Genomic DNA, 288,358 nt, shown 5'->3' with positions numbered 1-288,358 from the left:
ATAGATTCTCTAAGATGGCACATTTTATAGCTTGTCATAAAACCGATGAAGCTTCAAACATTGCGGATTTGTTCTTTAGAGAAGTCGCTAGGTTGCATGGAATGCCTAGGACTATTGTTTCTGGTCGCGATGTTAAATTCTTGAGTTACTTTTGGAAGACTTTATGGGCTAAACTTGGCACAAAATTGTTGTTTTCTACTACTTGTCATCCTCAAACGGATGGACAAACTGAAGTTTTCAATAGAACTTTGGGAACACTTTTTCGTGCTATTCTTAAAAAGAACTTGGATTGACATTTCGATGGACTTTATTTTGGGGTTGCCGAGGACTAAGAAGGGGAGTGATTCTATTTTGGTTGTTGTGGATAGATTGTAATGCCCGAGAAATTAATCCGGTTAATTTGAAAAGATTTGGAAATGATTATTATAATCATAGATGATAATTAATATGATTATAGACGAAATAGATCGGACGGAAAAGACAAGAAAAATTCATCAAATCACGAGCAAAGCCGAAGCCATGGCGCACATGCGCAAAGAAATGCGCGCACATGCGCGGAGCATCCAGAGCATTTGGCGCACATGCGCGGTGGGTATTGGCGCACATGCGCGAGGAGGACAGAAACGTGCGCGCACATGCGCGACCTTACAGCGCGCACATGCGCGGCGAGTCCAGGAGCTTTGGCGCATATGCGCGGTTGAATGGCGCGCATATGCGCGAGAGTCGTTGCCGAGGCACGCGCTAAGAATTGTGTCTCGCGCATATGCGCCGAGTGGTGTCGCGCATATGCGCGAGACGTGCTGCACAAAGGAGTGTGACACGTTTCTTGCCATGCATGTAGTATATATACATGTAACTAAACGTGTCTCTCAGATTTGTAAAAAACAAGAATCAAGAAATTTGAAGAAGAAGCTCTCGGTTGTGGTTCAGAATTGAATTGCGAGGGAACCGTTTATCAAAATTGAAATCCAACTTCGGTACTGTGTTCCTATCAACGCAGGCTACAACTGGACGTAAGTTTATTACGTTTAGACATGTTTTGAAAATATGATGTTGTTAGAATTGTATGTGATTCAGATATGATGTTTCTGCTGCAGTAGACAGTATAGAATTGAAGTCAGATTAAAGAACAGACCGTTTCTGTAATTGTTATGATTTTTAAAAAGATATTGACTGAGATTCTATATCAGAATTGTGTTAATATTCAGAGTATGAATTATATTGACGCAGATTATGAGTTCTAGTATTATATTTGTGATGTTCCGATTGACGGGGTTATTCAGATTGTATTATTATGCTGTCGAAACATCAGTAAATTGATATTGATCAGATTCATCTATGATTTCGATTAGATGGTGATATTATTGATATGACTCAGATGGTATCTTGTTCAGATATTGATCAGATTGTATACTGAATTGAGTATTGATTAGAACAGATTGTATATTGAGTTATTCATTGATACTATGTATTCGACATTGTCTTTTCAGATTGAATATGGACAGATTTGAATACAGGTCTTTTTCATCGTCAGATCGGGACGACAAAGGTATAATTCATGTGATATTCGGGAAGCATAACTCAAATTAGATTAATTTGAGTTTCCCAATAAAATCACATACTAGATTATTGTTTATATTGTTACCTGATTATGGTTTGATTATAGAATTGTATTCAAGCATGTAAGATAATTGTGATATTCAGTTATGAATATGATTATGCTTTGTTTACAGATTGTTATTCATTGCAGTTAAGATAGGAAAGTCTTGACAGTCATTGTCAGACTTCTAGACGTTCGGTGTATCGTACATAGGAGCAGACATTGTCCTATTGTAGCACCACGATACAGCCATGGCCGAAATCTAGGAATAAGACATACAGTTACCACGATCGGTTGAGTAGGTAACAGCCATTGACGTCTTATTCATTACGGGATCCCTAGAGTTATAGTTTAGTCGAGTCTAGACATGATTTGACTAGAACTGCATGAGTTTATAGAGGTGTTTCATAGACTATGAAACCCATGTTATTGCTTTCAGTCCTGATTGCATGTTTATCTGATTTGAATTGCATACCTATTATGAGTAGATTTCATAGACTATGAAATCCATTCCTTTGAATATATTCATGACAGCATGTCTTATATTTTAGATTGTTTATATACATGCTTACCATGTTTTATACTGGGATTTATTCTCACCTGAGTTATTCGGCTGTTGTCTTGTTTTGTATGTGTGCATGACAACAGGTGGGGCTGGACCAGGGTTGAGATGACGATGAGAGAAGACGAGTTAGCGTGGTGATTCCGGACTTGTAGCAGACTTGGTTAATTACTTGAATTTAGTAATTGAACCTTAGACTTAGATTGTACTTTTCTACTGAATTGTAGTTTTATACAGATATGTATATTATTTAGATGCCATTACCTTCCGCATTTATATTTAAAAAGAAAAAGTTTTTTTAGACCCTGTTTTATCTTAATTGATAATTAAATCCCAAAGATGATTAAGAAGAAGATCAGCGTCCGGGTCCTCACAATAGGTGGTATCAGAGCGATAGATCCTTTAAATTGAGATAGTCAGAACTGATAGATCTTTTAGATTGAGTTAGACTGAGAGAGAAGAGAATGAGCGGGGTAGATTGAATTTTCTTTCCTTGCATGTGATTGCTAGCATGAGATTTATTTCAATGTTGACTACATTGTGTGTGCTAGCATGATTTATTGCTTTCCCTATTACATGTTGCTTGTTATCTGAGTTGATTGCAGCATGTAATTACTAAGCCTGGATCAGAACCGAGTCTGGATCAGAGGTATATGATCAGAGGAGGGCTGAGACAGATTGTATAGATTTTGTACGACTCTGTTTGATAATCAGATATACCGCCTCGAAGAATTTCAGAAAAGGGCAGTACATCGTCTGAGCAGAGAGATGTATCAGAAACTCAGTTAGAAGAAAAGATGAAAGAATTTGAGTTATTACAGCCGCCGGTTTTGAGTGGTACCGAGACATCTGGAGATTGTCAGAACTGGTTAGATGATATAGAAATCTTGTTTGATTTACTTGATTGTACAGATGAACAGAGAGTTAAAATGGTGCCTTACCAGCTACGAGAAGCCGCCAGGAGTTGGTGGATTACCAGTAGAAGAATGTGGGCACAGAGAGGTACAGTGATGTCGTGGGTGTAATGCCCAAGAATTTGGTTACCGTAATATGAGATGATTAACGTAATCTGGGATGATTTATTGATGATGACCTGATATGATTTTAGATGCATTGTGCCGAGACCGAACGGGGCCAAGTATATGACTTATACAAGAATGGGACAGAACTATTGGCGCCAGAGCGGTAGTTTTAACCGCCCGAGCGCCAATGTTCAATAAAGAAGGGCTCGGACAGAAAGTATGGCGCCCGAGCGGTAGAATATTACCGCCCGAGCGCCAATGAAAAATAAGATAAGAATCCGGACAGAAAGTGCCGCACTCGAGCGGTACTTTCTTACCGCCCGAGCGCCGCCTAAATTGTTTGAAAATAAGACGCGTGGCTTGGCATGCAATTGGGATATATATAAATGTAAGTCTTCAGATGTAATGGGAGAGAATCGAGAAAAGAACGATAAAAGCTTCAGAAAAGAATTGAAAAATCCTTACGCCTTTTGTGAGAAATCCGTCCGTCCGATTTTGAATCTGACTGCGGTACTGAGTTCCTATCAGCTTAGGCTACAACTGGACATTGAGTAATTGACAGGCTTTGGGTTCGAGACTTCGACAGAGTCAGAATATCAGAAAGAAAGGTATAAATTTATGTTGAGTTGGGATTGCACAACTCGAGTGAGGTTTGACTCGAGTCTCCCTAAATCACATACTGTCATTTATTGCATTGATATTTGCAATTGATGAGACTTATAATCGTAGTCTATTGATTTATAGCCACTGCATGTAATGACGGTTGATTCGCTAGTCATTGATTGATTTGCTTAGATACTGACTGCATGTATTGATTACTGAGTTGTTGAGTCATAGGCTGATTCGCCTAGTTACCGGCTGATTCGTCTGGTTATTGACTGATTCGTCTACACTTAAGCTGATTCGCTTAACTACCGGCTGATTCGTCTGGTTATTGACTGAGTCGTCTACACTTAAGCTGATTCGCTTAATTACAGGCTGATTCGTCTGTTTATTGGCTGATTCGCCTAATTCTTGACTGATTCGTCAATTCTGCGGCTGATTCGCCCAGACACTGATATATGAATTATATCGATGCCGTTTAGGGATTGATTCATTCCTATCGACTGAGATTCGATATAATTACCTATATCCAGATATCGGATCCCTAGGTTAGAGTTGAGTCGAGTCTGAGACGACGCGTTGTTTGAGTTGAGTTTGAGTGTGAGTGTGATTCATTGCTTGATATTGATTTATATTATTTGATGTTGATTATGTTCCTGATGATGGTACATGTTTAGAATAAGAGTTATTCTTGATATTGCTTCATGTTCTGATTTGAAACATGTTATGATTATTGCTTATATGCTTTTATATATGTTTTTATATGATTGCATGTATACATTGTTTATACTGGGATTCATTCTCACCGGAGTTATCCGGCTGTTGTCTTGTTTTGTATGTGTGCATGACAACAGGTGGGGCTGGATCAGGGTCAAGAAGAGGATGAGAGAAGATTAGATAGCGTGGAGATCCGGGCTTCGAAGCAACATAGGATTCAGCACTGAGATGTAGTTGAACCTAGTTGAATTCTTGTAGATAACACAAGATTTGTATGTTCATGTTTATTATGTAATTTGAGTAAATTACATTACGTTTCCGCTGTGTATTTTAGAAAAAAAAATTTTAGACCCTATTTTATAATTGATTAATTAGTCCCAATAATGATTAAGAACATGATTAGCGTCCGGGTCCCCACAGTGGGAAATATTCATAACTGAATTCTATCGAAGATTTTTCTCAGCTTCGTACCGAGAAGACAAGAAATTAGAGTTTGAGAATTTGAGCCAAGGGCCGCTGAACATTGACCAATATATTGCTAAATTCTCTACACTACTGCATTTTGCTCCTCAGAGAGCTGGAAATGATGAAGCTGTAGTGAATCAGTTTATCAGAGGGCTGAATTCGGAGGTAGTTGCGTTTATGAATTTGCAACGTCCTTACCATTTTGCTGATATCTTGAGTAGAGCAAAGAGAGCTGAGGCGAGTCTGATTAGACAATTGACAAGATTGTGTGTGAAGCCACTTCAGGCACAACAATCCCCTCTTCGATATGATCACGACAGTACGAGTGGGAAGCAAGATTTGCTGAAAGCTCGGAAGAAGCCATTCAAGAAGTTAGGAAGTGGTTCCTCGAGTTCCAGTAGTTCTAGTCCAAGATATACTGGAGTGTATTGCAGGAGTTGCGGAGGGAGACATTCCACCGAACAATGCCAGGGAGTAACTGGTAGACGCAATATTTGTGGACAGCCGGGACACTTTGCTAAAGTTTGTCCCCAGAAGCGTTCCCGAAGATCGTAGGGAACAGAGTTCACTTGAAACCACAGATTTAGAATTCACAACAGGTACTAGTCTTTATGATTCTATTGCATATGTATTGATATATACTAATGCATCTGTTAAGAATATCTTTGACTGAGTTGCATGGAGATATGCTGTATCTGTTGGGTTTGTATGTACTGTAGTATTGATGTCCTTGCTTGTTGAGGAAGTGTTGATATCAGAGATTTCTGTAAATATTGTATACTACAGTAAGATGAGAATGAAATAGAAATAGATTATGATGTACTTGTGTTTCTGATTTGAACGCATTATTGATATATATATGCTGAACAAGTAAAGAACTATTATAGATTCCCGTTAGGAAAGTATAAGATTCAGACCAGATATGGCTGAAGAGTAGAGATTTCACAGTAAGGATTCTAGATTTAGAATTCCTTTGATATCTGTGTGACATATGACTCGAGTATTACAGAAAGGAACAGATAGTATCCTTATGTATTCAGTAGATTTACTGAAATCGTGTAACGACCCATTACAGGCCCAGTGGACCGTCCATAATGCCCACTGCCCCAATCGACCCAAGGCTATCCCGATCTTGTGACTTGGCCCGTAGGCCCAGTGGGCTTGCCCACCCTGTGGTGTCAATCACGGGCTTTCCATAGGCGTCGTATATATCCATGTGATCTTGGGTTCGATCCTGGGGAGGCACAAACTTCAGTTCATGGGCTGAAGAGTTCTATGAGTAGCATGTACTATCAATGTGGCATGTAATAGCCGAGCCCGCTGTACGGTATGGTTTAAGATTTTGTATGATTATTGGCTATTTGGGTAAGTTTAAGTATAGTTTGGATGTTAAGAGTTTCGAGTTATGATTTATAGTATGGTTGGTTTTAGATGATGTGCAGTGTTATTGTAGCGGCGTTACGATTAAATTCATGATAAATAGTATATTGATCCAAATGAGGTGAGGCCAATTGGAGTGGTTAGATAAGACATAAGGTATAACTTCCTTATTTTGAGTTTTGTTCAAATCATTGTGGAAGGTAAGCCAAAAGTGTCCCAAAGAGTATTGTGTGTTTCGACATTCCTCCTGTGACACAGGTTGGGAGATTTAGCATAACTTTTTACTCAGACCTCCAAATGATCTGAAATTTTGAGGGAGTCAAGATAAGACATAGAGCTACAACCCTGTAGTTTACCACTTTTTCCAATTCGGACGGGAAGAGGCGTTTCTGAGGCGATCTTTGTAGAAGCTGTGCGCAGAGTAAGATTTGGTCCGAAGGTAGAGCGCACCCGCGGTCATGTAAGGACCGCACCCGCGGTCTCAGTGGTTCAGAAAATGGTTTTTGGTCGTAGACTTGGTGCACCCGCGGTCCTTGGAGTGCCGCACCCGCGGTCTTGCTTTTTGGAGGTATGGTCGAGATTTAAAGTAACTTTTTGGATGATTTGACTTCATTTATCTTCTTCTTTCCCCTTCAATCTCGTTTTTCTCTCTAAGGAGCAAGGGTTTTCTTCCATTTCATCCATTTCCTACCTTTGATTCTTGGATCTAGTTCGATTTTCGACTTGAGATCGAGGTTCTCCGTGGTATAAGGAAGCTAAGGTAAGCTTTTGGTGCGATTCTTTTAAGGTTTTGGGTAAGAGTTGACTTGGGTTGATGTTCTTGTTGGATTTATGGATTAATTAGCTTGTAATCTTGGATATTGAGTTGATGTTGGTGTTATTTATGGATTATTGTTGTAGGTGGTGAACCAAGAGCTAAATTTGAGGTGTTCTATTGGGTTGTAAGTGGAATTTCATCCCTTCTGCTCACATGATGTTATATGTATTATGTTTCAAAGGTTTTAATGTGTTATTCCCTTCAATAGATTCATTGTTATGTATTGATTCCATTGATTATCTATTGGAGGCATTGATGTCTCACTATTGTTAATAAGGGAATACAAAAGAAAATATGAGATTGTGAAAGGACGGCTTTAAATGCTATTCAGAGTTCAAATGTTTCTATTGGATTGATAAATATATAGCCAGAGAATTGCATGCAATTAGTTGATCAACGCCCATAGGCTTGTATCCCTCAGAGTTATCGGTTTATATCGATTTGGGATACGAGTACCACAGACAGAGATACTATTGATATCAATCCAAACAGAGAAAAGAGAAATACCATCGTATTGCTATCTATTGCTATGTTATTGCTACAGTTATTGCTACAGTATTCATGTTTCAGAGTTGATGGTATTTATGATTTCAAAGTCATGTTTTACAGAGTATACTATGTATCATTGTTATGTAAAAGTTCCACTTGCTGAGATTTATTCTCATTTCAGTTATTTCATGTGATGCAGATCAGAGTGGCGGCCCGGGACGTTGACTGTGGACTGGGGGTCATATGCATACACCGTTGGAAGGAAGATTTTGGCATGATCATAGGAATGATGTTTTGTATTTTGTTTTGTCATTCGAATGATCATGTGTTACTATTTTGTAAAGATGTTTAAAGAAATGTATTTTGAAACTCCTTCCATATTTTAATGAAAAATTTATTTCCGCTGTGCATTTTATTTAAAGAGGTCAGAGGTGTCACATTTAGTGGTATCAGAGCGGTGTTCTTCGGACCAATGCATATGACTTCGTCTACTTTCAACTGTCCGGGTATGTTTTCTTGCATCTATCCGTTGTTATATATTGATATGTCTTTTGTGAGCACATTGTAGAGTAGAGGATGCCACCTAAGAGGAAAGCAGTAGAGGGTGAGGATAGTTCTTCCTCGAGAGTTGTCGACGAGTTCGGCAAGTTACTGAGAGAGCAGGCCAAGGTTCATAGTGAGCAGATTCAGCAGTTGCTCCGATTGCAAGGAGCAGGTCAGGGCAGAGGTCAGGGTAGAGGGCAGGTTGCTCAGGTTGTTGGCACTGATGCCATATTTTCTGCGTTTAAGAGGATGGATCCGCTAGAGTTTTCAGGGAGCACCGATCCTTTAGTTGCAGTTGAGGGGGTCAAGGCTTTAGAGGCGATCTTCGATCATCTCCACTATGAGGATAGAGACCGTATCAGCTGTGTTGTATTCATGTTTGTTAAAGCTGCTCGCATCTGGTGGAATGCGACCAAGGTTGGCATCGATGTTTCGACATTGAAGTGGTCAGAGTTTACAGAGTTGTTCTATGACAAGTATTTCCCCGACGCACTTCGAGCGAGGAAGGTGACAGAGTTCTTGGAGCTTCGACAGGGGAGCATGGATGTTGGTGAGTATATCCTGAAGTTTGAGGAGGGTTGCCTATTTGCTCCTTACATTGCATCCAATGACAGAGATAAAGGCGCTCATTTCATTCGAGGTCCTTAGAGCAGAGATTCGTAGATATATCAACATGTCCAAGGCTGTGACTTTCAAGGAAATCTTGTCCAAGGCTTTGTTGGCCGAGCACGACGAGAAGGACATTGCCCGGGAGAGGCAAGCGAGACATCAGGCTAGTGCTCAGAGGAGCCAGAGTTCGAGTCAGCAAGGTGGAGATCGATTCAAAGGGAAAGACAAGATGGATCTGAGTCCTAGACCACCGACAGTCCCATCTGATCCTGAGAAGCCATTGTGTCCCAAGTGCGGCAGACATCATTGGGGAGAGTGCAGATATGACACTCATACTTGTTATCGTTGTGGCACGGCAAGCCACGTTGCTAGAGATTGTCCTCAGGGAGCTAGTCAAGAGAGAGTGCAGGGTCGTATCTTTTCGCTGACCAAGGAAGATGATGGCGATAGGGGAGGTATGCTCGCCAGTGCAGGTACTTCGCTGGTCCTTCCTTTTACTTCTTGTTTTGAGGCTGAGAGATTGCTGTGTAGAGGTTGTGTTGGGTTTTTGGCTTTTATTGTTGATGTGGATAGTATATTGCGAATCTTTCCCATGTTCTTCGTCACGAGCCATTGGACTTGACGCCGAATTTGACATACCAAGAGATTTCGATTCAGATTTTGGATCGCACAGTCAGAGTATTGAGGATCAAAAAGATCGGCATTGTTAAAGTCCTTTGAAGGAATCATTTGATAGAAGAGGCTATGTGGGAACCAGAGGTTGAGATGAGAGAGAGGTATCCTGAGTTGTTCGTGTAGTGACGTCAATTTCGCGGACGAAATTCCTCTAAGGAGGGGAGATTGTAATAGCCGAGCCTGGTGTACGGTATGGTTTAAGATTTTGTATGATTATTGGCTATTTGGGTAAGTTTAAGTATAGTTTGGATGTTAAGAGTTTCGAGTTATGATTTATAGTATGGTTGGTTTTAGATGATGTGCAGTGTTATTGTAGCGGCGTTACGATTAAATTCATGATAAATGGTATATTGATCCAAATGAGGTGAGGTCAATTGGAGTGGTTAGATAAGACATAAGGCTATAACTTCCTTACTTTGAGTTTTGTTCAAATCATTGTGGAAGGTAAGCCAAAAGTGTCCCGAAGAGTGTTGTGTGTTTCGACATTCCTCCAGTGACACATGTTGGGAGATTTAGCATAACTTTTTACTCAGACCTTCAAATGATCTGAAATTTTGGGGGAGTCAAGATAAGACATAGAGCTACAACTTTGTAGTTTACCACTTTTTCCAATTCGGACGGGAAGAGGCGTTTCTGAGGCGATCTTTGTAGAAGCTGTGCGCAGAGTAAGATTTGGTCCGAAGGTAGAGCGCACCCGCAGTCATGTAAGGACCGCACCCGCGGTCTCAGTGGTTCAGAAAATGGTTTTTGGTCGTAGGCTTGGTGCACCCGCGGTCCTTGGAGTGCCGCACCCGCGGTCTTGCTTTTTGGAGGTATGGTCGAGATTTAAAGTAACTTTTTGGATGATTTGACTTCATTTCTCTTCTTCTTTCCCCTTCAATCTCGTTTTTCTCTCTAAGGAGCAAGGGTTTTCTTCCATTTCATCCATTTCCTACCTTTGATTCTTGGATCTAGTTCGATTTTCGACTTGAGATCGAGGTTCTCCGTGGTATAAGGAAGCTAAGGTAAGCTTTTGGTGCGATTCTTTTAAGGTTTTGGGTAAGAGTTGACTTGGGTTGATGTTCTTGTTGGATTTATGGATTAATTAGCTTGTAATCTTGGATATTGAGTTGATGTTGGTGTTATTTATGGATTATTGTTGTAGGTGGTGAACCAAGAGCTAAATTTGAGGTGTTCTATTGGGTTGTAAGTGGAATTTCATCCCTTGTGCTCACATGATATTATATGTATTGTGTTTCAAAGGTTTTAATGTGTTATTCCCTTCAATTGATTCATTGTTATGTATTGATTCCATTGATTATCTATTGGAGGCATTGATGTCTCACTATTGTTAATAAGGGAATACAAAAGAAAATATGAGATTGTGAAAGGACGGCTTTAAATGCTATTCAGAGTTCAAATGTTTCTATTGGATTGATAAATATATAGCCAGAGAATTGCATGCAATTAGTTGATCAACGCCCATAGGCTTGTATCCCTCAGAGTTATCGGTTTATATCGATTTGGGATACGAGTACCACAGACAGAGATACTATTGATATCAATCCAACCAGAGAAAAGAGAAATACCATCGTATTGCTATCTATTGCTATGTTATTGCTACAGTTATTGCTACAGTATTCATGTTTCAGAGTTGATGGTATTTATGATTTCAAAGTCATGTTTTACAGAGTATACTATGTATCATTGTTATGTAAGAGTTCCACTTGCTGAGATTTATTCTCATTTCAGTTATTTCATGTGATGCAGATCAGAGTGGCGGCCCGGGACGTTGACTGTGGACTGGGGGTCATATGCATACACCGTTGGAAGGAAGATTTTGGCATGATCATAGGAATGATGTTTTGTATTTTGTTTTGTCATTCGAATGATCATGTGTTACTATTTTGTAAAGATGTTTAAAGAAATGTATTTTGAAACTCCTTCCATATTTTAATGAAAAATTTATTTCCGCTGTGCATTTTATTTAAAGAGGTCAGAGGTGTCACATGGCACCACAGGGTAGGGTACGGCCTACCGGGCTTATGGGCCAAGTCACTTGGTAGATCGGGGCAGTGGAGTACGGTCCACTGGGCTTGTAATGGGTCGTTACAAATCGAGCCTAGCATTGAGAGATATGTCAATGATGTATGAGTTGACTGATGTTGTCAGATAAGATTTTAGAATTGCTTATATCAGAAAGATAGATTTCAAAATTGAATGCAGATCAGATATTGAGTGCTGTTTTAGAATTCAGTACAGAAGGATATTGAATGTACAGAATGATACAGAATGACTTAAAAGATCAGTAGAGGAGTACCGACCAGGAGGTACATCTGATTTAGTGTTGCTCTTTGGCATGTTGCAATATATTCAGAGATGTTCTAATGATTCTATGCTTGTTATATCTATGAGATTTTGATATGGTTGCAACATCTGATTGATTGAATAGAATATCTGAAGATTGTATTGAATATTCTGAGAACTGTGATGATTGTATACACAAATTGTTCAGATAAGAATCTTTCTTGAAACAGATTGTATTCAAAATATGTGTTATCTGAAGTTGTATACAGATTGATTTTTGTTACAGTTGAGATTGTAATCAGTGATTGATAAGATACCGATATTAGAAAGTCAGAAAAATGTCGGAATTGTCAGAGATTGATATTATAAGAGTTGACAGATTATCTGATATGATTGTGTTTCGAACTGCTTGAGAATTATTGCTTCTAGATCAGTATTTTATACAAATTGTATTGCTTGGGGAGCATATTATATTTGCAAATGATTTGTAGCAGTTGATCAGAATGGCATGAAGATGTGATTGATTTGTCAGAATCGATAGTCTTGTTAGAACTTACAATCCTATATATATTTGCTAGATTAGTATAGATTATTGTTATTCTGAATCAGTATTGATACAGATTTTATGAACCGTTGAGATTATATACAGTTCAATTGTATCAGAGTTAATTTAAAGAATTACAGCAGTTCAGAAATGAGATCAGAATGTGTCAGAATGTTTCAGAATTGTATAACAGAATTGGTATGTATAATCAGAGCCGAATACCAGGTAGGTATTTCCTCTTTAAATTATGTTATTAACTGATTTGTTTATATCAAGAGTTCGAATTTGAAATCACAGATAATGTTAGAAATGCGCTGTAGTGACTTCAGTTATCAGGTTTATGATTGAGAAGGTATGATATTCGAACAGATAGTTGGACATAGCCAGATTAGATCAGTTGTGACAGAATTTGTACAAAAAAAATGTTAGCAGAAATTGTACTGATATGTCGGAATCGCTAACAGAAAAGACAGAAAGATAGAAATCAGAAGATTTATTACAGAATGGTATATAGTCCTAAATAGAAATGGGAGTACATTTCTATGGCTTTTGTAATGAAATTACCGCCATTTTCTACAGATTGTGATATGATATGATTAAGATTGACAGATTATTCAATCTATATCTATCAGTTTGTACCAGATCACGTACAAACATGACCCAATGACACAGATTAATGTCAGACAAGTGGTCAGAAAGATCAGAATGCCACAGTAGATTATGTCAGAACATAGTCAGAGTGACTAGAATGTAGAAGTAGACTATATCAGATGGTGATTTTGATTGAGATTGCAATTATAACAGATCATACCATAAGTTATTTTGCAGATTATTTACAGATTTACAGACAATCAGAGTATAATATCCAGATATTGGAGGATATCCAGAAAGCTGCAGTGCGGGATATTAGCACCGGTGGATATGACAGATTGTCACTATCTGAGTTAGGAGATGATGTTAGTTATCAGATTACCAGAGGGATTATGAGATAGTGTACAGTGAGTACTATAGATTCTTTGAATCAGAATAAGATCTCAGAGATACTTTGGATAGGAGCTGATAAGGTCAGAGATATGACAAAGAAAAGATAGTTGATTCAAAATAGAATGAGAATAGCTCAGATCAGACAGATTTATCATGCCAGCGTCGGATGGTGACGATTGGTATTTGAAGACAAGATTGAATATTTCCTTGATCGGGATAAACATATTTGATAACCACTGATAACAGTAATTTGTTATGAGCTGTAGTTTGGTTTATACAGATGTTGTATAGCCATTATTGCAAGATTGAGATTTCAGAACAGATTCATTGAGATGAGTTCTGCTTTGAACTTTGTATACATTTCTTCTGATATATCTGAATTGATTACTTATGAGTTCGAGGACGAACTCAGAACTAAGAGGGGGAGAAATGTAATGCCCGAGAAATTAATCCGGTTAATCTGAAAAGATTTGGAAATGATTATTATAATCATAGATGATAATTAATATGATTATAGACGAAATAGATCGGACGGAAAAGACAAGAAAAATTCATCAAATCACGAGCAAAGCCGAAGCCATGGCGCACATGCGCAAAGAAATGCACGCACATGCGCGGAGTGTGGGGACCCGGACGCTAATCATCTTCTTAATCATCGTTGGGATTTAATTATCAGTTCTGATAAACAGGGTCTAAAAATTTTTCTTTTTAAAATGTAAATGCGGAAGGTAATGGAATCTAAATAATATACATGTCTGTATAAAAACTACATTTTAGAATAAAGGTACAATACTGTACAACTTAAATCTAAGGTTCCGTTACTAAATTCCAGTAATAAACCAAGTCTGCTACAAGTCCGGAATCACCACGCTAACTCGTCTTCTCTCATCGTCATCTCGACCCTGATCCAGCCCCACCTGTTGTCATGCACACATACTGTGACACCCCTGACCTCTTTAAATAAAATACGCAGCGGAATAAAAATTTTCTTTAAAATATGGAAGGAGTATCAAAATACATTTTCTTTAAACATTTAACAACCAAAATAAATACATGATCATTCAAAAGGTATAACAAAATACAAAACATCAGTCCTATGATCATGCCATCAAAATCATTCTTCCAACGGTGCATGCATATGACTCCCTGTCCACAGTCAACGTCCCGGGCCTCCACTCTGATCTGCATCACATGAAATAACTGAAATGAGAATAAATCTCAGCAAGTGGAACTCTTACATAGCAATGATACATAGTATACTCTGTAAAACATGACTTTGAAATCATAAATACCATCAACTCTGAAATATGAATACTGTAGCAATAACTGTAGCAATAGCATAGCAATAAGATGGTATTCTCTTTTCTCTGGTTGGATTGATATCAATAGTATCTCTGACTGTGGTTGCAAATATCCCATCGATATGAATCGATAACTGTGAGGGATATAAGCCTATGGGCGTTGATCAACTAATTGCATGCAATGCTCTGACTATGATTCAATCAATCCAATAAAAACATTTGAACTCTGAATATCATTTAAAGCCGTCGTTTCGCAATCTCATATTTTCTCTTGTATTCCCTTTTAACAATAGTGAGACATACAATGCCTCCAATAGATAATCAATGAAATCAATACATAACAATGGATCAATGGAAGGGAATAACACTTTGAAACCTTTAAAACACAATACATATAATATCATGTGAGCAAAAAGGATGAAATTCCACTTACAACCCAATAGAACACCTCAAACTTAGCTCTTGGTCACCACCTACAACAATAATCCATAAATAACACCAACATCAACTCTATATCCAAGAATCGATAACAATAAATCCATAAATCCACAAGAATAACAAACCCAAGTCAACTCTTAACTCAAAACCTTAAAAGAATCGCACCAAAAGCTTACCTAAGCTTCCTAGCACCAAGGAGAACGTCGATCTCAAGTCAGAAATCCAAATAACTCCAAGAATCAAAGGTAGGAAATGGATGAAATGGAAGAAAACCCTTGCTCCTTAGAGAGAAAAACGAGATTGAAGGGGAAAGAAGAAGGGAAATGAAGTCAAATCGTCCAAAAAGTTACTTTAAATCTCGACCATACCTCCAAAAAGCAAGACCGCGGGTGCGGCACTCCAAGGACCTGCGGGTGCGCCAAGCCTACGACCAAAAACCATTTTCTGAACCACTGAGACCGCGGGTGCGGTCCTTACATGACCGCGGGTGCGCTCCACCTTCGGACCAAATCTTACTCTGCGCACAGCTTCTTCAAAGATCGCCTCAGAAAGCCTCTTCCCATCCGAATTGGAAAAGTGGTAAATTACAAAGTTGTAGCTCTATGTCTTATCTTGACTCCCTCAAAATTTCAGATCATTTTGATGTCTGAGTAAAAAGTTATGCTAAATCTCCCAACATGTGTCACTGGAGGAACGTCGAAACACACAACACACTTCGGGACACTTTTGGCTTACCTTCCACAATGATTTGAACAAAACTCAAAATACGAAAGTTATAGCCTTATGTCTTATCTAACCACTCCAATTGGCCTCACCTCATTTGGATCAATATACCATTTATCATGAATTTAATCGTAACGCCGCTACAACAACACTGCACATCATCTATAACCAACCATACTATAAATCATAAATCGAAACTCTTAACATTCAAACTATACTTAAACTTACCCAAATAGCCAATAATCATACAAAATCTTAAACCATATCGTACACCGGGCTCGGCTATTACAATCTCCCCTCCTTAGAAGAATTTCGTCCTCGAAATTGACGTCACTGCACGAACAACTCAAAATATCTCTCTCTCATCTCAACCTCTACAGCTTTCCTCTTAGGTGGCATCCTCTACTCTACAATGTGCTCACAAAAGACATATCAATATATAACAATGGATAGATGCAAGAAAACATACCCGGACAGTTGAAAGTAGACGAAGTCATATGCATTGGTCCGAAGAACACCGCTCTGATACCAAATGTGACACCCCTGACCTCTTTAAATAAAATACGCAGCGGAATAAAAATTTTCTTTAAAATATGGAAGGAGTATCAAAATACATTTTCTTTAAACATTTAACCACCAAAATAAATACATGATCATTCAAAAGGTATAACAAAATACAAAACATCAGTCTTATGATCATGCCATCAAAATCATCCTTCCAACGGTGCATGCATATGACTCCCTGTCCACAGTCAACGTCCCGGGCCTCCACTCTGATCTGCATCACATGAAATAACTGAAATGAGAATAAATCTCAGCAAGTGGAACTCTTACATAGCAATGATACATAGTATACTCTGTAAAACATGACTTTGAAATCATAAATACCATCAACTCTGAAATATGAATACTGTAGCAATAACTGTAGCAATAGCATAGCAATAAGATGGTATTCTCTTTTCTCTGGTTGGATTGATATCAATAGTATCTCTGACTGTGGTTGTAAATATCCCATCGATATGAATCGATAACTGTGAGGGATATAAGCCTATGGGCGTTGATCAACTAATTGCATGCAATGCTCTGACTATGATTCAATCAATCCAATAAAAACATTTGAACTCTGAATATCATTTAAAGCCGTCGTTTCGCAATCTCATATTTTCTCTTGTATTCCCTTTTAACAATAGTGAGACATACAATGCCTCCAATAGATAATCAATGAAATCAATACATAACAATGGATCAATGGAAGGGAATAACACTTTGAAACCTTTAAAACACAATACATATAATATCATGTGAGCAAAAAGGATGAAATTCCACTTAAAACCCAATAGAACACCTCAAACTTAGCTCTTGGTCACCACCTACAACAATAATCCATAAATAACACCAACATCAACTCTATATCCAAGAATCGATAACAATAAATCCATAAATCCACAAGAATAACAAACCCAAGTCAACTCTTAACTCAAAACCTTAAAAGAATCGCACCAAAAGCTTACCTAAGCTTCCTAGCACCAAGGAGAACGTCGATCTCAAGTCGGAAATCCAAATAACTCCAAGAATCAAAGGTAGGAAATGGATGAAATGGAAGAAAACCCTTGCTCCTTAGAGAGAAAAACGAGATTGAAGGGGAAAGAAGAAGGGAAATGAAGTCAAATCGTCCAAAAAGTTACTTTAAATCTCGACCATACCTCCAAAAAGCAAGACCGCGGGTGCGGCACTCCAAGGACCGCGGGTGCGCCAAGCCTACGACCAAAAACCATTTTCTGAACCACTGAGACCGCGGGTGCGGTCCTTACATGACCGCGGGTGCGCTCCACCTTCGGACCAAATCTTACTCTGCGCACAGCTTCTTCAAAGATCGCCTCAGAAACGCCTCTTCCCATCCGAATTGGAAAAAGTGGTAAACTACAAAGTTCTATGTCGTATCTTGACTCCCTCAAAATTTCAGATCATTTTGATGTCTGAGTAAAATGTTATGCTAAATCTCCCAACATGTGTCACTGGAGGAACGTCGAAACACACAACACACTTCGGGACACTTTTGGCTTACCTTCCACAATGATTTGAACAAAACTCAAAATACGAAAGTTATAGCCTTATGTCTTATCTAACCACTCCAATTGGCCTCACCTCATTTGGATCAATATACCATTTATCATGAATTTAATCGTAACGCCGCTACAACAACACTGCACATCATCTATAACCAACCATACTATAAATCATAAATCGAAACTCTTAACATCCAAACTATACTTAAACTTACCCAAATAGCCAATAATCATACAAAATCTTAAACCATATCGTACACCGGGCTCGGCTATTACACATACAAAACAAGACAACAGCCGGATAACTCCGGTGATAATAAATCTCAGTATAACACATGGTAAACATGCATATACACATAATGATTCATGGAACATGCTGTCATGAATAAAAGCAAAGACAATAGTAATAGATTTCATCATCTATGAACTCTAATCTAACTAAACATGCAATTCAAATCAGATAAACATGCATGTAAATAGTCTAAATCATGAAACATGCTGTCATGACTGAAAGTAATAACAATAGGTTCCATAGTCTATGAAACCAATTCATCTACGCATGCTGTTCTAATCAAATCATGTCTAGACTTGACTCAACTATAACTCTAGGGATCCCGGGGTGAATAAGACGTCACTGGCTGTCACCTACCCAACCACTCGGGGCGACTGTACGTCTTATTCCTAGACTTTGGTCCGAGCTGTATCGACGGCTGGCAATAGGAGTAATGGCTACTCCTAAGTTGAGATACACCGAACGTCTAGAATCTGACAATGGCTGTCAAGACTTTCCTATCTTAAATGCAATGAATAACAATCTGTAAACAAAGCATAATCATATTCATAACTGAATATCACAATTATCTTACATGCTTGAATACAATTCTATAATCAAAGCATAATCAGGTAACAATATAAACAATAATCTAGTATGTGATTTTATTGGGAAACTCAAATTAATCTAATTTGAGTTATGCTTCCCGAATATCACATGAATTATACCTTTGTCTTCCTGATCTGACGAAGACGATGTCTCGAATCTGTCCATATCAAATCTGAAATGACAATATCGAATACCACGTATCAGTAATTGACTCAATACACAATCTGTTCTGAGCAATACTCAAATCAGTACATAATCTGATCAATATCTGAACAAGATACAATCTACTTCATATCAACAATATCACAACACAATCGAATTCATTTCTGAATTTAAATAATCTGAATCAACTGATGTTTCAACGGTATAGCAACACAGTCTTGATAACCCCGTCGGTCTCAACATCACAGATAAAATATCAGACTTCGTAATCAATATCGATACCAGTCATAATCTTGCTAACAATACCATTCTGATATGAAATCTCAGTCAAAATCTTTCAAAAATCATAACAAATACATAACCACTCTGTTCTTTAATCTGACTTCAATTCTATAATGTCTAGGGTAGCAGAAACACCATATCTGAATCATATTCAATTCTGAAAATATCATAAATTCAAATCTTTTCTAAACGTAATAAAACTTACGTCCAGTTGTAGCCTGCGTTGATAGGAACACAGTACCGTACTCGGATTTAAAATCGAACGGACAGATTTTGCGTAATATTAAATTTCTCCCTCGGAAGAACTTGGAGCTTCTCCCCTATTTCTTTCCTTTCTTCCTTATTCTGATGGAGAGAATCGGTTTGTACATATATATATTTCGTGCATGCAATCATACGTGGCTTCTCCAAAATTTGCCACAAAACCACTCGCGCATATGCGCGCTTCATCTCGCGCATATGCGCCAAAGATTCTGGAGCTGTCGCGCATATGCGCGCATTATCTCGCTCATATGCGCGAGGGCTTCTGGACCCCTCGCGCATATGCACGTGTTTCTTCGCGCATGTGCGCCGGTCATTCCTTTTGAGATGTTCGGCCGAACATCTCAAGATGTTCGGTTGAACATCTTGACTTATATTATAACGATGCCCGACTTCTTCATTCAAGTTCGTATAAACTCAATCATGAAATTAATCAACGTATGATTACAGTAATTAAGTCTCGGGCATTACACGGAGCATCCAGAGCATTTGGCGCACATGCGCGGTGGGTATTGGCGCACATGCGCGAGGAGGACAGAAACGTGCGCGCACATGCGCGACCTTACAGCGCGCACATGCGCGGCGAGTCCAGGAGCTTTGGCGCATATGCGCGGTTGAATGGCGCGCATATGGGCGAGAGTCGTTGCCGAGGCACGCGCTAAGAATTGTGTCTCGCGCATATGCGCCGAGTGGTGTCGCGCATATGCGCGAGACGTGCTGCACAAAGGAGTGTGACACGTTTCTTGCCATGCATGTAGTATATATACATGTAACTAAACGTGTCTCTCAGATTTGTAAAAAACAAGAATCAAGAAATTTGAAGAAGAAGCTCTCGGTTGTGGTTCAGAATTGAATTGCGAGCGAACCGTTTATCAAAATTGAAATCCAACTTCGGTACTGTGTTCCTATCAACGCAGGCTACAACTGGACGTAAGTTTATAACGTTTAGACATGTTTTGAAAATATGATGTTGTTAGAATTGTATGTGATTCAGATATGATGTTTCTGCTGCAGTAGACAGTATAGAATTGAAGTCAGATTAAAGAACAGACCGTTTCTGTAATTGTTATGATTTTTAGAAAGATATTGACTGAGATTCTATATCAGAATTGTGTTAATATTCAGAGTATGAATTATATTGACGCAGATTATGAGTTCCAGTATTATATTTGTGATGTTCCGATTGACGGGGTTATTCAGATTGTATTATTATGCTGTCGAAACATCAGTAAATTGATATTGATCAGATTCAGATATGATTTCGATTAGATGGTGATATTATTGATATGACTCAGATGGTATCTTGTTCAGATATTGATCAGATTGTATACAAAATTGAGTATTGATTAGAACAGATTGTATATTGAGTTATTCATTGATACTATGTATTCGACATTGTCTTTTCAGATTGAATATGGACAGATTTGAATACAGGTCTTCGTCATCGTCAGATCGGGACGACAAAGGTATAATTCATGTGATATTCGGGAAGCATAACTCAAATTAGATTAATTTGAGTTTCCCAATAAAATCACATACTAGATTATTGTTTATATTGTTACCTGATTATGCTTTGATTATAGAATTGTATTCAAGCATGTAAGATAATTGTGATATTCAGTTATGAATATGATTATGCTTTGTTTACAGATTGTTATTCATTGCAGTTAAGATAGGAAAGTCTTGACAGTCATTGTCAGACTTCTAGACGTTCGGTGTATCGTACATAGGAGCAGACATTGTCCTATTGTAGCACCACGATACAGCCATGGCCGAAGTCTAGGAATAAGACGTACAGTTACCACGATCGGTTGAGTAGGTAACAGCCATTGACGTCTTATTCATTACGGGATCCCTAGAGTTATAGTTGAGTCGAGTCTAGACATGATTTGACTAGAACTGCATGAGTTTATAGAGGTGGTTTCATAGACTATGAAACCCATGTTATTGCTTTCAGTCCTGATTGCATGTTTATCTGATTTGAATTGCATACCGATTATGAGTAGATTTCATAGACTATGAAATCCATTCCTTTGAATATATTCATGACATCATGTCTTATATTTAAGATTGTTTATATACATGCTTACCATGTTTTATACTGGGATTTATTCTCACCTGAGTTATTCGGCTGTTGTCTTGTTTTGTATGTGTGCATGACAACAGGTGGGGCTGGATCAGGGTCGAGATGACGATGAGAGAAGACGAGTTAGCGTGGTGATTCCGGACTTGTAGCAGACTTGGTTAATTACTTGAATTTAGTAATTGAACCTTAGACTTAGATTGTACTTTTCTACTGAATTGTAGTTTTATACAGATATGTATATTATTTAGATGTCATTACCTTCTGCATTTATATTTAAAAAGAAAAAATTTTTTTAGACCCTGTTTTATCTTAATTGATAATTAAATCCCAAAGATGATTAAGAAGAAGATCAGCGTCCGGGTCCTCACATAGATTCTCTAAGATGACACATTTTATAGCTTGTCATAAAACCGATGATGCTTTAAACATTGCGGATTTGTTCTTTAGAGAAGTCGTTAGGTTGCATGGCATGCCTAGGACTATTATTTCTGGTCGCGATGTTAAATTCTTGAGTTACTTTTGGAAGACTTTATGGGCTAAACTTGGCACAAAATTGTTGATTTCTACTACTTGTCATCCTCAAACGGATGGACAAACTGAAGTTGTCAATAGAACTTTGGGAACACTTTTGCGTGCTATTATTAAAAAGAACTTGGATTGACATTTCTATGGACTTTATTTTGGGGTTGCCTAGGACTAAGAAGGGGAGGGATTCTATTTTTGTTGTTGTGGATAGATTCTCTAAGATGGCACATTTTATAGCTTGTCATAAAACCGATGATGCTTCAAACATTGCGGATTTGTTCTTTAGAGAAGTCGTTAGGTTGCATGGCATGCCTAGGACTATTGTTTCTGGTCGCGATGTTAAATTCTTGAGTTACTTTTGGAAGACTTTATTGGCTAATTTTGGCACAAAATTGTTGTTTTCTACTACTTGTCATCCTCAAACGGATGGACAAACTGAAGTTGTCAATAGAACTTTGGGAACACTTTTGCGTGCTATTCTTAAAAAGAACTTGGATTGACATTTCTATGGACGTTATTTTGGGGTTGCCTAGGGCTAAGAAGGGGAGGGATTATATTTTTGTTGTTGTGGATAGATTCTCTAAGTGGCGCATTTTATAGCTTGTCATAACACCGATGATGCTTTTAACATTGCGGATTGTTTCTTTAGAGAAGTCGTTAGGTTGCATGGCATGCCTAGGACTATTGTTTCTAGTCGCGATGTTAAATTCTTGAGTTACTTTTGGAAGACTTTATGGGCTAAACTTGGCACAAATTTGTTGTTTTTTACTACTTGTCATCCTCAAACGGATGGACAAATTGAAGTTGTCAATAGAACTTTGGGAACACTTTTGCGTGCTATTCTTAAAAAGAACTTGGATTGACATTTCTATGGATTTTATTTTGGGGTTGCCTAGGACTAAGAAGGGGAGGTATTCTATTTTTGTTGTTGTGGATAGATTCTCTAAGATGGCACATTTTATAGCTTGTCATAAAACGATGATGCATCAAACATTGCGGATTTGTTCTTTAGAGAAGTTGTTAGGTTGCATTGCATGCCTAGGACTATTGTTTCTGGTCGCGATGTTAAATTCTTGAGTTACTTTTGGAAGACTTTATGGGCTAAACTTGGCACAAATTTGTTGTTTTTTACTACTTGTCATCCTCAAACGGATGGACAAATTGAAGTTGTCAATAGAACTTTGGGAACACTTTTGTGTGCTATTCTTAAAAAGAACTTGGATTGAAATTTCTATGGATTTTATTTTGGGGTTGCCTAGGACTAAGAAGGGGAGGTATTCTATTTTTGTTGTTGTGGATAGATTCTCTAAGATGGCACATTTTATAGCTTGTCATAAAACCGATGATGCTTCAAACATTGCGGATTTGTTCTTTAGAGAAGTCGTTAGGTTGCATGGCATGCCTAGGACTATTGTTTCTGGTCGCGATGTTAAATTTTTCAGTTACTTTTGGAAGACTTTATGGGCTAAATTTGGCACAAAATTGTTGATTTCAATTACTTGTCATCCTAAAACGGATGGACAAACTGAAGTTGTCAATAGAACTTTGGGAACACTTTTGCGTGCTATTCTTAAAAAGAACTTGGATTGACATTTCTATGGACTTTATTTTGGGGTTGCCTAGGACTAAGAAGGGGAGGGATTCTATTTTTGTTGTTGTGGATAGATTCTCTAAGATGGCACGTTTTATAGCTTGTCATAAAACCGATGATGCTTCAAACATCGCGGATTTGTTCTTTAGAGAAGTTGCTAGGTTGCATGGAATGCCTAGGACTATTATTTCTGGTCGCGATGTTAAATTCTTGAGTTACTTTTGGAATACTTTATGGGCTAAACTTGGCACAAAATTGTTGTTTTCTCCTACTTTTCATCCTCAAACGGATGGACAAACTGATGTTGTCAATAGAACTTTGGGAACACTTTTGCGTTCTATTCTTAAAAAGAACTTGGATTGACATTTCTATGGACTTTATTTTGGGGTTTCCTCGGAATAAGAAGGGGAGAAATTCTATTTTTTTGTTGTGGATAGATTCTCTAAGATGGCACATTTTATAGCTTGTCAAAAAACCGATGATGCTTCAAATATTGCGGATTTGTTCTTTAGAGAAATCGCTAGGTTGCATAGAATGCCTAGGACTATTGTTTCTGATCGCGATGTTAAATTCTTGAGTTACTTTTGGAATACTTTATGTGCTAAACTTGGCACAAAATTGTTGTTTTCTACTACTTTTCATCCTCAAACGGATGGACAAACTGAAGTTGTCAATAGAACTTTGGGAACACTTTTGCGTGCTATTCTTAAAAAGAACTTGGATTGACATTTCTATGGACTTTATTTTGGGGTTGCCTAGGACTAAGAAGGGGACGGATTCAATTTTTGTTGTTGTGGATAGATTCTCTAAGATGGCACATTTTATAGCTTGTTATAAAACCGATGATGCTTCAAACATTGCGGATTTTTTTTTAGAGAAGTCGTTAGGTTGCATGGCATGCCTAGGACAATTGTTTCTGGTCGCGATGTTAAATTTTTGAGTTACTTTTGGAATACTTTATAGGCTAGACTTGGCGCAAAATTGTTGTTTTCTACTACTTGTCATCCTCAAACGGATGGACAAACTGAAGTTGTCAATAGAACTTTGAGAACACTTTTGCGTGCTATTCTTAAAAAGAACTTGGATTGACAATTTCTATGGACTTTATTTTGGGGTTGCCTTGGACTAAGAAGGGGAGGGATTCTATTTTTGTTGTTGTGGATAGATTCTCTAAGATGGCACATTTTATAGCTTGTCATAAAACCGATGATGCTTCAAACATTGCGGATTTTTTCTTTAGAGAAGTCGTTAGGTTGCATTGCATGCCTAGGACTATTGTTTCTGGTCGCGATGTTAAATTCTTGAGTTACTTTTGGAAGACTTTATGGGCTAAACTTGGCACAAAATTGTTGTTTTCTACTACTTGTCATCTCCAAACGGATGGACAAACTGAAGTTTTCAATAGAACTTTGGGAACACTTTTGCGTGCTATTCTTAAAAAGAACTTGGATTGACATTTCGATGGACTTTATTTTGGGGTTGCCGAGGACTAAGAAGGGGAGTGATTCTATTTTTGTTGTTGTGGATAGATTCTCTAAGATGGCACATTTTATAGCTTGTCATAAAACCGATGATGCTTCAAACATTGCAGATTTGTTCTATAGAGAAGTCGTTAGGTTGCATGGCATGCCTAGGACTATTGTTTCTGGTCGCGATGTTAAATTTTTCAGTTAATTTTGGAAGACTTTATGGGCTAAACTTGGCACAAAATTGTTGATTTCTATTACTTGTCATCCTCAAACGGATGGACAAACTGAAGTTGTCAATAGAACTTTGGGAACACTTTTGCGAGCTATTCTTAAAAAGAACTTGGATTGACATTTCTATGGACTTTATTTTGGGGTTGCCTATGACTAAGAAGGGGAGGGATTCTATTTTTGTTGTTGTGGATAGATTCTCTAAGATGGCACATTTTATAGCTTGTCATAAAACCGATGATGCTTCAAACATCGCGGATTTGTTCTTTAGAGAAGTTGCTAGGTTGCATGGAATGCCTAGGATTATTATTTCTGGTCGCGATGTTAAATTCTTGAGTTACTTTTGGAATATTTTATGGGCTAAACTTGGCACAAAATTGTTGTTTTCTGCTACTTTTCATCCTCAAACGGATGGACAAACTGATGTTGTCAATAGACTTTGGGAACACTTTTGCGTTCTATTCTTAAAAAGAACTTGGATTGACATTTCTATGGACTTTATTTTGGGGTTGCCTAGGACTAAGAAGGGGACGGATTCTATTTTTGTTGTTGTGGATAGATTCTCTAAGATGGCACATTTTATAGCTTGTTATAAAACCGATGATGCTTCAAACATTGCGGATTTGTTCTTTAGAGAAGTTGCTAGGTTGCATGGAATGCCTAGGACTATTATTTCTGGTCGCGATGTTAAATTCTTGAGTTACTTTTGGAATATTTTATGGGCTAAACTTGGCACAAAATTGTTGTTTTCTGCTACTTTTCATCCTCAAACGGATGGACAAACTGATGTTGTCAATAGAACTTTGGGAACACTTTTGCGTTATATTCTTAAAAAGAACTTGGATTGACATTTCTATGGACTTTATTTTGGGGTTTCCTCGGACTAAGAAGGGGAGAAATTCTATTTTTGTTGTTGTGGATAGATTATCTAAGATGGCACATTTTATTGCTTGTCATAAAACCGACGATGCTTCAAACATTGCGGATTTGTTCTTTAGAGAAGTCGCTAGGTTGCATAGAATGCCTAGGACTATTGTTTCTGATCGCGATGTTAAATTCTTGAGTTACTTTTGGAATACTTTATGGGCTAAACTTGGCACAAAATTGTTGTTTTCTACTACTTTTCATCCTCAAACGGATGGACAAACTGAAGTTGTCAATAGAACTTTGGGAACACTTTTGCGTGCTATTCTTAAAAAGAACTTGGATTGACATTTCTATGGACTTTATTTTGGGGTTGCCTAGGACTAAGAAGGGGACGGATTCTATTTTTGTTGTTGTGGATAGATTCTCTAAGATGGCACATTTTATAGCTTGTTATAAAACCGATGATGCTTCAAACATTGCGGATTTTTTCTTTAGAGAAGTCGTTAGGTTGCATGGCATGCCTAGGACTATTGTTTCTGGTCGCGATGTTAAATTTTTGAGTTACTTTTGGAATACTTTATAGGCTAAACTTGGCGCAAAATTGTTGTTTTCTACTACTTTTCATCCTCAAACGGATGGACAAACTGAAGTTGTCAATAGAAATTTGAGAACACTTTTGCGTGCTATTCTTAAAAAGAACTTGGATTGACATTTCTATGGACTTTATTTTGGAGTTGCCTAGGACTAAGAAGGGGAGGGATTCTATTTTTGTTGTTGTGGATAGATTCTCTAAGATGGCACATTTTATAGCTTGTCATAAAACCGATGATGCTTCAAACATTGCGGATTTGTTCTTTAGAGAAGTCGTTAGGTTGCATTGCATGCCTAGGACTATTGTTTCTAGTCGCGATGTTAAATTCTTGAGTTACTTTTGGAAGACTTTATGGGCTAAACTTGGCACAAATTTGTTGTTTTTTACTACTTGTCATCCTCAAACGGATGGACAAATTGAAGTTGTCAATAGAACTTTGGGAACACTTTTGCGTGCTATTCTTAAAAAGAACTTGGATTGACATTTCTATGGACTTTATTTTGGGGTTGCCTAGGACTAAGAAGGGGAGGGATTCTATTTTTGTTGTTGTGGATAGATTCTCTAAGATGGCACATTTTATAGCTTGTCATAAAACGATGATGCTTCAAACATTGCGGATTTGTTCTTTAGAGAAGTTGTTAGGTTGCATTGCATGCCTAGGACTATTGTTTCTGGTCGCGATGTTAAATTCTTGAGTTACTTTTGGAAGACTTTATGGGCTAAACTTGGCACAAATTTGTTGTTTTTTACTACTTGTCATCCTTAAACGGATGGACAAATTGAAGTTGTTAATAGAACTTTGGGAGCACTTTTGTGTGCTATTCTTAAAAAGAACTTGGATTGAAATTTCTATGGATTTTATTTTGGGGTTGCCTAGGACTAAGAAGGGGAGGTATTCTATTTTTGTTGTTGTGGATAGATTCTCTAAGATGGCACATTTTATAGCTTGTCATAAAACCGATGATGCTTCAAACATTGCGGATTTGTTCTTTAGAGAAGTCGTTAGGTTGCATGGCATGCCTAGGACTATTGTTTCTGGTCGCGATGTTAAATTTTTCAGTTACTTTTGGAAGACTTTATGGGCTAAATTTGGCACAAAATTGTTGATTTCTATTACTTGTCATCCTAAAACGGATGGACAAACTGAAGTTGTCAATAGAACTTTGGGAACACTTTTGCGTGCTATTCTTAAAAAGAACTTGAATTGACATTTCTATGGACTTTATTTTGGGGTTGCCTAGGACTAAGAAGGGGAGGGATTCAATTTTTGTTGTTGTGGATAGATTCTCTAAGATGGCACGTTTTATAGCTTGTCATAAAACCGATGATGCTTCAAACATCGCGGATTTGTTCTTTAGAGAAGTTGCTAGGTTGCATGGAATGCCTAGGACTATTATTTCTGGTCGCGATGTTAAATTCTTGAGTTACTTTTGGAATACTTTATGGGCTAAACTTGGCACAAAATTGTTGTTTTCTCCTACTTTTCATCCTCAAACGGATGGACAAACTGATGTTGTCAATAGAACTTTGGGAACACTTTTGCGTTCTATTCTTAAAAAGAACTTGGATTGACATTTCTATGGACTTTATTTTGGGGTTTCCTCGGACTAAGAAGGGGAGAAATTCTATTTTTTTGTTGTGGATAGATTCTCTAAGATGGCACATTTTATAACTTGTCAAAAAACCGATGATGCTTCAAATATTGCGGATTTGTTCTTTAGAGAAATCGCTAGGTTGCATAGAATGCCTAGGACTATTGTTTCTGATCGCGATGTTAAATTCTTGAGTTACTTTTGGAATACTTTATGTGCTAAACTTGGCACAAAATTGTTGTTTTCTACTACTTTTCATCCTCAAACGGATGGACAAACTGAAGTTGTCAATAGAACTTTGGGAACACTTTTGCGTGCTATTCTTAAAAAGAACTTGGATTGACATTTCTATGGACTTTATTTTGGGGTTGCCTAGGACTAAGAAGGGGACGGATTCTATTTTTGTTGTTGTGGATAGATTCTCTAAGATGGCACATTTTATAGCTTGTTATAAAACCGATGATGCTTCAAACATTGCGGATTTTTTCTTTAGAGAAGTCGTTAGGTTGCATGGCATGTCTAGGACTATTGTTTCTGGTCGCGATGTTAAATTTTTGAGTTACTTTTGGAATACTTTATAGGCTAGACTTGGCGCAAAATTGTTGTTTTCTACTACTTGTCATCCTCAAACGGATGGACAAACTGAAGTTGTCAATAGAACTTTGAGAACACTTTTGCGTGCTATTCTTAAAAAGAACTTGGATTGACAATTTCTATGGACTTTATTTTGGGGTTGCCTTGGACTAAGAAGGGGAGGGATTCTATTTTTGTTGTTGTGGATAGATTCTCTAAGATGACACATTTTATAGCTTGTCATAAAACCGATGATGCTTCAAACATTGCGGATTTTTTCTTTAGAGAAGTCGTTAGGTTGCATTGCATGCCTAGGACTATTGTTTCTGGTCGCGATGTTAAATTCTTGAGTTACTTTTGGAAGACTTTATGGGCTAAACTTGGCACAAAATTGTTGTTTTCTACTACTTGTCATCTCCAAACGGATGGACAAACTGAAGTTTTCAATAGAACTTTGGGAACACTTTTGCGTGCTATTCTTAAAAAGAACTTGGATTGACATTTCGATGGACTTTATTTTGGGGTTGCCGAGGACTAAGAAGGGGAGTGATTCTATTTTTGTTGTTGTGGATAGATTCTCTAAGATGGCACATTTTATAGCTTGTCATAAAACCGATGATGCTTCAAACATTGCGGATTTGTTCTATAGAGAAGTCGTTAGGTTGCATGGCATGCCTAGGACTATTGTTTCTGGTCGCGATGTTAAATTTTTCAGTTAATTTTGGAAGACTTTATGGGCTAAACTTGGCACAAAATTGTTGATTTCTATTACTTGTCATCCTCAAACGGATGGACAAACTGAAGTTGTCAATAGAACTTTGGGAACACTTTTGCGAGCTATTCTTAAAAAGAACTTGGATTGACATTTCTATGGACTTTATTTTGGGGTTGCCTATGACTAAGAAGGGGAGGGATTCTATTTTTGTTGTTGTGGATAGATTCTCTAAGATGGCACATTTTATAGCTTGTCATAAAACCGATGATGCTTCAAACATTGCGGATTTGTTCTTTAGAGAAGTCGTTAGGTTGCATTGCATGCTTAGGACAATTGTTTCTAGTCGCGATGTTAAATTCTTGAGTTACTTTTGGAAGACTTTATGGGCTAAACTTGGCACAAATTTGTTGTTTTTTACTACTTGTCATCCTCAAACGGATGGACAAATTGAAGTTGTCAATAGAACTTTGGGAACACTTTTGCGTGCTATTCTTAAAAAGAACTTGGATTGACATTTCTATGGACTTTATTTTGGGGTTGCCTAGGACTAAGAAGGGGAGGGATTCTATTTTTGTTGTTGTGGATAGATTCTCTAAGATGGCACATTTTATAGCTTGTCATAAAACGATGATGCTTCAAACATTGCGGATTTGTTCTTTAGAGAAGTTGTTAGGTTGCATTGCATGCCTAGGACTATTGTTTCTGGTCGCGATGTTAAATTCTTGAGTTACTTTTGGAAGACTTTATGGGCTAAACTTGGCACAAATTTGTTGTTTTTTACTACTTGTCATCCTTAAACGGATGGACAAATTGAAGTTGTCAATAGAACTTTGGGAGCACTTTTGTGTGCTATTCTTAAAAAGAACTTGGATTGAAATTTCTATGGATTTTATTTTGGGGTTGCCTAGGACTAAGAAGGGGAGGTATTCTATTTTTGTTGTTGTGGATAGATTCTCTAAGATGGCACATTTTATAGCTTGTCATAAAACCGATGATGCTTCAAACATTGCGGATTTGTTCTTTAGAGAAGTCGTTAGGTTGCATGGCATGCCTAGGACTATTGTTTCTGGTCGCGATGTTAAATTTTTCAGTTACTTTTGGAAGACTTTATGGGCTAAATTTGGCACAAAATTGTTGATTTCTATTACTTGTCATCCTAAAACGGATGGACAAACTGAAGTTGTCAATAGAACTTTGGGAACACTTTTGCGTGCTATTCTTAAAAAGAACTTGAATTGACATTTCTATGGACTTTATTTTGGGGTTGCCTAGGACTAAGAAGGGGAGGGATTCAATTTTTGTTGTTGTGGATAGATTCTCTAAGATGACACGTTTTATAGCTTGTCATAAAACCGATGATGCTTCAAACATCGCAGATTTGTTCTTTAGAGAAGTTGCTAGGTTGCATGGAATGCCTAGGACTATTATTTCTGGTCGCGATGTTAAATTCTTGAGTTACTTTTGGAATACTTTATGGGCTAAACTTGGCACAAAATTGTTGTTTTCTCCTACTTTTCATCCTCAAACGGATGGACAAACTGATGTTGTCAATAGAACTTTGGGAACACTTTTGCGTTCTATTCTTAAAAAGAACTTGGATTGACATTTCTATGGACTTTATTTTGGGGTTTCCTCGGACTAAGAAGGGGAGAAATTCTATTTTTTTGTTGTGGATAGATTCTCTAAGATGGCACATTTTATAGCTTGTCAAAAAACCGATGATGCTTCAAATATTGCGGATTTGTTCTTTAGAGAAATCGCTAGGTTGCATAGAATGCCTAGGACTATTGTTTCTGATCGCGATGTTAAATTCTTGAGTTACTTTTGGAATACTTTATGTGCTAAACTTGGCACAAAATTGTTGTTTTCTACTACTTTTCATCCTCAAACGGATGGACAAACTGAAGTTGTCAATAGAACTTTGGGAACACTTTTGCGTGCTATTCTTAAAAAGAACTTGGATTGACATTTCTATGGACTTTATTTTGGGGTTGCCTAGGACTAAGAAGGGGACGGATTCTATTTTTGTTGTTGTGGATAGATTCTCTAAGATGGCACATTTTATAGCTTGTTATAAAACCGATGATGCTTCAAACATTGCGGATTTTTTCTTTAGAGAAGTCGTTAGGTTGCATGGCATGCCTAGGACTATTGTTTCTGGTCGCGATGTCAAATTTTTGAGTTACTTTTGGAATACTTTATAGGCTAGACTTGGCGCAAAATTGTTGTTTTCTACTACTTGTCATCCTCAAACGGATGGACAAACTGAAGTTGTCAATAGAACTTTGAGAACACTTTTGCGTGCTATTCTTAAAAAGAACTTGGATTGACAATTTCTATGGAATTTATTTTGGGGTTGCCTTGGACTAAGAAGGGGAGGGATTCTATTTTTGTTGTTGTGGATAGATTCTCTAAGATGGCACATTTTATAGCTTGTCATAAAACCGATGATGCTTCAAACATTGCGGATTTTTTCTTTAGAGAAGTCGTTAGGTTGCATTGCATGCCTAGGACTATTGTTTCTGGTCGCGATGTTAAATTCTTGAGTTACTTTTGGAAGACTTTATGGGCTAAACTTGGCACAAAATTGTTGTTTTCTACTACTTGTCATCTCCAAACGGATGGACAAACTGAAGTTTTCAATAGAACTTTGGGAACACTTTTGCGTGCTATTCTTAAAAAGAACTTGGATTGACATTTCGATGGACTTTATTTTGGGGTTGCCGAGGACTAAGAAGGGGAGTGATTCTATTTTTGTTGTTGTGGATAGATTCTCTAAGATGGCACATTTTATAGCTTGTCATAAAACCGATGATGCTTCAAACATTGCGGATTTGTTCTATAGAGAAGTCGTTAGGTTGCATGGCATGCCTAGGACTATTGTTTCTGGTCGCGATGTTAAATTTTTCAGTTAATTTTGGAAGACTTTATGGGCTAAACTTGGCACAAAATTGTTGATTTCTATTACTTGTCATCCTCAAACGGATGGACAAACTGAAGTTGTCAATAGAACTTTGGGAACACTTTTGCGAGCTATTCTTAAAAAGAACTTGGATTGACATTTCTATGGACTTTATTTTGGGGTTGCCTATGACTAAGAAGGGGAGGGATTCTATTTTTGTTGTTGTGGATAGATTCTCTAAGATGGCACATTTTATAGCTTGTCATAAAACCGATGATGCTTCAAACATCGCGGATTTGTTCTTTAGAGAAGTTGCTAGGTTGCATGGAATGCCTGGGATTATTATTTCTGGTCGCGATGTTAAATTCTTGAGTTACTTTTGGAATATTTTATGGGCTAAACTTGGCACAAAATTGTTGTTTTCTGCTACTTTTCATCCTCAAACGGATGGACAAACTGATGTTGTCAATAGAACTTTGGGAACACTTTTGCGTTCTATTCTTAAAAAGAACTTGGATTGACATTTCTATGGACTTTATTTTGGGGTTGCCTAGGACTAAGAAGGGGACGGATTCTATTTTTGTTGTTGTGGATAGATTCTCTAAGATGACACATTTTATAGCTTGTTATAAAACCGATAATGCTTCAAACATTGCGGATTTGTTCTTTAGAGAAGTTGCTAGGTTGCATGGAATGCCTAGGACTATTATTTCTGGTCGCGATGTTAAATTCTTGAGTTACTTTTGGAATATTTTATGGGCTAAACTTGGCACAAAATTGTTGTTTTCTGCTACTTTTCATCCTCAAACGGATGGACAAACTGATGTTGTCAATAGAACTTTGGGAACACTTTTGCGTTCTATTCTTAAAAAGAACTTGGATTGACATTTCTATGGACTTTATTTTGGGGTTTCCTCGGACTAAGAAGGGGAGAAATTCTATTTTTGTTGTTGTGGATAGATTATCTAAGATGGCACATTTTATTGCTTGTCATAAAACCGACGATGCTTCAAACATTGCGGATTTGTTCTTTAGAGAAGTCGCTAGGTTGCATAGAATGCCTAGGACTATTGTTTCTAGTCGCGATGTTAAATTCTTGAGTTACTTTTGGAAGACTTTATGGGCTAAACTTGGCACAAATTTGTTGTTTTTTACTACTTGTCATCCTCAAACGGATGGACAAATTGAAGTTGTCAATAGAACTTTGGGAACACTTTTGTGTGCTATTCTTAAAAAGAACTTGGATTGAAATTTCTATGGATTTTATTTTGGGGTTGCCTAGGACTAAGAAGGGGAGGTATTCTATTTTTGTTGTTGTGGATAGATTCTCTAAGATGGCACATTTTATAGCTTGTCATAAAACCGATGATGCTTCAAACATTGCGGATTTGTTCTTTAGAGAAGTCGTTAGGTTGCATGGCATGCCTAGGACTATTGTTTCTGGTCGCGATGTTAAATTTTTCAGTTACTTTTGGAAGACTTTATGGGCTAAATTTGGCACAAAATTGTTGATTTCTATTACTTGTCATCCTAAAACGGATGGACAAACTGAAGTTGTCAATAGAACTTTGGGAACACTTTTGCGTGCTATTCTTAAAAAGAACTTGGATTGACATTTCTATGGACTTTATTTTGGGGTTGCCTAGGACTAAGAAGGGGAGGGATTCTATTTTTGTTGTTGTGGAGAGATTCTCTAAGATGGCACGTTTTATAGCTTGTCATAAAACCGATGATGCTTCAAACATCGCGGATTTGTTCTTTAGAGAAGTTGCTAGGTTGCATGGAATGCCTAGGACTATTATTTCTGGTCGCGATGTTAAATTCTTGAGTTACTTTTGGAATACTTTATGGGCTAAACTTGGCACAAAATTGTTGTTTTCTCCTACTTTTCATCCTCAAACGGATGGACAAACTGATGTTGTCAATAGAACTTTGGGAACACTTTTGCGTTCTATTCTTAAAAAGAACTTGGATTGACATTTCTATGGACTTTATTTTGGGGTTTCCTCGGACTAAGAAGGGGAGAAATTCTATTTTTTTGTTGTGGATAGATTCTCTAAGATGGCACATTTTATAGCTTGTCAAAAAACCGATGATGCTTCAAATATTGCGGATTTGTTCTTTAGAGAAATCGCTAGGTTGCATAGAATGCCTAGGACTATTGTTTCTGATCGCGATGTTAAATTCTTGAGTTACTTTTGGAATACTTTATGTGCTAAACTTGGCACAAAATTGTTGTTTTCTACTACTTTTCATCCTCAAACGGATGGACAAACTGAAGTTGTCAATAGAACTTTGGGAACACTTTTGCGTGCTATTCTTAAAAAGAACTTGGATTGACATTTCTATGGACTTTATTTTGGGGTTGCCTAGGACTAAGAAGGGGACGGATTCTATTTTTGTTGTTGTGGATAGATTCTCTAAGATGGCACATTTTATAGCTTGTTATAAAACCGATGATGCTTCAAACATTGCGGATTTTTTCTTTAGAGAAGTCGTTAGGTTGCATGGCATGCCTAGGACTATTGTTTCTGGTCGCGATGTTAAATTTTTGAGTTACTTTTGGAATACTTTATAGGCTAGACTTGGCGCAAAATTGTTGTTTTCTACTACTTGTCATCCTCAAACGGATGGACAAACTGAAGTTGTCAATAGAACTTTGAGAACACTTTTGCGTGCTATTCTTAAAAAGAACTTGGATTGACAATTTCTATGGACTTTATTTTGGGGTTGCCTTGGACTAAGAAGGGGAGGGATTCTATTTTTGTTGTTGTGGATAGATTCTCTAAGATGGCACATTTTATAGCTTGTCATAAAACCGATGATGCTTCAAACATTGCGGATTTTTTCTTTAGAGAAGTCGTTAGGTTGCATTGCATGCCTAGGACTATTGTTTCTGGTCGCGATGTTAAATTCTTGAGTTACTTTTGGAAGACTTTATGGGCTAAACTTGGCACAAAATTGTTGTTTTCTACTACTTGTCATCTCCAAACGGATGGACAAACTGAAGTTTTCAATAGAACTTTGGGAACACTTTTGCGTGCTATTCTTAAAAAGAACTTGGATTGACATTTCGATGGACTTTATTTTGGGGTTGCCGAGGACTAAGAAGGGGAGTGATTCTATTTTTGTTGTTGTGGATAGATTCTCTAAGATGGCACATTTTATAGCTTGTCATAAAACCGATGATGCTTCAAACATTGCGGATTTGTTCTATAGAGAAGTCGTTAGGTTGCATGGCATGCCTAGGACTATTGTTTCTGGTCGCGATGTTAAATTTTTCAGTTAATATTGGAAGACTTTATGGGCTAAACTTGGCACAAAATTGTTGATTTCTATTACTTGTCATCCTCAAACGGATGGACAAACTGAAGTTGTCAATAGAACTTTGAGAACACTTTTGCGTGCTATTCTTAAAAAGAACTTGGATTGACAATTTCTATGGACTTTATTTTGGGGTTGCCTTGGACTAAGAAGGGGAGGGATTCTATTTTTGTTGTTGTGGATAGATTCTCTAAGATGGCACATTTTATAGCTTGTCATAAAACCGATGATGCTTCAAACATTGCGGATTTTTTCTTTAGAGAAGTCGTTAGGTTGCATTGCATGCCTAGGACTATTGTTTCTGGTCGCGATGTTAAATTCTTGAGTTACTTTTGGAAGACTTTATGGGCTAAACTTGGCACAAAATTGTTGTTTTCTACTACTTGTCATCTCCAAACGGATGGACAAACTGAAGTTTTCAATAGAACTTTGGGAACACTTTTGCGTGCTATTCTTAAAAAGAACTTGGATTGACATTTCGATGGACTTTATTTTGGGGTTGCCGAGGACTAAGAAGGGGAGTGATTCTATTTTTGTTGTTGTGGATAGATTCTCTAAGATGACACATTTTATAGCTTGTCATAAAACCGATGATGCTTCAAACATTGCGGATTTGTTCTATAGAGAAGTCGTTAGGTTGCATGGCATGCCTAGGACTATTGTTTCTGGTCGCGATGTTAAATTTTTCAGTTAATATTGGAAGACTTTATGGGCTAAACTTGGCACAAAATTGTTGATTTCTATTACTTGTCATCCTCAAACGGATGGACAAACTGAAGTTGTCAATAGAACTTTGGGAACACTTTTGCGAGCTATTCTTAAAAAGAACTTGGATTGACATTTCTATGGACTTTATTTTGGGGTTGCCTATGACTAAGAAGGGGAGGGATTCTATTTTTGTTGTTGTGGATAGATTCTCTAAGATGGCACATTTTATAGCTTGTCATAAAACCGATGATGCTTCAAACATCGCGGATTTGTTCTTTAGAGAAGTTGCTAGGTTGCATGGAATGCCTAGGACTATTATTTCTGGTCGCGATGTTAAATTCTTGAGTTACTTTTGGAATATTTTATGGGCTAAACTTGGCAAAAAATTGTTGTTTTCTGCTACTTTTCATCCTCAAACGGATGGACAAACTGATGTTGTCAATAGAACTTTGGGAACACTTTTGCGTTCTATTCTTTAAAAGAACTTGGATTGACATTTCTATGGACTTTATTTTGGGGTTGCCTAGGACTAAGAAGGGGACGGATTCTATTTTTGTTGTTGTGGATAGATTTTCTAAGATGGCACATTTTATAGCTTGTTATAAAACCGATGATGCTTCAAACATTGCGGATTTGTTCTTTAGAGAAGTTGCTAGGTTGCATGGAATGCCTAGGACTATTATTTCTGGTCGCGATGTTAAATTCTTGAGTTTCTTTTGGAATATTTTATGGGCTAAACTTGGCACAAAATTGTTGTTTTCTACTACTTGTCATCCTCAAACGGATGCACAAACTGAAGTGGTCAATAGAACTTTGAGAACACTTTTACGTGCTATTCTTAAAAAGAACTTGGATTGACATTTCTATGGACTTTATTTTGGGGTTGCCTAGGACTAAGAAGGGGAGGGATTCTATTTTTGTTGTTGTGGATAGATTCTCTAAGATGGCACATTTTATAGCTTGTCATAAAACCGATGATGCTTCAAACATTGCGGATTTGTTCTTTAGAGAAGTCGTTAGGTTGCATTGCATGCCTAGGACTATTGTTTCTGGTCGCGATGTTAAATTCTTGAGTTACTTTTGGAAGACTTTATGGGCTAAACTTGGCACAAAATTGTTGTTTTCTACTATTTGTCATCCCCAAACGGATGGAACTGAAGTTTTCAATAGAACTTTGGGAACACTTTTGCGTGCTATTCATAAAAAGAACTTGGATTGACATTTCGATGGACTTTATTTTGGGGTTGCCGAGGACTAAGAAGGGGAGTGATTCTATTTTTGTTGTTGTGGATAGATTATCTAAGATGGCACATTTTATAGCTTGTCATAAAACCGATGATGCTTCAAACATTGCAGATTTGTTCTTTAGAGAAGTCGTTAGGTTGCATGGCATGCCTAGGACTATTGTTTCTAGTCGCGATGTTAAATTCTTCAGTTACTTTTGGAAGACTTTATGGGCTAAACTTGGCACAAAATTGTTGTTTTCTACTACTTGTCATCCTCAAACGGATGGACAAACTGAAGTTTTCAATAGAACTTTGGGAACACTTTTGCGTGCTATTCTTAAAAAGAACTTGGATTGACATTTCGATGGACTTTATTTTGGGGTTGCCGAGGACTAAGAAGGGGAGTGATTCTATTTTGGTTGTTGTGGATAGATTCTCTAATATGGCACATTTTATAGCTTGTCATAAAACCGATGATGCTTCAAACATTGCGGATTTGTTCTTTAGAGAAGTTGCTAGGTTGCATGGAATGCCAAGGACTATTGTTTCTGGTCGCGATGTTAAATTCTTGAGTTACTTTTGGAAGACTTTATGGGCTAAACTTGGCACAAAATTGTTGTTTTCTACTACTTGTCATCCTCAAACTGATGGACAAACTGAAGTTTTCAATAGAACTTTGGGAACACTTTTGCGTGCTATTCTTAAAAAGAACTTGGATTGACATTTCGATGGACTTTATTTTGGGGTTGCCGAGGACTAAGAAGGGGAGTGATTCTATTTTGGTTGTTGTGGATAGATTCTCTAAGATGACACATTTTATAGCTTGTCATAAAACCGATGATGCTTTAAACATTGGGGATTTGTTCTTTAGAGAAGTCGTTAGGTTGCATTGCATGCCTAGGACTATTATTTCTGTTCGCGATGTTAAATTCTTGAGTTACTTTTGGAATACTTTATGGGCTAAACTTGGCACAAAATTGTTGTTTTCTCCTACTTTTCATCCTCAAACAGATGGACAAACTGAAGTTTTCAATAGAACTTTGGGAACACTTTTGCGTGCTATTCTTAAAAAGAACTTGGATTGACATTTCGATGGAATTTATTTTGGGGTTGCCGAGGACTAAGAAGGGGAGTGATTCTATTTTGGTTGTTGTGGATAGATTCTCTAAGATGACACATTTTATAGCTTGTCATAAAACCGATGATGCTTTAAACATTGCGGATTTGTTCTTAAGAGGAGTCGTTAGGTTGCATGGCATGCCTAGGACTATTATTTCTGGTCGCGATGTTAAATTTTTGAGTTACTTTTGGAAGAATTTATGGAGTAAACTTGGCACAAAATTGTTGATTTCTACTACTTGTCATCCTCAAACGGATGGACAAACTGAAGTTGTCAATAGAACTTTGGGAACACTTTTGCGTGCTATTATTAAAAAGAACTTGGATTGACATTTCTATGGACTTTATTTTGGGGTTGCCTAGGGACTAAGAAGTGGAGGGATTCTATTTTTGTTGTTGTGGATAGATTCTCTATGATGGCACATTTTATAGCTTGTCATAAAACAGATGATGCTTCAAACATTGCAGATTTGTTGTTTAGAGAAGTCGCTAGGTTGCATGGCATGCCTAGGACTATTATTTCTGGTCGCGATGTTAAATTATTTAGTTACTTTTGGAAGACTTTATGGGCTAAACTTGGCACAAAATTGTTGATTTCTACTACTTGTCATCCTCAAACGGATGGACAAACTGAAGTTGTCAATTGAACTTTGGGAACACTTTTGTGTGCTATTATTAAAAAGAACTTGGATTGACATTTCTGTAGACTTTATTTTGGGGTTGCCTAGGACTAAGAAGGGGAGGGATTCTATTTTTGTTGTTGTGGATAGATTCTCTAAGATGGCACATTTTATAGCTTGTCATAAAACCGATGATGCTTCAAACATTGCGGATTTGTTCTTTAGAAAAGTCGCTAGGTTGCATGAAATGCCTAGGACTATTGTTTCAGGTCGCGATGTTAAATTCTTGAGTTACTTTTGGAAGACTTTATGGGCTAAACTTGGCACAAAATTGTTGTTTTCTACTATTTGTCATCCCCAAACGGATGGAACTGAATTTTTCAATAGAACTTTGGGAACACTTTTGCGTGCTATTCATAAAACGAACTTGGATTGACATTTCGATGGACTTTATTTTGGGGTTGCCGAGGACTAAGAAGGGGAGTGATTCTATTTTTGTTGTTGTGGATAGATTATCTAAGATGGCACATTTTATAGCTTGTCATAAAACCGATGATGCTTCAAACATTGCGGATTTGTTCTTTAGAGAAGTCGTTAGGTTGCATGGCATGCCTAGGACTATTGTTTCTAGTCGCGATGTTAAATTCTTGAGTTACTTTTAGAATACTTTATGGACTAAACTTGGCACAAAATTGTTGTTTTCTACTACTTGTCATCCTCAAACGGATGGACAAACTGAAGTTGTCAATAGAACTTTGGGAACACTTTTGCGTGCTGTTCTTAAAAAGAACTTGGATTGACATTTCTATGGACTTTATTTTGGGGTTGCCTAGGACTAAGAAGGGGACGAATTCTATTTTTGTTGTTGTGGATATATTCTCTAAGATGGCACATTTTATAGCTTCTTATAAAACCGATGATGCTTCAAACATTGCGGATTTTTTCTTTAGAGAAGTCGTTAGGTTGCATGGCATGCCTAGGACTATTGTTTTTGGTCGCGATGTTAAATTTTTGAGTTACTTTTGGAATACTTTATAGGCTAAACTTGGCGCAAAATTGTTGTTTTCTACTACTTGTCATCCTCAAAAGGATGGACAAACTGAAGTTGTCAATAGAACTTTGAGAACACTTTTGCGTGCTATTCTTAAAAAGAACTTGGATTGACATTTCTATGGAATTTATTTTGGGGTTGCCTAGGACTAAGAAGGGGAGGGATTCTATTTTTGTTGTTGTGGATAGATTCTCTAAGATGGCACATTTTATAGCTTGTCATAAAACCGATGATGCTTCAAACATTGCGGATTTGTTCTTTAGAGAAGTCGTTAGGTTGCATTGCATGCCTAGGACTATTGTTTCTGTGAAAGCGGACCGGTTACGGTGGCCGGAAGCGCAACGGAAGCAAAAATATTCGAATTTTATACAAAATTTTCGGCCACCTTAGGTTCTTGTGCAATATTTACAAAAACACATTCATAGGGTGTTAAAGAAATGTTACCTATCAACTTTAAAAAGTTGATTATGGCTCCAACTTTGTTGTCAAACAACAAAGCTCTTCAAGGCATGAAGATCTACAAGCTCCTCCTCCAAATCCTTGAATCTTTCCTTCAAATTAGGCCCACCACCAACTAGGTAGATCCCCTCAAATATTGCAATAGAAATATTTGAGGATTTTTCAAAGAGAAGTGTGTTTTCTTCAACAAATTGAAGAACACAAAAATGGAGAAAAATGGGAGAGAATTTTTAGATGATGTTTCGGCCATAGCATGTGTGTAATGAGGGAGGATGAGTTCTCTTGGGGTTGCAAAAAGTTGATCCATAAAGTAGCATGCCATGCCAATATTTTAATAAAAAGTAATCTCCAACCCTTCACCTCCCATGCATGCATATAATATAGTTTTTAATCAAATTAAAAACTTTGGACTAAATTTAATTATCTCAAACATATTTGAGACTAATTAAACATTACTTGAATTTACTCAAGTCCCACTAGTTTAAATAATTATTTTAATTGAGCTCTACAAGACTCAACATTATTTAATTAATCCAACACTTGAATTAATTTAATTATTTGGGCTCTACTAGGCCCACTAGTGTTTAATTAATTCAACACTTGAATTAATTTAATTTAGTCCATAATAATGTTTATTAAAATCACAATTTTCAAATACATTATTCTCTTGGCCAAATTTTAATTTAGGAACACTTCCATAAATCAAAATTTACATTTCCCACATAGAAGTCATACTTCTATTTTTCCCTACACTTATAAACTCATTTATAAGTCGTTCAACACATTGAACTATTTTCTCCTTTATAGAAGTCATACTTCTAATTTTACTTACGCTTATAAACTCCTTTATAAGCCGTTCAACACATTGAACTATTTTAACTTCTCAACGGGATCTAGAAAGCTAGCACTTGTGTGGCCCTCAATGGTTCATTGATACAACTAGCCGTGGGTTCACATCTCCATGTGATTCGGACTAAACATGTCCTTATTCGAGCATACCCCAATTGCTCCATTCTTACATATCAACTCCTTGATAGTAAGAACGTCAGAACTCAAGTCTGATAGTACGCAACCAATCACGTTAAACGCCTAGCAGCATCGCTTACGTGATTCCCTAGGTATCACATGATAGTGCCTGCAAGAACCATTCAATTATGGTTAGCGTACAGTACGGTCCCTTCAACTCATATATCCCGATCGATTCGACAACCATTGGTTTATCGAGAGTTGTCAACGAATCGATACTATGTGTCATGTTGTAGTTGCATCGATGGTGTAATCTATGAAACCCCTTTCATAATTACAACCATACTCTGGCCAGAGATTTCAACCTACATACACATGATAACACATAGGATATCCATACCCGAAGGTAAGCGGTGAATCCCCGACTACAATGCATCGACTCCTATGTGTTTCGACAGAACACCCAACCTTGCCACCTGATGACCCCATGAGAGTCGGTAAACAAGTCAAAGTGTAATTCTAGCACATAGAGTCTCAATGTTGTCCCGGGTCATAAGGACTAATTCTGTACAACCATAAACTAGGACATTTCCACTCGATAAGTGAGAACCACTTGGAAAGTCCTTTTATGGAGGGTTGTTCAGTGCACTCTACAAGGAGCACCTATCTGCATGTTCGGACATCACAATGTCCCCTACCAATGAAACATGGTACTCACATCGCAGATACTAGTCTCTAACTCGAGCGGCCTATATCCTTCTTAGTGGCGGCTGAATCGACTAGGAACCGTTTAGAATATACAGTATTACAAATATGAGTTTCATGATACTCATCATATGAGCATCTCATATTCTTTCTACTATTTGTATATTCAAGGGCTTTATCTATGCAACTAGCATGGGTATACAGATAAAGATGTGTCATAATAATAATTTCAAATATCATTAAAATAAAGATTGCTTATCCATAGAGTTTCATTGTGAACACTCGGCCAACATTTGGCACGACGGGCACCTACTCTAACATTCTGGTCGCGATGTTAAATTCTTGAGTTACTTTTGGAATACTTTATGGGCTAAACTTGGCACAAAATTGTTGTTTTCTCCTACTTTTCATCCTCAAACGGATGGACAAACTGAAGTTTTCTGTGACACCCTGACCTCTTTTAAAATAAATACGCAGCAGAAATAAAATTTTTCTTTTCAAAATATACGGAAGGAGTTTCAAAATACATTTCATCAAATATCTTTACAAAATAAATACATGATCATTTAAATGACATAACAAAAACCAAAATATCATTCCTATGATCATGCCAAAATCCTCCTTCCAACGGCGTATGCATATGACCCCCGATCTACAGTCAACGTCCCGAGGCACCACTCTGATCTGCATCACATGAAAATAACTGAAATGAGAATAAATCTCAGCAAGTGGAACTCTTATATAACAATAAACAATAATCTCTGTAAAACATCTCTTTGAAATCATAAATACCATCAACTCTGAACTGTAAACTCTGAATATCAATAACATAGCAATAGCATATAAATATGATGGTATTTCTCTTTTGCTCTGGGGATTGATATCAATAGTATCTCTGCTCTGGGGTTGCTCGTATCCCAAATCGATATAAATACCGATAACTCTGAGGGATATAAGCCTCTGGGCGATGATCATCTAATATTGCATGCAATCTCTGACTATGTATTTATCAATCCGAAAACATTTAAACTCTTCTCTGGTTTTAACAATCACTTTGAACTCTATATATCTCTTTGTATTCCCTTTAATCAATAATGAGACATCAATGCCTCCAATACATATAACAATACATACTATGGATCAAATGAAAGGGAATAACACAATAAACTCTTTGAAACACATACATATAAAATCATGTGAGCAAAAGGAATGAATTTCCACTTACAAACCACAACAAACACCTCAACTTAGCTCTTGATCACCACCTACAACAAATAATCCACAAATAACACCAATATCAACTAAATATCCAAGATTACAAGCTAAATAATCCATAAATCCACTTAAACAACCAATCTAAACAACTCTTAATTTACAACCTTAACAGAATCGCACCAAAAACTTACCCAAGCTTCCTAGCACCAAGGAGAACGTCGAACTCAAGTCGAAATTCCAAACAAACGCTTGAATCGAAGATAGGAAGTGAAAGAAATGACCAAAAACCCTAAAAATGGAGAGAAATGTCGAGAATGAAGGAGAGAAGAAAGGAAAAGCATGGCCAACCACTCCAAAAAGTAGCTTAAAAACTCGACCATACCTTCACCGCGGGTGCGCCAACACAAGGACCGCGGGTGCGCTATGGTTACGGCAATCTCAAAAATTCTGGAACACGAACAGCGCGGGTGCGGCGACGCAAGCAGCGCGGGTGCGGTCTCTACCGCAGGGGCGGTCTCTACAACGCCGCGGGTGCGGTGTGCTCACGGCACTCAAACTCCAAAAATAGCACAGTGCACCGCGGGGGCACTCCTCTAAGAGCGCGGGTGCACTCTACTCACGGCAAAACACTATTCCAAAGCAACTAATATCGAACCGAAACGCTGAAACGAACAACCAACAACAACTAATACCTCAAATAAATAATAACCAATAATACTAAAGCCCAAAACACAACTATAATCATCTAATCAAATATCCCAAATAACAAACAAAACTTAAATCGTACCGTACACCGGGCTCGGCTATTACAATCTTCCCCCCTTAAGGGAATTTCGTCCGCGAAATTGACGTCACGGCACGAACAACTCAGGATACTTCTCTCTCATCTCATCCTCTGGTTCCCACGTAGCCTCCTCTATCAAATGGTTCCTCCAAAGAACTTTGACAATGCCGATCTCTTTGTTCCTCAGAACTCTAACTGTGCGATCCAAAATCTGAATCGGAATCTCTTGATACGTCAAATTCGGCGTCAAGTCCAATGGCTCGTGGCGAAGAACATGGGAAGGATCTGCAACATACTTCCTGAGCATCGATACGTGAAACACATTATGAACTCTGTCAAGATCTGGAGGTAGGGCTAATCTGTAGGCTCTGTCACCAACTCTGTCCAAAATCTCGAATGGACCAATAAATCTAGGACTCAACTTGCCCTTCTTACCAAATCTCATCACACCCTTGAGAGGTGCTATCTTCAGAAATACATGGTCGCCAACCTCGAACTGCAAAGGTCTACGACGAACATCTGCATAGCTCTTCTGTCTGGACTGGGCAGTCTTCATCCTTTCTCTGATAACAGCAACAACATCAGCAGTCTGCTGGACCAACTCTGGTCCCAACATCTTCCTCTCACCAACCTCGTCCCAATACAAGGGAGATCTGCACTTCCTGCCATAAAGTGCCTCATACGGTGCCATGCCAATCGTCGCCTGGTAGCTATTGTTATAAGTGAACTCAACCAAAGGCAACAAAGAATCCCAGCTACCTGGAAAGTCAATAGTACAAGCTCTGAGCATATCCTCAAGAATCTGAATGACTCTCTCTGACTGACCATCACTCTGAGGATGATAGGCTGTACTGAATGTTAACCGCGAACCCATAGCTCTGTGCAAACTCTTCCAAAACTCTGAAGTAAATCTAGGGTCACGATCAGACACGATCGACACAGGGACACCATGAAGTCTGACAATCTCTGCAATGTAGTCCTTGGCATACTGATTCATCGAATACGTCGTCTTGACTGGAAGAAAATGCGCTGACTTAGTCAATCGATCAACGATAACCCAAATAGAATTGAAACCTCTCTGCACTCTGGGAAGACCAGTCACGAAATCCATCGTAATATGCTCCCACTTCCACTGAGGAATCGGCAACGACAACAATGTCCCAGCAGGTCTCTGGTGCTCAATCTTCACCTGCTGACAAGTAAGACACTGAGAAATGAACACGGCAACATCCTTCTTCATACCTGGCCACCAGTAGAGTCGACGAAGATCCTGATACATCTTCGTACTGCCTGGATGAATCGAATAAGGTGCGGTATGAGCCTCTGTCAGAATATCTCTACGAATATCGTCACCAGAAGGAACACAAATACGACCTCTGAAAGTCACCAAACCATCACCATTCAAGGCAAACTCTGAATTACCTCTAATCTCTGCTCTATCTCTCAACTCTGTCAACTGAACATCAGTCGACTGCTCTCTACGAATCCTGTCCGTCAATGAAGATCGAATAACTAACGCTGAAAGACGAGCAATGGTGCCTGGAATCACCAGATCAATATCCTCTCTCTGCAAATCCATCAGTAACGGTCTCTGAATCAAAGAACTCAATGAAACACTCGACTTGCGGCTTAAAGCATCAGCCACAACATTCGCCTTCCCTGGGTGATAACTGATAGTTACATCGTAATCTTTGACCAGCTCTAACCACCTCCTCTGCCGCATATTGAGCTCTTTCTGCGAAAACAGATACTTCAAACTCTTGTGGTCTGTGAAAATCTCACACTTTTCGCCATACAAGTAGTGTCTCCAAATCTTCAGGGCGAAAACCACAGCTGCCAACTCTAAATCATGCGTCGGATTGTAATGCCCGGAACAATGATTGACATATACGAATATGTTGTGAAGATTGTACATAACCATAAGAAATAAGAAATGATATCATATATGATTTTCAGTATGATTATGACTTGTTGAGACCGAAGTATTGTATTGGATTATGATTGAGAATATGATAGTGTTGATATCTATTGAGAATTAGATTGACCGGCATCGAGAATATTGGAGTATTTATATTTCGGTGAGACCGGAAGGACCGAACCGAGATCGGAACGTACGATCAGAGTTCGCACCGTCCGTTCGGAGTTCGGAGCGTCCGAGCCAGGTGGCTGGACACATGGATGGCATGCAATAGTTCGGATCGACCGATCGTAGTTCGGATCATCCGAGACAGTTGGCTAGAGACGTGGAAGACATGCAGGATTCGGAACGTCCGAAGTGAGTTCGGAGCGTCCGAAGGGTGTCAGATCGGAGCGTCCGAAGTGGATCGGATCTTCCGATCATTGCCTATAAATAGAGGCGAGGTTTCGTTAGATTTGAAAGCATTAGAAACATTTCTTAGAAGTGTTAAGAATCATTCCTATTGCAGATTCATCTTCACGACTGTAACAGCAATTCTACGACGGAAGGTATACTACATGCTTTGTTTTGGGGAATCACGACTCAAATGAGATCACATTTGAGTTTCCCAACTAAAATCACATACGAGTTTTATTGTTTATATCTTGATATAGGTATTATTATAGATTTGTTTATATGCAAATCTCGTTATGCTTTGTTTACAGATCATGTTACATTGCATTAGATGTTTATTAGAACTTGTATTCAATTCCTATTATGCTTTGTTTACAGATCATGTTACATTGCATTAGATGATTATGCTTGTTTACAGATTTTGTATTCATGCATTAAGATAGGACAGTCTGGAGATCAGGCAGACTTCTAGACGTTCGGTTCTATCCCAGCTTAGGGGAAGATCACCCCCCTATTGTAGACGTGGATACAGATCAGGCCGAAGTCTAGGAATAAGACGTACCGTCACCCCGATTGGGAGGGTAGGTGATAGATCGTCTTATTCACACCGGGATCCCTAGAGTTTTAGTCGAGTCGCATCTAGACATGATTAGGCTCGCATTTCATGATTTTATATGAATGACATTCATATCAGCATGTTTCATGTTTTATAGTATTTATATGCATGTTCACATGTTTATACTGGGATTTGTTCTCACCGGTTTTCCGGCTGTTGTTATGTCTGTATGTGTGCATAACAACAGGTGGGGCAGGATTTGGGTCGAGACAGAGATGATCGTGTTAGCGTGGAAATCTCGGGCCTAGCAGATGGACCAGTAGTTGTCTGTTATTATGTACTGTCTTTTATTACTGGTTAAGGAAAACATACAGAATAATACATGTATTTGATGTTTGTATGTTGTATTTAAATAAAGAACTCATGCTCGTTTGTTTACATTAGATTTAAGGTAAAAAGCGAAAAATTGACCCACGTTTTTAATAACAATCCATTTAATCCCAAGAAAAAGTATTAGAGCCCGGGTCCCCACAACAGGTGGTATCAGAGCCGATAGTTCCGTTAGACTGGCCGATAGTTCCGAATGAGAGGGGTAGATCGAGTCTTCTTCCTTGCTTGATGATGTGCTAGCATGATTATTGCTTTCTTATTACATGTTGTTTGGTATTTGATTAATTTCAGCATGTGATTGACTGAATCAGAACCGATTCTAGATCAGAGGTAACTGACTAGATGATGGCTGAGACAGTTGTATATCTTGTTTACTAATCAGTTGGATTATTAGATATGCCTCCTAGAAGAGCAGCCGTACCTCTACGACCAGCAGCGCCAGAGCAGGGGAGTACATCCGGAGATTCTATGGATGTTACGGCGACCCCTATGGAGACGTTGCTGAAGCGATTCCAATCCTTTCGACCTCCCACTTTAAAAGGTACCGAGAATGCCATCGAGTGCGAAAGTTGGCTTGAAGATATTGAGATGCTATTCGACTCGTTGGAGTACAGTGATGAGAAGAGGATCAAGCTAATTGGCCATCAATTGCAAGATATAGCAAAGAATTGGTGGTTGAACATTAGGAGAGCTTTAGAGCAGCGGGGTACCGAAATTTCTTGGAAGATATTCAAGACCGAGTTTTATCAACGATTCTTCCCTGTATCTTACCGTAAAGATAAAGGCGCTGAATTCGCAAACCTGAGGCAAGGGCCATTGAACATCGAAGAGTACGTTGCTAAATTTTCCTCTTTGCTTCGTTTCGCACCTCATGTTTCAGGAAATGACGAGGCCATGGCGGATCAGTTTATAAATGGCCTGAATCCAGATATCTTTACGTTAGTCAATACTGGGAGACCCGATAACTTCTCGGATGCATTGAATCGTGCCAAAGGAGCTGAAGCAGGATTGCTTAGACAACGGAGTGCTCCGTATGTTGCACCAAGTCCAAGACCGCCACTACCTCCATCCCAAGTTCCTCCTCCTCGAGTCGAAAGTGGTGGTAGTGGTAGTGGACGCAAAGAACAGCTGAAGGCGAAGGGGAAACAGTTTAAAAGACCAGGGAGCAGTTCATCGAGCTCCAGCGGATCAAAACAGAGTGGTTTTGATCAAAGTTCAAGGTTTATCGGTGGTTATTGCAGTTCCTGTGGAGGAAAGCATGCGACTGAACAGTGCCAGGGAGTTACAGGCCGATGCAACTATTGCAGGCAACCAGGGCATTTTGCCAAAGTCTGTCCACAGAGAGGTGTACAGCAAGGCCAGAGTGGAAGAGCATCCGGTTCAGTACCTCAGTTTGAGCGGCAGGCATCGTCGGTTCACTCTTTTCAGCCTCCACCAGCACCGACTCCACCCAGAGGCCGAGGTAGTCAGACTGTGACTCAACCTCCGAGGCAACAGGCCCAAGTGTTTGCGTTGACAGAGGAGCAAGCACAAGATGCACCAGATGATGTTATAGCAGGTAACTGTCTCCTTTATGGTTATCCTGCTTATATCTTGATAGATACAGGTGCATCGCATACATTCATCTCAGAACGATTTGCATTGTTGCATTCATTGCCTGTTGAGTCGTTGTTAGACGTTGTGTCTATTAATTCTCCGTTGGGAAGTGGATTAATATCTGTAACTACGGTTAGACATTGCATTCTACAGTTTGAGGGGCATGAGATTGACCTAGATTGTATAGTGTTGGGTCTAGCTGATTTTGATTGTATAGTCGGTATTGACATGCTAACGAAGTACAGAGCCACCGTGGATTGTTTCCACAAGATTGTCAGATTCAGACCCGAGATGACAGACGAGTGGAAATTCTACGGGAAGGGTTCCAGATCTCGGATTCCCTTGATTTCGGCTCTTACTATGAACAGACTGTTACAGAAAGGAGCGGATGGTTTCTTTGTTTATGCTGTAGATATGCAGAAGTCGAGCCCGGCATTGGCAGATCTGCCAGTAGTACGGGAATTTCCAGATATTTTTCCAGATGAGATCCCAGGATTACCTCCGGTTCGTGAGATAGATTTTAGCATTGAACTTGCGCCAGGTACCGTACCTATTTCGAGAGCTCCATATAGGATGGCACCCATCGAACTCAAAGAATTGAAAGCACAATTAGAAGATCTTCTAGCCAAGGGATATATCAGACCTAGTGTATCTCCTTGGGGCGCTCCGGTACTGTTCGTGCGAAAGAAAGATGGGTCGATGCGGTTGTGTATCGATTACCGGCAGTTGAACAAGGCAACGATCAAGAATAAATATCCTTTGCCTAGGATCGATGACCTATTTGATCAGTTGCAGGGATCCTCGGTCTATTCTAAGATTGATTTACGTTCTGGTTATCATCAGCTCAGAGTTCGAGATATAGACATACCAAAGACAGCGTTTCGAACCAGGTATGGACATTACGAATTTATTGTCATGCCTTTTGGTTTAACAAATGCTCCTGCGGTATTTATGGGCTTGATGAACCAAGTGTTTCAGAGATATCTAGATGAATTTGTGATTGTCTTCATTGATGACATTTTGGTGTATTCAAAGAACAGAAATGAGCATGCAGAGCATCTCAGAATTGTTTTGCAGACGTTGAGAAACGAGCGACTGTATGCTAAATTGTCAAAATGTGAGTTTTGGTTGAATAGAGTTGTCTTCTTAGGACATATCATTTCTGGAGATGGTATTTCTGTTGATCCAAGTAAAGTGGAAGCTGTGATCAGTTGGTCGAGACCAACTTCTGTACCAGAAATACGCAGTTTCATGGGCTTAGCCGGATATTACAGAAGATTTATAAAAGATTTCTCCAGTATTGCAAAACCAATAACTCAATTAACACAAAAGAATGCACCATTTGTTTGGTCAGAGGAGTGTGAGTCTAGCTTTGTTGAATTGAAGAAAAGGCTGACCAGTGCTCCAGTATTGACGATACCTTCAGGTACAGGTGATTTTGTTGTATATTGTGATGCTTCTCATAGAGGTTTGGGATGTGTTCTTATGCAGCGAGGTCATGTGATCGCATACGCCTCGAGACAATTGAAGCCACATGAAGTTCGATACCCCATTCATGATCTTGAATTGGCGGCTATCGTGTTTGCATTAAAGATTTGGCGTCATTATCTCTATGGCGAGAAATTTGAGATCTTTTCCGATCACAAGAGCTTAAAGTACCTATTTTCTCAATCAGAATTGAATATGAGGCAACGTAGATGGCTAGATCTTCTGAAAGACTTTGACTGTGAAATCAAATATTATCCAGGAAAGTCAAATGCAGCAGCAGATGCCTTGAGTCGTAAGGTATGTTCATTGTCCTTATCGACGATAGGTGTTAACAAGTTAGTTGAAAATTGCTGTACATCTGGATTAGAATTTGATACAGATAGTAAGCCACTACGACTCTTTACGATCCAAGTTGAGCCCAATTTGATTATGAGGATTAAGGAAGCACAAAGAACTGATCAGAATGTGCAAAGATCAATCCAAATGGTCAGATCAGGGCATGTATCAGAATATCAGGTACGAGATCATGTGTTGTACGTGAATAACCGTCTAGTTGTGCCAGATGTTGCAGATTTGAGACAGCAGATTCTGACGGAAGCACATTGTAGTCGGTTCAGCATCCATCCTGGTGGCAGAAAGATGTACAATGACTTGAAGACACAGTTCTGGTGGAAGCAAATGAAGTCAGACATTGCCGAATTTGTGTCTAAATGCTTGAACTGCCAACAGGTGAAGGCCGAGAGGAAGAAGCCGGGGGGTTTACTTCAGAGTTTATCCATTCCAGAATGGAAATGGGACCACATTTCCATGGATTTTGTGACGAAGTTACCACGATCATCCAAAGGCTGTGATGCGATTTGGGTCATTATTGACAGACTGACCAAATCCGCATGTTTCATTCCTTATAGAATGACGTATAGACAGGATCAGATGGCGGAGATTTATATTCGTGAGGTAGTCAGATTGCATGGAGTGCCGAAGTCTATCGTATCAGATCGTGATCCACGATTCACTTCACACTTCTGGCACAGTTTACAGCAGGCGTTAGGTACGACCTTACACCTTAGCACTGCTTACCATCCTCAGACAGACGGACAGTCAGAACGGACTATCCAGACATTAGAGGATATGTTGAGAGCCGTCGTGTTAGATTTTGGCATTAGTTGGCAAGATTCCCTACCTCTTTGCGAATTCTCGTACAATAATAGCTATCAGACGAGCATTGAGATGGCACCGTTTGAAGCTTTGTATGGCAAGAAGTGCAGATCTCCGCTATATTGGGATGACGTTTCAGAGGTACCAGAACTTGGGCCAGATATGATTCGTGACATGACTGAGAAGGTAAAGATCATTCAGAAACGATTGAAGACAGCACAAGATCGACAAGCAAAGTACGCCAATATCAGACGTAGACCGTTAGTATTTGAGGCGGGAGATAGAGTGTTTTTAAAGATTTCTCCATTCAGAGGCGTTGTTCGATTTGGCAAACGCGGAAAACTCTCTCCTCGATACATTGGTCCTTACGAGATTCTTGAAAAGATTGGCGATCGAGCTTATCGACTTGCTCTTCCTCCTTCCTTATCCGGAATACATGACGTATTTCATGTATCAATGTTACGCAGATATATGCCAGATGTTTCTCATGTTATTCAACCGAACGAAGCTGAACTTGATCAAACCTTGAGCTATATAGAACGACCGATACAGATTCTTGATCGAAAGGACAAACAGCTCAGAACGAAGACCATTCCACTTGTGAAAGTTCAGTGGAGTCGACATGGCATTGAGGAAGCGACGTGGGAAACGGAAGAAAACATGAGGCAGAAACACCCCGAGTTATTTATATGATATGAGTATGTATTCAGTTTTAGATTATCAAACTGTTTTAAATAATTTGTATGATTACTTCAGTTCGAGGACGAACTTCTGTCTTAGAGGGGGAGAAATGTAATGCCCGGAACAATGATTGACATATACGAATATGTTGTGAAGATTGTACATAACCATAAGAAATAAGAAATGATATCATATATGATTTTCAGTATGATTATGACTTGTTGAGACCGAAGTATTGTATTGGATTATGATTGAGAATATGATAGTGTTGATATCTATTGAGAATTAGATTGACCGGCATCGAGAATATTGGAGTATTTATATTTCGGTGAGACCGGAAGGACCGAACCGAGATCGGAACGTACGATCAGAGTTCGCACCGTCCGTTCGGAGTTCGGAGCGTCCGAGCCAGGTGGCTGGACACATGGATGGCATGCAATAGTTCGGATCGACCGATCGTAGTTCGGATCATCCGAGACAGTTGGCTAGAGACGTGGAAGACATGCAGGATTCGGAACGTCCGAAGTGAGTTCGGAGCGTCCGAAGGGTGTCAGATCGGAGCGTCCGAAGTGGATCGGATCTTCCGATCATTGCCTATAAATAGAGGCGAGGTTTCGTTAGATTTGAAAGCATTAGAAACATTTCTTAGAAGTGTTAAGAATCATTCCTATTGCAGATTCATCTTCACGACTGTAACAGCAATTCTACGACGGAAGGTATACTACATGCTTTGTTTTGGGGAATCACGACTCAAATGAGATCACATTTGAGTTTCCCAACTAAAATCACATACGAGTTTTATTGTTTATATCTTGATATAGGTATTATTATAGATTTGTTTATATGCAAATCTCGTTATGCTTTGTTTACAGATCATGTTACATTGCATTAGATGTTTATTAGAACTTGTATTCAATTCCTATTATGCTTTGTTTACAGATCATGTTACATTGCATTAGATGATTATGCTTGTTTACAGATTTTGTATTCATGCATTAAGATAGGACAGTCTGGAGATCAGGCAGACTTCTAGACGTTCGGTTCTATCCCAGCTTAGGGGAAGATCACCCCCCTATTGTAGACGTGGATACAGATCAGGCCGAAGTCTAGGAATAAGACGTACCGTCACCCCGATTGGGAGGGTAGGTGATAGATCGTCTTATTCACACCGGGATCCCTAGAGTTTTAGTCGAGTCGCATCTAGACATGATTAGGCTCGCATTTCATGATTTTATATGAATGACATTCATATCAGCATGTTTCATGTTTTATAGTATTTATATGCATGTTCACATGTTTATACTGGGATTTGTTCTCACCGGTTTTCCGGCTGTTGTTATGTCTGTATGTGTGCATAACAACAGGTGGGGCAGGATTTGGGTCGAGACAGAGATGATCGTGTTAGCGTGGAAATCTCGGGCCTAGCAGATGGACCAGTAGTTGTCTGTTATTATGTACTGTCTTTTATTACTGGTTAAGGAAAACATACAGAATAATACATGTATTTGATGTTTGTATGTTGTATTTAAATAAAGAACTCATGCTCGTTTGTTTACATTAGATTTAAGGTAAAAAGCGAAAAATTGACCCACGTTTTTAATAACAATCCATTTAATCCCAAGAAAAAGTATTAGAGCCCGGGTCCCCACACGGATAATTCTTCTCATAATCCTTCAACTGGCGAGAAGCATAGGCAATGACCTTACCTCTCTGCATCAACACTGCACCGAGACCCTTCTTCGACGCATCAGTATAGACAACAAAGTCCTCTGAACCACAAGGCAAAGAAAGAACAGGAGCCGTCGTCAATCTATCCTTCAACTCCTGAAATGCACTCTGGCAATCTAAAGACCACTCGAACTTCACAGTCTTCCTTGTCAGATTGGACAATGGCAGGGCAATCTTGGAAAAATCCAAAATGAAACGACGATAAAAACCCGCCAAACCAAGGAAACTGCGCACCTCTGAAACAGTCGTAGGAATAGGCCACTTCTGAATCGCCTCTATCTTCATCGGATCAACAGCAATGCCATCCCTCGAAACGACATGGCCTAGGAAAGAAATCTGATCCAGCCAAAACTCACACTTCTTCAACTTGGCAAACAACCTCCGCTCTCTCAGCAACTGGAGCACAACTCTGAGATGCTCTGAATGAAGCTCTCTGGTCTTGGAATAGATCAAGATATCGTCGATAAAGACAATGACGAAGCTATCCAAATACGGCTTGAACACACGGTTCATCAGGTCCATGAAAACAGAAGGGGCATTGGTCAAACCAAAAGACATCACGAGAAACTCAAAGTGACCATACCTGGTCCTGAAAGCCGTCTTAGGGATATCGGACTCCCTAACCTTCAATTGATAGTAGCCAGACCGAAGATCAATCTTCGAGAAAACAGTGGCACCCTGAAGTTGGTCAAACAAATCATCTATCCGAGGCAACGGATACTTGTTCTTGATCGTCACTTTGTTAAGCTCCCTGTAGTCGATACACAGACGCAAAGAACTGATAGCGGACCGGTTACGGTGGCCGGAAACGCAACGGAAGCATAAAAATCAAATTTTTAAGGGAAAATTTCGGCCATCATTAGAAGTTGTGCAATATTTACAAAAATCTCAAAAACATACATAGGATGTTAAGAAAATATACCTATCAATCTTTAAAAGATTGATTGTGGCTCCAACTTTGTTGTCAAACAACAAAGCTCTTCAAGGCATGAAGATCTACAAGCTCCTCCTCCAAATCCTTGAAACTTTCCTTCAAATTAGGCCCACCACCAACTAGGTAGATCCCTTCATATTTTGCACTAGAAAAATATGAAGATTTTTCAAAGAGAAGTGTTTGTATTCTTCAACAATTCAAAAACACAAAGAAGAGAAAAATGGAGAGAATGAGAGAGCATAGTTTCGGCCATCACACATGTGTGGAGAGGGAGAATGAGTTAATTTTCTTGTCTAGGTGTTGCAAAAAGCAAAAGTGAAAAAGTTGCATGCCATGCAATTTTTTATTCAAAAGTAATCTCCACCTCTTCACCTCCCAAGCATGTATATTATATAGTTTTTAATCAAATTAAAAACTTTGGACTAAATTTAATAATCTCAAACACATTTGAGACTAATTAAACATTACTTGAATTTACTCAAGTCCCACTAGTTAAATAATTATTTTAATTGAGCTCTACAAGACTCAATATAATTTAATTAATTCAACACTTGAATTAATTTAATTATTTGGACTCTACTAGGTCCACTAGTGTTTAATTAATTCAACACTTGAATTAATTTATTTAGTCCATAATAATGTTTATGAAAATCACAATTTTCAATTACATTATTCACTTGGCCAAATTTTAATTTAGGAACACTTCCATAAATCAAAATTTACATTTCTCTCATAGAAGTCATACTTCTATTTTTCTTTACACTTATAAACACATTTATAAGCCGTTCAACACTTTGAACTATTTTCTCCTTTATAGAAGTCATACTTCAAATTTTCCTTACGCTTATAAACTCCTTTATAAGCCGTTCAACACATTGAACTATTTTTACTTCTCATCGGGATTTACAAAGCTAGTACTTGTGTGGCCCTCAATGGTTCATTGATACAACTAGCCGTGGGTTCACATCTCCATGTGATTCGGACTAAACATGTCCTTATTCGAGCATACCCCAATTGCTCCATTCTTACTTATCAACTCCTTGATAGTAAGAACGTCAGAACTCAAGTCTGATAGTACCCAACCAATCACGTTAAACGCCTAGCAGCATCGCTTACGTGATTCCCTAGGTATCACATGATAGTGCCTGCAAGAACCATTCAATTATGGTTAGCGTACAGTACGGTCCCTTCAACTCATATATCCCGATCGATTCGACAACCATTGGTTTATCGAGAGTTGTCAATGAATCGATACTATGTGTCATGTCGTAGTTGCATCGATGGTGTAATCTATGAAACACCTTTCATAATTACAACCATACTCTGGCCAGAGATTTCGATCTACATACACATGATAACACATAGGATATCCATACCCGAAGGTAAGCGGTGAATCCCCGACTACAATGCATCGACTCCTATGTGTTTCGACAGAACACCCAACCTTGCCACCTGATGACCCCATGAGAGTCGGTAAACAAGTCAAAGTGTAATTCTAGCACATAGAGTCTCAATGTTGTCCCGGGTCATAAGGACTAATTCTGTACAACCATAAACCAGGACTTTTCCACTCGATAAGTGAGAACCACTTGGAAAGTCCTTTTATGGAGGGTTGTTCAGTGCACTCTACAAGGAGCACCTATCTGCATGTTCGGACATCACAATGTCCCCTACCAATGAAACATGGTACTCACATCGCAGATACTAGTCTCTAACTCGAGCGGCCTATATCCTTCTTAGTGGCGGCTGAATCGACTAGGAACCGTTTAGAATATACAGTATTACAAATATGAGTTTCATGATACTCATCATATGAGCATCTCATATTCTTTCTACTATTTGTATATTCAAGGGCTTTATCTATGCAGCTAGCATGGGTATACAGATAAAGATTTGCCAAAAATAATAATTTCAAATATTATTAAAATAAAGATTGCTTATACATAGAGTTTCATTTTGAACACTCGGCCAACACTTGGCTCGACGGGCACCTACTCTAACAATCTCCCACTTGCACTAGAGCCAACTACCTATATGCATAAAACCCATTGATTCGCGATGCTAGTCGAACAATGGTCCAGGTAAAGGCTTAGCTAGTGGATCAACAACATAATCTGTGGAGCCGACTTTGTCAATAGACACATCTCTTCTTTCCACAATCTCTACGAGGATGTGGTACTTTCTCAATACGAGTTTGGATTTCTGATGAGACCTTGGCTCCTTTGCTTGAGCTATAGCTCCCGTGTTGTCACACAACACCGGGATAGGAGCAATTCTATTAGGAATGACGTCCAACTCTTGGACGAAATTCCTTATCCAAACAGCCTCTCTTGCTGCATCTGATGCAGCAATGTATTCGGCCTCTGTGCTGGAATCCGTATTATTGTCTTGCTTGGAACTCTTCCAAGAGACAGCAGCACCGTTGAGCATGAATACAAAACTAGAGGTTGACTTCGAGTTATCGATATCGCTTTGGAAGCTAGAGTCGGTATAGCCTTCCAATTTCAGTTCTCTACCCCATAGACCAAGAACAACTTATTGGTCCTTCTCACAACTTGAGGATGTCTTTCACAGCTTTCTAGTTGTGGAAGACCGGGGTTCGATTGATATCTTTTCACTACACATAGTGAAAACGCCACGTCAGGACGTGTAGATATCATCCCATACATGATGTTACCAATTGCCGAAGCATACGGAATGCGTGTCATCATCACTATCTCTGCATCAGTCTCAGGAGACAGACTTGGATAGGGACACGCCATGACACATTGGTAGATGTCCTCTCAAGGACGCATCCATCGAGAACCGCTTCACGATGGTATCATGTATGTGGACTGGGTGAGACCAAGCCATCTTTTCGATCTATCTCAATAGATATGTATCCCAATACAAAAGATGCTTCACCCAAGTCCTGCATCGAGAACTTACTCGCTAACCATATCTCAGCTGATTGCAACATTCCTACATCATTCCCAATGAGTAGAATGTCATCAACATATAACACCAGGAATGTCACAACACTCCCACTGACCTTCTTATACACACAGGGTCCCTCATGATTCTTAGTAAATCAAACTCTTTGATTGTACTATCGAATCTAAGGTTCCAACTCCTTGATGCCTGCTTTAGATCATAAATAGATCTCTGAAGTTTACATACCATATGCTCACTTCCGATAGATGTAAACCCTTCAGGTTGAGACATGTAAATCACTTTCTTAAAATCCCCATTAAGAAAGACTGTCTTAACATCCATCTGCCATATCTCATAGTCATACCATGCAGCTATGGCTAGCAAAATCCTTATGGACTTGAACATTACGACTGGGAAAAGGTTTCCTCAAAGTCAACTCCTTGTCTTTGAGTACATCCTTTTGCCACCAATCGCGCCTTGAAAGTCAATACCTTCCCATCCGCCCCAAGTCCCTATGGGAACAGTTCCCACAGGTGGATCCACAAGATCCTACACTTGGTTCGAATGCATGGAATTCATCTCAGATTCCATTTCTTCAAGTCACTTGGATGAATTGGCATCAGATAACGCTTCCTTGAAGGTCCATGGATCACATCCATGGTTAGGCTCATCATGGCCTTCTTCAAGAAGCTGACCATACCTCATAGGTGGTCTCGAGACTTTCTCGTATCTGCTAGGAGCTTGTATCTCCTCTCTTGGCTCATCGGGTGTGGGTTCTATAATTGTGGGTTTCTCTCGAACCTCTTCGAGTTCTATCATCTGCCTTTTTCTATCCAATAGAAAATCCCTTTCCAAAAAGGTTGCATTCCTAGAAACAAACACTTTTGTTTCTTGGGGATGATAGAAATGATATCCAACTTAATTCCTTGGATATCCCACAAAGTAACATAAAATGGATCAACAATCCAATTTATCTCCCACTTACCTGCTTCACATAAGCAGGGCTCCCCATATTCTAAGATAAGAATATTTGGGAGGCTTACCCATCCATATCTCATATGGTATCTGCCTTTGAATGGACATTTAATAGAATATCTTTTACTTTTAAGTTATAGAGATCGTTTTCAAGTTCTCAAGTACCAATTAAACATTCATTCTTGTAAATGTTGCAAACACCTTTGCTAAATAAACAAGAATATCCATTTTTATCACAATAGAAATGGAAACAATGTTTTACATCAAACAGGTACAAACAAAACATCTCTTAAAATTAACTTAAAGTCATTGTTCAACAATAAGTAAACATCCTTAATAGCCTTGGCAGCAACTCTTGCTCCATTGCCCATCCTCAAGAAGGTCACACCTTCCTTAGGCTTCCTACTTCTTCCCATCACCTGTAACCCATTACAGAGATGTGAGTCACAACCGGTATCTAATACCCAAGAAGTAGAGTTAATTAAAATGTTTACTTAAATTTAGAACATACCGTTTCCAGAACACTTCTGGGCAAGATATTCTTTGCAATTACGCCTCCAATGTCCAGGCTTCTTGCAGTGATGACATACATCATTAGTCTTGTCAGCCTTAACTGGTCTGGCTGCCTCAACAGGGTTCGGAGATTGCCTCAACAAGGGCACGTTCTTCTCGGGACGTTGGAAAGAACTCTTCTTTCCCTTCCCATGTGGATCAATCTTCGTACCAGATGAAGAACCCACATAAAGAACCAACTTCTCTCTCTTGATGGTGGATTCAAACGTAACAAGCATGTTCACCAACTCCTCAAGGGTCGGTTCCATCTTGTTCATGTTGTAGTTCACCACAAAAGGATCAAATGAGCTAGGCAGCGATAACAGCAACACGTCCGTGGTCAACTCCGAAGGCAAGATCAAATCCATGCCAACGAGCTTGTCCACGAGCCCGATCACCTTTAAGCCATGCTCATGGACCGAGGCCCCATCTCGCATGCGCAAAGTGATCAGCTCCTTGACGGTAGCATGCCTTAGAGGTCGTGTTTGCTCACCAAAGAGCTCTTTGAGATGCAAATGAATGTCAGCAGCACTCTTTGCACCCTCAAAACGCCTCTGAAGCTCATCGTTCATAGAAGTCAGCATATAACACCTGGCTATCAAGTCATGGTCACACCATTCCTTGTAAGCCTGCAATTCCTCAGGATTGCAGTCAGTCGGAGCCTCAACAGGGGGCGACTGAGTTAGTGTATATGTTACCCTTTCCGAATTCAAGACGATTTTTAGGTTTCTTAGCCAAGTGAGGTAATTAGGTCCAGTTAATATGTGTTTGTCGAGTATTATAGATATCGAATTGCGCATCGAAGACATTGTCGATTTGTACTGAAAAGTAAAAACAGATAAATGTTGATGACTATTTTGAATATTTGGTAAGATATAAAGTATGGACTTTAACTTTATAAATATTTACTCCCACTGTTTTGACATCTTTCACTACCCTCTAGTGAAAACGGGAAACTTCTTTCCTCAGTAGGTACGTAAGGTCCAATTAGCGAATTGTGATCCCGAATAATATCAGCCAATCACAATTCCTAAAAGGTAGTTTCCAATTGCATCACAATGCAACCCTTAACGTAAACTTTTGTCTCACGTTTGATTAGGACCCAATAATATGACGTCGTTCATCTTCACGTGTCAAGCCTTACCCATCGATGTTGAACCTTAATGGACGGTCACCATGAGTTCTCTCAATAATATGAGCCGAAATCATGGGAGTTCCACGTAGTTCACATCACCATGTCAATGGATGTCACAGCTTTCCGGCACCCAGGGCCCCCCCAATAATATGAGCCGAGCCCCGAGTACGGGTAGCGTTCATCATGCACCCATTGTCGATGGAAGACAAGGAAATTATAAACAAATTTATAATTCCCCTTTTCGGGCTTGATATTAATTTTGAATCTTATTCAAAATGAGGGTTTTTAATTTTGAAAGGTCTCATCATTAATTTTATTTTAAAAGCTCGCCATGTTTGATCGTATGTTTGCCGGATTCATGCAACTTTGTTATTATCATAATAATAACGCACATACTCATTATTTATAACATATCATGCATATATTATAAACAGTAAACAAGACAAGGATGATCAATCGCCCCAATACTAATGGCCCGTGTGAGCTAAACACGGGCCTAGGTCCAATCCTAGGGAAATGCACGGGATGCAAATGCAACTATTACATTGGCTTCCAATATTTACATGTCTTCGATCTTCATAATCATCATGGCCACCATCTTCCAATCTTGATCATCCACTATACTAATATTTACAAATAAATATCCATGGCAAATAGGGATACATCTCATGGGGTGGGAACGGGCCATAAACCAAGCCCACTTTAAATTTGATAATTATTACAATCATTCAACACAAAATATCCTAGCATACACCTAGCAAATTGGGCTTGGGCTTTTGATCATCCTTCATGCATAATATCACATATCATACACCATCAATTAATTATCACAATAATTAATTGATCCAATATTATATATCTTGATCCAATCACTAACCGCCACGATTATAAACTAAATTAACAAAGTATACAAACACCTTTGTCTACTTTCAAATTAATTTATTTATAACCGAATTTCTTGTAAATCACCATTTACTATAAATATTTAAAGTCCAACTTAAAATATTTATTTCATGAGAAAATATTTGCAACTTTTGTAATTTTAAACTTAAGGGCCCAAAAACAAACTCATTTTTCACTAAAAATATTTTGGCCCATTTAAAATCACAAATGTGTTGGCCATCCTATGGCCCAACAACTCAAGGCCCATGACACTTTGATATTCCAAAACACTTTTGGAAACCCTAGCCGTCATCGCCGTCGCCGGAGCTCCGTCGCCGGATTCCGGCCGACTTAAAATTTTTTTTTTTTTTTTTTTTTATTTTAAAAAACTGCACATTTCGGGCAGCCCCTTGGGCTGCCCCTCGGCTGCCCGAAATTTTCGGGCAGCCCCTTTCGGGCAGCCCCTCGGCTGCCCGGAAAAACATTTTTTTTTTTTTTTGTTTTCTTCAAAAATTCGGCCTTGATGATTTTCTTGCACAAAAAATCTCAAACGGTTAGAAATCGATCTCAACATAATATTATGCAAATATTACACAAAATCCGTAACCTAAGCTCGGATACCACTTGATAGCGGACCGGTTACGGTGGCCGGAAACGCAACGGAAGCATAAAAATCAAATTTTTAACGGAAAATTTCGGCCATCATTAGAAGTTGTGCAATATTTACAAAAATCTCAAAAACATACATAGGATGTTAAGAAAATATACCTATCAATCTTTAAAAGATTGATTGTGGCTCCAACTTTGTTGTCAAACAACAAAGCTCTTCAAGGCATGAAGATCTACAAGCTCCTCCTCCAAATCCTTGAAACTTTCCTTCAAATTAGGCCCACCACCAACTAGGTAGATCCCTTCATATTTTGCACTAGAAAAATATGAAGATTTTTCAAAGAGAAGTGTTTGTATTCTTCAACAATTCAAGAACACAAAGAAGAGAAAAATGGAGAGAATGAGAGAGCATAGTTTCGGCCATCACACATGTGTGGAGAGGGAGAATGAGTTAATTTTCTTGTCTAGGTGTTGCAAAAAGCAAAAGTGAAAAAGTTGCATGCCATGCAATTTTTTATTCAAAAGTAATCTCCACCTCTTCACCTCCCAAGCATGTATATTATATAGTTTTTAATCAAATTAAAAACTTTGGACTAAATTTAATAATCTCAAACACATTTGAGACTAATTAAACATTACTTGAATTTACTCAAGTCCCACTAGTTAAATAATTATTTTAATTGAGCTCTACAAGACTCAATATAATTTAATTAATTCAACACTTGAATTAATTTAATTATTTGGACTCTACTAGGTCCACTAGTGTTTAATTAATTCAACACTTGAATTAATTTATTTAGTCCATAATAATGTTTATGAAAATCACAATTTTCAATTACATTATTCACTTGGCCAAATTTTAATTTAGGAACACTTCCATAAATCAAAATTTACATTTCTCTCATAGAAGTCATACTTCTATTTTTCTTTACACTTATAAACACATTTATAAGCCGTTCAACACTTTGAACTATTTTCTCCTTTATAGAAGTCATACTTCAAATTTTCCTTACGCTTATAAACTCCTTTATAAGCCGTTCAACACATTGAACTATTTTTACTTCTCATCGGGATTTACAAAGCTAGTACTTGTGTGGCCCTCAATGGTTCATTGATACAACTAGCCGTGGGTTCACATCTCCATGTGATTCGGACTAAACATGTCCTTATTCGAGCATACCCCAATTGCTCCATTCTTACTTATCAACTCCTTGATAGTAAGAACGTCAGAACTCAAGTCTGATAGTACCCAACCAATCACGTTAAACGCCTAGCAGCATCGCTTACGTGATTCCCTAGGTATCACATGATAGTGCCTGCAAGAACCATTCAATTATGGTTAGCGTACAGTACGGTCCCTTCAACTCATATATCCCGATCGATTCGACAACCATTGGTTTATCGAGAGTTGTCAATGAATCGATACTATGTGTCATGTCGTAGTTGCATCGATGGTGTAATCTATGAAACACCTTTCATAATTACAACCATACTCTGGCCAGAGATTTCGATCTACATACACATGATAACACATAGGATATCCATACCCGAAGGTAAGCGGTGAATCCCCGACTACAATGCATCGACTCCTATGTGTTTCGACAGAACACCCAACCTTGCCACCTGATGACCCCATGAGAGTCGGTAAACAAGTCAAAGTGTAATTCTAGCACATAGAGTCTCAATGTTGTCCCGGGTCATAAGGACTAATTCTGTACAACCATAAACCAGGACTTTTCCACTCGATAAGTGAGAACCACTTGGAAAGTCCTTTTATGGAGGGTTGTTCAGTGCACTCTACAAGGAGCACCTATCTGCATGTTCGGACATCACAATGTCCCCTACCAATGAAACATGGTACTCACATCGCAGATACTAGTCTCTAACTCGAGCGGCCTATATCCTTCTTAGTGGCGGCTGAATCGACTAGGAACCGTTTAGAATATACAGTATTACAAATATGAGTTTCATGATACTCATCATATGAGCATCTCATATTCTTTCTACTATTTGTATATTCAAGGGCTTTATCTATGCAGCTAGCATGGGTATACAGATAAAGATTTGCCAAAAATAATAATTTCAAATATTATTAAAATAAAGATTGCTTATACATAGAGTTTCATTTTGAACACTCGGCCAACACTTGGCTCGACGGGCACCTACTCTAACAAGAACCATCCTTCTTCTTAACAAATAGAACCGGAGCTCCCCAAGGCGAAGAACTCGGACGAATGAAACCCTTATCTAGAAGATCCTGCAACTGCGTCTTCAACTCTTTCATCTCGGTAGGAGTCATCCTATACGGAGCCTTAGAAATAGGAACCGTACCTGGAGCAAGATCAATGACAAACTCTACATCTCTATCCGGCGGCAAACCCGGAACATCATCCTCAAACACATCCGCAAACTCCCTCACCACATCAATATCATCAATATTCAACTTAATCAGTCTATCCATATCCACAACAGATGCTAGAAAAACATCACAACCTCTACACAATAGCCTCTCAGCATCAAGACACGAAATAAAAGGAAGGACCAGCGAAGTACCTGAGCTGGCGAGAACTCCTCCCTGGTCATCATCTGCAAAAGTCACCGTCTTAGCAACGCAATCAATAACAGCACGATAGGTCGACAGCCAATCCATGCCAAGAATAACATCAAAGGCAACCATCGGGATCACAATCAAATCAGCAAAGACCTCTCGATCAACAAAACGAACGGGGCACGCATACACTATGGAAGTCGGGCACAAAACATCTCCCGAAGGCAAAACAACACTAAGCTGAAGGGGAATAACAGAAGGAACTATACCCAAAGATCTCAAAAACAATTCAGACATAAAAGAATGAGTAGCACCAGTATCAATCAAAGTAGTAGCTACTCTGCCTGAAATTAAAATGGAACTAGAGATTACAGAAGAATTACGATTAATACCTTCCTTAGTCATCGAAAAGATACGACCCTGCACCTTCTCCTGGCTAGCTCCCCTAGGACAATCTCTGGAAATATGGCCTGGCATGCCACAACGATAGCAAGAACGAGAGCCAAATCTACACTCTCCACGATGGGGTCTGCTACACTTGGGACACAAAGATCTCTCAGAATCAGACGGAGCAACTGGCGCTGACGGTGGCCTAGGACTCTGATCCACCTTGCCCTTCCCCTTGAATCGATCTCTGCCACGCTGACCTGAACTCTGGCCTCTCTGCATACTAGCCTGGTGCCTCGCCTGCCTCTCCCTGGCGATATCCTTCTCGAACTTGAGAATATACTCATCCACGTTCAAGCTCCCCTGACGAAGCTCCAAGAACTCTGTGACCTTCCTCGCTCGCAGTGCATCAGGAAAGTACTTGTCGTAGAAAAGCTCAGTAAACTCAGACCACTTCAAAGTAGAAACATCAATGCCAACCTTGGTCGCATTCCACCACAAACGTGCAGCTTTAACCAGCATAAAAACAGCACAACTGATACGATCTCTGTCCTCATAGTGGAGATGATCAAAAATCGCCTCCAAAGCCTTGACCCACTCTACTGCAGCTAAAGGATCGGAGCTGCCTGGAAACTCGGGTGGATCCATCCTCTTAAACGCAGAAAAGATAGCATCAGAACCAACTGCTACTGGAGCAACCTGCCCCCTACCTTGGTCTCTGCCCTGGCCTGCTCCTTGCAGTCTAAGCAACTGCTGGATCTGCTCACTGTGAACCTTAGCCTGCTCCTTCAGTAACTTGCCGAACTCGTCGACAACTCTCGAGGACGAACTATCCTCTCCCTCTGACGCCTTACGCTTAGGAGGCATCCTCTACTCTACAATGCTCACAAGACACCAATCAATACATAACAATAGATAGATGCAAAGAAAACATACCCGGACAGTTGAAAGTAGACGAAGTCATATGCATTGGTCCGAAGAACACCGCTCTGATACCACTAAAATGTGACACCCTGACCTCTTTTAAAATAAATACGCAGCAGAAATAAAATTTTTCTTTTCAAAATATACGGAAGGAGTTTCAAAATACATTTCATCAAATATCTTTACAAAATAAATACATGATCATTTAAATGACATAACAAAAACCAAAATATCATTCCTATGATCATGCCAAAATCCTCCTTCCAACGGTGTATGCATATGACCCCCGATCTACAGTCAACGTCCCGAGGCACCACTCTGATCTGCATCACATGAAAATAACTGAAATGAGAATAAATCTCAGCAAGTGGAACTCTTATATAACAATAAACAATAATCTCTGTAAAACATCTCTTTGAAATCATAAATACCATCAACTCTGAACTGTAAACTCTGAATATCAATAACATAGCAATAGCATATAAATATGATGGTATTTCTCTTTTGCTCTGGGGATTGATATCAATAGTATCTCTGCTCTGGGGTTGCTCGTATCCCAAATCGATATAAATACCGATAACTCTGAGGGATATAAGCCTCTGGGCGATGATCATCTAATATTGCATGCAATCTCTGACTATGTATTTATCAATCCGAAAACATTTAAACTCTTCTCTGGTTTTAACAATCACTTTGAACTCTATATATCTCTTTGTATTCCCTTTAATCAATAATGAGACATCAATGCCTCCAATACATATAACAATACATACTATGGATCAAATGAAAGGGAATAACACAATAAACTCTTTGAAACACATACATATAAAATCATGTGAGCAAAAGGAATGAATTTCCACTTACAAACCACAACAAACACCTCAACTTAGCTCTTGATCACCACCTACAACAAATAATCCACAAATAACACCAATATCAACTAAATATCCAAGATTACAAGCTAAATAATCCATAAATCCACTTAAACAACCAATCTAAACAACTCTTAATTTACAACCTTAACAGAATCGCACCAAAAACTTACCCAAGCTTCCTAGCACCAAGGAGAACGTCGAACTCAAGTCGAAATTCCAAACAAACGCTTGAATCGAAGATAGGAAGTGAAAGAAATGACCAAAAACCCTAAAAATGGAGAGAAATGTCGAGAATGAAGGAGAGAAGAAAGGAAAAGCATGGCCAACCACTCCAAAAAGTAGCTTAAAAACTCGACCATACCTTCACCGCGGGTGCGCCAACACAAGGACCGCGGGTGCGCTATGGTTACGGCAATCTCAAAAATTCTGGAACACGAACAGCGCGGGTGCGGCGACGCAAGCAGCGCGGGTGCGGTCTCTACCGCAGGGGCGGTCTCTACAACGCCGCGGGTGCGGTGTGCTCACGGCACTCAAACTCCAAAAATAGCACAGTGCACCGCGGGGGCACTCCTCTAAGAGCGCGGGTGCACTCTACTCACGGCAAAACACTATTCCAAAGCAACTAAAATCGAACCGAAACGCTGAAACGAACAACCAACAACAACTAATACCTCAAATAAATAATAACCAATAATACTAAAGCCCAAAACACAACTATAATCATCTAATCAAATATCCCAAATAACAAACAAAACTTAAATCGTACCGTACACCGGGCTCGGCTATTACATTTTCAATAGAACTTTGGGAACACTTTTGCGTGCTATTCTTAAAAAGAACTTGGATTGACATTTCGATGGACTTTATTTTGGGGTTGCCGAGGACTAAGAAGGGGAGTGATTCTATTTTGGTTGTTGTGGATAGATTCTCTAAGATGACACATTTTATAGCTTGTCATAAAACCGATGATGCTTTAAACATTGCGGATTTGTTCTTAAGAGAATTCGTTAGGTTGCATGGCATGCCTAGGACTATTATTTCTGGTCGCGATGTTAAATTCTTGAGTTACTTTTGGAAGACTTTATGGGCTAAACTTGGCACAAAATTGTTGATTTCTACTACTTGTCATCCTCAAACGGATGGACAAACTGAAGTTGTCAATAGAACTTTGGGAACACTTTTGCGTGCTATTATTAAAAAGAACTTGGATTGACATTTCTATGGACTTTATTTTGGGGTTGCCTAGGACTAAGAAGGGGAGGGATTCTATTTTGTTGTTGTGGATAGATTCTCTAAGATGGCACATTTTATAGCTTGTCATAAAACCGATGATGCTTCAAACATTGCGGATTGGTTCTTTAGAGAAGTCGCTAGGTTGCATGGAATGCATAGGACTATTGTTTCTGGTCGCGATGTTAAATTCTTGAGTTACTTCTGGAATACTTTATGGGCTAAACTTGTCTCAAAATTGTTGTTTTCTACTACTTGTCATCCTCAAACGGATGGACAAACTGAAGTTGTCAATAGAACTTTAGGAACACTTTTGCGTGCTATTCTTAAAAATAACTTGGATTGACATTTCTATAGACTTTATTTTGGGGTTGCCTAGGACTAAGAAGGGAATGGATTCTATTTTTGTTGTTGTGGATAGATTCTATAAGATGGCACATTTTATAGCTTGTCATAAAACCGATGATGCTTCAAACATTGCGGATTTGTTCTTTAGAGAAGTTGCTAGGTTGCATGGAATGCCAAGGACTATTGTTTCTGGTCGCGATGTTAAATTCTTGAGTTACTTTTGGAATACTTTATGGGCTAAACTTGGCACAAAATTGTTGTTTTCTACTACTTGTCATCCTCAAACGGATGGACAAACTGAAGTTTTCAATAGAACTTTGGGAACACTTTTGCGTGCTATTCTTAAAAAGAACTTGGATTGACATTTCGATGGACTTTATTTTGGGGTTGCCGAGGACTAAGAAGGGGAGTGATTCTATTTTGGTTGTTGTGGATAGATTCTCTAAGATGGCACATTTTATAGCTTGTCATAAAACCGATGATGCTTCAAACATTGCGGATTTGTTCTTTAGAGAAGTTGCTAGGTTGCATGGAATGCCAAGGACTATTGTTTCTGGTCGCGATGTTAAATTCTTGAGTTACTTTTGGAAGACTTTATGGGCTAAACTTGGCACAAAATTGTTGTTTTCTACTACTTGTCATCCTCAAACGGATGGACAAACTGAAGTTTTCAATAGAACTTTGGGAACACTTTTGCGTGCTATTCTTAAAAAGAACTTGGATTGACATTTCGATGTACTTTATTTTGGGGTTGCCGAGGACTAAGAAGGGGAGTGATTCTATTTTGGTTGTTGTGGATAGATTCTCTAAGATGACACATTTTATAGCTTGTCATAAAACCGATGATGCTTTAAACATTGCGGATTTGTTCTTTAGAGAAGTCGTTAGGTTGCATGGCATGCCTAGGACTATTATTTCTAGTCGCGATGTTAAATTCTTGAGTTACTTTTGGAAGACTTTATGGGCTAAACTTGGCACAAAATTGTTGATTTCTACTACTTGTCATCCTCAAACGGATGGACAAACTGAAGTTGTCAATAGAACTTTGGGAACACTTTTGCGTGCTATTATTAAAAAGAACTTGGATTGACATTTCTATGGACTTTATTTTGGGGTTGCCTAGGACTAAGAAGGGGAGGGATTCTATTTTTCTTGTTGTGGATAGATTCTCTAAGATGGCACATTTTATAGCTTGTCATAAAACCGATGATGCTTCAAACATTGCGAATTGGTTCTTTAGAGAAGTCGCTAGGTTGCATGGAATGCATAGGACTATTGTTTCTGGTCGCGATGTTAAATTCTTGAGTTACTTTTGGAATACTTTATGGGCTAAACTTGGCTCAAAATTGTTGTTTTATACTACTTGTCATCCTCAAACGGATGGACAAACTGAAGTTGTCAATAGAAATTTAGGAACACTTTTGCGTGCTATTCTTAAAAAGAACTTGGATTGACATTTCTATAGACTTTATTTTGGGGTTTCCTAGAACTAAGAAGGGGATGGATTCTATTTTTTTTGTTGTGGATAGATTCTATAAGATGGCACATTTTATAGCTTGTCATAAAACCGATGATGCTTCAAACATTGCGGATTTGTTCTTTAGAGAAGTTGCTAGGTTGCATGGAATGCCAAGGACTATTGTTTCTGGTCGCGATGTTAAATTCTTGAGTTACTTTTGGAATACTTTATGGGCTAAACTTGGCACAAAATTGTTGTTTTCTACTACTTGTCATCCTCAAACGGATGGACAAACTGAAGTTTTCAATAGAACTTTGGAAACACTTTTGCGTGCTATTGTTAAAAAGAACTTGGATTGACATTTCGATGGACTTTATTTTGGGGTTGCCGGGGACTAAGAAGGGGAGTGATTCTATTTTGGTTGTTGTGGATAGATTCTCTAAGATGGCACCTTTTATAGCTTGTCATAAAACCGATGATGCTTCAAACATTGCGGATTTGTTCTTTAGAGAAGTTGCTAGGTTGCATGGAATGCCAAGGACTATTGTTTCTGGTCGCGATGTTAAATTCTTGAGTTACTTTTGGAAGACTTTATGGGCTAAACTTGGCACAAAATTGTTGTTTTCTACTACTTGTCATCCTCAAACGGATGCACAAACTGAAGTGGTCAATAGAACTTTGGGAACACTTTTGCGTGCTATTCTTAAAAAGAACTTGGATTGACATTTCGATGGACTTTATTTTGGGGTTGCCGAGGACTAAGAAGGGGAGTGATTCTATTTTGGTTGTTGTGGATAGATTCTCTAAGATGACACATTTTATAGCTTGTCATAAAACCGATGATGCTTTAAACATTGCGGATTTGTTCTTTAGAGAAGTCGTTAGGTTGCATGGCATGCCTAGGACTATTATTTCTGGTCGTGATGTTATATTCTTGAGTTACTTTTGGAAGACTTTATGGGCTAAACTGGGCACAAAATTGTTGATTTCTACTACTTGTCATCCTCAAACGGATGGACAAACTGAAGTTGTCAATAGAACTTTGGGAACATTTTTGCGTGCTATTATTAAAAAGAACTTGGATTGACATTTCTATGGACTTTATTTTGGGGTTGCCTAGGACTAAGAAGGGGAGGGATTCTATTTTTGTTGTTGTGGATAGATTCTCTAAGATGGCACATTTTATAGCTTGTTATAAAACCGATGATGCTTCAAACATTGCGGATTGGTTCTTTAGAGAGGTCGCTAGGTTGCATGGAATGCATAGGACTATTGTTTCTGGTCGCGATGTTAAATTCTTGAGTTACTTTTGGAATACTTTATGGGCTAAACTTGGCACAAAATTGTTGTTTTCTACTACTTGTCATCCTCAAACGGATGGACAAACTGAAGTTGTCAATAGAACTTTGGGAACACTTTTGCGTGCTATTCTTAAAAAGAACTTGGATTGACATTTCTATGGACTTTATTTTGGGGTTGCCTAGGACTAAGAACGGGATGGATTCTATTTTTGTTGTTGTGGATAGATTCTCTAAGATGGCACATTTTACAGCTTGTTATAAAACCGATGATGCTTCAAACATTGCAGATTATTTCTTTAGAGAATTCGTTTGGTTGCTTGGCATGCCTAGGACTATTGTTTCTGGTCGCGATGTTAAATTTTTGAGTTACTTTTGGAATAATTTATGGGCTAAACTTGGCACAAAATTGTTGTTTTCTACTACTTGTCATCCTCAAACGGATGGACAAACTGAAGTTGTCAATAGAACTTTGGGAACACTTTTGCCTGCTATTCTTAAAAAGAACTTGGATTGACATTTCTATGGACTTTATTTTGGTGTTGCCTAGGACTAAGAAGGGGAGGGATTCTATTTTTGTTGTTGTGGATAGATTCTCTAAGATGACACATTTTATAACTTGTCATAAAACCGATGATGCTTCAAACATTGCGGATTTGTTCATTAGAGAAGTCGCTAGGTTGCATGGAATGCCAATGACTATTGTTTCTGGTCGCGATGTTAAATTATTGAGTTACTTTTGGAATACTTTATGGGCTAAACTTGGCACAAAATTGTTGTTTTCTACTACTTGTCATCCTCAAACGGATGGACAAACTGAAGTTGTCAATAGAACTTTGGGAACACTTTTGCATGCTATTCTTAAAAAGAACTTGGATTGACATTTCTATGGACTTTATTTTGGGGTTGCCTAGGACTAAGAAGGGGATGGATTCTATTTTTGTTGTTGTGGATAGATTCTCCAAGATGGCACATTTTATAGCTAGTTATTAAACCGATGATGCTTCAAACATTGCGGATTTTTTCTTTAGAGAAGTCGTTAGGTTGCATGGCATGCCTAGGACTATTGTTTCTGGTCGCGATGTTAAATTTTTGAGTTACTTTTGGAATACTTTATGGGTTAAACTTTGCACAAAATTGTTGTTTTCTACTACTTGTCATCCTCAAACGGATGGACAAACTGAAGTTGTCAATAGAACTTTGGGAACACTTTTGCGTGCTATTCTTAAAAAGAACTTGGATTGACATTTCTATGGACTTTATTTTGGGGTTGCCTAGGACTAAGAAGGGGAGGGATTCTATTTTTGTTGTTGTGGATAGATTCTCTAAGATGACACATTTTATAGCTTGTCATAAAACCGATGAAGCTTCAAACATTGCGGATTTGTTCTTTAGAGAAGTCGCTAGGTTGCATGGAATGCCTAGGACTATTGTTTCTGGTCGCGATGTTAAATTCTTGAGTTACTTTTGGAAGACTTTATGGGCTAAACTTGGCACAAAATTGTTGTTTTCTACTACTTGTCATCCTCAAACGGATGGACAAACTGAAGTTGTCAATAGAACTTTGGGAACACTTTTGCGTGCTATTCTTAAAAAGAACTTGGATTGACATTTCTATGGACTTTATTTTGGGGTTGCCGAGGACTAAGAAGGGGAGTGATTCTATTTTGGTTGTTGTGGATAGATTCTCTAAGATGGCACATTTTATAGCTTGTCATAAAACCGATGATGCTTCAAACATTGCGGATTTGTTCTTTAGAAAAGTCGCTAGGTTGCATGGAATGCATAGGACTATTGTTTCTGGTCGCGATGTTAAATTTTTGAGTTACTTTTGGAATACTTTATGGGCTAAATTGGCACAAAATTGTTGTTTTCTACTACTTGTCATCCTCAAACGGATGGACAAACTGAAGTTGTCAATAGAACTTTGGGAACACTTTTGCGTGCTATTCTTAAAAAGAACTTGGATTGACATTTCTATGGACTTTATTTTGGTGTTGCATAGGACTAAGAAGGGGAGGGATTCTATTTTTGTTGTTGTGGATAGATTCTCTAAAATGTCACATTTTATAGCTTGTCATAAAACCGATGAAGCTTCAAACATTGCGGATTTGTTCTTTAGAGAAGTCGCTAGGTTGCATGGAATTCCTAGGACTATTGTTTCTGGTCGCGATGTTAAATTCTTGAGTTACTTTTGGAAGACTTTATGGGCTAAACTTGGCACAAAATTGTTGTTTTCTACTACTTGTCATCCTCAAACGGATGGACAAACTGAAGTTTTCAATAGAACTTTGGGAACACTTTTTCGTGCTATTCTTAAAAAGAACTTTGATTGACATTTCGATGGACTTTATTTTGGGGTTGCCGAGGACTAAGAAAGGGAATGATTCTATTTTGGTTGTTGTGGATAGATTCTCTAAGATGACACATTTTATAGCTTGTCATAAAACCGATGATTCTTTAAACATTGCGGATTTGTTCTTTAGAGAAGTCGTTAGGTTGCATGGCATGCCTAGGATTATTATTTCTGGTCGCGATGTTAAATTCTTGAGTTACTTTTGGAAGACTTTATGGGCTAAACTTGGCACAAAATTGTTGATTTCTACTACTTGTCATCCTCAAACGGATGGACAAACTGAAGTTGTCAATAGAACTTTGGGAACACTTTTGCGTGCTATTATTAAAAAGAACTTGGATTGACATTTCTATGGACTTTATTTTGGGGTTGCCTAGGACTAAGAAAGGGAGGGATTCTATTTTTGTTGTTGTGGATAGATTCTCTAAGATGGCACATTTTATAGCTTGTCATAAAACCGATGATGCTTCAAACATTGCGGATTTGTTCTTTAGAGAAGTCGTTAGGTTGCATGGCATGCCTAGGACTATTGTTTCTAGTCGCGATGTTAAATTCTTGAGTTACTTTTGGAAGACTTTATTGGCTAAACTTGGCACAAAATTGTTGTTTTCTACTACAAACTGAAGTTGTCAATAAAACTTTGGGAAAACTTTTGCGTGCTATTCTTAAAAAGAACTTGGATTGACATTTCTATGGACGTTATTTTGGGGTTGCCTAGGACTAAAAAGGGGAGGGATTATATTTTTGTTGTTGTGGATAGATTCTCTAAGATGGCGCATTTTATAGCTTGTCATAAAACCGATGATGCTTTTAACATTGCGGATTGTTTCTTTAGAGAAGTCGTTAGGTTGCATGGCATGCCTAGGACTATTGTTTCTAGTCGCGATGTTAAATTCTTGAGTTACTTTTGGAAGACTTTATGGGCTAAACTTGGCACAAATTTGTTGTTTTTTACTATTTGTCATCCTCAAACGGATGGACAAATTGAAGTTGTCAATAGAACTTTGGGAACACTTATGCGTGCTATTCTTAAAAAGAACTAGGATTGACATTTCTATGGATTTTATTTTTGCGTTGCCTAGGACTAAGAAGGGGAGGTATTCTATTTTTGTTGTTGTGGATAGATTCTCTAAGATGGAACATTTTATAGCTTGTCATAAAACGATGATGCTTCAATCATTGCGGATTTGTTCTTTAGAGAAGTCGTTAGGTTGCAATGCATGCCTAGGACTATTGTTTCTGGTCGCGATGTTAGATTCTTGAGTTACTTTTGGAAGACTTTATGGGCTAAACTTGGCACAAAATTGTTGTTTTCTACTACTTGTCATCCCCAAACGGATAGACAAACTGAAGTTTTCAATAGAACTTTGGGAACACTTTTGCGTGCTATTCTTAAAAAAAGAACTTGGATTGACATTTCGATGAACTTTGTTTTGGGGTTGCCGAGGACTAAGAAGGGGAGTGATTCTATTTTTGTTGTTGTGGATAGATTCTCTAAGATGGCACATTTTATAGCTTGTCATAAAACCGATGATGCTTCAAACATTGCGGATTTGTTCTTTAGAGAAGTCGTTATGTTGCATGGTATGCCTAGGACTATTGATTCTGGTCGCGATGTTAAATTTTTCAGTTACTTTTGGAAGACTTTATGGGCTAAACTTGGCACAAAATTGTTGATTTCTATTACTTGTCATCCTCAAACGGAAGGACAAACAGAAGTTGTCAATAGAACTTTGGGAACACTTTTGCGTGCTATTCTTAAAAAGAACTTGGATTGACATTTCTATGGACTTTATTTTGGGGTTGCCTAGGACTAAGAAGGGGAGGGATTCTATTTTTGTTGTTGTGGATAGATTCTCTAAGATGGCACATTTTATAGCTTGTCATAAAACCGATGATGCTTCAAACATCGCGGATTTGTTCTTTAGAGAAGTTGCTAGGTTGCATGGAATGCCTAGGACTATTATTTCTGGTCGCGATGTTAAATTCTTGAGTTACTTTTGGAATACTTTATGGGCTAAACTTGGCACAAAATTGTTGTTTTCTCCTACTTTTCATCCTCAAACGGATGGACAAACTGATGTTGTCAATAGAACTTTGGGAACACTTTTGCGTGCTATTCTTAAAAAGAACTTGGATTGACATTTCTATGGACTTTATTTTGGGGTTGCCTAGGACTAAGAAGGGGAGGGATTCTATTTTTGTTGTTGTGGATAGATTCTCTAAGATGACACATTTTATAGCTTGTCATAAAACCGATGATGCTTTAAACATTGCGGATTTGTTCTTTAGAGAAGTCGTTAGGTTGCATGGCATGCCTAGGACTATTATTTCTGGTCGCGATGTTAAATTCTTGAGTTACTTTTGGAAGACTTTATGGGCTAAACTTGGCACAAAATTGTTGATTTCTACTACTTGTCATCCTCAAACGGATGGACAAACTGAAGTTGTCAATAGAACTTTGGGAACACTTTTGCGTGCTATTATTAAAAAGAACTTGGATTGACATTTCTATGGACTTTATTTTGGGGTTGCCTAGGACTAAGAAGGGGAGGGATTCTATTTTTCTTGTTGTGGATAGATTCTCTAAGATGGCACATTTTATAGCTTGTCATAAAACCGATGATGCTTCAAACATTGCGAATTGGTTCTTTAGAGAAGTCGCTAGGTTGCATGGAATGCATAGGACTATTGTTTCTGGTCGCGATGTTAAATTCTTGAGTTACTTTTGGAATACTTTATGGGCTAAACTTGGCTCAAAATTGTTGTTTTATACTACTTGTCATCCTCAAACGGATGGACAAACTGAAGTTGTCAATAGAAATTTAGGAACACTTTTGCGTGCTATTCTTAAAAAGAACTTGGATTGACATTTCTATAGACTTTATTTTGGGGTTGCCTAGAACTAAGAAGGGGATGGATTCTATTTTTTTTGTTGTGGATAGATTCTATAAGATGGCACATTTTATAGCTTGTCATAAAACCGATGATGCTTCAAACATTGCGGATTTGTTCTTTAGAGAAGTTGCTAGGTTGCATGGAATGCCAAGGACTATTGTTTCTGGTCGCGATGTTAAATTCTTGAGTTACTTTTGGAATACTTTATGGGCTAAACTTGGCACAAAATTGTTGTTTTCTACTACTTGTCATCCTCAAACGGATGGACAAACTGAAGTTTTCAATAGAACTTTGGAAACACTTTTGCGTGCTATTGTTAAAAAGAACTTGGATTGACATTTCGATGGACTTTATTTTGGGGTTGCCGGGGACTAAGAAGGGGAGTGATTCTATTTTGGTTGTTGTGGATAGATTCTCTAAGATGGCACCTTTTATAGCTTGTCATAAAACCGATGATGCTTCAAACATTGCGGATTTGTTCTTTAGAGAAGTTGCTAGGTTGCATGGAATGCCAAGGACTATTGTTTCTGGTCGCGATGTTAAATTCTTGAGTTACTTTTGGAAGACTTTATGGGCTAAACTTGGCACAAAATTGTTGTTTTCTACTACTTGTCATCCTCAAACGGATGCACAAACTGAAGTGGTCAATAGAACTTTGGGAACACTTTTGCGTGCTATTCTTAAAAAGAACTTGGATTGACATTTCGATGGACTTTATTTTGGGGTTGCCGAGGACTAAGAAGGGGAGTGATTCTATTTTGGTTGTTGTGGATAGATTCTCTAAGATGACACATTTTATAGCTTGTCATAAAACCGATGATGCTTTAAACATTGCGGATTTGTTCTTTAGAGAAGTCGTTAGGTTGCATGGCATGCCTAGGACTATTATTTCTGGTCGCGATGTTATATTCTTGAGTTACTTTTGGAAGACTTTATGGGCTAAACTGGGCACAAAATTGTTGATTTCTACTACTTGTCATCCTCAAACGGATGGACAAACTGAAGTTGTCAATAGAACTTTGGGAACATTTTTGCGTGCTATTATTAAAAAGAACTTGGATTGACATTTCTATGGACTTTATTTTGGGGTTGCCTAGGACTAAGAAGGGGAGGGATTCTATTTTTGTTGTTGTGGATAGATTCTCTAAGATGGCACATTTTATAGCTTGTTATAAAACCGATGATGCTTCAAACATTGCGGATTGGTTCTTTAGAGAGGTCGCTAGGTTGCATGGAATGCATAGGACTATTGTTTCTGGTCGCGATGTTAAATTCTTGAGTTACTTTTGGAATACTTTATGGGCTAAACTTGGCACAAAATTGTTGTTTTCTACTACTTGTCATCCTCAAACGGATGGACAAACTGAAGTTGTCAATAGAACTTTGGGAACACTTTTGCGTGCTATTATTAAAAAGAACTTGGATTGACATTTCTATGGACTTTATTTTGGGGTTTCCTAGGACTAAGAAGGGGAGGGATTCTATTTTTGTTGTTGTGGATAGATTCGCTAAGATGGCACATTTTATAGCTTGTCATAAAACCGATGATGCTTCAAACATTGCGGATTGGTTCTTTAGAGAAGTCGCTAGGTTGCATGGAATGCATAGGACTATTGTTTCTGGTCGCGATGTTAAATTCTTGAGTTACTTTTGGAATACTTTATGGGCTATACTTGGCACAAAATTGTTGTTTTCTACTACTTGTCATCCTCAAACGGATGGACAAACTGAAGTTGTCAATAGAACTTTAGGAACACTTTTGCCTGCTATTCTTAAAAAGAACTTGGATTGACATTTCTATGGACTTTATTTTGGTGTTGCCTAGGACTAAGAAGGGGAGGGATTCTATTTTTGTTGTTGTGGATAGATTCTCTAAGATGACACATTTTATAACTTGTCATAAAACCGATGATGCTTCAAACATTGCGGATTTGTTCATTAGAGAAGTCGCTAGGTTGCATGGAATGCCAATGACTATTGTTTCTGGTCGCGATGTTAAATTATTGAGTTACTTTTGGAATACTTTATGGGCTAAACTTGGCACAAAATTGTTGTTTTCTACTACTTGTCATCCTCAAACGGATGGACAAACTGAAGTTGTCAATAGAACTTTGGGAACACTTTTGCATGCTATTCTTAAAAAGAACTTGGATTGACATTTCTATGGACTTTATTTTGGGGTTGCCTAGGACTAAGAAGGGGATGGATTCTATTTTTGTTGTTGTGGATAGATTCTCCAAGATGGCACATTTTATAGCTAGTTATTAAACCGATGATGCTTCAAACATTGCGGATTTTTTCTTTAGAGAAGTCGTTAGGTTGCATGGCATGCCTAGGACTATTGTTTCTGGTCGCGATGTTAAATTTTTGAGTTACTTTTGGAATACTTTATGGGTTAAACTTTGCACAAAATTGTTGTTTTCTACTACTTGTCATCCTCAAACGGATGGACAAACTGAAGTTGTCAATAGAACTTTGGGAACACTTTTGCGTGCTATTCTTAAAAAGAACTTGGATTGACATTTCTATGGACTTTATTTTGGGGTTGCCTAGGACTAAGAAGGGGAGGGATTCTATTTTTGTTGTTGTGGATAGATTCTCTAAGATGACACATTTTATAGCTTGTCATAAAACCGATGAAGCTTCAAACATTGCGGATTTGTTCTTTAGAGAAGTCGCTAGGTTGCATGGAATGCCTAGGACTATTGTTTCTGGTCGCGATGTTAAATTCTTGAGTTACTTTTGGAAGACTTTATGGGCTAAACTTGGCACAAAATTGTTGTTTTCTACTACTTGTCATCCTCAAACGGATGGACAAACTGAAGTTGTCAATAGAACTTTGGGAACACTTTTGCGTGCTATTCTTAAAAAGAACTTGGATTGACATTTCTATGGACTTTATTTTGGGGTTGCCGAGGACTAAGAAGGGGAGTGATTCTATTTTGGTTGTTGTGGATAGATTCTCTAAGATGGCACATTTTATAGCTTGTCATAAAACCGATGATGCTTCAAACATTGCGGATTTGTTCTTTAGAAAAGTCGCTAGGTTGCATGGAATGCATAGGACTATTGTTTCTGGTCGCGATGTTAAATTTTTGAGTTACTTTTGGAATACTTTATGGGCTAAATTGGCACAAAATTGTTGTTTTCTACTACTTGTCATCCTCAAACGGATGGACAAACTGAAGTTGTCAATAGAACTTTGGGAACACTTTTGCGTGCTATTCTTAAAAAGAACTTGGATTGACATTTCTATGGACTTTATTTTGGTGTTGCATAGGACTAAGAAGGGGAGGGATTCTATTTTTGTTGTTGTGGATAGATTCTCTAAGATGTCACATTTTATAGCTAGTCATAAAACCGATGAAGCTTCAAACATTGCGGATTTGTTCTTTAGAGAAGTCGCTAGGTTGCATGGAATTCCTAGGACTATTGTTTCTGGTCGCGATGTTAAATTCTTGAGTTACTTTTGGAAGACTTTATGGGCTAAACTTGGCACAAAATTGTTGTTTTCTACTACTTGTCATCCTCAAACGGATGGACAAACTGAAGTTTTCAATAGAACTTTGGGAACACTTTTTCGTGCTATTCTTAAAAAGAACTTTGATTGACATTTCGATGGACTTTATTTTGGGGTTGCCGAGGACTAAGAAAGGGAATGATTCTATTTTGGTTGTTGTGGATAGATTCTCTAAGATGACACATTTTATAGCTTGTCATAAAACCGATGATTCTTTAAACATTGCGGATTTGTTCTTTAGAGAAGTCGTTAGGTTGCATGGCCTGCCTAGGATTATTATTTCTGGTCGCGATGTTAAATTCTTGAGTTACTTTTGGAAGACTTTATGGGCTAAACTTGGCACAAAATTGTTGATTTCTACTACTTGTCATCCTCAAACGGATGGACAAACTGAAGTTGTCAATAGAACTTTGGGAACACTTTTGCGTGCTATTATTAAAAAGAACTTGGATTGACATTTCTATGGACTTTATTTTGGGGTTGCCTAGGACTAAGAAAGGGAGGGATTCTATTTTTGTTGTTGTGGATAGATTCTCTAAGATGGCACATTTTATAGCTTGTCATAAAACCGATGATGCTTCAAACATTGCGGATTTGTTCTTTAGAGAAGTCGTTAGGTTGCATGGCATGCCTAGGACTATTGTTTCTAGTCGCGATGTTAAATTCTTGAGTTACTTTTGGAAGACTTTATTGGCTAAACTTGGCACAAAATTGTTGTTTTCTACTACAAACTGAAGTTGTCAATAAAACTTTGGGAAAACTTTTGCGTGCTATTCTTAAAAAGAACTTGGATTGACATTTCTATGGACGTTATTTTGGGGTTGCCTAGGACTAAAAAGGGGAGGGATTATATTTTTGTTGTTGTGGATAGATTCTCTAAGATGGCGCATTTTATAGCTTGTCATAAAACCGATGATGCTTTTAACATTGCGGATTGTTTCTTTAGAGAAGTCGTTAGGTTGCATGGCATGCCTAGGACTATTGTTTCTAGTCGCGATGTTAAATTCTTGAGTTACTTTTGGAAGACTTTATGGGCTAAACTTGGCACAAATTTGTTGTTTTTTACTATTTGTCATCCTCAAACGGATGGACAAATTGAAGTTGTCAATAGAACTTTGGGAACACTTATGCGTGCTATTCTTAAAAAGAACTAGGATTGACATTTCTATGGATTTTATTTTGGCGTTGCCTAGGACTAAGAAGGGGAGGTATTCTATTTTTGTTGTTGTGGATAGATTCTCTAAGATGGAACATTTTATAGCTTGTCATAAAACGATGATGCTTCAAACATTGCGGATTTGTTCTTTAGAGAAGTCGTTAGGTTGCAATGCATGCCTAGGACTATTGTTTCTGGTCGCGATGTTAGATTCTTGAGTTACTTTTGGAAGACTTTATGGGCTAAACTTGGCACAAAATTGTTGTTTTCTACTACTTGTCATCCCCAAACGGATAGACAAACTGAAGTTTTCAATAGAACTTTGGGAACACTTTTGCGTGCTATTCTTAAAAAGAACTTGGATTGACATTTCGATGAACTTTGTTTTGGGGTTGCCGAGGACTAAGAAGGGGAGTGATTCTATTTTTGTTGTTGTGGATAGATTCTCTAAGATGGCACATTTTATAGCTTGTCATAAAACCGATGATGCTTCAAACATTGCGGATTTGTTCTTTAGAGAAGTCGTTAGGTTGCATGGTATGCCTAGGACTATTGATTCTGGTCGCGATGTTAAATTTTTCAGTTACTTTTGGAAGACTTTTTGGGCTAAACTTGGCACAAAATTGTTGATTTCTATTACTTGTCATCCTCAAACGGAAGGACAAACAGAAGTTGTCAATAGAACTTTGGGAACACTTTTGCGTGCTATTCTTAAAAAGAACTTGGATTGACATTTCTATGGACTTTATTTTGGGGTTGCCTAGGACTAAGAAGGGGATGGATTCTATTTTTGTTGTTGTGGATAGATTCTCTAAGATGGCACATTTTATAGCTTGTCATAAAACCGATGATGCTTCAAACATCGCGGATTTGTTCTTTAGAGAAGTTGCTAGGTTGCATGGAATGCCAAGGACTATTGTTTCTGGTCGCGATGTTAAATTCTTGAGTTACTTTTGGAATACTTTATGGGCTAAACTTGGCACAAAATTGTTGTTTTCTACTACTTGTCATCCTCAAACGGATGGACAAACTGAAGTTTTCAATAGAACTTTGGAAACACTTTTGCGTGCTATTGTTAAAAAGAACTTGGATTGACATTTCGATGGACTTTATTTTGGGGTTGCCGGGGACTAAGAAGGGGAGTGATTCTATTTTGGTTGTTGTGGATAGATTCTCTAAGATGGCACCTTTTATAGCTTGTCATAAAACCGATGATGCTTCAAACATTGCGGATTTGTTCTTTAGAGAAGTTGCTAGGTTGCATGGAATGCCAAGGACTATTGTTTCTGGTCGCGATGTTAAATTCTTGAGTTACTTTTGGAAGACTTTATGGGCTAAACTTGGCACAAAATTGTTGTTTTCTACTACTTGTCATCCTCAAACGGATGCACAAACTGAAGTGGTCAATAGAACTTTGGGAACACTTTTGCGTGCTATTCTTAAAAAGAACTTGGATTGACATTTCGATGGACTTTATTTTGGGGTTGCCGAGGACTAAGAAGGGGAGTGATTCTATTTTGGTTGTTGTGGATAGATTCTCTAAGATGACACATTTTATAGCTTGTCATAAAACCGATGATGCTTTAAACATTGCGGATTTGTTCTTTAGAGAAGTCGTTAGGTTGCATGGCATGCCTAGGACTATTATTTCTGGTCGCGATGTTATATTCTTGAGTTACTTTTGGAAGACTTTATGGGCTAAACTGGGCACAAAATTGTTGATTTCTACTACTTGTCATCCTCAAACGGATGGACAAACTGAAGTTGTCAATAGAACTTTGGGAACATTTTTGCGTGCTATTATTAAAAAGAACTTGGATTGACATTTCTATGGACTTTATTTTGGGGTTGCCTAGGACTAAGAAGGGGAGGGATTCTATTTTTGTTGTTGTGGATAGATTCTCTAAGATGGCACATTTTATAGCTTGTTATAAAACCGATGATGCTTCAAACATTGCGGATTGGTTCTTTAGAGAGGTCGCTAGGTTGCATGGAATGCATAGGACTATTGTTTCTGGTCGCGATGTTAAATTCTTGAGTTACTTTTGGAATACTTTATGGGCTAAACTTGGCACAAAATTGTTGTTTTCTACTACTTGTCATCCTCAAACGGATGGACAAACTGAAGTTGTCAATAGAACTTTGGGAACACTTTTGCGTGCTATTATTAAAAAGAACTTGGATTGACATTTCTATGGACTTTATTTTGGGGTTTCCTAGGACTAAGAAGGGGAGGGATTCTATTTTTGTTGTTGTGGATAGATTCGCTAAGATGGCACATTTTATAGCTTGTCATAAAACCGATGATGCTTCAAACATTGCGGATTGGTTCTTTAGAGAAGTCGCTAGGTTGCATGGAATGCATAGGACTATTGTTTCTGGTCGCGATGTTAAATTCTTGAGTTACTTTTGGAATACTTTATGGGCTATACTTGGCACAAAATTGTTGTTTTCTACTACTTGTCATCCTCAAACGGATGGACAAACTGAAGTTGTCAATAGAACTTTAGGAACACTTTTGCCTGCTATTCTTAAAAAGAACTTGGATTGACATTTCTATGGACTTTATTTTGGTGTTGCCTAGGACTAAGAAGGGGAGGGATTCTATTTTTGTTGTTGTGGATAGATTCTCTAAGATGACACATTTTATAACTTGTCATAAAACCGATGATGCTTCAAACATTGCGGATTTGTTCATTAGAGAAGTCGCTAGGTTGCATGGAATGCCAATGACTATTGTTTCTGGTCGCGATGTTAAATTATTGAGTTACTTTTGGAATACTTTATGGGCTAAACTTGGCACAAAATTGTTGTTTTCTACTACTTGTCATCCTCAAACGGATGGACAAACTGAAGTTGTCAATAGAACTTTGGGAACACTTTTGCATGCTATTCTTAAAAAGAACTTGGATTGACATTTCTATGGACTTTATTTTGGGGTTGCCTAGGACTAAGAAGGGGATGGATTCTATTTTTGTTGTTGTGGATAGATTCTCCAAGATGGCACATTTTATAGCTAGTTATTAAACCGATGATGCTTCAAACATTGCGGATTTTTTCTTTAGAGAAGTCGTTAGGTTGCATGGCATGCCTAGGACTATTGTTTCTGGTCGCGATGTTAAATTTTTGAGTTACTTTTGGAATACTTTATGGGTTAAACTTTGCACAAAATTGTTGTTTTCTACTACTTGTCATCCTCAAACGGATGGACAAACTGAAGTTGTCAATAGAACTTTGGGAACACTTTTGCGTGCTATTCTTAAAAAGAACTTGGATTGACATTTCTATGGACTTTATTTTGGGGTTGCCTAGGACTAAGAAGGGGAGGGATTCTATTTTTGTTGTTGTGGATAGATTCTCTAAGATGACACATTTTATAGCTTGTCATAAAACCGATGAAGCTTCAAACATTGCGGATTTGTTCTTTAGAGAAGTCGCTAGGTTGCATGGAATGCCTAGGACTATTGTTTCTGGTCGCGATGTTAAATTCTTGAGTTACTTTTGGAAGACTTTATGGGCTAAACTTGGCACAAAATTGTTGTTTTCTACTACTTGTCATCCTCAAACGGATGGACAAACTGAAGTTGTCAATAGAACTTTGGGAACACTTTTGCGTGCTATTCTTAAAAAGAACTTGGATTGACATTTCTATGGACTTTATTTTGGGGTTGCCGAGGACTAAGAAGGGGAGTGATTCTATTTTGGTTGTTGTGGATAGATTCTCTAAGATGGCACATTTTATAGCTTGTCATAAAACCGATGATGCTTCAAACATTGCGGATTTGTTCTTTAGAAAAGTCGCTAGGTTGCATGGAATGCATAGGACTATTGTTTCTGGTCGCGATGTTAAATTTTTGAGTTACTTTTGGAATACTTTATGGGCTAAATTGGCACAAAATTGTTGTTTTCTACTACTTGTCATCCTCAAACGGATGGACAAACTGAAGTTGTCAATAGAACTTTGGGAACACTTTTGCGTGCTATTCTTAAAAAGAACTTGGATTGACATTTCTATGGACTTTATTTTGGTGTTTCATAGGACTAAGAAGGGGAGGGATTCTATTTTTGTTGTTGTGGATAGATTCTCTAAGATGTCACATTTTATAGCTAGTCATAAAACCGATGAAGCTTCAAACATTGCGGATTTGTTCTTTAGAGAAGTCGCTAGGTTGCATGGAATTCCTAGGACTATTGTTTCTGGTCGCGATGTTAAATTCTTGAGTTACTTTTGGAAGACTTTATGGGCTAAACTTGGCACAAAATTGTTGTTTTCTACTACTTGTCATCCTCAAACGGATGGACAAACTGAAGTTTTCAATAGAACTTTGGGAACACTTTTTCGTGCTATTCTTAAAAAGAACTTTGATTGACATTTCGATGGACTTTATTTTGGGGTTGCCGAGGACTAAGAAAGGGAATGATTCTATTTTGGTTGTTGTGGATAGATTCTCTAAGATGACACATTTTATAGCTTGTCATAAAACCGATGATTCTTTAAACATTGCGGATTTGTTCTTTAGAGAAGTCGTTAGGTTGCATGGCCTGCCTAGGATTATTATTTCTGGTCGCGATGTTAAATTCTTGAGTTACTTTTGGAAGACTTTATGGGCTAAACTTGGCACAAAATTGTTGATTTCTACTACTTGTCATCCTCAAACGGATGGACAAACTGAAGTTGTCAATAGAACTTTGGGAACACTTTTGCGTGCTATTATTAAAAAGAACTTGGATTGACATTTCTATGGACTTTATTTTGGGGTTGCCTAGGACTAAGAAAGGGAGGGATTCTATTTTTGTTGTTGTGGATAGATTCTCTAAGATGGCACATTTTATAGCTTGTCATAAAACCGATGATGCTTCAAACATTGCGGATTTGTTCTTTAGAGAAGTCGTTAGGTTGCATGGCATGCCTAGGACTATTGTTTCTAGTCGCGATGTTAAATTCTTGAGTTACTTTTGGAAGACTTTATTGGCTAAACTTGGCACAAAATTGTTGTTTTCTACTACAAACTGAAGTTGTCAATAAAACTTTGGGAAAACTTTTGCGTGCTATTCTTAAAAAGAACTTGGATTGACATTTCTATGGACGTTATTTTGGGGTTGCCTAGGACTAAAAAGGGGAGGGATTATATTTTTGTTGTTGTGGATAGATTCTCTAAGATGGCGCATTTTATAGCTTGTCATAAAACCGATGATGCTTTTAACATTGCGGATTGTTTCTTTAGAGAAGTCGTTAGGTTGCATGGCATGCCTAGGACTATTGTTTCTAGTCGCGATGTTAAATTCTTGAGTTACTTTTGGAAGACTTTATGGGCTAAACTTGGCACAAATTTGTTGTTTTTTACTATTTGTCATCCTCAAACGGATGGACAAATTGAAGTTGTCAATAGAACTTTGGGAACACTTATGCGTGCTATTCTTAAAAAGAACTAGGATTGACATTTCTATGGATTTTATTTTGGCGTTGCCTAGGACTAAGAAGGGGAGGTATTCTATTTTTGTTGTTGTGGATAGATTCTCTAAGATGGAACATTTTATAGCTTGTCATAAAACGATGATGCTTCAAACATTGCGGATTTGTTCTTTAGAGAAGTCGTTAGGTTGCAATGCATGCCTAGGACTATTGTTTCTGGTCGCGATGTTAGATTCTTGAGTTACTTTTGGAAGACTTTATGGGCTAAACTTGGCACAAAATTGTTGTTTTCTACTACTTGTCATCCCCAAACGGATAGACAAACTGAAGTTTTCAATAGAACTTTGGGAACACTTTTGCGTGCTATTCTTAAAAAGAACTTGGATTGACATTTCGATGAACTTTGTTTTGGGGTTGCCGAGGACTAAGAAGGGGAGTGATTCTATTTTTGTTGTTGTGGATAGATTCTCTAAGATGGCACATTTTATAGCTTGTCATAAAACCGATGATGCTTCAAACATTGCGGATTTGTTCTTTAGAGAAGTCGTTAGGTTGCATGGTATGCCTAGGACTATTGATTCTGGTCGCGATGTTAAATTTTTCAGTTACTTTTGGAAGACTTTTTGGGCTAAACTTGGCACAAAATTGTTGATTTCTATTACTTGTCATCCTCAAACGGAAGGACAAACAGAAGTTGTCAATAGAACTTTGGGAACACTTTTGCGTGCTATTCTTAAAAAGAACTTGGATTGACATTTCTATGGACTTTATTTTGGGGTTGCCTAGGACTAAGAAGGGGAGGGATTCTATTTTTGTTGTTGTGGATAGATTCTCTAAGATGGCACATTTTATAGCTTGTCATAAAACCGATGATGCTTCAAACATCTCGGATTTGTTCTTTAGAGAAGTTGCTAGGTTGCATGGAATGCCTAGGACTATTATTTCTGGTCGCGATGTTAAATTCTTGAGTTACTTTTGGAATACTTTATGGGCTAAACTTGGCACAAAATTGTTGTTTTCTCCTACTTTTCATCCTCAAACGGATGGACAAACTGATGTTGTCAATAGAACTTTGGGAACACTTTTGCGTTCTATTCTTAAAAAGAACTTGGATTGACATTTCTATGGACTTTATTTTGGGGTTTCCTCGGACTAAGAAGGGGAGAAATTCTATTTTTGTTGTTGTGGATAGATTATCTAAAATGGCACATTTTATAGCTTGTCATAAAACCGATGATGCTTCAAACATTGCGGATTTGTTCTTTAGAGAAGTCGCTAGGTTGCATAGAATGCCTAGGACTATTGTTTCTGATCGCGATGTTAAATTCTTGAGTTACTTTTGGAATACTTTATGGGCTAAACTTGGCACAAAATTGTTGTTTTCTACTACTTTTCATCCTCAAACGGATGGACAAACTGAAGTTGTCAATAGAACTTTGGGAACACTTTTGCGTGCTATTCTTAAAAAGAACTTGGATTGAAATTTCTATGGACTTTATTTTGGGGTTGCCTAGGACTAAGAAGGGGACGGATTCTATTTTTGTTGTTGTGGATAGAATCTCTAAGATGGCACATTTTATAGCTTGTTATAAAACCGATGATGCTTCAAACATTGCGGATTTTTTCTTTAGAGAAGTCGTTAGGTTGCATGGCATGCCTAGGACTATTGTTTCTGGTCGCGATGTTAAATTTTTGAGTTACTTTTGGAATACTTTATAGGCTAAACTTGGCGCAAAATTGTTGTTTTCTACTACTTGTCATCCTCAAACGGATGGACAAACTGAAGTTGTCAATAGAACTTTGAGAACACTTTTGCGTGCTATTCTTAAAAAGAACTTGGATTGACATTTCTATGGATTTTATTTTGGGGTTGCCTAGGACTAAGAAGGGGAGGGATTCTATTTTTGTTGTTGTGGATAGATTCTCTAAGATGGCACATTTTATAGCTTGTCATAAAACCGATGATGCTTCAAACATTGCGGATTTTTTCTTTAGAGAAGTCGTTAGGTTGCATTGCATGCCTAGGACTATTGTTTCTGGTCGCGATGTTAAATTCTTGAGTTACTTTTGGAAGACTTTATGGGCTAAACTTGGCACAAAATTGTTGTTTTCTACTACTTGTCATCCCCAAACGGATGGACAAACTGAAGTTTTCAATAGAACTTTGGGAACACTTTTGCGTGCTATTCTTAAAAAGAACTTGGATTGACATTTCGATGGACTTTGTTTTGGGGTTGCCGAGGACTAAGAAGGGGAGTGATTCTATTTTTGTTGTTGTGGATAGATTCTCTAAGATGGCACATTTTATAGCTTGTCATAAAACCGATGATGCTTCAAACATTGCGGATTTGTTCTTTAGAGAAGTCGTTAGGTTGCATGGCATGCCTAGGACTATTGTTTCTGGTCGCGATGTTAAATTTTTCAGTTACTTTTGGAAGACTTTATGGGCTAAACTTGGCACAAAATTCTTGATTGCTATTACTTGTCATCCTCAAACGGATGGACAAACTGAAGTTGTCAATAGAACTTTGGGAACACTTTTGCGTGCTATTCTTAAAAATAACTTGGATTGACATTTCTATGGACTTTATTTTGGGGTTGCCTAGGACTAAGAAGGGGAGGGATTCTATTTTTGTTGTTGTGGATAGATTCTCTAAGATGGCACATTTTATATCTTGTCATAAAACCAATGATGCTTCAAACATCGCGGATTTGTTCTTTAGAGAAGTTGCTAGGTTGCATGGAATGCCTAGGACTATTATTTATGGTCGCGATGTTAAATTCGTGAGTTACTTTTGGAATACTTTATGGCTAAACTTGGCACAAAATTGTTGTTTTCTCCTACTTTTCATCCTCAAACGGATGGACAAACTGATGTTGTCAATATAACTTTGGGAACACTTTTGCGTTCTATTCTTAAAAAGAACTTAGATTGACATTTCTATGGACTTTATTTTGGGGTTTCCTCGGACTAAGAAGGGGAGAAATTCTATTTCTGTTGTTGTGGATAGATTCTCTAAGATGGGACATTTTATAGCTTGTCATAAAACCGATGATGCTTCAAACATTGCGGATTTTTTCTTTAGAGAAGTCTGTAGGTTGCATAGAATGCCTAGGACTATTGTTTCTGATCGCGATGTTAAATTCTTGAGTTACTTTTGGAATACTTTATGGGCTAAACTTGGCACAAAATTGTTGTTTTCTACTACTTTTCATCCTCAAACGGATGGACAAACTGAAGTTGTCAATAGAACTTTGGGAACACTTTTGCGTGCTATTCTTAAAAAGAACTTGGATTGACATTTCGATGGACTTTATTTTGGGGTTGCTTAGGACCAAGAAGGGGAGGAATTCTATTTTTGGTGATGTGGATAGATTCTCTAAGATTGCACATTTTATAGCTTGTCATAAAACCGATGATGCTTCAAACATTGCGGATTTGTTCTTTAGAGAAGTCGCTAGGTTACATTGCATGCCTAGGACTATTGTTTCTGGTCGCGATGATAAATTTTTGAGTTACTTTTAGAATACTTTATAGGCTAAACTTGGCGCAAAATTGTTGTTTTCTACTACTTGTCATCCTCAAATGGATGGACAAACTGAAGTTGTCAATAGAACTTTGAGAACACTTTTGCGTGCTATTCTTAAAAAGAACTTGGATTGACATTTCTATGGACTTTATTTTGGGGTTGCCTAGGAATAAGAAGGGGAGGGATTCTATTTTTGTTGTTGTGGATAGATTCTCTAAGATGGCACATTTTATAGCTTGTCATAAAACCGATGATGCTTCAAACATTGCGGATTTGTTCTTTAGAGAAGTCGTTAGGTTGCATTGCATGCCTAGGACTATTGTTTCTGGTCGCGATGTTAAATTCTTGAGTTACTTTTGGAAGACTTTATGGGCTAAACTTGGCACAAAATTTTTGTTTTCTACTATTTGTCATCCCCAAACGGATGGAACTGAAGTTTTCAATAGAACTTTGGGAACACTTTTGCGTGCTATTCTTAAAAAGAACTTGGATTGACATTTCGATTGACCTTATTTTGGGGTTGCCGAGGACTAAGAAGGGGAGTGATTCTATTTTTGTTGTTGTGGATAGATTATCTAAGATGGCACATTTTATAGCTTGTCATAAAACCGATGATGCTTCAAATATTGCAGATTTGTTCTTTAGAGAAGTCGTTAGGTTGCATGGCATGCCTAGGACTATTGTTTCTAGTCGCGATGTTAAATTCTTCAGTTACTTTTGGAATACTTTATGGGCTAAACTTGGCACAAAATTGTTGATTTCTACTACTTGTCATCCTCAAACGGATGGACAAACTGAAGTTGTCAATAGAACTTTGGGAACACTTTTGCGTGTTATTCTTAAAAAGAACTTGGATTGACATTTCTACGGACTTTTTTTGGGGTTGCCTAGGACTAAGAAGGGGAGGGATTCTATTTTTGTTGTTGTGGATAGATTCTCTAAGATGGAACATTTTATAGCTTGTCATAAAACCGATGATGCTTCAAACATCGCGGATTTGTTCTTTAGAGAAGTTGCTAGGTTGCATGGAATGTCTAGGACTATTGTTTCTGGTCGCGATGTTAAATTCTTGAGTTACTTTTGGAATACTTTATGGGCTAAACTTGGCACAAAATTGTAGTTTTCTCCTACTTTTCATCCTCAAACGGATGGACAAACTGAGGTTGTCAATAGATGTGGGGACCCGGACGCTAATCAAGTTCTTAATCATATTTGGGACTAATTAATCAATTATAAAACAGGGTCTAATTTTTTTTTCAAATACAAAGCGGAAACGTAATGTAATTTACTCAAATTACATATTAAACATGAATATACATCTCAGTATAAAAGTACAAGTCCTGTACAACATACATTTATTCAACTAGGGTTTAACAGCTAATATCAAGTGTCTAACCCTATTTCTAAACCAAGTCCGGAATCACCACGCTATCTGTCTTCTCTCATCCTCTTCTTGACCCTGATCCAGCCCCACCTGTTATCATGCACACATACAAAACAAGACAACAGCCGGATAACTCCGGTGAGATATAAATATCCCAGTATAAACAATGTAAACATGCAGTCATATAAAAGCATATATGAAAGCATATAAGAAGTATTCATAACATGTCTCAAATCAGAAACATAAATTCATATCAAACATTCAATAATCATGAATGGCATAAACAATGTAAATCAACATGTCATATCAGATTCCACTCAACCGACGCGTCGTCTTGGACTCGACTCCACTGACGCGTCGTCTCAAACTCGACTCAACTCTATCCTAGGGATCCCGATGTCTGAATATAGGTATTATATCGAATCTCAGCCGATAGGAATGAATCAATCCCTAAACGGCATCGATATAATTCATATATCAGTGTCTGTGCGAATCAGCCACAGAATTGACGACTCAGTCAATAACCCGACGAATCAGCCGGTAATTAGGCGAATCAGTTTATAATCAGACAACTCAGCCTGTAACTAAGCGAATCAGCTTATATTTAGATGAATCAGTCAATCACCAGACGAATCAGCCGGTGACTAGGCGAATCAGCCTATAATAAGACGAATCAGTCAATAACCCGACGAATCAGTCGGTGACTAGGCGAATCAGCCTATGACTCAACGACTCAGTACTCAATACATACAGTCAGTATCTAAGCAAATCAATCAATGACTAGCGAATCAGCAGTCATTACATGCAGTGGCTATAAATCAATAGACAACGAACATCAATCTCATCAATTACAAGAATCAATGTAATAAACTAAGTATTTGATTTAGGGAAACTCGAGTCAAACCTTCCTCGAGTTGTGCAATCCCAACTCAACATTAATTTATACCTTTCTTTCTGATACTCTGGCTCTGTCGAAATCTCGAATCCCAAGCCTGTCAATACTCAATCTGACAAGAACAATATCGAGGAGTATAATATCAATACACCTGTGGAATCAAATCTGTTCTGCTCAATACTTAACTTACTTCAATATCGATGGTACAACGGTATAATATCAATATACCCAACCATACCATATCAATCAGATATTATGTAATGCCCAAGATTTTATAACACGTTAGTTTGAGATATGAATGCAACCAGATCATTGTGAGATTAAATTGAGATATAATAGTGTTGGGCGAAAGTGACTCGCCCGGGCGGACGTTTTTGACCGCCCGAGCGAGAGTGCCTCGGAGAAGAGGGCCGAAAGTCACTCGCCCGGGCGGATGTTTTTGACCGCCCGAGCGAGGCTGCTGGAAGAGGAAGGACGAGAGTTGTTCGCCCGGGCGGACGTTTTTGCTCGCCCGAGCAAGCGTGTAAATTAGTCCAGGGCCGAGAGTTTCTCGCCCGGGCGGAAATTTATGTTCGCCCGAGCGAGAGCCGTGTACATCCAAGGATTTGCCATGTGTCTCGGATCATGCAATGTATATATACAATTGTACGAATTCCTTGCCATTTTATCAGCAAACCACCGAGAGAATTCAGAGAGAAGCTTCAAAGTTCTCTTTCACTTCAAATTGAGATTTTGTAAGATTTATACCTCCAAACTTTAATCCGATTGCGGTTTTGAGCTCCTCTCATTGTTAGCTACAAAGTAATGTAAGTATTGTTCAAGTCTAGCATGTTTTGAGAATTACATATTGGGGAAATGCTGATATGCTTATATATATGTGTTCTTGAGAGAATTGTTATCGTAGAAACACAATCGGATCGAAGAACGGATATCGTATGTTATTATTATGATTTTTCAGCATGTATAGAAGGAAGTATATGCAGATTTTGAGATCTTGTCTTGGATATGGTGATGATTATGAATTGAGGAATGATACAATTTGGATTAGGGAGAATTGGATTGACCGGTATCGAGAAATACACCGTTATGCCGTCAATGGTGTTGAAATGTACTAGTGAATTGATAGTATATGTATTGATTGGGTTAGGAATTGATGAAACACATATTACATTGCTATTTCAGATTGGTGTCGACGACTTTGACATCGAGTAATTGGCATCGACAGATAGTGTGCGACGAAAGGTATAAGTCATGTTTTGTTTGGGGAGATGTAACTCAAATAAGATATTATTTGAGTTTCCCAACCAAAATCACATACGAGTATTATTAAATATTTTGTAACATGTTTATGAATTGTGACAGGTGGTATCAGAGCCTTAGGTTCTGTAGACTGAAATAGAGTAGAATGAGCGGGGTAGATCGAGTCATCTTCCTTGCTTTTGTGTGCTAGCATGATTATTGCTTTCCTTATTATGTGTTGTATTGTATCTGATGTGATTACAGCATGTAATAAACTGAATCAGAACCGATTCTAGATCAGAGGTAACTGACTAGAGGAGGGCTGAGATAGTTGTATATCTTGTATTCTAATCAGTTGGATTATTAGATACATGCCTCCTAGAAGAGCAGTTGTGCCAGTACGACAACCAGCGCCAGAGCAGGGTAGCACATCCGGAGATACGATGGATGTCACTGCTACGCCCATGGAGACTCTATTAAAGCGATTCCAGTCATTCCGACCACCGACCTTAAAGGGTACAGAAAATGCAATTGAATGCGAAAGCTGGTTGGAGGATATCGAGATGTTGTTCGAGTCTCTAGGGTACAGTGATGAGAAGAGAGTGAAGCTCATTGGCCATCAACTGCAAGACGTGGCTAAGTATTGGTGGGTGAATATGAGAAGAGCACTAGAACAGCGTGGCACTGAGATTACATGGAAAGTGTTCAAGACTGAGTTCTATCATTGAAATAACTCGGGGTGCTTCTGTCTCATGCTGGCTTCTGTCTCCCAAGTCGCTTCTTCGATGCCATGACGACTCCACTGAACTTTCACAAGTGGATTAATCTTCGTTCTGAGTTGCTTATTTTTCCGATCAAGAATCTGTATCGGTTGTTCCACATAGCTCAACGTCTGATCAAGTTCAGTTTCGTCAGGTTGAATGACATGAGAAACATCTGGCATATATTTTCGTAACATTGATACATGAAACACGTCATGTATTCCGGATAGAGAAGGAGGAAGGGCAAGTCGATAAGCTCGATCGCCAATCTTTTCAAGAATCTCGTAAGGACCAATGTATCGAGGAGATAGTTTCCCGCGTTTACCAAATCGAACAACGCCTCTGAATGGAGAAATCTTTAAGAATACTCTATCTCCTGCCTCAAATACTAACGGTCTACGTCTGATATTGGCGTATTTGGCTTGCCTATCCTGTGCTGTCTTCATCCTCTTCTGAATGAGTTTCACCTTCTCTGTCATGTCACGAATCATATCTGGCCCCAGTTCTGGTACTTCTGAGATATCATCCCAGTATAGCGGAGATCTGCACTTCTTGCCATATAACGCTTCAAACGGTGCCATCTCAATGCTCGTCTGATAGCTGTTATTATAGGAGAATTCACAAAGAGGTAGGGAATCTTGCCAACTAGTACCAAAGTCTAGTACTACGGCTCTCAACATATCCTCTAATGTCTGGATAGTCCGCTCTGACTGTCCGTCTGTCTGAGGATGATAAGCAGTACTCAGGTGTAAAGTCGTACCTAAGGCCTGCTGTAAACTGTGCCAAAAGTGTGAAGTGAATCGTGGATCACGATCTGATACGATAGACTTCGGCACACCATGTAATTTGACTACCTCTCGAACATATATCTCCGCCATTTGATCATGTCTGTAAGTCATTCTATACGGAATAAAACAAGCTGATTTGGTCAGTCGGTCGATAACGACCCAAATCGCATCGCAGCCTCGAGAAGATCGGGGTAACTTCGTCACAAAATCCATGGAGATGTGGTCCCATTTCCATTCAGGAATAGACAAACTCTGAAGTAACCCTCCGGGCTTCTTCCTCTCGGCATTCACTTGTTGGCAATTCAAGCATTTAGATACAAATTCCGCAATGTCTGACTTCATCTGCTTCCACCAGAACTGTGTCTTCAGATCATTGTACATCTTTCGGCCACCAGGATGAATACTAAACCGACTACAATGTGCTTCAGACATAATCTGATGTCTCAACTCTGAAACATCCGGCACAACCAGACGGTTATTTACGTACAACACATTCTCACGCACCCGATATTCTGATACGTGTCCTGTTCTGACCATCTGAATCGATCTCTGCACATTCTGATCTGTTCTTTGTGCTTCTTTTATTCTTCTGATCAAGTTTGGCTCGACTTGAATAGTAGCAAGTCGTAGTGGCTTCCTATCTGTATCAAATTCTAATCCAGCAAAACAGCAATTTTCAACGAGTTTCGTAACACCTATCGTCGATAAGGATAAGGCACATACCTTTCGACCCAAGGCGTCTGCCGCTGCATTTGACTTTCCCGGGTAATATTTGATCTCGCAATCAAAATCTTTTAACAGATCAAGCCATCTACGCTGTCGCATATTCAACTCCGACTGAGAAAACAAGTACTTTAAGCTTTTGTGGTCTGAATAGATCTCGAATTTCTCGCCATAAAGATAATGGCGCCAGATCTTCAGCGCAAATACAATAGCCGCCAATTCAAGATCATGAATGGGGTATCGCGTCTCGTGAGTCTTCAATTGTCTCGAGGCATATGCAACCACATGCCCTCGCTGCATAAGAATACATCCCAAACCTCTGTGAGAAGCATCACAATATACAACAAAATTACCCGTACCTGAAGGAATCATCAAGACAGGTGCGCTGGTCAGCCTCTTCTTCAATTCCAAAAAGCTAGACTCACACTCCTCAGACCATAAGAACAGTGCATTCTTCTGTGTCAATTGCGTAATTGGCTTCGCAATACGGGAGAAATCTTGGATGAAACGTCTATAGTATCCCGCGAGACCCATGAAACTGCGTATTTCAGGTACAGAAGTCGGTCTCGGCCAACTAATCACAGCTTCCACTTTACTCGGATCTACGGAGATACCATCTCCCGATATGATATGTCCCAAAAAGACAACTCGGTTCAACCAAAATTCGCACTTTGACAATTTGGCATACAATTTCTCATTCCTCAGTGTTTGCAACACAATTCTGAGATGTTCTGCATGCTCAATCCTGTTCTTAGAATACACCAAAATATCATCGATAAAGACAATAACAAAATCATCCAAATACCTCTGAAAGATTTGATTCATCAAGCCCATGAATACCGCCGGAGCATTTGTCAAACCAAAAGGCATAACAATGAATTCGTAATGCCCATACCTGGTTCGAAATGCTGTCTTCGGTATGTCTACATCTCGAACTCGAAGCTGATGATATCCGGTTCGTAAATCAATCTTGGAATATACAGACGATCCTTGTAGTTGATCAAATAGATCATCAATTCTAGGCAATGGATATTTATTCTTTATCGTGGCCTTATTCAGTTGCCTGTAATCGATACACAGCCGCATCGATCCATCTTTCTTTCGCACAAATAGCACTGGAGCACCCCAAGGAGATACACTAGGCCTGATATATCCCTTGGCTAGAAAATCTTCCAACTGTGCTTTCAGTTCTTTGAGTTCGATGGTTGCCATCCTTTATGGAACTCTCGAAATAGGGACGGTACCTGGTGTAAGATCAATACTGAAATCTACCTCACGAACCGGAGGTAATCCTTGGATTTCATCTGGAAAAATATCAGCAAATTCCCGCACTACTGGTATTTCTGCCAACGCCGGGCTCGACTTCTGCATATCTACAGCATAAATAAAGAAACCGTCTGCTCCTTTCTGTAATAATCTGTTCATAGTAAGAGCCGAAATCAAAGGAATCCGAGATCTGGAACCCTTCCCATAGAATTTCCACTCGTCTGTCATCTCGGGTCTGAATCTGACAATCTTGTGGAAACAATCCACGGTGGCTCTATACTTCGTTAGCATGTCAATACCAACTATACAATCAAAATCAGCTAGACCTAACACTATACACTCTAGGTCAATCTCATGCCCCTCAAACTGTAGAATGCAATGTCTAACCGTAGTTACAGATATCAATCCACTTCCCAACGGAGAATTAATAGACACAACATCTAGCAAAGACTCAACAGGCAAAGAATGCAACAATGCAAATCGCTCTGAAATGAATGTATGCGATGCACCCGTATCTATCAATATATAAGCAGGATAACCGCAAAGGAAACAGTTACCTGCAATGACATCATCTGGGGCATCCTGTGCTTGCTCTTCAGTCAAGGCAAACACCAGAGCCTGTTGTCTCTGAGGCTGACTCCCTGGCTGGCCACCTCTGGCTCGAGGCTGGGTCTGTGCTGGTGGCGGCTGAAATGAGTGAACAGATGAAGCTTGCCTCTCAGGCTGAGTCACGGAGGCAGACGATCCTGCAGCCTGAAATCTCGATGCACCACTCCTCTGAGGACAGACCTTGGCATAATGCCCCTGTTGTTTGCATACGTTACACCTGCCCACTACACCTTGACATTGTTCTGTGGCATGCTTACCTCCACAAGTACTGCAATATCCACTTGCCACCTCTAGACTCTGGCCAAAACCTCTTTGTTTTGACCCGCTGGAGCTCGAAGAACTGCTCCCTGCCCTCTTAAACTGTTAACCCTTTGCTTTCAATTGATCTTTGCGTCCGCTGCTGCTACCACCACTTTCGAATCGAGGAGGAGGAACTTGGGATGGAGGTAGTGGCGGTCTCGGACTCGGAGCCACATACGGAACACTTCGTTGTCTCAGCAACCCTGCTTCTGCTCCTTTGGCACGATTCAATGCATCCGAGAAATTATCGGGTCTCCCAGTATTGACCAACGTAAAGATATCTGGATTTTGGCCATTTATAAACTGATCCGCCATGGCCTCATCATTACCGGAAACGTGAGGTGCAAAACGAAGCAAAGAAGAAAATTTAGCAACGTACTCTTCGATATTCAGTTGTCCTTGCCTCAGGTTTGCAAATTCAGCGCCTTTATCTTTCCGGTAGGATACATGGAAGAATCGCTGATAGAACTCAGTCTTGAACACTTTCCATGTAATCTCAGTGCCACGCTGTTCTAGTGCTCTTCTCATATTCACCCACCAATACTTAGCCACGTCTTGCAGTTGATGGCCAATGAGCTTCACTCTCTTCTCATCACTGTACCCTAGAGACTCGAACAACATCTCGATATCCTCCAACCAGCTTTCGCATTCAATTGCATTTTCTGTACCCTTTAAGGTCGGTGGTCGGAATGACTGGAATCGCTTTAATAGAGTCTCCATGGGCGTAGCAGTGACATCCATCGTATCTCCGGATGTGCTACCCTGCTCTGGCGCTGGTTGTCGTACTGGCACAACTGCTCTTCTAGGAGGCATGTATCTAATAATCCAACTGATTAGAATACAAGATATACAACTATCTCAGCCCTCCTCTAGTCAGTTACCTCTGATCTAGAATCGGTTCTGATTCAGTTTATTACATGCTGTAATCACATCAGATACAATACAACACATAATAAGGAAAGCAATAATCATGCTAGCACACAAAAGCAAGGAAGATGACTCGATCTACCCCGCTCATTCTACTCTATTTCAGTCTACAGAACCTAAGGCTCTGATACCACCTGTCACAATTCATAAACATGTTACAAAATATTTAATAATACTCGTATGTGATTTTGGTTGGGAAACTCAAATAATATCTTATTTGAGTTACATCTCCCCAAACAAAACATGACTTATACCTTTCGTCGCACACTATCTGTCGATGCCAATTACTCGATGTCAAAGTCGTCGACACCAATCTGAAATAGCAATGTAATATGTGTTTCATCAATTCCTAACCCAATCAATACATATACTATCAATTCACTAGTACATTTCAACACCATTGACGGCATAACGGTGTATTTCTCGATACCGGTCAATCCAATTCTCCCTAATCCAAATTGTATCATTCCTCAATTCATAATCATCACCATATCCAAGACAAGATCTCAAAATCTGCATATACTTCCTTCTATACATGCTGAAAAATCATAATAATAACATACGATATCCGTTCTTCGATCCGATTGTGTTTCTACGATAACAATTCTCTCAAGAACACATATATATAAGCATATCAGCATTTCCCCAATATGTAATTCTCAAAACATGCTAGACTTGAACAATACTTACATTACTTTGTAGCTAACAATGAGAGGAGCTCAAAACCGCAATCGGATTAAAGTTTGGAGGTATAAATCTTACAAAATCTCAATTTGAAGTGAAAGAGAACTTTGAAGCTTCTCTCTGAATTCTCTCGGTGGTTTGCTGATAAAATGGCAAGGAATTCGTACAATTGTATATATACATTGCATGATCCGAGACACATGGCAAATCCTTGGATGTACACGGGTCTCGCTCGGGCGGTCAAAAACGTCCGCCCGGGCGAGTCACTTTCGCCCAACACTATTATATCTCAATTTAATCTCACAATGATCTGGTTGCATTCATATCTCAAACTAACGTGTTATAAAATCTTGGGCATTACATATTAATTCTAATATCTCCTACTCAATAACAACTCAATTCTGATATCAACTCGACTCCAAAACTACTCCGAAAATCATAACAATTCCATAATCAGTCCGTTTCTTAATCTGACTTCGATTCTATGATGTCTACTATGTCAAGCACAACATATATGAGTTCCATTCAATTCTGACAATATCATAATTTCAAAGCATGTCAAAACGTAGCAAAACTTACGTCCAGTTGTAGCCTACGTCGCTAGGAACTCGATACCGAAGTCGGATTCAAATTCGGACGGACGGATTGAAAGATAAAGGCGTAAGGATTTTCTCCTTTCTTCTTCAGACCCTTTTTCAGATTATCTAATGCTTTTTCGAAGGATTCGTGCATATATATACTCGTGCATGCAAGCTAAGAGGTGTCACCATTTTTCGCACAACACGTCGCACCGCGGGTGCGGTAGGTGTAAAACCGCGGGTGCGCTCATGGTTCGACAATCTTATCTTTTCTGAAATTGCATGACCGCGGGTGCGGTACCTGTCAAGACCGCGGGTGCGGTACTGCACCGCGGGTGCGGTCCCTGCTAACACCGCGGGTGCGGTGACCCTTCGGAAAAACTGACCAAATTTCTGTCCATGCACCGCGGGTGCGGTACATGCAAGGGCGCGGGTGCGGTGTTGCTTCAGCAACACACTCTGAAATTCAAAATAAATGGCCATACATTATCTTAAATCGTGTTTCAATTGGCCCTTTCGTAATCACGTTAATTTATAAGTCAATAATCTTTGATTAATGGTGATAATTTCTCGGGTATTACATTTCTCCCCCTCTTAGATCTGAGTTCGTCCTCGAACTCGCAAGTAATCAATTCAGATTATCAGAAGAAATGTATACAGAGTTTAAATTAAAAACTCATCTCAATGAATCTGTTCTGAAATTTCAATCTCATATCAAATTCTATCTCTACAACTAGCTCTGATAAAGTCAATCTCGCAACACTGGCTATACATCATCCGTATATGCCAATCTGCAATCTATAACAAAACAATACCATCTGTTTACCCCAATCGAGAACATAATCAATCTTCATCTTCAATTACCAATCGTTATTATCCAACGTTGGTTTCTTAAATCTGTTCATTCTGAACTATCTTGATAGCTACTGTCATACAATCAATCATGTCATGACAATAATCAATATAAACTAGTACTAACATCCAGTACCAAAGCTCTACATTTATCTGTCAATATCTGATAATATACTCTGACTATCTGTCAATCTGTAATAAATCTGCACAAGAGAGCTTATGATATAATCTATCACAAGTACAACTCCGTCAAAATCACAATCTGATATCATCTAATTCTTGCATTCTCGTCAATCTGACTATTTCTTTGACATTGATCTATGTCATCTGGTTCTGTTTGTACGTAATCTGGTACAAACTGATAGATATAGATTGAATAATCTGTCAATCATAATCATATCATATCATAATCTAAAGAAAAGGCGGTAATTTCATTACGAAAGCCATAGAAATGTACTCCCATTTCTATTCAGAACTATACAAAATCTGTAATAATCTTCTGATTTCTATCTTTCTATCTTTTCTGTTAGCAATTTAGACATATAAGTACAATTTCTGCCAACATTTCAATACAATTCTGTTATAACTGATCTCATCTGTCTATATCACCACTATCTGTTCGAATATAATACAGTCTCAGTCATCAGACTGAACACTGAATCCATGACTGTAAACTTCTAACAATATCTGTTCTTTCTGATTCGAACTATTTGATATACACAAATCAGTTAATAACATAAAGTAAAGAGGAAATACCTACCTGGTATTCGGCTCTGACTATCACTATCAATCTTTACTGTACAATTCTGACACATCTGACATCACAGAATAATCAATCTCATACAAAATACAAAATCACGTATCTGTTACTCTGATCGACACTCTGTTCTGACTATCGATATTGAGTTTTAAATATTCTAATCAGCTTTTTAAAGTGCTATCAATTCGAAATCACTCTGGTTCGGACTGTACAATATAATCTTGATTGTCTACTATCTTTCTCAATCAGGATTCAAAATTTCAACAATTTCTAAGATCAGTTCAAGACTAAAATCAATCTCTCTGATTGGAATCAGATCCGAAGTCTTATCAGAGAAAACATCGAGAACTTTCTTATCATGGGTAAATCAGCCAATGATAGACTCAACTTCAGTAAATCAACTGAATACATAAGGAGTCATTCTGCTCCTTCCTGTAATAATCGAGTCATAGCTAGTACGAATATCAAAGGAATTCTCAGTCTAGAATTCTTATCGTACAATATTCATTTCTTGATCATCTCAGGTTTAATTCTCACCATCTTCTGGAATTAATCTATGGTAGCTATGTACTTGATCAGCATATCAATATCAGTAATGCAGTTCTAAAATCATAGAACACCAGTACAATGCAAGCTACCACGCGATCTAACTCGATCTCATTCTCATCCTACTGTAATATACAAGATCTAACAGAAATCACTGATACAAGATCTTTTCTCAAGGAAAGAAACACTACTACAGTAAATAAAGACTCAACAGATAATGCATGCATCAATGCAAATCTCTCAGAACTAAAAGCATGTGAAGCACCGATATCCCTCAATACATATGCAGGATAATCAAACAAATCAGTTACCTGCAACATCATCATCTGGTGCTTCCTGAGCCTGCTCCTCGGTCAAAGCAAATACTCTGGCCTGCTGTCTAGGAGGCTGGCCCACTGTCTGGCTTCCTCCTGGCCTCTGCTGTGACTGAGATGGTGCTGGCTGAAATGAAGGAACGGCAGCTGATCGTCTACTCCACTGGGCCGCTGATCCAGATGCTTCGGTTCCCTGGGATCTTTGGGAACCCCTCTATGGACACACTCTAGAAAAATGTCCCTGTTGCTTGCAGAAGTGGCAGCTACCAAGTACTCCTTGGCATTGCTCAGTGGAATGTCTCCCTCCACAATTTCCGCAGTACACTCCCGTATAACTCTGCTGAGAACCACTAGAGCTAGAAGAACTGCCGCCAGACTTCTTAAATTGCTTTCCTCTAGCTTTCAGAAAATCCTTCGTTCCACCACTGCTACTACCACTCTCGAATCGGGGAAGTGGTTGCTGTGGTCTCGACACTGGAGGAACAAATTCAGCTCCTCTCTACCTTATCAGGCCCGCTTCAGCGCCCTTTGCTCTATTCATGGCATCAGCAAAGTTATTGGGTCGCCCTGTGTTCACCAATGTAAAAATATCGGGATTCAAGCCATTGATGAACTGATCGGCAACGGCTTCGTCATTTTCGGACACATGTGGAGCAAACTTCAACAAGGTAGAGAACTTGGTCACATATTCTTCAATGTTCAGCTGACCCTGTCTCAAATTGGCAAACTCCGCCCCCTTGTCCTTTCTGTACGATATTGGAAAAAATCTCTGATAAAATTCAGTTTTAAATACATCCCAAGTAATAATCGTACCACGTTGCTCCAAGGCCCTCTTCATTGTAACCCACCAGCTTTGTGCAACATCCAGCAACTGGTGCCCAATCAATTTAATCCGGCGCTCATCACTGTACTCCAGTGAATCAAACAGCAACTCAATGCTACCTAACCAACTCTCACACTCGACTGATGTCTCAGTACCTTTCAGAGTGGGTGGTTTGAATGACTGAAACCTCTTCAGCAAGGTTTCCATCGGAGTCGGTGTTACATCCATGGAAGGATTTGATGTACTACCCTGTTCTGAGATTCGTCTAGGAGGCATATCTGAAACTCAAAAGGATTAGTAATCCAATCCAACACATCTGTTATTCATCAATTCAGTCTCTCCTCCCGATCATCTTACTGCTGATCGAGAATCAATTCAGATTCGTTCCCAATAATACATATTACAAAATCAAATCAGATAAATCAAGTAACATGTATTATATAACGCAGCAAGTCATGCTAGCAATCACAAGCAAGGAAAGAAAACTCAATCTACCCCGCTCACTAGCCTCTTCTATCTCAATCTCAAGAATCTACAGTTCTGGTACCTACGGCTCTGATACCACCTGTTGTGGCGACCCGGACGCTAATCAAGTTCTTAATCATATTTGGGACTAATTAATCAATTATAAAACAGGGTCTAATTTTTTTTTCAAATACAAAGCGGAAACGTAATGTAATTTACTCAAATTACATATTAAACATGAATATACATCTCAGTATAAAAGTACAAGTCCTGTACAACATACATTTATTCAACTAGGGTTTAACAGCTAATATCAAGTGTCTAACCCTATTTCTAAACCAAGTCCGGAATCACCACGCTATCTGTCTTCTCTCATCCTCTTCTTGACCCTGATCCAGCCCCACCTGTTATCATGCACACATACAAAACAAGACAACAGCCGGATAACTCCGGTGAGATATAAATATCCCAGTATAAACAATGTAAACATGCAGTTATATAAAAGCATATACGAAAGCATATAAGAAGTATTCATAACATGTCTCAAATCAGAAACATAAATTCATATCAAACATTCAATAATCATGAATGGCATAAACAATGTAAATCAACATGTCATATCAGACTCCACTCAACCGACGCGTCGTCTTGGACTCGACTCCACTGACGCGTCGTCTCAAACTCGACTCAACTCTATCCTAGGGATCCCGATGTCTGAATATAGGTATTATATCGAATCTCAGCCGATAGGAATGAATCAATCCCTAAACGGCATCGATATAATTCATATATCAGTGTCTGGGCGAATCAACCACAGAATTGACGACTCAGTCAATAACCCGACGAATCAGCCGGTAATTAGGCGAATCAGCCTATAATCAGACAACTCAGCCTGTAACTAAGCGAATCAGCTTATATTTAGACGAATCAGTCAATCACCAGACGAATCAGCCGGTGACTAGGCGAATCAGCCTATAATAAGACGAATCAGTCAATAACCCGACGAATCAGTCGGTGACTAGGCGAATCAGCCTATGACTCAACGACTCAGTACTCAATACATACAGTTAGTATCTAAGCAAATCAATCAATGACTAGCGAATCAGCAGTCATTACATGCAGTGGCTATAAATCAATAGACAACGAACATCAATCTCATCAATTACAAGAATCAATGACTAGCGAATCAGCAGTCATTACATGCGTACTATTCTTAAAAAGAACTTGGATTGACATTTCTATAGACTTTATTTTGGGGTTGCCTAGGACTAAGAAGGGGATGGATTCTATTTTTGTTGTTGTGGATAGATTCTCTAAGATGGCACATTTTATAGCTTGGTATAAAACCGATGATGCTTCAAACATTGCGGATTTAATATTTAGAGAAGTCGCTAGGTTGCATGGAATGCATAGGACTATTGTTTCTGGTCGCGATGTTAAATTCTTGAGTTACTTTTGGAATACTTTATGGGCTAAACTTGGCACAAAATTGTTGTTTTCTACAACTTGTCATCCTCAAACGGATGGACAAACTGAAGTTGTCAATAGAACTTTGGGAACACTTTTGTGTGCTCTTCTTAAAAAGAACTTGGATTGACATTTCTATGGACTTTATTTTGGGGTTGCCTAGGACTAAGAAGGGGATGGATTCTATTTTTGTTGTTGTGGATAGATTCTCTAAGATGGCACATTTTATAGCTTGTTATAAAACCGATGATGCTTCAAAATTGCGGATTTGTTCTTTAGAGAAGTCGCTAGGTTGCATGGAATGCCTAGGACTATTGTTTCTGGTCGCGATGTTAAATTCTTGAGTTACTTTTGGAATACTTTATGGGCTAAACTTGGCAAAAAATTGTTGTTTTCTACTACTTGTCATCCTCAAACGGATGGACAAACTGAAGTTGTCAATAGAACTTTAGGAACACTTTTGCGGGCTATTCTTAAAAAGAACTTGGATTGACATTTCTATAGACTTTATTTTGGGGTTGCCTAGGACTAAGAAGGGGATGGATTCTATTTTTGTTGTTGTGGATAGATTCTCTAAGATGGCACATTTTATAGCTTGGTATAAAACCGATGATGCTTCAAACATTGCGGATTAAATATTTAGAGAAGTCGCTAGGTTGCATGGAATGCATAGGACTATTGTTTCTGGTCGCGATGTTAAATTCTTGAGTTACTTTTGGAATACTTTATGGGCTAAACTTGGCACAAAATTGTTGTTTTCTACTACTTGTCATCCTCAAACGGATGGACAAACTGAAGTTGTCAATAGAACTTTAGGAACACTTTTGCGGGCTATTCTTAAAAAGAACTTGGATTGACATTTCTATAGACTTTATTTTGGGGTTGCCTAGGACTAAGAAGGGGATGGATTCTATTTTTGTTGTTGTGGATAGATTCTCTAAGATGGCACATTTTATAGCTTGGTATAAAACCGATGATGCTTCAAACATTGCGGATTAAATATTTAGAGAAGTCGCTAGGTTGCATGGAATGCATAGGACTATTGTTTCTGGTCGCGATGTTAAATTCTTGAGTTACTTTTGGAATACTTTATGGGCTAAAATTGGCGCAAAATTGTTGTTTTCTACTACTTGTCATCCTCAAACGGATGGACAAACTGAAGTTGTCAATAGAACTTTAGGAACACTTTTGCGGGCTATTCTTAAAAAGAACTTGGATTGACATTTCTATAGACTTTATTTTGGGGTTGCCTAGGACTAAGAAGGGGATGGATTCTATTTTTGTTGTTGTGGATAGATTCTCTAAGATGGCACATTTTATAGCTTGTCATAAAACCGATGATGCTTCAAACATTGCGGATTTGTTCTTTAGAGAAGTTGCTAGGTTGCATGGAATGCCAAGGACTATTGTTTCTGGTCGCGATGTTAAACTCTTGAGTTACTTTTGGAAGACTTTATGGGCTAAACTTGGCACAAAATTGTTGTTTTCTACTACTTGTCATCCTCAAACGGATGGACAAACTGAAGTTTTCAATAGAACTTTGGGAACACTTCTGCGTGCTATTCTTAAAAAGAACTTGGATTGACATTTCGATGGACTTTATTTTGGGGTTGCCGAGGACTAAGAAGGGGAGTGATTCTATTTTGGTTGTTGTGGATATATTCTCTAAGATGACACATTTTATAGCTTGTCATAAAATCGATGATGCTTTAAACATTGCGGATTTGTTCTTTAGAGAAGTCGTTAGGTTGCATGGCATGCCTAGGACTATTATTTATGGTCGCGATGTTAAATTCTTGAGTTACTTTTGGAAGACTTTATGGGCTAAACTTGGCAACAAATTGTTGATTTCTACTACTTGTCATCCTCAAACGGATGGACAAACTGAAGTTGTCAATAGAACTTTGGGAACACTTTTGCGTGCTATTATTAAAAAGAACTTGGATTGACATTTCTATGGACTTTATTTTGGGGTTTCCTAGGACTAAGAAGGGGAGGGATTCTATTTTTGTTGTTGTGGATAGATTCTCTAAGATGGCACATTTTATAGCTTGTCATAAAACCGATGATGCTTCAAACATTGCGGATTGGTTCTTTAGAGAAGTCGCTAGGTTGCATGGAATGCATAGGACTATTGTTTCTGGTCGCGATGTTAAATTCTTGAGTTACTTTTGGAATACTTTATGGGCTATACTTGGCACAAAATTGTTGTTTTCTACTACTTGTCATCCTCAAACGGATGGACAAACTGAAGTTGTCAATAGAACTTTGGGAACACTTTTGCTTGCTATTCTTAAAAAGAACTTGGATTGACATTTCTATGGACTTTATTTTGGGGTTGCCTACGACTAAGAATGGGATGAATTCTATTTTTGTTGTTGTGGATAGATTCTCTAAGATGGCACATTTTATAGCTTGTTATAAAACCGATGATGCTTCAAACATTGCAGATTATTTCTTTATAGAATTCGTTTGGTTGCTTGGCATGCCTAGGATTATTGTTTCTAGTCGCGATGTTAAATTTTTGATTTATTTTTGGAATACTTTATGGGCTAAACTTGGCACAAAATTGTTGTTTTCTACTACTTGTCATCCTCAAACGGATGGACAAACTGAAGTTGTCAATAGAACTTTGGGAACACTTTTGCGTGCTATTCTTAAAAAGAACTTGGATTGACATTTCTATGGACTTTATTTTGGTGTTGCCTAGGACTAAGAAGGGGAGGGATTCTATTTTTGTTGTTGTGGATAGATTGTGGGGACCCGGATGCTAATCAAGTTCTTAATCATCATTGGGACTAATTAATCGATTATAAAACAGGGTCTAAATTTTTTTTTTAAAATACAAAGCGGAAACGTAATGTAATTTACTCAAATTACATATTAAACATGAACATACAAATCTTGGGTTTTCTACAAGATTCAACTAGGTTCAACTACATATCAGTGATGAATCCTATGTTGCTTCAAAGCCCGGATCTCCACGCTATCTAATCTTCTCTCATCCTCTTCTTGACCCTGATCCAGCCCCACCTGTTGTCGTGCACACATACAAAACAAGACAACAGCCGGATAACTCCGGTGAGATATACATCCCTGTATAAACAATGTAAACATGCAATCATATAAAAGCATATACGAAAGCATATAAGAATTATTCATATCATGTCTCAAATCAGAAACATAAATCCATATCAAACATTCAATAATCATGAATGGTATAAACAATGTAAATCAGCATGTCATATCGGACTCAACCTAATCGACTCATCGTGTAATGCCCAAGATTTTATAACACGTTAGTTTGAGATTATCGATGTTGAGTAGATATGAATGCAACCAGATCATTTTGAGATTTAAAATTAAATATGTAAACTTTTGGGCGAAAGTGACTCGCCCGGGCGGACATTTTTGACCGCCCGAGCGAGAGTGCCTCGGAGAAGAGGGCCGGGAGTCACTCGCCCGGGCGGATGTTTTTGACCGCCCGAGCGAGGCTGCTGGAATGGGCGAGGGTCGAGAATTACTCGCCCGGGCGGCAACTTTTGACCGCCCGAGCGAGAGCCGTGTACACCCAAGGATGAGCCATGTGTTCTTAGACATGCAAAGTATATATAATGTGTCTTCAATTCATTCCTTTTCACTCCAGCACTTGACCGAGAGCTCCAGAGCAATACAAGTTCCTTCATGCTTTTAAATGGTGGTTGTGCAAGATTTTATCAACCGATTTTTATACCGAGACCGATAATTGAATTGTACAAGATTTGTTGAGTGGTACATTGATAGAATATATCTACACATTGTCATTTCAGACTAAACTTGACAGAGTTGACATACTGATCTCGAGACTTTGACACCGACTGTTCAACAAGAAAGGTATAAACTATGTTTGTTTGGGAAGCCATAACTCAAATAAGATATTATTTGAGTTCCCAAACCAAAACCACATACTAGAATTATTGTATATATGGTATCATGTTATGAATTGTTTATAGAATTATATTCAAATCTTGTAACATGATTATGCTTTGATTTTAGCATTTCATTTACATATACATGATCATTGTGATATTCAGATATGAATATAAGCATGCTTTGTTTACAGATTGATATTCATTGCATTTAAGATAGGAGAGTCGTTGACAGTCATTGTTAACTATCTAGATGTTCGGTGTATCTCAGCTTAGAGTAGCCATTACTCTTATTGCAGCCGTTGATACAGTTCTGACCGAAATCTAGGAATAAGACGTACAGTCACCCCGATTGGGAGGGTAGGTGACAGCCATTGACGTCTTATTCACACCGGGATCCCTAGAGTTCTAGTCGAGTCGAGTCCAGACATGGGTTGATTCGCATTGCATTGCATGTTTATATGATTGTCATTCATGATAGCATGTTTCATGTTTAGATTGATTATATGCATGTATACATGTTTATATTGGGATTTGTTCTCACCGGAGTTTCCGGCTGTTGTTATGTCTGTATGTGTGCATAACAACAGGTGGGGCAGGATCTGGGTCACGCAGAGGATGAGAGATGGACATAGTGTGGTGATCTCGGGCTTAGCAGAAGAACTAGTAGTTGTACTTTTATCATGTACTGTATTTAATTACTAGTTGTTAACTAAGAGTGGAACAAGACATGTTTGTACCTTACGTTTGTACATTCTGTTTGTTAAATAAATAAAGACTTTATGTTTGTATATATACATTAGATTTAATGTGAAAAGCGAAAAATTTGACCCACTATTATATTAATGATCCATTGAATCCCAAAGAAAAAGTTAGAGCCCGGGTCCCCACACATCGTCTCAGACTCGGCTCCACTGACGCGTCATCTCAGACTCGACTCAAATCTAACCTAGGGATCCCGATGTCTGGATATAGGTAATTATATCGAATCTCAGTCGATAGAAATGAATCAATTCCTAAACGGCATCGATATAATTAATATCTCCAGTGTCTGGGCGAATCAGCCGCAGAATTGACGACTCAGTCAATAACCCGACGAATCAGCCGGTAATTAGGCAAATCAGCCAATAATCAGACAACTCAGCCTGTAATTAAGCGAATCAGCTTAAGTTTAAACGAATCAGTCAATCACCAGACGAATCAGCCGGTGACTAGGCGAATCAGCCTATGACTCAACGACTCAGTAATCAATACATGCAGTCAGTATCTAAGCAAATCAATCAATGACTAGCGAATCAGCTGTCATTATATGCAGTGGCTATAAATCAATAGACAACAATCATAAGTCTCATCAATTGCAAATGTCAATGCAATAAATGAAAGTATGTGATTTAGGAGAAACTCGAGTCAAACCTCACTCGAGTTGTGCAATCCCAACGCAACATTAATTTATACTTTTCTTTCTCATACTCTGGCTCTGTCGAAGTCTCGAACCCCAAGCCTGTCAATACTCAGTCTGACAACAACAATATTGAGGAGTATACTATCAATGACCGTTCAAATCATTACTGGATATAAACAGAATTCAATCAAATTCCGTTTCAACAACATAACGACATAATCTCAATATATCCAGCCATATCATATCAGTCAGATATCAATTCTAATATCTCCTACTCGATAACAATTCAATTCTGATATCAACTCGACTCCAAAACTACTCCGAAAATCATAACAATTCCATAATCAGTCCGTTTCTTAATCTGACTTCGATTCTATGAGGTCTACTATGTCAAGAACAACATATATGAGTTCCATTAAATTCTGACAATATCATAATTTCAAAGCATGTCAAAACGTAGCAAAACTTACGTCCGGTTGTAGCCTACGTTGCTAGGAACTCAATACTGAAGTCGGATTCAAAATCTAACGGACGGATTGTTCACAGAAGGCGTAAGGATTTTCTGTCTTCCTTCTCGGACCTTTTCTATTTCATTCTGAATGATTTTCGAAGGAATTACAGCACTATATATATCAACGCATGCATGTCATGAGGTGTCACAATTTTCGCAACACACGTTGCACCGTGGGTGCGGTAAGTGTATGACCGCGGGTGCGCTCAAGCTTCGACAATCTTATCAATTCTGGAATTGCATGACTGCGGGTGCGGTACCTGTCGAGACCGCGAGTGCGGTACTGCACCGCGGGTGCGGTAATGCTAACACCACGGGTGCGGTCACCCTTCGGTAGAACTGACCAAGTTTCTGTCCATACACCGCAGGTGCGGTACATGCAAGGGCGCAGGTGCAGTGTTGCTTCGGCAACACACTCTGAAATTCAAAATAAATGGCCACACATTATCTTAATTCGTGTCTCAGTTGGCCCTTTCGTAATCACGTTAAATTATAAGTCAATAATCCTTGATTAACAGTGATTAATTCTCGGACATTACATTTCTCCCCCTCTCAGATCTGAGTTCGTCCTCGAACTCGCAAGTAATCAATTCAGATATATCAGAAGAAATGTATCCAGAGTTTAAATCCGAAACTTATCTCAATGAATCTGTTCTGAAATTTCAATTTCATATTAAATTCTATTTCTGGAAATAGCTCTGATAAAGTCAATCTCGCAATACCGGTTATACAACATCTGTATATACCCTACTCCATAGTATATAATGATTCAATACAGCCAACCACCATTAAATCTGCTGCTCTCGATCTAGGACATATTCAATCCTCGACCTCAAATCCCAATCATCATCATCCGATGTTGGTTTATGACATCTGTTCTTTCTGAACTATCTTCATTTTCCTTCGAATTTTCTTCAAAAGAAATCTGCAGTATTCACTGTATACCGTCTCATCTATAACTATCTCATTACCCATCTGATAAGCTGATAGCTATTGTCACGTCATGATAATAAGTCATATCAATTAATGCTAACATCCAGCACTAAAGCTGTACAAAAATCTTCCAATATCTGGCTAATACATTCTGACAGTCTGCCAATCTGTAAAACAATCTAAAAGAAAACTCGTGCTACATTCTGTCACGAATACAATCTCAAGCAAAATCACAATCTGACATAGTCTACTATGGAATTCTGATCTTTCTGACCACCTCTCTGACATCGATCTGTGTCATCTGGTCATGTTTGTACGTTATCTTGTACAAACTAATAGATTATAGATTGAACAATCTATCAATCATAATCATATCATATCATAATTTGTAGGAAAATGGCAGTAATTTCATTACGAAAGTCATAGAAATGTATTCCCATTTCTATTTAGAACTATACAATTCTGTAATAAATCTTCTGATTTCTATCTTTCTGTCTTATCTGTTAGCAATTCAGACATATCCGTATAATTTCTGCCAACATTTCATTATAATTCTGTTATAACTGATCTCATCTGTCTATATCACAACTATCTGTTCGAATACAATACATTCTCAATCATCAGACTGAACACTGAATCCATTACTGTAAGTTTCTGACACTATCTGTCCTTTCTGATTCGAACTATTTGACATATACAATCAGTTAATAACATAAATTAAAGAGGAAATACCTACCTGGTATTCGGCTCTGACTATCACTATCAATCTTTGCTGTACAATTCTGACACATCTGACATCACAGAATAATCAATCTCATACAAAATACAAAATCACGTATCTGTTACTCTGATAGACACTCTGTTCTGACTATCGATATTGAGTTCTAAATATTCTAATCAGCCTTTTTAAACTGCTATCGATTCGAAATCAGCTCTGGTTCGGACTGTACAATATAATCTTGATTGTCTACTATCTTTCTCAATCAGGATTCAAAATTTCAACAATTTCTAAGATCAGTTCAAGACTAAAATCAATCTCTGATTGGAATCAGATCTGAAGTCTTATCAGAGAAAACATCGAGAACTTTCTTATCATTGGTAAATCAGCCAATAATAGACTCAACTTTAGTAAATCAACTGAATACATAAGGAGTCATTCTGCTCCTTCTGTAATAATCGAGTCATAGCTAGTACGAATATAAAAGGAATTCTCAGTCTAGAATTCTTATCGTACTATATTCATCCCTTGGTCATCTCAGGTCTGATTCTTACCATCTTCTGGAATCAATCTATGGTAGCTTCGTACTTGATCAGCATATCAATATCAGTAATGCAGTTCCAAAATCATAGAACACCAGTACAACCCAAGCTACTACACGATCTAACTCGATCTCATTCTCATCCTACTGTAGTATACAAGATCTAACAGAAATTGCTGATACAAAATCTTTTCCCAAAGGAACAGAACCAAATACTACAGTAAATAGGGACTCAACAAATAATGCATACATCAATGCAAGTCTTTCAGAAATAATAGAATGTGAAGCACCGGTATTCCTCAATACATATGCAGGAAAATCAAACAAATCAGTTACCTGCAACATCATCATCTGGTGCTTCCTGCGCCTGTTCCTCGGTCAAAGCAAATACTCTGGCCTGCTGTCTAGGAGGCTGGCCAACTGTCTGGCTTCCTCCTGACCTCTGCTATGACTGAGATGGTGCTGGCTGAAATGAAGGAACGGCAGTTGATCGTCTACTCCACTGTGCCGCTGGTCCAGATGGTTCAGCTCCCTGGAATCATTGGGAACCCCTCTGTGGACATACTCTGGCAAAATGTCCCTGTTGCTTGCAGAAGTGGCAGCTACCAAGTACTCCTTGGCATTGTTCAGTGGAATGTCTCCCTCCACAATTTCCGCAATAAACGCCAGTATAACTCTGCAGAGAACCACTGGAGCTAGAAGAACTGCCGCCAGACTTCTTAAATTGCTTTCCTCTAGCCTTTAGAAAATCTTTCTTTCCACTACTGCTACTACCGCCCTCGAATCGGGGAAGTGGTTGCTATGGTCTCGACACTGGAGGAACAAATTCAGCTCCTCCATGCCTTATCAGGCCCGCCTCAGCGCCCTTTGCTCTATTCATGGCATCAGCAAAGTTATTGGGTCGCCCTGTGTTCACCAATGTAAAAATATCGGGGTTCAAACCATTAATGAACTGATCGGCAACGGCTTCGTCATTTCCAGCCACATGTGGAGCAAACTTCAACAAGGTAGAGAACTTGGTCACATATTCTTCAATGTTCAACTGACCCTGTCTCAAATTGGCAAACTCCGACCCCTTGTCCTTTCTGTACGATATTGGGAAAAATCTCTGATAAAACTCAGTTTTAAACACATCCCAAGTAATAATCGTACCTCGTTGCTCCAAGGCCCTCTTCATTGTAACCCACCAGCTTTGTGCAACATCAAGCAACTGGTGCCCAATCAATTTAATCCGGCGCTCATCACTGTACTCCAGTGAATCAAACAGCAACTCAATGCTACCTAACCAACTCTCACACTCGACTGATGTCTCAGTACCTTTCAGAGTGGGTGGTTTGAATGGCTGAAACCTCTTCAGCAAGGTTTCCATTGGAGTCGGTGTTACATCCATCGGAGGATTCGATGTACTACCCTGTTCTGGAATTCGTCTAGGAGGCATATCTGAAACTCAAAAGGATTAGTAATCCAATCCAACACACCTGTTTCAATTCAGTCTCTCCTCCGATCATCTTACTGCTGATCGAGAATCAATTCAGATTCGTGCCAATAATACATATTACAAAATCAAATCAGATAAATCAAGTAACATGTATTATATAAAGCAGTACGACATACTAGCATTCAAAAGCAGGAAAGAATACCTCAATCTACCAAGCTCACTAGCCTCTTCTATCTCAATCTCAAGAATCTACAGTTCTAGTACCTACAGCTCTGATACCACCTGTTGTGGGGACCCGGACGCTAATCAAGTTCTTAATCATCATTAGGACTAATTAATCGATTATAAAACAGGGTCTAATTTTTTTTTAAAATACAAAGCGGAAACGTAATGTAATTTACTCAAATTACATATTAAACATGAACATACAAATCTTGGGTTTTCTACAAGATTCAACTAGGTTCAACTACATATCAGTGCTGAATCCTATGTTGCTTCAAAACCCGGATCTCCACGCTATCTATTCTTCTCTCATCCTCTTCTTGACCCTGATCCAGCCCCACCTGTTGTCATGCACACATAAAAAACAAGACAACATCCGGATAACTCCGGTAAGATATACATCCCAGTATAAACAATGTAAACATGCAATCATATAAAAGCATATACGAAAGCATATAAGAATCATTCATATCATGTCTCAAATCAGAAACATAAATCCATATCAAACATTCAATAATCATGAATGGTATAAACAATGTAAATCAGCATGTCATATCGGACTCAACCTAATCGACGCGTCGTCTCAGACTCGGCTCCACTGACGCGTCATCTCAGACTCGACTCAACTCTAACCTAGGGATCCCGATGTCTGGATATAGGTAATTATATCGAATCTCAGTCGATAGGAATGAATCAATTCCTAAACTGCATCGATATAATTAATATCTCCAGTGTCTGGGCGAATCAGCCGCAGAATTGACGACTCAGTCAATAACCCGACGAATCAGCCGGTAATTAGGCAAATCAGCCAATAATCAGACAACTCAGCCTGTAATTAAGCGAATCAGCTTAAGTTTAGACGAATCAGTCAATCACCAGACGAATCAGCCGGTGACTAGGCGAATCAGCCTATGACTCAACGACTCAGTAATCAATACATGCAGTCAGTATCTAAGCAAATCAATCAATGACTAGCGAATCAGCTGTCATTATATGCAGTGGCTATAAATCAATAGACAACAATCATAAGTCTCATCAATTGCAAATGTCAATGCAATAAATGAAAGTATGTGATTTAGGGGAAACTCGAGTCAAACCTCACTCGAGTTGTGCAATCCCAACACAACATTAATTTATACTTTTCTTTCTGATACTCTGGCTCTATCGAAGTCTCGAACCCCAAGCCTGTCAATACTCAGTCTGACAACAACAATATTGAGGAGTATACTATCAATGACCGTTCAAATCATTACTGGATATAAACAGAATTCAATCAAATTCCGTTTCAACAACATAACGACATAATCTCAATATATCCAGCCATATCATATCAGTCAGATATTGTGACACCTCGATCCTCTTTTAAAATAAATACGCAGCGGAAATAAAATTTTCTCTTTAAAATATACGGAAGGAGTTTCAAAATACATTTCATCAAATATCTTTACAAAATAAATACATGATCATTTAAATGACATAACAAAAACAAAACATCATTCCTATGATCATGCCAAAATCATCCTTCCAACGGTGTATGCATATGACCCCCAATCCACAGTCAACGTCCCGGGGCACCACTCTGATCTGCAACACATGAAATAACTGGAATGAGAATAAATCTCAGCAAGTGGAACTCTTATATAACAATGAACAATAACTCTGTAAAACATATCTTTGAAATCATAAATACCATCAACTCTGAACTGTAAACTCTGAATATCAATAACATAGCAATAGCATAAAAATATGATGGTATTTCTCTTTTGCTCTGGGGATTGATATCAATAGTATCTCTGCTCTGGGGTGCTCGTATCCCAAATCGATATAAATACCGATAACTCTGAGGGATATAAGCCTATAGGCGATGATCATCTAATATTGCATGCAATCTCTGACTATGTATTTATCAATCCGAAAACATTTAAACTCTTCTCTGGTTTTAACAATCACTTTGAACTCTATATATCTCTTTGTATTCCCTTTAATCAATAATGAGACATACAATGCCTCCAATACATATAACAATACATACTATGGATCAAATGAAAGGGAATAACACAATAAACCCTTTGAAACACATACATATATAATCATGTGAGCAAAAAGGAATGAAATTCCACTTACAAACCACAACAAACACCTCAACTTAGCTCTTGATCACCACCTACAACAAATAATCCACAAATAACACCAATATCAACTAAATATCCAAGTTTACAAACTAAATAATCCATAAATCCACATAAACAACCAACCTAAATAACTCTTAATTTACAACCTAAACAGAATCGCACCAAAAGCTTACCCAAGCTTCCTAGCACCAAGGAGAACGTCGAACTCAAGTCGAAATTCCAAACAAACGCTTGAATCGAAGATAGGAAAGGAAAGAAATGATGAAAAACCCTAAAATGGAGAGAAAATGCGAAAATGAGAAGGAAAGAAAAAGGAAAAGTGATAGCCAACCACTCCAAAATCGACTAAATATCTCGCCCATACCTTCACCGCGGGTGCGCCAACACAAGGACCGCGGGTGCGCCTAAGTTACGGCATACTCAAAAATTCTGGAACACGAACAGCGCGGGTGCAGCGACGCAAGCAGCGCGGGTGCGGTCTCTACCGCAGGGGCGGTCTCTACATCACCGCGGGTGCGGTGTGCTCACGGCATTCCAACTCCAAAACAGCACAGTACACCGCGGGGGCACTCCAGTTAAGAGCGCGGGTGCACTCAAGTCACGGCCAAGCACTATTCCCAAGCAACTAAAATCGAACCGACACTCTGAAACGAACAACCAACATCAACCAACACCTCAAGACAATAAAACTAACAATACTATAGCCCAAAAATACAACTCTGAACATCTAATCAAATATCCCAAATAACAAACGAAACTTAAATCGTACCGTACACCGGGCTCGGCTATTACAATCTCCCCCCCTTAAGGGAATTTCGTCCGCGAAATTGACGTCACGGCACGAACAACTCAGGATACTTCTCTCTCATCTCATCCTCTGGTTCCCACGTAGCCTCCTCTATCAAATGGTTCCTCCAAAGAACTTTGACAATGCCGATCTCTTTGTTCCTCAGAACTCTAACTGTGCGATCCAAAATCTGAATCGGAATCTCTTGATATGTCAAATTCGGCGTCAAGTCCAATGGCTCATGGCGAAGAACATGGGAAGGATCTGCAACATACTTCCTGAGCATCGATACATGAAAAACATTATGGACTCTGTCAAGATCTGGAGGTAGGGCTAATCTGTAGGCTCGATCGCCAACTCTGTCCAATATCTCAAATGGACCAATAAATCTAGGACTCAACTTGCCCTTCTTACCAAATCTCATCACACCCTTGAGAGGTGCTATCTTCAGAAACACGTGATCGCCAACCTCGAACTGCAAAGGCCTACGACGAACATCTGCATAGCTCTTCTGTCTGGACTGGGCAGTCTTCATCCTTTCTCTGATAACAGCAACAACATCAGCAGTCTGCTGGACCAACTCTGGTCCCAACATCTTCCTCTCACCAACCTCGTCCCAATACAAGGGAGACCTGCACTTCCTGCCATAAAGTGCCTCATACGGTGCCATGCCAATCGTCGCCTGGTAGCTATTATTATAAGTGAACTCAACCAAAGGCAACAAAGAATCCCAGCTACCTGGAAAGTCTATAGTACAAGCTCTGAGCATATCCTCAAGAATCTGAATGACTCTCTCTGACTGACCATCGCTCTGAGGATGATAGGCTGTACTGAACGCTAATCGCGAACCCATAGCTCTGTGCAAACTCTTCCAAAACTCTGAAGTAAATCTGGGGTCACGATCAGACACGATCGACACAGGGACACCATGAAGTCTGACAATCTCTGCTATGTAGTCCTCGGCATACTGGTTCATCGAATACGTCGTCTTGACTGGAAGAAAGTGCGCTGACTTAGTCAATCTATCAACGATAACCCAAATAGAATTGAAACCTCTCCGCACTCTGGGAAGACCAGTCACGAAATCCATCGTAATATGCTCCCACTTCCACTGAGGAATCGGCAACGACAACAATGTCCCAGCAGGTCTCTGGTGCTCAATCTTCACCTGCTGACAAGTAAGGCACTGAGAAATAAACAAAGCAACATCCTTCTTCATACCTGGCCACCAGTAGAGTCGACGAAGATCCTGATACATCTTCGTACTGCCTGGATGAATCGAATACGGCGCGGTATGAGCCTCTGTCAGAATATCTCTACGAATATCATCGCCAACAGGAACACAAATACGACCTCTGAAAGTCACCAAACCATCACCATTCAAGGCAAACTCTGAATTACCTCTAATATCTGCTCTATCTCTCAACTCTGTCAACTGAACATCAGTCGACTGCTCTCTACGAATCCTGTCCGTCAATGAAGATCGAATAACTAACGCTGAAAGACGAGCAATGGTGCCTGGAATCACCAGATCAATCTCCTCTCTCTGCAAATCCATCAGCAACGGTCTCTGAATCAAAGAACTCAATGAAACACTCGACTTGCGGCTTAAAGCATCAGCCACAACATTCGCCTTCCCTGGGTGATAACTGATAGTCACATCGTAATCTTTGACCAGCTCTAACCACCTCCTCTGCCGCATATTGAGCTCTCTCTGAGAAAACAGATACTTCAAACTCTTGTGGTCTGTGAAGATCTCACACTTTTCGCCATACAAGTAATGTCTCCAAATCTTCAAGGCGAAAACCACAGCTGCCAACTCTAAATCATGCGTCGGATAATTCTTCTCGTAATCCTTCAACTGGCGAGAAGCATAGGCAATGACCTTACCTCTCTGCATCAACACTGCACCGAGACCCTTCTTCGACGCATCGGTAAAGACAACAAAGTCCTCTGAACCACTGGGCAATGCGAGAATAGGAGCTGACGTCAATCTATCCTTCAACTCCTGAAATGCGCTCTGGCAATCTATAGACCACTCGAACTTCACAGTCTTCCTCGTCAGATTGGACAATGGCAGGGAAATCTTGGAAAAGTCCGAAATGAAACGACGATAATAACCCGCCAAACCAAGGAAACTGCGTACCTCTGAAACAGTCGTAGGAATAGGCCACTTCTGAATCGCCTCTATCTTCATCGGATCAACAGCAATGCCATGCCTCGAAACGACATGGCCTAGAAAAGAAATCTGATCCAACCAAAACTCACACTTCTTCAACTTGGCAAACAACCTCCGCTCTCTCAACAACTGGAGAACAACTCTGAGATGCTCTGAATGAAGCTCTCTGGTCTTGGAATAGATCAAGATATCGTCGATAAAGAAAATGACGAAGCTATCCAAATACGGCTTGAACACACGGTTCATCAGGTCCATGAAAACAGAAGGGGCATTGGTCAAACCAAAAGAGATCACGAGAAACTCATAGTGACCATACCTGGTCCGGAAAGCCGTCTTAGGGATATCAGACTCCCTAACCTTCAACTGATAGTAGCCAGACCGAAGATCAATCTTCGAGAAAACAGTGGCACCCTGGAGTTGGTCAAATAGATCGTCAATCCGTGGCAACGGATACTTGTTCTTGATCGTCACTTTGTTGAGCTCTCTGTAATCTATACACAGACGCAAAGACCCGTCCTTCTTCTTAACAAGTAGAACCGGAGCTCCCCAAGGCGAAGAACTCGGACGAATAAAACCCTTATCTAGAAGATCCTGCAACTGCGTCTTCAACTCTTTCATCTCGGTAGGAGCCATCCTATTTGGAGCCTTAGAAATAGGAACCGTACCTGGAGCAAGATCAATAACAAACTCTACATCTCTATCCGGCGGCAAACCCGGAACATCATCCTCAAACACATCCGCAAACTCCCTCACCACATCAATATCATCAATATTCAACTTAATCAGTCTATCCATATCCACAACAGATGCTAGAAAAACATCACAACCTCTACACAATAGCCTCTCAGCATCAAGACACGAAATAAAAGGAAGGACCAGCGAAGTACCTGAGCTGGCGAGAACTCCTCCCTGGCCATTATCTGCAAAAGTCACCGTCTTAACAAAGCCAATCCATGCCAAGAATAACATCAAAGGCAACCATCGGGATCACAATCAAATCAGCAAAGACCTCTCGATCAACAAAACGAACGGGGCACGCATACACTATGGAAGTCGGGCACAAAACATCTCCCGAAGGCAAAACAACACTAAGCTGGAGGGGAATAACAGAAAGAACTATACCCAAAGATCTCAAAAACAATTCAGACATAAAAGAATGAGTAGCACCAGTATCAATCAAAGTAGTAGCTACTCTGCCTGAAATTAAAATGGAACTAGAGATTACAGAAGAATTACGATTAATACCTTCCTTAGTCATCGAAAAGATACGACCCTGCACCTTCTCCTGGCTAGCTCCCTTAGGACAATCTCTGGAAATATGGCCTGGCATGCCACAACGATAGCAAGAATGAGTGCCAAATCTACACTCTCCACGATGAGGTCTGCCACACTTGGGACACAAAGATCTCTCAGAATCAGACGGAGCAACTGGCACTGACGGTGGCCTAGGACTCTGATCCACCTTGCCCTTCCCCTTGAATCGATCTCTGCCACGCTGAACTGAACTCTGGCCTCTTTGAACACTAGCCTGGTACCTCGCCTGCCTCTCCCTGGCAATATCCTTCTCGTCCTGCTCTGCTAGCAACGCCTTGGACACAATCTCCTTGAAAGTCACAGCCTTAGACATATTGATATCACGCCTGATCTCCGCTCTAAGGCCTCGAATGAAGTGAGCGCCTTTATCTTTATCACTAGTAGCAATGTACGGAGCAAATAGGCAACCCTCCTCGAACCTGAGAATATACTCATCTACATTCAAGCTCCCCTGACGAAGCTCCAAGAACTCTGTAACCTTCCTTGCTCGCAGTGCATCAGGAAAGTACTTATCGTAGAAAAGCTCAGTAAACTCAGACCACTTCAAAGTAGAAACATCAATGCCAACCTTGGTCGCATTCCACCACAAACGTGCAGCTTTAACCAGCATAAAAACAGCACAACTGATACGATCTCTGTCCTCATAGTGGAGATGATCAAAAATCGCCTCCAAAGCCTTGACCCACTCTACTGCAGCTAAAGGATCGGAGCTGCCTGGAAACTCGGGTGGATCCATCCTCTTAAACGCAGAAAAGATAGCATCAGAACCAACTGCAGCTGGAGCAACCTGCCCTCTACCTTGGCCTCTGCCCTGGCCTGCTCCTTGCAGTCTAAGCAACTGCTGGATCAGCTTACTGTGAACCTTAGCCTGCTCCTTCAGTAACTTGCCGAACTCGTCGACAACTCTCGAGGACGAACTATCCTCCCCCTCTGACGCCTTACGCTTAGGAGGCATCCTCTATTCTACAATGCTCACAAGACACCAATCAATACATAACAATAGATAGATGCAAAGAAAACATACCCGGAAAGTTGAAAGTAGACGAAGTCATATGCATTGGTCCGAAGAACACCGCTCTGATACCACTAAATGTGACACCCCGATCCTCTTTTAAAATAAATACGCAGCGGAAATAAAATTTTCTCTTTAAAATATACGGAAGGAGTTTCAAAATACATTTCATCAAATATCTTTACAAAATAAATACATGATCATTTAAATGACATAACAAAAACAAAACATCATTCCTATGATCATGCCAAAATCATCCTTCCAACGGTGTATGCATATGACCCCCAATCCACAGTCAACGTCCCGGGGCACAACTCTGATCTGCAACACATGAAATAACTGGAATGAGAATAAATCTCAGCAAGTGGAACTCTTATATAACAATGAACAATAACTCTGTAAAACATATCTTTGAAATCATAAATACCATCAACTCTGAACTGTAAACTCTGAATATCAATAACATAGCAATAGCATAAAAATATGATGGTATTTCTCTTTTGCTCTGGGGATTGATATCAATAGTATCTCTGCTCTGGGGTGCTCGTATCCCAAATCGATATAAATACCGATAACTCTGAGGGATATAAGCCTATAGGCGATGATCATCTAATATTGCATGCAATCTCTGACTATGTATTTATCAATCCGAAAACATTTAAACTCTTCTCTGGTTTTAACAATCACTTTGAACTCTATATATCTCTTTGTATTCCCTTTAATCAATAATGAGACATACAATGCCTCCAATACATATAACAATACATACTATGGATCAAATGAAAGGGAATAACACAATAAACCCTTTGAAACACATACATATATAATCATGTGAGCAAAAAGGAATGAAATTCCACTTACAAACCACAACAAACACCTCAACTTAGCTCTTGATCACCACCTACAACAAATAATCCACAAATAACACCAATATCAACTAAATATCCAAGTTTACAAGCTAAATAATCCATAAATCCACATAAACAACCAACCTAAATAACTCTTAATTTACAACCTAAACAGAATCGCACCAAAAGCTTACCCAAGCTTCCTAGCACCAAGGAGAACGTCGAACTCAAGTCGAAATTCCAAACAAACGCTTGAATCGAAGATAGGAAAGGAAAGAAATGATGAAAAACCCTAAAATGGAGAGAAAATGCGAAAATGAGAAGGAAAGAAAAAGGAAAAGTGATAGCCAACCACTCCAAAATCGACTAAATATCTCGCCCATACCTTCACCGCGGGTGCGCCAACACAAGGACCGCGGGTGCGCCTAAGTTACGGCATACTCAAAAATTCTGGAACACGAACAGCGCGGGTGCAGCGACGCAAGCAGCGCGGGTGCGGTCTCTACCGCAGGGGCGGTCTCTACATCACCGCGGGTGCGGTGTGCTCACGGCATTCCAACTCCAAAACAGCACAGTACACCGCGGGGGCACTCCAGTTAAGAGCGCGGGTGCACTCAAGTCACGGCCAAGCACTATTCCCAAGCAACTAAAATCGAACCGACACTCTGAAACGAACAACCAACATCAACCAACACCTCAAGACAATAAAACTAACAATACTATAGCCCAAAAATACAACTCTGAACATCTAATCAAATATCCCAAATAACAAACGAAACTTAAATCGTACCGTACACCGGGCTCGGCTATTACAGATATCAATTCTAATATCTCCTACTCGATAACAATTCAATTCTGATATCAACTCGACTCCAAAACTACTCCGAAAATCATAACAATTCCATAATCAGTCCGTTTCTTAATCTGACTTCGATTCTATGAGGTCTACTATGTCAAGAACAACATATATGAGTTCCATTCAATTCTGACAATATCATAATTTCAAAGCATGTCAAAACGTAGCAAAACTTACGTCCGGTTGTAGCCTACGTTGCTAGGAACTCAATACTGAAGTCGGATTCAAAATCTAACGGACGGATTGTTCACAGAAGGCGTAAGGATTTTCTGTCTTCCTTCTCGGACCTTTTCTCTTTCATTCTGAATGATTTTCGAAGGAATTACAGCACTATATATATCAACGCATGCATGTCATGAGGTGTCACAATTTTCGCAACACACGTTGCACCGCGGGTGCGGTAAGTGTATGACCGCGGGTGCGCTCAAGCTTCGACAATCTTATCAATTCTGGAATTGCATGACCGCGGGTGCGGTACCTGTCGAGACCGCGGGTGCGGTACTGCACCGCGGGTGCGGTAATGCTAACACCGCGGGTGCGGTCACCCTTCGGTAGAACTGACCAAGTTTCTGTCCATGCACCGCAGGTGCGGTACATGCAAGGGCGCGGGTGCAGTGTTGCTTCGGCAACACACTCTGAAATTCAAAATAAATGGCCACACATTATCTTAATTCGTGTCTCAGTTGGCCCTTTCGTAATCACGTTAAATTATAAGTCAATAATCCTTGATTAACAGTGATTAATTCTCGGGCATTACATAGATTCTCTAAGATGGCACATTTTATAACTTGTCATAAAACCGATGATGCTTCAAACATTGCGGATTTGTTCATTAGAGAAGTCACTACGTTGCATGGAATGCCAATGACTATTGTTTCTGGTCGCGATGTTAAATTCTTGAGTTACTTTTGGAATACTTTATGGGCTAAACTTGGCACAAAATTGTTGTTTTCTACTACTTGTATTCCTCAAACGGATGGACAAACTGAAGTTGTCAATAGAACTTTGGGAACACTTTTGCATGCTATTCTTAAAAAGAACTTGGATTGACATTTCTATGGACTTTATTTTGGGGTTGCCTAGGACTAAGAAGGGGATGGATTCTATTTTTGTTGTTGTGGATAGATTCTCCAAGATGGCACATTTTATAGCTAGTTATAAAACCGATGATGCTTCAAACATTGCGGATTTTTTCTTTCGAGAAGTCGTTAGGTTTCATGGAATGCCTAGGACTATTGTTTCTGGTCGCGATGTTAAATTTTTGAGTTACTTTTGGAATACTTTATGTGTTAAACTTGGCACAAAATTGTTGTTTTCTAGTACTTGTCATCCTCAAACGGATGGACAAACTGGAGTTGTCAATAGAACTTTGGGAACACTTTTGCGTGCTATTCTTAAAAAGAACTTGGATTGACATTTCTATGGACTTTATTTTGGGGTTGCCTAGGACTAAGAAGGGGAGGGATTCTATTTTTGTTGTTGTGGATAGATTCTCTAAGATGACACATTTTATAGCTTGTCATAAAACCGATGAAGCTTCAAACATTGCGGATTTGTTCTTTAGAGAAGTCGCTAGGTTGCATGGAATGCCTAGGACTATTGTTTCTGGTCGCGATGTTAAATTCTTGAGTTACTTTTGGAAGACTTTATGGGTTAAACTTGGCACAAAATTGTTGTTTTCTACTACTTGTCATCCTCAAACGGATGGACAAACTAAAGTTGTCAATAGAACTTTGGGAACACTTTTGCGTGCTATTCTTAAAAAGAACTTGGATTGACATTTCGATGGACTTTATTTTGGGGTTGCCTAGGACTAAGAAGGGGATGGATTCTATTTTTGTTGTTGTGGATAGATTCTCTAAGATGGCACATTTTATAGCTTGTCATAAAACCAATGATGCTTCAAACATTGCGGATTTGTTCTTTAGAAAAGTCGCTAGGTTGCATGGAATGCATAGGACTATTGTTTCTGGTCGCGATGTTAAATTTTTGAGTTACTTTTGGAATACTTTATGGGCTAAACTTGGCACAAAATTGTTGTTTTCTACTACTTGTTATCCTCAAACGGATGGACAAACTGAAAATGTCAATAGAACTTTGGGAACACTTTTGAGTGCTATTCTTAAGAAGAACTTGGATTGACATTTCTATGGACTTTATTTTGGTGTTGCCTAGGACTAAGAAGGGGAGGGATTCTATTTTTGTTGTTGTGGATAGATTCTCTAAGATGGCACATTTTATAGCTTTTCATAAAACCGATGAAGCTTCGAACATTGCGGATTTGTTCTTTAGAGAAGTCGCTAGGTTGCATGGAATGCCTAGGACTATTGTTTCTGGTCGCGATGTTAAATTCTTGAGTTACTTTTGGAAGACTTTATGGGTTAAACTTGGCACAAAATTGTTGTTTTCTACTACTTGTCATCCTCAAACGGATGGACAAACTAAAGTTGTCAATAGAACTTTGGGAACACTTTTGCGTGCTATTCTTAAAAAGAACTTGGATTGACATTTCGATGGACTTTATTTTGGGGTTGCCTAGGACTAAGAAGGGGATGGATTCTATTTTTGTTGTTGTGGATAGATTCTCTAAGATGGCACATTTTATAGCTTGTCATAAAACCAATGATGCTTCAAACATTGCGGATTTGTTCTTTAGAAAAGTCGCTAGGTTGCATGGAATGCATAGGACTATTGTTTCTGGTCGCGATGTTAAATTTTTGAGTTACTTTTGGAATACTTTATGGGCTAAACTTGGCACAAAATTGTTGTTTTCTACTACTTGTTATCCTCAAACGGATGGACAAACTGAAAATGTCAATAGAACTTTGGGAACACTTTTGAGTGCTATTCTTAAGAAGAACTTGGATTGACATTTCTATGGACTTTATTTTGGTGTTGCCTAGGACTAAGAAGGGGAGGGATTCTATTTTTGTTGTTGTGGATAGATTCTCTAAGATGGCACATTTTATAGCTTTTCATAAAACCGATGAAGCTTCGAACATTGCGGATTTGTTCTTTAGAGAAGTCGCTAGGTTGCATGGAATGCCTAGGACTATTGTTTCTGGTCGCGATGTTAAATTCTTGAGTTACTTTTGGAAGACTTTATGGGCTAAACTTGGCACAAAATTGTTGTTTTCTACTACTTGTCATCCTCAAACGGATGGACAAACTGAAGTTTTCAATAGAACTTTGGGAACACATTTTCGTGCTATTCTTAAAAAGAACTTGGATTGACATTTCGATGGACTTTATTTTGGGGTTGCCGAGGACTAAGAAAGGGAGTGATTCTATTTTGGTTGTTGTGGATAGATTCTCTAAGATGACACATTTTATAGCTTGTCATAAAACCGATGATGCTTTAAACATTGCAGATTTGTTCTTTAGAGAAGTCATTAGGTTGCATGGCATGCCTAGGACTATTATTTCTGGTCGCGATGTTAAATTTTTCAGTTAATTTTGGAAGACTTTATGGGCTAAACTTGGCACAAAATTGTTGATTTCTACTACTTGTCATCCTCAAACGGATGGCCAAACTGAAGTTGTTAATAGAACTTTGGGAACACTTTTGCGTGCTATTATTAAAAAGAACTTGGATTGACATTTCTATGGACTTTATTTTGGGGTTGCCTAGGACTAAGAAGGGGAGGGATTCTATTTTTGTTGTTGTGGATATATTCTCTAAGATGGCACATTTTATAGCTGTCATAAAACCGATGACGCTTCAAACATTGCGGATTTGTTCTTTAGAGAAGTCGTTAGGTTGCATGGCATGCCTAGGACTATTATTTCTGGTCGCGATGTTAAATTCTTGAGTTACTTTTGGAAGACTTTATGGGCTAAACTTGGCACAAAATTGTTGATTTCTACTACTTTTCATCCTCAAACGGATGGACAAACTGAAGTTTTCAATAGAACTTTGGGAACACTTTTGCGTGCTATTATTAAAAAGAACTTGGATTGACATTTCTATGGACTTTATTTTGGGGTTGCCTAGGACTAAGAAGGTGAGGGATTCTATTTTTGTTGTTGTGGATAGATTCTCTAAGATGGCACATTTTATAGCTTGTCATAAAACCGATGATGCTTCAAACATTGCGGATTTGTTCTTTAGAGAAGTCGCTAGGTTGTATGGAATGCATAGGACTATTGTTTCTGGTCGCGATGTTAAATTCTTGAGTTACTTTTGGAATACTTTATGGGCTAAACTTGGCACAAAATTGTTGTTTTCTACTACTTGTCATCCTCAAACGGATGGACAAACTGAAGTTGTCAATAGAACTTTGGGAACACTTTTGCGTGCTATTCTTAAAAAGAACTTGGATTGACATTTCTATGGACTTTATTTCGGTGTTGCCTAGGACTAAGAAGGGGAGGGATTCTATTTTTGTTGTTGTGGATAGATTCTCTAAGATGGCACATTTTATAACTTGTCATAAAACCGATGATGCTTCAAACATTGCGGATTTGTTCTTTAGAGAAGTCGCTAGGTTGCATGGAATGCCAATGACTATTGTTTCTGGTCGCGATGTTAAATTCTTGAGTTACTTTTGGAATACTTTATGGGCTAAACTTGGCACAAAATTGTTGTTTTCTACTACTTGTCATCCTCAAACGGATGGACAAACTGAAGTTGTCAATAGAACTTTGGGAACACTTTTGCATGCTATTCTTAAAAAGAAATTGGATTGACATTTCTATGGACTTTATTTTGGGGTTGCCTAGGAATAAGAAGGGGATGGATTCTATTTTTGTTGTTGTAGATAGATTCTCTAAGATGGCACATTTTATAGCTAGTTATAAAACCGATGATGCTTCAAACATTGTGTAATGCCCGGAAATTTAATTACCGTAATCTGAAATGATTTGGATATGATTACTGTAATCGGAGATTAATCCGGAATGATTTATTAAATTAATCGAGATGATTATAGACGGAACGGATCGGACTAGGACACATGATAAAGGTGTGAAATGTGTGTGCAAGAAGTGAGAGGGCGCACATGCGCGTGGAGTCTTGCGCGAGATTGGCAGCACCTTTCGCGCACATGCGCGGATGAAGTTGCGCACATGCGCGGAGGTGGCCGAGGCATGCGCGCACATGCGCGGAGGTGGCCGAGGCATGCGCGCACATGCGCGGATGGACTGCGCGCATATGCGCATAGCGTCCCGAGCCATGGGCGCATATCCACGGAAAGCGTCGCGCATATGCGCGCGGCATGCATTTGGTCGAATCGCCACTTGTCTCTTGGAATGCGTGAGATGTATATATATATATATATATATCAGCATGCAAAATCTTCAGAAAAGGGGAAAGAAATCGAGAGTTAGGGAAAAGCTTTGTTCTTTTTCTTCGAAATCGATTTGCGAGTAAACCGTCTATCTGAATTGAAATCCGACTTCGGTACTGTATTTCTATCAACGCAGGCTACACAAGGACGTAAGTTTTATTACGTTTAGACAAGATTTGAATTTATGATGTTGATAGAATTGAATATGATTCAGATATGGTGTTTCTGCTACCGTAGATATTGTAGAATCGAAGTCAGATTTAGAAATAGACTGGTTATGGCATTGTTATGAATTTTAGAGTTGATTTGATTGAGATTGCTATCAGAATTATGCTGTTATTCATTTTACAAGGTACAGATACTGAAGTTATAGATTGTACTGAGATTTATTAGGAATTCTGGTAGTGTAATTGTGATGTTAAGACTGACGGGATTACAAGACTGTAGTGTTATGTCGTCTAAACATCAGTTGGTACAGATTGATCAGATTCAGTATTGGTTTCTGTTATCTTGTGATATGGTTGATATGAATCAGATTGTAGCTTATTCAGATATTGACCAGACAGATTTTGAATTGGATTACACATTGATACAGTGTATTGATTATTGTCATTTCAGATCAGATATGGACAAATTCGACTTCGAGACTTCGTCTTCATCAGACGGGGACGACAAAGGTATAATTCATGTGATATCCGGGAAGAACAACTCAATTGAGATCGTGTTGAGTTGCCCACTAAATCACATACTATACTCTTGTTATGTTTTATATGATTATGTTATGATGATAAATTGTTATTCATGCATTAAGATAGGACAGTCTGGAGATCAGGCAGACTCTAGACGTTCGGCGATATCTCAGCTTAGGGGAAGATCACCTCCCCTATTGTAGATGTGGATACAGATCAGGCCGAAGTCTAGGAATAAGACGTACAGCACCTCGATTGGTAGGGTAGGTGACTGCCAGTGACGTCTTATTCACCCCGGGATCCCTAGAGTTATAGTTGAGTCGAGTCTAGACATGATTCGATTAGGACAGCATGCTTATATGGATGTGGCTCCTAGATCATGGGACCCATCATTATTGCTTTCAGTTATGATAGCATGTTTGTATGATTTAGATTGTTTATATGCATGTTTAGCTGATTTGAAGTGCATGCTTGTTGTGATTAGATTTCATAGCTTATGAAATCTAATGTTTTGATTTTATTCGTGACAGCATGTTTCATGAATTATTTTATGTATATAAATGTTTACCATGTTTTATACTGGGATTTATTTCTCACCGGAGTTATCCGGCTGTTGTCTTGTTTTGTATGTGTGCATGACAACAGGTGGGGCTGGATCAGGGTCAAGATGATGATGAGAGAAGACGAGTGTAGCGTGGTGATTCCGGACTTACAGTAGACTTGGTTTTATTACTGGACTTTAGTAGTTGAACCTTAAATTAGCTTGTTGTACTTGAATACTGAAATGTATTTTATACAGACATGTATAGTATTTAGATTCCATTACCTTCCGCATTTACATTTGAAAAAGAAAAATTTTTAGACCCTGTTTTATCTTAATTGATAATTAAATCCCAAAGATGATTAGCGTCCGGGTCCCCACAACAGGTGGTATCAGAGCGAGGTTAGTTCTTTCAGAGCTATAGATTCCTTAGCGATGGATATCGTAGAAGTTAGTTCCTTTAGAGATTTGATCTGTTAGCTATAGATCTTTTAGCGATAGATCTTTTAGATTGAGATAGTCAGAATTGATAGATCTTTTAGATTGACTTAGATTGAGATAGAAGAGAATGAGCGGGGTAGATGAATTTTCTTTCCTTGCATGTGTGTGCTAGCATGAGATTGATTTTAATGTTGACTGACATTGTGTGCTAGCATGAGACTATGTGTTACTGCTTAAAGATACATGTTTACCTGATTATATGATTTGAATTGGTATTATGTATTCTTGAATATGAATCAGATCGGATTCATGATCAGCAGTAAGATGATCATGATCAGAAAAGATTGGCACAGCATTGTATTATTGGATTACTAATGTTTGTGGTAATCAGATGTACCTCTCCGAAGGATTTTGGAAACAGGCAGTACTTCGTATGAGCAGCCATATATACCAGAACCGCAGATAGATGTGTCAGCGACTCCGATGGAAACCAAGTTGGCAGAATTTCAGTTATTTCAGCCGCCGATTCTGAGTGGTACAGAGACGCCTGAAACGTGTCAGCACTGGGTTGAGGACATAGAGATATTGTTTGATCTACTGGATTGTACAGATGACCAAAGAGTGAAATTGGTATTTCACCAATTACAAGAGGCTGCCAGAAGTTGGTGGATTACAATCAAAAGAGTATTAGCACTACGTGGTACTGTGATCACGTGGGAAGTCTTCAAGACTGAATTCTATCAAAGATTTTTCTCCGCCTCGTACCGAGAAGACAAGAAAGCAGAATTTGAGAATTTAAGTCAAGGTCAATTGAATATTGATGATTATGCTGCTAAATTTTCTACTCTGTTGCGTTTTGCTCCTCATATGGCTAGGGATGATGAAGCTGTAGTGAATCAATTCATTAGAGGATTGAATTCGGAGATAGTTGCATTCATGAATCTACAACGACCTTATCACTTTGCTGATGTCTTGAGTAAAGCAAAGAGAGCAGAAGAGAGTCTGATTCGACTATTAACGAGGTTGTGTATGAAGCAACCCCAGACACCACAATCCCCTTCGAGATTTGAACGTGGCAGCACGAGTGGAAAGCAAGATTTGCTGAAAGTTCGGAAGAAACAGTTCAAGAAGTTAGGCAGTGGTTCCTCCAGTTCCAGTGGTTCCAGTCCGAGTTATACTGGAGTCTATTGCGCTAGGTGTGGAGGGAGACATCCCACCGAACAATGCCAGGGAGTGACTGGTAGATGCAATATCTGCGGACAGCATGGGCATTTTGCTAGAGTGTGTCCTCAGAAGGGTTCCCAAAGATTCTGGGGAGCAGGACCATCGGGTGGCAATGCGTGAAAAACAGACCCAGTAGTTACAACAGGTACCATTCTTTATGATTATATTGCATACGTATTGATATATACTAATGCATTCGTTATGAGTATCTGTGAATGAGTAGTACGGAGATATGCTGTATCTGTGGGGTCTGTGTATACTGTAGTATTGATTCCTTGGCTGTTGAGGAATATGTTGATATCAGAAATTTCTGTGACATATTATATACTACAGTTAGATGAGGATGGAACTGAATTAGATTATGATGTACTTGTAACTATTTGTTATGGATTGCAATTGGCATATATGGGTGTTGTATAACCAGTAATATGAGATTGATTCGGCTAGTGATATGAGTTGGGATGTTAAACTCTTCTAGATATACATTTCTTCTGATAGATGTGGATTGATGATTGGTGAGTTCGAGGACGAACTCAGATCTAAGAGGGGGAGAAATGTAATGCCCGGAAATTTAATTACCGTAATCTGAAATGATTTGGATATGATTACTGTAATCGGAGATTAATCCGGAATGATTTATTAAATTAATCGAGATGATTATAGACGGAACGGATCGGACTAGGACACATGATAAAGGTGTGAAATGTGTGTGCAAGAAGTGAGAGGGCGCACATGCGCGTGGAGTCTTGCGCGAAAGGTGCTGCCAATCTCGCGCAAGACTCCACGCGCATGTGCGCCCTCTCACTTCTTGCACACACATTTCACACCTTTATCATGTGTCCTAGTCCGATCCGTTCCGTCTATAATCATCTCGATTAATTTAATAAATCATTCCGGATTAATCTCCGATTACAGTAATCATATCCAAATCATTTCAGATTACGGTAATTAAATTTCCGGGCATTACATTTCTCCCCCTCTTAGATCTGAGTTCGTCCTCGAACTCACCAATCATCAATCCACATCTATCAGAAGAAATGTATATCTAGAAGAGTTTAACATCCCAACTCATATCACTAGCCGAATCAATCTCATATTACTGGTTATACAACACCCATATATGCCAATTGCAATCCATAACAAAGCAATACCACTTGTAGTTGCTATTTCATCTGTTTATTCCAATTAAGGACATATTCCATCTTTGGCTCCAAATACCAATCGTCATCCTCCGACATTGGTTTCCTACATCTATTCCTTCTGCACTATCTGGATAACTAGTGCTAACATCCAGCACTAGAGTTCTATCAATATCTTTCAATATCTGACTACTACCCGCTGACTACCTGTCAATCTGTAACAAAAGTTTGAGAGAAAACAGCTTATGATATAACCTACCATAAGTGCAAACTTCATCACAATCACATCAATCTGATTATTTCTTTGACAGAGATCTCTGTCTTCTAGTTTTGTTGGTACATTTTCTTATACAACCTACTAGATATAGATTGAACAATCTATCAATCAGTAGGTTGTATAAGAAAATGTACCAACAAAACTAGAAGACAGAGATCTCTGTCAAAGAAATAATCAGATTGATGTGATTGTGATGAAGTTTGCACTTATGGTAGGTTATATCATAAGCTGTTTTCTCTCAAACTTTTGTTACAGATTGACAGGTAGTCAGCGGGTAGTAGTCAGATATTGAAAGATATTGATAGAACTCTAGTGCTGGATGTTAGCACTAGTTATCCAGATAGTGCAGAAGGAATAGATGTAGGAAACCAATGTCAGAGGATGACGATTGGTATTTGGAGCCAAAGATGAAATATGTCCTTAATTGGAATAAACAGATGAAATACCAACTACAAGTGATATTGCTTTGTTATGGATTGCAATTGGCATATATGGGTGTTGTATAACCAGTAATATGAGATTGATTCGGCTAGTGATATGAGTTGGGATGTTAAACTCTTCTAGATATACATTTCTTCTGATAGATGTGGATTGATGATTGGTGAGTTCGAGGACGAACTCAGATCTAAGAGGGGGAGAAATGTAATGCCCGGAAATTTAATTACCGTAATCTGAAATGATTTGGATATGATTACTGTAATCGGAGATTAATCCGGAATGATTTATTAAATTAATCGAGATGATTATAGACGGAACGGATCGGACTATGTGGGGACCCGGGCTCTAATTCTTTTTCTTGGGATTAAATGGATTGTTATTAAAAACATGGGTCAAATTTTTGCTTTTTGCATTAAATCAAATGTAAACAAACCAGCATGAGTTCTTTATTTAAATACAACATACAAACATCAAATACATGTATTATTCTGTATGTTCTCCCTAACCAGTAATAAAAGACAGTACATAAGAAAAGATAACTACTGGTCCATCTGCTACGCCCGTGATCTCCACGCTAATACGATCATCTCTGTCTCGACCCAGATCCTGCCCCACCTGTTGTTATGCACACATACAGACATCACAACAGCCGGAAAACCGGTGAGAACAAATCCCAGTATAAACATGTAACATGCATATAAAACAGTCTAAACATGAAACATGCTGATATGAATATCCTTCATATATAATCATGCAATGCAAATCTAATCATGTCTAGATGCGACTCGACTAGAACTCTAGGGATCCCGTGGTGAATAAGACGTCGCTATCTGTCACCTACCCTCCCAATCGAGGTGCTGTACGTCTTATTCCTAGACTTCGGCCTGATCTGTATCCGCGTCTACAATAGGGGCGGTGATCTTCCCCTAAGCTGTGATAACGCCGAACGTCTAGTAGTCTGCCTGATCTCCAGACTGTCCTATCTTAATGCATGAATACACAATCTGTAAACAAGCATAATCATTCTAATGCAATGCCACATGATCTGTAAACAAAGCATAGCAAGATTTGTATACAATTCTATAAACAAATCTATAAACAATTATAATCATATCAAGGTATGAACAATAAAACAAGTATGTGATTTTGGTTGGGAAACTCAAATGTGATCTCATTTGAGTCGTGATTCCCCAAACAAAACATGTACTATACCTTTATCGATGTCTAGATCTCGATGCCGAAGCGAGCTAGGATGAATCTGAAATGACAATGTTGAAGTATACAATATCACTTCCCATTTCAATTCAACACCTAAACAAATCAATAATCAATTCCGGTATAGTCTGACGGCATAACGGCGTACTTTCTTGATACCGATTAACCCAATTCAGCATATATTAACATGGTACAATTCTCAACTCATAATCATCACAATACTTATGTCAAGATTCCAAAATCTGCATAATTTCAACACTAAACATGCTGGAAAAATCGTAACAATTGCATACGATATCCGTTCTTCGATCCGTTTACAGTCCTACAATATCTACCATCTCAAGAACACAATATAACTATCATAATCTAATTTCCCAATCATCTGAATTTCGAAACTTGCTGGAAATGAATGAAACTTACCTCACTTTGTAGCTACTAACGAGAGGAGTTCAAAACCGAAGTCAGATTTAAGGTTGGATGGCTAAATCTTGTAAAAGCACAAATTATAAGCTAAAGGAAATGAAGCTTTTCTCCTCTGAAGTCTACCTTTTCCCTGCTGAATGAAGAAGAAATCGTGCATTTAGTATATATACTTTGCATGTTTCAAGACACATGGCACATCCTTTGGTGTACACGGCTCTCGCTCGGGCGGTCCAAAGTTGCCGCCCGGGCGAGAAACTCTCGGCCCTGGACTACTTTACACGCTCGATCGGGCGAGCAAAAACTTCCGCCGGGGCGAACAACTCTCGGCCTTCGCCCATTCCAGCAGCCTCGCTCGGGCGGTCAAAAACATCCGCCCGGGCGAGTGACTCTCGACCCTCTTCTCCGAGGCATTCTCGCTCGGGCGGTCAAAAGCGTCCGCCCGGGCGAGTCACTTTCGCCCAAAAATTTACATATTTCACTTTTAAATCTCAACATAATCTGGTCTCATTCATATCTTAAACTAACGTGTTTTAAAATCTTGGGCATTACAAGTCTCCCCCTCTAAGACATAAGTTCGTCCTCGAACTTGATATAAATCAATTAAAGTATTTAAAACAGCATTACCATCTAAAACTGGATAAATACTCACATCATTGAAATAACTCGGGGTGTTTCTGTCTCATGCTGGCTTCTGTCTCCCAAGTCGCTTCTTCAATGCCATGACGACTCCACTGAACTTTCACAAGTGGAATATTCTTCGTTCTGAGTTGCTTATTTTTCCGATCAAGAATCTGTATCGGTTGTTCCACATAGCTCAACGTCTGATCAAGTTCAGCTTCGTCAGGTTGAATGACATGAGAAACATCTGGCATATATTTTCGTAACATTGATACATGAAACACGTCATGTATTCCGGATAGAGAAGGAGGAAGTGCTAGTCGATAAGCTCGATCGCCAATTTTCTCAAGAATCTCGTAAGGACCAATGTATCGAGGAGATAGTTTCCCGCGTTTGCCAAATCGCACCACGCCTCTGAATGGAGAAATCTTTAAGAATACTCTATCTCCTGCCTCAAATACTAACGGTCTACGTCTGATATTGGCATACTTTGCTTGTCGATCCTGTGCTGTTTTCATTCTTTTCTGAATAACTTTCACCTTCTCAGTCATGTCACGAATCATGTCTGGCCCAAGTTCTGGCACTTCTGAAATATCATCCCAATATAGCGGAGATCTGCACTTCTTGCCATACAAAGCTTCAAACGGCGCCATCTCAATACTCGTCTGATAGCTGTTATTGTAAGAAAATTCGCAAAGAGGTAGAGAATCTTGCCAACCAATGCCAAAATCTAGCACGACGGCCCTCAACATATCCTCTAATGTCTGGATAGTCCGCTCTAACTGTCCGTCTGTCTGAGGATGGTAAGCCGTACTCAGGTGTAATGTCGTACCTAAAGCCTGCTGTAAACTGTGCCAAAAGTGAGAAGTGAATCGTGAATCACGATCTGATACGATAGACTTCGGCACTCCATGCAATCTGACTACCTCTCGAATATAAATCTCCGCCATCTGATCCTGTCTATACGTCATTCTGTACGGAATGAAACAAGCAGATTTGGTCAATCTGTCAATAATGACCCAAATCGCATCACAGCCTTTGGATGATCTGGGTAACTTCGTCACGAAATCCATGGAAATGTGGTCCCATTTCCATTCAGGAATGGCTAGACTCTGAAGTAATCCACCAGGCTTCTTCCTCTCAGCTTTCACCTGTTGGCAGTTCAAACACTTAGACACAAATTCGGCAATGTCTGACTTCATTTGCTTCCACCAGAATTGTGTCTTCAAGTCGTTGTACATCTTCCTGCCACCCGGATGAATGCTGAACCGACTACAATGTGCTTCTGTCAGAATCTGCTGTCTCAAATCTGCAACGTCTGGCACAACTAGACGGTTATTCACGTACAACACATGATCCCGTACCTGATATTCTGATACATGCCCTGATCTGACCATTTGGATTGATTTCTGTACATTCTGATCGGTTCTTTGTGCTTCCTTGATCCTCATAATCAAATTGGGCTCAACTTGGATTGTAAACAGTCGTAGTGGCTTACTATCTGTATCAAATTCTAATCCAGATGTACAGCAATTTTCAACTAACTTGATAACACCTATCGTCGATAAGGACAAAGAACATACCTTACGACTCAAGGCATCTGCTGCTGCATTTGACTTCCTGGATAATATTTGATTTCACAGTCAAAATCTTTCAAAAGATCAAGCCATCTACGCTGCCTCATATTCAGTTCTGATTGAGAGAATAGGTACTTTAGGCTTTTGTGATCAGAGAATATCTCAAATTTTTCGCCGTAGAGATAATGACGCCAAATCTTTAATGCAAATACGATAGCCGCCAATTCCAAATCATGAATGGGGTATCGTACCTCATGTGGCTTCAATTGTCTCGAGGCATATGCGATCACATGGCCTTGCTGCATAAGAACACATCCCAAACCTCTATGAGAAGCATCACAATATACAACAAAATTACCTGTACTTGAAGGTATCGTCAATACTGGAGCACTAGTCAGTCTTTTCTTCAATTCAACAAAGCTAGACTCACACTCCTCTGACCAAACAAATGGTGCATTCTTTTGTGTCAATTGAGTTATCGGCTTGGCAATACTGGAGAAATCTTTGATAAATCTTCTGTAGTAACCGGCTAAGCCCATGAAACTGCGTATTTCTGGTACAGAAGTCGGTCTCGACCAACTGATCACAGCTTCCACTTTGCTTGGATCAACAGAAATACCATCTCCAGAAATGATATGCCCCAAAAAGACAACTCGATCCAGCCAAAACTCACACTTTGACAATTTAGCATACAGTCGCTCGTTTCTCAACGTCTGCAAAACAATTCTGAGGTGCTCTGCATGCTCATTTCTATTCTTCGAATACACCAAAATATCATCAATGAAGACAATCACAAATTCATCTAGATATCTCTGAAATACTTGGTTCATCAACCCCATAAATACCGCAGGAGCATTGGTTAAACCAAAAGGCATGACAATAAATTCGTAATGTCCATACCTGGTTCGAAATGCTGTCTTTGGTATGTCTATATCTCGAACTCTGAGCTGATGATATCCAGAACGCAAATCAATCTTCGAATACACGGAGGATCCCTGCAACTGATCAAATAAATCATCAATCCTAGGCAAAGGATATTTGTTCTTGATCGTTGCCTTGTTCAGTTGCCGATAATCTATACACAAACGCATCGAACCATCTTTCTTCCGCACAAACAGCACCGGAGCGCCCCAAGGAGATACACTAGGTCTGATATATCCCTTGGCCAGAAGATCTTCTAATTGTGCTTTCAGTTCTTTTAGTTCGATGGGTGCCATCCTATACGGAGCTCTCGAAATAGGGACGGTACCTGGTGTAAGATCAATACTGAAATCTACCTCACGAACCGGAGGTAATCCTGGGATCTCATCTGGAAAAATATCAGCAAATTCCCGCACTACTGGTATTTCTGCCAACGCCGGGCTCGACTTCTGCATATCTACAGCATAAATAAAGAAACCATCTGCTCCTTTTTGCAACAATCTGTTCATAGTAAGAGCCGAAATCAAGGGAATCCGAGATCTGGAACCCTTCCCGTAGAATTTCCACTCGTCTGTCATCTCTGGTCTGAATCTGACAATCTTGTGGAAACAATCCACGGTGGCTCTATACTTCGTTAGCATGTCAATACCAACTATACAGTCAAAATCAGCTAGACCCAACACTATACAATCTAGGTCAATCTCATGCCCCTCAAACTGTAGAATGCAATGCCTAACCGTAGTTACAGATATCAATCCACTTCCCAACGGAGAATTAATAGACACAACATCTAGCAAAGACTCAACAGGCAATGAATGCAACAATGCAAATCGCTCCGAAATGAATGTATGCGATGCGCCAGTATCTATCAAAATATAAGCAGGATAACCATAAAGAGAACAGTTACCTGCTATAACATCATCTGGTGCATCTTGTGCTTGCTCCTCTGTCAATGCAAACACTTGAGCCTGTTGCCTCGGGGGTTGAGTCACCGTCTGACTACCTCGGCCTCTGGGTTGAGTCTGTGCTGGTGGAGGCTGAAAAGAGTGAACTGATGATGCCTGCCGCTCAAACTGAGGTACGGAACCGGATGCTCTTCCACTCTGGCCTTGCTGTACACTCCTCTGGGGACAGACTTTGGCAAAATGCCCCGGTTGCCTACAAATGTTGCATCGGCCTGTAACTCCTTGGCACTGTTCAGTCGCATGCTTCCCTCCACAGGAGCTGCAATAAACACCCGAATACCTGGCACTCTGATCAAAACCAGTCTGTCTTGATCCGCTGGAGCTCGACGAACTGCTCCCAGGTCGCTTAAACTGCTTCCCTTTCGCCTTCAGCTGTTCTTTGCGTCCACTGCTACTACCACCGCTTTCGAATCGAGGAGGAGGAACTTGGGATGAAGGTAGTGGCGGTCTCGGACTCGGTGCAACATATGGAGCACTCCGTTGCCTAAGAAATCCTGCTTCAGCTCCTTTGGCACGATTCAATGCATCCGAGAAATTATCGGGTCTCCCAGTATTGACCAACGTAAAGATATCTGGATTCAGGTCATTTATAAACTGATCCGCCATGGCCTCGTCATTTCCTGAAACATGGGGTGCAAAACGAAGCAAAGAAGAGAATTTAGCAACATACTCTTCAATGTTCAATGGCCCTTGCCTCAGGTTGGCAAATTCAGCGCCTTTATCTTTACGGTAGGATACAGGGAAGAATCGCTGATAGAACTCCGTCTTGAATACCTTCCACGTAATCTCGGTACCCCGCTGCTCTAAAGCTCTCCTAATATTCAACCACCAATTCTTGGCTATATCTTGCAATTGATGGCCAATTAGCTTTATTCTCTTCTCGTCACTGTACTCCAAAGAGTCGAATAGCATTTCAATGTCTTCAAGCCAGCTTTCGCACTCGATGGCATTCTCTGTACCCTTTAATGTCGGAGGTCGGAAAGATTGGAATCGCTTCAGCAACGTCTCCATAGGGGTCGCCGTAACATCCATAGGATCTCCGGATGTGCTCCCCTGTTCTGGCGCTGCTGGTCGTAGAGGTACGGCTGCCCTTCTAGGAGGCATATCTAATAAACGAACTAATTAGTAAACAAAATATACAACTATTTCAGCCATCCTCTAGTCAGTTACCTCTGATCTAGAATCAGTTCTGATTCAGTCAATCACATGCTGAACGAAATCAAATAACAACATGTAATAACGAAAGCAATAAACATGCTAGCATATCATAAGCAAGGAAGCTGACTCGATCTACCCCGCTCATTCTACTCTATCTCAGTCTACAGAACCTACGGCTCTGATACCACCTGTTGTGGGGACCCGGGCTCTAATTCTTTTTCTTGGGATTAAATGGATTGTTATTAAAAACATGGGTCAAATTTTTGCTTTTTGCATTAAATCAAATGTAAACAAACCAGCATGAGTTCTTTATTTAAATACAACATACAAACATCAAATACATGTATTATTCTGTATGTTCTCCCTAACCAGTAATAAAAGACAGTACATAAGAAAAGATAACTACTGGTCCATCTGCTACGCCCGTGATCTCCACGCTAATACGATCATCTCTGTCTCGACCCAGATCCTGCCCCACCTGTTGTTATGCACACATACAGACATCACAACAGCCGGAAAACCGGTGAGAACAAATCCCAGTATAAACATGTAACATGCATATAAAACAGTCTAAACATGAAACATGCTGATATGAATATCCTTCATATATAATCATGCAATGCAAATCTAATCATGTCTAGATGCGACTCGACTAGAACTCTAGGGATCCCGTGGTGAATAAGACGTCGCTATCTGTCACCTACCCTCCCAATCGAGGTGCTGTACGTCTTATTCCTAGACTTCGGCCTGATCTGTATCCGCGTCTACAATAGGGGGCGGTGATCTTCCCCTAAGCTGTGATAACGCCGAACGTCTAGTAGTCTGCCTGATCTCCAGACTGTCCTATCTTAATGCATGAATACACAATCTGTAAACAAGCATAATCATTCTAATGCAATGCCACATGATCTGTAAACAAAGCATAGCAAGATTTGTATACAATTCTATAAACAAATCTATAAACAATTATAATCATATCAAGGTATGAACAATAAAACAAGTATGTGATTTTGGTTGGGAAACTCAAATGTGATCTCATTTGAGTCGTGATTCCCCAAACAAAACATGTACTATACCTTTATCGATGTCTAGATCTCGATGCCGAAGCGAGCTAGGATGAATCTGAAATGACAATGTTGAAGTATACAATATCACTTCCCATTTCAATTCAACACCTAAACAAATCAATAATCAATTCCGGTATAGTCTGACGGCATAACGGCGTACTTTCTTGATACCGATTAACCCAATTCAGCATATATTAACATGGTTCAATTCTCAACTCATAATCATCACAATACTTATGTCAAGATTCCAAAATCTGCATAATTTCAACACTAAACATGCTGGAAAAATCGTAACAATTGCATACGATATCCGTTCTTCGATCCGTTTACGGTCCTACAATATCTACCATCTCAAGAACACAATATAACTATCATAATCTAATTTCCCAATCATCTGAATTTCGAAACTTGCTGGAAATGAATGAAACTTACCTCACTTTGTAGCTACTAACGAGAGGAGTTCAAAACCGAAGTCAGATTTAAGGTTGGATGGCTAAATCTTGTAAAAGCACAAATTATAAGCTAAAGGAAATGAAGCTTTTCTCCTCTGAAGTCTACCTTTTCCCTGCTGAATGAAGAAGAAATCGTGCATTTAGTATATATACTTTGCATGTTTCAAGACACATGGCACATCCTTTGGTGTACACGGCTCTCGCTCGGGCGGTCCAAAGTTGCCGCCCGGGCGAGAAACTCTCGGCCCTGGACTACTTTACACGCTCGCTCGGGCGAGCAAAAACTTCCGCCGGGGCGAACAACTCTCGGCCTTCGCCCATTCCAGCAGCCTCGCTCGGGCGGTCAAAAACATCCGCCCGGGCGAGTGACTCTCGACCCTCTTCTCCGAGGCATTCTCGCTCGGGCGGTCAAAAGCGTCCGCCCGGGCGAGTCACTTTCGCCCAAAAATTTACATATTTCACTTTTAAATCTCAACATAATCTGGTCTCATTCATATCTTAAACTAACGTGTTTTAAAATCTTGGGCATTACAGACTAGGACACATGATAAAGGTGTGGAATGTGTGTGCAAGAAGTGAGAGGGCGCACATGCGCGTGGAGTCTTGCGCGAGATTGGCAGCACCTTTTGCGCACATGCGCGGATGAAGTCGCGCACATGCGCGGAGGTGGCCGAGGCATGCGCGCACATGCGCGGACGGACTGCGCGCATGTGCGCGTAGCGTCCCGAGCCATGGGCGCATATGCGCGGAAAGCGTCGCGCATATGCGCGCGGCATGCATTTGGTCGAATCGCCACTTGTCTCTTGGAATGCGTGAGATGTATATATATATATATATATCAGCATGCAAAATCTTCAGAAAAGGGGAAAGAAATCGAGAGTTAGGGAAAAGCTTTGTTCTTTTTCTTCGAAATCGATTTGCGAGTAAACCGTCTATCTGAATTGAAATCCGACTTCGGTACTGTGTTTCTATCAACGCAGGCTACACAAGGACGTAAGTTTTATTACGTTTAGACAAGATTTGAATTTATGATGTTGATAGAATTGAATATGATTCAGATATGGTGTTTCTGCTACCGTAGATATTGTAGAATCGAAGTCAGATTTAGAAATAGACTGGTTATGGCATTGTTATGAATTTTAGAGTTGATTTGATTGAGATTGCTATCAGAATTATGCTGTTATTCATTTTACAAGGTACAGATACTGAAGTTATAGATTGTACTGAGATTTATTAGGAATTCTGGTAGTGTAATTGTGATGTTAAGACTGACGGGATTACAAGACTGTAGTGTTATGTCGTCTAAACATCAGTTGGTACAGATTGATCAGATTCAGTATTGGTTTCTGTTATCTTGTGATATGGTTGATATGAATCAGATTGTAGCTTATTCAGATATTGACCAGACAGATTTTGAATTGGATTACACATTGATACAGTGTATTGATTATTGTCATTTCAGATCAGATATGGACAAATTCGACTTCGAGACTTCGTCTTCATCAGACGGGGACGACAAAGGTATAATTCATGTGATATCCGGGAAGAACAACTCAATTGAGATCGCGTTGAGTTGCCCACTAAATCACATACTATACTCTTGTTGTGTTTTATATGATTATGTTATGATGATAAATTGTTATTCATGCATTAAGATAGGACAGTCTGGAGATCAGGCAGACTCTAGACGTTCGGCGATATCTCAGCTTAGGGGAAGATCACCTCCCCTATTGTAGATGTGGATACAGATCAGGCCGAAGTCTAGGAATAAGACGTACATCACCTCGATTGGTAGGGTAGGTGACAGCCAGTGACGTCTTATTCACCCCGGGATCCCTAGAGTTATAGTTGAGTCGAGTCTAGACATGATTCGATTAGGACTGCATGCTTATATGGATGTGGCTCCTAGATCATGGGACCCATCATTATTGCTTTCAGTTATGATAGCATGTTTGTATGATTTAGAATGTTTATATGCATGTTTAGCTGATTTGAAGTGCATGCTTGTTGTGATTAGATTTCATAGCTTATGAAATCTAATGTTTTGATTTTATTCGTGACAGCATGTTTCATGAATTATTTTATGTATATACATGTTTACCATGTTATATACTGGGATTTATTTCTCACCGGAGTTATCCGGCTGTTGTCTTGTTTTGTATGTGTGCATGACAACAGGTGGGGCTGGATCAGGGTCAAGATGATGATGAGAGAAGACGAGTGTAGCATGGTGATTCCGGACTTACAGTAGACTTGGTTTTATTACTGGACTTTAGTAGTTGAACCTTAAATTAGCTTGTTGTACTTGAATACTGAAATGTATTTTATACAGACATGTATAGTATTTAGATTCCATTACCTTCCGCATTTACATTTTAAAAAGAAAAATTTTTAGACCCTGTTTTATCTTAATTGATAATTAAATCCCAAAGATGATTAGCGTCCGGGTCCCCACACATTGCGGATTTTTTCTTTAGAGAAGTCGTTAGGTTGCATGGCATGCCTAGGACTATTGTTTCTGGTCGCGATGTTAAATTTTTGAGTTACTTTTGGAATACTTTATGGGTTAAACTTGGCACCAAATTGTTGTTTTCTACTACTTATCATCCTCAAACAGATGGACAAACTGAAGTTGTCAATAGAACTTTGAGAACACTTTTGCGTGCTATTCTTAAAAAGAACTTGGATTGACATTTCTATGGACTTTATTTTGGGGTTGCCTAGGACTAAGAAGGGGAGGGATTCTATTTTTGTTGTTGTGGATAGATTCTCTAAGATGGCACATTTTATAGCTTGTCATAAAACCGATGAAGCTTCAAACATTGCGGATTTGTTCTTTAGAGAAGTCGCTAGGTTGCATGGAATGCCTAGGACTATTGTTTCTGGTCGCGATGTTAAATTCTTGAGTTACTTTTGGAAGACTTTATGGGCTAAACTTGGCACAAAATTGTTGTTTTCTACTACTTGTCATCCTCAAACGGATGGACAAACTGAAGTTTTCAATTGAACTTTGGGAACACTTTTGCGTGCTATTCTTAAAAAGAACTTGGATTGACATTTCGATGGACTTTATTTTGGGGTTGCCGAGGAATAAGAAGGGGAGTGATTCTATTTTTGTTTTTGTGGATAGATTCTCTAAGATGGCACATTTTATAGCTTGTCATAAAATCGATGATGCTTCAAACATTGCGGATTTGTTCTTTAGAGAAGTCGTTAGGTTGCATGGCATGCCTAGGACTATTGATTTTGGTCGCGATGTTAAATTCTTGAGTTACTTTTCGAAGACTTTATGGGCTAAAATTGGCACAAAGTTGTTGTTTTCTACTACTTGTCATCCTCAAACGGATGGACAAACTGAAGTTGTCAATAGAACTTTGGGAACACTTTTGCGTGCTATTCTTAAAAAGAACTTGGATTGACATTTCTATGGACTTTATTTTGGGGTTTCCTAGGACTAAGAAAGGGATGGATTCTATTTTTGTTGTTGTGGATAGATTCTCTAATATGGCACATTTTATAGCTTGTCATAAAACCGATGATGCATCAAACATGGCGGATTTGTTCTTTAGAGAAGTCGCTAGGTTGCATGGAATGCCTAGGACTATTGTTTCTGGTCGCGATGTTAAATTCTTGAGTTACTTTTGGAATACTTTATGGGCTAAACTTGGCACAAAATTGTTGTTTTCTACTACTTGTCATCCTCAAACGGATGGACAAACTGAAGTTGTCAATAGAACTTTGGGAACACTTTTGCGTGCTATTCTTAAAAAGAACTTGGATTGACCTTTCTATGGACTTTATTTTGGGGTTGCCTAGGACTAAGAAGGGGATGGATTCTATTTTTGTTGTTGTGGATAGATTTTCTAAGATGGCACATTTTATAGCTTGTCATAAAACCGATGATGCTTCAAACATTGCGGATTTGTTCTTTAGAGAAGTCGCTAGGTTGCATGGAATGCCTAGGACTATTGTTTCTGGTCGCGATGTTAAATTCTTGAGTTACTTTTGGAAGACTTTATGGGCTAAACTTGGCACAAAATTGTTGTTTTCTACTACTTGTCATCCTCAAACGGATGGACAAACTGAAGTTTTCAATAGAACTTTGGGAACACTTTTGCGTGCTATTCTTAAAAAGAACTTGGATTGACATTTCGATGGACTTTATTTTGGGGTTGCCGAGGACTAAGAAGGGGATGGATTCTATTTTTGTTGTTGTGGATAGATTCTCTAAGATGGCACATTTTATAGCTTGTTATAAAACCGATGATGCTTCAAACATTGCGGATTTGTTCTTTAGAGAAGTCGTTAGGTTGCATGGCATGCCTAGGACTATTGTTTCTGGTCGCGATGTTAAATTTTTGAGTTACTTTTGGAATACTTTATGCGCTAAACTTGGCACAAAATTGTTGTTTTCTACTACTTGTCATCCTCAAACGGATGGACAAACTGAAGTTGTCAATAGAACTTTGGGAACACTTTTGCGTGCTCTTCCTAAAAAGAACTTGGATTGACATTTCTATGGACTTTATTTTGGGGTTGCCTAGGACTAAGAAGGGGATGGATTCTATTTTTGTTGTTGTGGATAGATTCTCTAAGATGGCACATTTTATACCTTGTTATAAAACCGATGATGCTTAAAAATTGCGGATTTGTTCTTTAGAGAAGTCGCTAGGTTGCATGGAATGCCTAGGACTATTGTTTCTGGTCGCGATGTTAAATTCTTGAGTTACTTTTGGAATACTTTATGGGATAAACTTTGCACAAAATTGTTGTTTTCTACTACTTGTCATCCTCAAACGGATGGACAAACTGAAGTTGTCAATAGAACTTTGGGAACACTTTTGCGTGCTATTCTTAAAAAGAACTTGGATTGACATTTCTATGGACTTTATTTTGGGGTTGCCTAGGACTAAGAAGGGGATGGATTCTATTTTTGTTGTTGTGGATAGATTCTCTAAGATGACACATTTTATAGCTTGTCATAAAACCGATGATGTTTTAAACATTGCGGATTTGTTCTTTAGGGAAGTCGTTAGGTTGCATGGCATGCCTAGGACTATTATTTCTGGTCGCGATGTTAAATTCTTGAGTTACTTTTGGAATACTTTATGGGCTAAACTTGGCACAAAATTGTTGTTTTCTACTACTTGTCATCCTCAAACGGATTGACAAACTGAAGTTGTCAATAGAACTTTGGGAACACTTTTGCGTGCTATTCTTAAAAAGAACTTGAATTGACATTTCTATAGACTTTATTTTGGGGTTGCCTAGGACTAAGAAGGGGATGGATTCTATTTTTGTTGTTGTGGATAGATTCTCTAAGATGGCACATTTTATAGCTTGTCATAAAACCGATGATGCTTCAAACATTGCGGATTTGTTCTTTAGAGAAGTCGCTAGGTTGCATGGAATGCCTAGGACTATTGTTTTTGGTGGCGATGTTAAATTCTTGAGTTACTTTTGGAATAATTTATGGGCTAAACTTGGCACAAAATTGTTGTTTTCTACTACTTGTCATCCTCAAATGGATGGACAAACTGAAGTTGTCAATAGAAATTTGGGAACACTTTTGCGTGCTCTTCTTAAAAAGAACTTGGATTGACATTTCTATGGACTTTATTTTGGGGTTGCCTAGGACTAAGAAGGGGATGGTTTCTATTTTTGTTGTTGTGGATAGATTCTCTAAGATGGCACATTTTATAGCTTGTTATAAAACCGATGATGCTTCAAAATTGCGGATTTGTTCTTTAGAGAAGTCGCTAGGTTGCATGGAATGCCTAGGACTATTGTTTCTGGTCGCGATGTTAAATTCTTGAGTTACTTTTGGAATACTTTATGTGATAAACTTGGCACAAAATTGTTGTTTTCTACTACTTGTCATCCTCAAACGGAGGGACAAACTGAAGTTGTCAATAGAACTTTGGGAACACTTTTGCGTGCTATTCTTAAAAAGAACTTGGATTGACATTTCTATGGACTTTATTTTGGGGTTGCCTAGGACTAAGAAGGGGATGGATCCTATTTTTGTTGTTGTGGATAGATTTTCTAAGATGGCACATTTTATAGCTTGTCATAAAACCGATGATGCTTTAAACATTGCGGATTTTTTCTTTAGAGAAGTCGTTAGGTTGCATGGCATGCCTAGGACTATTATTTCTGGTCGCGATGTTAAATTTTTGATTTACTTTTGGAATACTTTATGGGCTAAACTTGGCACAAAATTGTTGTTCTCTACTACTTGTCATCCTCAAACGGATGGACAAACTGAAGTTGTCAATAGAACTTTGGGAACACTTTTGCATGCTATTCTTAAAAAGAACTTGGATTGACATTTCTATGGACTTTATTTTGGGGTTGCCTAGGACTAATAAAGGGAGGGATTCTATTTTTGTTGTTGTGGATAGATTCTCTAAGATGGCACATTTTATAACTTGTCATAAAACCGATGATGCTTCAAACATGGCGGATTTGTTCTTTAGAGAAGTCGCTAGGTTGCATGGAATGCCTAGGACTATTGTTTCTGGTCGCGATGTTAAATTCTTGAGTTACTTTTGGAATACTTTATGGGCTAAACTTGGCACAAAATTGTTGTTTTCTACTATTTGTCATCCTCAAACGGATGGACAAACTGAAGTTGCCAATAGAACTTTGGGAACACTTTTGCGTGCTATTCTTAAAAAGAACTTGGATTGACATTTCTATGGACTTTATTTTGGGGTTGCCGAGGACTAAGAAGGGGAGTGATTCTATTTTGGTTGTTGTGGATAGATTCTCTAAGATGACACATTTTATTGCTTGTCATAAAACCGATGACTAAGAAGGGGATGGATTCTATTTTTGTTGTTGTGGATAGATTCTCTAAGATGGCACATTTTATAGCTTGTCATAAAACCGATGATGCTTCAAACATTGCGGATTTGTTCTTTAGAGAAGTCGTTAGGTTGCATGGAATGCCTAGGACTATTGTTTTTGGTGGCGATGTTAAATTCTTGAGTTACTTTTGGAATAATTTATCGGCTAAACTTGGCACAAAATTGTTGTTTTCTACTACTTGTCATCCTCAAACGGATGGACAAACTGAAGTTGTCAATAGAACTTTGGGAACACTTTTGCGTTCTATTCTTAAAAAGAACTTGGATTGACATTTCTATGGACTTTATTTTGGGGTTGTGTGACACCCTGATCCGATACAATTAAAATACAGCGGAATTTAAAATTTTCTTTCAAACATGGAAGGAGTTTCAAAATACATTTTATAAAAGTGTTTACAAAATAACAACATGATCATTCCAATGACATAACAAAATACAAAATATCATTAGTGTGATCATGTTACAAAATGGTACAAAATAATCATCCTTCCAATCTTCGTATGCATATGACCCCCATCCACAGTCAACGTCCCGGTCCGTCGCTCTTATCTGCATCACATGAAAATAACTGAAATGAGAATAAATCTCAGCAAGTGGAACTCTTACATAGCAATGATACATAGTATACACTGTAAAACATGGCTTTTAAATCATAAATACCATCGACTCTGAAACATGAATAACGTAGCAATAACTGTAGCAATAGCAATAGCAATAGATAGCAATACGATGGTATTTCTCTTTTCTATGGTTGGATTGATATCAATAGTATCTGTAACTGTGGTTGCCAATATCCCATCGATATAAATCGATAACTGTGAGGGGATAAAAGCCTATGGTCGATGATCATCTAATTGCATGCAATGCCATGGCTATGATAAATCAATCCAATAAAACATTTGAATTCTCAATAGCATTTAAGGCCGTCGTTTCGCAATCTCATAATATTTCTTGTATTCCCTTTATAACAATGGTGAGACATCAATGCCTCCAATAGATAATCAATGAAATCAATACATAACAATGGATCAATGGAAGGGAATAACACTTTGAAATCTTTAAAACACAATACATATAATATCATGTGAGCAAAAAGGATGAAATTCCACTTACAAACCAATAGAACACCTCCAACTATACTCTTGGTACACCACCTACAACAATAATCCATAAATAACACCAATATCAACTCTAGATCCACAAGTACAAGCCAAATAATCCATTAAACAACTCAAACATCAAATCCAAAATAACCCTTAACTCAAAACCTCGTTAGAATCGCACCAAAAACTTACCTAAGCTTCCTTATACCACGGAGAACGATGATCTCAAGTCGGAAATCGAAACAAAGCCAAGAATCAAAGGTGGGAAGCAATTGAAATGGATGAAAACCCTTGCCAATGGAGAGAAAATCGGTGAAGAAGAGAAGGAATAGGATAAGGTATGGCCAACAACTCCCAAAAAGTGACTTAAAAACTCGCCCATACTTACACCGCGGGTGCGGTCCCACAAGCACCGCGGGTGCGCTAAGCTCACGGCAACCAAAATAATTCTCATGCACGATCACCGCGGGTGCGGTGCTACAATTACCGCGGGTGCGGTGCACACCGCGGGTGCGGTCCTTGCACTGCCGCGGGTGCGGTCATGCCACGGCCCTCAAAATGCAAAATGATGAATAGTACACCGCGGGGGCACTCATCTAAGAGCGCGGGTGCACTCTACTCACGGCAATGAATAGTACAAACTCAACTAAAATCGATCCGAAACGCTGAAACGAACAATCAACACCAACTAATACCTCAAATAAATAATAACCAATAATACTATAGCCCAAAACACAACTATAAACGACTAATCATAAACCCAATTAACACAATAAAGCTTAAACCGTACCGTACACCGGGCTCGGCTATTACAATCTCCCCTCCTTAGAGGAATTTCGTCCTCGAAATTGACGTCACGGCACGAACAACTCAGGATACCTCTCTCTCATCTCAGTCTCTGGTTCCCACGTAGCCTCCTCGATCAAATGGTTCCTCCAAAGGACTTTAACGATGCCGATCTCTTTGTTCCTCAATACTCTGACAGTGCGATCCAAAATCTGGACCGGAATCTCTTGGTAAGTCAAATTCGGCGTCAAGTCCAATGGCTCATAGCGAAGAACATGGGAAGGATCTGCAACATACTTCCTGAGCATCGATACGTGAAACACATTATGGACTCTGTCAAGATCGGGCGGTAGGGCTAATCTGTAGGCTCGGTCACCAACTCTGTCCAATATCTCGAATGGACCAATGAATCTAGGGCTCAACTTGCCCTTCTTGCCAAATCGCATCACACCCTTGAGAGGTGCTATCTTCAGAAAAACATGATCGCAAACCTCGAACTTCAAAGGTCTGCGACGAACATCTGCATAACTCTTCTGCCTCGACTGAGCAGTCTTCATCCTCTCTCTGATAACTGCAACAACATCGGCAGTCTGCTGGACCAACTCGGGACCCAACATCTTCCTCTCTCCAACCTCATCCCAAAACAAAGGGGATCTGCACTTCCTGCCATAAAGTGCCTCATACGGTGCCATGCCAATCGTCGCCTGGTAGCTATTGTTGTATGTGAACTCCACAAGAGGCAACTTGGAATCCCAACTACCAGAATAGTCAATAGTACAAGCTCTGAGCATATCCTCCAGAATCTGAATGACTCTCTCTGACTGACCGTCGCTCTGAGGATGATAAGCTGTACTGAAAGCTAATCGAGAACCCAAAGCTCTGTGAAGACTCTTCCAAAACTCGGAGGTAAATCTAGGGTCACGATCAGACACAATCGACACGGGCACACCATGAAGTCTAACAATCTCGGCAATGTAGTCCTCGGCATACTGAGACATCGAATACGTCGTCTTGACTGGGAGAAAATGAGCCGACTTGGTCAATCTATCAACAATGACCCAAATGGAATTATAACCCCTCTGAACTCTGGGCAGACCAGTCACGAAATCCATGGTGATGTGCTCCCACTTCCACTGAGGAATCGGCAAAGATAGCAATGTCCCAGCAGGTCTCTGATGCTCAATCTTAACCTGCTGACAAGTAAGGCACTGAGAAATGAACAAAGCAATATCTCTCTTCATACCTGGCCACCAGTAAAGTCGACGAAGATCCTGATACATCTTCGTACTGCCTGGATGAATCGAATAAGGTGCGGTATGAGCCTCTGTCAAGACGTCTCTACGAATATCGTCGCCAGAAGGAACACAAATACGGCCTCTGAAAGTCACCAAACCATCACCATTCAGACTAAACTCTGAATTCCCTCTAGCCTCGGCTCTAGCTCTCAACTCTGCCAACTGAACATCAGTCGACTGCTCTCTACGGATCCTGTCCGTCAAAGTAGATCGAATGACCAACGCTGAAAAGCGAGCAATGGTACCTGGAATCACTAGATCAATCTCCTCTCTCTGCAAATCCATCAACAATGGTCTCTGAATCAAAGAACTCAAAGAAGCACTCGATTTGCGGCTCAAAGCATCAGCCACCACATTCGCCTTCCCTGGGTGATAACTGATCGTCACATCGTAATCCTTGACCAGCTCTAACCACCTCCTCTGCCTCATGTTGAGCTCTTTCTGCGAGAACAAATACTTCAAACTCTTGTGGTCTGTAAAGATCTCACACTTTTCGCCATACAGATAATGTCTCCAAATCTTCAGGGCGAAAACCACAGCTGCGAGCTCCAAATCATGCGTCGGATAATTCTTCTCATAATCCTTCAACTGGCGAGACGCATAGGCAATGACCTTACCTCGCTGCATCAACACTGCACCAAGGCCTCTCTTCGACGCATCGGTATAGACAACAAAGTCCTCTGAACCACTGGGCAAAGAAAGAACAGGAGCTGTCGTCAATCTGTCCTTCAACTCCTGAAATGCACTCTGGCAATCGATAGTCCACTCGAACTTCACAGTCTTCCTCGTCAGATTGGACAATGGCAGGGCAATCTTGGAGAAACCTGAAATGAAACGACGATAGTAACCTGCCAAACCAAGGAAACTGCGAACCTCTGAAACAGTGGTAGGAATAGGCCAACTCTGAATCGCCTCTATCTTCAATGGATCAACAGCAATGCCATCTCTCGAAACCACATGGCCTAGAAAAGAAATCTGATCTAGCCAAAACTCACACTTCTTCAACTTGGCAAACAACCTCTTCTCTCGCAACAACTGAAGCACCACTCTGAGATGCTCTGCATGAAGCTCTCTGGTCTTGGAATAGATCAAGATATCGTCAATGAAGACAATGACGAAGCTATCCAGATAAGGCTTGAACACACGGTTCATCAGGTCCATGAAGACTGAAGGGGCATTGGTCAATCCAAAAGACATGACAAGAAACTCATAGTGACCATACCTGGTCCGGAAAGCTGTCTTAGGGATATCAGACTCCCTAACCTTCAACTGATAGTAGCCAGACCGAAGATCAATCTTCGAGAACACAGTGGCACCATGGAGCTGATCAAACAAATCATCTATCCGAGGCAACGGATACTTGTTCTTGACAGTCACTTTGTTGAGCTCCCTGTAGTCGATACACAGTCGCAAAGAACCATCCTTCTTCTTGACAAACAGAACCGGAGCTCCCCAAGGCGAAGAACTCGGACGAATAAAGCCCTTGTCTAAAAGATCCTGCAACTGAGTCTTCAACTCCTTCATCTCGGTAGGGGCCATCCTGTACGGAGCTTTAGAGATAGGAACCGTACCTGGAGCTAAATCGACCACAAACTCAACATCCCTATCCGGCGGCAAACCCGGAACATCATCCTCAAACACATCAGCAAACTCCCTCACCACATCAATATCATCTACATTCAACTTAATCAATCTATCAACATCCACAATAGAAGCAAGAAATCCATCGCAACCTCTACACAACAATCTCTCAGCCTCAAGACAAGAAATAAAAGGAAGGACCAGCGAAGTACCTGCACTGGCGAGCGCTCCTCCCTGGCCATCATCTGCAAAAGTCACCTTCTTAGCAACACAATCGATAACTGCACGGTAAGTCGAAAGCCAATCCATGCCAAGAATAACGTCGAAAGCAACCATAGGGATAACAATCAAATCAGCGAAGACAACTCGCTCCTCAATACGAACAGGGCACGCAAAGACAATCGATGTCGGGCACAACACGTCCCCCGAAGGCAAAACAACATTAAGATGAAGGGAAAGAATAGAAGGAACTATACCCAAAGATCTCAAAAATAATTCAGACATAAAAGAATGAGTAGCACCAGTATCAATCAAAGTAGTAGCTACTCTGCCTGAAATCAAAATAGTACTAAGGATCAATGAAGATTCACGATTAATACCTTCCTTCGTCATGGAAAAGATACGACCCTGCACCTTCCCTTGGCTATCTCCCCTCGGGCAATTCCTGGCAACGTGGCCTGCCGCGCCACAACGAAAACAAGTATGAGTGCCCAATCTGCACTCTCCTCGATGATGCTTACCGCACTTTGGACACTGCGGCTTCTCAGGATCAAATGGAACTGGAACTGGCGGAGGTCTAGGACTCGACTCCATCTTGCCCTTGCCCTTGAAACGATCCCTGCCCCTCTGATTAGAACCCTGGCCTCTCTGAGCAATGGCCTGGTGTCTCTCTTGCCTCTCCCGGGCAATGTCCTTCTCATCCTGCTCGGCCAACAAAGCTTTGGACACAATCTCCTTGAAAGTAACAGCTTTGGACATGTTGATATCACGACGAATCTCAGCTCTAAGGCCTCGAATGAAATGAGCGCCCTTGTCCTTGTCGTTCGAAGCAATATACGGAGCAAATAGGCAACCCTCCTCAAACTTCAGGATATACTGGCCAACATCCAAACTCCCCTGTCTAAGTTCCAAGAACTCCGTAACCTTCCTCGCTCGAAGTGCGTCGGGGAAATACTTGTCGTAGAACAAGTCAGTGAACTCTGACCACTTCAGTGTCGCAACATCAACTCCAACTTTCGTAGCATTCCACCAAATGCGGGCAGCCTTAACCAACATGAACACTGCACAGCTAATCCTGTCTTTATCCTCGTACTGGAGATGATCGAAGATAGCTTCAAGCGCCTTGACCCACTCGACAGCAACTAGAGGATCGGTGCTACCTGCGAATTCCGGTGGATCCATTCTCTTGAAAGTAGAAAAGACGGCATCAGTGCCAACGGCCTGAGCAACTTGACCTCTCACTTGGCCTCGACCCTGACCTGCTCCTTGCAATCGGAGCAACTGCTGAATCTGATCGCTATGCACCTTAGCCTGCTCCTTAAGCAACTTGCCGAACTCGTCGACAACTCTCGAGGAAGAACTATCCTCACCCTCTGCCGCCTTACGCTTAGGAGGCATACTCTACAATTGCTCACAAGACACCAATCAATAAATATAACAATGGATAGATGCAAGAAAACATACCCGGACAGTTGAAAGTAGACGAAGTCATATGCATTGGTCCGAAGAACACCGCTCTGATACCACTAAATGTGACACCCTGATCCGATACAATTAAAATACAGCGGAATTTAAAATTTTCTTTCAAACATGGAAGGAGTTTCAAAATACATTTTATAAAAGTGTTTACAAAATAACAACATGATCATTCCAATGACATAACAAAATACAAAATATCATTAGTGTGATCATGTTACAAAATGGTACAAAATAATCATCCTTCCAATCTTCGTATGCATATGACCCCCATCCACAGTCAACGTCCCGGTCCGTCGCTCTTATCTGCATCACATGAAAATAACTGAAATGAGAATAAATCTCAGCAAGTGGAACTCTTACATAGCAATGATACATAGTATACACTGTAAAACATGGCTTTTAAATCATAAATACCATCGACTCTGAAACATGAATAACGTAGCAATAACTGTAGCAATAGCAATAGCAATAGATAGCAATACGATGGTATTTCTCTTTTCTATGGTTGGATTGATATCAATAGTATCTGTAACTGTGGTTGCCAATATCCCATCGATATAAATCGATAACTGTGAGGGGATAAAAGCCTATGGTCGATGATCATCTAATTGCATGCAATGCCATGGCTATGATAAATCAATCCAATAAAACATTTGAATTCTCAATAGCATTTAAGGCCGTCGTTTCGCAATCTCATAATATTTCTTGTATTCCCTTTATAACAATGGTGAGACATCAATGCCTCCAATAGATAATCAATGAAATCAATACATAACAATGGATCAATGGAAGGGAATAACACTTTGAAATCTTTAAAACACAATACATATAATATCATGTGAGCAAAAAGGATGAAATTCCACTTACAAACCAATAGAACACCTCCAACTATACTCTTGGTACACCACCTACAACAATAATCCATAAATAACACCAATATCAACTCTAGATCCACAAGTACAAGCCAAATAATCCATTAAACAACTCAAACATCAAATCCAAAATAACCCTTAACTCAAAACCTCGTTAGAATCGCACCAAAAACTTACCTAAGCTTCCTTATACCACGGAGAACGATGATCTCAAGTCGGAAATCGAAACAAAGCCAAGAATCAAAGGTGGGAAGCAATTGAAATGGATGAAAACCCTTGCCAATGGAGAGAAAATCGGTGAAGAAGAGAAGGAATAGGATAAGGTATGGCCAACAACTCCCAAAAAGTGACTTAAAAACTCGCCCATACTTACACCGCGGGTGCGGTCCCACAAGCACCGCGGGTGCGCTAAGCTCACGGCAACCAAAATAATTCTCATGCACGATCACCGCGGGTGCGGTGCTACAATTACCGCGGGTGCGGTGCACACCGCGGGTGCGGTCCTTGCACTGCCGCGGGTGCGGTCATGCCACGGCCCTCAAAATGCAAAATGATGAATAGTACACCGCGGGGGCACTCATCTAAGAGCGCGGGTGCACTCTACTCACGGCAATGAATAGTACAAACTCAACTAAAATCGATCCGAAACGCTGAAACGAACAATCAACACCAACTAATACCTCAAATAAATAATAACCAATAATACTATAGCCCAAAACACAACTATAAACGACTAATCATAAACCCAATTAACACAATAAAGCTTAAACCGTACCGTACACCGGGCTCGGCTATTACAGGTTGCCTAGGACTAAGAAGGGGAGGGATTCTATTTTTGTTTTTGTGGATAGATTCTCTAAGATGGCACATTTTATAGCTTGTCATAAAACCGATGATGCTTCAAACATTACGGATTTGTTCTTTAGAGAAGTCGCTAGGTTGCATGGAATGCCTAGGACTATTGTTTTTGGTAGCGATGTTAAATTCTTGAGTTACTTTTGGAAGACTTTATGGGCTAAACTTGGCACAAAATTGTTGTTTTCTACTACTTGTCATCCTCAAACGGATGGACAAACTGAAGTTGTCAATAGAACTTTAGGAACACTTTTGCGTGCTATTCTTAAAAAGAACTTGGATTGACATTTCTATGGACTTTATTTTGGGGTTGCCTAGGACTAAGAAGGGGATGGATTCTATTTTTGTTGTTGTGGATAGATTCTCTAAGATGGCACATTTTATAGATTGTTATAAAACCGATGATGCTTCAAACATTGCGGATTTTTTCTTTAGAGAAGTCGTTAGGTTGCATTGCATGCCTAGGACTATTGTTTCTGGTCGCGATGTTAAATTCTTGAGTTACTTTTGTAAGACTTTATGGCTAAACTAGGCACAAAATTGTTGTTTTCTACTACTTGTCATCCTCAAACGGATGGACAAACTGAAGTTTTCAATAGAACTTTGGGAACACTTTTGCGTGCTATTCTTAAAAAGAACTTGGATTGACATTTCGATGGACTTTATTTTGGGGTTGCCGAGGACTAAGAAGGGGAGTGATTCTATTTTGGTTGTTGTGGATAGATTCTCTAAGATGACACATTTTATTGCTTGTCATAAAACCGATGATGCTTTAAACATTTCGGATTTGTTCTTTAGAGAAGTCGTTAGGTTGCATGGCATGCCTAGGACTATTATTTCTGGTCGCGATGTTAAATTCTTGAGTTACTTTTGGAAGACTTTATGGGCTAAACTTGGCACAAAATTGTTGATTTCTACTACTTGTCATCCTCAAACGGATGGACAAACTGAAGTTGTCAATAGAACTTTGGGAACACTTTTGCGTGCTCTTTTTAAAAAGAACTTGGATTGACATTTCTATGGACTTTATTTTGGGGTTGCCTAGGACTAAGAAGGGGACGGATTCTATTTTTGTTGTTGTGGAAAGATTCTCTAAGATGGCACATTTTATAGCTTGTCATAAAACCGATGATGCTTCAAACATTGCGGATTTGTTCTTTAGAGAAGTCGTTAGGTTGCATGGCATGCCTAGGACTATTTTTCTGGTCGCGATTTTAAATTCTTGAGTTACTTTTGGAAGACTTTATGGGCTAAACTTGGCACAAAATTGTTGTCTTCTAATACTTGTCATCCTCAAACGGATGGACAAACTGAAGTTGTCAATAGAAATTTGGGAACACTTTTCCGTGCTCTTCTTAAAAAGAACTTGGATTGACATTTCTATGGACTTTATTTTGGGGTTGCCTATGTCTAAGAAGGGGATGGATTCTATTTTTGTTGTGGTGGATAGATTCTCTAAGATGGCACATTTTATAGCTTGTTATAAAACCGATGATGCTTCAAAATTACGGATTTGTTCTTTAGAGAAGTCGCTAGGTTGCATGGAATGCCTAGGACTATTGTTTCTGGTCGCGATGTTAAATTCTTGAGTTACTTTTGAAATACTTTATGGGCTAAACTTGACACAAAATTGTTGTTTTCTACTACTTGTCATCCTCAAACGGATGGACAAACTGAAGTTGTCAATAGAACTTTAGGAACACTTTTGCGTGCTATTCTTAAAAAGAACTTGGATTGACATTTCTATGGTCTTTATTTTGGGGTTGCCTAGGACTAAGAAGGGGATGGATTCTATTTTTGTTGTTGTGGATAGATTCTCTAAGATGGCACATTTTATAGCTTGTCATAAAACCGATGATGCTTCAAACATTGTGGATTTTTTCTTTAGAGAAGTCGTTAGGTTGCATTGCATGCCTAGGACTATTGTTTCTGGTCGCGATGTTAAATTCTTGAGTTACTTTTGGAAGACTTTATGGCTAAACTTGGCACAAAATTGTTGTTTTCTACTACTTGTCATCCTCAAACGGATTGTCAAACTGAAGTTTTCAATAGAACTTTGGGAACACTTTTGCGTGCTATTCTTAAAAAGAACTTGGATTGACATTTCGATGGACTTTGTTTTGGGGTTGCCGAGGACTAAGAAGTGGAGTGGTTCTATTTTGGATGTTGTGGATAGATTCTCTAAGATGACACATTTTATTGCTTGTCATAAAACCGATGATGCTTTAAACATCGCGGATTTGTTCTTTAGAGAAGTCGTTAGGTTGCATGGCATGTCTAGGACTATTATTTCTGGTCGCGATGTTAAATTCTTGACTTACTTTTGGAAGACTTTATGGGCTAAACTTGGCACAAAATTGTTGATTTCTACTACTTGTCATCCTCAAACGGATGGACAAACTGAAGTTGTCAATAGAACTTTGGGAACACTTTTGCGTGCTATTATTAAAAAGAACTTGGATTGACATTTCTATGGACTTTATTTTGGGGTCGCCTAGGACTAAGAAGGGGAGGGATTCTATTTTTGTTGTTGTGGATAGATTCTCTAAGATGGCACATTTTATAGCTTGTCATAAAACCGATGATGCTTCAAAATTTGCGGATTTGTTCTTTAGAGAAGTCGCTAGGTTGCATGGAATGCCTAGGACTGTTGTTTCTGGTCGCGATGTTAAATTCTTGAGTTACTTTTGGAAGACTTTATGGGCTAAACTTGGCACAAAATTGTTGTTTTCTACTACTTGTCATCCTCAAACGGATGGACAAACTGAAGTTGTCAATAGAACTTTGGGAACACTTTTGCGTGCTATTATTAAAAAGAACTTGGATTGACATTTCTATGGACTTTATTTTGGGGTTGCCTAGGACTAAGAAGGGGAGGGATTCTATTTTTGTTGTTGTGGATAGATTCTCCAAGATGGCACATTTTATAGCTTGTTATAAAACCGATGATGCTTCAAACATTACAGATTATTTCTTTAGAGAATTCGTTAGGTTGCTTGGCATGCCTAGGACTATTGTTTCTGGTCGCGATGTTAAATTTTTGAGTTACTTTTGGAATACTTTATGGGCTAAACTTGGCACAAAATTGTTGTTTTCTACTACTTGTCATCCTCAAACGGATGGACAAACTGAAGTTGTCAATAGAACTTTGGGAACACTTTTGCGTGCTATTATTAAAAAGAACTTGGATTGACATTTCTATGTACTTTATTTTCGTGTTGCCTAGGACTAAGAAGGGGAGGGATTCTATTTTTGTTGTTGTGGATAGATTCTCTAAGATGGCACATTTTATAACTTGTCATAAAACCGATGATGCTTCAAACATTGCGGATTTGTTCTTTAGAGAAGTCGCTAGGTTGCATGGAATGCCAATGACTATTGTTTCTGGTCGCGATGTTAAATTCTTGAGTTACTTTTGGAATACTTTATGGGCTAAACTTGGCACAAAATTGTTGTTTTCTACTACTTGTCATCCTCAAACAGATGGACAAACTGAAGTTGCCAATAGAACTTTGGGAACACTTTTGCGTGCTATTCTTTAAAAGAACTTGGATTGACATTTCTATGGACTTTATTTTGGGGTTGCCTAGGATTAAGAAGGGGATGGATTCTATTTTTGTTGTTGTGGATAGATTCTCTAAGATTACACATTTTATAGCTAGTCATAAAACCGATGATGCTTCAAACATTGCGGATTTGTTCTTTAGAAAAGTCGCTAGGTTGCAGGGAATGCATAGGACTATTGTTTCTTGTCGCGATGTTAAATTTTTGAGTTACTTTTTGAATACTTTATGGGCTAAACTTGGCACAAAATTGTTGTTTTCTACTACTTGTTATCCTCAAACGGATGCACAAACTGAAGTTGTCAATAGAACTTTGGGAACACTTTTGCGTGCTATTCTTAAAAAGAACTTGGATTTACATTTCTATGGACTTTATTTTGGTGTTGCCAAGGACTAAGAAGGGGAGGGATTCTATTTTTGTTGTTGTGGATAGATTCTCTAAGATGGCACATTTTATAGCTTGTCATAAAACCGATGAAGCTTCAAACATTGCGGATTTGTTCTTTAGAGAAGTCGCTAGGTTGCATGGAATGCCTAGGACTATTGTTTCTGGTCGCAATGTTAAATTCTTGAGTTACTTTTGGAAGACTTTATGGGCTAAACTTGGCACAAAATTGTTGTTTTCTACTACTTGTCATCCTCAAACGGATGGACAAATTGAAGTTGTCAATAGAACTTTGGGAACACTTTTGCGTGCTATTCTTAAAAAGAACTTGGATTGACATTTCTATGGACGTTATTTTGGGGTTGCCTAGGACTAAGAAGGGGAGAGATTTTATTTTTGTTGTTGTGGATAGATTCTCTAAGATGGCACATTTTATAGCTTGTTATAAAACCGATGATGCTTCAAACATTGCCGATTTGTTCTTTAGAGAAGTCGCTAGGTTACATTGAATGTCTAGGACTATTGTTTCTGGTCGCGATGTTAAATTCTTGAGTTACTTTTGGAAGACTTTATGGGCTAAACTTGGCACAAAATTGTTGTTTTCTACTACTTGTCATCCTCAAACGGATGGACAAACTGAAGTTGTCAATAGAACTTTGGGAACACTTTTGCGTGCTATTATTAAAAAGAACTTGGATTGACATTTCTATGGACTTTATTTTGGGGTTGCCTAAGAAGGGGATGGATTCTATTTTTGTTGTTGTGGATAGATTCCCTAAGATGGCACATTTTATAGCTTGTCATAAAACCGATGATGCTTCAAACATTGCGGATTTTTTCTTTAGAGAAGTCGTTAGGTTGCATGGCATGCCTAGGACTATTGTTTCTGGTCGTGATGTTAAATTTTTGAGTTACTTTTGGAATACTTTATGGGCTAAACTTGGCACAAAATTGTTGATTTCTACTACTTGTCATCCTCAAACGGATGGACAAACTGAAGTTGTCAATAGAACTTTGGGAACACTTTTGCGTGCTATTATTAAAAAGAACTTGGATTGACATTTCTATGGACTTTATTTTGGGGTTGCCTAGGACTAAGAAGGGGATGGATTCTATTTTTGTTGTTGTGGATAGATTCCCTAAGATGGCACATTTTATAGCTTGTCATAAAACCGATGATGCTTCAAACATTGCGGATTTTTTCTTTAGAGAAGTCGTTAGGTTGCATGGCATGCCTAGGACTATTGTTTCTGGTCGCGATGTTAAATTTTTGAGTTACTTTTGGAATACTTTATGGGCTAAACTTGGCACAAAATTGTTGTTTTCTACTACTTGTCATCCTCAAACGGATGGACAAACTGAAGTTGTCAATAGAACTTTGGGAACACTTTTGCGTGCTATTCTTAAAAAGAACTTGGATTGACATTCCGATGGACTTTATTTTGGGGTTGCCGAGGACTAAGAAGGGGAGTGATTCTATTTTGGTTGTTGTGGATAGATTCTCTAAGATGACACATTTTATAGCTTGTCATAAAACCGATGATGCTTTAAACATTGCGGATTTGTTCTTTAGAGAAGTCGTTAGGTTGCATGGTATGCCTAGGACTATTATTTCTGGTCGCGATGTTAAATTCTTGAGTTACTTTGGGAAGACTTTATAGGCTAAACTTGACACAAAATTGTTGATTTCTACTACTTGTCATCCTCAAACGGATGGACAAACTGAAGTTGTCAATAGAACTTTGGGATCACTTTTGCGTGCTATTATTAAAAAGAACTTGGATCGAAATTTCTATGGACTTTATTTTGGGGTTGCCTAGGACTAAGAAGGGGAGGGATTCTATTTTTGTTGTTGTGGATAGATTCTCTAAGATGGCACATTTTATAGCTTGTCATAAAACCGATGATACTTCAAACATTGCCGATTTGTTCTTTAGAGAAGTCGCTAGGTTGCATTGAATGCCTTGGATTATTGTTTCTTGTCGCGATGTTAAATTCTTGAGTTACTTTTGGAAGACTTTATGGGCTAAACTTGGCACAAAATTGTTGTTTTCTACTACTTGTCATCCTCAAACGGATGGACAAACTGAAGTTGTCAATAGAACTTTGGGAACACTTTTGCGTGCTATTATTAAAAAGAACTTGGATTGACATTTCTATGGACTTTATTTTGGGGTTGCCTAAGAAGGGGATGGATTCTATTTTTGTTGTTGTGGATAGATTCCCTAAGATGGCACATTTTATAGCTTGTCATAAAACCGATGATGCTTCAAACATTGCGGATTTTTTCTTTAGAGAAGTCGTTAGGTTGCATGGCATGCCTAGGACTATTGTTTCTGGTCGGGATGTTAAATTTTTGAGTTACTTTTGGAATACTTTATGGGCTAAACTTGGCACAAAATTGTTGATCCAAGTTCTTTTTAAGAATAGCACGCAAAAGTGTTCCCAAAGTTCTATTGACAAATTCAGTTTGTCCATCCGTTTGAGGATGACAAGTAGTAGAAAACAACAATTTTGTGCCAAGTTTAGCCCATAAAGTCTTCGAAAAGTAACTCAAGAAATTTAACATCGCGACCAGAATCAATAGTCCTAGGCATTCAATGCAACCTAGCGACTTCTCTAAAGAACAAATCCGCCATGTTTGAAGCATAATCGGTTTTATGACAAGCTATAAAATGTGTCATCTTAGAGAATCTATCCACAACAACAAAAATAAAATCTCTCCCCTTCTTAGTCCTAGGCAACCCCAAAATAACGTCCATAGAAATGTCAATCCAAGTTCTTTTTAAGAATAGCACGCAAAAGTGTTCCCAAAGTTCTATTGACAACTTCAATTTGTCCATCCGTTTGAGGATGACAAGTAGTAGAAAACAACAATTTTGTGCCAAGTTTAGCCCATAAAGTATTCCAAAAGTAACTCAAAAATTTAACATCGCGACTAGAAACAATAGTCCTAGGCATGCCATGCAACCTAACGACTTCTCTAAAGAAAAAATCCGCAATGTTTGAAGCATCATCGGTTTTATGACAAGCTATAAAATGTGCCATCTTAGGGAAGACTTTATGGGCTAAACTTGGCACAAAATTGTTGTTTTCTACTACTTGTCATCCTCAAACGGATGGACAAACTGAAGTTTTCAATAGAACTTTGGGAACACTCTTGCGTGCTATTCTTAAAAAGAACTTGGATTGACATTCCGATGGATTTTATTTTTGGGTTGCCGAGGACTAAGAAGGGGAGTGATTCTATTTTGGTTGTTGTGGATAGATTCTCTAAGATGACACATTTTATAGCTTGTCATAAAACCGATGATGCTTTAAACATTGCGGATTTGTTCTTTAGAGAAGTCGTTAGGTTGCATGGTATGCCTAGGACTATTATTTCTGGTCGCGATGTTAAATTCTTGAGTTACTTTTGGAAGACTTTATAGGCTAAACTTGGCACAAAATTGTTGATTTCTACTACTTGTCATCCTCAAACGGATGGACAAACTGAAGTTGTCAATAGAACTTTGGGAACACTTTTGCGTGCTATTATTAAAAAGAACTTGGATTGACATTTTTATGGACTTTATTTTGGGGTTGCCTAGGACTAAGAAGGGGTGGGATTCTATTTTTGTTTTTGTGGATAGATTCTCTAAGATGGCACATTTTATAGCTTGTCATAAAACCGATGATGCTTCAAAATTTGCGGATTTGTTCTTTAGAGAAGTCGCTAGGTTGCATGGAATGCCTAGGACTGTTGTTTCTGGTCACGATGTTAAATTCTTGAGTTACTTTTGGAAGACTTTATGGGCTAAACTTGGCACAAAATTGTTGTTTTCTACTACTTGTCATCCTCAAACGGATGGACAAACTGAAGTTGTCAATAGAACTTTGGGAACACTTTTGCGTGCTATTATTAAAAAGAACTTGGATTGACATTTCTATGGACTTTATTTTGGGGTTGCCTAGGACTAAGAAGGGGAGGGATTCTATTTTTGTTGTTGTGGATAGATTCTCTAAGATGGCACATTTTATAGCTTGTCATAAAACCGACGATGCTTCAAAATTTGCGGATTTGTTCTTTAGAGAAGTCGCTAGGTTGCATGGAATGCCTAGGACTATTGTTTCTGGTCGCGATGTTAAATTCTTGAGTTACTTTTGGAAGACTTTATGGGCTAAACTTGGCACAAAATTGTTGTTTTCTACTACTTGTCATCCTCAAACGGATGGACAAACGGAAGTTTTCAATAGAACTTTGGGAACATTCTTGCGTGCTATTCTTAAAAAGAACTTGGATTGACATTCCGATGGACTTTATTTTGGGGTTGCCGAGGACTAAGAAGGGGAGTGATTCTATTTTGGTTGTTGTGGATAGATTCTCTAAGATGACACATTTTATAGCTTGTCATAAAACCGATGATGCTTAAACATTGCGGATTTGTTCTTTAGAGAAGTCGTTAGGTTGCATGGTATGCCTAGGACTATTATTTCTGGTCGCGATGTTAAATTCTTGAGTTACTTTTGGAAGACTTTATAGGCTAAACTTGGCACAAAATTGTTGATTTCTACTACTTGTCATCCTCAAACGGATGGACAAACTGAAGTTGTCAATAGAACTTTGGGAACACTTTTGCGTGCTATTATTAAAAAGAACTTGGATTGAAATTTCTATGGACTTTATTTTGGGGTTGCCTAGGACTAAGAAGGGGAGGGATTCTATTTTTGTTGTTGTGGATAGATTCTCTAAGATGGCACATTTTATAGCTTGTCATAAAACCGATGATGCTTCAAACATTGCCGATTTGTTCTTTAGAGAAGTCGCTAGGTTGCATTGAATGCCTAGGACTATTGTTTCTGGTCGCGATGTTAAATTCTTGAGTTACTTTTGGAAGACTTATGGGCAAAACTTGGCACAAAATTGTTGTTTTCTACTACTTGTCATCCTCAAACGGATGGACAAACTGAAGTTGTCAATAGAACTTTGGGAACACTTTTGCGTGCTATTATTAAAAAGAACTTGGATTGACATTTCTATGGACTTTATTTTGGGGTTGCCTAAGAAGGGGATGGATTCTATTTTTGTTGTTGTGGATAGATTCCCTAAGATGGCACATTTTATAGCTTGTCATAAAACCGATGATGCTTCAAACATTGCGGATTTTTTCTTTAGAGAAGTCGTTAGGTTGCATGGCATGCCTAGGACTATTGTTTCTGGTCGTGATGTTAAATTTTTGAGTTACTTTTGGAATACTTTATGGGCTAAACTTGGCACAAAATTGTTGATTTCTACTACTTGTCATCCTCAAACGGATGGACAAACTGAAGTTGTCAATAGAACTTTGGGAACACTTTTGCGTGCTATTATTAAAAAGAACTTGGATTGACATTTCTATGGACTTTATTTTGGGGTTGCCTAGGACTAAGAAGGGGATGGATTCTATTTTTGTTGTTGTGGATAGATTCCCTAAGATGGCACATTTTATAGCTTGTCATAAAACCGATGATGCTTCAAACATTGCGGATTTTTTCTTTAGAGAAGTCGTTAGGTTGCATGGCATGCCTAGGACTATTGTTTCTGGTCGCGATGTTAAATTTTTGAGTTACTTTTGGAATACTTTATGGGCTAAACTTGGCACAAAATTGTTGTTTTCTACTACTTGTCATCCTCAAACGGATGGACAAACTGAAGTTGTCAATAGAACTTTGGGAACACTTTTGCGTGCTATTCTTAAACAGAACTTGGATTGACATTCCGATGGACTTTATTTTGGGGTTGCCGAGGACTAAGAAGGGGAGTGATTCTATTTTGGTTGTTGTGGATAGATTCTCTAAGATGACACATTTTATAGCTTGTCATAAAACCGATGATGCTTTAAACATTGCGGATTTGTTCTTTAGAGAAGTCGTTAGGTTGCATGGTATGCCTAGGACTATTATTTCTGGTCGCGATGTTAAATTCTTGAGTTACTTTGGGAAGACTTTATAGGCTAAACTTGGCACAAAATTGTTGATTTCTACTACTTGTCATCCTCAAACGGATGGACAAACTGAAGTTGTCAATAGAACTTTGGGAACACTTTTGCGTGCTATTATTAAAAAGAACTTGGATCGAAATTTCTATGGACTTTATTTTGGGGTTGCCTAGGACTAAGAAGGGGAGGGATTCTATTTTTGTTGTTGTGGATAGATTCTCTAAGATGGCACATTTTATAGCTTGTCATAAAACCGATGATGCTTCAAACATTGCCGATTTGTTCTTTAGAGAAGTCGCTAGGTTGCATTGAATGCCTTGGACTATTGTTTCTGGTCGCGATGTTAAATTCTTGAGTTACTTTTGGAAGACTTTATGGGCTAAACTTGGCACAAAATTGTTGTTTTCTACTACTTGTCATCCTCAAACGGATGGACAAACTGAAGTTGTCAATAGAACTTTGGGAACACTTTTGCGTGCTATTATTAAAAAGAACTTGGATTGACATTTCTATGGACTTTATTTTGGGGTTGCCTAAGAAGGGGATGGATTCTATTTTTGTTGTTGTGGATAGATTCCCTAAGATGGCACAATTTATAGCTTGTCATAAAACCGATGATGCTTCAAACATTGCGGATTTTTTCTTTAGAGAAGTCGTTAGGTTGCATGGCATGCCTAGGACTATTGTTTCTGGTCGTGATGTTAAATTTTTGAGTTACTTTTGGAATACTTTATGGGCTAAACTTGGCACAAAATTGTTGATTTCTACTACTTGTCATCCTCAAACGGATGGACAAACTGAAGTTGTCAATAGAACTTTGGGAACACTTTTGCGTGCTATTATTAAAAAGAACTTGGATTGACATTTCTATGGACTTTATTTTGGGGTTGCCTAGGACTAAGAAGGGGATGGATTCTATTTTTGTTGTTGTGGATAGATTCCCTAAGATGGCACATTTTATAGCTTGTCATAAAACCGATGATGCTTCAAACATTGCGGATTTTTTCTTTAGAGAAGTCGTTAGGTTGCATGGCATGCCTAGGACTATTGTTTCTGGTCGCGATGTTAAATTTTTGAGTTACTTTTGGAATACTTTATGGGCTAAACTTGGCACAAAATTGTTGTTTTCTACTACTTGTCATCCTCAAACGGATGGACAAACTGAAGTTGTCAATAGAATTTTGGGAACACTTTTGCGTGCTATTCTTAAAAAGAACTTGGATTGACATTCCGATGGACTTTATTTTGGGGTTGTCGAGGACTAAGAAGGGGAGTGATTCTATTTTGGTTGTTATGGATAGATTCTCTAAGATGACACATTTTATAGCTTGTCATAAAACCGATGATGCTTTAAACATTGCGGATTTGTTCTTTAGAGAAGTCGTTAGGTTGCATGGCATGCCTAGGACTATTATTTCTGGTCGCGATGTTAAATTCTTGAGTTACTTTTGGAATACTTTATAGGCTAAACTTGGCACAAAATTGTTGATTTCTACTACTTGTCATCCTCAAACGGATGGACAAACTGAAGTTGTCAATAGAACTTTGGGAACACTTTTGCGTGCTATTATTAAAAAGCACTTGGATTGAAATTTCTATGGACTTTATTTTGGGGTTGCCTAGGACTAAGAAGGGGAGGGATTCTATTTTTGTTGTTGTGGATAGATTCTCTAAGATGGCACATTTTATAGCTTGTCATAAAACCGATGATGCTTCAAACATTGCGGATTTGTTCTTTAGAGAAGTCGCTAGGTTGCATTGAATGCCTAGGACTATTGTTTCTGGTTGCGATGTTAAATTCTTGAGTTACTTTCGGAATACTTTATGGGCTAAACTTGGCACAAAATTGTTGTTTTCTACTACTTGTCATCCTCAAACGGATGGACAAACTGAAGTTGTCAATAGAACTTTGGGAACACTTTTGCGTGCTATTCTTAAAAAGAACTTGGATTGACATTTCTATGGACTTTATTTTGGGGTTGCCTAGGACTACGAAGGGGATGGATTCTATTTTTGTTGTTGTGGATAGATTCTCTAAGATGGCACATTTTATAGCTTGTTATAAAACCGATGATGCTTCAAACATTGCGGATTTTTTCTTTAGAGAAGTCGTTAGGTTGCATGGCATGCCTAGGACTATTGTTTCTGGTCGCGATGTTAAATTCTTGAGTTACTTTTGGAAGACTTTATGGGCTAAAACTTGGCACAAAATTGTTGTTTTCTACTACTTGTCATCCTTAAACGGATGGACAAACTGAAGTTTTCAATAGAACTTTGGGAACACTTTTGCGTGCTATTTTTAAAAAGAACTTGGATTGACATTTCTATTCACTTTATTTTGGGGTTGCCGAGGACTAAGAAGGGGAGTGATTCTATTTTGGTTGTTGTGGATAGATTCTCTAAGATGACACATTTTATAGCTTGTCATAAAATCGATGATGCTTCAAACATTGCGGATTTGTTCTTTAGAGAAGTCGTTAGGTTGCATGGCATGCCTAGGACTATTATTTCTGGTCGCGATGTTAAATTCTATAGTTACTTTTGGAAGACTTTATGGGCTAAACGGCACAAAATTGTTGATTTCTACTACTTGTCATCCTCAAACGGATGGACAAACTGAAGTTGTCAATAGAACTTTGGGAACACTTTTGCGTGCTATTATTAAAAAGAACTTGGATTGACATTTCTATGGACTTTATTTTTGGGTTGCCTAGGACTAAGAAGGGGAGGGATTCTATTTTTGTTGTTGTGGATAGATTCTTTAAGATGGCACATTTTATAGCTTGTCATAAAACCGATGATGCTTCAAAATTTGCGGATTTGTTCTTTAGAGAAGTCGCAGGGTTGCATGGAATGCCTAGGACTATTGTTTTTGGTCGCGATGTTAAATTCTTGAGTTACTTTTGGAAGACTTTATGGGCTAAACTTGGCACAAAATTGTTGTTTTCTACTACTTGTCATCCTCAAACGGATTGTCAAACTGAAGTTTTCAATAGATCTTTGGGAACACTTTTGCGTGCTATTCTTAAAAAGAACTTGGATTGACATTACGATGGACTTTATTTTGGGGTTGCCGAGGACTAAGAAGGGGAGTGATTCTATTTTGGTTGTTGTGGATAGATTCTCTAAGATGACACATTTTATAGCTTGTCATAAAACCGATGATGCTTTAAACATTGCGGATTTGTTCTTTAGAGAAGTCGTTAGGTTGCATGGCATGCCTAGGACTATTATTTCTGGTCGCGATGTTAAATTCTTGAGTTACTTTTGGAAGACTTTATAGGCTAAACATGGCACAAAATTGTTGATTTCTACTACTTGTCATCCTCAAACGGATGGACAAACTGAAGTTGTCAATAGAACTATGGGAACACTTTTGCGTGCTATTATTAAAAAGAACTTGGATTGAAATTTCTATGGACTTTACTTTGGGGTTGCCTAGGACTAAGAAGGGGAGGGATTCTATTTTTTTTGTTGTGGATAGATTCTCTAAGATGGTACATTTCATGGCTTGTCATAAAACCGATGATGCTTCAAACATTGCGGATTTGTTCTTTAGAGAAGTCGCTAGGTTGCATTGAATGCCTAGGACTATTGTTTTTGGTCGTGATGTTAAATTCTTGAGTTACTTTTGGAATACTTTATGGGCTAAACTTGGCACAAAATTGTTGTTTTCTACTACTTGTTGTAATGCCCGAAAATTTAATCCCAGTAATATGTAATTATTGATTTATAATTGATAGGATTACAAAAGGATTAATTGGGACATTGAGAAAAGAATTAGAAATGGAATGGTGAAGGTGAGGCCGAGGGGACACCGCACCCGCGGCCTAGAAAGCACCGTACCCGCGGTAGTGCTTCGGGAAATATCGTGCATCGAGATCGTAGGGTGACCGCACCCGCGGTGCAGGACCGCACCCGCGGTGTTGCGTGTCTTGCGGAAAATGAGCCACTTTGTAATAGCCGAGCCCGGTGTACGGTACGGTTTAAGCTTTATTGTGTTAATTGGGTTTTGTGATTAGATGATTATAGTTGTGTTTTGGGCTATAGTATTATTGGTTATTATTTATTTGAGGTGTTAGTTGGTGTTGATTGTTCGTTTCAGCGTTTCGAATCGATTTTTAGTTGTTTTGTTACTGTTCATTGCCGTGAGTAGAGTGCACCCGCGCTCTTAGATGAGTGCCCCCGCGGTGTACTATTCATGATTTTGGTTTTGGAGGGCCGTGGCATCACCGCACCCGCGGCAGTGCAAGGACCGCACCCCCGGTGAGACCGCACCCGCGGTAATTGTAGCACCGCACCCGCGGTGTTCGTGCATGGGATTTATTTTGGTTGCCGTGAGCTTAGCGCACCCGCGGTGCTTGTGGGACCGCACCCGCGGTGTAAGTATGGGCGAGTTTTTAAGTGACTTTTTGGGAGTTGTTGGCCATACCTACCTTATCTTCTTTCCTCCATTTCCGATTTTATCTCTTTTGGCAAGGGTTTTCATCCATTTCAATTGCTTCCCACCTTTGATTCTTGGCTTTGTTTCGATTTCCGACTTGAGATCATCGTTCTCCGTGGTATAAGGAAGCTTAGGTAAGTTTTTGGTGCGATTCTAATGAGGTTTCGAGTTAAGGGTTATTTTGGATTTGATGTTTTGATGGTTCTATGGATTATTTAGCATGGACTTTTGGATTTAGTCTTGATATTGGTGTTATTTATGGATTATTGTTGTAGGTGGTGTACCAAGAGTATAGTTGGAGGTGTTCTATTGGTTTGTAAGTGGAATTTCATCCTTTTTGCTCACATGATATTATATGTATTGTGTTTTAAAGGTTTCAAAGCAGTTATTCCCTTCCATTGATCCATTGCTATGTATTCGTTTCATTGATTATCTATTGGAGGCATTGTATGTCTCACCATTGTTATAAAGGGAATACAAGATATATTATGAGATTGCGAAACGACGGCCTTAAATGCTATTGAGAATTCAAATGTTTTATTGGATTGATTAATCATAGCCATAGCATTGCATGCAATTAGATGATCATCGACCATAGGCTTTTATCCCCTCACAGTTATCGATTTATATCGATGGGATATTGGCAACCACAGTCACAGATACTATTGATATCAATCCAACCATAGAAAAGAGAAATACCATCGTTTTGCTATCTATTGCCATTGCTATTGCTACAGTTATTGCTACGTTATTCATGTTTCAGAGTCGATGGTATTTATGATTTAAAAGCCATGTTTTACAGTGTATACTATGTATCATTGCTATGTAAGAGTTCCACTTGCTGAGATTTATTCTCATTTCAGTTATTTTCATGTGATGCAGATAAGAGCGACGGACCGGGACGTTGACTGTGGATGGGGGTCATATGCATACGAAGATTGGAAGGATGATTATTTTGTACCATTTTGTAACATGATCACACTAATGATATTTTGTATTTTGTTATGTCATTGGAATGATCATGTTGTTATTTTGTAAACACTTTTATAAAATGTATTTTGAAACTCCTTCCATGTTTGAAAGAAAATTTTAAATTCCGCTGTATTTTAATTGTATCGGATCAGGGTGTCACATTTAGTGGTATCAGAGCGGTGTTCTTCGGACCAATGCATATGACTTCGTCTACTTTCAACTGTCCGGGTATGTTTTCTTGCATCTATCCATTGTTATATATATTGATTGGTGTCTTGTGAGCAATTGTAGAGTATGCCTCCTAAGCGTAAGGCGGCAGAGGGTGAGGATAGTTCTTCCTCGAGAGTTGTCGACGAGTTCGGCAAGTTGCTTAAGGAGCAGGCTAAGGTGCATAGCGATCAGATTCAACAGTTGCTCCGATTGCAAGGAGCAGGACAGGGTCGAGGCCAAGTGAGAGGTCAAGTTGCTCAGGCTGTTGGCACTGATGCCGTCTTTTCTTCTTTTAAGAGAATGGATCCACCAGAATTCGCAGGTAGCACCGATCCTCTAGTTGCTGTCGAGTGGGTCAAGGCACTTGAAGCTATCTTCGATCATCTCCAGTATGAGGACAAAGACAGGATTAGCTGTGCAGTGTTCATGTTGGTTAAAGCTGCCCGCATTTGGTGGAATGCTATGAAAGTTGGAGTTGATGTTGCGACATTGAAGTGGTCAGAGTTCACTGACTTGTTCTACGACAAGTATTTCCCCGACGCACTTCGAGCGAGGAAGGTTACGGAGTTCTTGGAACTTAGACAGGGGAGCTTGGATGTTGGCCAGTATATTCTGAAGTTCGAGGAGGGTTGCCTATTTGCTCCGTATATTGCTTCGAACGACAAGGACAAGGGCGCTCATTTCATTCGAGGCCTTAGAGCGGAGATTCGTCGTGATATCAACATGTCCAAAGCTGTTACTTTCAAGGAGATTGTGTCCAAGGCACTGTTGGCCGAGCAGGACGAGAAGGACATCGCCAGGGAGAGGCAAGAGAGGCACCAGGCCATTGCTCAGAGAGGCCAGGGTTCGAATCAGAGGGGCAGGGATCGTTTCAAGGGCAAGGGCAAGATGGAGCCGAGTTCCAGACCACCGCCAGTTCCATTTGATCCCGAGAAGCCACTGTGTCCAAAGTGTGGTAAGCATCATCGAGGAGAGTGCAGATTGGGCACTCATACTTGTTTTCGTTGTGGCGCGGCGGGTCACGTTGCTAGGAATTGCCCGAGGGGAGATAGCCAAGGGAAGGTGCAGGGTCGTATCTTTGCGATGACCAAGGAAGGTATTAATCGTGATTCTTCATTGATCTCTAGTACTATTTTGATTTCAGGCAGAGTAGCTACTACTTTGATTGATACTGGTGCTACTCATTCTTTTATGTCTGAATTATTTTTGAGATCTTTGGGTATAGTTCCTTCTGTTCTTCCCATTCAGCTTAATGTTGTTTTACCTTCGGGGGATGTCTTGTGCCCGACATCAATTGTCTTTGCGTGCCCTGTTCGTATTGAGAAGCGAGTTGTATTCGCTGATTTGATTGTTATCCCTATGGTTGCCTTCGATGTTATTCTTGGCATGGATTGGCTTTCGACTTACCGTGCAGTTATCGATTGTGTTGCTAAGAAGGTGACTTTTGCAGATGATGGCCAGGGAGGAGCGCTCGCCAGCACAGGTACTTCGCTGGTCCTTCCTTTTATTTCTTGCTTTGAGGCTGAGAGATTGTTGTGTAGAGGTTGCGATGGGTTTCTTGCTTCTATTGTGGATGTTGATAGATTGATTAAGTTGAATGTAGATGATATTGATGTGGTGAGAGAGTTTGCTGATGTGTTTGAGGATGATGTTCCGGGTTTGCCGCCGGATAGAGATGTTGAGTTTGTGATCGATTTAGCTCCAGGTACGGTTCCTATTTCTAAGGCTCCGTACCGAATGGCCCCTACCGAGATGAAGGAGTTGAAGACTCAGTTGCAGGATCTTTTAGACAAGGGCTTTATTCGTCCGAGTTCTTCGCCTTGGGGAGCTCCGGTTCTATTTGCCAAGAAGAAGGATGGTTCTTTGCGACTGTGTATCGACTACAGGGAGCTTAACAAAGTAACTGTCAAGAACAAGTATCCGTTGCCTCGGATAGATGATTTGTTTGATCAGCTCCATGGTGCTACTGTGTTCTCGAAGATTGATCTTCGGTCTGGCTACTATCAGTTGAAGGTTAGGGAGTCTGATATCCCTAAGACAGCTTTCCGGACCAGGTACGGTCACTATGAGTTTCTTGTCATGTCTTTTGGTTTGACCAATGCCCCTTCAGTCTTCATGGATCTGATGAACCGTGTGTTCAAGCCTTATCTGGATAGCTTCGTTATTGTTTTCATCGACGATATCCTGATCTATTCCAAATCCAGAGAGCTTCATGCAGAGCATCTCAGAGTGGTGCTTCAGTTGTTGCGAGAGAAGAGGTTGTTTGCCAAGTTGAAGAAGTGTGAGTTTTGGCTAGATCAGATTTCTTTTCTAGGCCATGTGGTTTCGAGAGATGGCATTGCTGTTGATCCGTTGAAGATAGAGGCGATTCGGAGTTGGCCTATTCCTACCACTGTTTCTGAGGTACGCAGTTTCCTCGGTTTGGCGGGTTACTATCGTCGTTTCATTTCAGGTTTCTCCAAGATTGCCCTGCCATTGTCCAATCTGACGAGGAAGACTGTGAAGTTCGAGTGGTCTATCGATTGCCAGAGTGCATTTCAGGAGTTGAAGGACAGATTGACGACAGCTCCTGTTCTTTCTTTGCCCAGTGGTTCAGAGGATTTTGTGGTCTATACCGATGCGTCGAAGAGAGGCCTTGGTGCAGTGTTGATGCAGCGAGGTAAGGTCATTGCCTATGCGTCTCGCCAGTTGAAGGATTATGAGAAGAATTATCCGACGCACGATTTGGAGCTTGCAGCTGTGGTTTTCGCCCTTAAGATTTGGAGACATTATCTGTATGGCGAAAAGTGTGAGATCTTCACAGACCACAAGAGTTTGAAGTATCTGTTCTCGCAGAAAGAGCTCAATATGCGACAGAGGAGGTGGTTAGAGCTTGTCAAGGATTACGATGTGACGATCAGTTATCACCCAGGGAAGGCGAATGTTGTGGCTGATGCTTTGAGCCGCAAGTCGAGTGCTTCATTGAGTTCTTTGATTCAGAGACCATTGTTGATGGATTTGCAGAGAGAGGAGATTGATCTGGTGATTCCAGGGACCATTGCTCGCTTTTCAGCGTTGGTCATTCGATCTACATTGACGGACAGGATCCGTAGAGAGCAGTCGACTGATGTTCAGTTGGCAGAGTTGAGAGCTAGAGCCGAGGCTAGAGGGAATTCAGAGTTTAGTCTGAATGGTGATGATTTGGTAACTTTCAGAGGCCGCATTTGTGTTCCTTCTGGCGACGATATTCGTAGAGACGTCTTGACAGAGGCTCATACCGCACCTTATTCGATTCATCCAGGCAGTACGAAGATGTATCAGGATCTTCGTCGACTCTACTGGTGGCCAGGTATGAAGAGAGATATTGCTTTGTTCATTTCTCAGTGCCTTACTTGTCAGCAGGTAAAGATTGAGCACCAGAGACCTGCTGGGACATTGCTTTCTTTGCCGATTCCTCAGTGGAAGTGGGAGCATATCACTATGGATTTCGTGACTGGTTTACCCAGGACGCAGAAGGGTTTCAATTCCATTTGGGTTATTGTTGATAGATTGACCAAGTCAGCGCACTTTCTCCCAGTCAAGACGACGTATTCGATGTCTCAGTATGCCGAGGATTACATTGCAGAGATTGTTAGACTTCATGGAGTTCCTGTGTCGATCGTGTCTGATCGTGACCCTAGATTTACCTCAGAGTTTTGGAAGAGTTTGCACAGAGCTATGGGTTCTCGATTAGCTTTCAGTACAGCTTATCATCCTCAGAGCGACGGTCAGTCGGAGAGAGTCATTCAGATTCTGGAGGATATGCTCAGAGCTTGTACTATTGACTATTCTGGTAGCTGGGATTCCAAGTTGCCTCTTGTGGAATTCACGTACAACAATAGCTACCAGGCGACGATTGGCATGGCACCGTATGAGGCACTTTATGGCAGGAAGTGCAGATCTCCTTTGTTTTGGGATGAGGTTGGAGAGAGGAAGATGTTGGGTCCCGAGTTGGTCCAACAGACTGCCGATGTTGTTGCAGTTATCAGAGAGAGGATGAAGACTGCTCAGTCCAGACAGAAGAGCTATGCAGACGTTCGTCGTAGACCTTTGCAGTTCGAGGATGGCGATCATGTTTTTCTGAAGATAGCACCTCTCAAGGGTGTGATGCGATTTGGCAAGAAGGGCAAGTTGAGCCCTAGATTCATTGGTCCATTCGAGATATTGGACAGAGTGGGTGACCGAGCCTACAGATTAGCCCTACCGCCCGATCTTGACAGAGTCCATAATGTGTTTCACGTATCGATGCTCAGGAAGTATATTGCAGATCCTTCCCATGTTCTTCGCCATGAGCCATTGGACTTGACGCCGAGTCTGACTTACCATGAGATTCCGATTCAGATTCTGGATCGCACAGTTAGAGTTCTGAGGAACAAAGAGATCGGCATCGTTAAAGTCCTTTGGAGGAACCATTTGATTGAGGAGGCTACGTGGGAACCAGAGATTGAGATGAGAGAGAGGTATCCTGAGTTGTTCGTGCCGTGACGTCAATTTCGAGGACGAAATTCCTCTAAGGAGGGGAGATTGTAATAGCCGAGCCCGGTGTACGGTACGGTTTAAGCTTTATTGTGTTAATTGGGTTTTGTGATTAGATGATTATAGTTGTGTTTTGGGCTATAGTATTATTGGTTATTATTTATTTGAGGTGTTAGTTGGTGTTGATTGTTCGTTTCAGCGTTTCGAATCGATTTTTAGTTGTTTTGTTACTGTTCATTGCCGTGAGTAGAGTGCACCCGCGCTCTTAGATGAGTGCCCCCGCGGTGTACTATTCATGATTTTGGTTTTGGAGGGCCGTGGCATCACCGCACCCGCGGCAGTGCAAGGACCGCACCCGCGGTGAGACCGCACCCGCGGTAATTGTAGCACCGCACCCGCGGTGTTCGTGCATGGGATTTATTTTGGTTGCCGTGAGCTTAGCGCACCCGCGGTGCTTGTGGGACCGCACCCGCGGTGTAAGTATGGGCGAGTTTTTAAGTGACTTTTTGGGAGTTGTTGGCCATACCTACCTTATCTTCTTTCCTCCATTTCCGATTTTCTCTCTTTTGGCAAGGGTTTTCATCCATTTCAATTGCTTCCCACCTTTGATTCTTGGCTTTGTTTCGATTTCCGACTTGAGATCATCGTTCTCCGTGGTATAAGGAAGCTTAGGTAAGTTTTTGGTGCGATTCTAATGAGGTTTCGAGTTAAGGGTTATTTTGGATTTGATGTTTTGATGGTTCTATGGATTATTTAGCATGGACTTTTGGATTTAGTCTTGATATTGGTGTTATTTATGGATTATTGTTGTAGGTGGTGTACCAAGAGTATAGTTGGAGGTGTTCTATTGGTTTGTAAGTGGAATTTCATCCTTTTTGCTCACATGATATTATATGTATTGTGTTTTAAAGGTTTCAAAGCGTTATTCCCTTCCATTGATCCATTGCTATGTATTCGTTTCATTGATTATCTATTGGAGGCATTGTATGTCTCACCATTGTTATAAAGGGAATACAAGATATATTATGAGATTGCGAAACGACGGCCTTAAATGCTATTGAGAATTCAAATGTTTTATTGGATTGATTAATCATAGCCATAGCATTGCATGCAATTAGATGATCATCGACCATAGGCTTTTATCCCCTCACAGTTATCGATTTATATCGATGGGATATTGGCAACCACAGTCACAGATACTATTGATATCAATCCAACCATAGAAAAGAGAAATACCATCGTTTTGCTATCTATTGCCATTGCTATTGCTACAGTTATTGCTACGTTATTCATGTTTCAGAGTCGATGGTATTTATGATTTAAAAGCCATGTTTTACAGTGTATACTATGTATCATTGCTATGTAAGAGTTCCACTTGCTGAGATTTATTCTCATTTCAGCTATTTTCATGTGATGCAGATAAGAGCGACGGACCGGGACGTTGACTGTGGATGGGGGTCATATGCATACGAAGATTGGAAGGATGATTATTTTGTACCATTTTGTAACATGATCACACTAATGATATTTTGTATTTTGTTATGTCATTGGAATGATCATGTTGTTATTTTGTAAACACTTTTATAAAATGTATTTTGAAACTCCTTCCATGTTTGAAAGAAAATTTTAAATTCCGCTGTATTTTAATTGTATCGGATCAGGGTGTCACACACTTGCTGTGATGCATGCGCGAGTTGTCTATATATATATATAGCATTGTTCTTCGAAAATCAGAACATAAATCGAGAAAAGGTCTGAAGAAGAAAGGAGAAAATCCTTACGCCTTTTCTGAGAAATCCGTCCGTCTGATTTTGAATCCGACTTCGGTATTGAGTTCCTGGAAACGTAGGCTTCAACTGGACGTAAGTTTTACTACGTTTTGACATGTTTTAGAATTATGATATTGTCAGAACTGAATGGAACTCATATATGTTGTTCTTGACATATGAGACATTATAGAATCGAAGTCAGACTAAGAAACGGACTGATTATGGAATTGTTATGAATTTTTAGGGTATATTGATTTATACCAGACAGATCTGAATTGTGATTGGATTACAGATGGTATCAGATATGGGTTATGGATTGTAACTATTATCTGTTGAATCGGTATTGACGGGGATATTGAAATTGTACCGTTATACCGTTGATTTGAATTAAATCCAGATTCATCAGATTGTTATTGAGTTGAACGGTATATTGACATGAGATTATTGATATTGTCATTGCCAGACAGGCTGTGAGTTCAGGACATCGACTGAGCCAGAAACCGACGAAAGAAAGGTATAAGTCAATGTGGTATTGGGAGATGGACTTGAGTCGGTTTGGACTTAGGTTTCCCTAAATCACATACTTTACTTTATTGCATTGATATTTGCATTGAATTGATGATATACTTGTCCTCTTGATTTTAGATGACAGGTAGTAGACGACCTATCTTGTGACAGAAGTGCCGGATAGTGGTGGTATCGCCACGGCACATTGCACGATGTCTCAAGATAGGTTATTAAAGATAGAACTGCAGTCCATGACGGATAGGTCAGGACACCGGATGTTTGGTTATATCGAGTAATAGGAAATGGGAATTCGTCTATTACGGAATTCGATATAGGAATACCAGGATATTGGTTATATCGAGTAATAGGAATACAGTTCCTTCTATTACGGAATTCGATATAGGAATACCACATCTGGAAACCGGTATCCCTAGACTAGGATTGAGTCTAGTCTGAACTGTAGAATTATGTCGACAGATTGCTATTGATTATGTTTCAGATTTTGATACATATATCTGTTACCTGATTACATGCTTTATATTGTTTATATGATTGCATGTTTCATTGATTTATACTGGGATTATATTCTCACCGGAATTATCCGGCTGTTGTCTTGTCTGTATGTGTACTTGACAACAGGTGGGACAGGATCAGGGTCCAAGGAGATGAGGAGAGATCGTGATTAGAGTGGAGGCTCCGGACTTGGATTAGAGATAGGGTTGAACACTTGACATTAGTTGTTAAACCTTAGTTTATTTTGAATGCATGCAGTACAGGACTTGTATTGTATTTTATAGTGATATGTATATGAGTTTGATGTCACTACGTTCCGCATTTTTAAAAAAAATATAGACCCTGTTTTAATTGATTAATTGCTAATCCTTTTGATTTCAGATATGCCTCCGAGAAGAATGCCAGAACAGGGGAGTACCTCGAATCCTCCCATGGATGTGACACCTACAGCAATGGAGAAATTGCTGAAAAGATGTCGGGACCCGGGCTCTAACTCAATTCTTTTGGGATTTAATTGGATCTTTGTTCGAAAATGTGGGTCAAAAATTTGCTTTTAACATTAATTCAAATGTATAATAAAAGCATGACATATATTTATAATAATTAAACAACATCAGATACATACAAGTCTGTCTAGTACAACGATACAACTAATGTTCGAATCTCAAATACAAGTAGTTCAGATCTAGACAAAAACTACTAGTAATCTGCTGCTACACCCGGCATCACCACGCTATCAACTCTCTCTTCCTCGTCGTGACCCTGATCCCTCCCCACCTGTTGCCATGCACACATACAGACACGACAACAGCCGGATAACTCCGGTGAGAACATATCCCAGTATAAAACATGGATGCATGCAATGTAATAATCATGTACAAAAGCATAGCATATGTATAAAGTAACATGCATGTAAATCTAAACATGTAGAAGAATATAAATCTGTATTCAACATTTAAATCTTGACTCGACTCGTTTCTAATCTAGGGATCCCGGTGTGAATAAGACGGTCTGTCACCTACCCAGCCACTCGGGGTAACGGTACGTCTTATTCCTAGACTTCGATCAACTCTGTATCGAGGGTCTACATATAGAGCAAATCTACTACTATGCGACGATACACCGAAACGTCTAGTTTTGGCCGATCTGCCAATATCTCCTATCTCAGGACTCGAATATAAATCAATAAACAAGACATTACATAATCAAATGTAATAATAACAGTCTAGTATGTGATTTAGGGAAACTCGTATCAAATCTGAATCGAGTTGTGCAATCCCGTGACCACATGAATTATACCTTTCTTGTCGCATAGTCTGTGTCGAACCAAAATCTCGAATACCAAGTAGTCAATACAAATCTGAAATGGCATAAACAATGTGCACTTCAGTCATATACATCTCAAGCAAATCAATATACAAAGCTAACATCGGTTTCAATGCAATTCGACGGCATAACGTCGTAATTCTTTTATACCGGTAACTCAAGAACATCATACTCAATCACCATCAACTCATCATCTCATCTAACAACTATATACATGCTGTAATCTGTATATTCTCAATCAAACACATGCTGGAAAATCGAACGTATAGCATACGGCGTCTGAAATTCGATCCGTTTACGTTTCTACGATGCTCAGTATATCAAGAACACATAATCTATGTCAAATCTGAATTCTTCCAACACTTTAATTTTCGAAACATGCTGGAAATGAACAATACTTACATCCTTAGCTAGCTCTTGTTGCAAGGATCACAAATCTGTACTCGAAAGTAAAATCGGATAGCTAGTTGTTGCATAATCTCAATTCTAACATGAAGAAACTTTGAAGAAAACAAAAGGACCTCTCGGTGCTCTTAGCAGCTGAAATGAAGAATGAAGATTCAGCAATTTCGTATATATATACATGCCATGTGTCAAGCCAAGAAAAGGAGGTGGATCTCTCGCATGCAGCACCGCGGGTGCGCTCCTCTTGTACCGCGGGTGCGCTGTGCTCACGGCGAGTTCATCAAAAATTGCAACACTTAGACCGCGGGTGCAGTCCCTGCATGACCGCGGGTGCGGTCTCACCACCGCGGGTGCGGTCTTGTTAACACCGCGGGTGTGGTCTTGGTTCGCACAATTTCACTAATTTCCTCTCAATGCACCGCGGGTGCTGTATCTCTAACTCCGCGGGTGCGGTGTGGCTTCGACCAAAACCTCACAATCCCGATTTAAATGTCATGCATTTTCAAATTTGTGAATCTCGCATCCATAACAGCTGATAATTCTCGAGCCTTACATTTCTCCCCCTCTTAGACAAGAGTTCGTCCTCGAACTCATAAGCAAGTAATCATGCAAGTATATACAAAATTGTAAAGTCAAAACGGAAAGAAAGACTCACATCATAAGAATAACTCGGGATGCCTCTGTCTCATCTCAGACTCTGTCTCCCAAGTTGCTTCCTCGATGCCATGACGACTCCACTGAACCTTCACAAGCGGAATAGTCTTGGTTCTAAGCTGTTTCTCCTTCCGATCAAGAATCTGTATCGGTCTTTCCACATAGCTCAGAGTAAGAACTAATTCGGCTTCGTCAGGCTGAATGACATGAAAATCATCCGGCATGTATTTGCGCAACATCGATACATGAAAAACATCATGTATACCGGACAGTGAAGGAGGAAGAGCAAGTCTGTAAGCTCGATCGCCAATCTTCTCAAGGATCTCGTACGGACCGACGTATCTAGGAGACAACTTCCCACGCTTGCCAAATCTGACAACGCCTCTGAAAGGTGAAATCTTCAAAAATACTCTGTCTCCCTGATCAAACACTAACGGTCTGCGTCTGATATTGGCATACTTCGCTTGCCTATCTTGTGCCGTCTTCATTCTCTTCTGAATGATCTTCACTTTCTCGGTCATCTCACGAATCATATCAGGTCCCAACTCTGGTACCTCGGAGATATCATCCCAGTACAACGGAGATCTGCACTTCTTTCCGTATAAAGCTTCGAACGGTGCCATCTCAATGCTAGTCTGATAGCTGTTGTTGTATGAAAACTCACACAACGGCAATGAATCTTGCCAACTAGTACTAAAATCTAGTACTACAGCTCTCAGCATGTCCTCTAAAGTCTGGATAGTCCGCTCTGACTGTCCGTCTGTCTGAGGATGATAAGCAGTGCTCAGGTGTAAAGTCGTACCCAAAGCCTGCTGCAAGCTGTGCCAGAAATTAGAAGTGAATCTTGGATCACGATCTGATACGATCGACTTCGGCACACCGTGCAATCTGACGACCTCTCTGACATACAACTCTGCCATCTGATCGTGTCGGTAGGTCATTCTGTACGGAATAAAGCAAGCTGATTTGGTCAGTCTATCAATGATGACCCAAATCGAATCACAGCCCCGTGATGATCGAGGTAACTTCGTCACGAAGTCCTTGGAAATGTGGTCCCATTTCCATTCAGGAATAGACAAACTCTGAAGTAAACCTCCGGGCTTCTTCCTCTCGGCCTTCACCTGTTGGCAATTCAGGCATTTAGACACAAATTCTGCAATATCTGTCTTCATCTGCTTCCACCAGAATTGCGTCTTCAATTCATTGTACATCTTTCTGCCTCCAGGATGAATGCTGAACCGACTACAGTGTGCCTCTGACAAGATCTGTCGTCTCAAATCTGAAACATCTGGCACTACTAGACGGTTATTTACATACAGAACAGAAGTTCTAACCTGATATTCTGAGTTATGACCAGCTCTGACCATATCAATCGATCTCTGAACGTTCGGATCAGTTCTCTGTGCTTCTTTGATCCTCAAAATCAAATCTGGCTCAATCTGAACCGCAGCGAATCGCAATGGTCTACTCTTTGTATCAAATGTCAATCCAGACAAGCAACAATCTTCTACTAAACTCGATACACCTATAGTCGACAAGGACAAAGAACATACCTTTCGACTCAAGGCGTCTGCTGCTGCATTTGACTTCCCTGGATAATACTTGATCTCACAATCAAAGTCTTTCAGTAGATCAAGCCATCTGCGCTGTCGCATATTCAACTCTGACTGAGAGAATAGGTACTTCAGGCTCTTATGATCTGAATAGATCTCAAACTTCTCGCCATACAGATAATGACGCCAGATCTTCAATGCAAATACGATCGCTGCTAACTCCAGATCATGAATGGGATAACGAGTCTCGTGTGGCTTCAGCTGTCTTGAGGCGTACGCTATCACATGTCCTCGCTGCATAAGCACACATCCTAACCCTCTGTGAGATGCATCGCAGTATACAACGAAATCACCTGAACCTGAAGGAATCATCAAGACAGGCGCACTAGTCAGCCTCTTCTTCAGCTCAATAAAACTGGCTTCAAAATCTTCTGACTACACAAATGGCATGTTCTTCTGTGTCAACTGGGTGATAGGCTTTGCTATACTGGAGAAGTCTCGAATAAAACGTCGATAATACCCGGCTAGACCCATGAAACTGCGTATCTCTGGCACAGAAGTCGGTCTCGGCCAACTGATCACAGCTTCAACTTTACTCGGATCTACCGCAATACCATCTCCAGATATAATGTGACCCAAGAAGACGACCCGTCTCAGCCAGAATTCACACTTGGACAGTTTGGCATACAACTGCTCATTTCTCAAAGTCTTCAATACAATCCTCAGGTGATCTGCATGCTCAGTCAAACTCTTCGAATACACCAAAATGTCGTCAATAAACACAATCACAAAATCATCTAAATATCTCTGAAAAATGCGGTTCATCAAACTCATAAACACCGCAGGTGCATTCGTCAAACCGAAAGGCATAACAACAAACTCGTAATGTCCATACCTGGTTCGGAATGCAGTCTTCGGTATATCAACATCTCTAACTCGGAGCTGATGATACCCTGATCTCAAATCGATCTTCGAGTATACAGAAAATCCCTGTAGCTGATCAAACAAGTCGTCGATGCGAGGCAAAGGATACTTGTTCTTTACTGTTGCCTTGTTCAACTGCCTATAATCAATACACAATCGCATCGAACCATCTTTCTTTCAAACGAAAAGCACCGGAGCACCCCAAGGAGATACACTGGGTCTGATATATCCCTTGGACAAAAGATCCTCCAACTGTGCTTTCAACTCTTTCAGCTCTATCGGCGCCATCCTATACGGAGCTCTCGAAATAGGAACACTGCCTGGCACAAGATCTATGCTAAAATCTACCTCTCGAACCGGCGGCAACCCTGGAATCTCATCAGGAAAAACATCTGCAAACTCGCAAACCACTGGCAAATCTGCCAATGCTGGGCTCGACTTCAGTAGGTCTACTGAATATACGAGAAAGCCCTCAGCTCCTCTCTGAAGCAATCTACTCATAGTCAGAGCAGATACTAAGGGAATCCGAGATCTGGAACCCTTGCCGTAGAATTTCAACTCATCTGTCATGTCGGGTCTGAATCTGACAATCTTGTGGAAACAATCTACAGTGGCCCTGTACTTGGTCAACATGTCTATACCAACTATACAATCAAAATCAGCTAAACCAAGTACTACACAATCAAGATCAATCTCATGCCCCTCAAACTGAAGCATACAGTGTCGAACAGTAGTCACAGATATCAAACCACTTCCCAACGGAGAAGCTATAGACACTACTGTAGACATCGACTCAACAGACAATGAATGTCTCAATGCAAAATGCTCAGATATGAATGTATGGGATGCACCTGTGTCTATCAACACATATGCAGGATAACCGCAAAGAAAACAGTTACCTGCAATGACGTCATCTGGTGCCTCCTGCGCCTGCTCCTCTGTCAGCGCAAACACCCTAGCCTGCTGCCTCGGAGGTTGACTCACTGTCTGACTACCTCCTAGTCTCTGTTGGGTCGGTGTGGATGGGGGCTGGAAGGAATGTACAGAGGATGCCTGTCTCTCCATCTGAGGCACTGTAGCAGACGATCCTGCACCCTGGAATCGCTGGGAACTCCTCTGTGGGCACACTCTGCCGAAATGCCCCTGCTGTCTGCAGATGTTGCAGCGTCCCAGAACTCCTTGACACTGCTCCGTGGTATGTCGCTCTCCGCACGAACCACAGTATGCGCCACTATAATCTGACCCCTGACGCCTCTGTCGAGATCCACTCGAACTCGATGAACTACTCCCAGATTTCTTAAACTGTTTGCCTTTAGCCTTCAGGAATTCCTTCTTGCCACTACCACTAGCTCCACTGTCAAAACGAGGAGGTGGTGGTGGAAACTGTACGGTCGTGGACTGTGGTGGTCTCTGTCCCTGAACACCGTAGGAAACAACTCGCTACCTGATCAAGCCAGCCTCTGCTCCCTTCGCTCGGTTCAGTGCCTCTGAAAAAGTGTTAGGCCGTCCCGTGTTCACCAAAGTAAAGACATCCGGATTGAATCTGTTGATGAACTGATCGGCCACTGCCTCGTCGTTCCCTGCCACATGAGGTGCAAATCGTAGCAATGCTGAAAATTTAGCCACATACTCCTCGATGTTCCACTGTCCCTACCTCAGATTCGCAAATTCAGCTCCTTTGTCTTTTCGGTAGGAGACGGGAAAGAAACGCTGATAGAACTCATTCTTGAAGACTTTCCACGTGATGTCAATGCCTCGGTGCTCCAAGGCTCTCTTCGTAGTCAACCACCAGCTCTTTGCAACCTCTTGCATCTGATGCCCTATCAATTCCACGCGTCGCTCATCAGTATATGCCAAAGACTCAAACAACATCTCGATATCATCCAGCCAGCTCTCGCATTCTACTGCACTCTATGTGCCCTTCAGGGTAGGCGGATGGAAAGACTGAAATCTCTTCAATAAGGTCTCCATCGGCATAGCGGTAACATCCATCTGTGCACCGGATGTGCTACCCTGCTCTGGCTGTGGTATACGTCTAGGCGGCATAAATCTGATTATCAAACTGATTAGTACACCATAAAGATCATCTGTCTCAGCCCTCTTCTGATCATATACCTCTGATCAAGAATCGGTTCTGATTCAGGCTTGAAATGCTGTAAATCAATTCAGATAATACAACAACATACAATAGGGAAAGCAATAAACCATGCTAGCATCTCAAAAGCAAGGAAGATGACTCGATCTACCCCGCTCATTCTATTCTATCTCAGTGTACAGAACCTACAGCTCTGATACCACCTGTTGTGGGGACCCGGGCTCTAACTCAATTCTTTTGGGATTTAATTGGATCTTTGTTCGAAAATGTGGGTCAAAAATTTGCTTTTAACATTAATTCAAATGTATAATAAAAGCATGACATATATTTATAATAATTAAACAACATCAGATACATACAAGTCTGTCTAGTACAACGATACAACTAATGTTCGAATCTCAAATACAAGTAGTTCAGATCTAGACAAAAACTACTAGTAATCTGCTGCTACACCCGGCATCACCACGCTATCAACTCTCTCTTCATCGTCGTGACCCTGATCCTACCCCACCTGTTGCCATGCACACATACAGACACGACAACAGCCGGATAACTCCGGTGAGAACATATCCCAGTATAAAACATGGATGCATGCAATGTAATAATCATGTACAAAAGCATAGCATATGTATAAAGTAACATGCATGTAAATCTAAACATGTAGAAGAATATAAATCTGTATTCAACATTTAAATCTTGACTCGACTCGTTTCTAATCTAGGGATCCCGGTGTGAATAAGACGGTCTGTCACCTACCCAGCCACTCGGGGTAACGGTACGTCTTATTCCTAGACTTCGGTCAACTCTGTATCGAGGGTCTACACATAGAGCAAATCTACTACTATGCGACGATACACCGAAACGTCTAGTTTTGGCCGATCTGCCAATATCTCCTATCTCAGGACTCGAATATAAATCAATAAACAAGACATTACATAATCAAATGTAATAATAACAGTCTAGTATGTGATTTAGGGAAACTCATATCAAATCTGAATCGAGTTGTGCAATCCCGTGACCACATGAATTATACCTTTCTTGTCGCACAGTCTGTGTCGAACCAAAATCTCGAATACCAAGTAGTCAATACAAATCTGAAATAGCATAAACAATGTGCACTTCAGTCATATACATCTCAAGCAAATCAATATACAAAGCTAACATCGGTTTCAATGCAATTCGACGGCATAACGGCGTAATTCTTTTATACCGGTAACTCAAGAACATCATACTCAATCACCATCAACTCATCATCTCATCTAACAACTATATACATGCTGTAATCTGTATATTCTCAATCCAACACATGCTGGAAAATCGAACGTATAGCATACGGCGTCTGAAATTCGATCTGTTTACGTTTCTACGATGCTCAGTATATCAAGAACACATAATCTATGTCAAATCTGAATTCTTCCAACACATAATTTTCGAAACATGCTGGAAATGAACAATACTTACATCCTTAGCTAGCTCTTGTTGCAAGGATCACAAATCTGTACTCGAAAGTAAAATCGGATAGCTAGTTGTTGCATAATCTCAATTCTAACATGAAGAAACTTTGATGAAAACAAAAGGACCTCTCGGTGCTCTTAGCAGCTGAAATGAAGAATGAAGATTCAGCAATTTCGTATATATATACATGCCATGTGTCAAGCCAAGAAAAGGAGGTGGATCTCTCGCATGCAGCACCGCGGGTGCGCTGTGCTCACGGCGAGTTCATCAAAAATTGCAACACTTAGACCGCGGGTGCGGTCTCACCACCGCGGGTGCGGTCTTGTTAACACCGCGGGTGCGGTCTTGCTTCGCACAATTTCACTAATTTCCTCTCAATGCACCGCGGGTGCTGTATCTCTAACACCGCGGGTGCGGTGTGGCTTCGACCAAAACCTCACAATTCCGATTTAAATGTCATGCATTTTCAAATTTGTGAATCTCGCTTCCATAACAGCTGATAATTCTCGAACCTTACAAAAGATTTCAGTCATTTCATCCACCGACTTTGGAACAACGAGGTACGGCCATTACCTGGAGTGTGTTTAAGTCTGAATTTTATCTACGGTTCTTTTCAGTATCTTATAGGAAGGACAAGGGAGCTGAGTTCGCAAACTTGAGACAGGGCCAGTTAAACATTGAGGATTATGTGGCTAAGTTCTCTACATTGCTCCGATTTTCTTCCCATGTAGCTGAACATGATGAGGCCGTAGCGGACCAGTTCATAAATGGCCTGAATCCAGAAATTTTTAGCTTGGTGAACACCGGGAGGCCCAGTAATTTCACCGATGCCCTGAACAGAGCCAAGGGAGCCGAGGCAGGTATGGACAACAACCACCTCCTAGATTTGAAGGTGGCAGCAACAGTAGCGGAAAGAAGGATTTCTTGAAGGCTAGAGGGAAGCAATTCAAGAAATCAGGGATTACCTCTTCTAGTTCGAGTGGCTCTAGACAGACCAGTCAGGGCCAGAGTTATACCGGACCATACTGTGGCACCTGTGGAGGGAGGCATTCCACAGAGCAGTGCCGAGGAGTAGCTGGTAGCTGTCATATTTGTGAACAGCAAGGACATTTTGCTCGAGTGTGTCCCCAGAGGAGTGCCCAGGGATCACAAGCAGCTGAGTCATCGGGATCAGTAGCTCAGGTAGGTAGACGACCGTCTGCCGTGCATACTTTTATTTCTGAGAGGTTTGCATTGAGTCATGCGTTACCTATTGAGTCATTGTCTGCGGTAGTGTCTGTTTCTTCCCCGTTAGGAACAGGTTTGATATCAGTGAAATCTGTGAAACCTTGTATACTGCAGTACGATGGACATACGATTGAGCTAGACTGTATTGTGCTTGGTTTATCTGATTTTGATTGCATTATTGGTATCGATATGTTAACCAAGTACAGGGCTACAGTCGATTGTTTCCACAAGATTGTTCGATTCAGACCTGAAATGGCTGAGGAGTGGAAATTTTATGGTAAGGGTTCTCGTGCCAGAATTCCTTTGATATCTGCAATGAATATGACTCGATTATTGCAGAAGGGAGCGGAGGGATTCCTGGTATATTCAGTTGACTTACTGAAAATGAGCCCATCATTGGCGGACTTGCCAGTGGTGTGTGAGTTTGCTGATGTCTTTCCAGATGAGATTCCTGGATTGCCTCCGATTCGAGAGATAGACTTCAGCATTGAGTTAATGCCAGGAACAGTTTCGATTTCGAGAGCTCCATACAGGATGGCACCGATCGAATTGAAAGAACTGAAAGAACAGTTGGAGGATTTACTGGCCAAGGGATATATCAGACCGAGTGTAACTCCTTGGGGTGCTCCAGTACTGTTCGTGAAAAAGAAAGATGGGTCGATGAGACTTTGTATCGACTACCGGCAACTGAACAAGGCAACGGTAAAGAATAAATATCCTTTGCCTCGTATCGATGATTTATTTGATCAATTGCAAGGTTCATCTGTATATTCCAAGATCGATCTGAGATCTGGATACCATCAATTGAGAGTCAGAGACTCTGATATCTCAAAGACAGCATTCAGAACCAGGTATGGACACTATGAGTTTATTGTCATGCCTTTTGGTTTGACGAATGCACCGGCGGTATTTATGGGATTGATGAACCGCGTATTTCAGAAATACTTGGATGATTTTGTTATCATATTCATTGATGATATATTGATTTATTCAAAGAATATGATTGAGCATGCTAATCATCTGAGGACTGTGTTGAGAATTTTGAGGACGGAGAAATTATATGCTAAATTGTCGAAATGCGAGTTTTGGCTGAAACAGGTGGTGTTCTTGGGTCACATTATATCCGGAGACGGTATATCAGTTGATCCCAGTAAGGTTGAGGCAGTGATTTCTTGGCCAAGACCGACATCTGTACCCGATATTCGCAGTTTTATGGGTTTGGCAGGATATTATCGTTGATTTATCCAAGATTTTTCGAGTATTGCCAAACCGATTACGCAGTTAACCCAGAAGAATGTTCTGTTTGTTTGGTCAGAAGACTGTGAATCCAGTTTTCTGGAATTGAAAAAGAGATTGACTAGTGCGCCTGTGTTGACGATTCCATCAGGTACTAGTGACTTTGTTGTTTATTGTGATGCATCTCACCGAGGATTGGGTTGTGTTTTAATGCAGCGGGGGCATGTGATTTGTGGGGACCCGAGCTCTAACTCAATTCTTTTTGGGATTTAATTGGATCTTTGCTCGAAAATGTGGGTCAAAATTTCGCTTTTAATATTAATTCAAATGTATAACTAAAGCATATCATATCTGTAACTGAAATAAACAACATAATGTACATACATGTCTGTCTAGTACCACCATACACCAGTGTTTACATACCAACTACAACATAAGTGATACAAGTCTAGTAGGAAACACTACAAATCTTCAACGCCCGAGATCTCCACGCTATCATCAATCTCTCATCTAGCTCGAGACCCAGATCCTGCCCCACCTGTTGCCATGCACACATACAGACACGACAACAGCCGGATAACTCCGGTGAGAACATATCCCACTATAAAACATGGATGCATGCAATGTCATAAATCATGTACAAAAGCATAGCATATATCAATTAACATGAATGCAAATCTAAACATGTCGAAGAATACAAATCTGTATTCAACATTTAAATCTTGACTTGACTCATTTCTAATCTAGGGATCCCGTGTGAATAAGACGGTCTGTCACCTACTCAACCAATCGGGGCGACGGTACGTCTTATTCCTAGACTTCGGTCAACTCTGTATCGAGGGTCTACACATAGAGCAAATCTACTCCTATGCGTCGATACACCGAAACGTCTAGTTTTGGCCAGTCTGCCAATATCTCCTATCTCAGGACTCGAATATAATTCAATAAACAAGGCATTACATAATGAAATGTAATAACAATCTAGTATGTGATTTAGGGAAAACTCGTATCAAATCTGAATCGAGTTGTGCAATCCCGTGACCACATGAATTATACCTTTCGTCGCACAATGTCTGTCGAGATCTTGAAATCGGAATGTCGAGTCTGACAATAATAACTCTGAAAGGCAATGTAGACATACATTCTATCAATATACAATTCAAGCAACTCATATACAAATCAATACTCGGTTTTGATATAACTTGACGGCATAACGGCGTAGTCTCGCGATACCGCTAACTCAAACAATAATAATCTCTCATCAAAACCCAATGTAACATGCTCAATTCTTCCCAACCAATTCAATATACATGCTGGAATTTCGAAATAACCACGTACGGTATCCGAAAATCAAACCGGTAACGAATATATCAAACTCAACATGTCAAGAACACATCTTTTCAACACAATCATAATTTCTCCAACACATATATTTCGAAACATGCTGCAAATGAATAATACTTACATCCTTTGCTAGTTCTTGTTGCAAGGATCACAAATCCGGGCTCGGAATTAAAATCAGATGAACAAATCTTGCACAATCTCAAATCTAAAATGAAAAAGCTTGAAGGAACAAGGCTTGCTCTCGGTTCTTGTTGTCTGAATGAAGGAAAGTGAAGACAACACATTATATATATTGCATGTAATCTCATACGTGTCTTCTTTAAAATTTTACACATTTCAGGCGGCGCTCGGGCGGTAAGAATGTACCGCTCAGGCGCGACAGTCTCTGTCCAACACTTTTCGAATGACACTTTGGCGCTCGAGCGGTAAAAATGTACCACTCGGGCGCGGAAGGTTCTGTCCAAAGCATAACATTGTTGAACAATGGCGCTCGGGCGGGACTTTTCTACCGCTCGGGCGCCACTGAATATGTTCCAACATTGTACCCTTGACATTTTTAACATTTCCGAGCATTACATTTCTCCCCCTCTTAGAGATAAGTTCGTCCTAGAACTTGCAAGCATCAACTCAGGGTGTAAATAAACAGCAATGTAAACAAAAGCTGAATAATTACTTACATCATGTGAATAACTCAGGATATCTCTGTCTCATATCAGACTCTATCTCCCAAGTTGCTTCCTCGATGCCATGCCGACTCCATTGAACCTTCACAAGCGAAATGGTCTTGGTTCTAAGTTGTTTCTCTTTCCGATCAAGGATCTGTATCGGTATTTCAACATAGCTCAGAGTCTGATCTAGTTCGGCTTCGTCAGGCTGAATGACATGAGAACTATCTGGCATATAACTACGCAACATCGAGACATGAAATACATCATGAATACCAGATAATGAAGGAGGAAGAGCAAGTCTGTAAGCTCGATCTCCAATCTTCTCAAGGATTTCATACGGACCGACGTATCTAGGAGACAACTTTCCTCGCTTGCCAAATCTGACAACGCCTCTGAAAGGTGAAATCTTCAAAAATACTCTGTCTCCCTGCTCAAATACCAATGGTCTGCGTCTGACATTGGCGTACTTCGCTTGTCTATCCTGTGCTGTCTTCATTCTCCTCTGAATGATCTTCACTTTCTCGGTCATCTCACGAATCATATCAGGCCCTAACTCCGGTACCTCAGAGATATCATCCCAGTACAACGGTGATCTGCACTTCTTACCATACAAAGCTTCGAACGATGCCATCTCAATACTAGTCTGATAGCTGTTGTTGTATGAAAACTCACACAACGGCAATGAATCTTGCCAACTAGTACCAAAGTCTAGTACTACAGCTCTCAGCATATCCTCTAAAGTCTGGATAGTCCGCTCTGACTGTCCGTCCGTCTATGGATGATAAGCAGTGCTCAGGTGTAAAGTCGTACCCAAAGCCTGCTGTAAGCTGTGCCAAAAGTGAGAAGTAAATCGTGGATCACGATCTGATACGATCGACTTCGGCACACCGTGCAATCTGACGACCTCTCTGACATATAACTCTGCCATCTGATCATGTCGATATGTCATTCTGTACGGGATGAAACAGGCAGATTTGGTCAGTCTGTCAATGACAACCCAAATCGTATCACAGCCCTTCGAAGATCGAGGTAGCCTCGTCACGAAATCCATGGAAATGTGATCCCATTTCCATTCAGGAATAGACAAACTCTGAAGTAAACCCCCGGGCTTCTTTCTTTCTGCCTTCACCTGCTGGCAATTCAGACATCTAGACACAAATTCTGCAATATCTGTCTTCATCTGTTTCCACCAGAATTGTGTCTTCAAGTCATTGTACATCTTCCTGCCACCAGGATGAATGCTAAACCGACTACAATGTGCCTCTGACATGATCTGTCGTCTCAAATCTGAAACATCTGGCACTACTAAGCGGTTATTCACATACAGAACAGAATCTCTAACCTGATACTCTGATATATGACCGGTTCTGACCATATCAATCGATTTCTGAACGCTCGGATTGATTCTATGCGCTTCTTTGATCCTCAAAATCAGATCTGGCTCAATCTGAATCACAGCAAGTCGCAACGGTCTACTATCTATATCAAATGTCAACCCAGACAAGCAACAATCCTCTACTAAATTCGATACACCTACTGTCGATAAGAAAAGGGCACATACCTTTCGACTCAATGCGTCTGCCGCTGCATTCGACTTCCCTGGATAGTACTTGATCTCGCAATCAAAATCTTTCAGCAGATCAAGCCATCGTCGCTGCCTCATGTTCAACTCTGACTGAGAAAAGAGGTACTTCAGGCTCTTATGATCGGAATAGATCTCAAATTTCTCGCCATACAGATAATGACGCCAGATCTTAAGTGCAAATACAATCGCCGCCAATTCAAGATCATGAATCGGATAACGGGTCTCGTGCGGCTTCAACTGTCTAGAAGCGTACGCTATCACATGCCCTCGCTGCATAAGAACACACCCTAACCCTCTGTGAGATGCGTCACAGTATACAACAAACTCACCTGTAACTGAAGGAATCGTCAAGACAGGTGCACTAGTCAGCCTCTTTTTCAACTCTACAAAACTGGCTTCACAATCTTCGGACCACACAAATGGCATGTTCTTCTGTGTCAACTGGGTGATAGGCTTCGCTATACTAGAGAAATCTCGGATAAAACGACGATAATACCCGGCTAGACCCATGAAACTGCGTATCTCCGGCATAGAAATCGGTCTCGGCCAACTTATCACAGCCTCAACTTTACTCAGATCTACCGCAATACCCTCTCCAGATATAATATGCCCCAAGAAGACAACCTGTCTCAGCCAAAATTCGCACTTGGACAGTTTAGCATACAACTGCTCTTTTCTCAGAGTCTTCAATACAATTCTCAGATGATCTGCATGCTCAGTCAAACTCTTTGAATATACCAAAATATCATCAATGAACACAATCAAAAAATCATCTAAAGATCTCTGAAAAATGCGGTTCATCAAACTCATAAATGCCGCTGGTGCATTCGTCAAACCGAAAGGCATAACAACAAACTCGTAATGTCCATACCTGGTTCAGAATGCAGTCTTCGGAATATCAACGTCTCTAACTCGGAGCTGATGATACCCTGATCTCAAATCAATCTTCGAGTATACAGAAGATCCCTGTAACTGATCAAACAAATCGTCGATGCGCGGCAAAGGATACCTGTTCTTCACTGTTGCCTTGTTCAACTGCCTATAATCAATACACAGTCGCATCGAACCATCTTTCTTTCGAACGAATAGCACCGGAGCACCCCAAGGAGATACACTGGGTCTGATATATCCCTTGGACAAAAGATCCTCCAACTGTGCTTTCAACTCTTTCAGCTCTATCGGCGCCATCCTATACGGAGCTCTCGAAATAGGAACACTGCCTGGCACAAGATCTATGCTAAAATCTACCTCTCGAACCGGAGGCAACCCTGGAATCTCATCAGGAAAAACATCTGCAAACTCGCAAACCACTGGCAAATCTGCCAATGCTGGGCTCGACTTCAGTAGGTCTACTGAATATACGAGAAAGCCATCTACTCCTCTCTGAAGCAATCTACTCATAGTCAGAGCAGATACTAAGGGAATCCGAGATCTGGAACCCTTGCCGTAGAATTTCCACTCATCTGTCATCTCGGGTCTGAATATGACAATCTTGTGGAAACAATCTACAGTGGCCCTGTACTTAGTCAACATGTCTATACCAACTATATGTTAGAGTAGGTGCCCGTCGAGCCAAGTGTTGGCCGAGTGTTCACAATGAAACTCTATGTATAAGCAGTCTTTATTTTAATAATATTTGAAAGTATTATTTTGGCAAATCTTTATCTGTATACCCATGCTAGCTGCATAGATAAAGCCCTTGAATATACAAATAGTAGAAAGAATATGAGATGCTCATATGATGAGTATCATGAAACTCATATTTGTAATACTGTATATTCTAAACGGTTCCTAGTCGATTCAGCCGCCACTAAGAAGGATATAGGCCGCTCGAGTTAGAGACTAGTATCTGCGATGTGAGTACCATGTTTCATTGGTAGGGGACATTGTGATGTCCAAACATGCAGATAGGTGCTCCTTGTAGAGTGCACTGAACAACCCTCCATAAAAGGACTTTCCAAGTGGTTCTCACTTATCGAGTGGAAAAGTCCTGGTTTATGGTTGTACAGAATTAGTCCTTATGACCCGGGACAACATTGAGACTCTATGTGCTAGAATTACACTTTGACTTGTTTACCGACTCTCATGGGGTCATCAGGTGGCAAGGTTGGGTGTTCTGTCGAAAGACATAGGAGTCGATGCATTGTAGTCGGGGATTCACCGCTTACCTTCAGGTATGGATATCCTATGTGTTATCATGTGTATGTAGGTTGAAATCTCTGGCCAGAGTATGGTTGTAATTATGAAAGGGGTTTCATAGATTACACCATTGATGCAACTACGACATGACACATAGTATCGATTCATTGACAACTCTTGATAAACCAATGGTTGTCGAATCGATCGGGATATATGAGTTGAAGGGACCGTACTGTACGCTAACCATAATTGAATGGTTCTTGCAGGCACTATCATGTGATACCTAGGGAATCACGTAAGCGATGCTGCTAGGCGTTTAACGTGATTGGTTGGGTACTATCAGACTTGAGTTCTGACGTTCTTACTATCAAGGAGTTGATAAGTAAGAATGGAGCAATTGGGGTATGCTCATATAAGGACATGTTTAGTCCGAATCACATGGAGATGTGAACCCACGGCTAGTTGTATCAATGAACCATTGAGGGCCACACAAGTGCTAGCTTTGTAAATCCCAATGAGAAGTAAAATAGTTCAATGTGTTGAACGGCTTATAAAAGAGTTTATAAGCGTAAAGTAAAATTAGAAGTATGACTTCTATAAAGGAGAAAATAGTTCAAAGTGTTGAACGGCTTATAAATGTGTTTATAAGTGTAAAGAAATATAGAAGTATGACTTCTATGAGAGAAATATAAATTTTAATTTATGGAAGTGTTCCTAAATTAAAATTCACTTCCATAAATTAAAATTTGGCCAAGTGGATAATGTATTTGAAAATTGTGATTTTCATAAACATTATTATGGACTAAATTAAATTAATTCAAGTGTTGAATTAATTAGACACTAGTGGACCTAGTAGAGTCCAAATAATTAAATTAATTCAAGTGTGGGATTAATTAAATATCATTGGGCCTTGTAGAGCCCAATTGAAAATAATTATTTGACTAGTGGACTTGAGTAAAATCAAGTAAACAATAAATGTGCCCAAATATGTTTGGGACATTTAAATTTAGTCCAAAGTTTTTAATTTGATTAAAAACTATATTATATGCATGCATGGGAGGTGAAGAGTTGGAGATTACTTTTTATTAAAATAATGCAAGGCTTGCACCTTTTTGCTTTTGCTTTTCTCACAACCAAGACAAGCAATTAACAACTCATTCACTCCATTCTAGCATGGGATATGGCCGAAACCTCTTCTCACTTTCTCTCAAGTTTTTCTCTCCATTTTGTGTTCTTGATTTGTTTAAGAACACACACACTTCTCTTTGAAAAATCCTCTTAATTTTCTAGTGCAAATTAAGAGGGGATTTACCTAGTTGGTGGTGGGCCTTATTTTGAAGGAAAGGGAGTTGGAGGCTTGTAGATCTTCAACCTTGAAGAGCTTTGTTGTTTACAACAAAGTTGGTGCCATACATCAACCTCAAGAGGTTGATAGGTAATGATATTTCTAACATCCTATGTATGGTTTGATTTTGTAAATATTGCACAAGAAAAACATGGTGGCCGAAATATTTGCCTCAAAATTTCGAATTTTTGCTTCCGTTGCGTTTTCGGCCACCGTAACCGGTCCGCTTTCACTATATAATCAAAATCAGCTAAACCAAGTACTACACAATCAAGATCAATCTCATGCCCCTCAAACTGAAGCATACAGTGTCGAACAGTAGTCACAGATATCAAACCACTTCCCAACGGAGAAGCTATAGACACTACTGTAGACATCGACTCAACAGGCAATGAATGTCTCAATGAAAAATGTTCAGATATGAATGTATGAGATGCCCCTGTGTCTATCAACACATATGTAGGATAACCGCAAAGAAAACAGTTACCTGCAATGACGTCATCTGGAGCCTCCTGCACCTGCTCCTCTGTCAGGGCAAAGACACGTGCCTGCTGTCTGGGAGGCTGACTCACCGTCTGACTACATCCTGGTCTCTGCTGGGTCTGTGTGGAGGGTGGCTGGAAGGAGTGTACAGAAGATGCCTGTCTCTCCATCTGTGGCGCTGGTGCTGATGACCCTGTACTCTGGAATCGTTGTGCACCTCTCTGAGGACAAACTCTGGCGAAGTGTCCCTGTTGCCTACAGATGTTGCAGCGTCCCATAACTCCTTGACACTGCTCCGTTGCATGTCGTCCTCCACACGAGCTACAATATACGCCACTGTAATCTGAACCCTGACCTCTCTGTCGAGATCCACTCGAACTCGATGAACTACTCCCGGACTTCTTAAACTGTCTGCCCTTAGCCTTCAGAAATTCCTTCTTGCCACTACCACTAGCTCCACTGTCAAAACGAGGAGGAGGTGGTGGAAACTGTACGGTCATGGACTGTGGTGGTCTCTGCCCCTGAACACCGTAGGAATCTCCTCGCTGCCTGATCAAGCCAGCCTCTGCTCCCTTTGCTCGGTTCAGTGCCTCTGAAAAAGTGTTAGGCCGTCCCGTGTTCACCAAAGTAAAGACATCCGGATTCAATCCGTTGATGAACTGATCGGCCACTGCCTCGTCGTTCCCTGCCACATGAGGTGCAAATCGTAGCAATGCTGAAAAATTAGCCACATACTCCTCGATGTTCCACTGTCCCTGTCTCAGATTCCCAAATTCAGCTCCTTTATCTTTTCGGTAGGAGACGGGGAAAAAGCGCTGATAGAACTCATCTTTGTAGACTTTCCACGTGATGTCAATGCCTCGGTGCTCCAAGGCTCTCTTCGTAGTCAACCACAAGCTCTTTGCAACCTCTTGCATCTAATGCCCTATCAATTTCACGCGTCGCTCATCAGTATATGCCAAAGACTCAAACAACATCTCGATATCATCCAGCCAGCTCTCGCATTCTACTGCACTCTCTGTGCCCTTCAGGGTAGGCGGATGGAAAGACTGAAATCTCTTCAATAAGGTCTCCATCGGCGTAGCGGTAACATCCATCTGTGCACCGGATGTGCTACCCTGCTCTGGCTGTGGTATACGTCTAGGCGGCATAAATCTGATTATCAAAGTGATTAGTACACCATAAAGATCATCTGTCTCAGCCCTCCTCTGATCATATACCTCTGATCAAGAATCGGTTCTGATTCAGGCTTGAAATGCTGTAAATCAATTCAGATAATACAACAACATACAATAGGGAAAGCAATAAACCATGCTAGCATCTCAAAAGCAAGGAAGATGACTCGATCTACCCCGCTCATTCTATTCTATCTCAGTCTACAGAACCTACAGCTCTGATACCACCTGTTGTGGGGACCCGGGCTCTAACTCAATTCTTTTTGGGATTTAATTGGATCTTTGCTCGAAAATGTGGGTCAAAATTTTGCTTTTAATATTAATTCAAATGTATAACTAAAGCATATCATATCTGTAACTGAAATAAACAACATAATGTACATACATGTCTGTCTAGTACCACCATACACCAGTGTTTACATACCAACTACAACATAAGTGATACAAGTCTAGTAGGAAACACTACAAATCTTCAACGCCCGAGATCTCCACGCTATCATCAATCTCTCATCTAGCTCGAGACCCAGATCCTGCCCCACCTGTTGCCGCATAGCATATATCAATTAACATGAATGCAAATCTAAACACGTCGAAGAATACAAATCTGTATTCAACATTTAAATCTTGACTCGACTCATTTCTAATCTAGGGATCTCGTGTGAATAAGACGGTCTGTCACCTACTCAACCAATCGGGGCGACGGTACGTCTTATTCCTAGACTTCGGTCAACTCTGTATCGAGGGTCTACACATAGAGCAAATCTACTCCTATGCGTCGATACACCGAAACGTCTAGTTTTGGCCAGTCTGCCAATATCTCCTATCTCAGGACTCGAATATAATTCAATAAACAAGGCATTACATAATGAAATGTAATAACAATCTAGTATGTGATTTAGGGAAAACTCGTATCAAATCTGAATCGAGTTGTGCAATCCCGTGACCACATGAATTATACCTTTCGTCGCACAATGTCTGTCGAGATCTTGAAATCGGAATGTCGAGTCTGACAATAATAACTCTGAAAGGCAATGTAGACATACATTCTATCAATATACAATTCAAGCAACTCATATACAAATCAATACTCGGTTTTGATATAACTTGACGGCATAACGGCGTAGTCTCGCGATACCGCTAACTCAAACAATAATAATCTCTCATCAAAACCCAATGTAACATGCTCAATTCTTCCCAACCAATTCAATATACATGCTGGAATTTCGAAATAACCATGTACGGTATCCGAAAATCAAACCGGTAACGAATATATCAAACTCAACATGTCAAGAACACATCTTTTCAACACAATCATAATTTCTCCAACACATATATTTCGAAACATGCTGCAAATGAATAATACTTACATCCTTTGCTAGTTCTTGTTGCAAGGATCACAAATCCGGGCTCGGAATTAAAATCAGATGAACAAATCTTGCACAATCTCAAATCTAAAATGAAAAAGCTTGAAGGAACAAGGCTTGCTCTCGGTTCTTGTTGTCTGAATGAAGGAAAGTGAAGACAACACATTATATATATTGCATGTAATCTCATACGTGTCTTCTTTAAAATTTTACACATTTCAGGCGGCGCTCGGGCGGTAAGAATGTACCGCTCGGGCGCGACAGTCTCTGTCCAACACTTTTCGAATGAACTTTGGCGCTCGAGCGGTCAAAATGTACCGCTCGGGCGCGGAAGGTTCTGTCCAAAGCATAACATTGTTGAACAATGGCGCTCGGGCGGGACTTTTCTACCGCTCGGGCGCCACTGAATCTGTTCCAACATTGTACCCTTCACATTTTTAACATTTCCGGGCATTACATGATTGCTTACGCCTCTAGACAATTGAAACCCCATGAAACTCGTTATCCAATTCATGATCTTGAATTGGCAGCCATAGTCTTTGCATTGAAGATATGGCGACATTACCTCTACGGTGAGAAATTTGAGATATATTCTGATCACAAGAGCTTGAAATATCTGTTTTCGCAATCAGAGCTGAATATGAGACAGCGGAGATGGCTGGATTTGCTGAAAGACTTTGATTGTGAAATCAAGTACTATCCAGGGAAATCCAACGCAGCACCAGATGCGCTGAGTCGAAAGGTATGTGCACTATCCTTATCGACGATTGGTGTCTCGAATTTGATAGAAGACTGCTGTTTGTCTGGATTAATATTTGAGACAGATCGTCAGCCTCTGAGATTGTGTGCTGTTCGAGCTGAACCAGAGCTGCTTTTGAAAATTAAAACAGCTCAGAAAATTGATCAGAATGTACAGAATTCGATTGCGATGGTCAGAACTGGACATCAATCGGAATATCAGGTTCGTGACAATGTCTTGTATGTGAATAATCGTATTGTTGTGCCGAATGTTTCAGATTTGAGACAGCGAATACTGTCAGAAGCACACAACAGTCGTTTTAGCATTCATCCTGGTGGCAGGAAAATGTATAATGATTTAAAGACACAGTATTGGTGGAAACAGATGAAATCTGATGTGACTGAATTTGTTTCCAAGTGTCTGAATTGCCAACAGGTGGAAGCTGAGAGGAAGAAACCAGGAGGATTGTGACAGAGTTTGTCCATTCCTGAATGGAAATGGGGTCACATTTCCATGGATTTTGTGACGCAGTTACCGAGATCCTCCAGAGGTTGTGATGTGATTTGGGTCGTGATTGATCGATTGACCAAATCTGCTTGTTTTATTCCATACAAAATGACCTACAGGTATGACCTGATGGCCGATGTTTATGTCCGAGAAGTGATTAGATTGCACGGAGTGCCGAAGTCGATTGTTTCAGATCGTGATCCTCGATTCACTTCGCACTTCTGGCAGAGTTTACAGCAGGCTCTAGGTATGAAGTTACATCTGAGCACCGCATATCATCCACAGACCGATGGACAGTCAGAGCGGATTATCCAGACACTGGAGGATATGCTGAGAGCCGTAGTGCTCGATTTTAGCACTAGCTGGCAAGATGCATTGCCACTGTGTGAGTTTTCGTACAACAATAGCTATCAGACGAGTATTGAGATGGCACCTTTTGAAGCGTTGTACGGAAAGAAATGTAGATCCCCATTATATTGGGATGATATCTCTAAAATTCCTGAGACTGGACCGGATATGATCAGAGATATGACAGAGAAAATAAAGTTGATCCAGAAGAAAATGAAGGCAGCTCAAGACCGACAAGCCAAATATGCCAACCTCAGACGACGATCGTTGGTATTTGAGGCTGGAGACCGAGTATTCCTGAAGATTTCACCTTTCAGAGGAGTTGTCAGATTTGGCAAGAAAGGGAAATTGTCTCCAAGATATGTTGGTCCATATGAGATTCTTGAAAAGATAGGAGATCGTGCCTATCGAATTGCCTTGCCGCCTTCATTGTCTGGGATACATGATGTCTTTCATGTATCGATGCTGAGGAATATCTCCCTGATGATTCTCACGTGATTCAGCCAGACGAGACTGAGCTAGATGAGACATTGAGTTATGTCGAGAAACCGATCAGGATTATTGATCGTAAAGAAAAACAGCTCAGAACAAAGACGATTCCTCTTGTGAAAGTTCAATGGACTCGTCATGGCATTGAAGAAGCCACATGGGAGACTGAATCAGATATGAGACAGGAATTCCCAGCATTGTTCCACTGATGTAAAGTTCTATTACATTTCTGTATATACTCCTTATTGATATGATTGAATGCTTGTGATTTCGGGGACTAAATCGTATCTTAGGGGGGGAGGAATGTAATGCCCGGAAATTTAATCCCAGTAATCTGTAATTATTGATTTATAATTGATAGGATTACAAAAGGATTAATTGGGACATTGAGAAAAGAATTAGAAATGGAATGGTGAAGGTGAGGCCGAGGGGACACCGCACCCGCGGCCTAGGAAGCACCGCACCCGCGGTAGTGCTTCGGGAAATATCGTGCATCGAGATCGTAGGGTGACCGCACCCGTGGTGCTAACAAGACCGCACCCGCGGTGCAGCAACGACCGCACCCGTGGTGTTGCGTGTCTTGCGGAAAATGAGCCACTTGCTGTGATGTAATGCCCAAGATTCTTGTAGATAGTTGAATACGAAACGCAAGAACAGACGGGGCGAAACGATGCGATAAAATATGAAATTTTAGCTGTGCAAGACCGCACCCGCGGTCTGGCAAGCACCGCACCCGCGGTGCAATGGGCAGAAAATGAGTGAATTCCCGTAGCCACACCGCACCCGCGGTATTTACATGACCGCACCCGCGGTCATCACTTGTGAAAAATTAAAAGTTCTGCCGAAGCCATGGCGCACCCGCGCTCCTAGTGTGACCGCACCCGCGGTGCTGCGTGTTACGAAAAGACAAAGCCATGTGTTATAAATCATGCAAAGTATATATAGAGCTGGCTTCATTTCCTTCTTGCTCAGATGACACAGCCGAGAGAAGGAGAGAAAAGGGAAACTTAAGGAAGAAGGAGAGTTCTTGCTCTTGAATTTAGATATCTCACGATTTAGCCATCCAAATCATAATCCGAGTTAAGAATTGTGTTCCTTGCTTTGAAAGCTACAAAGTGATGTAAGTATTGCTTAATTCTAGCAAGTTTCACGATTTAGATGTTGGAGGAATTGGAATATGATAGTTATATAATGTTCTTGACGTATTGAGCATGATATATTTGTAAACAGATCGAAGAACAGATATCATATGCATTTATTATGAAATTCAGCATAGTCGAAGTACATTGTATCGATTTTGAATATGGTTTTGTGCATAGGATTTGAGTATGAGTTGAGGATGATATAATGTTGATATCTATTGAGATTTGGATTGACCGGTGTTAAGAATATACGTCGTTATGCCGTCAAATTGTATCGAGATCACGTAGTGACTTGGATATGTGTTGATTTAGATTAGAGATTGATAGATTGTATATCAACATTTCCATTTCAGATTCAGTTTGGTGACCGTGACAGCGATTGTGCGACGAAAGGTATAGTACATGTTTTGTTTGGGGACTTGCGACTCAAATGAGATCACATTTGAGTTTCCCAACCAAAATCACATACTTGTTTTATTGATTATATCTTGATATGATTATGATTGTGTATAGATTTGTTTATAGAACTTGTATATAAATCTTGCTATGCTTTGTTTACAGATCATGTGGCATTTCATTAGAATGATTATGCTTGTTTACAGATTTTGTATTCATGCATTAAGATAGGACAGTCTGGAGATCAGGCAGACTTCTAGATGTTCGGCGATATCTCAGCTTAGGGGAAGATCACCGCCCCTTTGTAGACGTGGATACAGATCAGGCCGAAGTCTAGGAATAAGACGGACCGCACCTCGATTGGGAGGGTAGGTGACAGACAGTGCCGTCTTATTCACAACGGGATCCCTAGAGTTCTAGTCGAGTCGAGTCTAGACATGATTAGACTCGCATTGCATGATTATATATGAATGACATTCATATTAGCATGTTTCATGTTTTAGATTGTTTAAATGCATGTATACATGTTTATACTGGGATTGTTCTCACCGGTTTTCCGGCTGTTGTTATGTCTGTATGTGTGCATAACAACAGGTGGGGCAGGATCTGGGTCGAGACAGAGATGATCGTGTTAGCGTGGAGATCACGGGCGTAGCTGATGGACCAGTAGTTATCTTTTATTATGTACTGTCTTTTAATACTGGTTAGTTGAGGACATACAGAATAAGACATGTATTGTGTTTGTATGTTGTAAATTTAATAAAGAACTTATGCTTGTTTAATTACATTTGATTAAATGTAAAAGCGAAAAATTTGACCCACATTTTAGAATAACGATCCATTTAATCCCAAGAAAAATAATTAGAGCCCGGGTCCCCACAATTGGTGGTATCAGAGCCGATAGTTCCTTTAGACTAAGATAGGATAGAATGAGCGGGGTAGATCGAGTCTTCTTCCTTGCTTATGATGTGATAGCATGATTATTGCTTTCCTTATTACATGTTGTTATTTGATTTCGTTCAGCCTGTGATTGACTGAATCAGAACCGATTCTAGATCAGAGGTAACTGACTAGAGGAGGGCTGAGACGGTTGTATATTTGGTATACTAATCAGTTGGATTATTAGATACATGCCTCCTAGAAGAGCAGCCGTACCTCTACGACCCACAGCACCAAAACAGGGGAGCACATCCGGAGATCCTATGGATGTTACGGCGACCCCTATGGAGACGTTGCTGAAGCGATTCCAATCCTTTCGACCTCCCACATTAAAAGGTACCGAGAATGCCATCGAGTGCGAAAGTTGGCTTGAGGACATTGAAATGTTATTCGACTCTTTGGAGTACAGTGACGAGAAGAGAATAAAGCTAATTGGCCATCAATTGCAAGATATAGCCAAGAATTGGTGGTTGAACATTAGGAGAGCTTTAGAGCAGCGGGGTACCGAGATTACTTGGAAGGTATTTAAGACGGAGTTCTATCAGCGTTTCTTTCCCACCTCCTATCGCAAGGATAAAGGTGCAGAATTTGCCAATCTAAGGCAAGGGCCACTGAATATTGAGGAGTACGTTGCCAAATTCTCTTCTTTGCTTCGTTTTGCACCCCATGTTTCAGGTAGTGACGAGGCGGTGGCAGACCAATTCATAAATGGCTTGAACCCGGACATCTTTACCTTGGTAAACACGGGGAGACCGAATAACTTCGCAGATGCGTTAAATCGGGCCAAAGGAGCGGAAGCAGGATTGATAAGACAACGGAGTGCTCCATATGTTGCTCCTGTGCCTAGACCACCACAACCTTCAGTGCAATCTCCTCCTCCTAGATTTGAAAGCGGCGGTAGTAGCAGTGGCAGAAAGGAACAGCTGAAGGCGAAGGGGAAACAGTTTAAGCGACCTGGGAGCAGTTCGTCCAGCTCCAGCGGATCAAGACAGACTGGTTTTGATCAAAGTTTAAGGACTTCAGGTGTCTACTGCAATTCTTGTGGAGGTAGGCATGCGACTGAACAATGCCAAGGAGTTACAGGCCGATGTAACCTGTGTAGGCAACCAGGGCATTTTGCCAAAGTCTGTCCACAGAGAGGTGTACAGCAAGCCCAGAGTGGACGAGCATCCGGGCCAGTACCTCAGTTTGAGCGGCAGGCATCATCGGTTCACTCTTTTCAGCCTCCACCAGCACCGACTCCAACCAGAGGCCGAGGTAGTCAGACGGTGAGTCAACCCCCGAGGCAACAGGCTCAAGTGTTTGCATTGACAGAAGAGCAAGCACAAGATGCACCAGATGATGTTATAGCAGGTAACTGCTCTATTTATGGTTATCCTGCTTATATCTTGATAGATACAGGTGCATCGCATACATTCATTTCGGAGCGATTTGCATTGTTGCATTCATTGCCTGTTGAGTCTTTGTTAGAGGTTGTATCTATTAATTCTCCGTTGGGAAGTGGATTGATATTTGTAACTACGGTTAAACATTGCATTCTACAGTTTGAGGGGCATGAGATTGACCTAGATTGTATAGTGTTGGGTCTAGCTGATTTTGATTGTATAGTCGGTATTGACATGCTAACAAAGTACAGAGCCACTGTAGATTGTTTCCATAAGATTGTCAGATTCAGACCCGAGATGACAGACGAGTGGAAATTCTACGGTAAGGGTTCCAGATCTCGGATTCCCTTGATTTCGGCTCTTACTATGAACAGATTGTTACAAAAAGAAGCAGATGGTTTCTTTATTTATGCCGTAGATATGCAGAATTCGAGCCCGGCGTTGGCGGATTTGCCAGTAGTACGGGAATTTCCAGATATTTTTCCAGATGAAATCCCAGGATTACCTCCAGTACGAGAGGTAGATTTTAGTATTGATCTTGTTCCAGGTACCGTCCCATTTTCGAGAGCTCCGTATAGGATGGCACCCATCGAACTAAAAGAATTGAAAGCACAGTTAGAAGATCTTCTGGCCAAGGGTTATATCAGACCTAGTGTATCTCCTTGGGGCGCTCCGGTGCTATTCGTGCGAAAGAAAGACGGTTCGATGCGATTGTGTATAGACTACCGGCAACTGAATAAGGCAACGATCAAGAATAAATATCCTTTGCCTAGAATTGATGATCTATTTGATCAGTTGCAGGGATCCTCTGTCTATTCTAAGATTGATTTACGTTCTGGGTATCATCAGCTCAGAGTTCGAGATGTAGACATACCGAAGACAGCATTTCGAACCAGGTATGGACATTACGAATTTATTGTCATGCCTTTTGGGTTAACAAATGCTCCTGCGGTATTTATGGGCTTGATGAACCAAGTGTTTCAGAAATATTTGGATGAATTTGTGATCGTTTTCATAGATGATATTCTGGTGTATTCTAAGAACAGGAATGAGCATGCAGATCATCTCAGAATTGTGTTGAAGACACTAAGAAATGAGAGATTGTATGCAAAATTGTCAAAGTGTGAGTTTTGGTTGAATCGAGTTGTATTCTTGGGACATATCATTTCTGGAGATGGTATTTCTGTTGATCCGAGTAAAGTGGAAGCTGTGATCAATTGGCCAAGACCGACTTCGGTACCAGAAATATGCAGTTTCATGGGCTTAGCCGGATACTGCAGAAGATTTATCAAAGATTTCTCCAGTATTGCAAAGCCAATCACTCAATTGACGCAAAAGAATGCACCATTTATCTGGTCAGAGGAGTGCGAGTCTAGCTTTCTAGAGTTGAAGAAAAGGCTGACTAGTGCTCCAGTACTGACGATACCTTCAGGTACGGGTGATTTTGTTGTGTATTGTGATGCTTCTCATAGAGGTTTGGGATGTGTTCTTATGCAGCGAGGTCATGTGATCGCATACGCCTCGAGACAATTGAAGCCACATGAAGTTCGATACCCCATTCATGATCTGGAATTGGCGGCTATCGTATTTGCATTAAAGATTTGGCGTCATTATCTCTACGGCGAGAAATTTGAGATCTTTTCCGATCACAAGAGCCTAAAGTACCTATTTTCTCAATCAGAATTGAACATGAGGCAGCGTAGATGGTTAGATTTATTGAAAGATTTTGATTGTGAAATCAAATATTATCCAGGAAAGTCAAATGCAGCAGCGGACGCATTGAGTCGAAAGGTTTGTTCTCTATCCTTATCGACGATAGGTGTTACAAAACTTGTTGAAAATTGCTGTTTCTCTGGACTAGAATTTGATACAGATAGTAAGCCACTACGACTTTTTAATTTGACCATGAGGATCAAAGAAGCACAGAGAAGAGATCAGAACGTGCAAAGATCGATTCAAATGGTCAGATCAGGACATTTATCAGAATATCAGGTACGTGATCATGTGCTGTACGTGAATAACCGTCTTGTTGTGCCAGATATTACAGAATTGAGACAGCAGATTCTGTCAGAGGCACATTGTAGTCGATTCAGTATTCATCCTGGTGGCAGGAAGATGTATAATGACTTGAAGACACAATTCTAGTGGAAACATATGAAATCAGATACTGCGGAATTCGTGTCTAAGTGCTTGAATTGGCAACAGGTGAAAGCTGAAAGAAAGAAGCCTGGAGGTTTACTTCAGAGTTTATCTATTCCAGAATGGAAATGGGATCACATTTCCATGGATTTCGTGATGAAGTTACCTCGATCATCCAGAGGCTGCGATGCGATTTGGGTCATTATTGATAGATTGACCAAATCTGCTTGTTTCATTCCGTACCGAATGACGTATAGACAAGATCAGATGGCGAAGATATATATTCGAGAGGTAGTCAGATTGCATGGAGTGCCAAAGTCTATCGTATCAGATCGTGATCCACGATTCACTTCACACTTCTGGCACAGTTTACAGCAGGCGTTGGGTACGACATTACACCTGAGTACTGCTTACCATCCTCAGACAGACGGACAGTCAGAGCGGACTATCCAGACATTAGAGGATATGTTGAGAGCCGTTGTGCTAGATTTTGGCATTAGTTGGCAAGATTCCCTACCTCTTTGCGAATTTTCTTACAATAATAGCTATCAGACGAGTATCGAGATGGCACCGTTTGAAGCTTTGTATGGCAAGAAGTGCAGATCTCCGCTATATTGGGATGATATCTCAGAAGTACCAGAACTAGGGCCAGACATGATCCGTGACATGACTGAGAAGGTGAAACTTATTCAGAAAAGAATGAAGACAGCACAGGTTAGACAAGCAAAATACGCCAATGTCAGACGTAGACCGTTGGTATTCGAGCAAGGAGACGGAGTATTTTTGAAGAATTCTCCTATCCGAGGCGTTGTTAGATTTGGCAAACGAGGGAATTTGTCTCCTAGATACGTCGGTCCTTACGAAATTCTTGAAAAGATTGGCGATCGAGCTTATCGACTTGCACTTCCTCCTTCTCTATCCGGAATACATGACGTGTTTCATGTATCAATGTTACGAAGATATATGCCAGATATTTCTCATGTCATTCAACCTGATGAAGCTGAACTTGATCAGACTTTGAGCTATGTGGAACAACCGATTCAGATTCTTGATCGGAAAGATAAGCAGCTCAGAACGAAGACTATTCCACTTGTGAAGGTTCAGTGGAGTCGTCATGGCGTCGAAGAAGCGACTTGGGAAACAGAAGCAGATATGCGCCAGAAACATCCCGAGTTATTTCGATAATGTAAGTATGTGTTTAGTTTTGATGTGATTACTTTTATACTTGCATTGATAGAATGACATACGATTTCGAGGACGAAATCATTTCTTAGAGGGGGAGAAATGTAATGCCCAAGATTCTTGTAGATAGTTGAATACGAAACGCAAGAACAGACGGGGCGAAACGATGCGATAAAATATGAAATTTTAGCTGTGCAAGACCGCACCCGCGGTGTGGGAAGCACCGCACCCGCGGTGCAATGGGCAGAAAATGAGTGAATTCCCGTAGCCACACCGCACCCGCGGTATTTACATGAACGCACCCGCGGTCATCACTTGTGAAAAATTAAAAGTTCTGCCGAAGCCATGGCGCACCCGCGCTCCTTGTGTGACCGCACCCGCGGTGCTGCGTGTTACGAAAAGACAAAGCCATGTGTTATAAATCATGCAAAGTATATATAGAGCTGGCTTCATTTCCTTCTTGCTCAGATGACACAGCCGAGAGAAGGAGAGAAAAGGGAAACTTAAGGAAGAAGGAGAGTTCTTGCTCTTGAATTTATATATCTCACGATTTAGCCATCCAAATCATAATCCGAGTTAAGAATTGTGTTCCTTGCTTTGAAAGCTACAAAGTGATGTAAGTATTGCTTAATTCTAGCAAGTTTCACGATTTAGATGTTGGAGGAATTGGAATATGATAGTTATATTATGTTCTTGACGTATTGAGCATGATATATTTGTAAACAGATCGAAGAACAGATATCATATGCAATTATTATGAAATTCAGCATAGTCGAAGTACATTGTATCGATTTTGAATATGGTTTTGTGCATAGGATTTGAGTATGAGTTGAGGATGATATAATGTTGATATCTGTTGAGATTTGGATTGACCGGTGTAAAGAATATACGTTGTTATGCCGTCAAATTGTATCGAGATCACGTAGTGACTTGGATATGTGTTGATTTAGATTAGAGATTGATAGATTGTATATCAACATTTCCATTTCAGATTCAGTTTGGCGACCGTGACAGCGATTGTGCGACGAAAGGTATAGTACATGTTTTGTTTGGGGACCTGCGACTCAAATGAGATCACATTTGAGTTTCCCAACCAAAATCACATACTTGTTTTATTGATTATATCTTGATATGATTATGATTGTGTATAGATTTGTTTATAGAACTTGTATATAAATCTTGCTATGCTTTGTTTACAGATCATGTGGCATTGCATTAGAATGATTATGCTTGTTTACAGATTTTGTATTCATGCATTAAGATAGGACAGTCTGGAGATCAGGCAGACTTCTAGATGTTCGGCGATATCTCAGCTTAGGGGAAGATCACCGCCCCTTTGTAGACGTGGATACAGATCAGGCCGAAGTCTAGGAATAAGACGGACCGCACCTCGATTGGGAGGGTAGGTGACAGACAGTGCCGTCTTATTCACAACGGGATCCCTAGAGTTCTAGTCGAGTCGAGTCTAGACATGATTAGACTCGCATTGCATGATTATATATGAATGACATTCATATTAGCATGTTTCATGTTTTAGATTGTTTAAATGCATGTATACATGTTTATACTGGGATTGTTCTCACCGGTTTTCCGGCTGTTGTTATGTCTGTATGTGTGCATAACAACAGGTGGGGCAGTATCTGGGTCGAGACAGAGATGATCGTGTTAGCGTGGAGATCACGGGCGTAGCAGATGGACCAGTAGTTATCTTTTATTATGTACTGTCTTTTAATACTGGTTAGTTGAGGACATACAGAATAAGACATGTATTGTGTTTGTATGTTGTAAATTTAATAAAGAACTTATGCTTGTTTAATTACATTTGATTAAATGTAAAAGCGAAAAATTTGACCCACATTTTAGAATAACGATCCATTTAATCCCAAGAAAAAGAATTAGAGCCCAGGTCCCCAAAATAGGTGGTATCAGAGCCGATAGTTCCTTTAGACTAAGATAGGATAGAATGAGTGGGGTAGATCGAGTCTTCTTCCTTGCTTATGATGTGCTAGCATGATTATTGCTTTCCTTATTACATGTTGTTATTCTATTTCGTTCAGCCTGTGATTGACTGAATCAGAACCGATTCTAGATCAGAGGTAACTGACTAGAGGAGTGCTGAGACGGTTGTATATTTGGTATACTAATCAGTTGGATTATTAGATACATGCCTCCTAGAAGAGCAGCCGTACCTCTACGACCCACAGCACCAGAACAGGGGAGCACATCCGGAGATCCTATGGATGTTACGGAGACCCCTATGGAGACGTTGCTGAAGCGATTCCAATCCTTTCGACCTCCCACATTAAAAGGTACCGAGAATGCCATCGAGTGCGAAAGTTGGCTTGAGGACATTGAAATGTTATTCGACTCTTTGGAGTACAGTGACGAGAAGAGAATAAAGCTAATTGGCCATCAATTGCAAGATATAGCCAAGAATTGGTGGTTGAACATTAGGAGAGCTTTAGAGCAGCGGGGTACCGAGATTACTTGGAAGGTATTTAAGACGGAGTTCTATCAGCGTTTCTTTCCCACCTCCTATCGCAAGGATAAAGGTGCAGAATTTGCCAATCTAAGGCAAGGGCCACTGAATATTGAGGAGTACGTTGCCAAATTCTCTTCTTTGCTTCGTTTTGCACCCCATGTTTCAGGTAGTGACGAGGCGGTGGCAGACCAATTCATAAATGGCTTGAACCCGGACATCTTTACCTTGGTAAACACGGGGAGACCGAATAACTTCGCAGATGCGTTAAATCGGGCCAAAGGAGCGGAAGCAGGATTGATAAGACAACGGAGTGCTCCATATGTTGCTCCTGTGCAAGACCACCACAACCTTCAGTGCAATCTCCTCCTCCTAGATTTGAAAGCGGCGGTAGTAGCAGTGGCAGAAAGGAACAGCTGAAGGCGAAGGGGAAACAGTTTAAGCGACCTGGGAGCAGTTCGTCCAGCTCCAGCGGATCAAGACAGACTGGTTTTGATCAAAGTTTAAGGACTTCAGATGTCTACTGCAATTCTTGTGGAGGTAGGCATGCGACTGAACAATGCCAAGGAGTTACAGGCCGATGTAACCTGTGTAGGCAACCGGGGCATTTTGCCAAAGTCTGTCCACAGAGAGGTGTACAGCAAGCCCAGAGTGGACGAGCATCCGGGCCAGTACCTCAGTTTGAGCGGCAGGCATCATCGGTTCACTCTTTTCAGCCTCCACCAGCACCGACTCCAACCAGAGGCCGAGGTAGTCAGACGGTGAGTCAACCCCCGAGGCAACAGGCTCAAGTGTTTGCATTGACAGAAGAGCAAGCACAAGATGCACCAGATGATGTTAAGCAGGTAACTGCTCTATTTATGGTTATCCTGCTTATATATTGATAGATACAGGTGCATCGCATACATTCATTTCGGAGCGATTTGCATTGTTGCATTCATTGCCTGTTGAGTCTTTGTTAGAGGTTGTATCTATTAATTCTCCGTTGGGAAGTGGATTGATATTTGTAACTACGGTTAAACATTGCATTCTACAGTTTGAGGGGCATGAGATTGACCTAGATTGTATAGTGTTGGGTCTAGCTGATTTTTATTGTATAGTCGGTATTGACATGCTAACAAAGTACAAAGCCACTGTAGATTGTTTCCATAAGATTGTCAGATTCAGAACCGAGATGACAGACGAGTGGAAATTCTACGGGAAGGGTTCCAGATCTCGGATTCCCTTGATTTCGGCTCTTACTATGAACAGATTGTTACAAAAAGAAGCAGATGGTTTCTTTATTTATGCCGTAGATATGCAGAAGTCGAGCCCGGCGTTGGCGGATTTGCCAGTACTACGGGAATTTCCAGATATTTTTCCAGATGAAATCCCAGGATTACCTTCAGTACGAGAGGTAGATTTTAGTATTGATCTTGTTCCAGGTACCGTCCCAATTTCGAGAGCTCCGTATAGGATGGCACCCATCGAACTAAAATAATTGAAAGCACAGTTAGAAGATCTTCTGGCCAAGGGATATATCAGACCTAGTGTATCTCCTTGGGGCGCTCCGGTGCTATTCGTGCGAAAGAAAGACGGTTCGATGCGATTGTGTATAGACTACCGGCAACTGAATAATGCAACGATCAAGAATAAATATCCTTTGCCTAGAATTGATGATCTATTTGATCAGTTGCAGGGATCCTCTGTCTATTCTAAGATTGATTTACGTTCTGGGTATCATCAGCTCAGAGTTCGAGATGTAGACATACCGAAGACAGCATTTCGAACCAGGTATGGACATTACGAATTTATTGTCATGCCTTTTGGGTTAACAAATGCTCCTGCGGTCTTTATGGGCTTGATGAACCAAGTGTTTCAGAAATATTTGGATGAATTTGTGATCGTTTTCATAGATGATATTCTGGTGTATTCTAAGAACAGGAATGAGCATGCAGATCATCTCAGAATTGTGTTGCAGACACTAAGAAATGAGAGATTGTATGCAAAATTGTCAAAGTGTGAGTTTTGGTTGAATCGAGTTGTATTCTTGGGACATATCATTTCTGGAGATGGTATTTCTGTTGATCCGAGTAAAGTGGAAGCTGTGATCAATTGGCCAAGACCGACTTCGGTACCAGAAATACGCAGTTTCATGGGCTTAGCCGGATACTACAGAAGATTTATCAAAGATTTCTCCAGTATTGCAAAGCCAATCACTCAATTGACGCAAAAGAATGCACCATTTATCTGGTCAGAGGAGTGCGAGTCTAGCTTTCTAGAGTTGAAGAAAAGGCTGACTAGTGCTCCAGTACTGACGATACCTTCAGGTACGGGTGATTTTGTTGTGTATTGTGATGCTTCTCATAGAGGTTTGGGATTTGTTCTTATGCAGCGAGGTCATATGATTGCATACGCCTCGAGACAATTGAAGCCACATGAAGTTCGATACCCCATTCATGATCTGGAATTGGCGGCTATCGTATTTGCATTAAAGATTTGGAGTCATTATCTCTACGGCGAGAAATTTGAGATCTTTTCCGATCACAAGAGCCTAAAGTACCTATTTTCTCAATCAGAATTGAACATGAGGCAGCGTAGATGTAAGGCTCGAGAATTATCCGTTGTCATCGATGTGAGACTTGAAACCATGAGAATGCATGACATTTAGAGTGGAATTTTTGAAGTATGGCCGAAGCCACACCGCACCCGCGGTGTTAGAGATACAGCACCCGCGGTGCATTGAGAGGAAATTGGTGAAATTGTGCGAACAGACACCGCAGCCCGCGGTGTTAGCAAGACCGCACCCGCGGTGTGAGACCGCACCCGCGGTCATGTAAGGACCGCACCCGCGGTCTAGGTGCTGCAATGTTAGATTAAATTGCCGTGAGCACAGCGCACCCGCGCTCTTGAGTTGCCGCACCCGCGGTTTGCATGCGAAAATGCCACCTTTGAATTTCGTCTTGACACATGACACGTATATATATATATATGACAAGCTGCTGAGTCTTCATTTTCAGAATTGTTCCATAGCAAGAACCGAGAGCTCCCAAGAAATCCTTCAAACTTCTTTCAAGTTGTGATTTAGATTGTGCAAGATTTAGAGATCCGATTTTTATTCCGAGCCCGGATTTATGATCCTTGCAACAAGAGCTAGCTAAGGATGTAAGTTTCGATTATTTTCAGCATGGTTCGAAATCTATGTATTGGGGAAATTATGATTTTGTTAGAAATATGTGTTTTTGGTATATCGAGCATCGTAGATTCGTTATCAGATTGATTTTCGGATATCGTATGCTTTTGTTCGAAATTCCAGCATGTATTATGTGAAGATTTTACAGATTCTAGCTGGTGGATTGAGGTGTAGATGAGATTATGAGTTGTTGGGAATGAATTATGATTGTGTATTGTTGTTTGAGTTGATCGGTATTGCGAGAATACGCCGTTATGCCGTCAATTTGTAGCAAGACTGATTATTGATTATTCCAAGATTTGCTTGAGTTATGGTTTGATATAGAACATTTGTATATCGCCATTTCAGATTTGAAGTAACAGGTTTGACATTTGATTCAAGATCTCGACAGACAGTACGACAAGAAAGATATAATTCATGTGGTCACGGGATTGCACAACTCGATTCAGATTTGATACGAGTTTCCCTAAATCACATACTAGATTGTTATTACATTTGATTATGTAATGCCTGGTTTATTGATTTATATTCGAGTCCTGAGATAGGAGAGATTGGCAGACTTGCCAAAACTAGACGTTTCGGTGTATCGACGCATAGGAGCAGATTTTCTATATGTGTAGACCCTCGATACAGAGTTGACCGAAGTCTAGGAATAAGACGTACCGTTGCCCCGAGTGGTTGGGTAGGTAACAGACCGTCTTATTCACACCGGGATCCCTAGATTAGAAAAGAGTCGAGTCAAGATTTGAATGTTGAATACATATTTGTATTCTACTACATGTTTAGATTTATATTCACGTTACTTGATTTATGCTATGCATTTGTACATGATTATGACATTGCATGCATCCATGTTTTATACTGGGATATGTTTTCACCGGAGTTATCCGGCTGTTGTCGTGTCTGTATGTGTGCATGGCAACAGGTGGGGCAGGATCGGGGTCACGAGCTAGATGAGAGATGATGATAGCGTGGAGATCTCGGGCATTGCAGATTACTAGTGTTTTCTTATGAAACTTGTACTACTTATGTTTGTAGTTGTCATTTGAACACTAGTGTATGTTTGTACGAACAGACTTGTATGTGCATTACGTTGTTTAATTTCTATCGAGATATGTTATGCTTTAGTTAATACATTTGAATTAAAGTTAAAAGCAAAATTTTGACCCACATTTTCGAACAAAGATCCAATTAAATCCCAAAAGAATTGAGTTAGAGCCCGGGTCCCCACAACAGGTGGTATCAGAGCAGTAGGTTCTGTAGATTGAGATAGAATAGAATGAGCGGGGTAGATCGAGTCATCTTCCTTGCTTTTGAGATGCTAGCATGATTATTGCTTTCCCTATTATATGTTGTGTTGTATTATCTGAATTGATTTACAGCATTTCAAGCCTGAATCAGAACCGATTCTCGATCAGAGTCTATGATCAGAGGAGGGCTGAGACAGATGATATTGATTGTGTACTAATCAGTTTGATAATCAGATTTATGCCGCCTAGACGTGTACCACAGCCAGAGCAGGGTAGCACATCAGGTGCACAGATGGATGTTACCGCTACGCCGATGGAGACCTTATTGAAGAGATTTCAGTCTTTTCATCCGCCTACCCTGAAGGGCACAGAGAGTGCAGTAGAGTGCGAGAGCTGGCTTGATGATATCGAGATGTTGTTTGAGTCTTTGGCATATACTGATGAGCGACGTGTGAAACTGATAGGGCATCAGATGCAAGAGGTTGCCAAGAGCTGGTGGTTGACTACGAAGAGAGCCTTGGAGCACCGAGGCATTGACATCACGTGGAAAGTCTTCAAAGATGAGTTCTATCAGCGCTTCTTCACCATTTCCTACCGAAAAGATAAAGGAGCTGAATTTGCGAATTTAAGGCAGGGACAGTGGAACATCGAGGAGTATGTGGCTAAATTTTCTGCGTTGCTTCGATTTGCACCGCATGTAGCAGGGAACGATGAGGCAGTGGCTGATCAGTTCATCAACGGGCTGAACCCCGATGTTTTTACTTTGGTGAACACGGGACGACCTAATACTTTTTCAGATGCGCTGAATAGAGCTAAGGGAGCAGAGGCTGGCTTGATCAGGCAGCGAGGCGCTTCTTACGGTGTTCAGGGGCAGAGACCGCCACAGTCCACGACCGTACAGTTTCCACCACCTTCTCCTCGTTTTGACAGTGGAGCTAGTGGTAGTGGCAAGAAGGAATTTCTGAAGGCTAAGGGCAGACAGTTTAAGAAGTCCGGGAGTAGTTCATCGAGTTCGAGTGGATCTCGACAGAGAGGTCAGGGTTCAGATTACAGTGGCGTATATTGTAGTTCGTGTGGAGGACGACATGCGACGGAGCAGTGTCAAGGAGTTATGGGACGCTGCAACATCTGTAGGCAACAGGGACACTTCGCTAGAGTTTGTCCCCAGAGAGGTGCACAACGATTCCAGAGCACAGGATCATCAGCACCAGCGCCACAGATGGAGAGACAGGCATCTTCTGTACACTCCTTTCAGCCACCCTCTACACAGACCCAGCAGAGACCAGGAGGTAGTCAGACAGTGAGTCAGCCTCCCAGACAGCAGGCACGCATTTTTGCCCTGACAGAGGAGCAGGCGCAGGAGGCACCAGATGACGTCATTGCAGGTAGCTGTTTTCTTTGCGGTTATCCTGCATATGTGTTGATTGACACAGGGGCATCTCATACATTTATATCTGAACATTTTGCATTGAGACATTCATTGCCTGTTGAGTCGTTGTCGACAGTAGTGTCTATAGCTTCTCCGTTGGGAAGTGGTTTGATATCTGTGACTACTGTTAGACACTGTATGCTTCAGTTTGAGGGGCATGAGATTGATCTTGATTGTGTAGTACTTGGTTTAGCTGATTTTGACTGTATAATTGGTATAGACATGTTAACCAAGTACAGGGCCACGGTAGATTGTTTCCACAAAATTGTCAGATTCAGACCTGAAATGACAGAGGAGTGGAAATTCTGCGGCAAGGGTTCCAGATCTCGGATTCCCTTAGTATCTGCTCTGACTATGAGTAGACTGCTTCAGAGAGGAGCAGAGGGCTTTCTTGTATATTCAGTAGATCTACTGAAGTCGAGCCCAGCATTGGCAGATCTGCCAGTGGTTTGCGAGTTTGCAGATGTGTTTCCTGATGAGATTCCAGGGTTGCCTCCAGTTCGAGAGGTTGATTTCAGCATAGATCTTATGCCCGGTTCTGTTCCTATTTCGAGAGCTCCGTATAGGATGGCACCGATAGAGCTGAAAGAGTTGAAAGCACAGTTGGAGGATCTTCTGTCCAAGGGATATATCAGACCCAGTGTATCACCTTGGGGTGCTCCGGTGCTTTTCGTTAGAAAGAAAGATGGTTCGATGCGACTGTGTATTGATTATAGGCAGCTGAATAAGGCAACAGTGAAGAACAAGTATCCTTTTCCTCGCATCGACGATCTGTTTGATCAGTTACAGGGATCTTCGGTATACTCGAAAATTGATTTGAGATCAGGGTATCATCAGCTCCGAGTTAGAGACGTTGATATTCCGAAGACTGCATTCCGAACCAGGTATGGGCATTACGAGTTTATTGTTATGCCTTTCGGTTTGACGAATGCACCAGCGGTTGTCATGAGTTTGATGAACCATATTTTTCAGAGCTATTTAGATAAGTTTGTTATTGTGTTCATTGACGACATTTTGGTGTATTCGAAGAGTTTGACTGAGCATGCAGATCATCTGAGGATCGTATTGAAGACTTTAAGAAAAGAGCAGTTGTATGCCAAACTGTCTAAGTGTGAATTCGGGCTGAGACAGGTTGTCTTCTTGGGGCATATTATATCTGGAGAGGGTATTGCGGTAGATCCGAGTAAAGTTGAGGCTGTGATCAGTTGGCCGAGACCGACTTCTGTGCCTGAGATACGCAGTTTCATGGGTCTAGCCGGGTATTATCGACGTTTTATCCGAGATTTCTCCAGTATAGCGAAGCCTATTACCCAGTTGACACAGAAGAATATGCCATTTGTATGGTCAGAAGAGTGTGAGAGCAGTTTTGTAGAGTTGAAGAAGAGACTGACTAGTGCGCCTGTCTTGACGATTCCTGCAGGTACAGGTGAGTTCGTTGTATACTGTGACGCATCTCACAGAGGGTTAGGATGTGTTCTTATGCAGCGAGGGCACGTGATAGCATACGCCTCTAGACAGCTGAAGCCGCACGAGACTCGTTACCCGATTCATGATCTTGAATTGGCGGCGATTGTTTTTGCACTTAAAATCTGGCGTCATTATCTGTATGACGAGAAATTTGAGATCTATTCCGATCATAAGAGTTTGAAATATCTCTTTTCTCAGTCAGAGTTGAACATGAGGCAGCGACGATGGCTTGATTTGCTGAAAGATTTTGATTGCGAGATCAAGTACCATCCAGGAAAGTCGAATGCAGCAGCAGACGCCTTGAGTCGAAAGGTATGTGCTCTTTCCTTGTCGGCAGTAGGTGTATCAAATTTAGTAGAAGATTGTTGCTTGTCTGGATTGACATTTGATACAGAGAGTAGACCGCTGCGACTTGCTGCGATTCAGATTGAGCTAGATCTGATTTCGAGGATCAAAGAAGCGCAGAGGACTGATCCGAGTGTGCAGAAATCGATTGATATGGTCAGAGCTGGACATATCTCAGAATATCAGGTCAGAGATTCTGTTCTATATGTGAATAACCGCTTAGTAGTGCCAGAGATTTCAGATTTGAGACGACAGATCATGTCGGAGGCACACTGTAGTCGGTTCAGCATTCATCCTGGTGGCAGGAAGATGTATAACGACTTGAAGACACAATTCTGGTGGAAGCAGATGAAGACAGACATTGCAGAATTTGTGTCTAAGTGCCTGAATTGCCAGCAGGTGAAGGCAGAGAGAAAGAAGCCCGGAGGTTTACTTCAGAGTTTGTCTGTTCCTGAATGGAAATGGGATCACATTTCCATGGATTTCGTGACGAAGTTACCTCGATCATCACGGGGCTGTGATTCGATTTGGGTCATCATTGACAGATTAACCAAATCAGCGTGCTTTATTCCGTACAGAGATGGCAGAGTTGTATGTCAGAGAGGTCGTCAGATTGCACGGTGTGCCAAAGTCGATCGTATCAGATCGTGATCCACGATTCACTTCTCACTTTTGGCACAGTTTGCAGCAGGCTTTGGGTACGACTTTACACCTGAGCACTGCTTATCATCCCCAGACAGACGGACAGTCAGAGCGGACTATCCAGACTTTAGAGGATATGCTGAGAGCTGTAGTACTAGACTTTGGTACTAATTGGCAAGATTCATTGCCGTTGTGTGAGTTTTCATACAACAACAGCTATCAGACGAGCATAGAGATGGCACCGTTCGAAGCTTTATACGGAAAGAAGTGCAGATCTCCTCTATATTGGGATGATATCTCTGAGGTACCAGAGTTGGGGCCTGATATGATTCGTGAGATGACAGAGAAAGTGAGGATCATTCAGAAGCGGATGAAGACGGCACAGGATAGGCAAGCGAAATACGCCAATGTCAGACGTAGACCGTTGGTATTTGAGCAGGGAGACACAGTATTTTTGAAAATTTCACCTTTCAGAGGCGTTGTCAGATTTGGCAAGCGAGGAAAGTTGTCTCCTAGATACGTCGGTCCGTACGAGATCCTTGAGAAGATTGGCAATCGAGCTTACAAACTTGCTCTTCCTCCTTCACTGTCCGGTATACATGATGTTTTTCATGTATCGATGTTGCGCAAATATATGCCGGATGATTCTCATGTCATTCAGCCTGACGAAGCCGAGTTAGATCAGACTTTGAGCTATGTTGAGCGACCGATCCAGATTCTTGATCGGAAAGAAAAACGACTCAGAACGAAGACCATTCCGCTTGTGAAGGTTCAGTGGAGTCGTCATGGCATCGAGGAAGCAACTTCGGAGACAGAGTCTGAGATGAGACAGAGGCATCCCGAGCTATTTTTATGATGTGAGTCTTTCTTCCCGTTTTGACTTTACAATTTTGTATATACTTGCATGATTTATTGTGTATGAGTTCGAGGACGAACTCTTGTCTAAGAGGGGGAGAAATGTAAGGCTCGAGAATTATCCGTTGTCATCGATGTGAGACTTGAAACCATGAGAATGCATGACATTTAGAGTGGAATTTTTGAAGTATGGCCGAAGCCACACCGCACCCGCGGTGTTAGAGATACAGCACCCGCGGTGCATTGAGAGGAAATTGGTGAAATTGTGCGAACAGACACCGCACCCGCGGTGTTAGCAAGACCGCACCCGCGGTGTGAGACCGCACCCGCGGTCATGTAAGGACCGCACCCGCGGTCTAGGTGCTGCAATGTTAGATTAAATTGCCGTGAGCACAGCGCACCCGCGCTCTTGAGTTGCCGCACCCGCGGTTTGCATGCGAAAATGCCACCTTTGAATTTCGTCTTGACACATGGCACGTAAATATATATGACAAGCTGCTGAGTCTTCATTTTCAGAATTGTTCCATAGCAAGAACCGAGAGCTCCCAAGAAATCCTTCAAACTTCTTTCAAGTTGTGATTTAGATTGTGCAAGATTTAGAGATCCGATTTTTATTCCGAGCCCGGATTTATGATCCTTGCAACAAGAGCTAGCTAAGGATGTAAGTTTCGATTATTTTCAGCATGGTTCGAAATCTATGTATTGGGGAAATTATGATTTTGTTAGAAATATGTGTTTTTGGTATATCGAGCATCGTAGATTCGTTATCAGATTGATTTTCGGATATCGTATGCTTTTGTTCGAAATTCCAGCATGTATTATGTGAAGATTTTACAGATTCTAGCTGGTGGATTGAGGTGTAGATGAGATTATGAGTTGTTGGGAATGAATTATGATTGTGTATTATTGTTTGAGTTGATCGGTATTGCGAGAATACGCCGTTATGCCGTCAATTTGTAGCAAGACTGATTATTGATTATTCCAAGATTTGCTTGAGTTATGGTTTGATATAGAACATTTGTATATCGCCATTTCAGATTTGAAGTAACAGGTTTGACATTTGATTCAAGATCTCGACAGACAGTACGACAAGAAAGGTATAATTCATGTGGTCACGGGATTGCACAACTCGATTCAGATTTGATACGAGTTTCCCTAAATCACATACTAGATTGTTATTACATTTGATTATGTAATGCCTGGTTTATTGATTTATATTCGAGTCCTGAGATAGGAGAGATTGGCAGACTTGCCAAAACTAGACGTTTCGGTGTATTAGACGCATAGGAGCAGATTTGCTATATGTGTAGACCCTCGATACAGAGTTGACCGAAGTCTAGGAATAAGACGTACCGTTGCCCCGAGTGGTTGGGTAGGTAACAGACCGTCTTATTCACACCGGGATCCCTAGATTAGAAAAGAGTCGAGTAAAGATTTGAATGTTGAATACAGATTTGTATTCTACTACATGTTTAGATTTATATTCACGTTACTTGATTTATGCTATGCATTTGTACATGATTATGACATTGCATGCATCCATGTTTTATACTGGGATATGTTCTCACCGGAGTTATCCGGCTGTTGTCGTGTCTGTATGTGTGCATGGCAACAGGTGGGGCAGGATCGGGGTCACGAGCTAGATGAGAGATGATGATAGCGTGGAGATCTCGGGCATTGCAGATTACTAGAGTTTTCTTATGAAACTTGTACTACTTATGTTTGTAGTTGTCATTTGAACACTAGTGTATGTTTGTACGAACAGACTTGTATGTACATTACGTTGTTTAATTTCTATCGAGATATGTTATGCTTTAGTTAATACATTTGAATTAAAGTTAAAAGCAAAATTTTGACCCACATTTTCGAACAAAGATCCAATTAAATCCCAAAAGAATTGAGTTAGAGCCCGGGTCCCCACAGTAGATGGTTAGATTTATTGAAAGATTTTGATTGTGAAATCAAATATTATCCAGGAAAGTCAAATGCAGCAGCGGACGCCTTGAGTCGAAAGGTTTGTTCTCTATCCTTATCGACGATAGGTGTTACAAAACTTGTTGAAAATTGCTGTTTCTCTGGACTAGAATTTGATACAGATAGTAAGCCACTACGACTTTTTACGATCCAAGTTCAGCCCAATTTGATCATGAGGATCAAAGAAGCACAGAGAAGAGATCAGAACGTGCAAAGATCGATTCAAATGGTCAGATCAGGACATTTATCAGAATATCAGGTACGTGATCATGTGCTGTACGTGAATAACCGTCTTGTTGTGCCAGATATTACAGAATTGAGACAGCAGATTCTGTCAGAGGCACATTGTAGTCGATTCAGTATATATCCTGGTGGCAGGAAGATGTATAATGACTTGAAGACACAATTCTGGTGGAAACATATGAAATCAGATATTGCAGAATTTGTGTCTAAGTGCTTGAATTGCCAACAGGTGAAAGCTGAAAGAAAGAAGCCTAGAGGTTTACTTCAGAGTTTATCTATTCCAAAATGGAAATGGGATCACATTTCCATGGATTTCGTGACGAAGTTACCTCGATCATCCAAAGGCTGCGATGCGATTTGGGTCATTATTGACAGATTGACCAAATCTGCTTGTTTCATTCCGTACCGAATGACGTATAGACAAGATCAGATGGCAGAGATATATATTCGAGAGGTAGTCAGATTGCATGGAGTGCCAAAGTCTATCGTATCAGATCGTGATCCACGATTCACTTCACACTTCTGGCACAGTTTACAGCAGGCGTTGGGTACGACATTACACCTGAGTACTGCTTACCATCCTCAGACAGACGGACAGTCAGAGCGGACTATCCAGACAGTAGAGGATATGTTGAGAGTCGTTGTGCTAGATTTTGGCATTAGTTGGCAAGATTCCCTACCTCTTTGCGAATTTTCTTACAATAATAGCTATCAGACGAGTATCGAGATGGCACCGTTTGAAGCTTTGTATGGCAAGAAGTGCAGATCTCCGCTATATTGGGATGATATCTCTGAAGTACCAGAACTAGGGCCAGACATGATCCGTGACATGACTGAGAAGGTGAAACTTATTCAGAAAAGAATGAAGACAGCACAGGTTAGACAAGCAAAATACGCCAATGTCAGACGTAGACCGTTGGTATTCGAGCAAGGAGACAAAGTATTTTTGAAGATTTCTCCTATCCGAGGCGTTGTTAGATTTGGCAAACGAGGGAAGTTGTCTCCTAGATACGTCGGTCCTTACGAAATTTTTGAAAAGATTGGCGATCGAGCTTATCGACTTGCACTTCCTCCTTCTCTATCCGGAATACATGACGTGTTTCATGTATCAATGTTACGAAGATATATGCCAGATATTTCTCATGTCATTCAACCTGATGAAGCTGAACTTGATCAGACTTTGAGCTATGTGGAACAACCGATACAGATTCTAGATCGGAAATAAGCAGCTCAGAACGAAGACTATTCCACTTGTGAAGGTTCAGTGGAGTCGTCATGGCGTCGAAGAAGCGACTTGGGAAACAGAAGCAGATATGCGCCAGAAACATCCCGAGTTATTTCGATAATGTAAGTATGTGTTTATTTTTGATGTGATTACTTTTATACTTGCATTGATAGAATGACATACGATTTCGAGGACGAAATCATTTCTTAGAGGGGGAGAAATGTAATGCCCAAGATTCTTGTAGATAGTTGAATACGAAACGCAAGAACAGACGGGGCGAAACGATGCGATAAAATATGAAATTTTAGCTGTGCAAGACCGCACCCGCGGTGTGGGAAGCACCGCACCCGCGGTGCAATGGGCAGAAAATGAGTGAATTCCCGTAGCCACACCGCACCCGCGGTATTTACATGACCGCACCCGCGGTCATCACTTGTAAAAAATTAAAAGTTCTGCCGAAGCCATGGCACACCCGCGCTCCTAGTGTGACCGCACCCGCGGTGCTGCGTGTTACGAAAAGACAAAGCCATGTGTTATAAATCATGCAAAGTATATATAGAGATGGCTTCATTTCCTTCTTGCTCAGATGACACAGCCGAGAGAAGGAGAGAAAAGGGAAACTTAAGGAAGAAGGAGAGTTCTTGCTCTTGAATTTAGATATCTCACGATTTAGCCATCCAAATCATAATCCGAGTTAAGAATTGTGTTCCCTGCTTTGAAAGCTACAAAGTGATGTAAGTATTGCTTAATTCTAGCAAGTTTCACGATTTAGATGTTAGAGGAATTGGAATATGATAGTTATATTATGTTCTTGACGTATTGAGCATGATATATTTGTAAATAGATCGAAGAACAGATATCATATGCAATTATTATGAAATTCAGCATAGTCGAAGTACATTGTATCGATTTTGAATATGGTTTTGTGCATAGGATTTGAGTATGAGTTGAGGATGATATAATGTTGATATCTGTTGAGATTTGGATTGACCGGTGTTAAGAATATACGTCGTTATGCCGTCAAATTGTATCGAGATCACGTAGTGACTTGGATATGTGTTGATTTAGATTAGAGATTGATAGATTGTATATCAAAATTTCCATTTCAGATTCAGTTTGGCGACCGTGACAGCGATTGTGCGACGAAAGGTATAGTACATGTTTTGTTTGGGGACTTGCGACTCAAATGAGATCACATTTGAGTTTCCCAACCAAAATCACATACTTGTTTTATTGATTATATCTTGATATGATTATGATTGTGTATAGATTTGTTTATAGAACTTGTATATAAATCTTGCTATGCTTTGTTTACAGATCATGTGGCATTGCATTAGAATGATTATGCTTGTTTACAAATTTTGTATTCATGCATTAAGATAGGACAGTTTGGAGATCAGGCAGACTTCTAGATGTTCGACGATATCTCAGCTTAGGGGAAGATCACCGCCCCTTTGTAGACGTGGATACAAATCAGGCCGAAGTCTAGGAATAAGACGGACCGCACCTCGATTGGGAGGGTAGGTGACAGACAGTGCCGTCTTATTTCCAACGGGATCCCTAGAGTTCTAGTCGAGTTGAGTCTAGACATGATTAGACTCGCATTGCATGATTATATATGAATGACATTCATATTAGAATGTTTCATGTTTTAGATTGTTTAAATGCATGTATACATGTTTATACTGGGATTGTTCTCACCGGTTTTCCGGCTGTTGTTATGTCTGTATGTGTGCATAACAACAGGTGGGGCAGGATCTGGGTCGAGACAGAGATGATCGTGTTAGCGTGGAGATCACGGGCGTAGCAGATGGACCAGTAATCTTTTATTATGTACTGTCTTTTAATACTGGTTAGTTGAGGACATACAGAATAAGACATGTATTGTGTTTGTATGTTGTAAATTTAATAAAGAACTTATGCTTGTTTAATTACATTTGATTAAATGTAAAAGCGAAAAATTTGACCCACATTTTAGAATAACGATCCATTTAATCTCAAGAAAAAGAATTAGAGCCCGGGTCCCCACATGTGATGCATGCGCGAGTTGTCTATATATATATTGCATTGTTCTTCGAAAATCAGAACATAAATCGAGAAAAGGTCTGAAGAAGAAAGGAGAAAATCCTTACGCCTTTTCTGAGAAATCCGTCCGTCTGATTTTGAATCCGACTTCGGTATTGAGTTCCTGGAAACGTAGGCTACAACTGGACGTAAGTTTTACTACGTTTTGACATGTTTTAGAATTATGATATTGTCAGAACTGAATGGAACTCATATATGTTGTTCTTGACATATGAGACATTATAGAATCGAAGTCAGACTAAGAAACGGACTAATTATGGAATTGTTATGAATTTTTAGGGTATATTGATTTATACCAGACAGATCTGAATTGTGATTGGATTACAGATGGTATCAGATATGGGTTATGGATTGTAACTATTATCTGTTGAATCGGTATTGACGGGGATATTGAAATTGTACCGTTATACCGTTGATTTGAATTAAACCAGATTCATCAGATTGTTATTGAGTTGAACGGTATATTGACATGAGATTATTGATATTGTCATTGCCAGACAGGCTGTGAGTTCAGGACATCGACTGAGCCAGAAACCGACGAAAGAAAGGTATAAGTCAATGTGGTATTGGGAGATGGACTTGAGTCGGTTTGGACTTGGGTTTCCCTAAATCACATACTTTACTTTATTGCATTGATATTTGCATTGAATTGATGATATACTTGTCCTCTTGATTTTAGATGACAGGTAGTAGACGACCTATCTTGTGACAGAAGTGCCGGATAGTGGTGGTATCGCCACGGCACATTGCACGATGTCTCAAGATAGGTTATTAAAGATAGAACTGCAGTCCATGACGGATAGGTCAGGACACCGGATGTTTGGTTATATCGAGTAATAGGAAATGGGAATTCGTCTATTACGGAATTCGATATAGGAATACCAGGATATTGGTTATATCGAGTAATAAGAATACGGTTCCTTCTATTACGGAATTCGATATAGGAATACCACATCTGGAAACCGGGATCCCTAGACTAGGATTGAGTCTAGTCTGAACTGTAGAATTATGTCGACAGATTTCTATTGATTATGTTTCAGATTTTGATACATATATCTGTTACCTGATTACATGCTTTATATTGTTTATATGATTGCATGTTTCATTGATTTATACTCGGATTATATTCTCACCGGAATTATCCGGCTGTTGTCTTGTCTGTATGTGTACTTGACAACAGGTGGGACAGGATCAGGGTCCAGGAGATGAGGAGAGATCGTGATTAGAGTGGAGGCTCCGGACTTGGATTAGAGATAGGGTTGAACACTTGACATTAGTTGTTAAACCTTAGTTTATTTTGAATACATGCAGTACAGGACTTGTATTGTATTTTATACCGATATGTATATGAGTTTGATGTCACTACGTTCCGCATTTTTAAAAAAAAATATAGACCCTGTTTTAATTGATTAATTAGTCCCAATTATGATTAAGAAAGCGTCCGGGCCCCCACACTTATCATCCTCAAACGGATGGACAAACTGAAGTTGTCAATAGAACTTTGGGAACACTTTTGCGTGCTATTCTTAAAAAGAACTTGGATTGACATTTCTATGGACTTTATTTTGGGGTTGCCTAGGACTAAGAAGGGGATGGATTCTATTTTTGTTGTTGTGGGTAGATTCTCTAAGATGGCACATTTTATAGATTGTTATAAAACCGATGATGCTTCAAACATTGCGGATTTTTTCTTTAGAGAAGTCGTTAGGTTGCATGGCATGCCTAGGACTATTGTTTCTGGTCGCGATGTTAAATTCTTGAGTTACTTTTGGAAGACTTTATGGGCTAAATTTGGCACAAAATTGTTGTTTTCTACTACTTGTCATCCTCAAACGGATGGACAAACTGAAGTTGTCAATAGAATTTTGAGAACACTTTTGCGTGCTATTCTTAAAAAGAACTTGGATTGACATTTCTATGGACTTTATTTTGGGGTTGCCTAGGACTAAGAAGGGGAGGGATTCTATTTTTGTTGTTGTGAATAGATTCTCTAAGACCGCACATTTTATAGCTTGTCATAAAACCAATGATGCTTCAAACATTGCGGATTTGTTCTTTAGAGAAGTCGCTAGGTTGCATTGAATGCCTAGGACTATTGTTTCTGGTCGCGATGTTAAATTCTTGAGTTACTTTTGGAATACTTTATGGGCTAAACTTGGCACAAAATTGCTGTTTTCTACTACTTGTCATCCTCAAACGGATGGACAAACTGAAGTTGTCAATAGAACTTTAGGAACACTTTTGCGTGCTATTCTTAAAAAGAACTTGGATTGACATTTCTATGGACTTTATTTTGGGGTTGCCTAGGACTAAGAAGGGGAGGAATTCTATTTTTGTTGTTGTGGATAGATTCCCTAAGATGGCACATTTTATAGCTTGTCATAAAACCGATGATGCTTCAAACATTGCGGATTTTTTCTTTAGAGAAGTCGTTAGGTTGCATGGCATGCCTAGGACTATTGTTTCTGGTCGCGATGTTAAATTTTTGAGTTACTTTTGGAATACTTTATGGGCTAAACTTGGCACAAAATTGTTGTTTTCTACTACTTGTCATCCTCAAACGGATGGACAAACTGAAGTTGTCAATAGAACTTTGGGAACACTTTTGCGTGCTATTCTTAAAAAGAACTTGGATTGACATTCCGATGGACTTTATTTTGGGGTTGCCGAGGACTAAGAAGGGGAGAGATTCTATTTTGGCTGTTGTGGATAGATTCTCTAAGATGACACATTTTATAGCTTGTCATAAAACCGATGATGCTTTAAACATTGTGGATTTGTTCTTTAGAGAAGTCGTTAGGTTGCATGGCATGCCTAGGACTATTATTTCTGGTCGCGATGTTAAATTCTTGAGTTACTTTTGGAAGACTTTATAGGCTAAACTTGGCACAAAATTGTTGATTTCTACTACTTGTCATCCTCAAACGGATGGACAAACTGAAGTTGTCAATAGAACTTTGGGAACACTTTTGCGTGCTATTATTAAAAGAACTTGGATTGAAATTTCTATGGACTTTATTTTGGGGTTGCCTAGGACTAAGAAGGGGAGGGATTCTATTTTTATTGTTGTGGATAGATTCTCTAAGATGGCACATTTTATAGCTTGTCATAAAACCGATGAGGCTTCAAACATTGCGGATTTTTTCTTTAGAGAAGTCGTTAGATTGCATGGCATGCCTAGGACTATTGTTTCTGGTCGCGATGTTAAATTTTTGAGTTACTTTTGGAATACTTTATGGGCTAAACTTGGCACAAAATTGTTGTTTTCTACTACTTGTCATCCTCAAACAGATGGATAAACTGAAGTTGTCAATAGAACTTTGGGAACACTTTTGCGTGCTCTTCTTAAAAAGAACTTGGATTGACATTTCTATGGACTTTATTTTGGGGTTGCCTAGGACTAAGAAGGGGAGGGATTCTATTTTTGTTGTTGTGGATAGATTCTCTAAGATGGCACATTTTATAGCTTGTCATAAAACCGATGATGCTTCAAACATTGCGGATTTTTTCTTTAGAGAAGTCGCTAGGTTGCATTGAATGCCTAGGACTATTGTTTCTGGTCGCGATGTTAAATTCTTGAGTTACTTTTGGAATACATTATGGGCTAAACTTGGCACAAAATTGTTGTTTTCTACTACTTGTCATCCTCAAACGGATGGACAAACTGAAGTTGTCAATAGAACTTTGGGAACACTTTTGCATGCTATTCTTAAAAAGAACTTGGATTGACATTTCTATGGACTTTATTTTGGGGTTGCCTAGGACTAAGAAGGGGATGGATTCTATTTTTGTTGTTGTGGATAGATTCTCTAAGATGGCACATTTTATAGCTTGTTATAAAACCGATGATGCTTCAAACGTTGCAGATTTTTTCTTTAGAGAAGTCGTTAGGTTGCATGGCATGCCTAGGACTATTGTTTCTGGTCGCGATGTTAAATTCTTGAGTTACTTTTGGAAGACTTTATGGGCTAAACTTGGCACAAAATTGTTGTTTTCTACTACATGTCATCCTTAAACGGATGGACAAACTGAAGTTTTCAATAGAACTTTGAGAACACTTTTGCGTGCTATTCTTAAAAAGAACTTGGATTGACATTTCGATTGACTTTATTTTGGGGTTGCCGAGGACTAAGAAGGGGAGTGATTCTATTTTGGTTGTTGTGGATAGATTCTCTAAGATGACACATTTTATAACTTGTCATAAAACCGATTATGCTTCAAACATTGCGGATTTGTTCTTTAGAGAAGTCGTTAGGTTGCATGGCATGCCTAGGACTATTGTTTCTGGTCGCGATGTTAAATTTTTGAGTTACTTTTGGAATACTTTATGGGCTAAACTTGGCACAAAATTGTTGTTTTCTACTACTTGTCATCCTCAAACGGATGGACAAACTGAAGTTGTCAATAGAACTTTGGGAACACTTTTGCGTGCTCTTCTTAAAAAGAACTTGGATTGACATTTCTATGGACTTTATTTTGGGGTTGCCTTGGACTAAGAAGGGGAGGGATTCTATTTTTGTTGTTGTGGATAGATTCTCTAAGATGGCACATTTTATAGCTTGTCATAAAACCGATGATGCTTCAAACATTGCGGATTTGTTCTTTAGAGAAGTCGCTAGGTTGCATTGAATGCCTAGGACTATTGTTTCTGGTCGCGATGTTCAATTCTTGAGTTACTTTTGGAATACTTTATGGGCTAAACTTGGCACAAAATTGTTGTTTTCTACTACTTGTCATCCTCAAACGGATGGACTGTGGGGACCCGGGTTCTAACTCAATTCTTTTGGGATTTAATTGGATCTTTGTTCGAAAATGTGGGTCAAAAATTTGCTTTTAACATTAATTCAAATGTATAATGAAAGCATGACATATCCTTATAATAATTAAACAACATCGCATACATACAAGTCTGTCTAGTTCAACCATACAACTAATGTTCAAATCTCAAATACAAGTAGTTCAGATCTAAACACAAACTACTAGTAATCTGCTGCTACACCCGGCATCACCACGCTATCAACTCTCTCTTCCTCGTCGTGACCCTGATCCTGCCCCACCTGTTGCCATGCACACATACAGACACGACAACAGCCGGATAACTCCGGTGAGAACATATCCCAGTATAAAACATGGATGCATGCAATGTAATAATCATGTACAAGAGCATAGCATATATCAACTAACATGAATGCAAATCTAAACATGTAGAAGAATACAAATCTATATTCAACATTTAAATCTTGACTCGACTCATTTCTAATCTAGGGATCCCGGTGTGAATAAGACGGTCTGTCACCTACCCAACCACTCGGGGCAACGGTACGTCTTATTCCTAGACTTCGGTCAACTCTGTATCGAGGTCTGCACATATAGCAAATCTGCTCCTATGCGTCGATACACCGAAACGTCTAGTTTTGGCCAATCTGCCAATATCTCCTATCTCAGGACTCGAATATAAATCAATAAACAAGACATTACATAATCAATGTAATAACAATCTAGTATGTGATTTAGGGAAACTCGTATCAAATCTGAATCGAGTTGTGCAATCCAAAGACCACATGAATTATACCTTTCTTTTCGAATCGTCGGTCGAAGTCTCGAAGTCGGAATGTCACTCTGTCAAAACTAATCTGAAATGACAATATAACAATGCATTCTATCAAGATATAACTCATATCAAAATCTTGTACAAGTCAATACTCCATCTCGTTAACAATCGACGGCATAACGGCGTATTTCTTTGATACCGGTAACTCAATCTCAACTTATAACAATATCATAACCTCATTAACATCACAATAATCTCATTATCCCTTCAAAATCGGTACCCATCATATACATATAGGCTGGAATTCGAAATAATGGCATACGATGTCCGAAAATCGATTCGATAGCAACTATATCAAGCTCAATATATCAAGAACACATATCTTCAAGCAAATCATAACTTCTCCAACATATGAATTTCGAAACATGCTGGAAATGTAAGAACTTACGTCCTTTCGTTGCCAATGCTGCAAGGATCAATAATCCGGACTCGGAATTAAAATCAAATGGCTAAATCATGCACAATCGTAATTCTACTATGAAGAAGCTTGAAGGAATTAAGGGGAGTTCTCGGTGCTCTCTCTCTGTTGGAATGAAGAAAGAATCGAGCAACACATATATATCTTGCATGTAATGTAACACATGGCTCATCCTTTGCACACCACGCAACACCGCGGGTGCAGTACATCAGGAGCGCGGGTGCGCTGTGCTCTCGGCAGCCCCATTAATTTTTCAAGAGCCATGACCGCGGGTGCGGTGTGGCCTCGCCCAAATCTCATTTTTCTGGTATTACACCGCGGGTGCGGTATAGTTTCGACCTGCCCTCTCAAAATTCTCATTTTCTAACATGCATTCTCATATCTGTGTATCTCATATTAATGCCAACCGATAATTCTCGAGCCTTACATTTCTCCCCCTCTTAGACAAGAGTTCGTCCTCGAACTCGCAAGCAATTACTCATGCAGTTGTATACAAAACAATATAATCAAAATTGAAAGGAAGACTCACATCATATGAATAGCTCGGGATGTCTCTGTCTCATATCAGATTCTGTCTCCCAAGTTGCTTCTTCGATGCCATGACGACTCCACTACACCTTCACAAGCGGAATGGTTTTCGTTCTGAGCTGTTTTTCTTTCCGATCAAGAATCTGTATCGGTCGCTCAACATAGCTCAAAGTCTGATCTAGCTCGGCTTCGTCAGGCTGAATGACATGAGAATCATCTGGCATGTATCTGCGCAACATCGATACATGAAAAACGTCATGTATACCGGACAGTGAAGGAGGAAGAGCAAGTCTGTAAGCTCGATCGCCAATCTTCTCAAGGATCTCATATGGACCGACGTATCTAGGAGACAACTTTCCACGCTTGCCAAATCTGACAACGCCTCTGAAAGGTGAAATATTCAAAAATACTCTGTCTCCTTGCTCGAATACCAACGGTCTGCGTCTAACATTGGCGTATTTCGCTTGCCTTACCTGTGCCGTCTTCATTCGCTTCTGAATGATCTTCACTTTCTCAGTCATTTCCCGAATCATATCAGGCCCCAACTCTGGTACCTCAGAGATATCATCCCAGTACAACGGAGTTCTGCACTTCTTTCCGTATAAAGCTTCGAACGGTGCCATCTCTATACTATTCTGATAGCTGTTGTTGTATGAAAACTCACACAACGGCAATGAATCTTGCCAACTAGAACCAAAATCTAGTACTACAGCTCTCAGCATGTCCTTTAAAGTCTGGATAGTCCGCTCTGACTGTCCGTCTGTCTGGGGATGATAAGCAGTGCTCAGGTGTAAAGTCGTACCCAAAGCCTGCTGCAAGCTGTGCCAAAAATGAGAAGTGAATCGTGGATCACGATCTGATACGATCGACTTCGGCACACCATGCAATCTGACGACCTCTCTGACATACAACTCTGCCATATGATCGTGTCTATAGGTCATTCTGTACGGAATGAAACAAGCTGATTTGGTCAGTCTATCAATGATGACCCAAATCGAATCACAGCCCCGGGATGATCGAGGTAACTTCGTCACGAAATCCATGGTAATGTGGTCCCATTTCCATTCAGGAATAGACAAACTCTGAAGTAAACCTCCGGGCTTCTTTCTTTCTGCCTTCACCTGCTGACAATTCAGGCATCTAGACACAAATTCTGCTACATCTGTTTTCATCTGCTTCCACCAGAATTGTGTCTTCAAGTCATTGTACATCTTCCTGCCACCAGGATGAATACTAAACCGACTACAGTGTGCCTCTGACATGATCTGTCGTCTCAAGTCTGAAACATCTGGCACTACTAGACGGTTATTCACATACAGAATAGAATCTCTAACCTGATACTCTGAGATATGACCAGCTCTGACCATATCACTCGACCTCTGAACACTCAGATCAGTTCTTTGTGCTTCTTTGATCCTAAAAATCAGATCCGGCTCAATCTGAATCGCAGCAAGTCGCAACGGTATACTCTCTATATCAAATGTCAATCCAGACAAGCAACAATCCTCTACTAAATTCGATACACCTACAGTCGACAAGGAAAGAGCACATACCTTTCGACTCAAGGTGTCTGCCGCTGCATTCGACTTTCCTGGAAGGTATTTGATCTCGCAATCAAAATCTTTCAGCAGATCAAGCCATCATCGCTGCCTCATGTTCAACTCTGACTGAGAAAAGAGATACTTCAAGCTCTTATGATCGGAATAGATCTCAAATTTCTCGCCATACAGATAATGGCGCCAGATCTTGAGTGCAAAAACAATCGCCGCCAATTCAAGATCATGAATCGGGTAACGAGTCTCGTGCGGCTTCAACTGTCTAGAGGCGTATGCTATCACGTGCCCTCGCTGCATAAGAATACATCCAAGCCCTCTGTGAGATGCATCACAATATACAACGAACTCTCCTGTACCTGAAGGAATCGTCAAGACAGGCGCACTAGTCAGCCTCTTCTTCAGCTCTACAAAACTGCTCTCACACTCTTCTGACCACACAAATGGCATGTTCTTCTGCGTCAACTGGGTGATAGGCTTCGCTATACTGGAGAAATCTCGGATAAAACGACGATAATACCCGGCTAGACCCATGAAACTGCGTATCTCCGGCACAGAAGTCGGTCTCGGCCAACTGATCACAGCCTCAACTTTACTCGGATCTACCGCAATACTATCTCCAGATATAATGTGACCCAAGAAGACAACTTGTCTCAGCCAAAATTCGCACTTGGACAGTTTAGCATACAACTGCTCATTTCTCAAAGTCTTCAGTACAATCCTCAGGTGATCTGCATGCTCAGTCAAACTCTTCGAATACACCAAAATATCATCGATAAACACAATCACAAAATCATCTAAATATCTCTGAAAAATGCGGTTCATCAAACTCATAAATACCGCTGGCGCATTCGTCAAACCAAAAGGCATAACAATAAACTCGTAGTGCCCATACCTTGTTCGGAATGCAGTCTTCGGAATATCAACATCTCGAACCCTGAGTTGATGATACCCTGATCTCAAATCAATCTTCGAGTATACCGAAGATCCCTGTAACTGATCAAATAAATCGTCGATGCGAGGCAAAGGATATTTGTTCTTCACTGTCGCCTTGTTCAACTGTCTATAATCAATACACAATCGCATCGAACCATCTTTCTTTCTGACGAAAAGCACCGGAGCACCCCAAGGAGATACACTGGGTCTGATATATCCCTTGGACAAAAGATCCTCCAACTGTGTTTTCAACTCTTTCAGCTCTATCGCTGCCATCCTATATGGAGCTCTCGAGATAGGAACACTGCCTGGCACAAGATCAATGCTGAAATCAACCTCTCGAACTGGAGGCAACCCTGGTATCTCATCAGGAAAAACATCTGCAAACTCGCAAACCACTGGCAGATCTGCCAATGCTGGGCTCGACTTCAATAGATCTACTGAATATACGAGAAAGCCCTCTGCTCCTCTCTGAAGCAATCTACTCATAGTCAGAGCAGATACTAAGGGAATCCGAGATCTGGAACCCTTGCCGTAGAATTTCCACTCATTTGTCATTTCGGGTCTGAATCTGACAATCTTGTGGAAACAATCTACAGTGGCACTGTACTTGGTTAACATATCTATGCCAACTATACAATCAAAATCAGCTAAACCAAGTACTACACAATCTAGCTCAATCTCATGTCCCTCAAACTGAAGCATACAGTGTCTAACAGTAGTCATAGATATCAAACCACTTCCCAACGGAGAAACTATAGACACTACCGTAGACATCGACTCAACAGGCAATGAATGTCTCAATGCAAAATGTTCAGATATGAATGTATGAGATGCCCCTGTGTCTATCAACACATATGCAGGATAACCGCAAAGAAAACAGTTACCTGCAATGACGTCATCTGGCGCCTCCTGCGCCTGCTCCTCTGTCAGGGCAAAGACACGTGCCTGCTGTCTAGGAGGCTGACTCACAGTCTGACTACCTCCTGGTCTCTGCTGGGTCTGTGTAATGCCCGGTTACTCGTACAAATGATAATAATGCGTTTATGTCGTTTATTATGTAGTTATTTAACTCGTTAGATTCCACGTGATGATTGAAGTATCAATATTGAGATTGAAAATGACTTTTATATGGCCCATGGTATATTGAGAATGAATATATGTCTAAATAGTTAGAGTAAGATGTGTAGGTAATGATAGTGTAATGGAAGTTGTGGGAAATGAGATGTAAATATGGTAGTTCGTACGGGGTTTAGTATAATGATTTGAATATTGATCCAAATTGTGGGAGGCCTTAACCATTAGAAAGCTAAGATATAATGCTACAACTTTCACGTTTTGGGTTTTGTCCAAATCATTGTGGAAGACAAGCCAAAAGCGCCCCGAAGTGAGTTGTGTGTATCGTCACTGCTACAATGACACATGTTAGGAGAATGGGCATACCTTTTTACTCAGACCTCCAAATGACCTGAAACCAGTGGGAGATTCAAGCCAAGACATAAAGCTACAACTTCCTAGTTTACCACTTTTCCAGATTATGAACGGAAGAGACGTTTCTGGAGCGATCTTTGACGAAGTAGTGCGCAGAGGCAGAACAGGTGGCGCCCGAGCGGTAAGATTTTACCGCCCGAGCGCCGGTACTTTACAAGCTCACCAATTTTACAGAACATATGGCGCCCGAGCGGTAGAATATGACCGCCCGAGCGCCAGTGCACGAAAATTTTACCTCTTGGACAGAACATTCCGCGCTCGAGCGGTAGAAAACTACCGCCCGAGCGCCGCCTTATATATATATGGATAAGTTTCGACTTTCTAAGCCATTTTATCAGCTCTCCACTCTTATATCAGCAAGAAACTCGAGAGAAAAATCTAGAAAACATCCTCCAAAGCTTCCTTCTTCATTCCTTTCAAAGTTTTGAGGTTAGAAGTTTATTCTCCATCACAAGAACATCATATAGGTGTAAGTTTTCTTTTCTTTTAGTTGTTCTACATGTAGAGGAGTGATTTTGACCTAATATATACATAGTGATGGGTTTATTGATGTATTTGACAGTATAGGAGCGAGAAACACCATTTTAAACCAGTGTTCTTAAGCTTGGACGGTAAGTTGGCATGTTCTTGAAATAATACATGAGTAATATTATGAATTTCAAATGCATCTCATTGTCTATTGATATATGTACATTGTTAGTATGTTTATTGATGAAAACATAGCACCATATTCCATTGTTATGTATTAAATATGTAAGGAACTCATGAATATTGATGATGGGTGCTATGTCATGAACAAGAACATGAACATGAAAAGAAAAGGATTGATTTACATGATATAGAGCTTGTTGACATCATGGGTGGTTTTAAGTCCACCAAAGCTATTGGCCAATATATGTTCATGGGGCGTGGGGTTGCCAAAGGTTGCTCCCTGACGTCCAACACAGTAGTAGCTATATAATAAAGCAAGCACGGTAGTACAGGTCAACTAATGAAGCTCAAGTACAAAAATGAACATTGAATATATGCTACGGTATGACATGTTTTTAAGATTCATTGTTGTCACGACTTGATATATATGTTCCTTCGATGCATATTGATACGTATAAGTGCCAACTTATTGAGTTTTATAAACTCACGTAGCTCATGTATTACAGGATCAGGTAGTGAAGAGACATAGGATGCCGGTTCGCCAATGGATGCTTGTGACGTGCCCTACCTCGACAAGAACCGAGACTTCTTATTGTATTGCTTCCGCATATGTATTGTAGTAAATTTTATATGAGGGTTTGAAACAAGTTCCATGTTATGTATGATGATACAAAGTATGTTGGTATATGAGAATATGTTTATAAATGTGTATGAATAGTATTGCTTGAGTTTTGGTGTATACAAAATATAGGGACATCATGCCAAAATTTTTATAAACCATCAAAGTGATGCCTCTTGTTTTGATTTACTTCATACTATAGTTATATCATTCAAACCTTATTTTGATTACAAGTATAAGTATCATTAATCATGTCAAGTATAGAGTAAGGGTGTGACAATTTTTATGGTATCAGAGCCCACGGTTCTTTGACAGGGAAGACACTGCACTTCATCCATATGGAGAACTTGGCAAGTAAGTATCTTTGTATTCCATAGTTTATGCTAAGTTATGTGTTTCTACGTGACCTACATGTAGGTAAAGATAAGCAACGATGCCACCAAAACGTAAAGTACATGAGGGAGAGTCATCTAAGGGCAAGGCCCCAGCAGTCGAAGGTGAGGGCAGCGCGCCACGACCGATAGATGACTTCGCTCAATTACTCCAACAACAAGCAAAAGTCCATGGTGAACAAATCCAGCAGCTACTGGAGATGCAACGGACTACTCATGAACAGGCACAAGCTCAAGCCATAGTACACAGACATGTGCTTGTTCAGACAGACGTATATGATCGGTTTCGACGTTTGAATCCTCCGGAATTCATGTGAAGCACCGATCCAGCAGTAGCAGAAGAGTGGATTAAGTCATTGGAGTCCATCTTCTCCTACCTTCATATGGAAGATGTTGAAAAAGTGACTTGTGCCGTCTTTTTATTAACAAAACATGCAAGAATTTGGTGGGAGAGTGCAAGGGTCGCATTACCGGTTGGACCATTGACATGGGAAACTTTCAAAACCGTGTTTTACAACAAGTATGTCAGTAAAGGCGTACGAGCTAATAAAGCCAGCGACTTCCTTAACCTGAAGCAAGGAACTATGGCAATGACAGAATACATACAACAATTTGAGGCCGGAGTCCAATATGTACCATATATTGCACAAGATGACACAAGTAAGGGCGAACACTTCATGAGGGGACTTCGCTCTGAAATTAAAAGAGATGTACGAATGTCGAAAGTTGCTATGTATGGGGAGATAGTAGAAAGAGCACTTATGGCAGAACAAGATGAACATGACATTGACAGGGACAGGCAACAACGAAGGCAGTAGTACTTTCAGAAGAGCCAAGGAACAGGACAAGGCAAAAAGATCGATAGCAAAGGTGCTCGACCAGAGGAACCCCGTGGCAAGGGTCCCCCTCCACGTAAAGACCAGGACAGACCACCTTGTCCTAAATGTGGCAAACTTCATGGCGGGGAATGTATGCAAGGTTCTAATGTCTGTTATCGTTGCAAGAAGCCAGGACATCTCGCCAAGAATTGTCCAGGAGGTTCAGAGAAAGTACATGGACGCCTTTTCTCCATGACCAAAGAAGAAGTGGATGCTGATACATCGATGATCACCGGTATGTTCTTGATTTCTGGTATTACTGCTATTGTTTTACTAGATTCAGGAGCCACGCATTCTTTTATTTCGGAATCGTTTGTAAAGAGACTGGGCATTACACCAAGTACAACAGAGACATAACTCGCCATAGCCTTACCTTCCGGGCAAGAATTACGGACAGATCAGATTGTGCGAGGATGTCCAATATATGTCCAAGGTCATCAGATGTATGCTGAATTGATTGTTTTGAAAATGAACAATTTTGATGTGATATTGGGAATGGATTGGCTCTCGAAGTACAGAGTTACTATTGACTGTGGCATAAAGATGATCAAGTTTGCGCCAGTAGGAGCTGAACCATTCACAGTATCAAGTGCAAGTATATCCTTACCTCTACGGATAATCTCTTGTATGAAGGCTTGTAAATTATTAAAGAAGGGGTGTGAAGGATATTTAGCATCTGTTTTACTTATTGATCCACCAGTTCGTGAATTAAAAGATACAGATGTTGTTTGTGAGTTTCCAGAAGTGTTTCCTGATGATGTAACAGGCTTACCCCCAGATAGAGAGATAGAATTTGTAATCGATGTTGTGGCAGGAACTCATCCGATCTCAAAAGCTCTTTATCGATTAGCTCCTACAGAAATGAAAGAATTAAAAGAACAGTTACAGGAGTTGCTTGATAATGGGTTTATTAGACCGAGCTTTTCACCGTGGGGTGCACCTGTTTTGTTTGTGAAAAAGAAAGACGGTACCCTTCGTCTATGCATTGATTATCGGGAGTTGAACAAAGTGACAATCAAAAATAAGTATCCACTCCCTAGAATTGATGATTTGTTTGATCAACTACAAGGAGCTGCTATCTTTTCGAAGATTGATTTACGATCAGGCTATCATCAATTAAAAGTGAAGTCAGATGATATTTCTAAGACTGCCTTCCGAACCAGGTACGGGCATTATGAATTTCTTGTAATGCCATTTGGACTAACAAATGCACCAGCTGCATTTATGGATCTAATGAACAGAATTTTCAAGCCATTCCTAGACAAGTTCGTGATTGTGTTTATAGATGATATTTTAATCTACTCACGAACTGTACAGGAGCATCGATAATATTTGCAATTATTTTTGCAGAATTTGAAGGATAAACATTTATATGCCAAATGGAAGAAATGTGAATTTTGGCTTGAACAAGTAGAATTCTTGGGTCATATCATTTCAAAAGAAGGCATATCAGTGGATCCAAGTAAGATTGAAGCTGTTAATAACTGGCTACGACCTACCACTGTTACCGAGGTACGTAGTTTTCTTGGGCTAGCTGGTTATTACCGTCGGTTTATGGCGGGATTTTCTAAGATAGCATTGCCTTTGACTGCTTTAACTCGAAAGAATGTGAAATTTGTATGGGACGAAGCATGTGATCGCAGTTTCCAAGAGTTAAAGGTAAAATTGACTTCAGCACCGGTCCTTGCTATTCCAGAAGGATCAGGAGATTTTGTAGTGTATAGTGATGCTTCGAAACAAGGTTTAGGAGCAGTCTTGATGCAACACGGGAAGGTGATTGCTTATGCCTCTAGGCAATTGAAAGAATATGAAAAGAACTATCCCACACATGATTTAGAACTGGCAGCAGTGGTATTTGCATTGAAAATATGGCGCCATTATCTGTATGGTGAACGGTGTGAAATTTACACAGACCACAAGAGTCTGAAATACTTATTCACGCAAAAAGAACTGAATATGAGACAACGACGTTGGTTGGAATTGGTGAAGGATTACGATTGTGTTATTAATTATCATCCAGGCAAAGCCAATGTTGTTGCAGATGCGTTAAGTCGAAAGTCCAGTTCTATTGCTGCAATGCAAGTACAAGAACAAATCCTATGGGATTTGCAGAACTTGAAACTTGATGTTATTCCAAAGGGAGCTGCAATTCATCTATCATCTCTTATGGTTCGACCAACGCTTGCAGACAGGATTAAGGTCGAACAAAACACAGATAATGAATTACAACAATTGAGGCAGCGAGATGAAGAAAAAGGAAATTTGAACTTTGAATTGGATGTGGAAGGAATATGGACATATCGAGGGAGACTGTGTGTACCAAAACAAGGAACGATCAGGAACGACATTCTTATTGATGCTCATGCTACTCCCTATTCGATCCATCCAGGAGGCACGAAAATGTACAAGGATTTGAAACCATTATTTTGGTGGCCAGGTATGAAAAAGGACATTGCTCAATTTGTTGCACAATGTCTAACTTGTCAACAGGTCAAGATTGAACATCAAAGACCAGCAGGACTTCTGAAACCACTACCCATTCCTGAATGGAAATGGGAGCATATTACAATGGATTTCATCCTTGGTTTGCCAAGAACACAAAGAGGATTCAATGCTATATGGGTTATTGTGGATCGACTTACAAAATCAGCTCACTTTCTTTCGGTGAAGACCACATACACGATGAATCAATATGCTGAAGAATACATCAAGGAGATAGTGAGGCTTCATGGTATCCCAGTGTCCATTGTATCAGATAGAGATCCAAAATTTACATCTGCATTTTGGAAAAGCTTGCATCATGCTATGGGAACTCGATTGTCATTCAGCACAGCATTCCACCCTCAAACTGATGGACAATCAGAACGAGTGAATCAGATCTTAGAAGATATGTTGAGGGCATGTACTATTGACTTCCCAGGTAGTTGGGACAGTAAACTACCGTTGGCTGAGTTTACATATAACAATAGCTATCAGTCAAGCATTGGAATGGCACCATATACTGCATTATATGGTAGAAAATGTCGATCTCCAGTACATTGGGATGAAATAGGAGAAAGGAAATTGTTAGGCCCTGAATTGGTACAACAGACAGCTGAATTGGTAACCAAGATCAGAGAAAGAATGCACACCGCCCAGAGTCGACAGAAAATCTATGCTGATGTGCGACGTCGTCGATTGGAATTTCAGGGTGGTGACCATGTATTTGTAAAGATATCACCATTGAAGGGCATTTTGCGTTTTGGTAAGAAGGGAAAATTGAGTCCAAGATATATCGGTCCATTTGAAATCTTGGAAAGAATAGGAGACAGAGCCTACCGAGTTGCTTTACCTCCGAACTTGTCAAATGTTCACAATGTTTTTCACATTTCCTTGCTACGAAGTATTTGGCCAATCCTTCTCACGTTCTTCATTATGAACCATTGGAGCTTGCATCGAATCTCTCATATGAAGAACGACCGGTCCAAATCCTCGATAGGAAATCAAAGGTGTTACGAGGCAAGGAAATACCCTTGGTAAAACTACTATGGCGCAACCATGCAATTGAAGAAGCAACTTGGGAGCGAGAAGACGAGATCCAAAAGAGATATCCTGAACTATATGGTACGTCAAATTTCGAGGACGAAATTCTTTGAAGGAGGGGAGAATTGTAATGCCCGGTTACTCGTACAAATGATAATAATGCGTTTATGTCATTTATTATGTAGTTATTTAACTCGTTAGATTCCACGTGATGATTGAAGTAACAATATTGAGATTGAACATGACTTTTATATGGCCCATGGTATATTGAGAATGAATATATGTCTAAATAGTTAGAGTAAGATGTGTAGGTAATGATAGTGTAATGGAAGTTGTGGGAAATGAGATGTAGATATGGTAGTTCGTACGGGTTTTAGTATAATGATTTGAATATTGATCCAAATTGTGTGAGGCCTTAACCATTAGAAAGCTAAGATATAATGCTACAACTTTCACGTTTTGGGTTTTGTCCAAATCATTGTGGAAGACAAGCCAAAAGCGCCCCGAAGTGAGTTGTGTGTATCGTCACTCCTACAATGACACATGTTAGGAGAATGGGCATACCTTTTTTTTACTCAGACCTCCAAATGACCTGAAACCAGTGGGAGATTCAAGCCAAGACATAAAGCTACAACTTCCTAGTTTACCACTTTTCCAGATTATGAACGGAAGAGACGTTTCTGGAGCGATCTTTGACGAAGTAGTGCGCAGAGGCAGAACAGGTGGCGCCCGAGCGGTAAGATTTTACCGCCCGAGCGCCGGTACTTTACAAGCTCACCAATTTTACAGAACATATGGCGCCCGAGCGGTAGAATATGACCGCCCGAGCGCCAGTGCACGAAAATTTTACCTCTTGGACAGAACATTCCGCGCTCGAGCGGTAGAAAACTACCGCCCGAGCGCCGCCTTATATATATATGGATAAGTTTCGACTTTCTAAGCCATTTTATCAGCTCTCCACTCTTATACCAGCAAGAAACTCGAGAGAAAAATCTAGAAAACATCCTCCAAAGCTTCCTTCTTCATTCCTTTCAAAGTTTTGAGGTTAGAAGTTTATTCTCCATCACAAGAACATCATATAGGTGTAAGTTTTCTTTTCTTTTAGTTGTTCTACATGTAGAGGAGTGATTTTGACCTAATATATACATAGTGATGGGTTTATTGATGTATTTGACAGTATAGAGCGAGAAACACCATTTTAAACCAGTGTTCTTAAGCTTGGACGGTAAGTTGGCATGTTCTTGAAGTAATACATGAGTAATATTATGAATTTCCAATGCATCTCATTGTCTATTGATATATGTACATTGTTAGTATGTTTATTGATGAAAACATAGCACCATATTCCATTGTTATGTATTAAATATGTAAGGAACTCATGAATATTGATGATGCGTGCTATGTCATGAACAAGAACATGAACATGAAAAGAAAAGGATTGATTTACATGATATAGAGCTTGTTGACATCATGGGTGGTTTTAAGTCCACCAAAGCTATTGGCCAATATATGTTCATGGGGCGTGGGGTTGCCAAAGGTTGCTCCCTGACGTCCAACACAGTAGTAGCTATATAATAAAGCAAGCACGGTAGTACAGGTCAACTAATGAAGCTCAAGTACAAAAATGAACATTGAATATATGCTACGGTATGACATGTTTTTAAGATTCATTGTTGTCACGACTTGATATGTATGTTCCTTCGATGCATATTGATACGTATAAGTGCCAACTTATTGAGTTTTATAAACTCACGTAGCTCATGTGTTGCAGGATCAGGTAGTGAAGAGACATAGGATGCCGGTTCGCCAATGGATGCTTGTGACGTGCCCTACCTCGACAAGAACCGGGACTTCTTATTGTATAGCTTCCGCATATGTATTGTAGTAAATTTTATATGAGGGTTTGAAACAAGTTCCATGTTATGTATGATGATACAAAGTATGTTGGTATATGAGAATATGTTTATAAATGTGTATGAATAGTATTGCTTGAGTTTTGGTGTATACAAAATATAGGGACATCATGCCAAAATTTTTATAAACCAGCAAAGTGATGCCTCTTGTTTTGATTTACTTCATACTATAGTTATATCATTCAAACCTTATTTTGATTACAAGTATAAGTATCATTAATCATGTCAAGTATAGAGTAAGGGTGTGACAATTTTTATGGTATCAGAGCCCACGGTTCTTTGACAGGGAAGACACTGCACTTCATCCATATGGAGAACTTGGCAAGTAAGTATCTTTGTATTCCATAGTTTATGCTAAGTTATGTGTTTCTACGTGACCTACATGTAGGTAAAGATAAGCAACGATGCCACCGAAACGTAAAGTACATGAGGGAGAGTCATCTAAGGGCAAGGCCCCTGCAGTCGAAGGTGAGGGCAGCGCGCCACGACCGATAGATGACTTCGCTCAATTACTCCAACAACAAGCAAAAGTCCATGGTGAACAAATCCAGCAGCTACTGGAGATGCAACGGACTACTCATGAACAGGCACAAGCTCAAGCCATAGTACACAGACATGTGCCTGTTCAGACAGACGTATATGATCGGTTTCGACGTTTGAATCCTCCGGAATTCATGGGAAGCACCGATCCAGCAGTAGCAGAAGAGTGGATTAAGTCATTGGAGTCCATCTTCTCCTACCTTCATATGGAAGATGTTGACAAAGTGACTTGTGCCGTCTTTTTATTAACAAAACATGCAAGAATTTGGTGGGAGAGTGCAAGGGTCGCATTACCGGTTGGACCATTGACATGGGAAACTTTCAAAACCGTGTTTTACAACAAGTATGTCAGTAAAGACGTACGAGCTAAGAAAGCCAGCGACTTCCTTAACCTGAAGCAAGGAACTATGGCAATGACAGAATACATACAACAATTTGAGGCCGGAGTCCAATATGTACCATATATTGCACAAGATGACACAAGTAAGGGCGAACACTTCATGAGGGGACTTCGCTCTGAAATTAAAAGAGATGTACGAATGTCGAAAGTTGCTATGTATGGGGAGATAGTAGAAAGAGCACTTATGGCAGAACAAGATGAACATGACATTGACAGGGACAGGCAACAACGAAGGCAGTAGTACTTTCAGAAGAGCCAAGGAGCAGGACAAGGCAAAAAGATCGATAGCAAAGGTGCTCGACCAGAGGAACCCCGTGGCAAGGGTCCCCCTCCACGTAAAGACCAGGACAGACCACCTTGTCCTAAATGTGGCAAACTTCATGGCGGGGAATGTATGCAAGGTTCTAATGTCTGTTATCGTTGCAAGAAGCCAGGACATCTCGCCAAGAATTGTCCAGGAAGTTCAGAGAAAGTACATGGACGCCTTTTCTCCATGACCAAAGAAGAAGTGGATGCTGATACATCGATGATCACCGGTATGTTCTTGATTTCTGGTATTACTGCTATTGTTTTACTAGATTCAGGAGCCACGCATTCTTTTATTTCGGAATCGTTTTAAAGAGACTAGGCATTACACCAAGTACAACAGAGACATAACTCGCCATAGCATTACCTTCCGGGCAAGAATTACGGACAGATCAGATTGTGCGAGGATGTCCAATATATGTCCAAGGTCATCAGATGTATGCTGAATTGATTGTTTTGAAAATGAACGATTTTGATGTGATATTGGGAATGGATTGGCTCTCGAAGTACAGAGTTACTATTGACTGTGGCATAAAGATGATCAAGTATGCGCCAGTAGGAGCTGAACCATTCACAGTATCAAGTGCAGGTATATCCTTACCTCTACGGATAATCTCTTGTATGAAGGCTTGTAAATTATTACAGAAGGGGTGTCAAGGATATTTAGCATCTGTTTTAGTTATTTATCCACCAGTTCGTGAATTAAAAGATACAGATGTTGTTTGTGAGTTTCCAGAAGTGTTTCCTGATGATGTAACAGGCTTACCCCCAGATAGAGAGATAGAATTGTAATCGATGTTGTGGCAGGAACTCATCCGATCTCAAAAGCTCCTTATCGATTAGCTCCTACAGAAATGAAAGAATTAAAAGAACAGTTACAGGAGTTGCTTGATAAAGGGTTTATTAGACCGAGCTTTTCACCGTGGGGTGCACCTGTTTTGTTTGTGAAAAAGAAAGACGGTACCCTTCGTCTATGCATTGATTATCGGGAGTTGAACAAAGTGACAATCAAAAATAAGTATCCACTCCCTAGAATTGATGATTTGTTTGATCAACTACAAGGAGCTGCTATCTTTTCGAAGATTGATTTACGATCAGGCTATCATCAATTAAAAGTGATGTCAGATGATATTTCTAAGACTGCCTTCCGAACCAGATACGGGCATTATGAATTTATTGTAATGCCATTTGGACTAACAAATGCACCAGCTGCATTTATGGATCTAATGAACAGAATTTTCAAGCCATTCCTAGACAAGTTCGTGATTGTGTTTATAGATGATATTTTAATCTACTCACAAACTGTACAGGAGCATCGAGAATATTTGCAATTAGTTTTGCAGAATTTGAAGGATAAACATTTATATGCCAAATGGAAGAAATGTGAATTTTGGCTTGAACAAGTAGCATTCTTGGGTCATATCATTTCAAAAGAAGGCATATCAGTGGATCCAAGTAAGATTGTGTTAGAGTAGGTGCACGTCGAGCCAAGTGTTGGCCGACTGTTCACAATGAAACTCTTTGTATAAACGATCTTTATTTTAATAATATTTCAATTTATTAATTTGGCGCATCTTTATCTTTATACCCATGCTAGTTGCATAGATAAAGTCCTTGAATATTCAAATAGTAGAAAGAATATGAGATGCTCATATGATGAGTATCATGAAACTCATATTTGGAATACTGTATATTCTAAACCGTTCCTAGTCGATTCAGCCGCCACTAAGAAGGATAAAGGCCGCTCGAGTTAGAGACTAGTATCTGCGATGTGAGTACCATGTTTCATTGGTAGGGGACATTGTGATATCCGAGCATGCAGATAGGTGCTCCTGGTAGAGTGCACTGAACAACCCTCTATAAAGGACTTTCCAAGTGGTTCTCACTTATCGAGTGGAAAAGTCCTAGTTTATGGTTGTACACCATTAGTCCTTATGACCCGGGACAACATTGAGACTCTATGTGCTAGAATTACACTTTGACTTGTTTACCGACTCTCATGGTGATGCGATCATGGACAGCCACGCGCCGAGGAAGGCATGGAAATTCATGGGAGTGGCGTTTGGGAACCAAAAGAAAATCATTCAAGCATTGTTGGAGAAACCCGAGGCTACACGGACGTGTACACGGACCTGTACACGGGGTCCGTGTCCTTCACAACCCGAGATGAGCAAATCCAGTGCCTGCACGGACCTGGAGACGGACCCAGGCACGGGGTCCGTGCCCTTTGAAGTTGGCGAATACAGTGCCTACACGGACCCGTACACGGAGGTGAGCACGGGGTCCGTGTCGCTTGATCCCGATTGAAGAGTTTTACAGTATGTACACGGACCCGTCTACGGACGTCTGCACGGGGTCCGTGTCCTCTGTTTTCTGCGCGGATTTATTTCCTTTTCTATAGTTTTATTATTTTGGGAGACTAGATTTTTGATATCTTTGATATATTGACTATGTTGGACGAAAAATTATACACAATACATATTTTATTTTGAGTTTATCAAAACTTTTGAGAATTTTCTCTCAACTTTTCAAAGCCAAGCTTTGTCAAATCAAATCAAACTTATCAAAGTTTTTAACTTTGTGGCGTTTGTCGATCGTTGCTTGTGCGGATTGTCGTAGGCAAAGTTCTTCGAAGGTTCGTATAGTTTTCGATTGTTTATCCTCGTGTTTATTTTTTGCTAAACTCTTGCTAGTTTAGAGGCGAATATCACATATTACTTGATTCAAAAGATCGGGAAAAACACACGAATCTTAATATCGTAATTGAATAGAGGGTGCGATTTATTTTTAATCGTGTTTGCTATTTATTCGTGACAAGATTCATATCACATGGGGTCATCTGGTGGCAAGGTTGGGTGTTCTGTCGAAACACATAGGAGTCGATGCATTGTAGTCGGGGATTCACCGCTTACCTACGGGTATGGATATCCTATGTGTTTTTCATGTATGTGTGGGTTGAAATCTCTGATCAGAGTATGGATATATTGTTTTTGATATATTGTTCTATCGTCTTCATAGAGTCATATTCAATTGTCTCACACAGTCAAAAAAAAAAAAAAAAAAAATTTCCTATATTCGAATTTCTTGTCTACACAGTCCAAGTGAGTCGGTCGCATTTGTTCACAAGTTTGAACTTTGATTGTTTGATATACCCACAATACAAAGCTTGAGCACTTCCAAGAGAGCTTTCAAAATTCGAGTGATACACTTGAGTGAGAGTGACTTTTCTTTGGAGTGAACGGTGAGTATTTGTTGTGAGCATACAAATAAAGAGGTAAAAGACGAGTGAATTTCTTTGGAGTGATCGTGAGCATTTGGGTGAGGATTATTTTATTTATACTAACCTTTTCTTGCAGGTACAACTTTGAAATTAAATGGAGAGGGAGGTAGGAGATAGTTCGAATTCGGGGGTGTCCAAAGCTCATCTAGATGCGTTGTTTGGGGATTTTAGTAGAGCGATGGCGACCCAAATGGAGTCGTTGCATGAGAGGTTGGGTAAACTTGAGGTTAGTGTTAGTGGGGGTAAACCTAAGCCTAGAGATTTGGGTAGAGATGATGAGGAGTATGATCTAGGAGGAGGCGATGAGAGTCAAAATGAGAATTGGGGTAGGAATGGGAGAGATAGAGGATTTGGTAGAGGAAGAAGGGAAGCCATGCGGGGTAGATATGAGGAGACTAGGGAAGATGGTCACCTGGGTAGCATTAAGATGAAGATCCCTTCATTCCATGGGAAATCTGACCCGGAGGCGTACCTAGAATGGGAAAAGAGGGTAGAGTTCGTATTTGCATGTCACCACTACTCCGAACAAAAGAAGGTGAGGTTGGCGGTGGTTGAATTCTTAGACTATGCTCTCATTTGGTGGGATCAATTAGTGACCACTAAAAGAAAGTATAATGAGAGACCTATTGAATCTTGGGATGAGATGAAGAGTGTAATGAGGAAGAGGTTTGTGCCTAACCATTACTATAGGGAGATGTTTAAGAGGTTACAAACTTTGAGGCAAGGGTTGAAGAGTGTTGAGGACTACTATAAGGAGATGGAAGTACTCATGATTAGGGCAAATACTGAGGAGGATAATGAAGCAACTATGGCTCATTTTCTTTGTGGTTTGAACAGGGAGATTCAAGATCAAGTGGAGCTTCGGCACTACTTAGATCTAGACGAAATGGTGCAAATGGCCATAAAGGTGGAGCAACAACTCAAAAGACGTGGAGTTGGTCGCACCAACCAAACCGGGGGTTCGTCTTCTTCTTGGCAATCCAATGTTGTGAAGCATGAGGAAAATAAAGTGGGGGCCAAGCCAAGATTTGACACTAAGCAAGAGGCGCCTAAACAAGGAGTCCAAGGTAAATCTGAAACTCCTTCTAATCGTTCTAGGGATACTAAATGCTTTAGATGTCAAGGGTTGGGTCACATTGCTAGTGAATGTCCTAATAAAAGAGTGATGGTTTTGAATGGTTATGGTGGGTATGAGTCCCAAAGCGAGGGTAGTGATGATGATATGCCTGCATTGGAGGATCCCGATGAGGGATATGAGGCGATTGTAGGAGAATCATTGGTGACTAGGCGTATCATGATTGGCCAAGTCGAGGAGGAGGAGACCAATCAAAGGGGGAACTTGTTTCATACTAGATGCTTTGTAAATGAAAAGGTTTGCAATGTCATTATAGATGGAGGGAGTTGTACCAATGTAGCTAGTTGTGAGATGGTGGAGAAGTTGAATTTGCCTATTTTGAAACATCCACAACCATATAGGCTTCAATGGTTGAATGATTGTGCTGAGGTAAAAGTGAATGGGCAAGTTCTAGTTGCATTTTCGATTGGGAAGTACGTTGATGAGGTGTTATGCGATGTTGTGCCTATGCATGCTTGTCATATCTTGTTGGGTAGACCTTGGCAATTCGATAGGAAGGTAACACATGATGGTTTCAAGAATAGGTACTCATTTGTCCTAAACAAAGAACCAATTGTATTGCTTCCTTTGTCACCAAAACAAATACTTGAGGATCAATTAAAGAAAAGAAAAAGAGATGAGGCCGAAAAAAAGAGTGTCCAAAAGAGTGAGATGGCCTTAGAAAAAGAAAAAGAAAATTATATGGTCGAAAGAAAGAGTGAACAAAGGAGTGAGATGACCATAGAAAAGAAAAAAGAGAGAGGAAAAGAGGCCAAAGAAAAAGAAATGAAAAATAATTTGATGACCCAAAGGAGTGAAAAGAGTGAGGATGAAAGTTGCTTATTATTGCATAAACCATTACATGTACCTTTGTACAAAGTGGTTTATCCATATTGTGATGATATCGCCGGTTCAATCCCGAGCATTGTTAATTTTTCTTTGCAGGACTCTATTGATGTTATGATAGGGAGGCTAGCAAGTGTTGTTGGTGCGAGGATACGATGGGATGAACCATGTGGATTCAAGAGCCATAGCAATGAGGTAAGGTTAGTTGTCACCGCAACATCCGAGAGGTATGATTTTCTCCCTTACCTTAATTCATTGTTGTTTTGTTTTCAAGAATTATGGGGACAAGTTGAAAATGTGATGCTTAGAGGATGTGAATGTGGTTTAGTCTTGTTACCTAAGTGTCATATTATTGAGAATGAATATGCATTGCATGAATTAGATTCAAATGTTATTGATTTTGAGTGTTCCAAGATTGTCCAATTGACACTTTGTCATGGCAATGACCTATGTGCATTAGGATTAACTTCATGTGGTGAGTTGAATGAAGACAGGGATAGTACATTTAGTGTGTTCTATTTGCATGATTCCTACTTGTTTGATGAAGACTTTGGGAAGAGCATGAATGACTATAAGAATTTCTTTGTCCATGATGAATATATTTTTAAGGAGACTAAGTTGTTCATGTTATGCTCGTTTTATGAGTTACTCGCTAGTGATGCATATTGTTATGATTTCATTATTGATAAGATGCATGCATTTCTATGTTGGTTACATATAAAAAGGTATGTCGAATGGTGTCGTAACGAGGGTCTTGCATGTATGAAGATAGCAACTAGGCTAGGGTTTTATGACATGCATGACTTAATTCTTATTCCTAGTAAACTTTGGTTGTGCACTTGTGTTGAAATTTTTGCGTTGTTAACTAGGTCTAAGAAGAAGAGGAATTTAATCTTTATGATGCTTAATGCGATATTGTCACTATCCTTTCATGTCACTTGTTATTTGATATTTGGTGTAAGTGATGTTTACAAGAAGAGACCAAGAAGTTGAGGTTCCAAATGTCAATGGCGCACATGGGGGATAGCACCTACAAAATTGAACTTCGAGGTAAGCATGTTGGTCACATAATCTTTGTCATTACTAACTTGCTTCCTTTTTGTGTAGGTAGCACGGATTTGAGGACAAATCCTTTTCAAGAAGGGGAGGATGATGCGATCATGGACAGCCACGCGCCGAGGAAGGCATGGAAATTCATGGGAGTGGCGTTTGGGAACCAAAAGAAAATCATTCAAGCATTGTTGGAGAAACCCGAGGCTACACGGACGTGTACACGGACCTGTACACGGGGTCCGTGTCCTTCACAACCCGAGATGAGCAAATCCAGTGCCTGCACGGACCTGGAGACGGACCCAGGCACGGGGTCCGTGCCCTTTGAAGTTGGCGAATACAGTGCCTACACGGACCCGTACACGGAGGTGAGCACGGGGTCCGTGTCGCTTGATCCCGATTGAAGAGTTTTACAGTATGTACACGGACCCGTCTACGGACGTCTGCACGGGGTCCGTGTCCTCTGTTTTCTGCGCGGATTTATTTCCTTTTCTAGAGTTTTATTATTTTGAGAGACTAGATTTTTGATATCTTTGATATATTGACTATGTTGGACGAAAAATTATACACAATACATATTTTATTTTGAGTTTATCAAAACTTTTGAGAATTTTCTCTCAACTTTTCAAAGCCAAGCTTTGTCAAATCAAATCAAACTTATCAAAGTTTTTAACTTTGTGGCGTTTGTCGATCGTTGCTTGTGCGGATTGTCGTAGGCAAAGTTCTTCGAAGGTTCGTATAGTTTTCGATTGTTTATCCTCGTGTTTATTTGTTGCTAAACTCTTGCTAGTTTAGAGGCGAATATCACATATTACTTGATTCAAAAGATCAGGAAAAACACACGAATCTTAATATCGTAATTGAATAGAGGGTGCGATTATTTTTAATCGTGTTTGCTATTTATTCGTGATAAGATTCATATCACATGGGGTCATCTGGTGGCAAGGTTGGGTGTTCTGTCGAAAACACATAGGAGTCGATGCATTGTAGTCGGGGATTCACCGCTTACCTACGGGTATGGATATCCTATGTGTTTTTCATGTATGTGTGAGAGTAGGTGCACGTCGAGCCACGTGTTGGCCCGATATCGATGAATCGAAAGTAAACCTTAGTTTTATTCCTGCTCAATGGTGCTGCTGTCTCTTGGAAGAGTTCCAGCAAGACAATATTGCGGATTCCAGCACAGAGGCGAATACATTCTGCATCAGCTGCAGCAAGAGAGGCTGTTTGGTAGGAATTTCGTCTTAAATGTTGGACGTCATTCCTAATGAGAGTTGCTCCTGTCCCGGTGTTGTGGACAACACGGGAGCTTAGCTCAAGCAAAGGAGACACGGTCTCATCAGAAATCCAAACTCGTATTGAGAAAGTACCACATCCGGAGAGATGTGGAATGAAGAGTAGTGTCTATTGACAAAGTCGGCTCCGCAGATATGTTGTGATCCACTAGCTAAGCCTTTACCGACCATGTTCAACAGCATCGCGATCAATGGGTTTTGAACATATGGTAGTTGGCTCTAGTGCAAGTGGAGATTGTTAGAGTAGGTGCACGTCGAGCCAAGTGTTTGCCGAGTGTTCACATGAAACTCTATGTATAAAGCAGTCTTTATTTTAATAATATTTGAAATTATTATTTTGGCAAATCTTTATCTGTATACCCATGCTAGCTTGCATAGATAAAGCCCTTGAATATACGAATAGTAGAAAGAATATGAGATGCTCATATGATGAGTATCATGAAACTCATATTTGTAATACTGTATATTCTAAACGTTCCTAGTCGATTCAGCCGCCACTAAGAAGGATATAGGCCGCTCGAGTTAGAGACTAGTATCTGCGATGTGAGTACCATGTTTCATTGGTAGGGGACATTGTGATGTCCGAACATGCAGATAGGTGCTCCTTGTAGAGTGCACTGAACAACCCTCCATAAAGGACTTTCCAAGTGGTTCTCACTTATCGAGTGGAAAAGTCCTAGGTTTATGGTTGTACAGAATTAGTCCTTATGACCCGGGACAACATTGAGACTCTATGTGCTAGAATTACACTTTGACTTGTTTACCGACTCTCATGGGGTCATCAGGTGGCAAGGTTGGGTGTTCTGGCGAAACATATAGGAGTCGATGCATTGTAGCCGGGGATTCACCGCTTACCTACGGGTATGGATATCCTATGTGTTTATCATGTATGTGTAGGATTGAAATCTCTGATCAGAGTATGGTTGTAATTATGAAAGGGGTTTCATAGATTACACCATCGATGCAACCTACAACATGACACATAGTATCGATTCATTGACAACTCTCGATATACCAATAGTTGTCGAATCGGTCGGGATATATGAGTTGAAGGGACCGTACTGTACGCTAACCATAATTGAATGGTTCTTGCAGGCACTATCATGTGATACCTAGGGAATCACGTAAGCGATGCTGCTAGGCGCTTAACGTGATTGGTTGGGTACTATCAGACTTGAGTTCTGACGTTCTTACTATCAAGGAGTTGATAAGTAAGAATGGAGCAATTGGGGTATGCTCGAATAAGACATGTTTAGTCCGAATCACATTGAGATGTGAACCCACGGCTAGTTGTATCAATGAACCATTGAGGGCCACACAAGTACTTGCTTAGTAAATCCCGAAGAGAAGTAAAATAGTTCAATGTGTTGAACGGCTTATAAATGTGTTTATAAGCGTAAAGAAAAATTAGAAGTATGACTTCTATGAGAGAAATATAAATTTTAATTAATGGAAGTGTTCCTAAGATTAAAATTTGGCCAAGTAAATAATGTAGTTGAAAATTGTGATTTTCATAAACATTATTGTGGACTAAATTAAATTAATTCAAGTGTTGAATTAATTAAACACTAGTAGACCTAGTAGAGTCTAAATAATTAAATTAATTCAAGTGTTGAATTAATTAAATAATATTGAGTCTTGTAGAGCTCAATTTAAATAATTATTTAACTAGTGGGACTTGAGTAAAATCAAGTAATATTTAATTAATCTTAAATGTGTTTGAGATAATAAAATTTAGTCTATGGTTTTTAATGTGTTAAAAACCATATAATATATAAGTGATGCATGGGAGGTGAAGGGTTGGAGATTACTTTTTATTAAAATAATGGTTGGCATGCAACTTTTTGGATCAACTTTTTGCAACCCCAAGACAACTCATCCTCCCTCATTTCTAGCATAGAGATGGCCGAAATTCTCCACCATATTCTCTCCATATTTTTTTTCTTGTTTTGTTCTTCAAATGTTGGAGAAACAAAATTCTTCTCTATGAAAAATCCTCTTAATTTCCTAGTGCAAATTATGAGGGGTTCTAGCTAGTTAGTGGTGGGCTTGATTTTGAAGGAAAGAAGGAGGCTTGGAGGCTTGTAGATAGTTTCTTCCATTCAAGAGCTTTGTTATTTGATAACAAAGTTGGAGCCACAATCAATCCTTTAAAGATTGATAGGTAAAACATTCTAAACATCCTATGTATGGTGTTTTTGTTTTTGTAAATATTGCACAAGTCCTAGGGGTGGCCGAAATTATTCCCTCAAAATTTCGATTTTTTGCTTCCGTTGCGTTTTCCGGCCACCGTAACCGGTCCGCTTTCAACAACGACGTTGGTTGGAATTGGTGAAGGATTACGATTGTGTTATTAATTATCATCCAGGCAAAGCCAATGTTGTTGCAGATGCGTTAAGTCGAAAGTCCAGTTCTATTGCTGCAATGCAAGTACAAGAACAAATCCTATGGGATTTGCAGAACTTGAAACTTGATGTTATTCCAAAGGGAGCTGCAATTCATCTATCATCTCTTATGGTTCGACCAACGCTTGCAGACAGGATTAAGGTCGAACAAAACACAGATAATGAATTACAACAATTGAGGCAGCGAGATGAAGAAAAAGGAAATTTGAACTTTGAATTGGATGGGGAAGGAATATGGACATATCGAGGGAGACTGTGTGTACCAAAACAAGGAACGATCAGGAACGACATTCTTATTGATGCTCATGCTACTCCCTATTCGATCCATCCAGGAGGCACGAAAATGTACAAGGATTTGAAACCATTATTTTGGTGGCCAGGTATGAAAAAGGACATTGCTCAATTTGTTGCACAATGTCTAACTTGTCAACAGGTCAAGATTGAACATCAAAGACCAGCAGGACTTCTGAAACCACTACCCATTCTTGAATGGAAATGGGAGCATATTACAATGGATTTCATCCTTGGTTTGCCAAGAACACAAAGAGGATTCAATGCTATATGGGTTATTGTGGATCGACTTACAAAATCAGCTCACTTTCTTCCGGTGAAGACCACATACACGATGAATCAATATGCTGAAGAATACATTAAGGAGATAGTGAGGCTTCATGGTATCCCAGTGTCCATTGTATCAGATAGAGATCCAAAATTTACATCTGCATTTTGGAAAAGCTTGCATCATGCTATGGGAACTCGATTGTCATTCAGCACAGCATTCCACCCTCAAACTGATGGACAATCAGAACGAGTGAATCAGATCTTAGAAGATATGTTGAGGGCATGTACTATTGACTTCCCAGGTAGTTGGGACAGTAAACTACCGTTGGCTGAGTTTACATATAACAATAGTTATCAGTCAAGCATTGGAATGGTGTTAGAGTAGGTGCCCGTCGAGCCAAGTGTTGGCCGAGTGTTCACAATGAAACTCTATGTATAAGCAATCTTTATTTTAATAATATTTGAAATTATTACTTTGGCACATCTTTATCTGTATACCCATGCTAGTTGCATAGATAAAGCCCTTGAATATACAAATAGTAGAAAGAATATGAGATGCTCATGTGATGAGTATCATGAAACTCATATTTGTAATACTGTATATTCTAAACCGTTCCTAGTCGATTCAGCCGCCACTAAGAAGGATATAGGCCGCTCGAGTTAGAGACTAGTATCTGCGATGTGAGTACCATGTTTCATTGGTAGGGGACATTGTGATGTCCGAACATGCAGATACGTGCTCCTTGTAGAGTGCACTGAACAACCCTCCATAAAAGGACTTTCCAAGTGGTTCTCACTTATCGAGTGGAAAAGTCCTGGTTTATGGTTGTACACCATTAGTCCTTATGACCCGGGACAACATTGAGACTCTATGTGCTAGAATTACACTTTGACTTGTTTACCGACTCTCATGGGGTCATCAGGTGGCAAGGTTGGGTGTTCTGTCGAAACACATAGGAGTCGATGCATTGTAGTCGGGGATTCACCGCTTACCTTCGGGTATGGATATCCTATGTGTTATCATGTGTATGTAGGTTGAAATCTCTGGCCAGAGTATGGTTGTAGTTATGAAAGGGGTTTCATAGATTACACCATCGATGCAACTACGACATGACACATAGTATCGATTCATTGACAACTCTCGATAAACCAATGGTTGTCGAATCGATCGGGATATATGAGTTGAAGGGACCGTACTGTACGCTAACCATAATTGAATGGTTCTTGCAGGCACTATCATTTGATACCTAGGGAATCATGTAAGCGATGCTGCTAGGCGTTTAACATGATTGGTTGGGTACTATCAGACTTGAGTTCTGACGTTCTTATTATCAAGGTGTTGATAAATAAGAATGGAGCAATTGGGGTATGCTCGTATAAGGACATGTTTAGTCCGAATCACATAGAGATGTGAACCCACGGCTAGTTGTATCAATGAACCATTGAGGGCCACACAAGTACTAGCTTTCTAGATCCCGTTGAGAAGTAAAAATAGTTCAATGTGTTGAACGGCTTATAAAGGAGTTTATGAGCGTAAGGAAAATTAGAAGTATGACTTCTATAAAGGAGAAAATAGTTCAATGTGTTGAACGACTTATAAATGAGTTTATAAGTGTAAAGAAAAATAGAAGTATGACTTCTATGAGAGAAATGTAAATTTTTAATTTATGGAAGTGTTCCTAAATTAAAATTTGGCCAAGTGAATAATGTATTTGAAAATTGTGATTTTCATAAACATTATTATGGACTGAATTAAATTAATTCAAGTGTTGAATTAATTAGACACTAGTGGACCTAGTAGAGTCCAAATAATTAAATTAATTCAAGTGTTGAATTAATTAAATAATATTGAGTCTTGTAGAGCTCAATTAAAATAATTATTTAACTAGTGGGACTTGAGTAAATTCAAGTAATGTTTAAATAGTCTCAAATATGTTTGAGATAATTAAATTTAGTCCAAAGTTTTTAATTTGATTAAAAACTATATTATATGCATGCATGGGAGGTGAAGGGTTGGAGATTACTTTTTATTAAAATAATGCAAGGCATGCACCTTTTGCTTTTAACTTTTCTCAACCTCAAGACAAGTCATCCTCCCTCATTCTTGCACCTCCATGGCCGAAACATCATCCCTTTTCTCTCCATTTTTTCTCTTCCTTTTGTGTTCTTCAATTGTTGGAGAAAAACACTATCTTCTCTTTGAAAAATCCTCACATTTTTCTAGTGCAAAATGTGAGGGGATCTACCTAGTTGGTGGTGGGCTTGATTGGAAGAAAGGAGTCCAAAAGAAAGGTGAAGCTTGTAGATTGTCTAACTTCAAGAGCTAAGGTGTTTACACCTTAGTTGGAGCCACAATCAATCTTTCAGATTGATAGGTAATTTTCTCAACACCCTATGCTTGAAAGTTGAGTTTTTTGTATATGTTTGCACAACTAGTACATGGTGTTCAATTTTGAAAAATTTTTATGCCAAAATTTCGGTTTTCATGTTTTGAAAACATTTTGTGCTTCCGTTGCGATTTTGAACACCGTATATCGATCCCTTTCAAGTGGTATCAAGAGCTAAGGTTACTAGTTTTTGTGCAACATATACAAGATATTATATTGAGGGCGATTTCTAACCGTTTGAGATGAAAATTTGCAACAAAACCGAGGCCTTCTTGTGGGGAATTTCGGGCAGCATGTTGCTGCCCGTTTCGGGCAGCTCGGGCTGCCCGAGGGCTGCCCATTTCGGGCAGCAAGGGCAGCCCGAGGGGCTGCCCGAACAGCCCCTAAAGTTTAATAAAAAAAAAATTTTTTTTTTTTTTTTGCATGTTGGCCGGAATCCGGCGACGGAACTCCGGCGACGGCGATGACGACTAGGGTTTCCAAAAGTGTTTTGGAATATAAAAGTGTCATGGGCCTTGAGTTGTTGGGCCATTAGATGGTCAACATATTTGTGAATTTTAAATGAGCCAAAATGTTTTTGGTGAAAAATAAGTTTTTGGGCCCTTAAGTTTAAAATTACAAAAGTTGCAAATTTTTCTCATAAAATAAATAATTGAAGTTGGACTTTAATTATTTATAGTAAATTGTGATTTATAAGAAATTCGGTTATAAATAAATTAATTGGAAAGTAGACAAAGGTGTTTGTATACTTTGTTAATTTAGTTTATAATCGTGGCGGTTAGTGATTGGATCAAGATATATAATATTGGATCAATTAATTATAGTGATAATTAATTGATGGTGTATAATATGTGATATTATGCATGAAGGATGATCAAAAGCCCAAGCCCAATTTGCTAGGTGTATGCTAGGATATTTGTGTTGTATGATTGTAATAATTATCAATTTCAAGTGGGCTTGGTTTATGGCCCGTTCCCACCCCCCATGAGATGTATCCCTATGTGCCATGGATATTTAATTGTAAATATTAGAATAGTGGAAGATCAAGATTGGAAGATGGTGGCCTTGGTGATTATGAAGATCGAAGACATGTAATATTGGATGCTAATGTAATAATGTAGTTGCATTTGCATCCCGTGCATTTACCCTAGGATTGGACCTAGGCCCGTGTTTAGCTCACACGGGCCATTAGTATTGGGGCGATTGATCATCCTTGTTTTGTTTACTGTTTATAATATATGCATGATATGTTATAAATAATGAGTATGTGCGTTATTATTATGATAATAACAAAGTTGCATGAATCCGACAAACATACGATCAAACATGGCGAGCTTTTAAAATAAAATTAATGATGAGACCTTTCAAAATTAAAAACCCTCATTTTGAATAAGATTCAAAATTAATATCAAGCCCGAAAAGGGGAATTATAAATTTGTTTATAATTTCCTTGTCTTCCATCGACAATGGGTGCATGATGAACGCTACCCGTACTCGGGGCTCGGCTCATATTATTGAGGGAGCTTTGGGTGCCGGAAAGCTGTGACATCCATTGACATGGTGATGTGAACTACGTGGAACTCCCATGATTTCGGCTCATATTATTGAGGGAACTCATGGCGACCGTCCATTAAGGTTCAACATCGATGGGTAAGGCTTGACACGTAAAGATGAACGACGTCATATTATTGGGTCCTAATCAAACGTGAGACAAAAGTTTACGTTGAGGGTTGCATTGTGATGCAATTGGAAACTACCTTTTAGGAATTGTGATTGGCTGATATTATTCGGGATCACAATTCGCTAATTGGACCTTACGTACCTACTGAGGAAAGGAGTTTCCCGTTTTCACTAGAGGGTAGTGAAAAATGTCAAAACAGTGGGAGCAAATATTTATGAAGTTAAAGTCCAAACTTCATATCTTACTAAATATTTAAAATAGTCATCAACATTTATCTGTTTTTACTTTTCAGTACAAATTAACAATGTCTTCGATTCGCAATCCGATATCCATAATACTCGACAAACACATATTAACTGGACCTAATTACCTCACTTGGCTAAGAAACCTAAAAATCGTCTTGAATTCGGAAAGGGTAGCATATACACTGAGTGAGTCGCCCCCTGTTGAGGCTCCGACTCACTGCAATCCTGAGGAATTGCAGGCTTACAAGGAATGGTGTGACTATGACTTGATAGCCAGGTGTTATATGCTGACTTCTATGAATGATGAGCTGCAGAGGCGTTTTGAGGGTGCAAAGAGTGTTGCTGACATTCATTTGCACCTCAAGGAGCTCTTTGGAGAGCAAACACGTCCTCTTAGGCATGCTACCGTCAAGGAGCTGATCACTTTACGCATGCAAGATGGGGCCTCGGTCCATGAGCATGGCCTAAAGGTGATCGGGCTCGTGGACAAGCTCGTTGGCATGGATCTGATCTTGCCTTCGGAGTTGACCACCGACGTGTTGCTCTTATCGCTGCCTAGCTCATTTGATCCTTTTGTGGTGAACTTCAACATGAACAAGATGGAACCAACCCTTGAGGAGTTGGTGAACATGCTTGTTACGTTTGAATCCACCATCAAGAAAGAAAAGTTGGTTCTTTATGTGGGTTCTTCATCTGGTACGAAGATTGATCCACATGGGAAGGGAAAGAAGAGTTCTTTCCAACGTCCCAAGAAGAACGTGCCCTTGTTGAGGCAATCTCCGAATCCCGTTGAGGCAGCCAGACCAGTTAAGGCTGACAAGACTGATGATGTATGTCATCACTGCAAGAAGCCTGGACATTGGAGGCGTAATTGCAAAGAATATCTTGCCCAGAAGAGTTCTGGAAATGGTATGTTCTAAATTGAAGTAAACATTTCAATTAACTCTACTTCTTGGGTATTGGATACCAAATGTTGATCACATCTCTATAATGAGTTATAGGTGATGGGAAGAAGTAGAATGCTTAAGGAAGGTGTGACCTTCTAGAGGATGAGCAATGGAGCAAGAGTTGCTGCCAAGGCTATTGAAGATGTTTACTTCTTATTGAACAATAGTTTAAGTTAATTTTATGAGATGTTTTGTTTGTACCTATTTTTGTAAAAACATTGTTTCCATTTATATGTTGATAAAAATGGATATTCTTGTTTATTTTGCAAAGGTGTTTGCAACATTTACATGAATGAATGTTTGATTGGTACTAATGAACTTGAAAACGATCTCTATAACTTAAATTAAAAGATATACCACTAAATGTCCATTAAAAGGCATACACCATATGAGATATGGATGGGTAAGCCTCCTAAGTATTCTTATCTTAGAATATGGGGGTGCCCTGCTTATGAAGCAGGTAGTGGGAGATAAATTGGATAGTCGATCCATTTTATGCTAATTTGTGGGATATCCAATGAATTCGATTGGATACTACTTCTATCATCCCCAAGAAACAAAAGTGTTTGTTTCTAGGAATGCGACCCTTTTAGAAAAAGGAATTTCTATTGGATAGAAAAAGGGAGATGATAGAACTCGAAGAGGTTCGAGAGACACCCACAATTGTAGAACCCACACCTGAAGAGCCAAGAGAGGAGATACAAGCTCCTAGAAGATCCGAGAGAGTCTCGAGACCACCTATGAGGTATGGTCTGCTTCTTGAAGAGGGCCATGATGAGCCTAACCATGGATGTGATCCAAGGACCTTCAAGGAAGCGTTATCTGATGCCGATTCATCCAAGTGACTTGAAGCAATGGAATCTGAGTTGAATTCCATGCATTCGAACCAAGTGTAGGATCTTGTGGATCCACCTGAGGGAATTGTTCCCATAGGGACTTGGGACGGATGGGAAGGTATTGACCTTCAAGGCGCGATTGGTGGCAAAAGGATATACTCAAAGACAAGGAGTTGACTTTGAGGAAACCTTTTCACCAGTTGCAATGTTCAAGTCTATAAGGATATTGCTAGCCATAGCTGCATGGTATGACTATGAGATATGGCAGATGGATGTTAAGACAGTCTTTCTTAATGGGGATTTTAAGAAAGTTATTTACATGTCTTAACCTGAAGGGTTTACATCTATCGGAAGTGAGCATATGGTATGCAAACTTCAGAGATCTATTTATGATCTAAAGCAGGCATCTAGGAGTTGGAACCTCAGATTCGACAGTACAATAAAATAGTTCGATTTACTAAGAATCCTGAGGAACCCTATGTGTATAAGAAGGTCAGTGGGAGTGTTGTGACATTCCTGGTGTTATATGTTGATGACATTCTACTCATTGGGAATGATGTAGGAATGTTGCAATCAACTAAGATATGGTTAGCGAGTAAGTTCTCGATGCAGGACTTGGGTGAAGCATCTTTTGTATTGGGAATACAGATCTATAGAGATAGATCGAGAAGATTGCTTGGTCTCACCCAGTCCACATACATTGATACCATCGTGAAGCGGTTCTCGATGGATGAGTCCATGAGAGGACATCTACCAATGTGTCATGGCGTGTCCCTATCCAAGTCTGTCTCTTGAGACAGATGCAGAGATAGTGGCGATGACACGCATTCCGTATGCTTCGGCAATTGGTAGCATCATGTATGTGATGATATCTACACGTCTTGACGTGGCACTAAGTATAGTGAGTAGATATCAATCGAACCCTGGTCTTCCACACCTGAAAGCTGTGGAAGACATCCTCAAGGAGTTGAGAAGGACCAATAAATTGTTCTTGGTCTATGGGGTGGAGAACTAAAATTGGAAGGCTATACCGACTCTAGCTTCCAAAGCGATATTGATGACTCGGAGTCAACCTCTAGGTTTGTATTCATGCTCTATGGTGCTGCTGTCTCTTGGAAGAGTTCCAAGCAAGACAATATTACGGATTCCAGCACAGAGGCCGAATACATTGCTGCATCAGATGCAGCAAGGGAGGCTGTTTGGATAAGGAATTTCGTCTAAGAGTTGGACGTCATTCCTAATGGAGTTGCTCCTATCCCGGTGTTGTGTGACAACACGGGAGCTTTAGCTCAAGCAAAGGAGCCAAGGTCTCATCAGAAATCCAAACTAGTATTGAGAAAGTACCACATCCTCGGAGAGATTGTGGAAAGAAGAGAAGTGTCTATTGACAAAGTCGGCTCCGCAGATTATGTTGTTGATCCACTAGCTAAGCCTTTACCTGGACCATTATTCGACAAGCATCGCGAATCAATGGGTTTGAAGCATATGGGTAGTTGGCTCTAGTGCAAGTGGGAGATTGTTAGAGTAGGTGCCCGTCGAGCCAAGTGTTGGCCGAGTGTTCACAATGAAACTCTATGTATAAGCAATCTTTATTTTAATAATATTTGAAATTATTACTTTGGCACATCTTTATCTGTATACCCATGCTAGTTGCATAGATAAAGCCCTTGAATATACAAATAGTAGAAAGAATATGAGATGCTCATATGATGAGTATCATGAAACTCATATTTATAATACTGTATATTCTAAACCGTTCCTAGTCGATTCAGCCGCCACTAAGAAGGATATAGGCCGCTCGAGTTAGAGACTAGTATCTGCGATGTGAGTACCATGTTTCATTGGTAGGGGAAATTGTGATGTCCGAACATGCAGATACGTGCTCCTTGTAGAGTGCACTGAACAACCCTCCATAAAAGGACTTTCCAAGTGGTTCTCACTTATCGAGTGGAAAAGTCCTGGTTTATGGTTGTACACCATTAGTCCTTATGACCCGGGACAACATTGAGACTCTATGTGCTAGAATTACACTTTGACTTGTTTACCGACTCTCATGGGGTCATCAGGTGGCAAGGTTGGGTGTTCTGTCGAAACACATAGGAGTCGATGCATTGTAGTCGGGGATTCACCGCTTACCTTCGGGTATGGATATCCTATGTGTTATCATGTGTATGTAGGTTGAAATCTCTGGCCAGAGTATGGTTGTAGTTATGAAAGGGGTTTCATAGATTACACCATCGATGCAACTACGACATGACACATAGTATCGATTCATTGACAACTCTCGATAAACCAATGGTTGTCGAATCGATCGGGATATATGAGTTGAAGGGACCGTACTGTACGCTAACCATAATTGAATGGTTCTTGCAGGCACTATCATTTGATACCTAGGGAATCATGTAAGCGATGCTGCTAGGCGTTTAACATGATTGGTTGGGTACTATCAGACTTGAGTTCTGACGTTCTTATTATCAAGGTGTTGATAAATAAGAATGGAGCAATTGGGGTATGCTCGTATAAGGACATGTTTAGTCCGAATCACATAGAGATGTGAACCCACGGCTAGTTGTATCAATGAACCATTGAGGGCCACACAAGTACTAGCTTTCTAGATCCCGTTGAGAAGTAAAAATAGTTCAATGTGTTGAACGGCTTATAAAGGAGTTTATGAGCGTAAGGAAAATTAGAAGTATGACTTCTATAAAGGAGAAAATAGTTCAATGTGTTGAACGACTTATAAATGAGTTTATAAGTGTAAAGAAAAATAGAAGTATGACTTCTATGAGAGAAATGTAAATTTTTAATTTATGGAAGTGTTCCTAAATTAAAATTTGGCCAAGTGAATAATGTATTTGAAAATTGTGATTTTCATAAACATTATTATGGACTGAATTAAATTAATTCAAGTGTTGAATTAATTAGACACTAGTGGACCTAGTAGAGTCCAAATAATTAAATTAATTCAAGTGTTGAATTAATTAAATAATATTGAGTCTTGTAGAGCTCAATTAAAATAATTATTTAACTAGTGGGACTTGAGTAAATTCAAGTAATGTTTAAATAGTCTCAAATATGTTTGAGATAATTAAATTTAGTCCAAAGTTTTTAATTTGATTAAAAACTATATTATATGCATGCATGGGAGGTGAAGGGTTGGAGATTACTTTTTATTAAAATAATGCAAGGCATGCACCTTTTGCTTTTAACTTTTCTCAACCCCAAGACAAGTCATCCTCCCTCATTCTTGCACCTCCATGGCCGAAACATCATCCCTTTTCTCTCCATTTTTTCTCTTCCTTTTGTGTTCTTCAATTGTTGGAGAAAAACACTATCTTCTCTTTGAAAAATCCTCACATTTTTCTAGTGCAAAATGTGAGGGGATCTACCTAGTTGGTGGTGGGCTTGATTGGAAGAAAGGAGTCCAAAAGAAAGGTGAAGCTTGTAGATTGTCTAACTTCAAGAGCTAAGGTGTTTACACCTTAGTTGGAGCCACAATCAATCTTTGAGATTGATAGGTAATTTTCTCAACACCCTATGCTTGAAAGTTGAGTTTTTTGTATATGTTTGCACAACTAGTACATGGTGTTCAATTTTGAAAAATTTTTATGCCAAAATTTCGGTTTTCATGTTTTGAAAACATTTTTGTGCTTCCGTTGCGATTTTGAACACCGTATATCGATCCCTTTCAAATGGCACCATATACTGCATTATATGGTAGAAAATGTCGATCTCCAGTACATTGGGATGAAATAGGAGAAAGGAAATTGTTAGGCCTTGAATTGGTACAACAGACAGCTGAATTGGTAACCAAGATCAGAGAAAGAATGCACACCGCCCAGAGTCGACAGAAAATCTATGCTGATGTGCGACGTCGTCGATTGGAATTTCAGGGTGGTGACCATGTATTTGTAAAGATATCACCATTGAAGGGCATTTTGCGTTTTGGTAAGAAGGGAAAATTGAGTCCAAGATATATCAGTCCATTTGAAATCTTGGAAAGAATAGGAGACAGAGCCTACCGAGTTGCTTTACCTCCGAACTTGTCAAATGTTCACAATGTTTTTCACATTTCCTTGCTACGAAATTATTTGGCCAATCCTTCTCACGTTCTTCATTATGAACCATTGGAGCTTGCATCGAATCTCTCATATGAAGAACGACCGGTCCAAATCCTCGATCGGAAATCAAAGGTGTTACGAGGCAAGGAAATACCCTTGGTAAAACTACTATGGCGCAACCATGCAATTGAAGAAGCAACTTGGGAGCGAGAAGACGAGATCCAAAAGAGATATCCTGAACTATATGGTACGTCAAATTTCGAGGACGAAATTCTTTGAAGGAGGGGAGAATTGTAATGCCCGGTTACTCGTACAAATGATAATGATGCGTTTATGTCGTTTATTATGTAGTTATTTAACTCGTTAGATTCCACGTGATGATTGAAGTATCAATATTGAGATTGAACATGACTTTTATATGGCCCATGGTATATTTAGAATGAATATATGTCTAAATAGTTAGAGTAAGATGTGTAGGTAATGATAGTGTAATGGAAGTTGTGGGAAATGAGATGTAGATATGGTAGTTCGTACGGGTTTTAGTATAATGATTTGAATATTGATCCAAATTGTGTGAGGCCTTAATGAAAGGGATCGATATACGGTGTTCAAAATCGCAACGGAAGCACAAAAATGTTTTAAAAACATGAAAACCGAAATTTTGGTATAAAAATTTTTCAAAATTGAACACCATGTACTAGTTGTGCAAACATATACAAAAATCTCAACTTTCAAGCATAGGGTGTTGAGAAAATTACCTATCAATCACAAGGATTGATTTTATGGCTCCAACTAAGGTGTAAACACCTTAGCTCTTGAAGGTAGACAATCTACAAGCTCCTCCTCCAAATCCTTGAATCTTTCCTTCAAAATAAGGCCCACCACCAACTAGGTAAATCCCCTCTTAATTTGCACTAGAAAATTAAGAAGATTTTTCAAAGAGAAGACTTTTATTCTCCAACACTTGAAGAACAAAAGAGAGAAGAAAATTGAGAGAAAAAGAGACACACAATTTCGGCCAAGGTGTATGGAATGAGGAGGAGAGTTGAGTCTTGGGGTTGCAAAAAGTTAGATACAAAAGTTGTATGCCTTTGCAATTTTTTTAATCAAAAGTATTCAAGACTCTTCACCTCCCAAGCATACAAACCCTAGCATGTCTCACATATATTATATGGTTTTTAACACATTAAAAACCATGGACTAAATTTTAATTATCTCAAACATATTTGAGATTAATTAAATACTACTTGAATTTATTCAAGTCCCACTAGTTAAATAATTATTTTAATTGAGCTCTACAAGACTCAATATTATTTAATTAATTCAACACTTGAATTAATTTTAATTATTTAGACTCTACTAGGTCTACTAGTGTTTAATTAATTCAACACTTGAATTAATTTAATTTAGTCCCCAATAATGTTTATGAAAATCACAATTTTCAACTACATTATTTACTTGGCCAAATTTTAATCTAGGAACACTTTCATAAATTAAAATTTATATTTCTCTCATAGAAGTCATACTTCTATTTTTCTTTACGCTTATAAACACATTTATAAGCCGTTCAACACATTGAACCATTTTCTCCTTTATAGAAGTCAAACTTCTAATTTTACTTACGCTTATAAACTCCTTTATAAGCCGTTCAACACATTGAACTATTTTCACTTCTCATCGGGATTTACAAAGCTAGTACTTGTGTGGCCCTCAATGGTTCATTGATACAACTAGCCGTGGGTTCACATCTCCATGTGATTCGGACTAAACATGTCCTTATTCGAGCATACCCCAATTGCTCCATTCTTACTTATCAACTCCTTGATAGTAAGAACGTCAGAACTCAAGTCTGATAGTACCCAACCAATCACGTTAAACGCCTAGCAGCATCGCTTACGTGATTCCCTAGGTATCACATGATAGTGCCTGCAAGAACCATTCAATTATGGTTAGCGTACAGTACGGTCCCTTCAACTCATATATCCCGATCGATTCGACAACCATTGGTTTATCGAGAGTTGTCAATGAATCGATACTATGTGTCATGTCGTAGTTGCATCGATGGTGTAATCTATGAAACACCTTTCATAATTACAACCATACTCTGGCCAGAGATTTCGATCTACATACACATGATAACACATAGGATATCCATACCCGAAGGTAAGCGGTGAATCCCCGACTACAATGCATCGACTCCTATGTGTTTCGACAGAACACCCAACCTTGCCACCTGATGACCCCATGAGAGTCGGTAAACAAGTCAAAGTGTAATTCTACCACATAGAGTCTCAATGTTGTCCCGGGTCATAAGGACTAATTCTGTACAACCATAAACCAGGACTTTTCCACTCGATAAGTGAGAACCACTTGGAAAGTCCTTTTATGGAGGGTTGTTCAGTGCACTCTACAAGGAGCACCTATCTGCATGTTCGGACATCACAATGTCCCCTACCAATGAAACATGGTATTCACATCGCAGATACTAGTCTCTAACTCGAGCGGCCTATATCCTTCTTAGTGGCGGCTGAATCGACTAGGAACCGTTTAGAATATACAGTATTACAAATATGAGTTTCATGATACTCATCATATGAGCATCTCATATTCTTTCTACTATTTGTATATTCAAGGGCTTTATCTATGCAGCTAGCATGGGTATACAGATAAAGATTTGCCAAAATAATAACTTCAAATATTATTAAAATAAAGACTGCTTATACATAGAGTTTCATTGTGAACACTCGGCCAACACTTGGCTCGACGGGCACCTACTCTAACAATCTCCCACTTGCACTAGAGCCAACTACCCATATGCTTAAAACCCATTGATTCGCGATGCTTGTCGAATAATGGTCCAGGTAAAGGCTTAGCTAGTGAATCAACAACATAATCTGCGGAGCCGACTTTGTCAATAGACACTACTCTTCTTTCCACAATCTCTCCGAGGATGTGGTACCTTTTCAATACTTGTTTGGATTTCTGATGAGACCTAGGCTCCTTTGCTTGAGCTATAGCTCCCGTGTTGTCACACAACACCGGGATAGGAGCAATTCCATTAGGAATGACGTCCAACTCTTGGACGAAATTCCTTATCCAAACAGCCTCTCTTGCTGCATCTGATGCAGCAATGTATTCGGCCTCTGTGCTGGAATCCGTAATATTGTCTTGCTTGGAACTCTTCCAAGAGACAGCAGCACCGTTGAGCATGAATACGAAACTAGAGGTTGACTTCGAGTTATCGATATCGCTTTGGAAGCTAGAGTCGGTATAGCCTTCCAATTTCAGTTCTTTACCCCCATAGACCAAGAACAACTTATTGGTCCTTCTCAACAACTTGAGGATGTCTTTCACAGCTTTCTAGTTGTGGAAGACCGGGGTTCGATTGATATCTTTTCACTACACATAGTGAAAACGCCACGTCAGGACGTGTAGATATCATCCCATACATGATGTTACCAATTGCCGAAGCATACGGAATGCGTGTCATCGTCACTATCTCTGCATCAGTCTCAGGAGACAGACTTGGATAGGGACACGCCATGACACATTGGTAGATGTCCTCTCAAGGACGCATCCATCGAGAACCGCTTCACGATGGTATCATGTATGTGGACTGGGTGAGACCAAGCCATCTTTTCGATCTATCTCAAAAGATCTGTATCCCAATACAAAAGATGCTTCACCCAAGTCCTTCATCGAGAACTTACTCGCTAACCATATCTTTGTTGATTGCAACATTCCTACATCATTCCCAATGAGTAGAATGTTATCAACATATAACACCAGGAATGTCACAACACTCCCACTGACCTTCTTATACACATAGGGTCCCTCATGATTCTTAGTAAATCAAACTATTTGATTGTACTGTCGAATCTGAGGTTCCAACTCCTAGATGCCTGCTTTAGATCATAAATAGATCTCTGAAGTTTGCATACCATATGCTCACTTCCAATAGATGTAAACCCTTCAGTTTAAGACATGTAAATAACTTTCTTAAAATCCCCATTTAAGAAAGTTTGTCTTGACATCCATCTGCCATATCTCATAGTCATACTATGCAGCTATGGCTAATAAAATCCTTATGGACTTGAACATTGCGATTGGGAAAAGGTTTCCTCAAAGTCAACTCCTTGTCTTTGAGTACATCCTTTTGCCACCAATCGCGCCTTGAAGGTCAACACCTTCCCATCCTCCCCAAGTCCCTGTGGGAACAGTTCCCACAGGTGGATCAACAAGATCCTACACTTGGTTCGAATGTATGGAATTCAACTCAGATTCCATTTCTTCAAGTCATTTGGATGAATTGGCATCAGATAACGCTTCCTTGAAGGTCCATGGATCACATCCATGGTTAGGCTCATCATGGCCTTCTTCAAGAAGCTGACCATACCTCATAGGTGATCTCGAGACTTTCTCTTATCTGCTAGGAGCTTGTATCTCCTCTCTTGGCTCATCGGGTGTGGGTTCTATAATTGTGGGTTTCTCTCGAACTCCTTCGAGTTCTATCATCTGCCTTTTTCTATCCAATAGAAAATCCCTTTCCAAAAAGGTTGCATTCCTAGAAACAAACACTTTTGTTTCTTGGGGATGATAGAAATGATATCCAACTTAATTCCTTGGATATCCCACAAAGTAACATAAAATGGATCAACAATCCAATTTATCTCCCACTTACCTGCTTCACATAAGCAGGGCTCCCCATATTCTAAGATAAGAATATTTGGGAGGCTTACCCATCCATATCTCATATGGTGTCTGCCTTTGAATGGACATTTAATGGAATATCTTTTAATTTTAAGTTATAGAGATCGTTTTCAAGTTCTCAAGTACCAATTAAACATTCATTCTTGTAAATGTTGCAAACACCTTTGCTAAGTAAACAAGAATATCCATCTTTATCACAATAGAAATGGAAATAATGTTTTTTCATCAAAAAGGTACAAACAAACATCTCTTAATTAACTTAAAACTATTGTTCAACAATAAGTAAACATCTCTTAAGGTCTTGGCAGCAACTCTTGCTCCATTGCCCATCCTCAAGAAGGTCACACCTTCCTTAAGCTTCCTACTTCTTCCCATCACCTGTAACCCATTACAGAGATGTGAGTCACAACCGGTATCTAATACCCAAGAAGTAGAGTTAATTAAAATGTTTACTTAAATTTAGAACATACCGTTTCCAGAACACTTCTGGGCAAGATATTCTTTGCAATTTCGCCTCCAATGTCCAGGCTTCTTGCAGTGATGACAAACATCACCAGTCTTGTCAGCCTTAACTGGTCTGGCTGCCACAACGGGATTCGGAGATTGCCTCAACAAGGGCTCGTTCTTCTCGGGACGTTGGAAAGAACGCTTCTTTCCATTCCCATGTGGATCAATCTTCGTACCAGATGAAGAACCCACATAAAGAACCGACTTCTCTTTCTTGATAGTGGACTCAAAGGTAACAAGCATGTTTACCAACTCCTCAAGGGTCGGTTCCATCTTGTTCATGTTGAAGTTCACCACAAAAGGATCAAATGAGCTAGGCAGCGATAACAGCAACACGTCCGTGGTCAACTCCGAAGGCAAGATCAAATCCATGCCAACGAGCTTGTCCACGAGCCCGATCACCTTTAAGCCATGCTCATGGACCGAGGCCCCATCTCGCATGCGCAAAGTGATCAGCTCCTTGACGGTAGCATGCCTTAGAGGTCGTGTTTGCTCACCAAAGAGCTCTTTGAGATGCAAATGAATGTCAGCAGCACTCTTTGCACCCTCAAAACGCCTCTGAAGCTCATCGTTCATAGAAGTCAGCATATAACACCTGGCTATCAAGTCATGGTCACACCATTCCTTGTAAGCCTGCAATTCCTCAGGATTGCAGTCAGTCGGAGCCTCAACAGGGGGCGACTGAGTTAGTGTATATGTTACCCTTTCCGAATTCAAGACGATTTTTAGGTTTCTTAGCCAAGTGAGGTAATTAGGTCCGGTTAACATGTGTTTGTCGAGTATTGCAAATATCGGATTGCGAATCGAAGACATTGTCAAAATTTGTACTGAAAAGTTAAACAGATAAATGTTGATGACTATTTAAAATATTTGGTAAGATATAAAGTATGGACTTTAACTTTATAAATATTTACTCCCACTGTTTTGACATTTTTCACTACCCTCTAGTGAAAACGGGAAACTCCTTTCCTCAGTAGGTACGTAAGGTCCAATTAGCGAATTATGATCCCAAATAATATCAGCCAATCACAATTCCTAAAAGGTAGTTTCCAATTGCATCACAATGCAACCCTTAACGTAAACTTTTGTCTCACGTTTGATTAGGACCCAATAATATGACGTCGTTCATCTTCACGTGTCAAGCCTTACCCATCGATGTTGAACCTTAATGGACGGTCGCCATGAGTTCCCTCAATAATATGAGCCGAAATCATGGGAGGTCCACGTAGTTCACATCACCATGTCAATGGATGTCACAGCTTTCCGGCACCCAGGGCCCCCCCAATAATATGAGCCGAGCCCCGAGTACGGGTAGCGTTCATCATGCACCCATTGTCGATGGAAGACAAGGAAATTATAAACAAATTTATAATTCCCCTTTTCGGGCTTGATATTAATTTTGAATCTTATTCAAAATGAGGGTTTTTAATTTTGAAAGGTCTCATCATTAATTTTATTTTAAAAGCTCGCCATGTTTGATCGTATGTTTGCCGGATTCATGCAACTTTGTTATTATTATAATAATAACGCACATACTCATTATTTATAACATATCATGCATATATCATAAATAGAAAACAATACAAGGATGATCAATCGCCCCAAAACTAATGGCCCGTGTGAGCCAAACACGGGCCTAGGTCCAATCCTAGGGTAAATGCACGGGATGCAATGCAACTAAATTATTACATTAGCATCCAATATTACATGTCTTCGATCTTCATAATCACCAAGGCCACCATCTTCCAATCTTGATCTTCCCCTATTCTAATATTTACAAATAAATATCCATGACACATAGGGATACATCTCATGGGGTGGGAACGGGCCATAAACCAAGCCAACTTTAAAAATTGATAATTATTACAATCATACAACACAAATATCCTAGCATACACCTAGCAAATTGGGCTTGGGCTTTTGATCATCCTTCATGCATAATATCACATATCATACACCATCAATTAATTATCTCTATAATTAATTGATCCAATATTATATATCTTGATCCAATCACTAACCGCCACGATTATAAACTAAATTAACAAAGTATACAAACACCTTTGTCTACTTTCCAATTAATTTATTTATAACCGAATTTCTTATAAATCACAATTTACTATAAATAATTAAAGTTCAACTTCAATTATTTATTTTATGAGAAAGATTTGCAACTTTTGTAATTTTAAACTTAAGGACCCAAAAACTTATTTTTCACCAAAAACATTTTGGCCCATTTAAAATTCACAAATATGTTGACCATCTAATGGCCCAACAACTCAAGGCCCATGACACTTTGATATTCCAAAACACTTTTGGAAACCCTAGTCGTCATCGCCGTCGCCGGAGTTCCATCGCCGGATTCTGGCCAACATTCCGGCCAACATGCAAAAAAATTTTTTTTTATTATTAAACTTTAGGGGCTGTTCGGGCAGCCCCTCGGGCTGCCCTTGCTGCCCGAAATGGGCAGCCCTCGGGCAGCCCGAGCTGCCCGAAACGGGCAGCAACATGCTGCCCGAAATTCCCCACAAGAAGGCCTCGGTTTTGTTGCAAATTTTCATCTCAAACGGTTAGAAATCGCCCTCAATATAATATCTTGTATATGTTGCACAAAAACTAGTAACCTTAGCTCTTGATACCACTTGAAAGGGATCGATATACGGTGTTCAAAATCGCAACGGAAGCACAAAAATGTTTTCAAAACATGAAAACCGAAATTTTGGTATAAAAATTTTTCAAAATTGAACACCATGTACTAGTTGTGCAAACATATACAAAAATCTCAACTTTCAAGCATAGGGTGTTGAGAAAATTACCTATCAATCACAAGGATTGATTTTATGGCTCCAACTAAGGTGTAAACACCTTAGCTCTTGAAGGTAGACAATCTACAAGCTCCTCCTCCAAATCCTTGAATCTTTCCTTCAAAATAAGGCCCACCACCAACTAGGTAAATCCCCTCTTAATTTGCACTAGAAAATTAAGAAGATTTTTCAAAGAGAAGACTTTTATTCTCCAACACTTGAAGAACAAAAGAGAGAAGAAAATTGAGAGAAAAAGAGACACACAATTTCGGCCAAGGTGTATGGAATGAGGAGGAGAGTTGAGTCTTGGGGTTGCAAAAAGTTAGATACAAAAGTTGTATGCCTTTGCAATTTTTTTAATCAAAAGTATTCAAGACTCTTCACCTCCCAAGCATGCAAACCCTAGCATGTCTCACATATATTATATGGTTTTTAACACATTAAAAACCATGGACTAAATTTTAATTATCTCAAACATATTTGAGATTAATTAAATACTACTTGAATTTATTCAAGTCCCACTAGTTAAATAATTATTTTAATTGAGCTCTACAAGACTCAATATTATTTAATTAATTCAACACTTGAATTAATTTTAATTATTTAGACTCTACTAGGTCTACTAGTGTTTAATTAATTCAACACTTGAATTAATTTAATTTAGTCCCCAATAATGTTTATGAAAATCACAATTTTCAACTACATTATTTACTTGGCCAAATTTTAATCTAGGAACACTTTCATAAATTAAAATTTATATTTCTCTCATAGAAGTCATACTTCTATTTTTCTTTACGCTTATAAACACATTTATAAGCCGTTCAACACATTGAACCATTTTCTCCTTTATAGAAGTCAAACTTCTAATTTTACTTACGCTTATAAACTCCTTTATAAGCCGTTCAACACATTGAACTATTTTCACTTCTCATCGGGATTTACAAAGCTAGTACTTGTGTGGCCCTCAATGGTTCATTGATACAACTAGCCGTGGGTTCACATCTCCATGTGATTCGGACTAAACATGTCCTTATTCGAGCATACCCCAATTGCTCCATTCTTACTTATCAACTCCTTGATAGTAAGAACGTCAGAACTCAAGTCTGATAGTACCCAACCAATCACGTTAAACGCCTAGCAGCATCGCTTACGTGATTCCCTAGGTATCACATGATAGTGCCTGCAAGAACCATTCAATTATGGTTAGCGTACAGTACGGTCCCTTCAACTCATATATCCCGATCGATTCGACAACCATTGGTTTATCGAGAGTTGTCAATGAATCGATACTATGTGTCATGTCGTAGTTGCATCGATGGTGTAATCTATGAAACACCTTTCATAATTACAACCATACTCTGGCCAGAGATTTCGATCTACATACACATGATAACACATAGGATATCCATACCCGAAGGTAAGCGGTGAATCCCCGACTACAATGCATCGACTCCTATGTGTTTCGACAGAACACCCAACCTTGCCACCTGATGACCCCATGAGAGTCGGTAAACAAGTCAAAGTGTAATTCTAGCACATAGAGTCTCAATGTTGTCCCGGGTCATAAGGACTAATTCTGTACAACCATAAACCAGGACTTTTCCACTCGATAAGTGAGAACCACTTGGAAAGTCCTTTTATGGAGGGTTGTTCAGTGCACTCTACAAGGAGCACCTATCTGCATGTTCGGACATCACAATGTTCCCTACCAATGAAACATGGTACTCACATCGCAGATATTAGTCTCTAACTCGAGCGGCCTATATCCTTCTTAGTGGCGGCTGAATCGACTAGGAACCGTTTAGAATATACAGTATTACAAATATGAGTTTCATGATACTCATCATATGAGCATCTCATATTCTTTCTACTATTTGTATATTCAAGGGCTTTATCTATGCAGCTAGCATGGGTATACAGATAAAGATTTGCCAAAATAATAACTTCAAATATTATTAAAATAAAGACTGCTTATACATAGAGTTTCATTGTGAACACTCGGCCAACACTTGGCTCGACGGGCACCTACTCTAACACTTAACCATTAGAAAGCTAAGATATAATGCTACAACTTTCACGTTTTGGGTTTTGTCCAAATCATTGTGGAAGACAAGCCAAAAGCGCCCCGAAGTGAGTTGTGTGTATCGTCACTCCTACAATGACACATGTTAGGAGAATGGGCATACCTTTTTTTTACTCAGACCTCCAAATGACCTGAAACCAGTGGGAGATTCAAGCCAAGACATAAAGCTACAACTTCCTAGTTTACCTTTTTTCCAGATTATGAACGGAAGAGACGTTTCTGGAGCGATCTTTGACGAAGTAGTGCGCAGAGGCAGAACAGGTGGCGCCCGAGCGGTAAGATTTTACCGCCCGAGCGCCGGTACTTTACAAGCTCACCAATTTTACAGAACATATGGCGCCCGAGCGGTAGAATATGACCGCCCGAGCGCCAGTGCACGAAAATTTTACCTCTTGGACAGAACATTCCGCGCTCGAGCGGTAGAAAACTACCGCCCGAGCGCCGCCTTATATATATATGGATAAGTTTTGACTTTCTAAGCCATTTTATCAGCTCTCCACTCTTATACCAGCAAGAAACTCGAGAGAAAAATCTAGAAAACATCCTCCAAAGCTTCCTTCTTCATTCCTTTCAAAGTTTTGAGGTTAGAAGTTTATTCTCCATCACAAGAACATCATATAGGTGTAAGTTTTCTTTTCTTTTAGTTGTTCTACATGTAGAGGAGTGATTTTGACCTAATATATACATAGTGATGGGTTTATTGATGTATTTGACAGTATAGGAGCGAGAAACACCATTTTAAACCAGTGTTCTTAAGCTTGGACGGTAAGTTGGCATGTTCTTGAAGTAATACATGAGTAATATTATGAATTTCAAATGCATCTCATTGTCTATTGATATATGCACATTGTTAGTATGTTTATTGATGAAAACATAGCACCATATTCCATTGTTATGTATTAAATATGTAAGGAACTCATGAATATTGATGATGGGTGCTATGTCATGAACAAGAACATGAACATGAAAAGAAAAGGATTGATTTACATGATATAGAGCTTGTTGACATCATGGGTGGTTTTAAGTCCACCAAAGCTATTGGCCAATATATGTTCATGGGGCGTGGGGTTGCCAAAGGTTGCTCCCTGACGTCCAACACAGTAGTAGCTATATAATAAAGCAAGCACGGTAGTACAGGTCAACTAATGAAGCTCAAGTACAAAAATGAACATTGAATATATGCTACGGTATGACATGTTTTTAAGATTCATTGTTGTCACGACTTGATATGTATGTTCCTTCGATGCATATTGATACGTATAAGTGCCAACTTATTGAGTTTTATAAACTCACGTAGCTCATGTGTTACAGGATCAGGTAGTGAAGAGACATAGGATGCCGGTTCGCCAATGGATGCTTGTGACGTGCCCTACCTCGACAAGAACCGGGACTTCTTATTGTATAGCTTCCGCATATGTATTGTAGTAAATTTTATATGAGGGTTTGAAACAAGTTCCATGTTATGTATGATGATACAAAGTATGTTGGTATATGAGAATATGTTTATAAATGTGTATGAATAGTTTTGCTTGAGTTTTGGTGTATACAAAATATAGGGACATCATGCCAAAATTTTTATAAACCATCAAAGTGATGCCTCTTGTTTTGATTTACTTCATACTATAGTTATATCATTCAAACCTTATTTTGATTACAAGTATAAGTATCATTAATCATGTCAAGTATAGAGTAAGGGTGTGACAGTCTGTGTGGAGGGTGGCTGAAAGGAGTGTACAGAAGATGCCTGTCTCTCCATCTGTGGCGCTGGTGCTGATGATCCTGTGCTCTGGAATCGTTGTGCACCTCTCTGGGGACAAACTCTGGCGAAGTGTCCCTGTTGCCTACAGATGTTGCAGCGTCCCAGAACTCCTTGACACTGCTCCGTGGCATGTCGTCCTCCGCACGAACCACAGTATGCGCCACTATAATCTGAACCCTGACCTCTCTGTCGAGATCCACTCGAACTCGATGAACTGCTTCCGGATTTCTTAAACTGTCTGCCCTTAGCCTTCAAAAATTCCTTCTTGCCACTACCACTAGCTCCGCTGTCAAAACGAGGAGGAGGTGGTGGAAACTGTACGGTCGTGGACTGTGGCGGTCTCTGCCCCTGAACACCGTAGGAAGCTCCTCGCTGCCTGATTAAGCCAGCCTCTGCTCCCTTAGCTCGGTTCAGTGCCTCTGAAAAAGTACTAGGCCGTCCCGTGTTCACCAAAGTAAAAACATCTGGGTTCAACCCGTTGATGAACTGATCGGCCACTGCCTCGTCGTTCCCGGCCACATGCGGTGCAAATCGAAGCAACGCAGAAAATTTAGCAACATACTCCTCGATGTTCCACTGTCCCTGCTTCAAATTCGCAAATTCAGCTCCTTTATCTTTTCGGTAGGAAACGGGGAAGAAGCGCTGATAGAACACATCTTTAAAGATGTAAGGCTCGAGAATTACCAGTATTATTGATGTTAGATTTGTATAGATAAGAATGCATGAATTATGAGATTTTGAGCAGCAGGGCCGAAGCCACACCGCACCCGCGGTACAGGAAGGACCGCACCCGCGGTGCATTGATAGAAAATTTGTGAATTTGTGCGAAGCAACACCGCACCCGCGGTGCTAACAGGACCGCACCCGCGATGGTGAGACCGCACCCGCGGTCATGCAAGGACCGCACCCGCGGTCTCGGAATTTTGGAAAATGGACGGACTGCCGAAAGCATAGCGCACCCGCGCTCTTGAGCTGCCGCACCCGCGGTGCTGCATGCAACATGCCACCTTCGTTTCTTGGCTTGACACATGGCATATATATATATATAGGAAGCTGCTGAATCATGTATTTCTCATTTTCCAGAGTCAGAACCGAGAGAAGCCATTATTCTTCAAGTTTCTTTAAGCTTCAAGGCAAGATTGTGCAAAATCTAGCCAACCGATTTTAGATTCGACTTCGGTTTTGAACTCCTCTTATCAATTGCTATTCAAGGATGTAAGTTTTATTACATTTCAGCATGTCTCGAAATATATGTGTTGGGGAAATTCAGATTTGAGTTATAATATGTGTTCTTGATATGTTGAGCATGATTTATTCGTTACCGAATCGAAATTTGGAGACCATATGCTATTGTTTCGATTTCAGCATGTGTTATGGAAGATTATGCAGATTGCAGTGTATGTATTGTTGTGCGGATGATATTGGGAGTTGATTTGGAATTAGCATGTTATTATTGAGTTATCGGTATCACGAGACTACGCCGTTATGCCGTTCAACTGTATTGAAATCAAGTATTGTTTGTATATGAGTTGGTTGTGTTCTATATTGATAGAAGGTGCATCTATATTGCCATTTCAGATTTGAAGTGACAGGTTTGACATTTGATTCGAGATCTCGACAGACAGTGCGACAAAAAAGGTATAATTCATGTGGTCACGGGATTGCACAACTCGATTCAGATTTGATACGAGTTTCCCTAAATCACATACTAGATTGTTATTACATTTGATTATGTAATTTTTTGGTTATTGATTTAGATTCGAGTCCTGAGATAGGAGATATTGGCAGACTTGCCAAAACTAGACGTTTCGGTGTATCGACGCATAGGAGCAGATTTGCTATATGTGTAGACCCTCGATACAGAGTTGACCGAAGTCTAGGAATAAGACGTACCGTTGTCCCGAGTGGTTGGGTAGGTAACAGACCGTCTTATTCACACCGGGATCCCTAGATTAGAAATGAGTCGAGTCAAAATTTAAATGTTGAATACAGATTTGTATTCTTCTACATGTTTAGATTTTATTCATGTTATTTGATATATTCTATGCTTTTGTACATGATTATGACATTGCATGCATCCATGTTTTATACTGGGATATGTTCTCACCGGAGTTATCCGACTGTTGTCGTGTCTGTATGTGTGCATGGCAACAGGTGGGGCAGGATCTGGGTCTCGAGCTAGATGAGAGATTGACGATAGCGTGGAGATCACGGGCGTTGCAGATTTCTAGTGTTTTCCTTTTGACTTGTACTACTTATGTTGTAGTTGGGATTTGAACACTAGCGTATGCTTTTACCAAACAGACATGTATGTATATTATGTTGTTTATTTAATATCAAGACATGATATGCTTTAGTTATACATTTAAATTAATGTTAAAAGCAAAATTTTGACCCACATTTTCGAACAAAGATCCAATTAAATCCCAAAAGAATAGAGTTAGAGCCCGGGTCCCCACAACAGGTGGTATCAGAGCAGTAGGTTCTGTAGACTGAGATAGAATAGAATGAGCGGGGTAGATCGAGTCATCTTCCTTGCTTTTGAGATGCTAGCATGATTATTGCTTTCCCTATTATATGTTGTGTTGTATTATCTGAATTGATTTACAGCATTTCAAGCCTGAATCAGAACCGATTCTCGATCAGAGTCTATGATCAGAGGAGGGCTGAGACAGATGATATTAATTGTGTACTAATCAGTGTGATAATCAGATTTATGCCGCCTAGACGTATACCACAGCCAGAGCAGGGTAGCACATCCGGTGCACAGATGGATGTCACCGCTACGCCGATGGAGACCTTATTGAAGAGATTTCAGTCTTTCCATCCGCCTACCCTGAAGGGCACAGAGAGTGCAGTAGAGTGCGAGAGCTGGCTTGATGATATCGAGATGTTGTTTGAGTCTTTAGCATATACTGATGAGCGACGTGTGAAACTGATAGGGCATCAGATGCAGGAGGTTGCCAAGAGCTGGTGGTTGACTACGAAGAGAGCCTTGGAGCACCGAGGCATTGACATTACGTGGAAAGTCTTCAAGGATGAGTTCTATCAGCGCTTCTTCCCCGTCTCCTACCGAAAAGTTAAAGGAGCTGAATTTGCGAATCTGAGGCAGGGACAGTGGATGTAGTGACCCGTTCCAGAATCACCTACTAGGCAAGAACTAAGCATGCAATTAACCTAATTAACAATAATCAGAGATAACAGCGGAAATAGTCAACAAAAATAATGGTTATACAACCCAATCGAAGTCTAGAAACTTGCCAATTTCTTGAGTTTTCTCTCATTTTGGAGAGTTTGGAAGGTTTCTAGGGTTAGTTGTTGGTCGAGCGATAGCCAAGAGCTGCCAGGAGTAGTAGCGTAGCGGCGCCTGAGTTACGAGGCAATCGACATCAAAGGGCTGTCGACGGACGAAGGTAAACCCTAAACCTTTGGTAGTACTAGGGAGTACTGGTTTTGCTAGTCGAGCATGGTAGTATTGATTGAGTATGCTTTTGATGCGTAGGCTTGTTCTAGACCTGATTAGCGGTGTTGCGTAAGGCTAGGCTTGCTGTGATAGAGGTACGAAAGTACTATCCGAGATATCCTGGTTGAGTATACATTCATATATGTGTTGCATGAGTATTTGCTGCATTGATATATGTCATATGATGCATGCTATTATGTCACGTTTATTACTGCACGTTGCATTTCATGTTGAGCCGTATCTTCTTCGAGATAGCCTTTACTGTTGAGCTGTATCTCTTTCGAGATAAGCTATATCTTGGGGCCGCTCAGCCCTGTCTTGTGGACGCATGGACACCGAGAGTACACAGTGGCCGACGGGTCGGGAGGGCTTCGGTGGTCCGGGACATTTTAGGTCCACGTCTGTCTTGTAGTGGATGCAGTGACCCAGAGGTGTACCGCGCGGCACTATCCACTTGGCGCCTCTAGACTGAGCATTGTTGAGATCCTTTTGTGACTCCTGTTTCTTGACTACCCCGGTATCATGATCATAGCATGTGCATTTCATATAGGTCTGTATACTCATACTTTTGTACTGGGCGTTCTTATCGCTCACGTCCTCGGTTTTGTTTATTCTTGGACACCCCATTCCCACGGGGCAGGCCTCAGGTTGGACAGCTCAGGAGGAGCAGGAGGAGGACGTTGAGTAGCTGGTTGGTTTAGTTTATCGGTATTGTTTTGATTCGATATGGTTGTATTGGGTATTTTTATTTTGAGTTATTCTAGACTTCGATTGGGTTGTATAACCATTATTTTTGTTGACTATTTCCGCTGTTATCTCTGATTATTGTTAATTAGGTTAATTGCATGCTTAGTTCTTGCCTAGTAGGTGATTCTGGAACGGGTCACTACAGTGGAACATCGAGGAGTATGTGGCTAAATTTTCTGCATTGCTACGATTTGCACCTCATGTGGCAGGGAACGACGAGGCAGTGGCCGATCAGTTCATCAATGGATTGAATTCCGATGTCTATACCCTGGTGAACACGGGCCGGCCTAGTACTTTTTCAGAGGCACTGAACCGAGCGAAGGGAGCCGAGGCTGGCTTGATCAGGCAGCGAGGGGCTTCCTACGGTGTTCAGGGGCAGAGACCGCCACAGCCTACTACCGTACAGTTTCCACCACCTCCTCCTCGTTTTGACAGCGGAGCTAGTGGTAGTGGCAAGAAGGAGTTTCTGAAGGCTAAAGGCAAACAGTTTAAGAAATCTGGGAATAGTTCATCGAGTTCGAGTGGATCTCGACAGAGAGGTCAGGGGTCAGATTATAGTGGCGCATACTGTGGTTCGTGCGGAGGGCGACATGCGACGGAGCAGTGTCAAGGAGTTATGGGACGCTGGAACATCTGTAGGCAACAGGGACACTTCGCTAGAGTTTGTCCCCAGAGAGGTGCACAACGATTCCAGAGCACCGGATCATCAGCACCAGCGCCACAGATGGAGAGATAGGCATCTTCTGTACACTCCTTTCAGACACCCTCTACACCGACCCAGCAGAGACCAGGAGGTAGTCAGACTGTGAGTCAGCCTCCCCGACAGCAGGCACGTGTCTTTGCCCTGACAGAGGAGCAGGCGCAGGAGGCGCCAGATGACGTCATTGCAGGTAGCTGTTTTCTTTGCGGTTATCCTGCATATGTGTTGATAGACACAGGGGCATCTCATACATTCATATCTGAACATTTTGCATTGAGACATTCATTGCCTGTTGAGTCTTTGTCGACAGTAGTGTCTATAGCTTCTCCGTTGGGAAGTGGTTTGATATCTGTGACTACTGTTAGACACTGTATGCTTCAGTTTGAGGGGCATGAGATTGATTTAGACTGTGTAGTACTTGGTTTAGCTGACTTTGATTGTATAGTTGGTATAGACACGTTGACCAAGTACAGGGCCACTGTAGATTGTTTCCACAAGATTGTCAGATTCAGACCTGAACTGACAGAAGAGTGGAAATTCTTTGGTAAGGGTTCCAGATCTCGGATTCCCTTAGTATCTGCTCTGACTATGAGTAGATTGTTACAGACAGGAGCAGAAGGGTTCCTCATCTATTCAGTAGATCTATTGAAGTCGAGTCCTACTTTGGCAGATCTGCCAGTAGTTTGTGGATTTGCAGATGTATTCCCAGACGAGATCCCAGGGTTATCTCCTGCTCGAGAGGTTGATTTCAGCATAGATCTTATGCCAGGTTCTGTTCCTATCTCGAGAGCTCCGTATAGGATGGCACCGATAGAACTGAAAGAGATGAAAGCACAGTTGGAAGACCTTCTGTCCAAGGGATATATCAGACCCAGTGTATCTCCTTGGGGTGCTCCGGTGCTTTTCGTTAGAAAGAAAGATGGTTCGATGCGACTGTGTATTGATTATAGGCAGCTGAATAAGGCAACAGTGAAGAACAAGTATCCTTTGCCTCGCATCGACGATCTGTTTGATCAGTTACAGGGATCTTCGGTATACTCGAAGATTGATTTGAGATCAGGGTATCATCAGCTCCGAGTTAGAGACGTTGATATTCCGAAGACTGCATTCCGAACCAGGTATGGGCAACGAGTTTATTGTTATGCCTTTCGGTTTGACGAATGCACCAGCGGTTTTCATGAGTTTGATGAACCGCATTTTTCAAAGATATTTAGATGATTTTGTGATTGTGTTCATTGATGATATCTTGGTATATTCGAAAATTTTAATTGAGCATGCAGATCATCTAAGGATTGTATTGCGAACTTTGAGAAAAGAGCAGTGGTACGCCAAATTGTCCAAGTGCGAATTCTGGCTAAAACAGGTTGTCTTTTTGGGTCACATTATATCTGGAGATGGTATTGCTGTAGATCCGAGTAAAGTGGAGGCTGTGATCAGTTGGCCGAGACCGATTTCTGTGCCTGAGATACGCAGTTTCATGGGTCTAGCCGGGTATTATCGTCGTTTTATACGAGATTTCTCCAGTATAGCGAAGCCTATCACCCAGTTGACACAGAAGAATATGCCATTTGTGTGGTCCGAAGATTGTGAAGCCAGTTTTGTAGAGCTGAAGAAGAGGCTGACTAGTGCGCCTGTCTTTACAATTCCTGCAGGTACAGGTGAGTTCGTTGTATACTGTGACGCATCTCACAGAGGTTTAGGATGTGTTCTTATGCAGCGAGGGCACGTGATAGCATACGCCTCTAGACAGCTGAAGCCGCACGAGACTCGTTATCCGATTCATGATCTTGAATTGGCGGCGATTGTTTTTGCACTCAAAATTTGGCGTCATTATCTGTATGGCGAGAAATTTGAGATCTATTCCGATCATAAGAGCCTGAAGTATCTCTTTTCTCAGTCAGAGTTGAATATGAGGCAGCGACGATGGCTTGATCTGCTGAAAGATTTTGATTGCGAGATCAAATACAATCCAGTAAAGTCGAATGCAGCGGCAGACGCCTTAAGTCGAAAGGTATGTTCTTTGTCTTTGTCGACTATAGGTGTATCGAGTTTAGTAGAAGATTGTTGCTTGTCTGGATTGACATTTGATACAGAGAGTAGACCGCTGCGACTTGCTGCGATTCAGATTGAGCCAGATCTGATTTCGAGGATCAAAGAAGCACAAAGAACTGATCCGAGCGTGCAGAGATCGATTGATATGGTACGAGCTGGTCATATATCAGAGTATCAGGTTAGAGATTCTGTTCTGTATGTGAATAACCGTCTAGTAGTGCCAGAGGTTTCAGAGTTGAGACGACAGATCATGTCAGAGGCACACTGTAGCCGGTTCAGCATTCATCCTGGTGGCAGAAAGATGTACAATGACTTGAAGACACAATTCTGGTGGAAGCAAATGAAGACCGATATTGCAGAATTTGTGTCAAAATGTTTGAATTGCCAGCAGGTGAAGGCAGAGAGAAAGAAGCCCGGAGGTTTACTTCAGAGTTTGTCTATTCCTGAATGGAAATGGGACCACATTTCCAAGGATTTCGTGACGAAGTTACCTCGATCTTCGCGGGGCTGTGACGCGATTTGGGTTGTGATAGACAGACTGACCAAATCAGCATGCTTTATTCCGTACGGAATGACCTATCGACACGATCAGA

General features: G+C 39.9%; 1 long non-coding RNA gene across 1 annotated transcript; it reads right to left on the bottom strand.

Annotated features, from left to right (window-relative positions):
* Positions 1-14,340: 14,340 nt before the first annotated feature.
* On the bottom strand, positions 14,341-15,307 carry LOC140828497 (uncharacterized). Its single transcript, XR_012117240.1, has 3 exons — positions 15,212-15,307; positions 15,031-15,070; positions 14,341-14,478 (listed from the first exon to the last, which is right to left on the bottom strand). It is a non-coding gene; the product is annotated as an uncharacterized lncRNA (long non-coding RNA).
* Positions 15,308-288,358: the final 273,051 nt, after the last annotated feature.

Source organism: Primulina eburnea, chromosome 3 (assembly GCF_022965805.1).
Source record: "Primulina eburnea isolate SZY01 chromosome 3, ASM2296580v1, whole genome shotgun sequence".
Classification (NCBI taxonomy): Eukaryota; Viridiplantae; Streptophyta; class Magnoliopsida; order Lamiales; family Gesneriaceae; genus Primulina; species Primulina eburnea.
Note: the sequence above shows the minus strand (reverse complement) of the source record. Positions and strands in the feature narration are given on the sequence as shown.